The sequence below is a fragment of the Chaetodon auriga genome, chromosome 1 (assembly GCF_051107435.1).
Source record: "Chaetodon auriga isolate fChaAug3 chromosome 1, fChaAug3.hap1, whole genome shotgun sequence".
Classification (NCBI taxonomy): domain Eukaryota; kingdom Metazoa; phylum Chordata; class Actinopteri; order Chaetodontiformes; family Chaetodontidae; genus Chaetodon; species Chaetodon auriga.
This window is the reverse complement of record NC_135074.1, coordinates 19059674-19346465: the sequence shown is the minus strand read 5'-3', so window position 1 is coordinate 19346465 and position 286792 is coordinate 19059674. Positions and strand designations below refer to the sequence as shown.

Sequence of the window (286792 nt, the reverse complement as noted above, 5' to 3'; positions counted from 1 at the left end):
AGTATTTTCATTCAACCATAAATGGAAAACTGTTTAATTTATCGATTACAGTTTAAGTCTCAGAGAGCAACATACAGGATTCACGAGGTAATGGAAAAAATGGCATCTGCTCTCAAGTACAACCCTAAAAAGCAAACTCTATGAATCTGTTTTATTCTTAAAAGTAATGAACTACTCAAATATACAATACTCCCACAAAGTATTAAATATATGTTGTAGTACTTGATGCTGTGACATGATTGTTTTTTCACTCTCGTTCTTCTGCATTGAAACAGGGCTTACATCTGGTTGCATTAAGAAATTCAGAGGTTCCGATTGGTGCTGACCAATCATCCAGGTCTCTTGCTTTAATTGTGAGCTGCTGCTAAGTTAACTCATTTGAGATATTTACAAGACGTGCGGCACTCAGGTTATAATTGACGTATCAGCATTTATGCAAACACACCACCTGCCGACATGTGAAAGTCTCCTCCTCCTCCGAGGAGATTCTTCAGATGTCATTTCCTCATTACGACAGAGCTGATGTATGGAAAGAGTCTCGCTGCTCTCTATGGCGTTAACTCGGGTGACAGAATGATTTAGTGGCCGTGCAGAGACCTCAGCTCTCACCACACCGCTGCTCTGTCCATGAAGAGCCAGAGTTGGGGACTCCTGCTGCTTAAAGTGTGCTTCCTTTATCGACTCCCACTCCCCTACTGCTCACCCTCATGACCCCCCCCCGGCAGAGAGAGTCAGATGGCAGCGATGCTTCAGTAACTTTACCCTCTGATAAGATGACCTGTGAACCCTGCGATGACCCCAGAACAAAGACTGTGACATCTTCTTTGTTGGGGCCTGCCATGTTTTTGTTAGCGTGCACAGAAATGTGAGTTGCGCATGTTTATGTACATGCCAGGAAGTTGTAATAAAAGACAGATTCTTGGATATCTACTTGTATGATAATGGAGACAAAGAGGCTATCAGACAGGCTGCTGGAAGCTCTGACTGCATACCAGAGAGAAAAATCTTCAAACTTATGACTGACATTCCTCGAAAACCCTATGTCTCTTATAATCAGGCCAGCTCAGCAAAAGAGCTTAAGAGAAGGGCACTTCAGATTCCAAGTGGCTCCAGAGTTCTGGGGACACTCGACATAATCAAAACTTGACATTTATGCAAACCCCCCCATTCAGCGATGTGGGAAACACTCCACGCAGGCTTCACCTGTGAAACAAAAGATGAGGAATGTGCCCGTGTTTCCCTCTGAGAATACTGCACGTAGTATTACATTCACGCTCGTCGCATGTGAGATAAAGAGGTCAGGCTAATTTATGTTCGTCTGTGTAACAAAGTGGCGAATGAAAAGAGCCACATGAGAGAGCGGAGCGCAGAGCAGGGAGCTGCTGTGAGCGTCAAGAGGCAGGAAGGCTGCCATTCACAGGGCCTGTAATACAGTACCTCCCCTTGTTTGACAATGACGCTGTCCTAAATTCAAAGGACAAAGACACTTAAGGTGACTTGTACGTGTGTGTGTGTGTGTGTGTGTGTGTGTGTGTGAATTCAGTTGTAGCATCGAGTTGCACTGGTTGAAGTCGTGGTTGGAGGCTGCAGGATGTATTGTGTGAGGGACTTTGTTTACATGCATGAAATATTACATGCTAATGAAAATGAATATTTCACTAATATTCCCATTCACACGCTGTCATGCACGCTCTGATTCACAGCTGCCTCCGTCATGTGTTAAATCCCCCTGAAATAGTCAGCGCTGCAGTATTTGTGCGCACTCAAAAACGCGTTTTGCCTTCCAACCAGAAATGTGTGTTTCGCTTTCGACGTCTTCATCTAGCAGACAGTAAAACGGTTGCCGGCTGCAGCAAAATCTTTCTAATTGCTTGTCAGAAGTGATTAGATCTACCTTTGTTTGATCTGAAGAGCAGAGAAGTTTGACAGTAGGTGGTGAGCAGCTGCTGACAGGATGCAGACATGTGCCTCGCCTTGGAGGGAGCGATGTAGTTCCTGCTGTGAGGAGCTGTTGGGTTTCTGCAGGTCACATCTGCGGCTCTGGTGGTGGATTAACACAGCGGGCTGGTCTGTGAGTTATGGACAATATCTGTGTCCTTTTTGGACAAACAATGAACAACAAAATGGTCCATGTCATGTGTGAGCTTTACTCTTGCAGAGGTTCATTCTCAGTATTGTATATTTAGAGGAACTGGGAGCACAAAAGCATTTTAATGTGAAGAAACTCAGTCACACTGTGTGTATTCTCCTCTCAGTCCTAATGAGTGTAGCCACTCACTTCACCCACAGTTTTTATTATGAATGTGTCTTCTTTTCATTGAGAGGAGCCTGGAACGTCAGTTTTCTTAGAAATCAGTGGATTGTTTCAGGCATTTTTCAAGCAGGACACAAAACGTGGCCGTGTGGGGCCCCGTGCAATCATCCTATAATGATCCATATTTATTATTGGTAACAGGCGACCTTTAGAGCAAAGGAGGAAGTCAGGTGACGAAGGATATTCACAGGTCAAGACAAACAACGGACTTTGAGCCAGAAGATCAAAAGTCAACGTCGACCTTTTTTTAACTAACGCATCTAAGTTAACATATGTAACATCCTTAACTGACGTGCATGACTTAATTTATGTGCAATAATGACCTAATCTGCTGTTTAGGTTGAGGATATAATGCCAAACAATCCTGCAGGAGTTTCCTTCTCCCATTGTGAGAATTTCTCTATTTTTTCATCAATGTGAACTCAATATCTTCATCTTGGGCCCAATTTTTGGACATTTTGCGTATAAAACTATTAATTGAGACTGTAATCAGCAGATTTATCCACAATGAAAATGATTGTGAATTTGAGTCCAAATCCATGAGATTCAGCCTTCCTGCCCCTGTGGACTGTGCATTTGTCCAAAACTCACCTCCCTCAGTCTCTTCCCTGTAAGACACATCTTCTCTGCACTCAGATCATTTTCTTTTTTGTCCTTTTTCTTAAAGGAAGCTCTCTCCAGGACCTCAGCTGACTAAAACAACTTAACTGCCCACACACTGTGACACATCACAGCCACTGAAAATCAGCAGATGTAGACACAACAGTTAACATAAGCAGCCTGCAGCACGCTCACAAAACAGGCCTCTGCTGCACTGCAGCAGCCTAACAAGGCTCCAGCTTTTGCCAAAAGGTTTATGGCATTTCAACACGTTTGAGCTTCAGCAAACATTATTGTGCACCATCACAAATGTGCACTGCACTGAGCAGTGACAGTAAGCAGAGGATGATGCTCTGTAGAGCTTTTGGACGATATTCTTCCCTTCACCCATAGTTTAACACATCAATACCTCCGTCTGCCAAGAAGAGTGCAAACTGTCGACGTCTACCTGAATCTGATTTATCAGTGACTCCCATACAAGTAATCTCTCCGCAGTGAAGCAGCATGTTGGGACATCAAACGTAGAACAAAGAGATCTGAAAGCAGAAAACACATCAGGAGACATGTTTGTAGCTACTGCACATTTTGCCATTAATATAAACATTTGGGTGTGTACTCTGCTTCAAACCATGTTACAGTTTCTTTTTTTTTCTTGCCTCAGGCTCAAATGTTGTTCTCAGCTGTGCGTTCTTGTTTACTCTTTGAAACCGTGCCACTTGTGTTGCGCTAATAATTTGAATATGAACTTCTGGATTACAGAAGTTATTCCATGTTTGGTGTACAGTATATCAAACCAGGCTGTAAATACCCGTCTGGTGACTTTTAAAGCTTTTCCGTGTCTTTAAAAAAAGGTAGTTTTGCTAACGAGTGGCTGAATGAGACCGCAGAGGTTGTCGGGGATGTTCAGTGTCATCACACCGAACACGGAAACTCGTCTGCTCGCTGGTCTGCCTGAACAGCCTCGTCGTGTTTATGCCTGCACTCTTGCCAACTACTCTAACTCAAATTTTCCAACTTGTAGAATAATCAGTTTATAGTTAAATGTGGGAGGGAGATTAGTGATGTTTAGCCCATCATCAGCTTTTTACTTGAGGCGATTGCATTTACTCTTCAAAAATCATAAGAGTTTATTTTCTGTGAACATCCAAAATGGAAAAATCCCACTGGGAGCCAGAGCGATGCTCCCGTCCGGGTCAGTCTGCAAAGGTTAACCCTGCAGCGCTCCATGCGATATAAAGCTTATCTAACATTTACTTTTCTGCAGTGTCACTGTATCTGCTGAGAAACCACTTTGCTCATCTTCTGTTCTTCCTGTGGTTTTAATAATTCAATACACCTATTAAGTAGGTATACAGTCCCCGGGACACAGGCAGTAATGTATACTTCTGTGTTGTGTTGTGTATTCAGTCATAAAGCAGCACAGGGGCGGGTTGATCAACGGTGGAAACTCTATACTGCTTCTAGGGCTGTTTTTGGTGTGTTTTCATTCTCTAACGCTGATCCAAGAAACTCTCTCTGCAAATAAATAACTTCAGGGATGAGCAGTAGTATCATAGGTTCTGTCTTCTCTCAAAGTGAAAGCTGTTTGTCCAGTCCAGAGGTGTCACATACTGTCACACAAGTACGCGTGGGCTAATAAACATCAATATGAAAACAATACAGCCAGGCGTCTTTGACAGCCTGCTGTGGTAATTCCAGAGCTATGGGGAGGATTTGAAGTGAATCACAGGCTCGCACCCATTCAAGTTTTTCTCTCCCAATACCGATACTTTAATTGTTGACACTGATCCCACATTTACAATGTGTGTACTGACTGAACTCAGTGGAATCATTTTTCTGTTAAGTAACATGAGGCCAGGAGATCAGTGCATCCTTAGTTATCAACGTCCTTGGAGGCTAATGATATTCACTGGGCCACAGTATCACTTTCATAATGACTATTGAAGAATACTGAAGCCTTAAAGGGGCTTTCAGAAAACTACCAGTACACAAGGCCTGGTTTCCTGCTGTGGTCAGCAGTGCCTTGTTAGACAGAATCCTTAACTTTGCAGAGATTAACAGTCAATAGGTCAACATAACTTCAAATGAACCACAAATACCACATGACGCAGAGCTCACTGGACGTCAGCAGTAAGGGGCAGTGGAGAAGGAAGGAGAGGGGAAATACTTCTTGACCTCAGTCTGCAGATTGTGTCACTGTGTGCCATCAAATGGAAACTAATCTCACAGCAAAGTGATTGTGAAGTAATAAAGTGGTCTGACCAAAACCTCCAGGCACATAATTGCTAAGCTGAAATGAAAATTGTCTTTACATAAGAGTTGTTCCCAACGCTTTGTGGATTTGAAGATTTTGTTTTCACCCCACCACCAAAGCTGCCCCTTCCTCCTGTCAGACGGCCTGTACAGGGATTCACAAGACATAAGAGACTGAAGACCAAACCTGGCCTTTTTGTATGTGTGTGTGTGTGTGTGTGTGTGTGTGTGTGTGTGTGTGTGTGTGTGACAGGTGAAATGAGGATGTCTGCTACTGTCTCCAAACTCTGAATGACTCGTGTGAAATACCCAAATTTTCTATTGATGTTAACCATTCTGCATCAACACGCAACCATGTGAGGAATAAAGCACTCAGTGTCTGAGTGTAAAATGTCACTTGTTATCATCAGTGAGGGAAAGGTCACGTCCAGTCCAGGATGTGGAGCAGACCTGTGTGAGCTGTGTTTGGACTTCAGATAGTATTTTGACGTTGGTTATCACTCAGTGTCTGGCCTCAGATGTCACTCACAGAGTAACCCTTTGTGTCTTGGCTGCTGTCTCTGAGGTGTGCATTAGCATGGCAGAGGGTGTGATGTTGGCACACTTCATGCTTTGATCTGGTGCTCTTGCTCGCACCCTGCAGTCCTGTTTCAAACATGCCCACAGTGTTCAAAATCACATTTTGCTTTTAGTGTCGCTGCAAAGAGAAAAGAGGAAGAAATGAACTCAAGTTTCCAAAAGAGTATTTATTGTTGAATAAGAATATTATCCCAACAAAAACGAACTGCAGTCGCTCTTAAAGCAGAGTAAGATGAAAATAAAGGAACATGTGGAGGCTGTTATGATGCCAAACAAAGATAAGTTCACTGTCATCCATGAGGAAATGTGACACTGTGACTTTTTGTTTGCTTCAGAGTGATTTTTATCCCTGAGACTGTAGAAGTTCTTTCTTTCTCTAGTTTTAAAAAGATGTGAGGTGAGCGACCCTCCTCCTGGTAAAATCCTAAACCAGTGACTCCCACACCGGCTGGCTGTCTGAGTCCTGACTGTGCAGAGAACTTAGGCCGGTGTCTGAGTCGTCGTCGTTCACACTGTGAGCTTTGGACAGACCCCTGGCCTGCTCCACCCACTCGCTTTTCCTCTCCAAAGTGCTCATCATCCCCGTCTTATCACCCGCCCCGGGCTGGCTGCGTCCCTCCTCACTGGCCGTCCCTTCCGTTATGTCCAAAGTGTTCACTTTCTCCAGCAAATCCCTCATCTCCTTCTCCCTCGCCCCGCAAATCTCCTGGGTCAGCTCTAAATCGCTCCTAATAGCTTCTAAATCCGTGTTGAGGCGCAGACCGATGTACAAACTCGCATCTAGCTGTGTTCTGATCCTCTCTCTTTCCAAAAGCAGCTCGTTTTCTGACGTTGCGTCTCCCTCGGTGCCGGGGAGGGGCGGTGCGCCCTCTGTGTCTCTGCTCCTCAGCTCCTCGTTCCTCCGCTGCATCCAGCGGTGGTTCAGCTCCTCCTGCACCTGCATGGCGATGATGTCTATAAGAGCTTCCTGCTCCACCAGCTCCTCCTGTAGTCTAACCACCTCCTCACACTGCCGGACATACTCTTCAAACTTAGCAACAGCCTCCTCTGAACTCTGGTTGTCTCCCTCTCGGCTGGAAGCGGCAGCAGCGTCCACTAAATACGTGTCCTGCACATAATTAACGCCGTGTCTTTGAATTCTGTCAAAATGCACCTTTGCCTCGCGCCTTTCGATCTCTGCGTCCAGCTCTGTGATCCTCTGAATCTGCTGGCGGATTGTATGATCCTGAGAGATCACAAGATGAGCCAAACTTTCCATCTTTTGCGCACAGGAGGCGTCTCTGTGCGCCGCCCGCGCCCTCTTTTTATTATTGATCTTCTCCAACTTTCTGAAAGCTTTCCTCACAATCCGGCGCTGTTTCTCAGGTGAGATGCCACCCATGGGCGACCGCGCGCTCACCTTGGTAACACACGGGCTGTGTTTGCTGAGCACCACACGCGCCTCTGCGCTCCGGGCTCCGTGGTTCGCCAAAGACGCCTCGTTTTTCACCAGCACAAACTTCACGTTCCTCTGCTCCTCTCCCCACGCCACCCAGAGCCGTAAAATCTTGGTATTGTTGGGTAAAATCCTCTGGAAACCTTTCCATTTCTCCAGCACGCAGTAAGAGTGCGTGCACGCGGAGAGGCCGTGCCGCGACTTCTGCTCTTCCACGAGCACTTTGACAACATCAGCGCAGGTTGTGCGCTTTGACAAGCCGAAGACGAGCTTTTCCTCTCGGCAGACCCACACTGATATCTTACTCTCCTCCGACTCCATCACGAATGGCTGCTAAAGTGAACTTGTCATAAATAAAAATAAAAAAAAAATCAGGAAAAAGTCAGTCTCACAAAAGATTTCAATCCGCATGTGTTGAGAGAAGCGCAGCTGCGTCCCGCTCGGCTGGGAAGTTGCTGGAGGTCCATGTGTCCCTCTGTGCACTTTCCTGAGGCCAAGTCAAGGAAACGCTTTGCTGCGCCCACACGAGACTGCCGTGATCACATGACTGCCACGAACAAGTGTCAGCCAAGAGCACTTCATATTGTGATGTGTGATTTTGGAGCCATGATGACTTCAGGACGGTATTGATCACCAGCCGCTACAGTCTGTGACATGCTGGAGGTTTATTGTTACTGCGTTATCACCGTATCCATAAAATGAGAGAAGGAAATTTTGGACCATACAACATATATAGAACATCAAATAAACATTAGAAAAATAATGATTACGATTATAGGAATTAATAGAATTTCTATAATAATTCCTATAATAATAATATAGGAGAGAGTTGAGATTAATATGTCAGAAATATTGTTTTGTGCTACATTAAAGTGATTTGTTTGCTCCAGCACCGGGCTTCAGAGGCAGCTGGGATATCATCTAACTAGTGGTTAGAGAGGCTAGTGCACCACACACACACACACACACACACACACACCCGACATGTATTCCCCAGTGTTTGTCATCCTGTCTCTTCTCGCCTGGCATCGAATATAATGAGCCCGAAGCTCTGTGTGGATCCAGGAAGGCTCCAGTATACCATTTGTTCTGTGCACGGTTGCAGGTGAGGGAGGTGTTGGAAATTTATCACAAGTTGCAGGATTTTCTGCAGTTTTCGAGTAGGTCTGTCTGGACACACAGCAGCTTCAGGTCACACCGTGGAAACAGTCAGGTTGAGGCAAAGACCTCAGGAGGTGTCATGTGGTCTGTGAGACTGCAGATGGACCCTTCTGAGACGCTGAGATCGATCTGGCTCTACAAGGCGAGGCTCTCATCATTTGAAGGGACGTGTCAGCGCATCTGCCTTTATAGATCAGCCAATAGGAACGCCCTGTCTCTGAAATGACCTGTCATTGGCCAGAGTCTCCCATCACTGTCTATATTTTCTAAAACCTGAAGGCAACCAAGACAAGGTGCAGAAGTCTAGTTTTCTCTCAGACCACTTGAATTATATACAGCAGGAGGGCTGGGATGGAATTTCTGCCTAATGATACCAAAAATAAACTGCCAACCACGGCTTTAACAAGCTAGCAGAAGTGGCAGAAGCACAAAAATACGATCCAACACGCTAACGAGTGTGAGTGCGGCAGCGGCGACTTCTCCCTCTGCTGGATTCCACCTTTGATTTCAGGGACGTGAATATTCAGGCTCAGTCTGTCGTTGTAATGAGTGAGTGGGCACAGGTGTTGTCCACTCCCTCACTCACTCACCTGCTCACCTTCAGACGTACGAGTGGTCAGAGATTTATACGTTTACAGTGAGGAAGCATTGTGCTGAAGTACTAAAGAAGAATGGCTGAGTATTAATTGAAAGTTGTACAAGTGTGAGCTAAGACCGCTGCTTTGATTGGTCTGTCCTTGGTACTTAAATGCAAGTGATGTATTTTTGAAAGGCTGTATAGAGGATTACTATAATTGCCCATTTTGCCCTGTTAGCTTTTAGTTCATTATCTGTTTCTTTCTCATTGACTGCTTTCAGATTTCAGCCTTTATGAGTCTTAAACTTGTGAGCTTTGATTGTAAAACGAGAGTAAATCACTGCTCATTTCTGTCATTGTGAAGAGCCTGATAAACAGACTTTACCTGGAGTTTTGTTGGGTTGTCAGCGCTCCTTACAGGTGCCATTTAGCAAGTATCAGATTCTGATACTAAACTCGTGCACTCGTCAGTGACTTCATAAGATCGTAAAGTTAGACAGGATTGTTGTGATTGATTATTTACGACTTTCAACTGATCAACAGTTCATTGATCAAGAGAAAATATATTTCAGAATAGAAAACAACTCATAATGTGAAGAAGCATGGCTTTTAGCATTGAGCTAGCTAACTAGCTACGGTACAGAAACGAGTCTTCATCATTCAGAGAGCTGGCAGGCCTCCTCTGAAGATGCTCCGGCCGAGCTGATGTGCTCTCATGTAAGACAAGATCAGCAAACTCAGGTCTCAGGTCACATCATTTTTGGCTGAGATAAGCGAGCAGTGCTCCCACACCTGAGAGGCAGCTCACCTAAAGAGCCCAGATCACATGTGTATCACGGCTGAGTCCTTACTGCAGCGGCCCAGGTTCAGTTCCAACCTTTGCTGCATGTCATCCTGCCTCTCTCTCCAGCTGTGTCTATCATAATAATGCAGACATGCCAGAAAAATAAGCTTAAAAACAAGTTGACTGTGAACTCCCAACTGGATGTTCACTCCCTCCAAACCGACATCATCCCCAACCCAACAAAGCACAGCAGGAAAACAGGCTAATATTTCTCATTTCAGATACGGATACCTGTCGTTCAAATGATCAGGAATCATTGTTCGGGCTGTTATTACTTTTATTATCATCTTAACTATTACTGCTTTCAGTTTACAAGGTTTGCCTTTAAATGTTTTACGTGAATTGACAAGGATTCCACATTTTCTAAAGCTTTTTATTGTTATTGTGTGTGTTATTAATTCTCGAGTTCAACCAAGAAGTCACTCTTACTTTGCTTTTAATTGAACAATGTCTCCCTCTGGTGATGGTTTCTGGTACTACAGCGGTGACCATTAAATATGTTCTCCTGCATGAGGAACAGTGACAGGGGCAGTTAAATCTAAAGTGAGAGGCTCCATCTGCTGTTGACCTGAGCTTCCTGCAGAGTGAAGTGGTTGCTGCCTCAGTCATGTCTGAAATTCTGCAACTGTGTTAAATGTTTAATTGAACTGACGACAAAAGGAGGCAATAAATTCAGATTTATTTAACTTCAATATTGCATACATACAAAGTATCTAGAAAGCTACAAAATATCTACTATTATCAAGAAGGCATCATAATGTTACGGAGCAAAGACAAGACCATATGCAGAACACAGAAACATCGCAGAGCTTCTTTTCTCTCTTTGCTCCAACACTTTTTACTGTCATGGATACGAAAAGATATCACACATCTGTACCAAGAAAAGCTAAGATAGAATTTTGTACAAAGCACCTTTTTACAAAAACAAGTCGGCACACAAAACCCAAATGTGTGTATGATAACTATATGTGAGCTATGTGAAAAATCACTTTAAAGCCACCATCTGAAAATGGTCATAAAACAAAAAGGTACCAGTACCTACTCTTCGACAGAATTACAAATAACAAGAGCTAAACTGCTGATATGTTTGTATCATGATTCCTCAACTTAGATGATTTTTTTTTTTTTTTTTCCATTTGTTTTTTAACGTGTCCATTTCCTCCTCAAATGGTCCACCAGACATTCGTGCCATGGAAGGCATCAGTCCTGCTGTTTTAGTGTTGAAACGACATGTCAAAATGTACCAGCAGTGCAGCAGCAACATCATTACCATCTTGTTGGGCTTGCAATATACAGACAATGTCATCACAAAACCAAGTACAACCGTATACAAGTACAATAAGAAAACAGGAACATCTACATAATCAATAAATGTGAACAGATACACAGGGTAAACATAAGAAAAAGCCTATTAAAACTCCACAGTGTCCACAGGACTGTGGCAAAATACTGAATGACTGAACTTTATCTGCATCCACCAGAGACATTGTCTGCAATTATTTAGAGCTTCTTCGGTTAAAATACTTTGAATGATTATAATTTTTTTTGTAAGAAACAGTAAATGTTCGAGTAGCTATGGTCCTTACGGTGAAAAGTATTAACCTCTACGGCCTCGTCTACATTAGCAATTGTGAAAAACTAGATCCTGAAACAACATCTCAAACAGGTTTCGGAAAGAAATTGAGATTTAACCACATTAAACCAGTTTGAACTGTTAGAATAATTATTAAATAAACTTTCACTTTTCCCTCTGAAAGATGCTAAATGATAAAAGCTTGTCGGTCCCTGCCTCGTCGACATCACAGCTGTGTCTGCATCATTGACGGTAACACTGTGGAAGTGTGATGTTTTCTGTGGTTTTCACATCGTGCGAGCGTGCGGTCGTGGGAAAGAGGAAACCATGATGTCTCCAAAAAAACTTTTTTTTTTCTATAGAAAAAAAAAACAAAAACACTTGAACCTGCAAGTGTGCACGAAGCAGATGGCTGCAGTGTTTCTACGAGCTGACATCCTGCGTGCAGTCGGCGGCTGTAATGTTGTCAGCAGGTCTTTGACCTTGAGCACAGACGTAGGTTTTCATCAAATACATCATTTGTCAAATCAATTTCTAATGTAAAAAAAAAAAAAGTGAATATATCATTTCTTTATTTTTCCAGTAACCAGCTTTCCCCTGTTGTCATTACAACCCTTTGAAAAGGCAATGTGGTGATTGGTTTCACTTGCGTCTCATTTTTGGTCTAGCAACATTTCATTTTTAATTTCTGTTTCTCTTTTTGAAGCTGGAAATTTTAAACCAAAGGCACTTCCTTGCTACCATGCAGGACATGACAAAAGATTGACTGAATCTCTGTATTTTTTGGTCTTGTACAACAGGAAAGGCAGTCAGTCTGTTTATAGTACACTCTTTGAAAAAGGCTGATGTTGTAGGACATAAAAATAAAACCTGTATTGTAAGTGGTACTGTTGAGATAATTTAACAGAAGAGTACTGCCGCTTAACTACAACAAAGTGTACCAATTACAAGAAACATGGTTTCTCAGATGTGGAGATGTACCAAGTAATATACCGGTGAGTCATTTTTGCCTGTTTCATCCACAGAACTGATTTGAGACTTAAAACAAAGCAAAGGGTAATGTTAGAGTATATTCTAAGGCACTGTACATCTACACTTTGGCAGATAATATTGTGAAGTTCTTACACAAAGCAAACGTGTAAATAGTCTTCCCGCGTAGAGATCACAGTTTTAGTGGCATCTTTTGGGAGTTCACACAGCTATAACATGTTTAAGGCTGGGGATCAGTGTAGGCCACAGAAACATGCGAACATAGTGTGAAGGCAGCAACACTCTGGCTTGAGTTTTTACACGTCGATCCCAGGGGGGGGAGATATTCTGAGAATCTTCGGGGGGGGGGGGGCATACAGCATTCTGACCAAAGCCTGCGGTCTGCAAGTGGTGTAGTGTTATGACTATTTACGCTGTTGTTCTAAAACCACAAATCTACCAGGGGACAAAAGTAAGCATCACTAAGGCAAGCTCAGAGAGGGGAACAAGCAGCTTCTGGACACGATGAGAGTCACTTTAAGATGCTGTCACCTGTCAAAAGCCGAATTATTCTCCCCTCAGCTGTCACAGAGAAAAAGACTCATTCGCAGAACGGAAACGGTGGTGGTGCAGGCGACTATCTACGTTTATGGAGCAGATGCAAAATGTTTGCAGAATTTTCACAGTGCATTCATTCTGTTAGTGTCTAAGACTTGGAGTGCTTCAAACAGGGATAAATATACGACTGAAAGCTGAGTTGTTTTTAAAGAAATAGCAGTAATTTTGCAATACTCACGACCACTTACGTCCAACTACTGTCTTTGTAGTGTTGTGTTAGTTTTGTTTCTTTGGAAAATCTATTGGCTGTGGGTGCACGTCTGTATGTCGACAATATGTACGCTCACAAAGTCATGAACTACAGACATACAAAACACACTCAAACAGATTACACGGACCACGTCAGGTTGCTGAGAGAAAAGGCCAGCATCCTTTTTTTTTCTTAGTCTACATGACAAAGCAGAAACAGACGACACACACATTTCCATTTACCAAATGAATCTAGTAAATTCCTTAAGAACGGCCACATTTATACCCAACGAAGACCAACTCAACGCATTTTAAACAAGATTTCCCACATTTAAACATAAAACTGTACCGCAATCAACAGCTGCAGTCAAATAACAGACACTTTATATTAAAACAAATTTAGAACAACTGACTTCACCCGATACCATGACCAAAAAGCATTGTAGGTGTGACTTTCAGGTAGAGGCACTGCCACTTGTTTTGAGGTTGGAAAGTCTATGAAAAGAGGGGGGGATGGGGTGGGGTGGGGGGGCTCGGAGCCTCTCATTCTTTGACCAGTCTGTAGATATGATGCTGGGCGCCGTGCTCACTGTTTGAAACTTCAAACACACACGCCATACATAGCAGTGTCTCCTGGGTGTCCCTATTCGTCACCACCTGCAAGAGAGGACATGGTCACTTTCCAGCAGACAAGGACTGCACACTGTAAAATAAGTAAAGAGGAAGTGCCGGATTTTACAAACAGAAAACACAGAAAAACGTCAAATCTAAACATCACCATTTCACATCACTCGGCGGCTTCAACAGTCAGATGAAAGTTCAGGTATAAAGACGCAGTTTAAAACTTGACCTGAATGTGTTTTTTTCAGTTCCTCCTGCAGCTGTCTGAGCTTCTTAAGACGTCGTTTGCCCCCTTTGAACAGGAAGCAGGCACTCACTGATCTACAGTCATTTCTAAAAGCATCTCGTGATGCTGTTGGGACACTTCTTAAGCTTAAAAATATTAAGATGGATTTTATGATAATCTTAGCGTTAAGATGCTTTTGCATCCCGGTTGCTATTTTGCGTACTAAACCCCACATATGCCTGTATTTGTTTTTGCTTTCTCTTTGCGGTGAAAGACCCTTTAAGACCCCATGTGATGGCTAATAACAGGGGTTCCTGCCCCCTCTTATCCTCCCTTTTCCCCTGCAGATAATGAGGCTCCGCACACTGTGTTTCATCCCCTGTGGAATGAGAGCAATGCAGGACCAGTGAGAGGAAGTCATCTGAAGGCCCTGTCAACCCCCCACACCTTTCTTTTTTTTTTTTTTAATAAAGCCAGCTGGAGCCACCGACACACCCTGACACCAAAGAGAAGAAGAAGAATGAGAGTCCTGGAGAGGGCTCTCGGCCACGCAGGTCAGTGAGGTGATTACCAATAAGATTGTGAAGTTCTCCAGCACGCTGTTCATCATGTATTTCTCTGGCAGATGTTTTAGCTTATGGATGAAGTTGATCATGTATTCACACATGGGAGACCGGCTTATCCGGTAGACAAAGCGTCCGTTCTCAAACCGTGCATATTCAGTCTGAGGAAAAAAGAGCAAAATTATTAATAAAAGTCAGAGATGAAGGACAACACTCAGCAGCAACTTGCTGGGACTCACAGGATGGAAAGACCTCGTACCTCAACTTTCTCGACCACCTGCTTCCCAAAGGAGCAGACCTTCGTTGAACACGTGATGGTCATGTTCTCTGAGCTCTCGTACTGACTAGTGACTCCGTAGAAAGACCCAGTGTCATCCTGGATGTTGCAGTTCAAGTCAGCCTGGAAGCCAGAGAACAACAGGGCGTTCTGTGAGGATTAATGCGTTTAGGGTTTACGGGAATAAACAATACACTGAACCATTTAAAACGGGTAAATACAGTGCACTCACATGGGGAATAATTGTGGCGACAATGGAAAGTGGCAAAGATTTGGGCTGTATAACACACCCAGTGAAACGTTTAGGATGGTAATCTGTGGGCAACCCCAAAACAAGACCATAATATGACCAGTAACCATACCTATCTACTCAACAGTGCAGATGATCCCCATGACAAAAGTCATGAGTCGGCTCAAAAACAGAATAACAAGATGTGCTGTGGATATTTAGAAAAATCAGATAAAGCAAACAATCTTGATACGGAAGAATTACTGAAATACATATAGTGGACATTTTACAGTTGCTTTCTGGTGGACAAACTACGTCATGGAAAATGATCTCAACCCAGTTTGGGATTTTTGTACTGCAGTTTCTTGTTACTGGCTGACATGTACACAATATCAAAAAAATGCTCTTTTCACTGCCTGCTAATTCTCAGTAGGTGTTGATCAAGTATTGTGTTCACTTTGGAAAAGTGACAAAATACAGTGCACTAAAAAAGACGAGGAAATGATCTGGATCTGCCTTTGATGCGTACTGGTCTCCCAGGGAGCAGTGAACACAACACTGATATGTCATCACCTTTTAAGTTGATGTGGCATCAGCGTTAGGAAACAGTTGCTTATTTGGAGTTGTCTCATAGTCTCCTTTTAGCTCAGTTGTGGTCTCCACCAGCTCCTGAGGGAAATATCTGGCTCTTTAGCTGCTAAATGTTGTTGCTGTTTGCTGCTGAGGTGAATGACGCCATGAGAATGGTGAGAGTTAACTGAATCGGTTAAATTGTGGGCCTGGCAGATAAAAAACGTGAACCCTTTCATATTATCACTTTGTTTTCACATTTTCATTTGATGCATGATACAGGACACATTTAACATTAATAATCAAAGTATTTTTTTTCCAGTCTTCATTGATTTTAACAAAAAGTTAACCCTAACCCATTGCTAAATCCCTTGTTCACTACTTGCCAGAGCACCGCAATCATCTGCTGCTGGTTTATTGGAGGTTTCCAGCAACAGCCAAAAGAAAATCAGTGATGCAGCGTTTGTTAGTTAAGCCCCAAAGCTCTGGAACACACTACCTATAGATATCAGGGGAGCCAGTTCACTAAATATTTTTAAGAGAAAGCTAAAAACATCTCTCTTCACTTTAGCGTGATATGTACTTTCCTCATAAAGGCTGAAAAACTGTGGGTCTAGAGGTATTTGTATGGATAATATGTCGTGGATACGCTCTCTCACTGCTTCCTAGAACTTAATTATTTGAGCACATTGTCAAAGACACTGGAAAAATGTACCTTTTTCATAGCATAGCTCTGTTGTATTTATTAAGCTTTTCTAAAGTAATATATGTTCACATCAGAAAATTAAATCAAGGTAATATTTCATACATTGCCACTATAAAAATATTCATTGTAGAAGCTTTAAGTGTAACTGGCAGCGGCGTTTTTAGTACAGTGTGTATAGTACATACAGTGTACAGTTGTATATACAGTGTATTCTATGGAACTGAGACATGTCTGTGCTTGGCCTTTTATCAGAAGACAGAATTAAGTTTAAACGTAGCAGCTGAAAATGTAACTTTAACTCTAAATTAAGAATTTCTTTGTCACTGGTCAAGAGCCGTCGAGATTAAACATGTACATCACATATCAAATTAGAAGATCCCAGCCACATCTGAATACGCATGTTAATGTGTCCATATTAGAATGAAGATTCTAAAGAGGATTAAATGAAGTTACGTTAAAAGACTGATTTACAAGGTTGAACGGGCCAGCTCCTGGAGGGCAGCCTTTCTATGCCCTCAACATCCTGTTCATTATGGATACAAAAAGAGGAGACATCCTCCTACAACATTCTCCTCCTTCATTAAGCAAAGCAGTTATACATTCATTATTGTGCAGATTCTGTCTTTCATTTGAAATTTAGATTGGCCGGTCACTTCAAAAGGAATTTGAGGGGACTTGGTCCAAGTGCATACGGTCCTACTTTGTTGGCTGCCGCTAGTTAGCATTTTGCATCAGGGAGGAAATACATGCAATGTTTAAACAGCCATTAGGAGTGCAACCAGGTCACTCCATTGTTTGGAGATATTACATTGAATTAGCGAGTGCTTTGATCAAAAGCTCTCCTGCTATGCAAGTCCAAACACAGCAGAGTGCAATCTGCAAACATTAAGAGAGCAGTCTTCTCTGTGTAGACTGATTACAGCCAATCACTGAAGACGAACCTGAACAGACCCTTACTGAACAGGATTCACAACGATATTAAGACTGATGCACGGAAAATACAATCAAGCTGCAGCAAATTCTACTCACCCAGAATTTTATAAGGAAGAAGGAATTCTGGGGACCTTTTCCGTACAGCTCCTTCAGCCCTCCTTTCTTTTCTGGGAATTTGTCATAAATCTGACGAATGTCCACCGACTCTAGCAGGGCGTCACTGTAGGAATGATTTGTCTGTCCGATATGTACAAATAGGTGCTTGTTGTACTGAAAAAAAAAGTACATACATATTCTTAGAAACATAACTAAAAAATATGGTGCTCTATTTCAGATTATATCATTTTGATTTAGATCTGTAGTTGTATTATAAACCAATATCCAGGTATCATCAACACAGTATGTTTACTGAAATAAAATAAACCAGTTCTGACAAATAACCACCGTAATAAGCAGACGGTAGTTAGAATTAGATTGGTAACAGCACACTCTGATGATGGGAAATAACCCTATGCAACATTGCTTTTTATTTGGCTGTCTGCATGGTTTTAGGGAGCTTTTTTGTTTTATGATGTACAAATTAGGTAGCATTACATTCTGCTCCACTAAAGCCAAAAACAAACTGATCCCCTCATTTGTATTAAACCAAGCTGGGAATGCCAGGCTGCCTCACCCAAATTCTACAAGCTGAAGTTTTGACTTTATTATAGGCAAGAAAGCTGTGAAAGCACAAATACTGACCAATATTAAATCAAGTATTAAAACACTAGATGAGCATAATTAACATGAAATGCTATATTTCTGCACCAATGGTAAGTACAATCAACCTGTAAAAAAAAAAATATATATATATATATATATATATTTTTATATTTATATATATATTTATATATTATAGCACCTATATATTATATATATTTAGGTTTGCTCTATTCCAAACTGAGAATATATGGATTTGATTTTACAAAGTGAATAAAAATGATGGCCGTTAAACCTCAAATCCATGATGCATAGCAGAGAAGCAGAGAGAAGCAGCAAAAAAAGCAGAATAACATTTGGTTTTCAGAGGTTCGCTGAACTCGTGGTGACTGTATGAAACCCCGTCATGTGGTGCTGCACTTCAGTTTAAAAGCTCACAGAGCAGTCTCTTCAGCATGTAGCCTTTAGGGCAAATGCGACAATTTCAAGCATTAAGCTGAATGTAAGATTAATGGCTGTTGTCATGCTGGATTAATACCAAAAGAAAGTGCAGAGGAAAATGTGGACAAACATTTAAAAAAAAAAAAAAAAAACGCCAGAGCAAACAAGAAGTGTGAGACACAGCCTTGAAGCCGCTGATTAGTCAACTCACACTCGGGGAGTCTGTGGATCGTCTCACTGAGCTGAAGTCTGCAGCGAGATACAGTCTTGGCATGCCTTTTAAGGAACTGATTAATATACAGTCTCTCATTATTTCTGCAGGTTTTCATGCTGTGTGTCCCTACAGGCCAGGCTTCTCCCCTCTCAGCTTGTGTTGGCCTCCTCTCAGCTGACTCTCTGCCTTGGAACATGTCCCAGTGTATTCATAGAGGAAAGGACTGGGTGATAAGAGGTGGGAATGAACGCCATGAGATACTGATATTTCATGCTTTAGTATAATGCTCCACTCACTGAGTCTGGGTCTCTCTGTTGCTCTAGGAAGGCCGAGAACTCCACCAATCGGAGTTTAGATGTGCCGATGGAGCGGCCCTGCCATGCGGGTGCCGTGGGAGCTGGAGCTGCTGTGGGCTCGTAGCCTGCAGTAACACCACAGTAATAAAAGATCCATCCTGTCTGTGGCTCGTTTTACAGCACAGCACGGACACGTTCATTTTTAAGACGCTATAACAAAAAAACTTGTGATGTCATGTTCGAGATATTGTCTTGAGGTTTTAGGGACATCTGTTGCGAGTCAGGTTTGTTTATGTTGTCCTGGTGTTGTTACTGGCAACAGCTCTCATTATTTCTACTTATTTATGTGCAAATTACAGCTGTGCGCCATAGCATAGCAATAACGTACATAAACATACTGGACTGTCATCACAACAAGTACTGATTCATTCATATTTTCTTATTTCCAAAATGTTTGGGGCAAGAAATAACAAACTGAAACTGGGAAAAATAAAAAATGTAAAAAAATTCCAACAGTTATTTTCAACATCATCATTTTTTTTTTTATCCCATTTGTGTTCTGGTGTAATAAAGAGCAGTCTTTTGATTTATTTGATACAAAATGACATCACATGTCTCTGTGAATTCTCGATCAACAGCCAACAGATTGGTTTCAGATATAAAAATAGATCATTTCTCATCGATTTAAAATCAATCCTAAATCATAGAAACTTAACATGGGTAAGAATAAATCAGCTGTCTGTGCATGACTGAATTGAACGGTGGATTTTCTTCTAATTTTTATGGCAAGTTCTAAGAGAAAGAAGATATTCCTGAATGTGTTGCATCACACGATTCTCTGCAGTTGATTCCTGATTGTTAGATTTTGATTGAAATTCGAGCAGCATTAAGTGCTTGAAAGTGCTAAAAATAAACTGTGGCTGTTAATTAAAAAAAAAAAATGTAACTGATTAAAAACGGCTGTTACTGAAATTGATTTAATTTTGGTCTCAAACCAGATCCTCAAAACCTAACATTAACTTTCATCCTCCCTCCTGGAGCCTCACTGCACAAAGGTGCTCTGGGGGGAAATGTAGGAGGAAGGTTCAAAGTATCAAAACCAGCTTTTATTGTTGTGGCCATCTCCAAAGCAGTTTCACCTCTCTCTACCCAACATATGTGTTTTACAAAGAGACAAACTGCCAATTCTCACAGTAAGATTAAAGAACAGATTTAACAGCTGAGGAGGCTTGAAATGCTTTATACCAAGCAGGAAAATGCACACGTGGAGATGGAGTGAGCCTGAACACAATAAACAGCTGCCACATGTTTGTGTTTGGTGCTTTGTATGACAAAGACGTTAGGGTGGAGATGCATTTAAACATTTTCAGCTTCAGTGTGATGTGCATTTTGGCCTCATTTTGCCTTGAAAGATTTTTAAAAAGGTAAATTCTCACTTGAAATGGCTGTTGTGACTGCTGGCTGGATGGGATAGGCTTGCTGGGTGAAAGGCTTTATACTGAAACAGAAAAATGACAGACTTGTCAGAACAAAAAAAAAAAAAAAAAAAAACATTACCATAGCACAATATATTGAATTTATTGCTTGAAGACAGTTTAAGTTCTCTTTTCTGACACCAAAGTATGATACTTACTCTTGTGAGGATCCTGGCTGACCAGTCGATATCATGCCCTGCCATAACTAGATAAACAGACAACAAAGAACATCCAATTGTCAGCAGCTGTTAACAACAAGATCAAAATGTCTCTTAGCTCCATGTGGACGAGGTTATCTACCACTCCTTTTGATCATGTGCTTATCTGATAGGGGCAGTTGTGCAAAGCTGTGGTGTGTAATGTGATTTGGCCAGGGTGTCGGCGTGGTTGTCCCCATGGCTGCACTGGGTGAAGCTGGACAGGACTGATCAATAGTGGGGTGCCGACGAGGGTCTTACCCCTGCTCCAGGGAAGGCTGGGCGCGGGATGCCTGGCAGTCCGAGCTTGTTGTGAATAGCCGTGGCAGAGACGATCTGAGCCGAGGACATGGAGGCCATGCTCTGGAGCGCTTTGTCCTTCACTGCTTGGTCCTTTAACAGCAGTCACAAAAGGCTTAGCACTCACACAGAAGGGGGGAGGTGGGACATGTTGCAGAGGTAGCAACAACCAGACTCCAACAACACACTGAAAGCACCACTGACCTCTCTCACAACAGTAAACAGCAAGCAGGTTAAAAGAAGATGCATCTACGTTGCTATTTAAGTGTAGGCTTTTATAAAGGAATGTGTCAAACAATGGCAATTGAATTCCAATATATAATGGTTGGCAGAGGTATGCACTTAAATGTAAGTTTGCTTGTTGACTAATCTACCACTAAAATACTCATGCAGCAGCACTTCTATCAAGGCTGCATTTGTCAAAACACATCTAAACATTGTGAAGAATTTCTCAAGTAAAACTGAAGGACACAAATCCCACTTGGTTAAGAGTCTTTCATCGCTCCAGTTACTGGTAGTTCCTTTTCTTTAATCTTTGGACAAGAGGTTTTTAAATGATCAACATATATCTACATTAGTTGTGAATGGCAATGCTTAATTGACGGAACAGTAATTCATAGAGAACTACAAAAGCCTGCAGAAGCGCACTACACGTATGTTGTTTTGGACGAAGTCATATGTTAATTTGTATTAGCAAAGTTATTTAAAGTCATACTGAACCTGCTAAATTCTGTGTAAACACTGTATCAGAGTGCACACTTGGGCAACCCACACACACGAGCAAACCCATGCACACTCACTGGTGGCAGAAGCTAAAAGGTACGCATGCTGGCAATAGATGCTGGTGGAGCAGAGTCAAGCTACAGTATGATAATAGTATGATGACACAAAGAGACACGGATAAACTGGGAAAACACTGGGCAGCAGCTATTGTGTCACTATGGCAAGAGCACAAATGCAAAACTAGCAGCTGAAGGACGAGGCAGCCCCTAATAAAGGCAGAAACAGCGTCACAAACAGAAAATAAATACTTACCATACTTGTAACCTAAATGCAAACAAACATGGTTTTATTGTACATTTGTGATACATTTACTCAGTAATTCAATATTATTAAAACAGTTAAAGTCTGAGCTATGCATGAAAAGGTCTTAGCGTTACAAGTCCGAACATCGGCAAAAAAAAAAATACTTTGAGAATAACAAGCGTTCTTCACACATCACAGACGAGTAATGAACACTGAATAACAAAAGGATTATGAAATATGTATTTACAAATTATCCTCAGTCTCGGGGGGTCTTGCTCTCTACAATTAATAAGTAACACAATGACTGTTCTTTCACTAAAATGCCAAAGACAAGACCAGAAACAGCAGGTTTTCATTGATGCCCCCTTAAATGAAGGGCACACTTGTATTTCTCTTTGCCCCTGAACTCCAATTTGCTTTAAATGAGAAAAGACAGGGATTCATACAAAAGCTGTCTGTTTTTCTTCAGACAGCCGCCTGTGCCCTTGAAAGACCAGGCATTCATGTGGCTAGCTGCCTATCTGACTCGTTCTGTTTCTCAACACACACACACACACACACACACACTCACTCACTCACTCACACACATACACACAGATTAATGAGGGGTCATTAATTCGTGTTGAATACTGGGAGTCGAGCAAAAGTGTGAAAGTCAAAACCTATAGTCGGCTCCCCAAGAAAAGAAGAAAATGGCACATGGGCGGAGTGTCCTTTGATATACAAGCATTACTTCATAAAATACCTTAAATTACAGGTCAATATTATACAAGATTACTTCTTTCACAATGCTTTTCTCCCATTTTAATCTGTCATTCTGAAAAGCTTTCTTCGGTGATTTTAACAGATTTCACTATTGCTGAAATAACTGACAAGAACGCTCTGAAATGACATCTGAACTAGGAGGAAGGAAGGCGGCCGACAGCCATGGCGCTGTGAGAGTCTGAGTTATCAACTGATTGAAGGGAGAAAAAGAAAGCAGAGAGGGCATTTCAGAAAGCAGCCAGCCGCCATCAGTCCGATTTCCTCGGACCTCAGCTCTCAGCCACTCACCAACAGCCAATGCCAGCATGCTTCCTGACATTTGCGCACTCTGATTTTGTTTTTTCTAAATTACTGCAAATATACTGTATGTGGAGTAAAAGTCAGAGTCTGGCCAGTAAATAAACAGGGCCGTTTTATTGGATGGTGTTCACTTATGTTTGGTATTGGTGTATAAGTAAGCAGAAAGAATATTTTGGATGTTATTTAGAAATAGTTTTCTCTACCAAAGGGCCAAGCTAGCAGCCAGTCAGTCCACCACTTTAGACTGAAATATCTCAACACATTTTAAACAGATTGCTTTGGCACAAACATTCACATTCCCCACAGGATGAACCCGATTGACTTGAGTGATCCACCTGACCTGTCCTCTAGGACCACTGTGAGGTTTGTGTTTGTGGTTTTGAGTGATATATCTCAACAACTGTCAATGTTTTATTGATTGATTGCTGTGAAATTTGGTTCACAAGTTCATGTTTCCCTGAAGAGGAATTGTAATTACTTCAGTGATACCCTGACTTCAGGTCAAAACATCAGTTTGTCCAATACTTTGGTTGATGACCAAATATCTGCTGAACTTCATCTGTACTTTGTGTTTAGTGTTAATTAACAAATGTTAGCATGCTAACACACAGAACTACGACAGTTAACATGGTAAACATTATACCTAGTATATTACCATTGTTACTGTGGGCATGTTAGCATGCTGATGTTAGCATTTAGCCCAGTACATACTGTAAATTCTTTAAAAAACATAACTAAGATTTTTTGCACGTTATTGGCCAATATATGTTCATTTTTTTAAACCCTCAATATCAGTATCAAACTCAAACCAGTATCTGTCAGCCTGTTGTATAATTAAAAAAAGAGCTAGTAGTAGAATTTTTTTTTCTTTGACATGCTTCATGTTAATCGATTTTATTATTATTATTATACTATTATTATTTTAGTCATGGAAATGATGAGCAGCTGCTCTCAAAGCAAAGGTCCATCATGAAAAGTGAAGTGAAAAGTGAATAAATGTAAATGAAAGTAGACAGGACAGTGACAGCATGTCTGAGTACGGGTGAGGATGGACTGAGAAGGTGTGTGTGTGTGTGTGTGTGTGTGTGTGGGGGGGGGGGGGGGGGGGGGGGGGGGGGTGTTAGAAAATCTGAACAGAATTCAGTCAGCAGAGGATTTGGGTTAGGGGGAGTCAGAGCGCCAGGCATTCACTCTGTCACCACGGGAAACAGGAAGTCAAGAAGCACAGCAACCAACAAGCCCAAAAGCAGAAAAGCGCATACCTTTAGCTTGGAATGAAACTCACGAGATTTCCTTCTGGCAAGAACCTGAATGTGACTAGACACCTGCAGGGTAGGGGAGGGGAGGAAAACAAAGGAAGAGCCTGTAACCATGGCAATGAAAAGCCCCCTGCAACTGGGCAAAGCCAGACGTACCTTAATGGCAGCTTGGATTTCTCGAACTTTCTTTCTTGCTAAGACCTGTATGTGACTAGACACCTCCATTAAAAAAGAGAAAACGGAAAAAAAAAAACAAGAGAAGTAGTGGATTATACATTTCTGTGTTTAAAGAAAAAAAAAAACACTTGAAGGAGATAATGTGCACGACAGAAGCATCTCCAAACCACACACCAAGCTAACAGCCAATAAAGCGTTATGCTGTGTGTTGTCGTCGTTTAAGTGAACTGATTAAGGAGGATGCAGGCCCCTTTAGCACACATTAAGAGCACCCAGATGTGATCTGCTGTGTGCTGAATGAGAATTGGCTGGTCTAGTGGTCTTATGGGACCTGGGCGAGGCATTTCAACGGCCAAGTTTACCCCTGATGTCAGCACAGTTCGAAATTATTTGATATCTCACGTGGACCGTTCAGCAGTGCAAGAAGTAGTTTGGAAGAGAAGTAATGTGCATTGGTGACAGGTATGAGGGGTGGGTTTACGTTGGAGGAGAACGTAAACCCACCCCTCACCACACAAATCACACCCAAGGTGAGTTTTCTGGCAGAGATAGGGGTATTTAACAGAAAGGGCAGCATCAAATGCTTCCTCTGGTGAATATTCATATTATTTACATATTTGCAGGTCGATCCATAATCCAGAGCAGAAACAATTATTTACTGGTTGTCAGAATATTAATCTGCAGCTCTTTTATTGTCTGTGTTTGTTATTAGAAATCTGACATCGTTGCACTTTAGACTGTTGGTCTGACAAAATAAGACATTTTAAGACATCACGCTGGGAATTTTCCACTATTTTCAAGCATATATTATTGTTTTTATTTTCAATAAACATATGATTGTTTTCAATTAAGTGATTAATTGTTTATGCTATAAATGGCAGAAAATACAGAATTTCCTAAATCCCAAGCTGACATACTCAAATGGCAGAAAAGACAAGTGAAATGCAGCATTTGAGAAGATGAAACTAGACATTTTCTGCAAAGAACTTTACTATTATTTGATTATCAAAATTGCTGCTGCTCAATTTCATCTTGACCAAAAATACCATTTCAGCTCTAATATACTTATTACTTTTAGCCGTCACATAAATAACAGAGCAGTTCCACACAACACACATCTAAAGTAACAATAAAAATAGGTGTGTTTCTTGGTGTAGCTGTGAAAAACAACTCTCTCTACTCTCTTTCTGATTCTCTGCAGAGCAGAAGAGTCACAGAGAGAGAAAACACACGGCCTTTCTGGTCCAGACTAATCAATTCACGCACACACACACACAGTGATCGAATGTCGCTGTAGACAATGGCTTGTTTATCATTGTGACTCAAATCAGTGGTCATACAGGGAATTTCCTGTTTAGAGGGACGATCAGTCAGTGGGTTAGTGAAGCATCATCAGGTCATTTGAATACAAGAATCAACTGTATCCGCTGTTTTATTGGAGTGCTTCAACTCCTATGAGATACACAAACAAGAGAAAAAGCCCTGAATTCTATATTATTATATTACATTTACATGATATACATTATGAGTTTGATTCAGGGATCCGAGCTCAACTCTGTGGTGAGAGTTGTGTGTCTGCAGTGCACGTTGTGTGTTGCTGGTTACAGGATGCACTCTCCAACACTGACTGCAGCGACTACAGAGACGGTGCCAATCTATTAAGGCTTCCACCTTCCTACTAATAAAGGCTTCCACTCTGGCCAAGTGCACGACCTCCATGATTTAGTCATGAGGAGGAATACTTGCACGGCGGAGCTACAGTGGATGCTCTCTTTTCAAATGACAATGATGCTGCATTACATAACTACTCTATTGTAGAAAATGAAAGGCTGAATTTTAAGTGAAAGGTTGGCAGCTTATATGTAAAAGCTTTTAAAAATGGGAAATTAAAGAATCAATTTCTCCTGTACAAACCGACTACAACTGCAGTTTTTATATGCGTACTAAGTGCAAGTAAGAGCAACGACTTTGGGAATGTCATAATCCAGGGACATCTGTTCATGCAACACAGCAGTGACAGGGGCCTTCTCAGCCTCAGACGTCTCCTGGACAGCTAAGCATTGTGTGATTCTCCATCTTTGTTTCTCTACTGCAGAAACAAAGGCAACACATTCACATTTGACAGCCCTCTGATGCTCGTGCGACAGAGACGTCTCCTCTCTTGTCTTACCTGCTTCCGAGTCCTCGTCTTCCCGGTCCGAAGCTTGATGTATCTGGCTATCAGCTCATTTCGACCTGCGTGAACAGGAAAACACGAAATGTGTTTTAAATAGACAACAACAGGACATTTACAGATGAAGTCAAAATATCAAAGGAGGAGTGGGAATCTTTAGAAAACAGGAAAAAAAAACCCGTCCTGGTGTCAGGTTCACAGCTGTGTGTGGGTCAGATACTGAGTGTGTAAAAGCCTCTATGACTCCTCGGTTGTAAGCTGTCATATAGACTGTGATTGCTCTTCATTTTAGTTTTTTTCCTAATATCAACAGTTAGTTGAATCTTCCTGTGAAAACTCTGACTGAATGTAAAATGCAGGAGTGATTAATTAAGGGTGAGCTGCAGAAAAGTCAAGTGCAGACTACGTGCCACAGTCAAAAACCGTAAAAGGCAAGTTAGACATTTTGTTGATTTTTTTTTCAACCACAAGTCAATAAATTCTGAAAATATGAATTGTGAGTGATGAGCTTTTAAAGCTGGCTCTGTGGCTTTATTCAGAATTCATAATTACAACTTTTCTAAGTAGTCGTCGCACATTCATTCACAAGGTTTTCTGTGAATGTAACAGTCGTGGAATCAAACACAAAGATGGAAACTATAAGGTCTCTAATCATATTTTCAGTGGATGAAAATCAGAAGGTATGTTTGTCTCCTAAACAAACCAGATGCAGTTTCTCTGTGAAAACACCACGTTGCATTAGCATGAAAAAACCTACAGCGGCAGAGCCTTTCAAATTAATCTAATTCAATCTCATTCTCTTCAAAGCCTGACGCTTTGAAAGGAAACAGACCTAGCTGTTCATACTATTACAGAAAATAATGGCAACTGAATATATTGAGTTTAAAACAGTGCGGCTCTGACTAAATTATAATTAAAGCATAGCTTTGTAGAGATTTCCAATTAACAACAGCTCCAAACATTCTTCTGCCCTCAGCTCTGCTCTAATTGCTGCAGCAATGCACATGACCCCTGCTTAGCCCTTTCATATGGTAATAACATGCCGCCAACCAAAACTATTACACAAATTATAGGTAAGGAGGCACTCTAATTATGTGTCCAGCTGTAGCCAACCAATGCCATGGATCTACAATACTGTTGTGTGAAATGCACCAAACCATCAATATAATGAAGCATTTTTCTACAGTCACTTCATTATCAATTAAAGGCCTTACTTTTGTTATGACACAATAGGACCACAACGTACCACACATGTTAACAAGCTGTTTCTTAGGTAATCAGAAGAAAAGGCCTTTTCTTTTTACAACCGCGACAAAGAATGTGACAGAGCACAAGAGGACGTCTCAAAAGGCATGAAAGAGCAGACGTGTTGCATGCTGTTTGTATGATGGAAACATGAGGTAGGCAGCGTAAACCGTCATTGTGATGGCCAGCTGACAAACATGCTTGGTCTGGGTACAGCAAACCCCAAAATGCCATTATGTTCATATAATAAAGTCATAATTAACGATCAACCTGTTTACTTGTTTGTTCCATAAAATATCAGAAAATACTGAAAAATAACTTCTCCGTGATGACTTCAAAAGGTCTTACCAAAAACCCCAAAATATTCAGCTTTCTATCACACAAAACCAGAAAACATTTACATTTAAGAAGAAATTTGAGAGAAAAGTTGTTTCTTTGTTAATTTTATGTCTACTGACTAATCAGTTTCTGAACTGTTGCAGCTCTACAACATACATTTCCCTCACACCTTGTCCTTCTTTAAGCTACAGGTCAATGGATGCAAGAGAAGTTTGCAAATGAATTCCTTCCAAAAACTGCCATTGATTTTAATCACAGGAAATGTATAGTGAGAAATAGTACAGTATAGTATAGTATAATAGTATAGAGTATTCAGGCTGGTATAACATCTGGCCATCACAGTAAAAGGTGAAATCCTGTGAGCTTAAATAAAAAGCAGCATAAGAGTATAGACTTGTCAACAATCTGACATCTGTGACACCTGCAGCACCTGCATGCCGGCCAAACCTACACACTGTTGTTCCGCTGAGTGGGGTGGGGTGGGCTTTGACATCTAGCTGCAGTTGTTTAACCCCAAAGTTCATTTGAACATGAACGTTTAGGTGAGGCCAGCAAAAGCGAACCCAGTCATGTGACCTCACGGGACAAATAAACATCATGTGGGGATTTACAATTCCAGCCTGCCTGTCCAGAGCGCCTGCAGTGTAAACTTCACCAGATGAAGCGGGGGCCTGCACTATTTTTAATAATTCACACAGTGTGGAAACATAACATGACAATACAGGCATTCATGCAAACTCCTGATTCCTAGATCAAAGCACACAAATGGCCAGCTGAAAGCTTGCTTACTGTTGAATTATTCATTCTTTACACCAGGCTGAAAAAAAAAAAAAAAGCTCAATGGATCCTGGCTACCCTGCATTTTTTTCCTGGCCAGTGTTTGCAACAACAACTGCTGACAAAAATGTGACATTCAACTAAATAACTACATATATATATTTCCACAAACTAATAAAGAAATTGTTTTCCACGCATAAAAACGGCAGAGAGTTTTTCTTGATAATAAATTTTAGCCTTGTTAGGCTGAGGATATGCTGATTTTATTATTTGCAATGCTAACTCTGATTTGTCCCCACAGTGCGAGTTTATGTAAGATTTAAATCTGCTTTCCAAAAGTAATAAACTATTTTTCACGATGCCACGACATTTCAGATTCCCACCATTTTTGTCCATCTTATGTTAATTCCATTTTCAGCGACTTCACGTGCATTAAAGAAAGCGTGTGCACGTCACCGACAGACAGTGAAGATATTTCTCCTTCATTCTGCAGCACCAGCAGCACATACAGTCCGTGTGAACAGTTCACATCTTACACTGTGTTTGTTGGCTGTTTGTTAGCAGGTGATTTCAGTGTCTACTAAACACAAATCAAGATTATTTTCCCAGAGGGGCCCTGCAGTCATGTGGAGCCACAAACACCATCAGTGAAACTGAGCTCGGTAGAGACAGGCTGTAAACTAATGTGTTCTGTGTAACCATGTTGAATATGAAGCCAAGACATCATATTTAACCAAAAAAGAAAAAGTTTCAGTGTCTTTATGTACTAAAGAATAGAGAAACAGTAATAATAAGTCATGTTAACATAAAGTGAATTTATTGCATTTACATCAATAAGGCTGTAATGGGTATAAAAGATACATTATTTAAAGTTTCTGATTAAAAACAGCAACAGTTTTAATCTATTTAAAGATAAAATATGTAACATTTACACATTAAAATGTCTAAAATGACAAAACCTACTGTATGATATTTATTTTGTTGAGTTGTGTCCTACATTATCTTTAACAGAGCGTTTCATTTGGTCGGCTGTCACTGCATTATATCTCCTTTACTCCCTCTAGTTGCTATAACTATAACACAGGAAACACCAGATGATACGTCAGACTGGGGAAGGAAGTCGACAACTAAACATCATAGGAATAAAACTTCGACGCATTTCCTCGTCCATGAACATTAGCCACATCAGATAGATTTTCATTGGCAACGGCCTTTGTTCAACAATGAAGACAACAACTCCCACGATCACACGCTCCTTCACACCGTCATTACACTCCATCCTTTGTTTTCATAGCGTTGACTGAGCAAAAAAGAATGGTTAACAAAATGAACACTACAAGATTCTACTTTTAGGGCCCATCAGTCTCAGCAGCTCAAATGCAGCATGTCATTGGCATGATTTCTTATGGTCAGTCCTGTCTACTTTGCTTTTTCTTATATTAGTTTTGAAAGATCTACACTACGACAACAGTCAGTCGGTTTCTGGATGTTCTAAAGTAAAGTCCTGCAGTTGCAGCAAAGGTCTGCAGAGGGTTGAGAAAATTAACTCTTTATGGGATGTTCCTGTCACTCAAAGCAGCAGGAAAAGGATTAAATATTTATAGTCTGACCCCTGTGCAGATATGTGCTGTTAAGCAGCTGGAGGAGCCCCTCCACTAGGCCAGAGTGAACTCTGAATCTCAATGACTCAGGAGGATCTGCCACATATGAATGGCACTCCAGCAGCAGCCCCACAAAGACATGGCAGCTCAACTTTCTCCAGACCATCCCAAAACAGATTTCTTATTGAGTCAGAAATCCAATTTGGAGCTCAGCATCCTTCTAAGGAACCTGGGACAGGCTCCCTCTGTTGTGTGTAACAATGGTCACAGTCCACTGTGGATCAACCTCAGAGACACTTCACTCACAAATAACCTCAATTTCAATCAACTTTTTATGAACTAAACTCTACTACCACAACAAGACATTAACCAAGGAATAAAGGAAAAATGTATCTTCAGACAACTCTTCCTACAGCTACTGTCTGTCTTGTTTCTGCTATTCCGCCTCTGCTCTGCCACCTCATCTCCATACCTTCACCCGGCCCCCAAAGAACCATTTAAAGGGAATATTTATATATCCATTTACAGTAGGGCTGCAACTGACAATTACCTTCATTATTGATTAATGTTAATGTTTATTTTCTGGATTAAGTCAGAGTCATTGTTTGGTCAAAAAATGGTGAAAAATGTAAATTACAATTTTCTTAAGCCGATGATAAAGTCTTCCAATGGTTGTTCTGTACAACGAACAATTCAGATCTCAGCGCAGGGCTGGACAGTAAATGGAACTAATTCAATTCATTAAAAGTTCTGTTTTTGCACCAGTAGAGCTATTACAACATGCACAAAAAGGTTATTTTCAGTTAAAGAGAAACAAAATTATTGCAGACTACATTAGCTATCTTGAGTCAAGGCAGTCTGGTAAACTGTGACATGAATAGCTGCACTATATGCATTACCCTGGATGTCCATGCTCGACTTAGCTGAAGCATCTAGCACTGACAGTACATGGCAGCATGGTAACTTGTGCTTTTGATTATGCGTAACTGACGGCCTTGCATGCAGGTTCAGGGCTTTTCATCCTAAAAACATAATGTTCCAATCATGTTTAGTCTTCCAGTACTTTGCATGAAAAAAAAAAAAAATCAAAACTGTGAATCATCCTCAACCTTGTGAAGAAACTGAGAATTTATTCCCTCACTCACTGATGGTCAATTTACTATCAGATAAGACAAAGAAAATCAACAGATCCTCTCAACTAAGAAGTTGGATCCTGGGAATGTTTGGGAGTTTTGCTGAGATTCATCATGTAAACAACATCTGGCCTCCTTCTGCCTCATATGACAATAAGAAAAAACTCATGAGACGATTTCATTTTCTTTCCACAGTTTGGCTTCATATTATGTCAATTATAATTCACAATTGTGGGTTACTCAAACAACCTGTCAGAATCCATGGATGGTATCTGTAGTGGTCATGACACTATGTTTTGAACATTTACAGAACTGGTCCACAATGAAGACAGCCAGCACAACTAAATTGTGTTCTTGTCCTTGACTCCTTTCCTCTTCACTACCAACTCACTTTACCACCAAACCAAATGGGATCATCTTCTGTACTGATAAAAGTGTGATTCAGTGCAGTTATTTGTAAAAAGCATTTATGCCCTCAAACTCAAAACTGTGTTCAAACATTAGTCAGTTCAACTGTAAGAGCTATTAGAGCCACTACAGGGCTTCTTGTTCCATTACACTTTTCATTTTTTAAAGCAATGCCCTCCATCAGCCTGTTGATGTAAAGAGCATCGCAATAGAACAGAAATGTACAAGAGAACGTGGTTTCAATGAAGGAAAAGTAACTGTCATGCCATTTACTCCAAACGCAACACAGATTAGGTTTACATGGCGTTCTGGTTTACTGGGATTTCTCATGACAGTCCTACTATGGACTACACCCTGAATGATTTCTGAACATCAGTTCAAGCAGTGAGTGCTGACAGAAGCCTTTGCTCTTCAGATCTAAGGGACTGACACCAAAATCTGACCTTTCACGGCTGATGATTTCTGAGAAATGCTCTGTTATCAAACTATTTTAGCTATGCTGGAAATATTCAAAGGCCCGAAAACATGCATTCTCAATCACTCCCCTTTTACACCACATATAGATCTGTAAAATGGATCTGTATCCACATACGTTATCTTGTTATCCTCCTTGAGATCAGATCTCCATCCTCTAGAGTAAAACCTGTGCATGCAGAATCTGAGGAGGCGGCAAATCAGCCCCAGACTCCCTTTAAAAATCAGTGTTGTGAGTTGCTGAGTTAGGAAAAGCCTATTGTAGTTTCCCACAGCCTGCAGAGATACATTCAGATGTCTTGTCTGTGAAGATTCTCAGTCATCCAGGTCATGGTTACACAGCCAGGAGCACTGACGACCCAAGAGGCATCAAAGGACTTGAGGTGAAGGGTTAAGAGGTTAAATACAAGGGAGTCCCTAACACTGACCTGAAGAAGCCCCTCGGATAAGAGGTGCAATGTTTTTAACTTTCTAAAACCCTCCTTGGATATTCAAATGTCTTCTTCTGTTTGACCAACTGTCACACACCCAAACACATTCAGTAAAGCTGGAACCAACAAATGCTTAGTTTTGTTGCTTAAATAAAATGACTGAAACAATTAACAGATCAGCGGAATAGCTGCAGATGAATTTTATGTCGTTGACCGGTTTGATTCCACGCAGTTTCTCAAAGGATATTTGCATATTAAGCTTTTACAAACCATGCTGAAAAGTTCGAGGGCTTGTAATTAATTTGTCCACAATCTAACATATACTTCTGAAAAATCTCTCAGCTTTCAAACGTGCTCAAATTAATAACAGAGATTATAAAGGTCATCTTTCAGCCATCAGACACAGAGTGAGAAAAAATGTCATCTTACTTCTAACAATGGTCTTTGGTGTGAAGTCAACACGACCTTAAGTCGACGTTCCACTTGAATTGTTTTATCTGTGCATTAAAACAGGTTTTACAAAATCAATATAGAAAAACAGATAATGCAATCTGTACCACAGAAGGCATTTTTTCACATTTCTAAATGTCCATGGTAACCTCAAAGCACCAATCATAACTAAACACAAAGACTTGTCTTTGAATTCACCAACAAAGCCTCTGTGCACCTGAGTAACATAAACGCTGAGGCTAATTTTAGTAATGGCATATTAAACAATTTAACTGGCTTGGTTACGTCCTTTGAGCAGCAAGAACAATACTTTACTGCTCTGCTCAAGTTTTTTTTTCTTGCCCCCTTTTTAAAAGCATCCATTTCCTGTAACAGCACTTTTTTCTAATGCAGGCACAACCACAGTCACATCTGGCCCAGCACTCTGCCATGAGACGGCGCTGGGCCTGGCCGAGAATCAGTCGGCAGATTGCCTACATCTGTGTGGCTTCTACCGCTCGGCTGTCTCTCTCTGCAGGGCCTGAGAGGGCAGCTTCACAGAACAGAGTACACATGTGATGCTGCCCGGACTGTGAGGACAGATCTATCATTAACCCTTCATTCAATTCATCACTTGTTTTCATTTGGTTAAACAGTGCTTATATTGGAAATGTGAATGAAACAGGCTGCAGATGATCAAAATGATCAGGACCAAGGAATAACAGCAACAAGCCCGGCTTTCCGAGGACATCTGATATTCTATGTATATTTATATCTAGGTGTAATTTAATGCTATTTAATACCCATTTTTCCTTGATAAATTATAGTTTAAGATGCTTCACAGCCGCTTGGGAAAGGGAAGGTTATCCAGTGCTCACTCTTTCAGTATTTTGAGACTACACCTCAGATAACTGATTCAACTGGCTGATTCTAAACGGAGTATTTTGGGGGGTTTGAACTGTCGGTCAAACGAACAAGACATGATGACATCACCTTGGGTTTTAGTAAACTGGGGCATTTTTCATTGTTTTCTGACGTTTTATAGATGAACACTCGTTGTAGGGTCCTATGAAATCCATCTTAGCTTTTTCCAGATTCCACTTATTTTTTCTTCTGAAAATATTAAAAATGAATATCAGTGAATTTGCTGTAACACAACATGGCACTAGTTTTCACCAAACGGATCTCTCCCTCTCCAACATCAGCGTGTGTGCGTGTGTGTATGAGACACTACAAAATAGCAGCATATTTTTTTCTGTTCATTTGGCTTAGGTGCTGTGGAAAAAAAAAAACACTTAAAATTGTAGGGAAAACTCAGATTTTTATAAATTACATCCACATTTTGTGCAATTTCTGCTGTATTCTGAGTTTTACAGTTGATGTCATTTTTATTATCACATTCTGCTCTTTGGTTCGTGTTTTCTGCATCATGGAAATCATAGGACTCTACATCAGTTACAGGTCTAATATACATCACCAAATTCTGAACAATACTAGTTTCTAAAGTAAGCAACCAATATCTAATACACTGCTGAAACAATCATATAACCATTTAGTTTTTGAGTTTTCAGCTGTTGGTAAGACAAACCAGGCAAACTGAAGATTTTACCTTAAGGTCGTAAAAACACTGATTGGCGATTTTTATATCAACTAATCATATTATCAAAAAAAGGATCATGAAATGAATCAATATTTTGTTGCAGCGTGAAATGCATCACTTCCAACTGTTCATAACAACTCAAGAAATATGTCTGCAAGATAATTTATCAGTTTTTAATAAACATTTGATTCAGTCTGTTGGCACAAACTTATTTGTTTTCTTCCACTTTTAAAGTTATGTAGACCACAGCCCAGTATGCGTTTGTGTGTGTGTGCCTGTGTGCGTGTGTGTGTGTGTGTGTGTGTGTGTGTGTGCATGTACGTGCCTGTTTGTGGTAGGCCAACACAATGGCTCCAGCTTTCCTGACATCCATGATAGATGACTCAAGGGTCTCAGGCAGACATTAGCATCACAAGAGACTAAACCAACAATATGAAGGCATTTGTCCCAGGTTTTGGGAATAGCAGGCAGGGGCAGGAAGCCTTTTACTTGCTATATCAATGGGAAACCACTGCTTGCCAAGTGAAGGAGAGCCTGTGACTTGAAAGAAAATTGACAGTGTCCTTTTTGGAGGGAAAACACCATGCTATCAGTTTAGCATTATGTTAGCCCTGGCTGAGAGGCCAAAGACCATGCTGACAACTAGGTACCTGTGTGGTGAATGATTTCATGATTTCCACATATAACTGCTGTGGTGAGAACACAATATGTTAGTTAAGTAATTGTAAGCTTAAACAATTAGAACTAAATATAAATGGTCCTCAGCTGTTCAGACCCTGCAGGTGTTTCCCGAAGTGTCACACCGATGTCTGTGATTTTAGCGCCTTTCCAAGTCTTTTCTCTGCCTTCTCATAATAACGCAGGTCAGAGCTTCAGAGCACTCTGGCCTCTTCAGCAGGCAAATCTCTTGAGGAAAAAAACAAGATGAATGTCTGCTGATCATAACACCTGACTACAGTCCACCATCTGTCCATTACAAGTGTTTTAACTTCCTGTATTGTTGGACTCTCGCACTGGAAGCGTGGGTCCATAAGAAAGACTTCAAGGCCAGACGTCGCATGCGTGACGCCACAATGATCACAAACACTAAAGCTATTCTCTGAGACACAATGGAAATCCCTCCTCCTCCTCCTACACACACACACACACACACACACACACACACACACACACACACACACACACACACACACACACACACACACACACACAGCCTCTGGGCTAAAACGGAAAGGTTCCAGCCCATATATCTTTTCATTAAAAGGGCATTTATGTATCATGTATTTGAGTCAGTTCCTATGATATAAATATTAGAACCAGGAATTATAAGAAAAACATAAATACATCTTTTCATTGTCCTAGCACTGATGGTTTTGGCTTTTAACTTATCAGAATTAGAATTTCGCATTTTTATGAGTTAGTGGAAGGTGATTATTATGGTAATCTGTTAACATACTCTCATTTACACATAGCAGTCGTTTTAATGTCTTGTAAAACTCTCACAGGCTCTTTCAGTTGTGGCCTCACATGTTCATGGGTGTTCCTCCCACATCCACAGGAAACAGCTCTATTCAGTCCTCATTTAGACAAGAAAAGCAGGGACACAGAAAAATGAAAGCCTACAATTAGAAGCAGTTCATTTATTTCAAAGCCAGAGAGTTTCTGAACTGAGGTAAGAAATGGAGTGCGGGTTTTCTGCTTTATGTCTATCTATGTTTTTACCTTTGACAACACAACATTTACCATAAAACTTGTCTCTATTTTACAACCATGACAGCATTGCTTAGGGTTATTATTTCTTGCCATATGTGCTTTGATTTGCATAGAAGGCCACTGTCTTAACAGTACTGACCTTGTTAAGAAAGCAGAGGTACACATTTCTGGTGAAAAGGGTTTTTTTTTTTTTTTTTTATTAATTATATCAGCATTTATCAGTACACAAATACAAAACAGTACAAAAAAGAGCAAATCTGAGCTGCAATATCTGCAAAGTCATTTTGTTTCACTGGCCTAGTTTCCATCCAAATTTGGCACAAATATAAAAAAAAATTCTAGAAAACTGGCAAAGGAATATGCAAATTAAGAATTTCCTTTGACTATTGTTATGCAAATATTAGCACTTCATTGAACTGATATAAAGTTAGTGCAGCTAATACTTCAATCAGGTGCCATTAAACCACAGCTGAAGAGGATACAGCGAGATGTGTGTTGTTCCATGTGTTAATTCGAGGAAGGTTACAGTATCCTCATCGCAACACAAATCTTATGTTTTCGTATGCCATCATTTTTCATGTCTCCAGTGGAGCAAAAGCTTTGGTGGACAGTGAAGTCAAACTCTACATGTACGTCACGATTAACTGGCCAAGCCTGTTTCCATAGTACTTTGTTGTACTTTGCTTTTATTTATTATTGATTTTCAATATCAATATTTCCACTTTTCCCCCAAAATTTCTGGTATTTGAACTCAGGTTTTTTTTATGTACAAATTGAAAATATGCATAGAGACAGGTAGATGGAAACACACTCACTGTGACCTGCAACAGCTAAAAATCCAGCCATGGCAAAACTAAGTTCTCTATATAATGCAGTGTGCAGCTGTAATTAAGAGCTCTTTAAAAATCTATTTTTTTCTCTGGACACCAAAAGAAATCAATAGTTAACTTCAAATGACCTTATTGAGCTGGATAAAAGGCTTTATTGCAGGGGCTGGGTCAGGAGTGGTTGAGCTAATGTGTTAGTTGAACAGTGGGGGATTAAAGGTGAGGTGTTCTCTCAAAATCTTACAAGACATCACAAAGCAGCAGGTCACTAACCTGAGCCTTCCTGGAGACACTGAGAGGATTACAGCAGCCAACCTCTGCTGAACTGTGCCTGTATTCAGACGGGGCTGAGGAGGCAAAGACAGCCTCTTTATCACTCAGCAGGGTCCAGCCCATTCTATTTCCTCTCTCCCAGCTCTACGCCTCAAACAAGACCAGAGCTGAAACCTGCTAGTCCCAACTCTGTGCAATATACTCACAGGGGACCAATTTGCACAGGCAGCCCTTGTCTGAATCACTCTATCAATTAGGAGCCACTGTGTTTATCATCACATACATTATTGTAGAGGTTGGCCTGGTCATTGTGTTGAGGTGTGCCTCTCAGGAGAGGAAAAGGGATGAAATAAATGACCAGGGAGTGAAGCCACAGTTGGACAGGCTGCTGGACTAATCTGAAAGGACGGCTGTAATTATGAGTCTCCCGAGGAACTGGCTGTGTGGCAAGTCCAATGTGTGAACACAGCGCTAACAGTCAGGAAGGTGCACTGCCCCCCTTCTCCACAACAAAGTAAGACACTGAGTCAAATCAATATTTTCAATCTCTCAGGATCAATTCAGCATCTGAGCACAAAGGAAGATATGTTGGCTGCGACCAATATGTTTAAATGAAAAGCCAAACTTCGTGGTCATGATGGGCTCTTGTGCATCACGTTTTTTTGTAATTGTGAGCGCAAGCCGAGGGAGTCCTGACAGCAAGTTGCAATTGAATCCAAGTTTGGAGAGAAGCAAGGTCTCAAACAATTAATGGAAATACTCCTGATAATCACGACCTAATAGACATGCACTTACTATTACATTACACGGATAATGATAGGATTGGTCATATATGATATGGGGGTCAGACCATAACACAGCATTGAGTATGATAATTTTATGGCTGTGGCTACAGTCCTCCTTTGTTTCCAGAGATGATTTTCAGTGTTGAGAGACCTTTCTCTTTTGCACAAACAGCAAAGGAAGAGATGACGGTCTCTGTTCGCCGTGGAGTGAGGTCCCTGCGCTCTGGACGAGAAAATAACACTGGCATTCAGATTCCATTCATATGTTGATTACACAAAATGGCCCCATCAGTATGAGATGATCTCATCAGAATAAAAGTGTTTCATCAGTGGAATATGATGTAATCAGCACCAAACAGATGATTTCTTGAAGAGAACACGAAAGTGACACTGCATCTTTAAGAAGCTCAGAGACTCACTGTGTTTTAGTCAAACAAAAGCAGCCAATTGGGAGCATGCAACTTGAAACCAGAAGCCCGCCTCAGAGGGCCTCACACAGACCTCAGAGCAGGGACACACCCCATGTACTCCTGATTCAGGAAGGCAGAGAGCCACAGCCTGTTATCCAACCATTCAGGGCAAACACTTCCACACAGACCGACAGAAAATCACAAACAGACACAATGAGCATTTTGTTTGGCTTCTTTCTCAGGCTGTTCTGGAAAAAAAACAGTACTAGGACTAAATTCCTAAAATATTGAAACAATCACAAATGCTAATTTTGCATTTGCATTTAGGGTGTTGCAACACACCATTTGATCGAGAAAGCAATTCTCTCTGTCTCAGAAAGTCAACTGTTTTTGTACTATCCAATCCTTCCTCACTGACATCTCATCACAGTCTGGGTAGCATCAGTACTGCTTACACCTTGAGCCCCTCTATCATCACCACTGTTCACGGTGAGCAGCCCCGTGAGCCGTGAACCGCCAACAACACGAGGCTGTGGGCAGGAGACTGGAAGCTCACATCATGTTATGCTTGGTCACCACAACATGGGTATGAGTTAGAGCTGAAATCTGCCCTCTGAACAGACTGCCATGAAATAATATGCACTTCAAAATCAATTCTGCTGCTCAGCAACAGGGGAGCTCTAACTGTAGATCCATTTTGGGGCTGAGTCTCATTAACTGCACGTTCTCAGAGACACAGAAACACACATGGGTCAAAGGCTGAACATACATTGGAATTGAAACAAACAAAACAAGCTAAATTAAGATCTCAAATCATCTGTCGCCTTCGTGTTTCTGTCGGCTGTTGTCCAAATACTCTGACTCTGTGTGCAACTCATTTGCGGCGCAAAACAACAGGTGCAGAAGGAGTGTCAGCGAAAGGCGTGTTGACAGGGACGTGAAAAGATCACATAAAAACATATACTATTTGACTTACACAGCTGTTGTGGGTGCCTTGGAAACCTGAATAATGCATCGTCCAAATTAAAGAGTGTTTCACGCCACCGGAGAGACAGGAGGACAAACTGATACATCTTTCATACTTCGTGTATGATGCTCTCTGGTGAATGTAATGTGCTTTCAAATGATGCAGACCATTCATATGAGACCGCCATCACTGGTTAATCCCTGGATGCCTGTGACTGTTTCATACACCTCACTGCTAAAGGGCAGAATTCCATCGAGTTTCTGTTTATTTTCTACCTCTTGCTCACAATCTCTTTATCTCTTTTTCTTCTCCTTTTTAGTATATTGTATTACATACTGTATTAACATCAATAGCAAATTCCTATCCGCAAACCTGAGTACAGCAGTCTGACAGTGTTCTGCCCTGTTCGAGAGAGGACCACAAAACCAGTTCGATTCATGCTTGTTGACCCATTCGCATCGACTGTAGGCGCATATTTGATCCTTGTCACTATTTCAGGTTGAAAGACGTCATCCCCATAGCAACCCACCATGGCTAAATAACCAGTTTGCCACAACCCTAAAATCTTGAATCATAATTCAAAAAGACCCTTTTCTTTGCCTCATCATACCTGCATCAATACTATTTACACTTTCGACAGTTATTCCTTTTGAGGAAGACATAAAATAATTGGACTTTTTTCACTACCATGTGTGTGAAAACACAGTAGTCTTACCCTGACAATGGCAGGGGAACAAATGAGGGATTATTCTGGAGGTGTGTGATGCCTCTCCTGCAATGAAGTTCCTCACACTCCATTCTGAGTGAATGTAGGTGACTTGGGGAGCCTGAGCTGATCCCAAAATTCCTCATTATCCGCCCAGCAGGGAGGAGCAGGTCCGCTCGCTCTGTCTCAGAGCATTCTCGGCCCGATGAGACGAGCCCCAGAGGAGCACAGTGCTGGGCCATCGGGGGCAAGCCAGGTCTGCTCATTATATCTAACTCATCCTTGGCATCTCTGCAAACCAAGTGCCACTTAGTTCCCACAGGGGGGGGTCTGGGCTGGATCACTGACGAGATGGCAGAGCAAACAGCAGAGTGGTAATGCAAAAAGCTTTACATCAAAAGAGACGTGCGGACAGTGGCATAGTGTCCAGCAGTCCATCTACGGGGTGAATATAGCAAAATAAAGGGATGCTTCACGTATTTGATGACAGCATTTCTTATTTTTAGGATAAATGTGTGCAATTTATGGTATAACTGCTGCTAGTGTTTATCAGAAACAGACTTATAGCAGGCAAAATGACACATGTTTAAAAAGCACCTGAAAGGACGCCACCATAAGCACTTGAAAAGACAACTGGTCGCCCTGTCTCTGTCGCAGAAATAACAAGAAAAACACTACATGGCTATGGTTATGGTATAGCCTACGAGTACAAATTTACATATTTTTTTGTGAGTAGATGGAAATCTGCTATTCCTTTTTTTTTTTTCTTTTTTTTTTCAACAGTAACTGAGAAAAATTCGCCAATGTCATTTAGCTTGCGGGGCAAGTGCAAATACATAACTCAATGAATAAACATACAATTTGAGTGAAGCGTGTTGTTTCATTTATCAACTCTATTTCTGGGATAAATGAATGCAGCCTAGCACAGCAGGTGCATTATGCAACTGCAGAGTCTTAGGCCTTTGGCCAGGAGCCAGTGCCCTCTATTTCCCTTTACTTTTTAAAATATTCTCCTAAGTAAACTCTGGGGCCACGGCAAGTGCCGGTTGATGCAGTCTATGCAGATATGGTGTCTTCTACCGCCTAAGACAATGGGCACAGCGCCAGCCAACACTGGTCTCAGCACATCCGAAACACTTCAGGTAAACACCACAATAAGCTAAGAAGCAGAAATTAGAAATTGTTTTGTACTGCAACACAGTTGCTATAGAGACTGTTGCTAATTAACTGCACTCTACCCCAGGATAACAAAGGGCTTAAGGGCACTCAGGGCGGCTCCTCTTGTGATGAGCTCTGTGTATGGAACACTATGCCATCCCCAGGGTCCCTCAACTACAAAATACCTGTCTCCTTGTAGACAACTCTCATCTCAGATGCCACGAGAGGTTTTGTGTTCACCACACTGTCTGTGACTGTAATAACCCCTACGGACCTGGATTACAGCCTTGCGTTGGTTAGCTGAACCCTTCCCCTCTTAAAAGGCAAATCACTGGATATTTTAAACAAATCAGTCCCTTGTAGCAGCATGGAGGACCAATTCATTGGTTACTTATCATCTCTGATGGTATTCAAAAGAGTTGGCTAGGGGCACTGCATAAAACTGAGGCATCCCACCAAGAATACACACTCACATGACAAAGACAGCATCTTTGTTTTTATAGCGGGCATGCAGCCAGGGTTTGGGTCTTATTCAATATTTTTAAAAAAGCTGCCTATATATAATTGACTCCTGCATGCAAGACTGTCTTCACATTAAATGTCCTGCACATAGCAGGTGTGAAAATTTGTTGGCTTATTTTGACATATAGAGGAATAAGGGAATGTACAGCTGCACCAAATCCGCATCAGTCAGCCTTTTGTGAGATTTAAACACAAAAACTGTAAATGCACAACACTGAGTTCATGTATGGCCTCACTCCATGATTTCTGGGATGTAGCTGCAAAACATTTCTAACTTAGAGTGAATGTAGGCATCAGCACTTATTGTCCTGATGCCTCCAAATGTCACCATTTCTGGTGCTGAAATGACAATGTGACTGTGTACACACTGCGTACAATGTAATAACACCATCCAAAATCCACTCAATTGTTCCTAATCTAATTTTACATTGTGCTCTAATAATAAACTGAAGCAGTCTATTCAAAATGAAATGTGGCTGCTTTTTTTTTGTTCTTCAAGAAAGACTCATGGCACCTTTAATGCCTTCCTAGCTTTGGGAGATTGTCACAGTTCATGGCATGATGGGATTGGCACTGGGATGCAGCCACAGTTGCAGGGCTGAAAAACGAGCCCCTGAGAAAGCACCCGTAGATCAGACTGATACCAATCTGTCGTCTGTTACAAAAGTCCCAACAAACTCTGATATGTTAGGAGAGGGGACTGCATGCATGATTCTACCATTAATCTTAAAAGATCAAAAGAATGTACCTCCTGGTTTTTCTACAGCTCTTTGCACACACAGCAGCTAAAAAACAGCAGCATTGTCATCATTTTGCAACATGGAACCACACTCTAGGTTTCCAAACTGCATCCTTTCAGTGTGCACACTGGAAGATGAAAGAAATTCATTTTTGTATTGTGTCAAACAGTTCTGACTCAGTAATGGCAGAAAAGGCAGCCCAATGATTCTGCTACTAGTGAGACAATGTGTAACCAGATACAGAGCACATCTGGCAGGACGAAGCTCTGTTCAACACTGCAGTTGTCCCTTCAGCAGATTTTGAGGTAGATTCAAGCCCACAAAAACAAAGCCTTTCTTTGGGTTTGTTATTAGGGTTTTAAATCTATCTTAAGCAACAATATCTTGAGAGGCCAACGAAAGAAAACTTGAGAGCACTTAGCACTGCTAATTTATAACTCTAGAGAAACCAAATTGTCATGCTCTAATCCAAAGCAGAGGGGCAGCTTCTCTGGCAGCCTTCTCTGAATGGGGATGAGGGAATAGGAGGAAGGGACAGTGGGGAGGGTCCTGTTGTCTGGACCCACATCTTTGTAGTGGCAGCTGAGGGGTTTCACTGCAACTCCTAGAATTTACATTTTGTTTGGCCGGAGGGGTCACATGACAGCTGCAAGCGAATGCTCTGAGGGGCTTTCTGCTTTCACTTGACACTGACAGGCTGTGAGACGGTCCAACACCAGAGAGAGAAAATATTCCCTCTTTCCATGACATCACCCAGCCAGAAATGGAGGGAAATGGAGGGGGGAGAGGGGGCACAGCTGGTGGCAGTCGCAGTACCATCTGCTACTGACTAATAGTTCATGCTGCTTTACTTATAAACTTGCACTTCTGTGAACCAGACTAGTGGCTATATGGTGACCATCACAGAGCCCATCATTGATAAATTTGAGACGGGCAGTCTTATAATATTACATTACCCGGCAGGGCCTTGTATTGAGGCTTTTTTTTTTTTCTTTTTAAAGGAATTGTTCGACAACTGAGCTTATTCACATTTTTTGCAGCGATATAAATGAGATGAGCACCGCTCACTTGTCTGTACATGACATATGAAACTACAGCCAGCAGTGAATTCATGCAAACACATAAGAGAAAAAAACGAGAGGTTTTGCAGGGGGTTATGTTTCAGCCTCTTGGCTAGGCACAGTTATTTCCTGGAAGCTAAGAAATAGTCCCATTAACAACCCCTTTTACCTTTAAGCTCACAACTTTTTATGGTTTAAACAAATGAGATGCAACATGTTAATTAGTGAGCTTTAGACGTGCTGGCAGGTGTGTTATGTTACCTCCACACAGAGCCAAACTAGCTGTGTCCTAGTTGTCATATTAAGCTTAGCTACAGACATGAGAGTGGTATCTATATTCTCATCTAGTTGTTGGTAAGAAAGTAAAAATAAGCATAAACCTCAAAACGTCAAACCGTTCCTTCAAGTGCCTTCAGTTCTCAGCTATCAGAAAAATATGTTACAACCACCACTCACACACATGTGTACTCACCATACATCTTTCCCTCATCAGAAAGGATGATCTTCCTGCGTCCACAAGGAGGATAGATGGCCAGGGCCTCCTGGAAGCTCTGTTCAATATCAGGGCTCCACACCCCCTCGGCATCATTGTCTACGGGCTTGTCTGCCGAGTCGCTCATCCTCTCCATGTCCTCGGCAGGGCTCTCGCTGCCGCTCCAACTGCTGGGATCAATCGTGGCGGTTGGGCTCTCCAAGCTGAAGCCTGGAGCAGACTAGGGAGAGACCTGGAATTCCCAAATAAACAAACAAACACAACCAAATGGTCACTCTCCGCAACAGGGGAGCAGACGTCTGCGTCCAAGAAAACAACACAGTACACAGGTTAGTGGAGAGTACGATACGGAGCAGAAGTTGTCAAACAAGCTTGGATATCACCAAGAATGATTTCCATAAGCACTTTCACAGACTTGTGCCATTTCCTTCTTATTAAATGACAGGATACATCACATTTCAGACTTTTAGAGATCAAATCAATGCTTCAGACTATGACGGAAATGCACCCCATGCATGAAAGATGACACAGAACACCACACAGGTTAAAACAGTCATGGAGCAATTGCAAGCTAGTCACTGGTTAATTTGTACATAACCTGGCTCAATGTTTTTGAATTATATTCTGAAACTTACATCAGCACCTGTACCGTAGCTTTTACGTTTATATATTTTTACAAGCTATAATATGATTCCCTTCAGAACTGTCATCCTAACGTTGCTGGTTGATTTCTGGAGTGATAAATCTAGGTGGGGAAATGAGAGAGCAGCGTATGACTCTGACGCAAAGGCCCAGACTGTGGTTGCAGTTGGCAGCTTCCACGTGTACACATGAAGTAACACATTAAAAAAAAAAAAAAAAAAAAACATTTATGTTCAGCCAGACTACGCTGCATAAATTAAAGCAGGGGGGAAGCATGGAGACCACTCATCTGGAGAGCTCATGTCCACCACAGCCATCACCTCATGACGACACATAGAAAGCAGACACTTTTCTTTTTTGAGAGAAAAAAAAGGCTACAGGCATCAGAAGAAAACTACAGACTACAGCACAATCCAAGAACCAGCCCCCTTTGTGCATCTTACTGAGCGGTTCACACAGCTGGAGAAAGTCTCTTCTCACCAGTGGCTATTGACAAGACCAACAAGCTCCTGGGTGAATCCGCAGCTAATAAACTGACGACTGCATCATTATGCGGTGACAAAATCTGGAGCAGATTTGCTGCATGTCCAGTCACATAGAACACCAGACTATTCCACATATTATGGGAAATGACTTTTACACACTACAACTTCATGAATGTACAGATGTGACTAATCGTGGAATTTTAGTGGGCACCAGCGAAGCATGTGTGCAGTAAAATGAGACTGAGCAGCGCTGCGGTCAGTATACACTGTGTGGCCATGAATGGAAAGCATTCTGCACATCAGCGGCCACAGAGTTTGACCCAGGACTTTAAGTCACTTTGAAAGAGATTATTAAGATTAAATTACATAAGAAAACAAATTAGCTGTGGTGAGATATGCAGTGAGACTCATACATCCTTTGTCATGAGTTTATACTTGTAAAATCTGTGTGCTGGCTAAATGGGTGGACAAAGCCCAAAAGCAAACACAGCCAATAGACATGCACAAGGTTCTGCTTATACTCCATTGGGTACGTGCATAAGTGTGTGTTCATGCACTTTTGTCAGCATGCACATACACTCCATACAATAATACATTTTGTGAGCAAGCAGGCTTTGGGGGACCTGTGATGCCACACAGATGTGGAAACTATAAATTGGGCTTTACAAGGGAGTAAGTGCTATCAGAAAGAAAGTTTATCTAAGAACTTGCCAGTCCTCATCTATTTGTTAAATGGGCTGTCTATCAAATGCTGATACACAGGTTAACACCTTGAATGTGCCCATACAAGGAAAAAGAACATAGTTCAAGCTAACTGGTATACTCAAAGCATGTAAGACAAAACAGTCTTAATTAGAGGTAGATAAATATTGTATACAGGTGAGTGACTGTTAGAGCTGAACAAAAAAGCATGGAGGAATACAAGAAAGGCCCGTCTTCTGCCAGACAGGCTCTCTGACCAGCTTCCCGAGGGAATTGGCAAAGCAACAAGTGGATGAGACATCCATGTGTTGGAGTACTTCTCAGCTGACCACTAGCCAAAGAGGAAATTCTCCGACAGGCTGTATATACTAGACTAAATTCAGCTGCATGTCTTAGCTTATGCTCTAACTGCTTCATTCACACTGTGCAACCTGAAGTGTTATTTTTTACCTAAACACAATAGGATATGAGCCGTTTCTGAGTGCACAGCAGTCCTGGGGCTCATGGAGGTCAATGTGTTCAGTGAGTTCACCACACGAAGCGACACTGTCCTGTTTTGATCACATGCAAACATTCCTTAACATGTTTATTGAATGTTACTGTCATTTTTTTCCTACAGTCAAACTCAAGGCCAAACACAGAAACAGACTGGACTTCCAATATATAGTCTTCGCTTGCGTTAGCTATCAAACTGTTTGTGTCTTTAGCTTAATTCATGATGAAAAATACTTTTATGTTTTACTTCCTTTACTAATAATTCACTGACATTTCTCTCTTTTCTTAATCTCTCCCCTTCTTCCAGACAACTGCTTCCTCCCTGAGCAAGATCCTATTCAAGCAGCACAAGCTGTCAGGAAGTGGGAATAGTAGCATATGTTTCTTCCAGCATGTCAGTTCATGAGGGGGAAAGGGGGGATGGGAGCAAGCTGTTGGGGAAAAAAAAAAAAAAAAAAAAACTCCCAGAGAGCAGAGAGAGCTTTTACTGAATTCCGTTTTTGTGTGCTGACTGCTGACACTGCAGAACGAACTCACAAACTGATGAGGGAGGGGGAAAAAAAAATTCCCATTTCAACCACTAAAAGCCTGGGACTCTTTCTAGATGTGCTCCTCTCATCCCAACCAAATGATGAACTGTGCTCGTAATCACTTCCAGCTTACATTTTCATAGCGAGATGGAGTTCTGAAGAAAATATTTGTTTCCCTCCTCATCAAGTCCAAACACTGAAATACAGACGTATTTGTAAAAGCTGAAGTACTGTTAAAAAATTCCATGACTTTGTAAAGATATGTTTCTCTCCAGATGATGCTAGTACGTTTCAATAAAGCTTTAAAATATCTAGCCTACTGAAACATTCTTTGTAACATTTTAAAAGCACAAACTCGCTCACAACTTTATCAAAACATCCCAAGTAAAAACAAATATTTCAGCTCAACGATCAATCGAGAGCTCTTTTATCCATAGGTTGACAAACATTTTTCGTGTGTCCTTCTAAACCTCTTATGAAAAACATGTGTTTTTCCTGTGAGCACTGTTACAATGAGCTGATAAAGAGACATGTTGAGCAGCCTTTAGTGACTTTGTGGCTCTGTCCATCACCACAGATTGATTCTTACACACTGATGTTTCCCTCCTCTGCGGGTCCTTTGCTCTGACATCACACCAGGAAATGAATACTGTTACGGCAACATGCAATGAATTGTTAAACCTGAACTCTGCTTACTACCCTCCCTGACAAGAAGACACTCGTGTAATCACATAATCAATTTAGAGCTGCAATAATGAATCGATTAGCGGATTGACAATCAGTAATCAAATAATAGGCAGATTAATCAATAATTAAAATAATCGTTCATTGTAGTCCCATATCAAACTATTGTTGACGAATGCTCTCCCCTAAATTATAATGGAAACGCTGTGGTTTTGGTTCATTCAAGAACACAAATCAAAACTATTTGTGCCGACCCTACGGGCAGATGTGTTAGAGATATTTCAGAGAGGGAAGAGAAACAAAAAGCCAAGATCTTGAAGTTACTAGATCACTGAGCATGTCTCAAATCACTCAGCTCAGATAAACATTAATATGTCTTTTCTACAAAATGACCCCATAAACAATGTTTCTCCAGAGGGCTTTTTCTCTAATATGAGATCAAATGTGTCTTCAGGATGCTGATCATTATCTGTGGGAAATGAAACAAGTCAACCAAAACAGATAACACAACAGCACAACACTGAATGAACTGACTTTCAACTTCGATCCTGCTCCTCTTAAAGCAACAACTGTTAGATTTGTGTATCATCATATAATTTCCCAATGCGTATAATAATCTGACATGGTTGGGGACAGTGGTTCAAGTGCTCCTGTTAGGGTGTCAATACAGGGCAACAATCCCTTAGACCCCAGGGGATTCAAGACTTCCAGGAAAGTAAGTCTTACATACAAGTGAAGCAATAAAAGTTAGACCTACAAGCTGCACAGAGGTTCTAAAACAATCACTTTTACATTGTAGCCTGGAACTACCACGCTGTGTTACACAGAATGCTGCATCTCCCCATTGTCTCCAGTCATCCAGAACTCCTGCCATAGGCTTCATGCACATTCACACCCAGATACATTTTCTTCAAAAACTACATTTGCAAGCTGGTCCTTCCATTTTTATCCAAGCGGCACAAAGCCTCAATTGTTTCAAAAGTATGTTTTGGGTACTTTTTTCCAAACAAACGCGTTGATCTGACCTGTTTCTAGCTTGCATTCAAATATGATGGACTTGTGAATTAAACAAATTCGCTTTCAGGGTCTTGTGTCTTCATCCGGATCCTTTCTAAAACGCTTTGAGACTACATTTTCAACAAATTCAGAAAGTGTTAGCAATGCTAACACCGTTCGAGCTGAAAAACGTCATTCTACTTAAGCTCAGTGGCTGCAAGTAGCAGATGTTCGGAGAATGTGCAAACTAATCATTTATATGAACATGAATAAAACATGGGTGCAGACTAATGCAACATTTTTCCATCCATAAATAATTTATTGACAGATTCAAGAATTACTTGTTAACAAATATTACACAACTATAAATTATTAGCAGCATCATGAGAACTTTATGCTTCTTGCAAAAGGTTATGTGAAGCTGCATGTGGTAACATTGGGTGATGTTCAAAGTAATGCTATTCCTTCCTTCATTGTGAACTGACAGCCTGTTTTGTGCTGCAGAACCAGTTCTTATTTGTTGGTCCAAAATATTTCATTGTTTGGATGATCTGTGGAATTATTACCCCTTTTCATTCATTCAGCTCATGTTCCTCAATTCTGCACTGTCTACTACTGCACCACACTGATGTTTACGAAACGTCAAATTATTACCAATATAATATGGGATGTGGTGGAGTAACACGGGAGGAAATGAGTGTTTGCATTGAAGGAGGAAAAGGATGTGGGGTATAGTTACTCATGTGAGCACAGTAAAGAGCGTGTGATATTTTGTCTTTTCATACCAGCATCAGAGAACTGAAAAATCCACCTATATATTGATCTATTAAACTGATACTTTATCTGTATCCTCCAATGTCAAATGGGGTTTGTTGACTTGCTCTCATTCAAACATAGATGAAATAATACAGAATGAAAGACATCCACATCCTTTCTATGCATCGGGCGACATCAATCGGATGCTTTTGCTGCGTGCAACGTGTGAATGACCTGGCAGAGTTGTCATCGAAGACAGTCTCTTAGTGCCGCAGCATCTGCAGACTAATTATGTCCATCAAAAGAAGGTATGAATGTCACCCATCGAAACAGTTGTGTCTTACAGATAATTACATACTTCTGTCTTTGTAGGGTGCACACCATAGAAATGGTCTTATTTGTGAGATGCGGGGTGGAGATGGCCTGCAAAGCAATAAGTGAACGTGGTAGCTAAGCAGAGTAGTAGCTGTGACATGGCATTATGGGAAATTACACTTACTGTGAGATTGCATAAACCACTCACCAAGCTGGAATCCAGCTCCTTAAATTAAGAGAACCCATTTCACCCATCAGACAGAGCAAGGTAATGAAATAGCAGATGAGAGGTCTCAAATGTAATTTTCCATGTGGAGTTCTTTTGTGCCGTTATCTCAGAGGGTGCAATAATGATTCTGTGAATGACTTTTGTGCACCCCATAATGGCCCACAGTAGAGGCCACAGTGTGCAAAACTATAATTACCATGTGATTTCAAAACTCAACATTTTCAGCGTGTTGTAAAGACATCCTGGCCTTTGCATAATTGTAACAGCGATGTCAAAAGTATTCCATTTTGAGCAACACGTAACCTACTATGAACATTTACAATGACAGATGATACTGAAATTCCATTTAGTTTTTGGTCATTAAAACAAATTAATTACCTTGTGAAAAGCATGTTTATGGAATGCAGTCTTTGTCAGCAGGTCTTTGGGGACCTTGAGGTGCAGTTACAGGAAACACGCAATTAACCAAAAATCTATGGAAATACTCTCTGAATTTCATTTATTTAAAGAGCTTTACCACTCAAAATACAGTTCAGGCATGCAGCCACTGTTTAAAATAAATCAAAATCAACAGGTGCAGCAATGAATATGAGTCCTAGCCATTAAATAAAAAAATAAAAACTGGAGCATGCATTTAAAATACTGCAATTTCATTTTAGAAAATAGGGTGAACAGCAGGGGAAATTCTAACTACCCCAATCATGTCAAAAACATATTAAACAGATTCGAGTGTGTCACTAAACCACAAAAGAATGTGAGAACAAAAATATTGATTCTGTATTGGATTTTCCTTTAGGTTCCATGAATAAATCTACAGATCTGGAGTACAGATGAATGAATAAACAAGGTTTTCAATACCAATTTCCGAAGGTCCGCTGGAGAGCCCAGAAAGCTTACTTATGCTGCCTCTGTTATTGGCAATGGCCTTGTGTTTATTTCATGCCTCTTTGAACCAGCAGGCTTAGGTGCCGTGAATCTGTCTGATATCATCCCACTCAAATCTGAGGCCTGGATCCCACCACCCAGCAACCATCAGGCCACTGTGGGATCAATCTTTGTTTGCCAGAGAATAGGATTGATTTACAGGTTCTGTCAAAGCAGCCCTCTCTACCTGCCTCAGACTGAGAAACAGGGAGCAACAACATGACCTGGACAACATCAGATACGTCGGCAGCCAGAAAAGAGGCATAGCTAAAGGTCTGCCACTCTGAACAACAGAGGGAAAATTGACTATGAATCTAAGAGAAAAAAAAAATTCTCCTTCTGAGGGTGCATCCCTGTCCTGCCAGTAATACCAAAACATATAAAAAAATACAATTTCCCATTCAAACATGAAATGTAATGAAAGCTCAGAAGACATTTGCCTATCAAAAATTTGCAGTGCATTCCAGACGGCATACACCCATGTCACAGTGGTGTGGAGTGTGAGCGGAACACATAAAGCTCAGGAAATTAAAGCTGTAAATAAAGGTCCGTCAGATAAAGGATCTCCTGACAGTTATGAGAGCAGAGCAGGCCGAGGGCTGGCCGCTGGCTTATTCAGGACGCGTGCGGATGGGCATGAAAAAACAAATCACAGTGATGAGCATGAAGGCCACCATTTGCATTTGGCTTTGCCAATTCACGCTGACTTTCATCTCTTTTTCTTCTTCTTCTTCTGCAACCATCATTTGTCCCCATGTATACTTCTTCCTTTCCTGTTTTCCTGTCTCTCCGAATCCACCTTTTCCTTTCATTCCTTTTTTCTCTTGGCTACTCCTGCTTACGCCGGATTCATCTGTCATAAATAAAACAACCTCCTAAGAGGTGCTGTGCAGCCAGGTGATATTGACAAAAATCAAATGTGATTAATTTTTTTGTTGTTCTTAAGAGCAAATATGTATAATCTGAGTTGATGATTGTGGGTGCCTGAAGAATATATTTAGACACAAATATTTTTGAGATATCATCATGAGCAATGGAAATATGCTACCCACCAGGTAAAGGCATTCATTGTTCATATACCAACAGACTGTGCAGCTCGAGGAAGCTGAGCAGGGGTTTTTTTTGTCATTTATTGGTCGAGTGGACAAAAATCTGACATGTTTATATCACAAATTTCCTAACTTTTTAACAATATAAGCTAATGTAATGTTTTTAATAATTGAACATTAAATTCTAAGGAAATAAAGAAATGTCTACAAGCAGAAGGACAATTCTGTGCTAAAACAATTTAATAAGGGGTTTTTGTTTTTGCATTTTCACCTTTTTGGCCATGTAAAATTACAAAATACTTGGATACTTTCTGTGCCAGCACTGAATGACTATCAAGTCAGTTACGCAAGACATAGTCAAAAACCTGTGACTTACTCATCTTAAAGATGCCATACACTACACTACACCAGGTTATTGGCATGATCACAAAATCGTAAACCAAACTAAAGCTAAATCAAAAATATTTTATTTAACACAGCAAAATGGAAAGACGGAAAGATATTTAGCCAATCCTCTTTCATCTGGTTCAACAGCCGCGTGAAGACGAAGGTGCTCTGCGTGGGAGCAGGACACACAGATGAGAGGAAACAAAGATCCCGCAAGAGTAACAATGACTTTATTATTTTTATGACTTCTTCTGGACCATCAAAAAAAAAAAAGAAAGAAGGAAAACAAGAGAGAGAGAAAAATCAATTTTGAGATCACTGCGCTTAATAAAAAGCAAACACAAACAGTAAATTTATCTTGGTCCACTGTAATTGGAATTTTTGGGGCATTCAGTAGGTAATGAGATATAACAATCCAAGACTGATATTTTTTGTGCGACAGGTAGTTATTAAGTTCGACACTACACTAAGACACTATGTGAGGTGTTCAGTGCAGCTAACACAACACTGAATTTAATGCATGTTTTCTTGAACATTTGTTGATGGGGAAGCAAGAACTGGTTGAAAAGCCAATCACCTTGATTTAAAACATACCTGAACAATTGCAAGCTTGAAACTGCAGTTCCACACAGATTTTAAAGAATAACTTTGCCAATATTCTATATCATTCTTAATGTCAACGAATCCCCTTTAAAGACTGAAACCAATCACGAACTGATGGTGATAACTTGTGTTTCCTGTGACACCGCAGCCTGATTTAGCTTATTCTTCTTCACTGTTGTTAGAAAACTACTAAAAACACATCACTGAGCCACACCATTGCACTGGGTGACATTTATTATTAAAAGATATTGTTTTCTGACAGCACAGCTAACTCATGCAGATGATGCAATTATAAACCAAGAAGACTCCCTGCTGAAAACGTCTACTATTTGGATCTCTTGAACAGGGCTGCAACTACTGACTATTTTGATAATCTATTAAGCTATTGATTATTACTTTCCTTAATCGATTATTAATCTGATAAAAAGAAAAAAGCATTGTAGCATTGTACCTTTCAAACAACTTGGCAAAGCAAATACAGACAAGTTCGATAAATGGACACTGGGGGTGCAGCCATGCACTGAGAATACAAAGGAAATGTAACTAACATATATTTGACTAATATTGCTCAAGTTTCTGTGGTGACGAAATTAAATTATATCAGGGAAGTTAACTTTGTGAAGCATTAGCTTTAAACTAGCTATATATAAGAAGCCAGCTTTATCAAGCATTAGCTGTAAAATAGTTAACATCACAACAGGGACTGTTCGCGTTGTCAAGGGTTAGCTTTAAAATAGCTGTACCAGAAGCCCAAAATGAAAAGAAAATAGATGGAATGAATTTCTGTGCATTATGTTTGTTTTTAAAAATAAAACCCGTCGTCGTGTGTTTCTCTGCTCACCCCTGAGACAAAGCAGACACCGTCATTTCCTGTAATTCATCACGTGAGCTACACACGGCGTGGCATTAGCTGCTTTACTGCCCCACCTTAGGAGATGTTGCTACAGCGTGTGCCACGCATCAGAAGGTAGACCCAGCTGATCTATGACGAAATTCATTGCTAACTATATTTAAAATGGATTTTAATCAATTTAAGCGAATAGTTGTTTCAGCCCTACTATTAAACCGACTAAACAGAGGAGGTAAAAAACAGTTTGGACAATAGTGCTCTCCATTGCTGCGTCCTGGATCAGATTCCAAACTAATTTACTGGGCACGGCCTGCATATTAATGTTGTGAGCTTACCCTCCAGTCTATCTGTGCCTCCACTGAATCCAGGGCACCTTCAGGGCAGAGAGAGCCTGCCTGATCTGTGTCAGCCATGATAACAACACAGCGACCATTGATGAAAGGTCTTGTGGGAATTTATTACAAGCAACGACTGGGGAATACGGTGCCAGAGAGACTGAATAACCAACATTTGAATACAAGCCACAAATTATACACAGTTTCAGTAAATGAAGTGACTGTGTGCCTTTGTTCCATGGGTTTCCTTTCACTAGTGGGAAGCTGAACACCACTACCGCTACTATGGCCAGCACTGAGAAAGGAAGTTGTTGAAGCCGAGATTTCCTGCTTTCATTGTGGTTAAGAACTCAAAATGTTTATAGTGGTTTCAGAAACTGACTCATCTAATGATTCATGGGCTGCATATTGCTTTTCATCTGTGTGTGACCATGAGGCAGCTCATTTATTTGTCTTTTTGTTCAAATAAGAATAGGAGGAAAAAGTACGTGTCCCAGCATCTAAATAACTTCTGAGGTATTACGCGTCAGTAATCAGCGGTTATGGCATTATCCTGTCTAAATGCCTTTTTTTTCCCAGCACACACAACTGACATTGCCATATGGTAAAAATTATGAGGCTGTAATATTAAAGTGGTGTGACTTCAAAGGGTCAGAGCAGCTCAGTCACGTTGTGCTTTGAGTAAAATTGGTAAGGTTCAAACACGACTTTTGAATGAACAGAAAAGTCTGCGGCTACTTGAGCAAAATAGCGGTAGACTTAAACACAGCCTGTCTTCCATACGTATTCACGAGGAAAAAAAAAATGTGTTGCACTTACTAAGGTGGCTGACAGGGCCAAAGTGCATTCAGTAGCTGGCAGTCATTTTATGGCTGCAGTACTGAGGCAGATTTACTTAGATGACGTCAGTGGCTTTGAGCCAGCTTTTCCTTTTTGGTGGCACTCTCCACTGGCCTCAGTGGGCCCTGCTCAAACTGCTGAGCAGCAGTGCATACTCTAAAATTCCCTTTCTAGACCAGGGTTTACCTCAGGGCACACACAGTCTGGAAGCCTGCAGGAGTGTCCTCTTTTTAAAGCGTGCTTTGACCGGGGAGAACACTGATGTTTTGATGTGATTCTACCCCTGCCACACATCACATCTAATTACACAATTAATGACTCTGTGTCCAGATTCAATTACAGATCACAGATCTTTTTCGAGCCCATGATTTTCAGAACAAAAATAATATTGTGTATTATCATTTGGATTATAATGCAGGACACGTAATGTGTTCACATTCCCATGAGGAATTTCACAGGCCCTCACTACAAATAGAAAACATGCCTTATTGCACGTACATTTGAATTCAGTCAGGCAAAAACAATGTCAAAACTGAGAACGACCAAAGCTTTTCACATTCGATAGCACAAATAAAATATTATCAACCAAACTATGAAACGCAGCTGTCAAAGACCTGACAACTAATCTGTTTTAACAAAGGTGCAACCCACAAACTAAAAACCAAGACAGAGACAAAGACATTCATTCCTTTTAAACCTGCAGAACACATCTCGTCATCCATGTGCACAAACACAAACAACTGCTAAAAGTCAGAACTGCATTCTAGTGCAGGATGTCAAATTCACTGATAACTGTCATTTATCTGTTTAAACAATTTCAATTCTAAGACTTCTGCAAAAAATGTATATTCACATGTACCCTCAACATTAAGCCCAAATGTATGATTTGATGTGATTACATCAGAACAGGATGTGAAAATGACCGATCTCAAAGCACTACTTGTGGAATTGAAATGCCGTATTCTAAACGAGGTGTCACCCTGACAAAATAAACGCATCACTGCTCTACGGCACCTGTTGAATGGAGCACAGACTACACTGGTGCTTCTCTCCAGCAGTCAGTTATGACTCTCACACACAGACTGTACCTCTTAATGCGCTATTAATCAAAACGGTCAGGAACCATTTGAGGTTATTCAAAAATTCAAGCTAATGATGATAATATGAATAGCTGAAGAAACAGCGTGGATTCCTTCTTCATTCTGAGATTTTAGCACACCGAGAGTCTCAGCGTGTCCTGGTCAGTCCAGGTTTCAGGCCTCACCCCTCCAATATACTAAATGGCACATCTGGTCAGTGTATCTTCAAATGTCATGCGTAAACATGGTCATATTCATTATTGTGTGCACAAAAATCTATATCACTGCACAAACAAAGCACCAGCTTTGAAGGACTTAAATGCTTGAAAATGTTGTACATGGTAGGAGGCTGTTGTGTCTATACACATGATTCCAGGCTCACAAGATGCCGTGGCTGACAGGGGAAAGTAAATGTCTGCTTTGTAAAAACAAAAGCCAAAATTGATATTTGCCACGCTTCCCCACGCAGCAAGAAATGAGCAAAGTGATTTGACAAATGTTTAGTCGAAATATGGCTTTCTGAGAGTCGACAACCCTTGAACAATATCCAGTTTGGACAACTGAAGAGAAGAAGAGTCTCTCTCTACGAAGTCACACAGTCCATTCTGTGCTTCTCAAAAGCACATTATTCTGTCCACACTTCACAACAGATAGACTACACTGTCTGTAGTGCTGTCCTCAGACCTCAACAAGGCAGTGTAAAGGAACAAAACCTGAAAGAACAATGCATCAAAGTTACACATCCCCTTGTGTCGCCCTTGAAGCAATGTATCCGCAACAGCACAACCCTGTCTCATCAGATATTCATCAGCATGTGCTATAATTTCACTTGTGTCGATCACAATAACATGACATAATTTTAAACTTTCTAAGTCTGTGCAAATGACCGCAATGTGTTGCTCATGACTAATTCTAAATAACCTAAAAAGAGACGAGTCATAATATGCAGAAAGACACAGGCTCAGTGTCATCATAGCTGTGAACAAGTCCCTTTCACAAACTACAAGCTTAATGCTCTGTGTTCTGCTCTGTCAAAAAGCACAGAGTTTGGAAACTCCTAGTTTCAGAGGTAAAGTCTCATGCGGTCAAACAAAGACAACATCCTATTCTTGCACAAATGCTATGCAGGCTTCCATCCAACAGGTCCACTGGTTGCATAAGCTGAAAACAAAGCATCTATTTCTACCCCTAATTTTTTTTTTTCTTCCAAGCAAAGAGATTTACACTGTAACTTGTCTGGGGTTATGCCTGACTGCATTCAAATCGTTTCCTGGAAATGATAACAATCCTTTCACGTTAATTAAATGAAAAGTGTGTCTCTTCCATGTCTTTTCTCGCTCTTTATTTTCGACTTGGTTACATGAAATGTTTAACAGCAGTTAACTGCAACAAAAGCATATTTTGACTAATGAAGAGCAGAGAACTTGTGCACTCGCCATAACCAGCTGCATTCACGTTAAACACAAAAAGAGGAGGGAGGCTGTAGACACCCCCGCCAAAAACTTGTAGTGGTAGAAGAGACAGAAAGTGGATTTTGTTGGACCTCCTTTTAAACCTCTCCTTTTTCTCCCCATTGCTCAGTGGTGCTACTTCTTCCGTTCGCTTATCGTAATACAAAACAGCAGCTTTCACAACACATACTGCACGACCGAAGCAAGGAGATGTCAGTTTGATGAGACAGCTGACTGAGGTTTAATAGAAAAAAGCACAACTGAAGAGCTCTCAGGAGAATGAATGAGGTTACTTCAGGATTTACATATGCATTAAGTACAAACACTCCTTGACTGAACCATAGCAGCATATCTGAGCCTCTCAAACTGTGGCTGTTTGCTCAAAAGCAAACCAAATCTGATCGTTTTTAAAGCTCACAGGGTGAAAAAGAGGAGACTAACCAAAGGGGAGATCTTTCAGTGTTTGGTACACCCACTTTTAAGCTAATTTCACCGTTGCTAAATGAAAGCTTTTGGCCTTATTTCCATCCCTCCCTTCCTTTGCATAATAGCCTGTGTAATTTTCCCAGAGTCCACAAAAAGTTATGGGGATGAAATCATGGTAAAGAGTAAAACTTTGTGACACACACACACAAACACACAGCTGGCCTAACAGTTGAGGGGGAGCTGAGTTTTAGCTGAGCAGGCATTTCCAGTAGAGAAAGGAAAACAATGAAGGAGACCCCAAATAAAAGCCCCATAACATCACATTTTAAGCTAGCTTTCTCGACCAACGATAACCAAAGACTTAGCCTAGACAGGGTCACGTTAGGCCCCTTTAAATATTATTTAAAACCCCCAAAGTTACACAAGAACCTACAAAAAGTGCAATTTACTGTATTGTTTTTGTCAAATTGGTAGTTTTGGGACGTGAAGTTAGTCAGGGAGGGACACGGAGGAGCTTTAGCCCACCTTGCAACATAAAACAGTGGAGGAGTTTGGCTAGCCTTCCCCTGCGGTTCAGTTTCCTTAGAGTTACACTAACAACACGGAGAGCAGCACACACACAGAAAAACATTTACTTACACAAAACTTCGATGACGATTAAAAAAGGGCACCGCCAAACGTGTTGAAGCAACAAGTCTCCCCACTGTTTCCGTCGAGGTGGTCCGAAAATGCTCCGGTGAAATCTCCAACAACTCCCGGCTGAGCCAACTACGGAGAGGAAAACAGCAACGTTTTCAACCGTCATCTTGTCCAAAAAATGGTTATTCGTGCAGTGTGTTTTTTAGTTCAGCCCGAAACCCGCTGGGACTTTCTGAGGATCTAACACAGGACAAACCAGCATCCGAGGCTTTTATAGGGGCGTATGATCGGGCTTCTTTTCAAAAAATGTGAAAAATGTCAAAGATTTTCGCTGCTATGTCAAAGCCATAGGCTACAACAGTGAGTGTTCAAAGTGAGCACCCTGTTGCAACAGCGACCAGAATCGGCCATCTATCTCAGCGATGGAAAACAGGCGACCCAACGTTACTTCACGCCGTGGGATAAATAACAAACACCCAAATAAACCAACATTTTTAATCAATTGTCCAGTATATTCAAAGACGTCAACTAACCCCCACGAACAGAAGTCTACAACCAGTTTGGATACCTGCAACTACCATTGAAACTTACCTCGTTATTGATATCTCATATAAAAATGTCCCTTTCTTTTGGTAAGGGGTTGTTACGGGGTATTTTTAACACTATGTCAAGTTATTCTGGTGTTTCTGGGCCAGCCAGGAAGGTGTAGGTGAATCGCTTCGCGCACTGACAGAGATGCGAAGAATGCTCGGAATGAGAAGAGGAATGAAATGAACGCAAAGAGCGAGTTTGCGCCGGGGCGGAGCGAGAGGTGGCGTCATCCCGAGCCCCGGCAGCCAGCCTGGGCAGCAGGCAGCGGCAGCGGGGGCAGGGAGGGTACAACACATCCCGAGAGCCGACGCCTTCAGGGACACCACGGAACTCCGAGTTTACAGCTCCACGGCCGACAAGCCCACTTGTAACAGCATCGATCCAGCGACAGTCGTCAATGACCCTCTCGGATCATCTCAAGCATACCCAAGACTACAGCATGTAGCACCAGAGGAGTGTTTTGTTATTTTATCAATAGAAAATGTCACAGCTGGATCGATATTGTCATTGACCGAACATCCCACCAAGCTTCTAATCTGTGACTGTGAGACTTTGAGATATTCTGCAACTGGCCGCAAAGAAAAAGCAGTTTCTCATGTGTGAAGTGTTAAAGATTAGATTTGAGTCTGTTGTCAGTGCAGTATGAGTATGAGCACTGAGAAAATGAAATGCAATTTAGTATCTAACCAGAAATGGGTAAAGCAGGAAAGTGCAGAGTAACGTTCATATGCATAGTGTTAATATAAATAATAAATAGGCCTCATAACAAAAAGTATGTGCTGTATATACCAATGCATTGTATAGACTGCCATTTGACCAGCTGTTGTATTTACTACTATTGACTGCTCTTTGCGAGCCAGATTTCCCCTCAGGTTCATTAAGGCTTTGCTCTACTTTAATCTACATGATATCAAGAAACTACATATAAAATTTCAAATTTCACACTTATCTGTTTTTGGTCATAATGACAGGAAAAATATCTGGTGTATTCATTGGTAGTAATTTGTGAATTTATTATTATTATGCTGGCTATTATTTAAATAATCACTTTAAATAATAACCACATCATCACATTAAAAAATCGTGTGCATTTAACTTAAATTACTTTGCATGACGGAATGACAAGCTGCTTTCAGATATTTGGGAAACTGACACTTCTGCTTTACAGAGTGCCAACTCTGACATCTGTATTGAGGTGACATTACTTGACCTCCAGCTGTAATGATTATTTGAATGTTGAAAAGAACAATATTAGAGTCAAAAACGTGTCATGAACACAGCATAGCTAGATTGTGCGGCAGAGGGTGTAAAGTCTGTTATCAAATTTTTGTAAAATATTTCTAAACTGAGAAAATAGCTGAGCAAGCCATGTGAATTCACGAAATATACCAAGAAATGTGACCTGCAGTCATGGTTTCTGTGCTGTCTGTCATTCTATAGTTCATTCCTTAAGGCTCAGTTCTGGGCTGCAACATTTCCTACAGGACTTAAAGGCATCAGCTGACTTCACAAGCCTGGCCAAATTCAAACAGGAGAGAGGAGGGGAATGTTGAATGGAGGCCTTCATGCAGATAGGGTGTGGAGAAACTTTGTGACGTTATAATCACCAGCCTTAACAAACTGTGGCCTCCAGCTGGTTTTCGCTGTAATGATACAGGATCAAAACAGATGTAAAATTCTTTGAAATGCATTGTTATATGTATTTTTCCCTTAATAAGTGTCCTCACACTGTGCTATATTTATAATGTACCATGCTATGGATTAATGCCAACCTTTAGCTGATATATCATCTTGCGTGTGCCAGATTTACAAGTGCGAGTTCAAACAGTTCCAGACAGAAAACCCAGTCAAAGACGCAACTGCGATCCTGTCTGAACAAGTCATCCATTAGAAGCAAGTGTTTTGACACCAATCCTTCAAAAGAAAAGGATCTATAAAGATGAACGACTGCTCCACTGAGGACATCCATCAACACCTCTGAACACCTGTCTGTGCACGTTTAGCCGAGAGCGAAACACAGGGAGGTGAATGATTTAAATGTTCTTTTAACAGGACTGTATGGACTGTATGTTTATTGAAAACACACTTCATTGTATATCTTAACCACTCAAAGTAGCTGCTGGCAGTCATATCACTTTCCCTGTTGTCCTGGATGTTGGCTGTTCCCTCAATAACAAATTATTAATCACCAAAAGGCAGCTGTATGTGGGATGACTTTTAATGAGAAGCACTTGTTTTTTTCTTTTTTTTTTTTTTTTTCAAAGAACAACGCAGCAGTACGTAACTCCGGGAGGTCAGATGTAACTGCTAATTCATTAGCTGACATGTTAAAAATAATCATGGTGGATCTCAAGAGCTCTGGTCACATGCACCAGAACTCAGAAAACACTGTCTTATGAGTTCAGTGTCAGTGCACCCTGCAGAGGACTGCACTTTGTAGGTTACTGAGCCAAATGACTACAGTTAAATTCAAGTATACGTATTCCTGATGTTCTTATTCGTGTTCACTGTTCTTGTATTTCATCACTCTTGCATGTGGCGACAGAAAAAAGCCGCCAAACAAACACCTCACCCACCATGTCCGGGACCCCATTCGTGCACAACCACTCAGCTGTTATGTAAGAGGGTGTGGCCACACCAGCAGTGTGGTGGTATAAGCTGTATAGGTAGCAAATGAGACTATGTGGATAACCGTGTCAGTAGAGAATGAGTGAATAATAGTGAGACGCAGTGGGAGAGTCACATGTCAAATGCATGTTCCTCTTATCCGAGGCAGGTGGTAAGGAGGGCCACGCCCCTGTAAATACACACACTTCTGTCCGCTTTGTACTTAAACACTTCAAACACAACTCAGACACTGTGTCACTTGAGTACAAGTTTTTGTCTCTATTTTATCATTTTGAGATCTTTTTGTACAATTCAAGTATTGACTGTGCTCATCAGCATGTTTTAGGAAGCATACATTTAATGATGATTGTAAATATTAGCTTTTCCCTCTTGTGTTATGGAGCACGCCATAGAGTTATGCAGATAACTAGCCTACTGTGCTCCAGTTGCTCGGTTGGATTTGAAGGATCTATGGCCCAATGAACCTTTATTCTTCCCACTCTCTGTGTGGCATTGTTTCTGTGCCAGAATACCAGCTGGTGCTTGATTTACTCAATGGTCATATGTTTACACAAATTCATTTAGGAATATCCACAATTTCAGTACGAAAAGGAAATAGGCTAAAGAAGTCCTGAAAACTGTATTTGAACACAGGGGCCCACCAATATCATCAGTGTTACATTAGCCAGCAAACTAGCTAAAAAAGGTAGCCAGCTACCTCTAAATATGGATCTGGTTCAGGATAAATTACACTTTTTAACATTTCATTCTGTTTAGACTTTTGTCTTTGAGTTAAATTATTCACAAAGCACCCACCACCTGCCGCAAGACTCATTCACTGAAGAGCAACTCACATGCTACAGAGAGGTAGATAGATGGGGATAGAATATTAGAAATATAGTCCAATAGCAAGCAAACGCATCAGGATGAAGTAAACCATTGTCTTAATTTCCCAAATTCATACCGAACTAAGTGATTGGTTGGTTGTCCCCTCACCATGCAGAAGTGAAATCTAGGTCCTGCACACTTACTTTACTTCACTCCTGCATTAGTCAGACCTCCACTCTCCTGTTCTACACTTAGACTGCACTGTTTGTACACTTTGCCCACAGATGGTCTGTTTTTTTCCTAAACTGAACAAAAACAGGCTAATGGAACTGACCCCATCGTGAAACAGCCTCACAGTTGTTCAGGAATAACACTGTAATAACAAACACTTTCTGTCTACACAACAGGCTGCTGTTTCCAGGTGCCTCTGCACCTATTTGATTGTCTCATAATTAACAAGTATGATAGGCCCAACAAGGAGGCCATGATTAAGGTCGGTGCTTTCCAGCGACGGCCCACAGGACAAAATACGTCTCTTTACGTTTTCCAGTCTCTCACCTTGAACCTGCAAAGGTTTATCTTCTGATTTGATTTTTATTTTTCCATTCACCCCCAACCTGGTACATTGGGTTACATTATACAACCAGTAAAGATGTTTGTTTACTTGCATTCACTTGTTACTTCCAAGCACGTCAGCATCCCAATACATCAACTTTGGCAAAGACTACCTGTGCATTTAAGAGGATGTGCGTCAAAACGTGTCATGCATGACCTCATCTGAACATCTAAGCATTGCAGTCTGTGTGTAGCTACTTTTTCCACTGTCACAGATGAGCAGTGCTGTACATGCTGTACATGCAGTACAGTATGTGCATGTATGGTCCAGCTCTTGTGGATTTTACCATCTGCAACTCATCTTTTCCTAAAACAGATAAAAGCTGAGCAAATTAAAAACCCTTTGTAGTCTTAATTTTTGTCTTAAGTGTTTGCTAGAGGACTCTTTTTCACAAGCCAATTTGGGAGCTTGGGAACACCGGCGATAATGACGGCGTAATCATTAAGTGCATGCTTCAGAGAGCACGAATCAGCTCTTCAGAACCAATGAAGCTATAGCTTCTGCACTGCAGTCCTCATTCCTGACTCCTGGGTTGATAAGGTTGGTCTGTGCTATAGCATTGCTTTGATATGAACCTGCTGCTTTAAGCCTCTAAGGGAGGCCATGGTGCAATAGAATTAACCTGGTTTAGTTCATTTTACTCCAGATCTGCCCTGCCGCTGCCACTGCCTGGTCTGGTCTGGTTCAGGCTGGCCTGCAACCTCCTCTAATCAGATAGCTGTGTAAGGCCAGGTGCTTCTCTGGCTCTCTGCTTTGACTGCTCAACCCGCCACACTGATTCCCTTTACTCAGAGATAAGAGAAGGACGAGTGAGGGCCACTTACTGGTTAAATGAATAGGAGTGGAGGAGCCCCCATCCCAATCAGCAGAGCTTCTGATTAGTTCATACGCTGTATTTGTGTTTAAGTGCATGTATTTTTGTTAACATGTTCGAGCAAATGTGCCTGAATGAATCCAGGTTTTTAGTTTACGAGTCTTCACATCTTGAGGAATTTGTGCTGAATGAGTAGAAGTCATGGAAGATGTTCACACCACAAATAAATGACACTACAGAAGCCTGAATTTTCTTTATGTCCTTAGCATATAAATTTCCTGTCAGCTGGCAGAATTAAGTTAGATTTCAAGGCTCGCTGATGAACAGTTTCAAAGCGAGGTGTCTGGATATACCCCCCTGGGGCAGCTTAGAAACTTTCTGTTTCACTTATCGGCTCACCGTCCAAATGGCTCACAATTTGACTTTCAAATCATCATATATTACATAACATGTTAGAACATCTTTAAGCTGCTCCATTTCCATGTGCTCAAGTTTTGTTTTGCTTTATTTAGTACTTTTTCTCATCATGTATGAGAGCGATGTTCCTCAGGCTGGACTAGCGTATGGATGATTGGACCTTTGCAATAAATCATGTAAAATACAGCAGGAGGGAGGCTTCACACGTCCACGGTGACACGTCTCTTTTATTGTCCATACCTTTCTCAAGTCAGGGTCTTTTTTCATCATCCCTCACTGCCTTAGCAGAGACTGATCTTGAATCATGTAGTCCTTGGATTCTGCATGTGTGCTACAGCCTCTTTGATGTAAAAGCGGTCGACCATAAACATTGTGGAATTTCACCTGTACAGCTAACATATACCTAAAGTACATTGTAAGAGCGGCTGGAGGAGTGTTTTATAGGCCAGTATTTGCAATCTTCAGTCACAAATGGGATAATACCTTATATATTACAAGTGGCACTGCAGCCAAAGCTGTTAGCTTGTAACAAATCCAAATCTACATGTCGATGCTCACTAAACATTTCTTATTTGGTCTGTACTTCACACATAATTCCAGGGAGCAGATTATCTTCCTTTTTAGGTCAAAAGACTTAATCTGTTTCTCACGTATTTTATGATATCGTGTCATTGGTTTTTAAAAAGGATTTTTTAATGCTCTCCAAGTTGCTTCGTCGTGCTCCCGGCAGACAATGAAATATGATTATCATGATTATGATTATATTATTAAATCAATTGCTGTCCCACAAAAGGGATTCAGTGCAATTATTAAACAACAGGAAGTTGAAATCTGTACAAAAGTATTATCAACCAATTATCTGACAGTTTTCAGTGAGTGTTTAATAGACACGTCTGTCAGATCACTGAAGTCTGTGACCACAGCTGCTGAATAGATCATGTTGAAATTCCAACCATTTATTTCAGAGCTGATTGGTCAGGAGTCCAGCTCTTCAAATCCCTTATCGAGCAGACGCTCCCGGCTTGAACAAGGCCTGTAGCTGTTGTGACCGGGCCTGAGGTGGGCCTGGTTTGCAGTCATTTGTCCAGTGATGCTTTTGAATCTCACTGGTTTGCATGTAGATCAAATGGGTCTGTGACGATGATGCACTTTATGTCTTTATGTTCGCTCTGCGTGTTTCAAGGTGTTGAACAGCTGAGGACCTGACACTTATGTAAGTGTTTGTTGATTACAGCTCAGCATATTAAACAATTCCAAGCTGTATGATAAACTTCCCCACTGGGAGTGAGAAAGCCTCTGTGTCAGTGGAGGAAGCAGGTGCTCAGATTAACAGCAAGTTCTTGAAGCGTCTGTTTATTAACCCCGGGGTCCCACAGGGATGAGTTATGTCTCCACTGTTGTACTCGCTTTACACAAATGAGTATCTTCCCCACTTCCAGTATAAGTTGCTTAAGTTTGCCGATGAAACCACACTGGTCGGTCTGATTCCTAACAGAAATGATGTTTCATCCCTGGTGGACTGGTGTGTATCCAACAATTTGGGGTTGGATGTTTCCGATACGAAGAAAGCATTCGTGGACTACCTGAAGAGCCAAAGCAGCCAATTTACCTCTGGTCATGAACAATCAAATTCAACAGGAAATTCAACTGATCAACAATCTCCTCTTCTTCAAAGTGGGACTTTTCTTTTAGAGCAGCTTCCTAATGCAATTTTATCATCAGTCAATCACAGTGTATCTTTAAAGCACCTTTCAAACAAATAAAATGCAATTCAAAGTGCTTTTCAAGCGATTGTCAAACTGTTGGATGTTAAAAATGATTCAAGAGACGAACGCTCCACTCAGATCCTCCAGGAAGGCTCCTCCAGCGGCTGAAAGCAGCATCCCCAAATGTGTCGAGAGGGTCCTCACCTTTTGATTAACTGTGTTTTACGGAAACACCTCAGCACAGGACAGGAAAGGTCTGGACAAAGTGGTGCAAACTGCATCAACAATCATCAACCATCAACCATCAACCACCACCCCGCACCAGAAACCTGCACCATTAGACTATGAAAAAAAGCAATATTAGAGTCTCAAACTCCCCATTTTTTAACTTCCTCCCTTCTTTTATGTGGCTGAAGTATAAGAGCCAGGACAGCCATGTTCACTTCACTTTGGTCACCATGGTAACCCATGCAGTGCTTGTACCAGGTTACAAGGATCAGATGAAAACATAGAAAGCGTCCGCCTCCTAAGCGGTCCACTGTGGAGATGTGAAGTGACCATTCCTTCACAGTTCAAATATGGACAAAACAATTGCCTTCAAATCAAAGTGAAGAGTGATGAACAGAATTGTGGCTATAATTGATTTAACAGACACGAAGTCCGTTGGCACCATGCCATGCTTCAGACTGACACAGCCACTTCCCTGCCCGTGGTGATGTATTTCATGGAAAGTACATGTCTGTAGTACAACCATGTGCCCACCACTCTGGTCATCAAGCAGGGCATTAAATACCAGGTAGGTCTGTGGTTGACTATCAATAATCCTAAAGAATGAAAATTACTGTTGCATGGTGTATTGATATATATCATGTATATTCAACCCTGCTAACTCATTTTCCTTTGTGCTGCTGTGTTTCCCACTTCGACTGTATGTTAGTGGCAGATTTCGCGTGCACTTGGTTAGTTTGTACAGATGCCATGAGAAGCTTTTTAGTTTTATGGGCTTCAGCATGTATCTGTGGAAGGAAGAAGTGTATTGTATATCATTTTCTTTTCATTTTGAGACTTTAAATTGTACACCATCACAGCTACATCAACTGATAAATTTAGAATTTAAATTTAAATCACAACGTGAAAGAAAATCTGTATGTTATGCAGTAGTTTGACAAGAACCCAAGAAAATACTGGACACATTGTTACGACCACTCTGCCGTGCTGTATGTGGAGGTTAAACAGGACAATTTGTGAGAAATGGGTCACTTGATGAAAGTAAGTTGTGGCAAAATCCTCCTAAAATGTTTCAATATGCTGCTGCAGCCATTTGGATGTTTTTTTTTTTTTTTTATCACAGTTTTAAACAGTTTGCATACCTGCTAGTTCCCCACAAATCTCTTTATCTCTTTGGCAGCTCAGTTGTCTATTCAATAGAAGGTTCTGCCAGCAGGACACAGACATTAAAGACAGATTATTGCATAACCAATGTTTAAAATGTGATTATAACCAGATGTGCACGCAGATTGTATCTGAGGCAGAGGATTTTGCGATATCACACAGATGCATGCTTTTAGGACAGAGCTTCATGTCCTGCTGTCAAAAAGAATCAGTGCACCATCGAATTTCTGCCATCTGGCAAAAAATATCTGCATCTACGGTTTGATACGAGGAGATTCAGAAGGAATAATTCCTGGAGAAACACTGGTATATGTTTTATAATGAAAACAGGGCTTTAAAGGATTGTAAAAGACAATTTGTGGCACATAGTCTCAGCATTGAAATGGACTTAATTTCAAAAAATAAGAAAATTACAAACCATAAACGTGCAGGTTTAAATGCAGGAAGAGATGTGATAATAGTGGAGAACATACATTTGATAGATTCTCCTGTTCTGAGACATTAACACAATTCAATAACAAACACGTATGAGTTCCTGAACCTCTAATAGACATGAACTACTCATCCTCAGTGTTGGCCCTGCCAAGATTACCTTTTTGAGGGTGTTTTTCTTAACTGCTGCCAGGTCTGCTGTTGTCCTATATAAAAGACAGACAGGGATATGGTCTTAGCATGTGCAGAGAGGCTTATTTGATAAGAATACAGTGGTATATAAAAGCAGATGCAGCAGAGTAATTACACCTAATAGCTGGAAATGCTCCTGTTTAAGACATCTTGGTGTATGATGTCTGATTATGGGTGATCATTTTCTGCTTTTTGGTGAAAAACCACAGCTCCTAGGTCCTGGGCTTTACTGATGATAGTGATTCAGAACAATGGGCTATTGAAATGCATTGTCACTACCCCAGCTTAAATGTCAGAGGATAAGGTTGGCAAGAAATCCAGGGCTCAGATTATAGTACCATCCTCAGCCAAAACCAAGAGCAGCTGGTGATGATGCTGTGAACTGGAACAACCCTTGAGTAACGTTTCACCATCGACTCCAACATAAAATATATGCCTACGCTGTCATTACAAACATGTGAATTTCACACGTGAAGAGGCCCCTGCAATGACTAGTGAATGTTACACAGAAAGGGAAACGCTAAAAAAAAAAGGTTTTGTTTAACTCTCAGCAGGAGAGATACACAACTGTATTAAGAGGGAGTGCTGTCAGTACAGTATACAGTGCATAACCTGATCGGTGGTGGTAGAGGTATCCAGATCCTTTATTTAAACCTGCAGTGATGCTTTTTTCAGCCACTCGGGTCAGCAGAATCAAGTTGTGAACGCAATGTTGACATATCATCACATTTTAAGTTCATTCATTCATCTTCTTTACCCGCGCATCCCTTTCGGGGTTGCAGGGGACTGGAGCCTATCCCAGCTGGCAATGGGCGAGAGGCTGGGTACACCCTGAACCGGTCGCCAGCCGATTGCAGGGCAACATAGACAGACAAACAACCATTCACGCTCACACTCACACCTATGGACAATTTAGAATCACCAATTAACCTAATGAGCATGTTTTTGGTCTGTGGGAGGAAGCCGGAGTGCCGGGAGAGAACCCACGCGTGCACGGGAAGAACATGCAAACTTCACACAGAAAGACCCTGCCCAACCTGGGGTTCGAACCAGCGACCTTCTTGCTGTGAGGCATGCACACTACCTGCTGGAGATATGTTTTGGCCACTTGATCCACGTAAGACCAATATTCAACCTCTTTTAGCTCTGTTTTTGGTCTCCACCAGCTGCTGAGGGAAACACCTGGCTCTAAATGCTCTACTATGTTCACCAGCTAATGGTCAACAGTGGTGGGTTTTTTTTACTGAAAACTGTACTGTGGGAACTATGAGAGTGAACCAAACAGAAAAGCTGCAAATCAAACAACTAAACAATGAAGTGAAACTTTCTATAAAGCTCTGTAAAGCTGAGGTAACCTTGTGGCTGATGGTAAAGCACAGAGAAGACTGAGTGAATGTTTAATGCACTGGAATAAAAAGTACAATGTTCACCAGTGAATTATAGAAAAGTGGCATGAATCCTCAAGTTTATACTTAATTGCAGTACTTAGGTACTTAAGTACATCCTTAAATTAACATTCCGCTAGCTGACATTAAGTTGGACTATCAACTTGTTCTGTTTTGACCATCTACCTGGATGTGCAACACCAATGATAGCCTGATACCTGAACTGAACTCAGCAGGAAACGGGAGGTCAACTGGAGACTTTAAGGAGCTGACTGACTGCTGCTGAAGGCTGAAGGCACCCGATGAGTGTGGCTGAAGACCAGTGAACACTGGCAGGCAGAAGGCCACAGAGATTGGAGGGAGGCTGATGAGTGCAGGCAGCAAACTGGTGGGCTGAGCCAGAAGACTGGCACACCACTAACAGGCAGGTAACAGGATTAACAGGAAGAAAATCAAGGGACAAAATCAGATTGACAACGAGGGAATTTGCAAAAGAGAGTGTGCGAGATACTGCCCGAAAGGCCTGGGAGAGGGCCGCTATCATCGGTGGCATGACCAGGTGCTGAAGACCATAGCTGAGACCATCTGCTCATTCCAAATGGCAGGAACCAGCACAGCGATTTATCCCTTTCATCAAAATGGAGAGAGGCCCAGGGCATGCCATCAGGACTCTGGGCAATGGCAGCTGTTGGTTGACCTGAGGAAACAGCTCTGCTTTCCTGATTCCATCGCAGTGACCACACTGAGAGCAGTTCTTCTGTCAGAACCAATAAGACAAGTGGAGCTGCTGGAGGACACAGTTCCCTAGGAGGACTGGATGGAGGAAGGAAGGAGGCAAGGTATGATGACCTTGTAGATGAGCAGTGCAGAAGAGGATGGAGGACCTGGTGCCTGCCTATAGAAGTTGGTTGCAGAGGACTTGCTGGTCGGTCCCTCTGCAAGGCATTATATCTCCTGAGCATAACACGAGTCAACAAGAGGCGGACTATCAAGCACAGCACGGAGGCAGCAGAAAGGGCTGTGGTTGAGGAGGAGCCAGCTGTGGAAGGCTGTCCACACACAAGCAGAGGTCTGATCAGCTCTGGCTGGGTCACCTGGGCGAAGGTGTCTGATGTTTTGAGACCCAAAACACCCGATGACCAAAGGATACATCACTGATGATGAGTTTGAGTGCATCGGGAGACATATTTCAGAAAATTTCACGGCAGATATTTGCAGGTACAGAACAGGTTTAACTTTAAAATTAGGGATGGTGATTAATGATGATTAATGAGCAGCTGGTGAGCCTGGATGTAGAATAACACAGTCAGGGAATTTTCTTAACTAAATTCAAAGCCAGCCATTATTTTCCTGCTTTGACATGTCTAAATGTCGACAGAGCAGTTTCTGTTTTTGCATAGCTTGCCTGTTTGCCTTTTCTCCTGGTGGAGTACATGAGGTGTACACATCCTCTTAAACCGACAGTATGCTGTAAACTGGATTTCAGGGCTATGTGGGATGGATGGCAAGAGATTAAACAAACAATGGCCTTTTCGAACACAGATGGGCTAACCAGAGAGACCGGACATGAACGAAGTGGTTTGGAGAGATGGATCCTCAGCAGCTCTATCTCACCACCTTCAAACCTTCTCCAGCAGAGGAGGAGACATGCATGTGCAGCTGCAAGCCCTGGTTTTGTTTTAACGATGTGGACTACTGACAAAGTATTCCTTGCAGTTTAAACTTTTTTTTTTAACCTCTCATTGTTTCTCATAAAGGCAAAAACATAATGCCAATGGGGGGGGGGGGGGGGTATCTGAAGTCTGTTGCAATTAGTTGATGCAACTGAAGGCATCAACAGAATCATGGTTTTTGAATTAAATACGAAAGCAACTACGGTGGTTTTATGTGAAAAAAAGACCATATTTCTCTTTGAATCCCTAAGTTGCCTGCATGTAGAACGCTATCAAAGCAATAATCTGTGACATTTTTATCTAAATTGATTTCTATTTCTCTGTTTCCAATTGCTTCACCGGTGGTTTAAGCTTTACCTGTTTGATAAGAGCTTTTAGACATGATTGTTTGTGATTTACAGCTGTTCTATAGATAGTTACATGTTGCCGATTTCAAGAAGAAGCCATCTGAACTGACAGGTTTCGCTAGAAACAGCGAATGCTGATGTGTGTGACAGGAGCAGTGTTTTCACGGTTCTGCATCACATGTTCAAGGTTTCATTCAGATGCCATTTTCAAGCCTGTTTCTCACTGGTTTCTTTTGTTTCCAGATGTTTCTAAGAGTCTAACAATGCCAGAGCCACAGCACAAACAGTATCCCTTCATGATATGTTACAGAGGTCTGGTCAAACTCACTGTCACTCTGAGATATCTGAATGAAATCATCTGGATTGTTTTGAATTGAACCAATGAGAATTGTCAATGGCATGTGAAGGGATCCTATTAAAGGGCGAGTTCACCCAAATGACCCAAAAATACATGTTTACACAATCACCCACATGGCATGAGGACAGTTTTGTTTTTACTTCCAAAGATTTATGATATGCCTCCAAGAAAAAATTCTTCACTTTAAAATTCCTGAAGCACAAAAGTAATTATTACAAAAATAATTTAAGCCTGACGACGTTGAAGCGTCACATTGAAATCAGCATTGATGGACTTTTGGCATTGGGATGAAAGCAAAAATCTGAAGTATTTCAGTTGTGTTGAAGGCTGTCGTGTTTGAACTGGCCAGTTTGCTTTTAAAAGAAATGTAATTACAAATGTTGGCATTATGCTCCGAGCACCGGTTAAATTCAGAAGAGGCAGCTTGGGATGTGTTCAAGGCTCAGCATTCTTTCAGTTCATAAAATGTACACTGCTGATTTAAGAAATGATTACAGAATAGTTTGTGGCATATTTGCACATTTGGACGGATGAAGTTTGAAATATGCCACTGAAGAGGAACCAAAGAATTTCTTCATAGTATGCAGCTGCAGAGCAACAAAACCGACAAAAGGAAGTTTATCAAACGAGTCAAGAAATCTAACATCAATACAAAATAGAATTAAGTAGAAAAGAATTAAGAATCAATCGATAGACTAGAAAAGGGCTTTTTATTCTTTTTCCTTAAGCAGTACTCAGTTGATAAAAGAACTTAAAACTTCATTTATCTTACTTTCAGCAGCTCATTTTGTCATTTAAGACCATTTTAGCTATATTATTCAATAATTCACATTCTGGGCTCCATATGCAGCTACACTTAGGTCAAATCTGCTTAAATGAAAGTAACAATACTATTAAATAAAAGTCCTGCATTGTAAGTAAAAGTATGTAAGTATTAGCAAAATATGATTGAAGTATCAGTAAAAGTACTGCTGGGCTCCTTATACTATTATGTCGTATATTATTAGATTATTATTACTGCTACATTAATGTGTGAGCAGCATTTTACTGCTGTGGTTGGTTTAAATGGAGCCAAGTTTAACTAGTTTATATGCTGCTGGGTAATTTCATTTATCACAATGCATCATATTTTCTAATCACTGTTTTGCAATGTTGAATCGTAATCTGCACAGCAACCACTAACTAAGGCTGTAAAATGGCTGTGGAAGAGTAAAAAGTACAGTATTTCCCCTTTGTGCAGTAGAAGTATGAAGTAAATGCTCTTAGCTACTTTCCACCAGTGATTTTATGAAACTTCATATTTTGCATTTACAGTCTTATGATGAAAGTGTGTTTTCCTTTCAGATTCCTCACTCTGGCCAATAACAGCTGCTCAGTGATTATGATTAAAGACATTTTTTAAAGAAAGTAAAAAAAAACATGTCCTATGCTGTTGCAGTCTGGTCAAACAGATTGAAGCAGGCGCAGAGAGGAGCCTCACTGACCAGGGGCAGCACCAGCCTGAGACAACCTGTCCAGTCATGTGTCCAGCTGGGCCTCAGACGTGAAGCTTGTATGTTATAGAATGACTTACATCCTCTTACAAAGGCCAATACGAAACAAGGAGCTTGCTTATAAGAGCATTAGTCCCTCTGTTATGTGGTGCTACTGATAGACCATGTTTGCTTTAACTGTTAGGCAGCGCCTTAAATATGGTAGTACTTGGACTCAACAGACAGACCGCAGACAAGAGTAAAAGAAAATTCGGTTTATTACCAATAACGGGAACAAAAAACTCACTCATAAGGAGCGGAGAGGAAAAGAACAAACGGCGCACTCATGAGGAGTGGAACAGCAAACTGAAGGCGCACTCAGGCGAGGGGAACAAACAGTTCTCCACGTGGTGGGCTGAGGCTGAGCGAGGGCTGAACGCGGCAGGTAGGCACTAGAAAAAGACAAAAGCACACGTGAGGGCAGAGGAAAAAAAAAAACAGCCACAAGAAAGTGTGCGTACGAGACAGCAACTGGCAAGACTGAGAGTACTCACAAGGCACGGACTCTGGAAACTCATGGGAGAGATCAGGATAATCCGGCTACAAACCGAGCTCAGCGTCTTCCTTATATACTGGACCGGTCATTAGGCTCGTGCGCTCCAGGTGTGCTGCTGGAGGGGCGTGGCCAGCTGGGTGGAAAACACCCAGCTGAGACAGACAGGCAAACAAACAGACACATAACAAGGGAAAAGGGGAACAGAGAACACTGGGAGCAGACAGGTTAGCGGATCCTAACATTTATATCAGGCCATTAACTGATAACATTTAACATTATCTCATAATGCCTGTAAAATATTTTAAATATGGAAACAGAAGACTGTTTATTCGGCTTTCTGTCGTGAAGAGGATTCTTTGTCCTCAGATGAAATGTAAATAAAAGTGTTAGAGCAGAATATAGATTATTTACTGGAGCGAGCATCTCTCCTCTTCCCTTTTCCACATTTGTATTTGACTGCTTAAAGGGATGATTTGCGTGAAAGTGGTGAAATAATGACATTATATTTTTAGATTCATCTCGTCCCGGCTTTTCTATTTTTTCATCAACTTTCACAGCTTCTGTAATTTCAATGCAATTTCAGGCTCTGATTGCTCTGTTGCTTGAACGCTAATCATTGTTACTGTATAACTTGTTTTCTATTCTGCTCTTTTTTTGCTTTTAAGGAAAGGTCGTTTAATGGAAGAAAGAAGAAATGAAAAAGTTACACAAGGTCAGTAAATGGACGGCACTCCAAACAGAGTGCAGGGACTTGAGCATCTGCAGGTGTGTGTTTGGTAAAACCTCACTTCACGTTGCTGCACCACACGTCTGCAGGCTTAAACTAAAGCTGCTTTCAGTTTGCTTATTTTCTTGTAAAGTATTCGGTGACATCTTGTCTGAAAAGAATCAGAGCACCAACTTTGTGTAGAAACATTTACTCCATCGTGTCTTTCATACACTTTGTATCCACAGAGCTGTTCTGGGTTTTGACGTGATCACATTTACAAAAACTTAAAGTGAATGAAGCCTCTAAGGGGAGCTCCATCAAACACCTCCTCTTCAAAGCATCAACCAAGTAACTGTCCTGTGTTTTCCTCCTGCCATTTTCACATTTTACCACTTATTATTCATATCTGTTTGTGTGGTCAAACACTCTAAATCAGACCGTTCTTCATGGAAAGAGCAGAACATACTGCAGAAAACTACAGTTATTTAATTAACTCAATATATTCTTAAATGAACAGAAAATAATATGGATGCGTTCATTCAGTCATGATTGTAAACTGCTGTCTGAAGGCTGCCTCTGAGAGGCTCTCAGCATCAAGTTATTTTTAAAAAATTTGATTGCGCACACAATCGTTATATTAAAAACTGACATTTACGGTGAGTTTGAGACTTAAGGGGAGGCAGACATACAGAGAACTTGACTACTTTACATCTCTAAATCTTCTCTTCTTCAACACAAAAAGGTCTTTCAGCTCTTTGATGCTTAAAAACTTGAAAGGTTAATTAACCGAGCGAGCCGATAAAGACTTTCATTGAGAGCGTGAACTGGCTTTGTGGAGTCAAGGACCTTTTTTAGTTCACACATTTGTCCAACACTCATTCCAGCGGCACTTTTTTTGTGGTGCATTTTTTCAAGTCGTCGCCCTCCGCACTCTAAGTGCATTCCTCAGTACTTTCCAACACATCAGGAGAATGCTTTCCTTTTAAGATTTTTAATGTAGAAGACTAAAGAGGACACAGGTGAATTCTGTTTTATTATGTGCTTTATTGACCAGATTTTAGTTCAGTTCTAAAAGGTAGAACACAGAGATTCAAGAGATTGTACCTCTGAGGATATTCATGAGCTAAATGGTGCTTTCATGAACCTTTGGCCAGAAACGCTTAATGGCTCTTCACTGATCTTTGTGGAAATGTAATGTAATACTTTAGTTTGGAAGTTGCACCTGTAAACATTTGCTAAACATTTTTTTTTTATTTTATTTTTAGGAATGGAGAGCAGAGAGTTGTGTTAGCAAAACTCACTAAGGAAGACTTCACTGACTTTTTCATACAGAAATTTGCATCACAGAATATACTTTTCTACTTAAAAACAGCTGCTTTGCTCATCAAAGGTTCCAGAAACAACCACTATGAGCGACATGTCTGTGAAGATTGTCATTCACTGAAGAAACCTTTCGGATCAGAGGCGAAACCTCATCTTCTACAACCACAAGCAGGTCGTGCTGCCACGATGAGCCTCTTCTGAACTGTTACCTTTACTGTCATTCAAAACATTAAAGCCTTTTGTATCTAATAAACAAAGTCAGAAGTCAGTCACAACACGCACATTTTGAGATTAAAAATCAGTGCAGCAACACAAGGAAACATTTCCAGCACACTTCGGGAAAAAGTCACCATCAATTAGAAACGACTATATACAAAAACCTCATGAAGAATCATCATTATTCTTTCATTCTCAGTCCTCAGGGGGTGAAGTGATAACCCCACTTCTGCTGCAGCTTCTGATTGAGAAAAAAGCAAACAAATGTTGGGAAATTGATCAGGAAAGTTTAGAGCTGTCAGTAGAACAACACAGATAATCAATTCACTCACATGTCCTCGCACCAGACTGAAGACAACACTGATGAGATGATTAAAAAAAACTGCATGAGATACTTTTATTTACCAAACAAGGTTTATCTGTTGAACACTCATTAGGAAGCCATGCTTTTATTCCAGTCAATGTTTGCATACTGTATCTCTGTGAAGATAATGGTAGAATTCATTCTTCTTAATAAAATAACAGTGGAAGTCATAGCAGTATTAGTTCAGTTAGAAGCAGGTGGGAAAGTTAAATGGTGGACATCATCTTTTCAAAGTGTAATTAACCACTAATATTTACTCTCAAAGGAGTTGCAGAAGTCTCAGGAGAATAAAAACTGGAGTCAAGGACTGTTTTAGAAGTAGAATCACATAACACAGAATTTTTTTTTAAGTCTGTGGAGGTTCACTTCATGAGCTCTGAGTGCATTCCTGAACACTTTCTAACACAACGTGGAGATGCTTTTTCATTTTAAGATACTGAAGAGTGGGCAGAGAAATGCCAGCAATGTGTTTTTAATCAAGCTTTAGTCCTGTTGTGCAGTGAAAATATTAAGTTACAGATATCAGTGCGCACACTGAAAGAGAAAGTTTCTCTCAACGCCGCTTTATTAAACCTTTGTATGGAAACGTACATAAAAACATTCCTCGATCCTTTAGTTAACCAGGTAGGTGTCATGGAGAACAATGCACTCTCCTCCACAGCTACACTCACACCTGGAAGCTGCCCAGTACAACCACAGTCTGTCCTGGTGGCTTCGCAGCAGCTCCACTGGAGCGACTGGAGGTTTTAACAGCCTTGCTCAAGGGCTCCTGGTGGTGATCAGGGAGGAGCAGTGCTTTCATCGTTTGGACCCAGATTTATCCGTCCTTATGATTAAACATCGATGCAGGATTAGAGGTATCGTCTTTTTTATCCTATGCGCTCGTCTTACTTGTAAAATCATGGCTCCTACATAACCTAGAATTTGACCACTGACAGTTTATTGGAAGATTCAGGTGTGTTATGCTAGCAGTGGCTAATGTAGCCTTGAGTTGCTGCCCTTAAGCAGAAATGAGCTGCAGGCTACAGAGGTCTGGTTCAACCCGGTCTCATTCCCAGGTCGTCAAATACTGAATGGACCTTGTGGATAATGTTTTATTACCTACTGGGTAACAGTTAGAGAAGTCATATTTTTTGGTGATTTGTGTTTTTGGGAGGCATACTTTGAATGAAACCTGATTTGACGTTTCCTTGGTTTCTTCTCTTTACTGGTTTGTACAAACCAAATGATCAGAACGAACTGCAATTTCTTTCCACTTTCTAATTCATTATTCACTCTGTTTGAATCACTGAAAACACAGGAGACGTAGGGAGCGATCCAGAGCTCTTGAACCAGAATTAGTTAGCAGGAGTTCATTCCCAAAACGGTCAATGACGAACACCGAAACTGAAAATTAGTCATGAGTTCAATCACTCAGTGTCACTTCAAAGAAACGTCTTCAGCTGCTTCAGCACTGTAAATGCGGTTAAGTCATATCAGACACCTTGCGTCAGTTATTTATAGTCAGTATCACATCACACACGACCATGTGACCATGCACGTGATCACCTTCAAAATGTCATTTCTCCTAACCATCCAGCCGGCTCACACACTTCATAAAAGGCTTCAGCTGAGTGAGAGGAAAGGAGAAACATGATCTAAAACACAGGGAACATTCAGACACAAATAACAACAGATGAGAGCACAAAAGTAGAAAATGTTTATAAAAACAAAATACTGACATTCATAATGAAGACCATTTTTGTACGCTGGCACCATCGTACATGTTACAGTTTGCATGATTTTCATCTTGTTATACAGATTTATAAAATAAATGCTGAGTCAGTGTGTGTGGAAACAGTTCTTTGGTATTCTAAAAAACACTGAAGTCTTTCGCTGCGCTGTAAACCAGACATTTAACATGCGGCAGATTCAGTGATTCAACCTGAAATATTAGGTAGCTGATCACAAAACACAAACATCACATTGCATATCCAGCGTGTCACGCCGTAAACACTTCAAATAATAGCTGAAGTTCTTGCAAATGTCGTTTTCAAACATTATATAACGAAAAACAAAATACTCTGAAAATCTAAAGTGCTTCAGGAGCATCATTAGATGAATAGGAAGCGACGGCGTGGCTTCCAGTCGAAGAGGTTTGCTGTTGATCTTCCAACAACATGCAATAAAATTATGGCAAGAGGGGCAAGCACATTCAAACACATCACAGCACGCTCACCAGCTTCTACTGTCTACAGTAAGTCTGCAAATATCTCAGAAGTCAATGATTTAAACCGTTAACTGTCTTGGTGACGTTGCACAGGCAGAGGTTTGAAAAATGATGGGGTGGAGTATCTCACTTGGCCTTCATGGTTTTTCTGAGAGTCAACAGTAGATGGCAGCAAAGTAGAAGTAAATACTGAGACGGACACTCTCAACGCCACAGCATCAAGAGAGATTCTTTGGTATTCTGGACAGAGAAATCTATAAAAGCAGTTCATGAAAGTAAACTGAGCGGTCAGACTGAATAAAGATTATGAGCAAACTGTTGACGTGTGTAAAGCACACACGCCTGCATATGTGTGTGTATAAATTGTCTTTTTCTAACATATGGCAGGAGCACATATGTAGAGTCAAAAGAAAACCTGCCCGGGCTTTTATCTTTTGTGACAGTTTACTGTGACGTCCACAGGCCAGTTGTCAAACATAAAGTGCATCGAGTTAGTCAGTCATAACCTGAGTTAAGCTATTTTAACTGCAGGGTCCATTTTAAAAGACAGTTTGTAAAAGGTTGAATTCTACAGCAAGATGATTGGACATTTCAGCAGTGTCAGGTCTTTTTGTCTGAGTCTTTGAGGAAAATCCTGCATAGTATACCTTTAACGTACTGACTGTGGCCTGTTTTAAACTTATTTCAACCCTACAGGTACGGTACAGTTTCCACGTCAAACCCACTGCAAATTATTTGGTGCAGCTTTCATTATGCCAAATCTTCCCAACCCCCTGTAGTAAATTGCAAAAAGTCGCATGAGCAACCTACAGTGTCTCTTCTTTGGCTGACGCACAACTACATCCAGCATACTGAGAGTAAATCTACCTACAGTATCATCGTAAAAAGCAAGTAAACATTAAAAAAGGTGCTTGTGCACGGCCACAAATGATAATAAGATGAGATCCAGCTAAAGCGCCACTCAGCCACTGATTTGATGACATTTGGGGTCAAATATTAACACCCGAGGTCTGCTGAGCATCTACATCAGCCTGTCGCCTACATGCTCCCGCAGCCACAGCAGTAGAGGCTGTACACAGCTGGGCCCATCAGGCACAGCCTCTGAGTACATCTGCAGCAGTACCTCTTGTAAAACGAACAGCAGGGGCAAGCTCATGCTCAGTAGCTCATACAGGGATGCGTAGTCCTGGGCATTGTCCCTCAGGTGGCCGGTGAGGGCCTGCGCTGTACTACGCACACAGTGGGACAGATACCAGGGGGCGTTACACACAGCGCGAGTCACACTCAGGGGCCAGCTCAGGCGTTTCCTTATGAACGCGCTGAAGGTACCTGCTGAAGACGGACTCTGCAGGTCTGCTGTGCTGCTGGACTCGGGGTGCTGTCCATCATCAGCACATTGCTCCTGGACTCCAGCTCCATAACGACTCTGAGAAAGGATGTGACGGACAGAGAAGTTAGATATTTTACAGTAAATATATTGCTGTTTGCACAACTTTAGAAATGCAAAGCACTCACTGAACGTAGGGACAAGTTCCTCCGTAGGTTAGTCACATTGTTGCGTTGATCAAAATGAAGTTTGCAGTATAACTTCCCTGTTAGATAACAGCAAACGTCAGTAGGAAGTAGCCAACTGAAAACTGAACTTTTTTATTAGATGCAGATCAAATATTGTTTACAGCTGACGTTTAATGATACGAACCCTGCTCAGAGTCGAAGGCGTGCGCTCCCTGTCGCAGCGCAGAGCTGCAGGTAGAACAGCGAAAACACTCCCTGTGGAAGTACAGCCCCTCGGCACAGACCCTCTCCACCATATAAACACGCCTCTCGCAGGCGTGACACTTGTCACCTGATGGCAGGAACGCCCTTCGCACTGAGCCGCCCTGGGAAACAGAGAAGAAAACAGTCAGGACAGCAGATGAGGATGAGCACTAATGTCACCGTCCTCGTTATAACAGAAGCTGAATCACTGACTTTGATCTCTCTATTCAGTTCTTTATTCACTTAAACGCAGCTAATTAAATACCTCAGATGACTGAAACAGGTGTCAGACGTGATTCTACAGTAATGAAAACACAACAACTTTTGTTTCAGGCCATTATACAGTGATGAAAACACACAGATTAATTTTATATTGCATATTCTGCCAATAGATTCCCTAAAATCCTACATGGCCTTTAAGAAAGCGTGAATGTTAAACACATTTAATCTAATTTTCCACATTTGCCATTTTAAGTTTTAACTCAAAGTCAAAAAGCGAATAAGTGGTCCATGAGTTAAGATTTGTTTTTTCAGGAGCAAACTTTTGCAACATTTTTACCATCTCTACGGATGTTAAAATCACTAGTCAATTGAAATGTAAAGACAATATATACTGATATGTATGATAATATGTATTTTCTTGGCAAGACCCAGGCTGCGTAAACGTGAGAACGAAAATCAGTGATGAAGTCAGATTACTTCAACTTAGTTCCTCTTGGAGGTGTCAGCATGCTCAGTCGAAACAGAGGTGGGTGTTACATGCAGGAAGAGTGACAGTGTGACAAACTGAGCACAAGATGAGGACCACACAGCTGTGTTCATGAATGTTTTCCACCCAGATCGAGGTGTTTTCTTGTTTGTCAATGCCATTTCCTGAATGTCTTCTTGTTCAGAAATCAGAGAGGTCGGCCACTTTGTTTGCTTGTAGCCTGCAGCCTCAGACTCCTTTGCAACTACTTACTAACATGCAGCCAAGAAGAAAACACAGTTAAGGAAAGCAAGTAAGACAATTATAGATAATCACAAGGTTATACGGATAAACACACAGGGTTCAGTGAGGAAGGTTATCATGTCTAAATAGTTTCCCAATTGCTCTTCAGGAATCAAATTTGATCCAAACATTAAAAAAAAACGCGGGTCATTCTTTCGCACTGGGAGTTGCTCCTTTATTTTAAACGAGTGTAAGTCCTGCTATAACATCTGGATGTTGAGTTGCAGCGGGCTGTTTGGGATGGGTGGAGCAGAGAAAGCCACAAAGTGCCACCACAAGAACACACGCTTCTCTTCTGTGACGACTGCTGGTAATTAAAAGCACAAGGGGCAGAGACAGCAGTAAAAAGCAAAGCTCTCATGCAAAGCAGCAGGCCTTTTGCATAAATCTGTCTATTGTAATTAAGAAGATACATGACAACAATGTAAATCTTGGGCTAAGATGCTTGTTTTTTTACGTTGCTTTAGTCCCTGTTTGTGTCTGGAGGTTTTCTGTGCACTGCTTTGAGATGATATGTTGAGACTTCACTACTGGAACAAACGTGAAGTCATAAACATGAACACGCTTGCCAGTTTATTAGGTACACCAAGATTAAGCTGAGCCCTGCCATGAACTTTATCCACAGGTTTATCATGTTCAGTCGAAGCTTTTCAGAGAGATACTGTTTCAACGTTTTGGTCATTTTGAGGTTGCTGTTTGTGGTTTGAATTTCATTCTGCTATACTGATATTAAGTGTTTCTAATATTTAGTCTACCTCCATTATATATGAATGGCTTGGACGAAATGTTACATAGAATGCCTGATAAGCTGTAAGCAGTCACCGTAAAATAGGAAATATGTAATGCCAAAAGGCATTTTACTGAGTGTGGATTTGTGCTGCAGCTGCAGATTGAAGTGAGGGACCCCTTTGACATTAACTTTATACATCATTATAAAAATATTATACAGCTGCTTTAAGCCATGCCTTGATTAAAAAATGTCATTGAATTACTATGACAGAATTGACTCCATCTAGGTATATCTAACAGTCAAAAAGCATCTGTTCTACAAAATAGTGGACAATGGTGAAAACTGGCTGCATGTACCACCTGTGATCCCAAACATGACATGTTTCCGCATGCACACACTGTGAGGGGCAGGTAGCACAAAACACAAGGCCAGGGTGGGGTCACAGATCAAGCTGGAGATAGTCACCTTGAGTACAGCTGAGCTGTCTCCTGAGAACAACCCAGTAAGGTGAACAGCTTTCTCCTTTATACTCTTTGTGTGAAATTCTCTAGCTTGTTGTGTCTGAGCTTTTTTCTGCAGGATGAGACGGAGCACAGGAAGAAAAGAAAGGCCATCATTCTCGTGTCTTCAGTACAATGAGACACATTCTCCCACCAACAAATGTGGAGCGTTCTGTGTGTAGACATGATCAGGTAGACTAATAACCATTTAATACACATTACACAGCTAAATGATGAAAGACCTGTCTGTTCCACTTTTCCAATAAGAAGCAGGCTTTGACAGCTAAGTGTGTATTGTCAGAAGGAGAACAAGAACATCACTGTGTGGAACGAAGGATGCCTTATTATATTAATTTCACACCCCACTTGATGTGGTTACTCATATTGTACTGGATGAGAAAAGTGAGACACCCACACAGACTTGGCAGAGAAATCAGAGACAGGGACGTCGTTTCAGCCAAAATATGCTCATACGTCATATGGTAAAGAATTTAGTCTTTGAATATTGAGTCAAAGTCACTGTCAAAGTCCATTAATTAAAAGGATAATCATTAAATGTAAGATAAGTTTAAAAGAATGTGCTGGTAATGCAGCGGTAATCAAAAACTGAAGACTTGAAGGAATAGTTGGTTTACTTTGCTATTTAAGAGTTACAGGAGTTAAAGGATGAACGCCACTGAAGTTTGTATGTTAAGTACGGAACTAGAGCCATTAGGTGGTTTGCATATCTTAGCATAAGACTGGAAGCAGAGGGGAAACAGATAGCATGGCTCGGTCCAAAGTTCAAAAATCTGCCTATCAGCACTTCTCAAACAGCAGCCTCACAGTGACAAGACTCTAGGAAGAGACTGCACCTTTGTGTGATTATCCAAAAAAACTGCTTCAGTACAAAACTCTCCCTAAAACCACAGAGATGTTTGTCACATGAATTTAAGTAATGAGACAAAATGTATTAGTATGATTTTGGTAGACATATATTTGAACTTTACAGAAAGCCAGGTTGTCTGTTTCCCCTGCTTTATGCTAAGCTAAGCTAATCACCTCCTGGGCCTGGCTCTGTATTTAACACACACATATGGGAGCAGTGACACTCTTTTCATTTAATGCTCTGCAAGAAAGCAATGGCAGTGTTTGCAATAGTGATCTGTTGAAAGTTGTCTTGATGGAGTGTAAAATATATTCTCTGTCCCTGTATTTTACAAAATTCTCAAAACTAGCTGAACTGCATTTAAAACGATAACATTCAGGTCACCATTTTTCTCAACAAAAACCCTCATTTCTACACTAAATGACTTGAAAAGGTGAACATTTCAGAGATACTGATCTGAGCCAAGGCAGGCAGACTTTCAGCAAATGAAATAATGAATAATCTAAATATGTTATTTGCAGACGTAAGCCAGTGCCTGCAGCCTGGCCCTGGTGGTCCTTTTCCACACGGACTCAGACTGGCCAGTAATCTGCTCGTATGTCTGTCTCAGCTTGTGCCAGGTCTGTAGGTCTGCTCTTGCCATTTTCGTCAGGCTGGATAATTTAGGGGCTGACTTCGCCATCCAACTACACATTACACAACCCTAAATGTGTAATCAGAGCATAATATATAATCACCTTCCACTGGGCCCCTTTTTGGGGATCAGAACATACGACAATCACAAGGGTTTAAAAAGAGGACAGAGACGTAAACAGAAGAAAGAAGTTAAAGATATGAAAGAGGAGACAGTGATCACCTCAGAGATGTGTTCATCCACCTCCCTGAGGCGCTGGAGGACTCTTGACATGAACTGGATGGCTGAGTGGCAGGACGGAGAGGAAGCAGGGGGGTGTGCACTCTCAGGCTGAGGCTGGGGCTTTGTCTCAGTGTGTGTTTGATCAACATGTCTGAGCTTCACTACAGAAAATGGATGCTGGGACTGAGGCTGGAGTTGGGGTTTGGGTGCAGTCTTTGGAGGCAGGTGGACTAAGTGTTGTGCTGCTTCTCTGATACTGACTTCAAACTGAAAGGGATAATATACAGCAGGTTGTAGATTGTTTAAAGAGCCATACAGATGCTTTTATATGCTTCAGCCTGTTAATTACCCAAATACTTTACAAGGCTGATAACCATTGTCAAAGCATAGCACACATTTTTTGAGGCGTCAGTAATGCCAGCACAGCATGAAAATCAACTTGCATAGGTAACCCATTACAGTTAATATTCTGTCTGCTTCATGATTTCAGTTATGTAATCATCACATGGTAATGCATTTGCAAGCGGTAACTGTTTTAAAACTTTCTTCTTGGGCTAGTCTGACATCTGAGACGCATGGGTCAACAGGCAACAACTACATTTAAATGAAAGAGAGTGTTAAATCCACATCATCATTTTCTTGGCACTTTCTGGCTGCTTGTTGTTTGCCTTGTGGGAATGATTTTCAAAACGCTTATCTCATGAACACAGTGCTTTGAGCTACTGCAAAGCTCTTTTGTCTGGTTTGTTAAGATTATTGGGCAAACGTTATGTAAGTATATTCTAGTTTCTAACAACCAGACATACTTCAGTCTATACAAAAACATGTGTGTGAGAGGTATATGTGCATATATAGAGTGTGTGCCTGAAAAAGTCTGTATGTGTATGTTTGATACACGTGATGGGACAGTAGGACAGAATTGGCATACCTGTCTACTACTAGTTTAAAAGACTGCTCCAATACCTGTTTGTGTGTGTCAAGTGTTGTCTGGCTGCTCCAGGCTAGCCGTATCTCAGGAGGAGGTTTAGGTGGGACTGGAGGCCTGAGTTTAATTTGCAGGATCTCAGTCAGGTCAAGAGTTTGCAGCGGGAAGGACCTCTCACAGTCTGACTGAGATTTTGTCGAAAGGTCAGGAAGACCGTTAATAAAAAGGCACAGAAATAGAAAAGGCTGAAAAGAGGAAAAGCTGGAAATAACAGACAGGAGGTGACTTTGTAGCATTAGCAAAAGGAAGGTTTTTTTTAAATTAAACCACAGACCACGGTCAGTGCTCCAGCTCGCAACAAGGGAAATTTAAAACATATTTATGATCCATGAAAAAGAGGGAAAGCAGCCATTTGTAATAATAAGCAGACAGGAAAGGTGTACAAAGTACATGTCTGTAGATAAATACTGTAGATAGACTGATGCATACATACAGTATATTCATACATATCTACTCAGTTACAGCCTGTAAGGACTACAATGAAAACTGTAGTCTTACTACAGTGAAATAAAACCAAATGATATAAAATCTATGGGCCTATATTGAACACACTGTTGTGTCCTTACCTGTGGTCTCCGGGCAGTGTAGCTGGGTGTGCTTTCAAACTTAGCCAGCAGCTGAGTAGCCATTGAGCGCACTTTGTTCTCCTTGGGCTCTCGGGCCTCTCGCACCGAGGAGCCATTACTCGACAGATTGGTGGCCTTATGAGAGACGGACAACAGACATGATCCTACTACATCAACCATAGTGATTAAGTTTGAAATTACAAGTAGGTAGTTTAGAAACAAACCTCCTCCAAATAACTGCAGAATTTCCTCCTCCTTTTGTAGATGGGATCTGTACCGTCTGACTTCTTTTCATCCTGAAAGTACAATCCCATTTGAACAGGAAATGAGGATAATGTCACAGACAGTCAATTTATCATATTTAATACATCAGATTTAAATATTTTATTGTGGTGTTACCTTTGGTACCCGTTTCCTGGGCAGTGCAAGATTAAGCACATTATTATTACTTCTGACTTCCTTAGATGGATAATCTTCATTGTTTTCATCCACTCCCCTGGAACCTGCAGTGTAACACATGACTGCATTTGAATTTTCATTTTTTCCACAGTGCACAGCCATAAATGTCACCTAATATCGGTGAATAATGACCATATAGATTAGGAAAGTTCGAGTGGGCTGGAAAAAGGAGAGCTGCTGTGTCTTTGTAGAGAAATGTTCCACTAAAGAAATAAAGCTTTTCTTAATGACTCAGCTGCATGTCAGAGGAAGGTAAAGAGTTGGCTGAGGTTAAATAAAACAAGATCGTATAGGTAAGCATTCAATAGCCCTTCAGTAGAGACAGGCAGCTGTTTTCATGTTGTCAAGAATTTTACACTATTGCAGTCAACAGCTCTGGTACACATTCCTCTCATGCCACTGTATTTGACTTAAAGGACTGAACAACACACGCCTTTTTAACAGGAAACCAAATGAAATTCAATACCTTCTCTTTCAATGGGTTTTTTTTAGAAGGAGAGAAAAAGAATATGTTAACAACAGGCATCAGTGTCTATTATGAATGAAAAAGAGTCGAGTCAAGCAGAGTCGAGTCAACCCTGTGGAGTCAGATGAAGTAAAGCGGAGTTGAATTGTATCTAGTAGAAGAGAGAAGAGCGGGCTACAGTAGACTACAGAGCCAAGGTCAGGAGTGTTGAGTCAAAGCTGTATACAGTATAGTACAGCAGAGCTGAGTCGAGAATAGTAGAGTCCAGTAGAGTAGAGCTGAGTCGAGTACAGTGGGGGACAGTAGAATACTGTAGAGAGCAGTGGGATACAATCGAGCAGAGTTGAGCACAGAAGTGTATAAATATAGAAGAGCTGAGCTGCATCATACTAGAATACAGTAGAAAAGAGCAGGGGCAGCAGGGGCAAGTCAAGTGGAGCAGAGCAAAGTAGGCTACGGTGGACTAGAGGAGAATATGGTCGAGTAGATGGACTGGAGTACAGTGGAGAAGGCTACCTGAGGCAGGCAGAGGTGTGCCACGGAAGAGCTCATAGAACTTGGACAGGTAGGTGATCATCCTGGTCTTATCCAGCTCCTGGTCATCACTCAGCTCCTTCACAGACATGAATGATCGAATCCCAAATTCACGCTCACTGATGTCTAAAGCCAGCTGGAGGTTTGCAGCAGGGTCCTCTTCATTTAAAGAGTCAAAGTCTCTGATGGAAAAAGAGAGTAATGGAGGCTTGAGTAAGAGGAGAGTAATGAAAAAAGATTTAAGCTGCATATGTCATGGCAGAGCAGCTGGGAAAAACATATATTCACTGTGACAGCCCATACACATTTCTAGACCGTTTCATTTTCTGCTGGTTTCTAAAAGGCAGATCTTCTTGTACCATAAATATTTAAGATGCCCTGCATAACGAGACAGGAACGTAACAGTAAGTTTTGTAACTTAGATTCTTTAAAGGATTATTTCCTGACAGAGACTTTCATGTCTAAATGTAGGTGTTACCAGAAGTTGACAGAAGCACAATGACTTGACTAAACACAGGAACATATCTTACTCAATCAATTGTCAGGCCTGTAGAGGAATTTGTTCCTCTAATTGCAGGAGGAAATGGCAGCAAATTATTTCTAATGAGAAAAAAACCCCAGCTATGACGTCTCTGCCTTCACTGATGGTGTGCAGACACCCTTAGAAATAATGTGAAGTAGTACATACAAACTTTGGTGTTATTCTCTAAGTACAGGGGCCCACTCTTTCTTTTCTACCATTCTCCCCTCCCTGCCGTCTGCTGACAGGCATGCATATGGAGGAGGGAAGGGGAAAAATGCCAGTGGTTCCTGGAAACTTACAGGACCACATAAAATTGTAGTGGCATGTGGTGAGGTATGAAGGCAATAATTTAAGAGTGAGAGGATATAATTAGATTTGTAAATGTACTAATCTACAGTTGGACTGACTAATCCCACGCTGTGTAAGGCAGTGTAAGCCTAAAAAGTGAAAACTATGGTAGAGTTTCTGTTTTTAAGGAGGATTTTGTCCTTTAAGTGGGCACCAAAGCACACTAAGTCCTGCATGAGATTTCTCCACAGCTCCAAATCAACCGACAGAAAGGGCCATTATTTAGAATTAAATACTACTCAATAATAAGTTATAATCCACAGTATTACAGGCCCTGGGAGCAGCCAGTATTTACTTCAGTAGAGCTGATACACTCATTGACCAAAGCCCTTGGTTAAAATATGTGAACACAGTACAAGCTGCACTCTGAAAACTCCTCTGTTTACTACCAGCTATCTTTACCGAGAGGACAGCTATGTTTGAGGTCTTTTTCACACCAATCGCCCTCTTAAAAAGGGGTCAAGTGTTTTACAAGTTGTGAGGAGGAGGGAAAGAGCACAGCGGAAAGCGCACATAGATTAAAGAGTTTCTCTCATGCCAAGCATATTTTACACACCCACAAGAAATGGATTTCTTCACAACTACTTGTTGCAAAGAGGGTGTAGAGTTCATTTTCAGTAAAAGCAGGTTTGTTCATGTGAATGTACGTATGCATTGAATACTGGACACTGGTTTTAGATGGAGAGATGTAGCGCAGCAGGCTGGTACTGATATTATCTGATGTGTGTTACGTACATCAGCTGGGGTTTGAACCTGTGGATGAGGGCACAGAGGGCGATGCCGCTTTTCCAAGAAGACGTCAAGTCTGTGATCATCACGTTCCTGTAGCCCTCGGTCTGTTTCTGGCACCAGGTGAGCAGCCTCGCCGGTCTGATCTCCGACTCTACAAAAAAAAGCATGGAGGAAAGGTCAGATTTTTCAAGAAACCAATACGATAACAAAAATCACCCACTTACAACCTGATGAAATTCAGGCTGAACAGGATATGATGTCACAAGTATGGACCAACACGTGGTATGCCAGTAAATAAGGTCATGACAGAAATGCTGGGAGCGGGTGCTGAGGTATGTACACATCTTTGTCTAGACATGTTATTCTTTTGGTGCCTTTGGTGAATAACTCGAGTTACTTGAGCTGAGCATGTAGAGCTTCTGTCTTTACTGTCAGTCCCCAGTTCATCTACTGTATAATCCCATTTTAAACTCTGCAGCCCTATAATCAGATAGTCTCAAAGAAGGATGAAAGTTTACTTTTTGCCTCACATACAGAACATTTTATCAGAATACTGCTAATCTGTTGAAAACTCTTAGTTGGAAATGGAAAGAAAAGCTCGACACCAACATGTGGCTGAGGATCCTTTCAAAGTAACAGAGGAAAGGAACCCCTTATCAATGATTCAGACTACTTCTCTAAATAATCTGAAGAAGAGTCAGCAGCAGTTATGCTTTGAACTACAAGGTGACTCATAAAAGCAACACACAGGAATCTGCCCATTCCTGCTAAACCTACCGCGTCTGCTGAGATTGACAGGCCGACGTATGGTAGCAGCACGTTCCAGAGAACAGGAATTCAGCTCTCCGCTGATGTACAAGTGACGCACCTGTAACAGGAAGGAAAGGGAACATTTTCACAATCAAAACACTCAACAGCCTGTGTGTTTTCACTAAGAACTGAGCCAGATGGTAAGAATGTGACTGTCAAAGTGAGTCCTCCCTCTCACCTGGAGTGGCCTGACACAAGAGGAGTTGAGGTTGGGGTACCGAGTTGCAGGGTCTATCGTGTACTGTTCAAAGTTTTTGGCAATATTTTCAGGTGTTGTCTGCGGAAGTAGCCTGTAAATACTCTCCCTATAGAAACACACAGTGCAAGACACATGATGTTATTTATATGTGTCTAAACACACAATACTGAATGGTATTGAATGCTGCAGACATGCAAACCAAACACACTTTTATATTTCTCAAAGACAGTGAATGCGTGTTTGTACCTCTCTGCCAGAACTTCCAGAACTGACCGACCCTGAGCCCAGCTCTTTACCATCCAGGCTGTGTCAAAGGCAGCCAGGAAGCCTCTGGCACAACCCGTCCCCATGGGCCAGAAGGGCTGCACAGGAATGCAAAACAAATATATGAATATGACTGTGTGTCAGCATACATGAAGAGACAAAACATCAACACTTTAAATTACTTTAAAGTGATGAAATCACTATTGCAAATACTGTGCCGTCAACGCTGTGCACATTTAGTGCACACAGACTGTCATGATTTTGAAACTGCAAAACAAAACATGACAGGTGATCTAGCATAGACTGACATTACATAATATACAAACCGTGCGACAAGCATTACAATACAAAAGACTTGCTTCAGGACACCAAAATCACCCCAGTGCTGAAAAATTCAACTGCCTCAATGACTGCTAGCATGATCATCATTAAAAATGAGTCTGTTCACAGGGAGGAGGTGGAGCGGAGCAGGAACACCAACACTTCCCCTCTCAGAGACTCCCCGCCCTACAGCATCTGGCCTGGGAAAACGGAGCCTCCAGCTATGAGTGCCAGATTGTGTAAGAGCTTCTATTCCTCTTCCACCACACCCTGTTCCATTCCTGCACTCACCTGAACTGAGCTCACTTGACTTAACTTCATACGTCTTGGCCTTCCTCACCTCTAGCAGACTGTCGCCAACCAGTGCTACCAGCAGCTGGTGTCCAAATCTCTCCCTGACCAGAGCAGCGTTCTCAGAGGCGTGCATGCTAGTGAAGTCAAACATTGCTACATCTGGCTGCCCACAGTGGTTCATGGCAAAATCCAGCGTGGGAAGTTGGTAGTTGGTGCCAAAGTCAGCAGCCTCTCGGGCGTAGCACTGAAGAGCTTCCTGGTTGACATTTTCACTGCTCAGCAGCATCTGGGTTTCTGTGTAATCCTATTGAACAGAAGCATGACAGTCAGGAGAAGTTCACACAGAGCAAGTCTGAGCCCAGCAGCTCTGAGAGACCAGAGACAGATTGTGGACATATACTGAAATATATGCAACTAGCCTGGTTCTACACCTCTGAAGTACTGCCCACATTTCCAGCAATTTTAGAATAATCAAATGGAACAAAATGGCATTTCAGGCTAGTATGAAAGCTAAACTAATGCAATTATTGGCTGCCATGAAATAACAGCATAAAATGCAATGTCAGAAATTACTACAGTCAAGTCAACACGTCTCAGACACAGAACTCACAAACAATAAAGAAAAGCTCTAAAGAGTTAGTTTTTGTTGCAGGGCTCTTCGATTTCATTGCACTATACAGGAGTAATGCATTGTACAATAGTTCATGATACGGATTGCTTGTTACTATGATCAAATGAAATAAAACTACTCTGAAAATTAGGTGGCAAAAATAAAAAATATGACAATATGGATCACAAAGGACCCTGGACAGCTGCCCTTCATGTTTTGCTTACATTAATGACGACTCCCTTGTCCAGCAGGCTCTGTTTCTTGGCAGTCATGACAAAGTAATGGGTGTTGTCCCTGTAGTAGACAATGTTCTCCAGGTCAATACCTGCAACAAATGATAAGGTTTGGGAATGACTGAAAATTCCAAAAAGCAGCAGTGGGGCATCAAATTGTTGCAGTGGACATCAGAAGTGACTGACTCAAAGCCATCAGTGTCTAAATCTGGTCACGTGTTTTCCCAATCTGTACTGTTGGAAGCTGAGAGGATCACTCATAATCATTTCATCAGTGGTCATTGATTACACAACCAGAGCAAACCGAACAAAAACCCAGCCTTTCTGTCAGATCTTGCCAGCGAACACCACAGTTTGACTGTGCCTCTCTCCCACCTGTCTCCTCTTTGAGGTCGAGAAAGAACTTCTGGTTGAAGATGAAGGCCACGCCACTGATCTCTTCTACTTTGGCCTCTGCAGTGGTGTTCCTGTTGATGAAATTGGCTGTGATGGCAATCGCCAGCTTCCCCCTAAACTCTTTTCTTTTGAAACCTGAGAGAGAAAGAGACAGTGAGATAAAGAATGAAACAAAGAAACAGAGGGGAGCAAACCAGGCCTATCAGCTTGGCTGTTAAAACCAAAGGAAATCCAGCACTGAACCATAAATACAAGGCACTTATTTTCAGATAAGAAGCACCTTACCGGTGTGAGCCTTTATATAGCCAAGTGAACAAAAGCCATGGATTGTAAAAAGCACCAGGAATCAAATGCTATCGTCAAAGTTAAATGCCTTGTGCTTAATTAACCTTCAGAACTGAAAGAGTAGCAGTTAAGGGCCACTTGTAACACTCTCATAACATGCACTGGGCATTCATTTTATCAACAAATTACTTCACGGTTTAAGAGTTTAAAAAAAACAGCTAAAAGTAGATTTTTTTGTTTTATTCATATGTTCAAGGAATCCCGTTCAATTAATCCTATGCAAAACTGAACCTGAAAAAGATTTCCTGAAAACTGTCTTTTTCACATATTTTGAATCAGAAAACAGGAAAAACCAAAATCCCCCAGCGCTCATCAAACAGACTAAAATCAGGTTTTACTGGCAGGATTCCACAGTTTCAAGGTTAATTTACTTTTCAATCCTCAACACAGGTTTGCACAACTAAATGCAAGGTGTAGTCCCTTTATGCTACTAAAAAATATTTTTTATGATGGAGTGGTGCGGAGGATGAGCTGAGGAGTCTTACCGAGCCAGTCCAAACTGGCAAGAACTGACTAAAAGTGTCAGTCATTCTAAAGATGTAAGTGCAGGAAGGAAAGAAAATGGATGACAGTCATGGTACTTTCTGGGGGCAAAAGCATCTCGTGTCACCACTCCTCCATACTGTCACTACTAAAATTGATGGTTTTCCCCTCTGCAGGTCTCATTGTATTTAACTCTGTGTTACCATAGCTAGACCACAAGAGTAGCTCAAAAGCAGGCTGACTGCAGGGGAAAATCATTTCCCCCAGGCTTCTTCATAATTGAAGAATGAGCTAAACATCTTGTTCTGCCCCAAAATGCCCTTTTTAGGAATAAGCATCTGATGCCAATTGGTTGTTAGATGACAGCATTTTTAGGAAAGAGACTGAAACAGTGAGACAGAGAAATGTAGAGAGTCCAGCAAGCATGCATCAGCTGCTGCACTGAGGCATCAGCTCTGCTCTATTTCTGTACAGTGGCTCAGGGTTTGATATATAGCCTTTCCCACTGGGAGAGATCAATGGTTTCATGTGAGTGTAAGCTGACAAAAGGTGAGTTTTATTTATAGCTTCACAACAAAAATAATGCACTTATTCAAAGTGAGAGTCCAGAAATAGTCCTGCTGGATGTCTTGGACTATTCATTAAACAGAAGGTGTGCTGGCTTTTATCTGAGTTAAGTCAATACTAAAACATGACCTTTTGTTCCAAATGATGCTTTAGTGATCTTTAGAGTAAAACACACACGCAAGCAATTGTGTTGCTTATCTGTTACTGACACTCAAGCAATGTGTTCGGCTGAAAAACACAAGCTGCTACACGCAGCGCTTTCTTATTGTTGAAGCTAAGAGATCAATCTTTAAAAACAAGATGAGGCCAGTATGTAAACAGCCTCATGTGAAATGCATCCTTGAGCTATCTATACTGTTCACCCCTTTTGTTTGCCGTCTTCTCACCTTCCAGAGTATTCCTGCGTCCATCAGCCCCCACCACGACATCAAATTCAAAGTTAGCCACGGGGTGATCAGCAGGTCGGATTGCAGCCCTCCACCCAACACCTGAGAGATGGACGCAGAGACAGAGACAGTGTGTGTGTGTGTGTGGGGGGTAGTAAATAATATACATCCTATTAATATTTCCTTTGTGCTGTTTAGTTGCTATGATGAAGGTAAAATAAGGAAAAAAGTGTCTCTTCATGTCACATTTCAGAAAGGAATGCTTAATGAAGAGCAAGGAAAGGAAATAAAGATGGCTCTTATGTTCACACAGTGCAGAGATGCACCGTATCAGTAACATGCACTAGATCTGGCCTGCAAACTTGATCAACAGATGAGTTTCAGACTGAACATCAGCCAGCGTGGGTGCTGCAGGAGTGTGAGACCAGCACAGTCACAGCTTGGCAGTTTGTTGTGTAACATCACCATGTGGAAAATGCATTCCATGATGTCAAGGGCACAGCTAAGTCCGTCACAGCAGAACAGGAGGGATAAGTCTGCGTCCAAATTTAGGCAAGGCTCTCGCTGTTATCGGTGTATTGATATTACAGCTGGAGAGACAACACCTGACAACAGTGTGCAAGTTATTTTCTTCCTGAGAGTTTACAGTACAGTGCAGTGTACGTGCTGACAGTAACAGAGGCTACCGCAACACTTTGCTTGAAACAAAGGAAACAACGCTCATTCACTGGTATTATTGTGATAAGTAGATGCCATACAGAGCAGGCATACAGCACATTTGAGCACTCACAGGGAAGTCAGGCAGTACACTTGACCTCCGTTAACCTCATCTAAATTGATGAAAAACTAGATTGGTGCCAATGTTTGACTCTTGTTTATTGGTGGCTGTCAAGGAAATTAAATACTGCCGGGTGAGAAGTCCCTTGCTGCCTGACCAGACTGCAAGAAGAGTATCAAACAACAGAGAGGGAGAGTAAAAACAGATCCTCGAGGCAGCCACAGAGTATCTGTCTCACAAGCTGGGGGATGCAGCCTGATGTCTTTATCTAGCTTTACACACTTTATTAAACTTCTCAGCCTCATCCTGCTTCATCTCCCAGTCGTATTGTTTCCAGCTGCTTCAATCTCCTCATCTTCCCGAAGCTTGTCGGTCATAAAACCAACTGTCAAGTGGGTGAATATAAACGCACCATTAAATCTACTGTTTGGATGCGTAACTGGAGCGAACATGTGGATGAATACCTTCATTTTCCTGATCCTCCGGAGGTTCCAGCAGCTTGACAAACTCCACATTGATGTGAAACTCCACTGCAACAATCAGGGCCACCTTCAGCAGGATCAGCTGCAGCTGCTGAATGCCTATTAGAAGCAGACACACACATCATTGTTTGCATACAGATGTACAACGCTGCCAAACTTTGTGTTTTCTGTTATGTTGTCTTGACACTGTTGAGAGCGAGGCCTGAACACCAATACTCTCCTGAACCTTTGCTTTTCCTCGTCGTAGTGTTGGAAAGATTAAAAAGAATCAATGTCAAATGATGTTAAAGTAAATGAGAGGGTAACTCAATGAAATGTAATAATATATCATTATTTCACCATTATGTCCTCTATAGTACTAATACTAATCATTTTCTAGAAATATGGATCATTTTCTTTCCACATTCATTTCCTTCTCTTCGAAATGTTTCTGGAGTCAATCCCTCAGCTCCACTTATGGTCCAGTACTATACTATACTAACTCTATACTGCATGTTTGTATGATCATGCATTGAAAGTCTGAATATATCACACAGGTTCACTAAAGGGTCTAACAAAGAGCATATACACCACATCACTGTACAGTAATGACAAAGTTTTCTCAAAATTTTAGGTTATTTACAAGCGAATGGTAACATTTAAGGACAAGATGGGTAGCTACAAGAGCCACGTAGAGAAATTACAGTGTTACGGCAACACAAACACAAAAAACAAAGAGAAACATATGAACAAGACACAAAGTGAAGTCAGATACTCACTGATGTGGTCTATGGCCCCGGCACAGAATTTGCCATAAAACTTCTTGGCCCCGAGGCTGCGCAGGTCATGAATGGTGTAGGGCCAGAGGTGCAGCACGTTGTTCCTGGAGAAGGAGTCTCTCTTCTCGATCACCACCACTTTGGCGCCCATCAAAGCGAGCTCGATGGCCGTCCGCAGGCCGCAGGGGCCTCCCCCAATGATGAGGCACTAAACAAGATGACAAATGGCCATCATCACCCACACGAGGCACAGAGAAATGAGCTATAACGTGGTGACGTCTATAATCACAGAAGGCTGAGAGGCTGAGATGAATCCTACTTGTTTATTAACATATCAGCGAGCATTACAACACCTACACAGATCATGAGAGCGAGCAGCACTTTACTGCACAACTGGGGCATTTAGAGGCTTAGTGTGTCTCACTAGAGCAGGATAGGCAGACTCTGACGATCATTCCAGTCTGCTGGATTGTTAGTAAAACATACGAGCGTTTAGAAGTGCCTGAATATTGTTTGCCAACATCTTTCATCAACCTAAACCATTATTACAACCTTTACCCAAGGTGTTATTCATGCATCGGCCTCACCCAAAAATGCATGAAGTCAGTTTGTTGAGGTTACAGCGTCTGTCTGAGAATGTGGGGCTCAAACATGACATCATCCTCTTGAATGATAGATGAAAGAACCGACGCATGTGTGCTGGCAGGCTGTATCCTCTTTCCTTCTAAACATGTTAAGAGGCACTCTGGAAAATTGCGTAGAGAGGAGATGTGACATTGTATCCAGAGCGAAACCACGTCTGAAGGTTGAAACAAAGAGCCACCACTCTTAACCCAGATTCTAAATTCAATGAGTTTACAGACAGGGGTTTGCCACATTTGAACATGAGGACTAACTTCATGCCATCCTGTGTGTCACCAACAGGACAACACAAAGTGGAGACAGAGCGAGGGGGTGCCATCCATCCATATCAGTTCCGTGAGACCATCAGACTGGGTGCTGTTTATGGAGAACCCAGTGCCAGCTGACCAAAAATCCCAAATCATACCATAAATGGCTCTCTGCTCCTGCACCAAAAAACAGGATGATTGTTGCTTTAGTCATTCCATATTCTCCCCCTGTGAGCGTGTGGCTGAATTCCGGGGTGGCTTCACAGGGGATGCGGGTGATGATGAACACAATGTGTCATCCTGTGCCGCCTGAGGTTATCAGGATGAGGTAATCTCAGGTGTGAAGCACACACACAGGTGCTGGAAGCGCTGCCTGGACAAGTCAGTCTGCTGGGGGGGTTTTTTTCTCCTAACAAAGGGTGAGTAAGTGTACTGGCTATTCACACAGCCAGAGACAGATGGAAGGATGCCGTAAAATGTGCACAATACTAACTCAGTTTATTCAGATGTTCTTTCACAGTGTGCATGTTTCTATCTAATCTCATGTAACTGTTTTCATCTGTCAGTCAGTAGCAGTAACAGGCTGTTTGTTTTAGCCCTTTGCCATTCACTGATATATTGTTCCAGATATAAAGCCTTTCCTGACAGCTTGCTCTACATCTGTTGAGTCAGGACACACACGCTTCCTTTCAGCCTCCCACCTGTGACCTCGCTCTCATCCCAGCTCCACCTTGTCCCCCTGCCTTGTTACAGAACCCTTTCTGTCAGAGTATTTTTCACCTCAGTGGACAGTGTGACCAATACAAGGAGCTCTTTGCTACCACAGCATCTTGATTTCAATGTAAGGAAACTAAAGCTACTATTGTGACGGTTACTTAATCATCTGCTCTATGAAATGTCAGAATATAGTGAGAAATGTCAATCACAATCCCCCAGAACCCAATGTGACGTCATTATATTACTTGTTTTGTTTGACCAACAGTCAAAAATGCAGAAATACTTAGTTTACAGGCAAATTTGATAAAGGGTTAGGGTTACTGAATGATTAATTGCCAAATCATTTCAGCTCTGTGGGGCTCTCAAACAATACCACTTCAAACCTAAAACACAACTGTCACATGCAGAGGCTGACTGCAACAACAGTGTGGTCTAACCAGCACGCTGACTGCGGGGCTTCACATGAACCCAATGGAGGTGAAGCTGTTGTTGTTTCACAACACCATATTATGGATTATAAAAAAACATCAATTTGCAACTTCTTTTGTGCACAGTAAAACTTTATGAGGAAGAAACGCACTGTGGTTACGTGTTTGTGTCACAGCGGCCAGCTGCGTCAGGTCATAAAACACGGATGACATCACATCCTTTAAAGATTGCTGCCACAGCGGGAATATGAAGATGAGGTGCTGAGTGATTTCACATCTGTCACTGTTTAAAGAACTGAGTCGCCATGAAAGCACGAGTCATCACCTTGTGGTTCTCCCAGAGAGAGGAGAAATTAGCAATCAAGTAAAAGCAGAGTGTCTGTCTTGAATAAAGCAGGCGTCACAGTGCACTCGTGCTGTACATGGATTAAAAATTAGGAGCAAATTCTTCAATCTCTGGCTCTGAGAAGGAAATGCAGCCTCATAAATTCATAATAAGTTAGTGTTTAAATAATGCACACAATCCACAGTTTGTACATCTGGTTTACTACTTTGGAACACAGTAACACTTTTATTTTACTACTCAACCCTGTGGATTGTCAGAATTACACAATCCAGCCTAAAATGTTTGGCTCAGAAGTTTCTCACCTTCTTCAAACGCTGACCTTCTCTCTTTTTACTTATTTTGGTGTTGGCTTAAATTAGACAGAACCTATAAAACTGAGCTCACACTGGAGCATTTAAACACTCTTTAATAACAACCTGGGTCTGGCTCCAACCTTTAAGGAAGAGCCTATAAAGAGCAGAACACACCCTCAGTATAACTGTGGCCAAATATTCATAGTTGCTGAGTGATGCTGTCTGTTTCTCTGTGCAATAAAAACACTCTTTCAAGCTGGAGACAGCTGATGCCTGAAAGGTAATCACACTCCTCCAGGTTTTCCTACTTTCCCTCATCACCTTCACTGCCAAGCGCCCCACCACCCCGACATGATTTCTTTGTCTTCGTTGCAGCTATCTTTTCATAATTCAAGAATAGCTCTTCCACAGCTCTCTTCTTACACGTGTTTATGAAATGTCCTCTTTGTCTGTAATTTGCTTTCTGAATTGTGTTATTTGGCTGCAGGGTTAGATGAGGCAGCAGTTGTAGAGCTGTTTTTCTTCTGTGTCTTTATGAAATTCTGTGTTATGTTTCATTTGATTATGTGCCCATCTGTTGCTTGTTGTCTTTAATGTACTGGTTCTTTGCTGTGAATTTAAAGCATTTGTACTGTTCCAATGGTAAATACATTTACATATGGTGGATTCACTGAGGGTTCAGCGATGCATTTGTCTATGAAATCACATGGCACAATGCTTGCATTTCTGTACCGCTTTGTCATGTAGCACCCGTGTGTGTGAGAGAGAGAGAGAGAGTGAGAATCACTGCAAAGCAATGTATATCTCTTCAATTTCCTGCCCTGTATGTTGGGAGCTTTTGCAGTGAAAGAGTGTGTGTTAATGGAGCTGATGGGCCATGTCTTGACAGGCAGAGGTTATAGTGCTAACTATGACATGGCCTTAGCTGGGGGACTTTGCAGTTTATCAACAGGAACAAAGAGCAGACTGTTTTTTCTTTTTTAAAAACGGAACCATGTGAGCTTAAATCACAAGGACATTTCCTAAATCGCAAAATGTCAACATTAATGAAATATGATATGAATCTGATATTTTTAGATTATTACATGCAATGCTATTCATATCCACAACTTCTTTTCATGGAAAAAACAACATAAATTTGGCCTTCAATGTTACAGCTCACCAACTAGCAATGTCAACTATTTTCCACAGCGCATCACATACTTGTACAGTTCAGTGCACAATTAAAAAAAAAAACTAAAATCAACATGCAGAGACTTAATCAAAGCAAAGATTTGTCTTCTTTCATTTTGTCAACTGGCTGCAGTTTGAACCATGTGGAAAACTGCAGTTGCTCATATAGCTCAGAGCAGACAGTGCTGGCTGCTGTAAAGCACTGCACTCATAAGTTATGTTGTCCTACCCTGAAGTAACTAATAAAGCAAATAAGGTCGCCATGAAAAGCTGGTGTGTATTGTCTTGTTTTTTGTTCTAAAAGGGTTACTGTTGGGCAGCTGCCTCGGTTGGTGGAGGATCATGGAACACAGGACCGAGCAGACTTGGTAGAACAAGTACGTTATCACTGTAACATAACTTTGACAAAGCAATGCAAATTCCTCATGTCTCATACCATACTGAAAATGACTAACTTTCATGATAATCAACCTAGAAATGTATGATTTACTTTGGAAAATAGTTGGCAAGCACTAGTCAATAGTTGGCAGCTTCTATGGTGCTTCAATTTACATATATCTTCATCTCAGGCCTTTATAAATTCATAATCTCTATCTGCATTGGCCTATGATTAGTAAACATTTGTGGCACAGTACAGCTGTGGCAAACAAATGAAGAAATTTACCTTGGTGCCCACACAGGCCTGGCCTTTCTTGTACTCTTTATGGGACATCCTCTTGTCTAGTTTACTCCATAGTGCTTTGGCCTTCCAGGTGGTGACCTTTTCCTTCAGACTGCTGTAGAAGGTGGTGCTGTCTGCAGGGTCCAGGTCCAGCTGTCTGCAGAGGACGTTAAAGGCCTGAAGGGTCCCCTTACAGGTCGAGGCCTGGAGGAAGTTCTCAAAAAGTTTCCCCACATTATCCTCCTCCGTCTCTCCCATCTTCCCCCGCCGCAGTAGATGGTATGGTGTGCTGAGGCTCCTGCTTACTTCAGCACTCTCTGCCAGATGTGGCTACACCCTCAGCTTGGCTCGCACCGTCATGCCCACTCTGAGGAGGCAAGACACATAAGAGTCTGATGTCATCTCATGGCAAAGAGTCTCTCACGGACGGCTTTGGGCATCTGGTTTTTCCATATTGTGTTATTAGCCTGGACATGTTTCATTATTTCATTCAATTCAAATAGTTTACACTAGAATGTTTAAGTAATCTAAATTAAACTGACAACACAGCTTAATTATCTGCTCTATGACTCTATGACTTAATTACCTGCTCTATGACGCTCTATGACTGACCGATTTATTAAGAGGACACTCATCTCATTGAGAGTCGACATGCACGCTGAAGCACCCACATTGGCAAGATAACATTCAAGCAGAGGCAAGGCTGTGGGATAAATAATACTAGAGAGTAGAAGTAAAATGATTCAGTCTGTCGTCATCAGACAGCCGTCAAGCATATTTACTACTTGTGCTTCACAGAGGCATAACCACGTGAGCCTATAAAAGGGGCTGTTTGTGGTTTAGGACTGGACTTACTGGTGTTAGATAGAAGCAAATATTTCAATGGCTTCAAGGCTCAGTGATAGCTTTACACAGAACAAAACCATCAAAACTTCAACATGAGATATCGACCATGGGCACATAATGAAAATTATATGATATTGTTACAAGATATTGGGACTCTGTAAAAACTGTAGCAACTGTTGAATGGGTTTCATTTGTATATTTCTGTAGTACAGTCCTCCATATGCAAGCATAAACTGTCTTAATGGCAATGAGGGCTAATGCAGTGGCTCCAGGGAATCAACAATATGCTATATTCAGTATACATACATACATTTATCACATACACTAGTATTAAGTCTTCACTGACCAACGGCTGAATTTTCTTGCTGAAGATTGTACATGTTGCTATTCTGTATAAATAACATTTGTACTGTTTACATACAGTACTGTATTCAACATGGTAAAAAGTGGTTTCCCTATAACTGCAATCCAAGGACCAATGTTTGTTTCTGTTAGGCACCTTTCATTCCTGGAGTGCAGCACTGACCACAGATGAGTAGACCGGAAAAGTATTTGTCTTGTGGTATTTTTCATTCCAGCGGAAAACCAGACAGTGTTTTCAGCAGTAAAAAGAGAGGTCTTTGAAACTAACTGTAATGCAATCCCACACTCACACAGACTGACTGGCTTGGATTGGGTATGCATGCTTTATAGTCTACCTTGCACTTGTGCATTCAGTATGCTTACATATGTGGCTGCGTGTGAAAGACACTGTTTCTAAAACACACACACTCCTGTCAGAATAGAGCTGAACCAACAGAATTGAATACAGTGTTGTTTTCTCTTTCCTCCAATCAACCATCAAGCATTTTGAAAATCACGCCAGAAAATCGGTGCCAGGACTCAACATCAAAGCAAAATGTGGAAATTTTCTGCATTAAGCATGTGTGTGCTCACTTGGGTGGAGACCACAGCTTCTGTGAGTTTTGGGAGAAGTCTGCCTTTGATATTTTAATGTCCCATGGAGCGGGATGGGCAGGGTTAGAGGAGAGGTCAGGCTAGCAGTGCAGGGCTCTAACAGACCCCCACAGTAATCCATTATCAGTAGGGTATGTAGTAGGTGGATGTTTTACCTCACTGATGATGTCCCACTTCTGATTTTACTTCAGGTTCTATCTGTAATGTTGACATCTCATCAGCTTTCACTTTTCCACTACATTTTGTCCATCGATTGACTGAGCAAGATCCTTTTTGATCGACTCTCCCCAAGAAACCTGACTGAACTCATCTGTGAGCTACAATAACATCACTGTCACACCCTATAACCCAGGCCCTCAGGTGGCAAAATGACTTCTATGAACTGGGAACAATACACCAGTACATGCAAAAGTTAGTCACTGTAGCCAATGACCATGTTTTTGACTGTGATTTGAATGTGGTGAGGTTTTGACTGTCGCTCCCAAAGCGCCAGCATTTGTCCCTCTGCTAAAATTAGCATATTAATTTGCACAAGATCCTGTTTGGCGGTGCATTTGTATCCTGTTTTGATACTGCGCACGCCTGTTGTTGTTTTACATTTCAGAGAAAGACTTGGGCAGAGAAAGGAACACTGACCAGCCCGTAGAAATACTGTACACTCAAGTGAGCCCCAGCCTGCCTCACTCACCTTAGCAGCTTCAAAAAGCCCATGTCGTGTTGGTAGATCCTGTAGACCCCCGAGGCCTTTCACAGCAGACACCCAGCCTCAAAATCAGTGAGCTGACATTCCTTTGACACATGGCCAGAAGAGCTCTGATCTGCTCCATCAGCATGAGTCTAACACTGAGCTAGCCCTCTCACTGGCTCCACCAGCCAAGTAGTCAAAGGACCACCTCCATAGTTTTTTGGGGGTACTTACTCTCTGACTGTCAATGAGTGACGAGTGATGACAGAGGCGGGCATGATATATGATGCAGGTGCTTTAATCTTTCATGCATGGCAGCAGACTGTGACGGGGAAATTGGTGTGTATTCTACCATGTGGTATGTGGGGTGTTTGGGGTCTACATAATATCTTCTATAAAGCCTCTGCCGAGTTATTTCTTTTGACAGTGGAGTTTAAAGTGAGTTTGAGGTAGTGAGATGCGAATTCCTGCCAAAAAAAAGGATAAAATGGATAATGGATATTACAAAGGCAAACTTCCATTTTCATTTGTGGCTGTCTTTTTCACAGGAATAGCAAATAGTTTTTTGTTGACATCATTTTATCCTAAATTTTGGCCAGTTTTCAATAATCTCTCGTGCCTTTGGAGGAAAGTTCACACAAAGACATGCTGACCACACTTATGCTTTCACATTTCAGTCCAAGTAAAGGCACAATTATTGGAACCATCTGCTGTACGAGCCTGCGAGGACTAATGAAAAGGTACCACTTACTGTCTTCAATGCTCAACACTCAAACTACATTGTCTCAGACAGAGTCCCATGACTTCACCATCTCAGTCTGACAGAATGGAAAGTCACTTGTGGGCAGACAGATCAAACCCACAGAACGGCTGTAAAAATACAACTAATGACAGACGAAGCGGAAAGAATACACATGCTTACACACACACACACACACACACACACACACACACACACACACACACTGTACATCACAGCCGAACCAAACCATATAATGGTTAAGAGGATCAGAGAGTTTAACGGCATAAATGTTTTAAGTCTCCTGCCTGTTTCCAACATGATCTCATTGAGTGAAACCGACTGCAGCTAATTGAGTGAGGAATCTATACAGTGATATCTGCAGTCTGCTTTTTTTTCTTGAAGCACTTCAATCTCCAGACTAATGTATCATTTAACCATTATTTATGTCTACTTTACTGTACAGTGACACATTGCCCAAAGAGAAATGCGTCAGTAGGATGGATCTGTGATGGAGTATACATTAGTAAAAGCACTGCTGTGTGTCTGAGAGACATAGCAAGCTATCATTTTCCAGTATGATAGAGGGGGAATGCTAGGAATGCGAAAAATGTACCTGTTACACCTGGAAGGTAAAAAGAAAAATCAAAACATGCACGCTTGTATAGACATACAATCCACCTACTTTCCCATAAAACACACACATTTTCTTAAGCGTTTCATTAAATAGCTTCTTGAAACTTATCATTAGTAGTCTACAAAATGTATGACAAGACAAGGAACAACTTCAAGTTGCACGGGACAAACCTGGGATTATTCTACATTTCTTATATTGTCAACAAATCCCATGCAAAATCAACTATGTGTTACTTTCCAACTTCCCAGCCCTGTTTGTGACTCTCTGCCCCCAAGAAACAACATTTCTACTTGAGACTGAAATCTTTAAAAATGGGACAGGAGCAGCTGGTCACTGTAGTTTCTCGCAAAAGTTACTCAAACAAAAGTAAAGTACATTTGTTGAGGACTATTTTTAGCAGCAGATTAATAAATATTTGGTGCCATGGTGAATATTTACAACACCGGAAAATGAATCACAGTCCATGTTTCCTGTAATGAAGGGACATGTTACCCAGTGGATTGTTTGTTTTAAAAAAACAACAACCAAAGTCCACAGGTTCAGGCTTTGGCTACACCGACAATACTTAGGTCTTTTCATTGGATTTGTTGACAGTAAATAACTCTAGAATATTGCCATTCTCATCCCAAAATAATCAGTTTAATACATTTACATGTCCAGTATATGACAACCCAAAAGTGACCATTATGCTACTTCAAATAGCCAGTCCTATCTAGCACAAATAGTATACCTGACACTGACAATACTGAAGACGCTGAACTTAGTGTCAAACCAGTGACGCAATGTCTTCACTTGTTTCTGCAGAGCGCATAGCTTCAGGCTATCGGAATACAATAGGAAGCTGACAACACAAGGAAAACATTGGGAGTGCTGGGAAATGCACACACTGTAGTGTAGCCAGCAACAGTAATTACAGACTGGACTGAAGAAAACCAGGAAGGAACCCTCTGTGGGCCTGATAAGCAGGCAGTGTGCCTCAGAAAACAGTGCACTCATGTGGACTTCAGCCGGCTGGCTCTGCCCTTCAGCAGGCCCCAGAGCTCCACAGTATTATCTCAGCTTTCTGAAATCTGGCTGCGTGTTCAGGCAGCGGTGCCAAAACAAAAGAAGAGCTGTCATGAGCAAGGTAGAGACAGAACGCAGTAAACATCAGTCACCTTCACAGAAGAAAACTGAATTCACACAAACAGGAGCAGGCCTGCGAGGCTTCGGGCTGCTGCCTGCGGGCTCGTCTGACCCACGAGGTGTGTTCGCCACATGGCTTCTTTGGAGAATGATTTATCTGGACACACTGCGCACAGTGTCACGCCTGCCCAGCTACTGACACAAACATTTCACTCGAACACTTATTCTAACCACACAATGTCATGTGTTACAATAATGAATGAATTAGTTATCATAACAATGAGAGTGACCAATGTTCTCAAATAAAGAAGAAAAAGCTAAAGAAAACAGATTCACATCACCATCAGAACATCACAAACTAATGAAGGTGGATCCTCTGACGTGTCATAAATGCAGTAAATATGAAGTAAAGTCAAAGTACAAACTGAGTGGCACTGAGGGTCAAAGATCAGTGGGCATCTTTCATTCATCCATATCACAGGGGAGGGGCACAGTGAAGGGTTAGGTGGCAGTATTACTGGCTGGCAGGAATAGAATGTTCTGTAAGCCAGAAATCCATAAAGCCAGGCTCAGAATAGACAAGTGTCATGTTGCAGAAGAAAGCAGCATATGACCTAAAAACATATCAACAGGACTAGACCTGTAAACAAGAGACCATGTGACCAGTACTACCTCACATGAACACAAAAACATACAAGGGTCAACTCAATGACAGTCAAGTGTTCTGGGTTCACCTGTGATGAACTGCAGCAGGCCCTAGTTACAACACAGTACAAGGATTCTCACAAAACTAAACCTTAGAAACGATTTAGACACAATCCACTTGCTTTGGTAGTTAAATTGAATCACTGTTGCACTGAAAAAGAGATTCAAGGCCTTATTTTACATTTCAAAAAGCTCTGAGTTCTGCAGCAAAGTGCGTGAGCTCCCTCAGACGCCTCCCCTCCAAACACTTCCTGTGGAGTGTGTCTGGTTTCCTGTCCAGATCAAAGCTCTGAGGAGAGCTGCCTCTGTAAAATTCCACCTCTGTGACTTTAAAGCATGACTAAGATGTGTTTAAACCCTTTTCAGTGTGCTCCTGTGCTTGCCAGATGGAAAGAGTTAATGACATCTCAGTGTGACTTTACAACAGCAAAGTCTCCCTGTACCTCCTTCGGTGCCTCCATCTTTGCGTGGATATGATATGCCCCAAAATATGCTGCAATGTAGCATCAGCTTCTAAGAATGCAGAGATTATGTTTGTTTTTTTTTTTTAATACTGCAGTAAACATTTTGAGTACAGACTCGCAGGCTACAGGAACAACATGACCGACCTATCTCTGAAAGTTCCTCTCTCTTGCACGAGTCCGTTTTTATGCTGTGAAACAAGGAAGGAAACATATTGCAGAGAGGAAGGAGAAAGTTTACAACACCTCCCTGACAATAATGAGTAAAACCTTCCACTCATAATCAGTTTATCCGGTTGAGCAGAACACATTTACATTGTTTTCCTCCAAAGCGTTCCCATATTACTCTGATTTATTAACTGATTGATTGATTCATTCACTGGAACATTCATTCATTAATATATCCATTTAACTGTTTCATCCACGTAATTATCAATGTGTCTCTTTACCTACAGTGCTTGTTTCTCAAGCTAAAATGTAAAGTCTTTACCGCAATCATTGCCGCTCAGACATCGGACAGGTGAGCAGTCGTGCATAAGGGATACTCAGTTAATCTGAGCTGTGAAAGGGTGTTGTGACAACCGCAAAATATCATGGCAAATGCAGTTTAGACCTACAGGAGCGAGAGTCGGTGGAGCATCTACAACCAAGAAAGGACAAGGTCGTTGATAACATTTTTAGGTTTTTCATATGCATCATCGTAATGTGGGCCTCCTTTGGCTGCATGATTGCAGGGACCTGCGCAGCTTTCTGTAATGCTGTTTTTATCTCCACACACTGTTGTTAAACTCTAGCAAAGCTGGTAATTACAAACTAAAAATGAAACACTGGCACAGGAATTCACAGTTGTAAGCGACTGGAGCGGCGCTGAAGCCTATCATGCTCCGAGTGTTTTCAGACCGACTGGCACCAAGTCAAAGGACAGTTTGGAAAATGTGGAAGTTTGTATGTAAATGTCAACTGAATTAGTTTGCTGCATCTGGTTTGTCCTTGCAGTTTTTCATTGTGTTCCGGTGAAATCCAGGACATTAGTTAGAATTGTTCACACAGCTCTAGTATACAGTGTTGAGATCTCATGATGTTTGTGTCTTCTCTTGCTCTGGGGTGAGGTATTTTGTTGAAAGGAGAACACGACTGAGAGTTAAATTTGTAATCAGTGAGCATGTTCAGAACATAAGCCTTGCAGCTATTTGGCAAAAACACATGGCGAAACACGCAATCGCAAAAAGATTACTTATCTTTTTGAGCAACACACTGCTTACTGTGTCTTTCCATATGTTTTATATCATAGCATGACTTCAGCGAATGACTCAATAAGGCTTAGTGAGAGGGAAATTTCAGCAGGAGGAGAATAATGTGGTTTGCAGTTGAATGTTTATGTGCAAAGAGGTTGTTAATTTCCATGAGCACAAGTCACACAGACCATTGGCGTTAGGGCCAGAGGCCAGATACTATATGTATGAACACTGTTTAGATGTTAGCACATTCACTGGCAGACTCAAATAAAGTTTGGATCTTCCTGTTTGATGGAGAACGGTACGCTATATCTTAAACAGCTGTAAAGTACACAGGAAATGATTGCTCATACAGGAGTGGGAAGGCAAAATACCACTGTTTGTACGATTCTAGTGACCCTCCTTAAAAATGCTGCTGAGCGAATCGTGCATCATCTTGCAAGACATATGAATCATCCCAGACAGAGTGCTCGTGGGGTATGTTGAAACGTGGAAGAAGGAGACACAGATCAGTCATACTGAAGATGTTATAAAGTCGCACAAACTAATCAAAGCATTGTCTTTATGACAGCTGTTTTGTTCTCATTGGTCCAATTTTTTGTAAGTCTGACTGTTTTTTCCTGCTTCATCGGGAATGCAGTGCATATCAAAGGTTGAGCTGTGTATTTGATCAGCGACAGTAGCTGCTTATTAACCACACTAGCAAACATTTACAGTTTCTGTCACTCACTGAAATTCCTTCAGTAACCTGACAGTACAGCCTGCCAACACCACACCTTTCTTTATTACGCAGATTGTGTCATTACAACCCCAAAGACACGCTGGAGGGCTATTTATGCTCTGGAAGCTGTTGAGCAGGTGGAGTTAGCTTTAAGAAAGACTGAAAAGAATCAAAACCCAGTACAGAGTTCATTAACTTGTACTGACAGGACCGCCTTCAGTTAAGGCTGGCCTTGCTGAGGGATGATTCTAACCTAGATATACCTGTTTCTACTCTTAACTCTCTTACAGAAAGCCTCTAAGTCCAGTTTGAATGGGTTTGCCTTGAGGCATGTTTGAAAAGTACACATTCACTCAAAAGTGATTCATGGCACAGACATCAGCACAGCAAAAAAAACGCAGGTTGCTCAAGTGGAGATAACATTTTTGTTATCTGGGGGCTGAGACGAGCCCAGATGTCTGACTCCCCTCAGATGTCTGACTCCTCTCAGAGTCAAACATCTGAGTTCAACCAAGGCGCTCACAATAGATATACAAGATTTAACACGTGTTCATAAAACTCCAAACCCCAGCAACCATTACACCTAGCTCACAGTCAAATGGCAGCAGAACAAAGCGGCATGATCTCAATATCAGCGTCCGTGTTGGTTTAGCAGGCTACTTGCTGATCATTCCCTGTGCCATAACTCTTACTATAACCCTGTCTGGCTGTCATACAAAGGTGCGTCTTAAACTTGTTACAGGAATACAAAAGTCAGGTCAGGAAAACAGCACTTCTGTCAGGTGTCTCATTCTCACGCCACCCACTTGTTCAGGCCAGACACAAAACACTCGGAGGTGTAAAACAGATGAACTTACATCATATCTCAGCCCAATCCGAACTGTCGGTCCTGCGGTGTCTTCGGTCAGACGGGGTCCTGGGCTGGAGTGTGTCTGTCCTCAGTCAGCCTGACAGGCAACAGTTTCTCCGTGCGGCTGATTGCAGTTTTGGAGGGCGGTGCTCCGAAGTCAGACACATCCCTGAGCAGCTCCTGCGGCTGCTGTTTAATCCAGAGGATTCAGTTTTTCTCATGCCAAACACATAGTTCACAGTTTGACCGACCACCCACCGTCTACTGATGGCCTGCGAGCTCGCCCCAGCCCCACAGGAAGAAAGTTGCTCATTATAGAAAAGATTAGATTTTGGGGGGAAGTTGAATTAAATCTGAATAGACTGCAAATGTAAAATCAGATATAAATAAAAGCTAAATTATTAAATGTTTGCATCGAAAAATGTTACAGAAAGGTGTGGGCATGAGCCTAAACTAAATTCTCGTGATTATGTGGATACGGACAGCGCAGATATCAGGAGGGAAACTTCATTGTGGTTAAACACATTGGCTTTTCAGGTGAACGAATTCCCTTTGCATTAGACCAGCAGGCGCCACACGTCCCCGGGTTGGACTTTTACAAAGTGTCAGCAGAAACAGCAGTCTGCGCAGCACATGGACAAAAGCATGGAACAAACACTGCAAACGTGGGCGCACACCGCAGAGTCCGCGGCCCGGACACATCTGCTATGAAAGGAAATACCGCCACCTTGTGGCTATACTGTGGGACTGCGTGTGCAGGGTGTCTGGTTTAAAGGAGCGCTTCACCCAAATTACGAAACATATGTTCTCACTCACCTCCAGAGTGGGCATGCAAACTAAGGGTGGTGGTTTAATTTGTCACAGTTTTCGGACCAGTTCTTGGCCTTTCTGCCACCGCCACTATATAATTAAGATAGACTGAATTTAGTTTTCAACAGCAAAACATCGTTGTGGAAACTCAAATACCCCAATTTCAGGACACGCTAACGACGCGTCTAACTGGCTGGTTTTCATGCCGTGTATTCTTCGCCTGGGCGAAATTTGCAATGTTCAGCATCTACGTTAGCAGAGTTACGGGTATGTAGACACAGCTGGATTTGAAACAGTAACGTTAGGAGCTGTAGGGGAAAAGTAGTAAGGAAAGGGGGTTTGAAAAGGTTGATACTGTAGCGTTTAATACTTTCTAAGCTAGCAAATTAGCTGCATCAGCACCTGGTTGAGTTCAATATTGCAGTCTCACCTTAGACCTTTAACGACGACAAAAGAAACTGTGGACTTTAAGCCTGCGTCCATTTTTAAGTTTGGTTTTAATGCAAGTTGGCTTATGGTCGGTCAAACTCTATGTTAAGTTTGTGTCATCAGTTAGCTAGAGCTAATGGACAGCTAGTATGAACCAAAAGTACAGTTGCTGTGGTTACTGGCAGTTTACTTCGCGTACTGATTTAGAACGGTGGTTAAACTTGGCCGGAACTATGTTTGAGGTGTCCTGTCAACTTTACCGAACAGCGTAAGAGCCGGTTAGAAAGCAGTGTTCACATATTATTCCGCTGAAACCAGCTACCGTGAGTTTTTACCTGTTTATGTTACAGAGGTGGACGTCTATGAGGTGACGACCCCCTCAGTGACGGAGACGTATCCGCTGCGTGACGCTGTTTGTGTTTCTCAGCATCATCACCACACCCTCCTCAGAGTGCAGCAGCAGGACCAGCAGCAGCAGCAGCATGATGCGAGTCGCCCTGCTAATTCTGGCTCTCACAGCAGTCAGCAGTGGCATCCTCCCCGAGATAGTGGACTCGGGCATCAGTCACATCCTGGAGGGTAATTCCGACCAGGGACAAACGGAGCTGGACCGCATGTTTGTGGAAGTGGAGCAACTGCCAGAGGATCCGCAGCAGAAGCCCGAGGATGCGTTTCACCAAGTAGGCAGCCAGTTGCACCTCTCAGTCAGCGTCTGGTTTTTTACATGACACAGCATTATTTCACTGCTCACTGCTGAGAGCAGCATTTGGTTATGAAAATCTGTATTAAAAAAACTTCCATCTCTGGTTAAAGTGTAACAGAGGCAGCAGTGGAAATAACTGGAAAATTGAAAGGACTTTTTAATGCATGCACTTTACCTGAAATCGGTCTCTGATCATCTCTCCAATCCTTCTAGAGGTACAACGAAAGTGTCAGTCCGAGCCTTCATCCCAATAACCTTCCTCCAAATCATCACAATGACACTGCTTCTGATAAAGTGATTGACAGTGAACATGTAAACACCTCAGGAGACCAGGTAGGCTTCTGGACACCTCGCAAAAGTGAGATCATGTTTGTTTCCCTTTGTGACTGCAACTTAACCAAACCTCCCACCATCACACAGGAGACAAACAACATTACCACGGCCGACCAGTCCACTGACCTGGGCAACAGTATTGATCATGTAAGTTCATGCTGTTAACCTTTACTCTTGAATGAAGTGAGAAAATCCATCTCTAAAAAGAACTCCTGTTTTTCATATGACCTCTGACTGTTCAGTTTGAATTTCTCAAGATTGCATAAAGTCTGGCAGCAGCATCGTGTATGTTGGATGTACAGTGTGCATTCAGGGGTTCATTAGACACCAGTCATTATTTTCATTCACCATGTATAAAAGAAACATTGGAAAAAATGCTGATGTACAGCTCAAGTGCATTTATCAAATTGATGAGTGCACAAAATTGTTGACAGTGAAGTGACAGCATGTGCTTTGTGCTTCTGCTGCTTGTAACTGGAATTCAGCATCAGGATTAAAGCCTCTGACAGAAGAGGCCCTTATGCAACAACACACATTCAGAGACACGGCTGTTCACAACATTGTCGTATAAAAACCCAATTAAAAGAGCAATGCATCATCACTGTAACCTTTGTCCTCTTGCTACTTTTACATTTTGAGTATTGGCAGAAGGGAGTCCATTGAATGATGGGCTGTTAGACACATAAGGCAGGATAGGTAAACACAGTAAGTGCTCATGTGGTAAGTCAGGGACAAGAGCCTGTCCTAGTTACAAGAGGTAAAAATAAAACTGGAGGAGGCGCCTCTTTCTTCATAAATATCTTGCTAGTTATCTCCCTACCTATTTAACTATGAGTTTAATTTATTTAGTTCTTCACTGTGACTTGAATGTGCCTTAAATCCGGAGTTTCTCTACCTTTGGGTGCAGATGATATGCCGATGGGGATGTCTAGAGGTTTTTAAGTTTGAGATATAAAAATAATGTTATCTTATTGCACATGTTAACTGGGCAGCTCTGATGTAATCCTGATGTAGTCCTCCCTCTCTTATCTTTAGGGATGTATGACTGTCGAGGACTGTGGGAAGGGAAGGTACTGCCTGTATGACACACACGACTCAAAGTGTCTGCCCTGCAAAGCAATCGATGTGGTAAGTGAACCTACGTTATCTTAATCTGCGCTATTCGGTTTTCTCTGAAATGCTCTATTTTTCAAGCCTGTCGCTTTCACTCACAGCGACCTCCAGCCTGCTGAGGTTTCACTTCGATTGCACTGCAGTGAGCCCACAAGTGTAATTGGAGTGTGTTGTTTGTGAATACTGTCCTGTGAGCTTCACATGAAAGGACAGCATGTGTCAAGGTTAAATAAGAGCTCCTCTTGCCCCTCCTTTCTCTCGAAGGATGTACAAAACAAAAAGAATATGAGTGATTGAAGTCTTCCATTGGTTTTATTTATGACTCGGTTATTATTGCTGATTCTGTCGTGTCATCTTTGGATGAACTGGCCTCGGTGTAGCAGAGTAAAAAGCAGTGCAAAGGGATAAAGATGCTGGCAGGCTGCCAAAAATGGGTACAGAGTGCAGGGATAATAAATACACAGAGGACAGGATCTGTGCCTTATCAGAAGTGCTGTACTGAAAAACTCTGCGTGGAAATAACCAGAACTCTGCTTGCCATATTGCCACATTAACAATTCATAGAGGGTGTGCAGGACTATGAACCTGTCTCACTGCTGTCAGAGACCCGTTGACCTGCGGATCTCATTCATATTTCACAACAACAATAAAAAAAACATCTGCAGACTTCACGCTTAGAGAATCATGACTGTCATTAATGCTCCGGTGAGTTTCAGCAATGTTGAACTGAAGGTGTGTGCTAAGTTCTCAGACACCAATACTGCAAAAAGAATTAGCATTTGATGACAGATGTTAGCTGAAATCTATTTTAACGAAAGCTCTTTTTCTTCTCTTTCAGCCCTGTACTAAGGATGAGGAGTGCTGTGGTGAGCAGCTATGCGTATGGGGTCAATGCAGTCAAAATGCAACCAAAGGAGAAGCTGGCAGCACTTGTCAATACCAGACTGACTGCATCTCAGACCTCTGCTGTGCTTTCCATAAAGGTACAGTCCAGCACACAGTGCAGTAGGTGCTGCTCAGTGTCTCTGCATTCTCCCAGAGGTTACACCAGTGTGTTTTCTTTGTGGGTTCAGCCCTGCTCTTCCCTGTCTGCTCGGCCAAGCCCATTGAGCGTGAGCGCTGCTTTGGTGCCTCCAACCACCTGGTAGAGCTGTTGTCCTGGGACATTCAGGACGAGGGACCCAGGAAACACTGCCCCTGTGCAGGAGATCTCCACTGCCAGCACCTGGGGTGAGTACAGTGCATTTAATAGCACAGAAGGTCTTAAATCGTGTATTTGTTGTTGAGTGAATGATATAACTCCAAGATATTAAAGCTTCACATGCATGTTTTTGACAGGCGAGGGTCCATGTGCCTTAAAGGAGAGGACTCGAGTGAAGAGGACCTGACAGACACTCTATACTCGGAGATAGACTATATAATCTAGATTTAGTTTGGTTTGATTCACATTGCCTTGTAAACTGCTAGACTTCAGAGCTTTCTCGCAAACAGTCAAAGCACTTTCTGTTTGCCAGCTTAATTCAAAGTGGCAAAAGCATGGGAAATGGATGAAAATATGTTTATTTTATGTGCTTTAAATGAGACCTGAGGTTTACAATCCTCAAAGGTTTCTGAAAATGTAGATAGGTCACTCACAGAAAACAGGAAATACTATATTTGCAAAGTCCTGCATTGATACTAAATGCTGGTTTCATTTGATGCATCTCTATATTGTATTGTAACTCTAACCCTCATCTAATGCTAACCTTTGCCTAAATTATCCAAAACACACTGAATGCTGCTACAAGCACTGAGTATCTGTAGACGACTCACCTCACCACCTCTGCACAGTTTGCCATCTGCTGTGAACTAGGGAAAAAGGAAACCAGATACGATCATGCTTCATGTACTGTATGACTAGTAAAGATTCACTCCTCTCCACATTACACCTATATTCATCTACAGGATGCCAGCACTACCATGAGATGTCAGCAGAACATGTGGGGTTTCTCCTAAATCTGGTAAAGGATTCTGTCAACATGTGAACAGCTGCTGCCAGTGACTACAGTTAGTCATGTTGCCATTGAGGAAGCTAATTTGCATCCTTATAAATGTCTGATAAAACCAAAGTGTAAGAGTAATTCTAATTCTAGCTGCTTCAATATCCTAAAGTTGTTTCGAACAAAGATTTTTTCCCTTTATTCCTGAGAAAATGTTGTGACAAACCTTGCAGGTTGATCCTGGTGGCATCTGCTCTGCTGCCAAGATCCTCATGTTCCACAGAAGTACTCTTTGTTTCTGCTGAGGCTGAGGCCTCAACAGAGGACATGTTATTATACCCATGATGATAGGAAACACTGTCCAGTTACCGTGTCATGATTTATTCTGGCTGTATGTACATTTTTTATGTCATATGTTTCTTTTATATGCATACTTCAGTTTGATTGTCAAAAACTATGACTTGGTTGAGCGTTGGCTGTTGGTGACTCTGGGTCTCATGTAGGTACACAAAAGATGTTGGTTCAGTACTTTCACAGTTACAGGACAGTAATTGCTGACTATTGAGACAAATTGTGCTGACAGCTGTGCTGACAGCAATGTTATAGAGCCAAATACTCTTGAGTTTAGGTGCAAGCTGAAACTACAATCATGCTCTATGTTTTAGTCATCCAAGGAGGGTTGAATGTAGGACACCTGGACTTGGTTGTAGATACTTGCAAACATTTCACCTCTCATCCAAGGGGCTTCTTCTGGCAGGTTTTGACCGGTGGAGTCCCCGGCATTTAACTGCTGTGGGGTCGTTGTCAAGATCATTGATGCCACCTCGTTCGTCAGTGGTCCGGCTGTTGTAAACAACTGGGTTGCATTAGTACAGCTGTACTTAAAAAAGTGGTAAAAAAAAAAATTAAAGCACTGTTGCCGCCAAAAATACCAGACAAGGCCCACAAAGGCCCACACCTGAATCTTTGCTGGCATTTTTTCCTCCTTTTCCTTTAACTGCCTACCTATGAACTCTGAATCACACTGTGTGGCGAGGTCTCTGTGGCGGTCCAATAGCAAACATTTTAAGGTCCTGCACTTCCCTCAATACAGACCTCTGAATCCCCCACTCCACAGAGCTCAGTTGACTTGATGATTCTTGAGTTGGAAACAGTGCACTCACACAGGTGTTGCTAATATCCTGGCAGATTAGTCCTCTGGGCAGGTGGAGCTATAATTGGAATTACATGACAACATTACAACAAGAATAATAATGTTTAAGTTGTCCGACAAAAAGGAGGCAAAGCTAGGAGAAAGTGTTTTTGATGGAAGAAAGCCACTGGGACATGTCACTGTAGGAAAAGCACAGGTGTAAATAATAATAATAATCAGTGATGGCTGAATTTCATTTAGCTGCTTTAGTTTCAGGGTCCTGGTGCTGTACATGCTGCTCACTGCAACACGAATAGAACAGCGCCATTGTGCTTTTTCCTACTATAGCATGTCAAAATGTCTGCTATGAAAAAGGCCTTTCAAGCAGTCTGAACCTGCCCACACAGTCTGAGAAGAGGTCTGATCAGTCAACGTGAAAAAAACCTATAGAAGAATCAGTCCAAACTTGGTTTTAATTCCAGCTGTTGTCCACATCTGCATTTCCATCTACGTTGTGGTCCCAAACAGTACTTAAAAAAGAACAAAATACCATTGGTCTCCCAACAGCCCATGTTGCTTGTATGCGCTCTCTTGTCTTTCAGCAATGTCACCGTTTCAACATCCAGGCTGGAAGGTGCAATATTAATTCAAGCAATACCTGATGTGTGTGTAAATGTGTCAGTATACTTGTGCTGGATGTTAACTTGCATACAGCTACACCTGTCAGATATAACCCCTGCACTGTTCTTAAGCACTTGAAACTTGACATGCAGCTTGTACAACTCTTGCCATTAAAAAATAAAGTTTTTTAAAAAAACAAAACATCAAACCTCTTAAAAAGGTGAAAATATGATTTGAGTGACGGTGGGGTGAGTCATTCTGGAGAAAGATCATCATCATCTCCTCACGGTCTACTAGTCGTTCCTTCTGTGTGCGCTGAAAATAAATCTGGTTTTTGTACACAGCTCTGGCTCTGTGAATGGGAAACATGGAAAGTGGCTTGTACCAAGCCACATAACACAGTTCCAGCCAATCAATAGGTGGCGTCGGAGCTCGAGCACAAGACGCGGACGGGGAGGGGGGGGTGAAAAGTAAGAAGGATAGTAAACATGGCATGCTGCCGTGTAATTGCATTGTGAAGGAGAGATGCCAACATTAACAACCTCCTTAAAATGACTCATCCCACCTTTAAACTAAGCCGTTTCAATTTACAGTGACAGAAAAAACTGCAGTTATGAAAAAAAGCATTTTAATTAATTTCTAAAATCATCTTAAACTATTTTCACACAGGATTTAAATCTCAAAGAAATCAACATCATCAACAACAACAACAAAAAAAAAAAGATTTTCTTCAGATATTGGCATTTCTACAGTGAATAGCTGGTGGCAGCATCAGGAGCCCAGAGGGGCCGGGATGCTGAGCTTCAGTCCTCAGACCAGTTCGCCCGGGCAGGCTGAGAAGTCCGACGGTCTATCAAGCAGCAGCAGCAGCAGGTAGAAGCGCCAAAAAACAACCTCACACTCTCTGCCAAAAACCCAGAGAGCGCGCCGTCCCCTCAGTACAACACACGCACGCACGCACACACACACATGCGGATGACACTAGAGATGTACACCCATTTCACAAGGTGGAAAAAAAACAGGACAGAGAAAATCCACTTTCTAAATTCAAAGTTAATACCGACAACAGATGTGTGCCTGGTGCCTCACGAGACCTAATTGAATGATTAAGTCTGGAGCAAAATAATAATTTACAACAAACAAAAACAAAACAAGGGGAATCTTAATATAGTCTACTTGGTTTTGTTTCATTGTACTTTGTATTAAAAGGACTCATAGCCTAGGTATCACCATATCTAGTGGAAGTGATATAGCAGAGGTAAAGCTCCTATAAAGCACAAAGAGCAGCAGAAGGGACGACCCATAACAACATATTACTCTGGCATTATAGGAGCAGAAGAGGAGCAGAAAAGACCTCCATTTACAAATACTTTAATTGTTGCTTTTTTTGATTCTTGCGAATGAGCGACGTCTCAACTTGTCAAAGTCTCTGGGAGAGTGAGGTTAGCCTCGCCAGAAGAGGTGAAACGGAAGGCGAGATAAGTAGTTCTTGGTTGGATGTGCTGTTGCTTTTGAAATATCTGAAGGTGAGCGAAGTAAGATAAGGATGATTTCTCTAACAGAGCAGTGCTCAAACGCTTTGAGCGTATGGACTTACAAGACGGTCACTGATGAATCAGAATCAACACTATTCCTGAAACAGGAGGAGAAACACGCAGTAAAAGAGACTGATGTGAAAGGAGACGGGAGACTTAAAGAGACAGGATGGATGCCCTCCAGCCCAGCTTCACAGTCCGACCATCTCTGCATCCATCTCTGGAGCTTTTACGTTCAATTTGATTTGTCTATACAGTATTTGATTTTTTTTTTTTTCCTGTATTGAATGACTTTCGTACTTCCCTTTAAACTTTACAGTACAATACACTATAGTGCACAATAGGGGTTCTGAGCCAGTCCTGGGGCTCAGAGTGGAGGGTGAGAGCACGTCAGCCTCACAATGCTGCTTGATGTTCAAGTAACTATCGGACCCGACGCTCAGACTCAGAGTCCTGCAGCCTGGCTGCCCTGCTGCAGCAGCCAGACGATCCAAATAACCAGGAGCTGTGCTCTGCGTCTCAGTCCTGCCCCGGGTCCTTGGCAGGGCCTCCATCCAGGTAGATCTTGAGGGCCTTCTCCTTGCGTGGCGAGTAGCTGACACGGTGTCCGGTCTTGAGCAGACGGCTGCTCTCCTTCTTCATCAGCTCGTTGCGCTCGTCCTCCGACAGCTCCATAGGCTCCTCTGTGCTGTGCCTGCACAAAGATCACAGGAATGTGGATTTCAGGTCACAAACATTTAAACTGTGTGTCACACATATTCACCAAGTTGTTGTACGTGAATTAGTCACTGTCTTGAGCTCTTTTACCTGTAGAAGACCACAGCTCCATCGTCACAGATGTACAGAGGCCACACGTTCAGAGTGGACACCTTAGGGTTCCAGTCCAAATCCTGATGGATCTCCAGCACAGAAATATCACAAGGAAATGTTCCTCTGCCCTGCACGGAGCAGAGCAATGGACACTCAGTCAGGGATGGATTACTTTAGAAGATGGGAGACTAAAGTAACATAAGAAGATAAGTAAGTGTCACGTGCGAGGTGCTGCATCTCACATACCTTTGCAAACTCCAGGTTCTCGAGAGGAATATCACTGATTTCACTGAGCTGCAAAAAGATTACACAAAAGGCCAATTAGTCACACTGAATGATACTTACTTGGTAATGGGTGTTGGTTGATCAGGATGAGAGGGCTCTAACTTCCATGTTTTACTGGATGAATAAATTGAACCTCTGTATAAATGATGGAGACAAATTGTGAAAAACTTCAAACAGACAAACCTTCTCCTTGAGTTCTTCTACACTGCTGCTCTCCAGAATAACTTCCTGGAAGGGTCCCAGCTTCATTGTGGCTGGGTTCCATCTCCGGGTCAGAACAGCCAGCTGCGACATGGACTTCATCTTCTCTGGTTCTGAAAACACATAACAGACAGCAGATCAAGCTGTGCTGTAACTGCTTTTTATTTTAACCAAAACTTCACCTGGAAACAAGGACCCGTTTCCCTGCAGTCCAGTTTTATGTGCTGCCATTTGTATCTTCACATCATGTTTCCTCAAAGAACGACATTATAAATGAAGGAATGATTTCATCACTCTGATGTTGCTCTGGGTTTTACCATTGAGAACTTCCAGGAAAACTTCCCAGTTGGAGGAAATGCTGATGTCTTCTTCATAGACATGGTAGTCCAGAAACACTGTTCCTGGGTTCTTCCACGTCTTTTTCCTGAGACGAACCCTGAACACACACGCGCAAAGTTTGGTTAACGCCTACACTTTCTCCTTTTATTTACAAATGCGCAGTAACCACGTCTCACCTGTCGATGTTGAGGTCAAGCTTGCACTGCTCTTTCAACTGAGGGAGCAGCTCCTCTTTAGACTGTCTGACAGTCATGCCCTTGGCAAACACCGTGTCCACAAGGAACTTACAGGGCTGCGAAACATGGAATAATGATTCCTATTTGTGATTACAATGTTCAGCCACAATTTTCTTGAGCGTAGTGAACAGGAAAGTCTTCAGTTCTTACCTCTGGTTCATTCACTAGTAGCTGATACACTTTCACTCTGTATTCACCCTTTTTCAGTGCTCTTCCTAGTCGAATAGTTATCTACAGGAAGTAATAAAATGTCCAAGTTAAGTCAAAAGTCAACAGAGACTACTAAAATCTTCTAAAGCCACTTCCAGAACAGATGCTGACCTTGTTATCATCAGAGAACGATGAGAGTGTTTCATTGAGCCGTACACTCTCAAACTCCTGGTTGTTGGCGTACACCCGAAACACCTTGAACTGGGTGGAGGTGACTCCCACATAGGGCTCCAGGTTCTGTTTAAATGCTGCTAATGTTATTCTCTTGTCCACATGAACCACTAAACCTGAAACAGATGACAAGAAAGAACAATTCAACATTCTGTCTTCAAACACTGAGGAATATTCTTTCACTTGCACAATATTGTCAATGCAACTTCAAACAAGATCTGCAAGAAAACAGTTATTGTGTTTGCCTCTGATGAGCTTAAAAATGTGATGTGAACTTATTTTCCTTACTCAAGGATGATTAATCCTTTAAACTAGATTATAGACAGAAGGTTCATACATTTTTGTGCATCCCACGTGGAGTCATCCTGAGAACACGGCTCTGCTCTGAAGTACAGGTAATGAGCCTCTGCCTTGCTCTTCCCATTGTCGTCGTACTCGCTGTCCGTTCCAGAGTCTTCTTCAGCAGTGTCCCACGTCTCTTTTTTGCCCTCGTGGGCTTTGGAGCGACGGCTACTTGTGATGCTGTGCGAGTCCAAGCCGTTGGCCAGCTGTATGGGCCCGCTGTCGGCATTACACAGTGTGTCACTACTGTGGCTGGAGCTCAGGATGTCGCTGTCCACCGAGCTGGTGCTGCGGTCATTGTTCACCTCAGAGTCCGAGCGCTCCTCGCAAGCAAAGTGGTTCTCGGGGTCGGAGGAGGCTCCGCTGCTGCCTCCGGCCGCAGTCCTGATCCGGTTCTCTAACTCTCTGTTGTCTGCGGCCACACAGAGGGAAGAGTTAGAGTCAGCCTCTTGGGTTGGGGATTCGATATGTTCAAAGTCGCTGGCGTCAGAGCTTTTCTGGCTGTCACTGGTGCTGGAGCCCTGCTGCTGCTGCTGTTGCTGCTGTTGTTGCTGCTGCTGCTGCTGCTGCTGCAGAGACAGATTCTTTAACTTCTCTGTGCTCTCCTCGAGGATAGCCTCCACAGATTTCCTGTTACCCTTTGAGCCTTCAAAGGGCACATCAGAGTCACCGCCTGCTTTTTGGCAAAGAGTCTTGTTTGCCAAGGTACCAGGAGACTGTTCAGGCAGCAAGACCAAGAGTCGGATTGTATTCCCGTGACGATCCAACAGTTTCCACAGGAGCGAGTCAGTGAAAGCAACCTGATGATCTGTGGACTCAGAGCTCTCTACAAAAACCTGATGGAAAGACAAAACACAAAACAGGTCACATTCAGTAGATTTTCTGACAAATTTTGGCACAGTAGGCAATGCAAACAAATGGAAGCACAAAAGCAGGAACTGAAAAAAGTAGGGACCTTGTTACTCCTGAAGAATCCCTCAGCTTTCAGTGTCTTGTTTGGAACATACAGGAGCCGGAGGTCGTTATAGCAGCGCTCCAGGACCACACGCATGGTTTCTGCAGATAACCCTGTAGCCTGGGAAGAAATACACATAACGTTTAAGTCTGCAAGACTGTTCGGATGTTCTCATGGGGGTTATGAACACAGTTTATGAAACTGAACAAGGAAGAGAGGATACAGTGAAGGAACTGAGAAGAGTAGGAAACCTGTGCAATAAGCTGTTTGAATTCAGTGATCGTCTGGTTCAAGTACGCTCGAACGCTGATTGGAGAGGCGATGGTCTCACTCTTCAGATCCACCACATGAACCTTCACCATCACCTCTGCAGAAAATCAGAAGCACACCCACACAGACATTAAGTTATTGTTTCACTTGGTATTTTGACCATCTACGCATCTCCATCTATTACTGATATACAGTCCATTTGCACAGTTGGTCCATATAGTAGAGTCTATACGGTCATGCACTTTGCTCCATGGGCTAGAATCATACTTTTATTTTTAAGTTAATTGCACACAATATACCTGTGCAGCACTAAGTACAACAGTAGGTAAAACAAGAGCCTATCTCCATCTTTCAGACATTCCTAACTGAAAAGTTTGACTCAACAGCAACAGGCTACTGACCTCCGGGTTTGTAAGGCTGGAACACTTGCTCTGGCCTGCGGGTCTCGAGCAGCAAGTCAAACATATATGAGGACTTGACTCCTCCCAGCAGCAGGCCCATCGGTGTGTCCTCCTCACCTTCGTAGGAGCGCTCCAGGTACTCGTGGAACTCATCGTACTTTACCAAACGACAACAGTCGAGAGAGACCACTCCCTCCAGCTCCATCAGCTGAGGTACAGAACACACGAATGACCACAAAAAGTAAACACAGGATTCATCTTGATGAGGGTTCATCCATTTTCCAAAGCTTACTATAACTATTTTTCCAATATTACATTATTGTGTAGTACAGTGGTTGAACACAATAATCTTTGTCTCCTTTCTGGTGCATTTACAGACACTCAACATTCAAGATTTAAAGGCCAACTGCTGATTAGCTATGCTGCTGGAAAATCAGATAATGAAGGATCAATAAACCAACAGACTTTGTAAGCCATCTCTGTTGCTTCTCTGAGGGTTTTGTCTTTGTGTACTTCCAGCTTGCTCTCCATCATCATCTTCACGGGATGCATGCAGAATAGCTTGATCTGAAGGTACAAAGCAGAAGAGTAATAAGAGTTAAAGTAGACTGAAAAGAGAAGCAAGGCATCAACTGATCCTCATTCAGCAGCAAAACACTAGACCTTGAACTGACAGACCATGTACCTTGCAAGTGTTGCGTTCAATCTCCCTCTGTCTCTTCTCCTGCTCTTCAGACTCTTTCTCCTTCTGAACCAAACTCTTTATGTGCTCTGGGAAGTCTTCTGCAGATAAATACTCTGCAAACAGGACAGACGGGGTTCACATTACAACTGTATACTAATTCTAAAACAAGTGCAGTGAAGGCAACCCTGGTGTTAGAAACAGTAAGTTATATGACAACATCAGCATGACCCCATCACACTGAAGGGATGCAGTGGTGTGGTTTCTACTGATGTGGGGCACGTTACAATACTTTAGATGACATGTTCTAACATCAGCCATAAAAGATTTAACTGAAGTTATTTCTTACTTGCATTCCTTGAGGGATCTTTCAATCTATAAATCAGCATATAAGCATTGGTAGAGCTGTAGGGAGAAGATGTAGATGACTTGTCAATGAAAGAAGTGGAACACATTTAGAGAAATTACTGTTCTGTCAGCCCTAAGGCAGTTGTCTATTCCTTCAAAGGGAACATGAGAGAACTAGAAACAAAGCATAAACACGAACCCTCCTGACTTTTCTTTTGAACACACATAAACAAGTCCAGTTCATCATTATTGCATTTCCTGAACAAATGGACTGTATGCATGCGATATGCATCAATCCTGTGAGAGCTGGAGACAGATACAAGAGACAACTGACCTTGCAAAGGCACTGGAATAATAGCCTCTGCTCCCTGAGGACCCCCCATATGTCTTCCTGATATCATCTTGGGTGATCTGCCCAACAGAAATGCACAGAAACATACTGACAATGATTGAACAGATACCACCATGGTAATGATAAGCAGAGTACAAACTGATGACTTGCACTGATACAGTCTGGTGAGCCATTCCGCCCGATATGTAAGTGCTGTACAAGGACAAAGCAGGTTACTCAAAGACCGAGTCTGACCTTGCTCACGTGTTGATCATTGAAACTGTACCACTGGCCATCACTGAAGGATTTGATGCAGGCGTAGTAGTGGCCACCCGCAGCGCTCCCAGAATGGACCATGACAGAGAACAGCTCAAAGGTCAGCAAACTCTGAAAACAACAACCAAGTTGTTAGTGCTCAGCATACAGGGTAAGTGATGCTGACAACAGTTGCAACAGTAAGATATAAGCTTAAGACACGCTATATTTACAGAGGGAAGAGGAAAGCATGTTACAGCGTGGCTCTCCTTAACCACAGCCAGGCTCTGCAGTGGGAGCATTTCACTGCATGTGCCACTGAAAATTAAGACTTAGTGAGTGTGAAAAATTACTTGGTCATACCAGCGACTGACAGCAAACTACATGGATTTGCTAAAATCCAGTAACAAAGCTGTTATCGCTCCTCTTTAGCAAAACGAAGTGTATGAAACATTCAGGTAGAAGTTTCTCATTTGTCACCGCTGCTGACTGTTGAGGTTAACATGTCAAATGGCAGCAGCAGGTCATATCGGCTGTCACTAATTAATGTTAATTCCCTGAGTACAACTCGGCTATCGCCAGGTTTGTGTGCTGTCTGCAAGCTGTTGTCAGTACTCTGCCAAAGATTGTTTAGTGTTTGTAGAACGCTTCTGGAGTCCTAACAAATGCAACTGAGTGACACCTCTCTAGTGGATCGCGTCACTTTACATTCAGGAACCATACACTTAAACTTTCATCTATATCATATCAATAATTTAAGATCATCAAATTTATCATTTTTAAATCAGAACACTCAGTATTTGGATCAAGAAGCTTGTGAAAAACAAGGTGGACTGAATTTAGAAGGCTATGTCTGTTATTTCAATGTGTCAGATTCATATTTAACCAACATTTAGAAGAATATAAATATCAGATCTGACTCAGTATCAGCAGATACCTAATATTCAAGGAATCGGTTCAGGACATTAAAAAAAACTTGATCAAGACATCTAACTATCCAACACACAACGAACCGAGGAGATTAGCAACAAACAACAATACCCATACAGTGTGGTGGATCGTCAAGATGATTACCTTTGGCTTCAACACTCTCTCTGTGCTGCCGGTGCTGTCCAAGCAGATGCCCTCATCCACACAATCATCGGTGGAAAAATCGTTGCTCATCTGGTCGCTGTGGCAACTGCCTTCATTCTCTGCTCCGCTGTCAGTGCAGCTCTCTGTCTGAGGTGACTTCTAGAGAGACGATGTCAAAGCCGATCAAGGAGAGGTGTTTAAAACGACAGAGGCTAAACACAGTGGTCAACCATACTTCACAGGATACGAAGTGAGTTGTTAAAAACTACAAGTGATGTTTGTGGGAAAATGTGTCACATCATCTAACTTCACACGTCTTCTTTTTACTTGAATAGTTCAATAGTAAAGAACTGAAGACACCTGTAACACATCGGGTGTTGCCTTTATGGCTAAAAGGTGTTTGTTGATTTATTTTGCCCTTGTGTTGTGTCATATTACTGCATGTAGAGGCAATATAAGATGCAAAAATAGAATGATCCAGGGGTATCACATGTTTTTCACTCACTACACGACATATTGGTATTGAGAGGATATCAGCATTTCCCTGGAGGGAGGTACCCTGGCTGAATGGTACATATTCCACAATATGGAAAAAAAACAAAACAAAACACATGAATGTAAATCTGATTGAAGTGGAGATTGCCATTTGTGCCCTCACCTCATCTTCCACATCGATGAACGGACTCATGTCAAGCTCCTCTGGGAAAGTCATGCGGTCGTTAAGCTTGATGCGATGCATAGTGGTGTAGTCAAAATCAAACCGCTTCAGCTGGAGTGTCAGCAGGTAGGGAAAGTGCAGAAATCTCAAACCCTGTGTAGGGAAGCATTTATCAAAGACTCAGACAGGTCAACAGCAGAACTCTATCTCCACTGAACATGACTCCCAGGTCACATTTTCAGTACGCTCACCTTCCGGGCATCACATTTCTTTTTGCAGCGTTCACAGAAGTACTGGTTGGGCCCATCCAGAGTTTCTGGTTGGATAAATGCCTGCAAAGCCTCTTCCTGCGGCAGAAAAAAAAAACTGTTTCAGGTATATTTGCATGGAGGCGGAAATAATAAATGGTCATAAACAGTATTAAAAGTACTGCATTTAAGGCCGCCTTGATGTCGCTGTGAATCCCACAGAGTGAATGAGGGTTAAGTGTTTGCTCATGAGTTCAAAGTTCAAAGGAATGAAATGTGGAGAAAAACACACCACACTGCCATAGGCCTGGCTGGCTCCAAAGGGTCGGATCACAAGAGGGATGTCTAGGTAGGTATCAATTCTCCAGCTCTCATAGCCACACTCCAGACAACGGACGTAATCCTTCAGCTTCCCCTGGTACAGCTGGTTGATCAGGTCAGCCTGAGGATATGGAGGCATGAGAGTCAGGCTTCCTCAGCCATGTTTCACTTGTAACAATAGAGCATTTGTTTTGGCAACAGCATTTCCTCTCCCGGGTGCACTTTTTCTAAAGGAGGCAGACAGACTACCTCCCATCCAAAACTGTTAAAAACAGATAGATTAAATAGATTAAAAATGAGTTTCTATTCTTACATTCTTACCACTAGAGAGGCGTTCAAAGTTTGGTCTGATGGAAGGAAATGCCATGTTATCCCTGGTGCAGTGGCCCTTTTAGGACATGTAAAACTCAATTCACCACGCTCAGCATCATGATGTCAGACTTACTGGAGCTCAATTTTCATTGGTCCAAGTTGTATTTTGTCAGCCTCAGGTGTTTGATCTGCAGCTAACATGTTAAAATGGCTGACATGTATGTTAGTAGTGAACATTAACATGCCTGGCTTCTAGACTGATTTTATACATATGGTCAGTTCACTAGTCAAAGGTAGGAGTACTTGTAGTTTGGTGTGGTTGGTCTGCTTGGTTTCGACCTCACAATAGTTCTTGAGGTGCCCCCCTACTGCTGTTAACTTCCTTGCAATTCTGACATACTACTGTGGTTTATGGTACACCTGTGGCCCGTTGCACCAGCTACACCTAAGTGCTCTCATAAATTAGAGTCTAAAGTCTACACTAAACATTACTTTCAGACTATTAGATTCACAATAAAACCTGTGTCAAGGTTCATCTGAACAACTCTAATTAGGTGATAACTATACAACTTTGATCTACAGCTAGTGCAAAGCAACAAAAGTGGCAATGAGTGGTGAAATTTTCAGCTACAACTAATGTCAAATTTAGTCAGGTTAGCATCGCTAGCCCTACAACATAGTGTAATGTTATGCTGATGTTAGTTGTTAGAACTTGTAGTTCCCTGTCATAGAGAATGTGCAAACATACATAAGTATAATTCACTTCTCATCATCCGAGTTATCTCACCTTTCAAAACGATGTGCCATGCCAGCTGTTAATTTACAGAGGACATACTATGGGCTAGGTCTAACATTTCAGTTGTAACTTATGACTATGTTGGAACTATTTCAGCTGGGGCAACCCTTAAAATGTCAGTAGTGCATAAACTCCATCCTAAGTTAGAAATTACATTCAAACTAGGCTATGTTTCAACTCGTGCAAAGCTGGTACAACCAAGTGCTGATCGTTTGTATCCAAACCACCTCCACAAAACGATTGTCGCTCCCCTTTTAGAACTGCAGGTAGCAATGTTACATTCACATTCAGCCATGCTTGTTGCTGTATGTATGACGTCATTAAGTCAACAAGTCAGAATATTGCCATTACTAAAATATCGGTTTTTTTAAATCACATAAAAAGTGTTACGATAGTACTGTGAACAGTTGCATAACGTCATTTGAGGCTCAACTGTTTTCACAGGCTCTGCAACAGTGGCAAACAAATTTGGTGTGTCCAAATTCTAGTTTGGGACTAAATCTTCACGCCATCTGGACCTGGATAAAATGAGTGACGTCATTCTTTCAACAGTTGTCAAACTACCAGTTTTTAATTTGAAATTCACGCGTTCAGTGAAAGCTTCTGAAAAGTGAACTAGAAAAAAATACTAATTATCTACATTATTTTTAACTGGGCTCAATCACATGCATTTATTTTGTGCTAACCAGAGGCTCATGTGTACAGACCACATGGCTGTACATACGAACACTGGATTAAGTGTTTTTCAGTTAAGAACTCACTGATAAGAAACAGCAAACCCTGCGGCTTACTGGCTCAATTCACTTTTCCCACAGTAGGTCTTTTGTTTCCATTGTGGGTGGGAGCCCTCAGACTGGCTGCTGAATTGATGTTTGTTGTTAGAAGTCTAGGAAAACTTCTTGCATTCTCCTACCTGCTCTGTCTGCTTCCACTTTTGCTCCAGGGCATCAAACATGACCCTGCACAGCTCCTGAACATCATGCTGCTGCCAAGCTAAAAACACACAAAAAGTGTAATTAAGTGTACAGATACAGAGGCATGTGAGTCTAGTCACAGGAGCGTTCAAATGCTCACCCTCACTGCTGTCCCAGCCAAAGCTCCGCGTCACATCAGTGGTCTCAATCGCCCGTTTCTTACTCGTCTGCAGCAGAACAAACAGCCTCTGCAGCTGGTAGGGGATGCTGGTGACTGGATCCTCCTCAGACTCCTCAAACTCCCAGCTGAAGTTGGACAGAAGTTATAAAGGAATTTTTAAAGTTGTAATACACAAGTGAAACTCCACCAAAACTTCTACAAGCACAGTTCCTTACTTGTAGAGCGCATTTCTGAACTCTGGGGTCATGAACAGCGTCTGTAGAAGACTGTTCAAATAGCAGGTCATGGCTTGGTTGACCAAGCCCACATAACCTGCAGCATGGGCAAGAGAAAGGAAAGAAGAGGTCAGCTGGGTTGTATAAAAGGGGTAATGTCCATTATTCAACAGGAGACAAATCCTCACCTGTCTCAGACTTGTTGAGGATGGATGAGTAGGAGTAAGATGGACTGCTGTAGTCACCACTGCAGCCTGCAGTGCTGTCTCTCGGTAGGGGCCCAATAAACCGCTCCTGTGAACTGTCATCCAGTCCACTGCTATCTGCTGTTCCTGACTCATCCTGCACACATTAACACACAGAGCGGAACTTTAAATAAAATATCCAAAAAAACCAAAACCAACCACACTGCAGTACACCTAACAATCTCTATAGACAGACATCTGCATCCGATACAGAACCTGTAAGCAAGGGACAAGATTTTTTGTATCAGAAGCATTCTGGTTTCCATTTGCAGTAATGACCAAATCACAGTCAAGCAGGCTTTGGTTGCATGCAGGTAAACAGTCCACGTAGAGAGCAAAAAAAGTGGAATGCATTGGTTGAAATGCAGTTTAGGAGCCCATCTGCACTTATTCATGCATTCATATACAGATATCTTTTTGTAGAGATTAGCCAAATGTCTAAAACGTCTAATGGGCTTGTAAACAATGACCGGTACGTGGAACAGGAAGTCTTGGCCCGGATATCTGGACCAAGACTTCCTCTTCCATGCATCAGCTACACCAGAAGCCCCAAAACACTGGGCACTGCGCAGGCTAAATCTTCTTCGGACAAAAGCCACCAGGGTCACAGCTTTTACACCTAACAACAAAGAATTATGGACATTATTTATGAAATTATGAATTCATTTTGTTTATATCACTCACCGATGCAATCTGGGGCTGCTCTCCATCTTTGTCTGTAAGCTGGAGGAAATTCCGTTTACCACCAGGCTCAAACCCAGAATCTGAGAGGGACATCTCACTGCTGTGCTCCAGTGGTGCCTAAATCACATGAAGAAAAACATAAAAATAACAATCCCTGGACAAAGCAGAACATCAGCTTCAAAACAAGTAGTTTTCTACAGGCTGCAAACTGGATGAACTCACAAAACTTAGATTCCCATTGAACTCATTTTCGACAAATTCTCTGTGTTGACGCAGACAAGGTAAGTAGCTTGAAGCCAACATGTGAACAACGCTGCGTAGCAGAAGACTTTCTGTCTTTCCTCTGGGCGAGCTGAGGACAAGCAAGCAAAGTGCTGCAGTGGAAACATACAGTGGCTTAATCCACTGACCTACTCAGTGAGATAACAACAGACACAGCACCTGGGCTTTGGCCTGGGTCAGCAGCAGGATTAGCCTGCGCTCATTTAAGAAAAGGGAGTAGTATGTACACAAACAAACAACACAGAACAAACTCATCGTCAACACTGAGTGAACACATTAACAATGCATTCATTCTAAAGTTGTCTGTGCAAAATACGAGAGTCATCTCTCTTAGCAACACCATTTCTTTGTAGCAGAGAACAAATGGTGTGGCAAAATCCATTTCTGAACACTGATAGCATGAAAAAAAAGAAAAACCAGCTGCCTGTCCGACTTTCAAACATATCTCTACCACTATCAGCTCCACTGAGGTCATGCTATGGTGACACACTCCTTCCATTGTAGAAGTGGTCGGGGCTATGTGCTCAAACATAAACTTCTTATAAGTAGAAGATAAGTGGACAGCAACTGCAAACACGACCGTGATCGTGAACTCCACCAGAGTTCACCTGAAATACTTGAACTCAGCTACACCAAATCAAAACATTAACTTAAAGCTGCACCAATTCATTTATTGACCAATTGGGGTCAGCAGAAAAGGCTACAAATGCAGCACTGATATACTATCACCTTCTAAAATTGTTAAAGGACAAATGAGCAAACAATTGACAAATAAGTCCAATACTTCCTTTTTTTCTGTTGAGCGAGATATCAGGCTAATTAGGTGCTAAATATCTACTATTTTAACCAGTTTGTCTGGTGGTGAACAGATGGCATAGTGTGTTTATTGGGAATCTCCCCTAAACGACTGACATCATCAGCAGAGAAGCCGTGCTGACTTAGGCAGAGGAACAGCATAGCAGGTTGTAAACTTTTGCTTGTGTCAAAATTAGCATACTATAAAATGAAGTGGGTGGAAACAGAGGGCAGGCAACGCAGAGCCAGATGCCGGTACAGCCTCCTCTGCTGCCGTCCAGTGAGACTGACTCTTTGGGTGACAGCCACACAGAAGAGACAGACACGAGGACTCTATAAAACAACTAAGACCAGGACCTAAACTTTTTATTTCTCAGACTGAAAATTCTGATTCAAGTACGGCCCTAGTCTTTAGAAGAGATAAAAACAGCTGCTGCTGATCCAATACCTAAACATTTTTTATCCTACACAAACCTAAGCTATCTAGGCTATTATATAAATACAGAGCGTTGGCTGCCAAGCTGGATTAAGGGAACCATGTTTTTGTGTGACCATCCAAATCCAGTAGGATGGGGGAAAAGGCTCCTACTGATGGCAAACTTCAAATTATCAACACACAATTAAATGCAACTTTTACCTTGACTTCACATTTTTGATTTAACAGCTATCACAAAGCTTCAGCATGAACCCGTCTGAGATACATAATTGCACTGACAGTTGTGTAGATTTATGCAGAAAACCATTATCACATGTTGGAGGAAACAAGTGAACGTCTAGATGAATGAATCTCCTAACCATGTCTGGCACATTTCCCCAGGCAAGGTCAAAAGTGCCTTTCACATATCCCGCTTTGTGGGCAACATCTTCATAAAGTTTGGAGAGGGTGGTGGAAGCAGGCAGGTTGAGGGTGAGCCTCTCATTGACCGTCTTTGCACTGGTGGTGTCTTGAATTATACACAGCACTCTGGGCTCTTCGGCTGCATTTTGGATCTGCAAATCAAGAGGAAAAAGAGAAAAAAAAAACACTAGTGTGATGCTACATTTTCATTCTGTATTTTCCATTTTAAGCACTGTGCACTGGTGAAAAGCTAAATGTTAGAAATAAATGCCTTTACACATTATTAGAAACATGCCAGTCCACAGAGGAAACATACGACCTCATGTCATGCCTCAGTGCTGATGTAGCCTCCACGTTAGCAGTTAAGTGACATTTCTCAAAAGGATACAGCTGGATGTTGAACTGTAATACATTTTTGCTACCAACAGAGATGTGTCAGAGCAACAAAACAAAAAAAAAATACCAAAAGCTAGAACAGAATGTCTGGCCAGGTGTGTACACTTGTTTACTTAATATTTGATCAGAGAGTTCTAATTTAAATGAAAATATTGCCAATTTTAAACTATGTTGCATTGATTCCTCCAAATACGGCATTGCCACATTTTAGAATCTAAAGTAACAACTTTGCTACACATGACTGGACAGGGCCACTTGCAGGGCAGTCACTGATCTTTGGTTACAATTTTCAAAACAGGAAAACATAAGACAATTTCTCTGATGTCAAAAAATAATAATAATAAAATAAAATAACTAAATCAGGCCATGCAATTGCTCACACATGCTTATTTTTACTGTAGAGCACACAGTGTAATTCATTTTCAAGGAGGAGCAGGATGTTCAAGACACCACAAGTCACTTCCTCATCTCAACACTCCCCACAGTTTGATTTCTGATTGGTCAGGTATGTACTGTACCTGTTAAGGCTCAAATGATTTGTAAAGTGAGAACTAATATAAAAAAAAAAAATGGAAGAAAACTGGCAGAAAACTTCACTCTGAAAAGATGATGCCAGGCCAGCTGCTTTAACTTCAGGCACTGGTGATTAACTATAAAATGTTTTTATATCACTGAACTACTGTATATAGGTACCAATTCACTTGGTGCCAGTACCAAATGAAATGTACTGGTATGTTGATGGGTATCTAAATTTTAGATGATACTCAACATTACATGTGACTATATTCTTACAGAAATGTGTTTAAAAGGACTCATCTTCCAGTATGCGATTAAAGTGGTCATTATTTCATTGCATGTCTCTTATATTTGATAAAGCTGTTTATGACGCTGACTCTTTATAAAAGAAAGGCCTGATCTGATCATCAGGTTGCTACTTCATGCATCCTTTTAACACCATGCATTAGCACGCTCTCCCACACCACACACAAGGCATGGCTACCTGAGAAATCCTCTTCATCTCATCAAAAATACTCTGTCTGCAACTCCAAAACAAACCCTAATGATATACAGAGAAAGTTGGGGTGGAGAACACAACAGGGAAATAAGTAGTAAAACATATGTGTAAAATTTGTGCTAAATGCAGCTGATTTTTAGGCCTACATCTACCACTGTTTGGCTGGCAAATCAACCTCTTGGCTGGTGAAAGGGTGATGATTACAGGCATATATTCAAGTTTGTGATCTTGGCAAAATGCAACTGACAGGTCCTATAAAGAAGCTGCAGCTGACAACACACAAGTGTATTATGAGATTAAAGGTTATTTTTACCGTGGATATAATCACCAGGTGCTGACATGAAGCCACATGTACTGCAAAGCACAGGCTGTGTTTCTTTACAGCTGTAACTGATTCTAAACGGCACAAAAATAATGATACACTACACTGTTGTGAAATGTCAGTATCCATGAACACATTGTAATGTAATGTAATTACAACTGCACATGGCAATGCACAAAAATGCAGATGCAGAGATGCAGGTAAGGAGATAAACAACAGCCAAAACTCTACTTTAAATACCATTTACTGTAAATGGCACAATTGTGGCCACAAAGCTGCATCTTGCACCATCACCTCATGGTTCTGCCTTGTTCTGATGCGACCTCCCACAAAAATGCCAACCTCTGACTTTTCTCCCTGTCTTTCTCCAGCCAAACCCCAAATTTGCCCACATGTGGTGCTTTGGACCCTGCATTCAAAAGTAATATGCCACACATTTGAATGGACAACCACATTCAAAGTTCTTGAAAGTAGTGAGAGTGGCTGGTATAGCTATTGGGCGCACTAACTGTTGACGGCAATGGAAAAAAACAGATGAAGGCCTGACAAATAACACTTGACTGTCAGTAGAAATATGTTCTGCCAAATGTTTTTTGTTGTTTTAAATTGTAGCTCAATAAAATAATTTTGTTTCTTCGAATTGCTGACTTGTTCAGACACCACTGGCAAGCCTGGCAGTGAATGTAAAAGAAGTGTGACAGAAGGTTTAGACAGAATGGTAAAATTTAGTTTCCACTTGGAGAGAGATTTCTTGGCAAAGTCAAACACGATGCAGGTGGAACAGTGCTCTGTGTCAGCTTTCTACTACCACCCTTAATAGCAAACACCCCAAAAGATTCAAAGAAAAACATCAGGAGACTCCACAGGGGGCAGCAAAATCCATTGTGATGGTGGGGGAAAATGTCTCATGTTCACTGCCTGCTTGTTTTTGGCTTGTTTTGACTTGTACTAGCAGAACAGACCAAAATGCAACACCTTTGAAGGTATTCACTTTCTTTCACATCTTTTTATACATATTGCTATTGACTTAGCAACACAGGACCCTCCAATGACAATGTAGCAATTTTCTCATAGACTTAACTGGAAAAAAATAATGATTACCTATGACCGCCTTTTTACAAATAATCAAAGCCAATTCGGCAAATGAAGATGCATCATATAATCCAACATAATTGATATGTTGTTGCTTGTAGCTCCAAAGTACTTCAAAGATACCAACTACACTTCAAAGTCACTTACAACAACAAACTAGGAAGCACAAAGAAAATGGAAAAATTAAATAATCAGTTACCTCAACAGAATGTGGTGTGAGGCAATGCTAAATTACACAGAGGCATTATTATCATTTACTTGTTAACAGGATTTGATGTTGCAGCTCTCGCTGCCATAATGCATGAAAAACATTCTGAAAAATATAGCTTTTAAGAGATAAGACAGCTATCTGATACACCCAAGACACATGAAGTGACTACATGGGTCTAAGGATGTATATCCATACAGTATGGTGACATTTGTAGCAGGTTTTGTTACCATGAATCTACACAGCAGGACCAGGACAAACACAAAGCCATTCAGTAGCCACCCATTAAATGTTACGTGGTTGCATGTACAAGTCTGGTTATGTGACCATAGTTCCTAACTAGGCATCTCGCCTCAGAAATGTTTCATTTAGTTGAACCCATGGCATCAGCAGACTGCTCTGAGTGATTTTTGGTGACCCAAGACAATGCACAACCACTGCCATCCACTTTCAACACCAAACACCAGCTTGTAGACAGTATGTGAATGCTTGATGTTGTGAAGTAGCATGGGATCATTGGTTATGTAAGTTCAGAATTCAACAAAATACTTAATATAGGTTGAGTCATTTTTAGACATTTTAGTGCAGAACAGTTACTTATAACACCTTTAATTACCAGGACTACTCTACCTACACTTGAGCTCATGTCTCACGCCACAGCATTAGTCAATAATTTGCCATCGCCACTGATTTCAGCAATAGAACTTAATGGAACAGTATGGAAGATTTAGTGGCATCTAGTGGTGAAGTTGCAAACTGCAACCAAGTGAATACCCCTGGACTCACACCTCCTTTAATGAGTATGTAGGATAACCTGCAGTGGCTGTGAAACTCGTGCAAAAAATGAAAGATGTTCTCTAGAGTCAGTGTTTGGTTTGCCCCTTCTGGGCTTCTGGGTGAGAGGACCCGCTGCCTCTGTAGATACGAAGAGCTCATTCTAAGGTAACACTTCAATTCTTATTTTCAGGTGATTATACACTTGTGAAGACATACTTACAAAAATTATATTCCATTATTATGATTTCACTAGGTTTTATGCTCCTGTCTTACCAACATGTCTACAGACCTGAAGGACAGTCTGATGTAAATCTTAATGGCTAGCAGATTTCATTATTTTGTTGGGGGGGATACAAATAACCACAGCAGCAAAAACAGGCTTTCAGGGAGTTTTCTAACTTATTGCACTGTTTTAGCGTGTGGGTGTGACAGATAAAGCTTACACAAAGATGTAAGATGATTGTTAACATTTGATGTAATGTTTGGGGTTTCCACCTTAGGCTATATATTTCTATGTGATTAACTTAAGAAATAGTTTATCATGCATATATGAATACCCAAATATGAAATCTACAGAAAGATAAAATTCGATAATGAAGAGCAGGGAACTAAATGATGTAATTTCACCAGCAATTCTTTTTTTAACCAGTCACATTATTTTTAGAGTGCTGAAACTTTCTCTTGCATTGCTGCCAAAGAGAAATGTATGTATAGTAATACAAAAAACAATATCCTCCTGACACGTTCAAGTCATCCTTCCTGTTATAGAAGCCTAGCAAAGTTTTATTAGGTCCATTAGTAATCCATTAATACCTTGTGTAGCTAAAAGCTACACGATTACTACGAAATATGAAGTAAGGGTGTGCAGTGCTGCATCATCAAATACAAATTTCCCTCCAGCCCTAATATCAACGTCTGACGTCCTATGCTTGATGTATGACTGCAGCTGACGTCAATGCAGCCAAACTGCTGTTAAAAAACACCCATAATTAAATATTGCACTCAAAATGACTTATAGCAATCCTATAGATAAACGCAAAGTATGAAGTAACATGCCATGGCAGTAGTACGGTCTGGGACGTTTACGTTGCAATTTCAGTTAACCCCAGTCAACATGTCAACAAGCAAATCAGCATCTAGAAAACATGAAGGGTGTTGACAGAGGCTGGAGATATTTAGCTCTTTTTCATTTCCTTGTGTGGAAAACATGATAACTATCGTACCGTCGTAAATTAACTGATTTTTAAGCAACGCTTGTATATCGCACGTTGATGGTAGCTAACAAACAAGACAAACAGGATATATAATCAAGGGCTGCATAACTTATCATCATGACGAATGAGTTGGGCAAAGATGTCGAAATGGGAAGGGCGAACATATTTATTCTGACATTAGAGGCACCCAATAACGTTAACATTAACGCTAACGTAGTGTTTTACATGTCTGCATCTTCATGAGCACCGTTAGCTCGTCAGCTCCGCTAACACTAGCGTTAGCTTGCGAATTCCACTAGCTAACGTTAACGTTTTTACAGTAAAGCTACAAGTAACGTTACCATTCAAAACACGCTGCAAACGGGGACTCAAATATGCATTCTCAAACTAGCAATAGGGATTAACGCTGCCTCAACACTGGCAGGAAGGTCCGTTGCTGTAATATAGTTACTGCCATTTCGTTTAGCAACTTCAAAAACATCTAGATTAACTACAGTTGATGTCATTAATCAGACTTAAAGGGCTAACGACATTAGCTAGCCAAATTCTATTAGCTAATGTTACTTGCAAGTTAGCTAACTAATGTTGACAAACGTCGTCTTCGTCTGTCGACCGCAACATTTGAAAAGCTCTGGAGCATTTGATGATCAGAAAGTCAAGATCGAAGTCTAGATACCTTACTGATAATTATTCTAAAGCTTTAGCTACCTACATAAACTCACTTTGTATGAGATGCGGTGAAACTAGCAGCTAACTGATGTTAGCTAAAACGTTAGTTAGCTAGCCATGTCATGATAGGCCGTCCAAGTCATGTTTAGCTAACTGTTAGCAGGTAAGAGTTAGCCTCTAAATTATAAACCAAGATCGCAAACTCCCAAAGTAGTGCAAAAGTTTTTCCATTATTAATGAGCATGGTCTGCAAGGGTAACAGCTAACAGCCAGAGGTTGATTCCCCGACCTGGGCTGGGTCTGTGATAACCTCACCTCTTTGGGTACGAACTGGTTCTCCTCGCTAGGCACCATTTCCATTTGTGCGACAGTTAGACAAACATCTATCCGGACAAGGATGTCAGCGAAAAAACTTTGCAGTGGTAAACACAAACATGGTTTGTGTCCTGTTTGTTGTAAGTTTGGATGCTTGGATAACAAAATTAAACTTGCCAAAACTTGTAGGCTTATCAAAGTGATCGCAACACTTTCGGTTACACTACCCAAGCACAAAGTGTCCTGCTATATATGGAGAAAAATGGCCGGTGTTTCACTCCGCGAGACTTCACTCAGGGAGCTTTGGCGTCACCTTCCAGCCAGACAAGCGTGCGTGATGTGTGCGGACAGGATGACGTCGGGCTGTGTGTGTGTCTGCGTTTTTAAAAAGACAGCGATGACAGAAACGCACAGAACAGGGCATTAATGGTTTAGCATTAGCGTGTGAGAGACCGACGCACGACGGATGTGGGTCAGTTTGGCACAATTCGAACGAATACGCCGCTTTCAATCTGATCACAGCAGTTTTTAAGAATTAAATAGTAAGTGAAATGGACAACACGGTTTCATGATGGATTTTTTTTTTTTTTTTTTTTTTTTTTAAGAAATATTTCACAAATTTACTCGTAATTTTATTTAAATATGGACGATGCACAGGGTCCCATTGGTCATCTTGTCCACGTGGCCAACCCTTGCATGCACAGAATGTGCAACAAGGATGAAAGAAAACTCACATGCACTGAAGAAAATGCTATGTACTGCAGAGCACACCTTACCAAAGACTGGGTAAAAGACCAAGAAAAGAAAAAAGTCCCTCCTGAACCTCCTAAGCAGTATTTATTTAAGTAATATAAGACACACGTAATATTTAATTGGACATTTTTGCACTGTTGTACACTGTTACTACACTTTTCATGTAAGGGCCTGTTTTTGAGTGTTGGCACTGCATTTGAGTCCTGAGACACAGACATGGTTTCGGGGGTGAAGGGGTTCAGTGCACCAAAATTATAATAATAATAATTGTAAATGATTTGAAAAATGATGAAAGCATCCAGATAGTAATAGATAGATAGTATAATAGAATAAGGAAATAAGCATAGCATGAGTAATTTCCTCATTGTTTGTTGTAATCAAGCAAGTGGACATCAATGCCAGCAGAGGCCAGGATTTACAGATAATTCTGGTAGAGATGGTAAAGAGGCCAAAGTGGGAATAAGAATAGCTTTATTGCTGAGACAACACACATGCTTTTCATTTGATCTATTAACAATACCAAAAATATCAGTAAGTCCCCCAGAGTTAATTTTCTATTTTATGATGATATTCTGATATGATGCCTCCATTGTGATCAGGATGTAAACCTTTTTATGTACAGTGCAGTGAAAATGTTTGCACACCCCTTCAGCTTTTGCATAATTTGTTGCACTACAATATCAAATGGTTTAGATTGTACAGATAACGCCCTACACCTGCAGCATCATGAGAGCTTCGCTGTTGCTAAGGCCACATAGTCAGGTTGTAGCTAAAGGTCTGAACACTGTTTACCATTCAGAACTGTACATGCTGCCTTTTTAGCCAATAAATCTGATAACAAGAGGTATATTTACAAAGTGAAACAGTTGTAACAAAACAACAAAAGCTTAAATTTTGGTTTATTCTGTGTAACTTCTTACTCCTCGTGCTGTTCATTCATCACTTGAGGATTTGGGACTTTGCATGAAGTGAAGTAACCTGATGTCTGATGTCACATTATGTCCCTGATTATCTAATGATTACAGTTACAAATGTGCATCTACAACCTCATCATCGACCTAATTAATAACCATAGAGACACGATTTAATATAAGAAATGTCATAATACAGAGCCAATAACAAATCACGTTTCCATCATGAATTAGCACTGACTGGACAACTCATTTTTGCTCAGTTTTAATTAATGATGATCATCAGATCATCAGATTGTCAGCGACCACTGTGTCTCCTTTAGGGAATGACATATTCACAGATGTACTTTTTGAGGCTGCGACACACCTCATCATACCACTTTCCTTGTGCAACCACTGAAAGAGCAACACAGCTCTCCCTCTTCGTTCCTGTGGGCTGCTTCTTGGAGCGGTCCCAGTTGAAGTAGCTGACTGGCATGCTGTTGACATCAACATACTGGCCTTCTTTCACTATGTCTGCCACACCGATCCAGAAGTCCTTGGATCCTGCAGCACTCCTCTTTGCATAGTCTCTCAGTTCATTGTTTTCCATCATGTCCCGCGGCATTGCAAGAGTTCCTCCTTGTGCAATGCAGTCTTCATTCGCTTCATGGTAATGTCTGGGTTCCTCAATTGTAAGATAACACTTCCTGTGAGCTTTGATGCCACGAAGACAGACTGAAAATACAAAGCACTTAATGAGTGAACTGATTTGTAATGTAACTACTGTATATTGTTTTCAGAGAGTTCAAATCTATTGCAATGTTTAGTTCCCCAGTAATAGGAAAATAATTGTTATAGGCATTACCCAAAAATAATCTTTTTTAATACTTGCAAAGTGTTTGAATCTCCAACATTTTTTTCTCCAACATTATCATAATCATATTTGCACACTAACATAGTATGGAGAAAAAGAGGGCATAATAAAAAAAAAAATTAACATCAATAAATAAATACACTTATGTTATTTTTATATCATCAACTGTTGTACGTCTTATAAAAAAGAAAAACAAAAGGAAAAACAAACAAAAAAGGCAAAATTAGAAATGAAAAAAATCATTTAGATGTTTTCACATTCTCAATAAATTAACTGTTACTTACATTCCTCCACTTGTGGAATTTAACTTTTTCCTTTACACTGTAATGGATGCTATGAGTGCTGCTGCCCTCTGCTGGTGACTGATGTTCAAACTCTAGTTTTTAAGTTTCCAGTTACCTCTCAGTTGTGAGCACACTCTTAAAGCAACACATTAATAAAGCCACCTAAAATCAGAATTAGATTATTAACCAACCATTTTATTTATTTATTCTCAAAACAAACACACTGAAGACTGCAGTAATCTAATGCCATCTCTTTGTTTTTCACCTTCCTTTTTCTAGTGAAGGCTGTACCTGTCTGCAACGCCTGCATCTCTTTCAGTGAATTCACCTCCTGCCACAACCTCTCAAGCTGGGACTTCACACCATCTTCCTCTGCAGCTGAATGTTGACAAAGACGGAAGAAAAAAAAAAAAAAAAACAGGTCATATGAGCATCGGTGGCAGACACATTATTTACGAACCATGTGTGATGTGCATACTTACCTCCAGACTGACGAGGGGACACGGCCTTCCTGGTGCGGGATGGACGGCCGGAGCTGAAGTGGAGCAAAGAGAAGCAAAGAACGAGGAAGACAGGCAGGGCCAGGCGTGCCATGTCTGAGGCCAGTGGATCCTACAGGACAGGACACAGTGGCACACGTTGTACTGCTGTGCAAGGAAGCGAAAACACTGCTGGCTGCTCAATATATACTGGGCCCTCTGTGTGCCTTTCTGGGTACTCTCCCTGCATTGGCTCCAACTCTGTTTGTTTTTGTCCAAACATCAGGAGGAGGTGAGAGAGGTATAAGGGTGGAGTGGTAAATAATGACTTCCTTGTGTCTGGCTTTTGATAAATATTTGCTTGGGACAAGGTGCACTGAGCAGTATTCCCTTTCATTTCACAAACAAACTGGAAATTCATTGACTGCTTCACTATTACAGAGTGTTCTCCACCCCATCCCCCTTTCCATGTCGCTTTTGGACAAGCGGAAAATAATGTTAACACCTTTGTGTCAACTCAGAAAAAAGTGCCAACATGTGTGAACTGTCAAATGCTACAGGCCACAAGTGAAATGCAGGATTTAAGTCTAGTAAGTGGTATTAATTACACTATCAAGGGTTGAATGTACAACTTTCAATGCATGAAAACAAGTAATCGAATAAATTTTGCTGCTACTCATACACTGCCTATTCAGTGTTTCAATCACACAGACTTCCAGTTGTATAATCTTTAAAAACAAAGCTGCTATTAGAGCCGAGGAAGTCCAGGTCCCAGCTCTGGTGCAGGCAAAGTTATTTTTAGAGTGAGATGTTGTAGAAAGATGGGAGGAGTGAGCTAAATATGAAAAACCACTGGGCATATGGGCTCAGTATAGCAGTACAACTCTCAAAAGCACCTCACGTGTTTTCCCATTTTATAACCTTCAAATTGTACATTTCTAAGCATGAACTTTAAGACAGATCTAAATGACATGTTTCCCCCCTCAGTGAAATAACCCCTAGAATGTACTGATTCTAACCAAACATGGATGTTAATGAAAAACTGTGTGATCATTTCATTGGCTGCAATTAATAAACCTACTACTCCAAGATGATCTTCTGAGTATATACTGTTTTCCAGAAAGTTCTAGAAGCTGTGTCTTGAAGTGAAAAGATGGGAGATACATGTTAATACAGTAGAACTGGTCTTGTACTGTAGCTTACTGTTGGCTTTGTTCGCTCTTCCGATGCAGCCTCTGCTAACACTTCTCTTTTCATCTTGAGGCACACATGAAACCAGAGCTAGCCGTGAGTTGAGGATGAGACAGACAGCTACTGCACTGAGGGTCAGTAGGTCTAGTTTCATTAGTGATTAATGATCACATACATAGATCTTCACATAAAAGTTTGCATCTATTCTGCCAACAGTACATAAATGGATTCAGGCTGGATTTGAAAATCCCTTACTTGGTTGCCATCTGGTGACAAACTGGGGCTATGCAGAAAGTGAAGTATACTCTTAAAATATTGCAAATATTGAAAGGTAATGTACACTGACGGGAGGGACACGTTTTTTATGTGATACGGAGATAACTGCCTCCGGGGAGGGTGCAAATCTCATGTGAAGCTAAATCAAACAATCAACAAAGAAATCGCCATCAGATCATGGAGTACTTTGCAGATAAATTTATTCAAGTAGCTGTACTCAAAGAAAGTACACAACAAAAAATGTGACGACCACAGGTAAACCATAGTTTATAAGGAATTATTCACTACAAGGCTTCTTTAGACACATTCTAATCTTTTTTTAAACAATGCAAGATGAATACACACTCAAAAACATACTCTCTCTCTCTCTCTCTCTCTCTCACACACACACACACACGCACACACACAGATCTGACATTAAAGGCATCAAAAGTGAGATGTATTTCCAAGGTGTGTCCTCATTTCCAAGTCTAGGAATCCATTTCTAAATTGAAGGTTAGTGCAGCCATCAGCATCAACTCCCAAACGGTCATCATTCTGCTTCCCCCTGTTAATCCTGCTGTTACTAACTTGTTTTGAATTTCTTAAGATGGCATGATTATGAATCAGACTTGTTCTCTTGTTATAATAGTTGAGAGAATACTTTTGGATGTGTACTCTGGTTTTTGCTTTAATAATTCAAGTCAAGTAATAAATATTTCAGAAGGCTAGCCAATAGAAAACACACTGAATAAGCACGGCCGAAGAAATGGCGAAAAGGAAATATAATGCAGTTTTGTTTTTACTTTGACAAATGAAAAATAAAAACAGGTCAGTCATCTGTCGTAGTAAGACACATCACCCTGCCTGCATGCACCAGCTCACTGTAAAAATAAGTTATGTTGGAGTCTTATGGCACTTTTGTTGTGAGGCACCAGCAAGAAAACGACTTTGAACTGCCGTCTGACTGATCACTTCATGACCTTCCACTCAGAAAATGCAGAATTCACTGATGTCATGTTCATCTGTATTTACATATGATCTGCAAGACCCTGACACAGATAGAAATTTGAAACTCATTCTTGTTTTATGCCAGTGCTTGAAAATCTGACCTGCCTACAAATGTAACACTGAACGGTGTCGTATATGAAGTATTTTAGTAAAAGTTCTGAATAAACAGTTTAGTGGGAAAATATGGCAGCGCTCTGGTGGCAGCATAGATTCACTTTCCTACAAATGATATGATCTTTAAAAGTTTACCCACCTCTTTAATATTCTTGTGAAAAAAATACCTTTTTTGTTTGTTCAATGCGAACTTCATAAGCGGAAAGCAGTTCAAGTATCAAACACTTGTGTGAAGCTCCAAGGCACTGGTGATCTCATCATGTTACACGGCTGACACCTAAAAGTAAAATAGCATGCACATATCTACACACTGACTTTTCTACCTCTACGCCCTTCCACATTATTATTGTAACACAAGAAAATGACTCACTGTTGGTCAGAAGCATCAAAAGATTTCCTCAAACATGTGTCAACTGTACGCTCGGATTGTATGACGGACATCTCTGAGGACAGACATGATATGACACTCAGGTGCTTTGCTAAATCTGTTTTTAAGGGTGCTAATCTGAAAGGGAAAACAGCAAGTTAGCATGCTTACTCAGTCTGCTGCTAATCCAAGAAACTGTTGGCAGATACATTTAACTGGAAAATGGACACAAACCTATTCACATCATTGGCTAGCACAACACCACTTCCTAATAAAGAATATAATACTATGTGGAGAATGGCACTTGTTGCCCGTGTGGCACATGTCGCTTGACCAATCAGCTGACAAACAGTAGATAACAGACAAGAGGCACAAGCATATTCTGTACACGCGCACATACATTCATGCATACATGCATACAGCACATGCATACACACTGCACTTACACACATACTGCACAACACGGTGTGTGTGGTTGTGTTCCTCTGTGGGGAGTGTGTGCAGCCTCTCCAGTCTCTAGGTGTGTTGCAGTGGGGTTTGCTGGGTTTAATGGATGAAAGGCATTCGCTCCTTGCTGTCGTTGTCTCCCTCGGGCTCCTCTTCTTCCTCTCCTGCTTCGCTGGTCTCGGTGCTGTCGCTGGCCATCTAGTGGTGAAATAGTATTCAGCGATCATTAGCCGCATACTGAGAGACTCAAACAGAAACGCAAAGTTGAACATCAGCATTGAGCTGAGCTTAAGCGGGACAGTATATGTGTAAATGTGCCCTCTGCTAATGGGCTAACATGCAGAGGCCATCAGAAATGATCATTAAAAATGATGTTAAAAAGCATTTTTTGATGGTCAGTAGCTTGATGGAACTCCCCCAGTCTGGTTCTGTGTTTTCACATCTGTCAGTTTATTGCCATCTTCCTCTTTCTTCTTCCTCCTGTCAGTTATGTAAACGCAACCATCGATGTCATATACTTTAATTTTCAGAGTTTTTTTTTTTTCTAACCTGGAATCCCGATTAATCAAATCAAACTAAATTAATTATCTTAGTTTTACTTTCATCGAGTGATAATAATATACAAAATACATCAAACTGGAAGCTGTAAGAGTAAATCATACTTTCATGTGTTTTGTGTCACATTTTAAGCTCAGACACTGTCTGTTGTGTGTCCTGTTCATTATTTTTACGTTATAATATGGAATACAAACGGCGTGTTAGCTTGAAATGAATTCAGCCACTCTTATCGTAAAAGGTGCTTGTTACATGAGCTGCTGTGAAAATTGTAAATCTTTGTAGAACTGCTGTTAAACTTAAGGTCAGTCTTTATTGACAAACGGAGCCCAATGGCCGGGCTGCACAGCCGGTCTGTTGATGTACGCGCTCTGATTTCATTCCTTCCATTAACTAGGAACAAAATGTTCTTGTTACCAGAGGGGTGGGAGCCTTCTCAACGTCAAGAATGAGTTTTCCTATGTTGCCTCTGTCGTGAATTCTCTGCATGGCCTCTTTTACCTGAGAACGAAAGACAATAAAAGCAGCTTACTTTCAACAAGCTGAACTGTTGAGAATAATAGTGTGATATCACCAATGAAATCTCACAAAATAATGACTCTTATATTTAACATCTAAAAATAGCATGACAATATCTAGTAATTAACAACAGGAACAAGAACAAATAGTTGAGTTTCTCTGTATGGACCTTTAATTTTAGTTGACTGGCATTAATTTAGCATAAAATAAATGTGCTTCTTTCTTCTCTGTGGTCGGTGTATTTCATTTAAACCAAGCAAAACTCAAAGTTATCTGATGTTATCAGAGAGTATCAGGCTGTTTCTACATCTGAAAGTCTAATCCAGGTTGTTTCATAGAAAAACACAGTAATGGTCTTAATGCTGAGAAAATGATGCTGACTCACCCTGCTGAGCCACATCTGACATGAAACTGAACACTTTCTGTAAAAATGATGGTTTATACTAAGCACACAAGTACATCACTTCATTTTACCCATGATTTCTGTAACTACACAGGCTGTTTTCTGGCTGTTTTAAGAGATCTGATTAACCAGCTTTAGACCTGCATGGCAGAGTGGACTCTAATAACAAATGATGTGAATAATACACATTTCTGCAGGAGATGACATATTCTCACACAACTTTAAAGAGTCAAATCCTGCAAAAACGAAAATGATTTCAACATTCACCTTCTTAAAAAAAGTTTACACCAACTTTATAAAGTCCTCAGCTCTGAAAAGACACAATATCCCGTTTATGTTTGTCTCATTTATGTGAGTATAAATGACGTGTGAAATAACCTTTTGCTAACTTCAGTTTGTTTTAACACAACGCTGGGCTTACTCATCTTCTCACCACTTCTTCTCAACTTCCATCTCCTAATTACCTTTTTAAAACAGATTTAGGTGATGAGATTTTTTGTTGTCCATGAAGGCAGGAAAATATAAATTTAGAGCAAATTAAACGGAACCTTACAGTAAAACAGACACCATGTTTCTTTCAAAAATATACAAACTACATTTTATTAGTACTACATGCTACTATTTATCACCATATATATTACTATGTACAATTATTATTATTGTAAATATTGTTATTATTGTTATTTTATAGTATTAGCAGCAGTAGTATTCTAGTATTCTATCGTTCTTGTTACTAGTTGTTGAACAATTTTTGTGTGGTTTTCATATGTTAATTAATGTCAGAATTTTCACAACATGAGGCTGTGACTGTGACCACTGAGCAGATATTTTATATTTTTGTGGCTCCGTGTCACCATCTAATTGGCAAAAGGATAACAGAAGTAAAGTTTGATGAAAGCTTTTTTTTGAGGGTACTACAATTGTGCAATTATTGTGATTCTGGTTTTACTGCAGCACTTTCTGGTCTGAGTCCAACAACATACCTGGCAGGTCAAAGCTGTAAACAGTAAAACATCAGTGCTACTCATTAAAACTTGTCTGACTCAACTGTGCAGAGAAAAATTCACACATCACAAAAGATTATGCAGGATGCCGAATCTTGCTTTCTCATTACAGTCTACACAAAGACACAACTGACTGTGCGTCTTTGTCTGGATGCCATTGTGTCACAAGCATTCATTTGTTAAAAGAAATAGCGGAAATCAAGCCAACAGCAAAAATAGGTCAGAAACTTGTTCAGCACTACTGCGAGACAGCAAGTTTGCAGAGGAGATGGGATTAGATCTACTTGCACTGTAGGTGTTACTTTCCTTGCACTTTCAATCAATTAACGTTGAGATACTAAACGCGTTTTGACTCTTATTTTTTAGTATTCCACAAAGCCTTTACCTTGGGATTCATAAGTGAAACTGCTGTTGGTCAGACAAGCTCACGTTATTCTGTTTCAGTCACACACAGTCTCCAGCTTTACATTCCAGAAAAAAAGGTTGCCATGGTCAACGCGAAAACCAACGCCCACTGAATTCTCCATCCAGGCATATCAACAAATGAGGCAGGCTTTGCCCCTGACACTACATCCCACGCCATCCTCCCCTCTAATGAGATTCTTCACGGGCAATAGTTCCAGTGAATGGCCTGAGCAATCTGCCAAAGTTTAATGACAACACTATGTGGGCAGTTTCCCATGAGAAATGAAAATCTGAAGACAGCAATCATTTCGTCAACGCATTCTCGCTCTGACTGTAGATAGAAAGTTCAGAAAGACTTCTTCTTGTGATGTACTACCTGCACTGCCTCGCCTTTTATCTGAATTCTTAGAGCATTTTTGGGTGTGAGATAAATGAAGACATTTTACTTGTAAGATGTGTTATCAAAATGTTGGACTATAGAAGTCTGTAGTGACTTTAGATTTTTAGCGATTGGTGCAAAAGCGCTCAGTTCAAAGGCCCTGCAAAGCCACACGGGTGTTTTCACATATTCAAGCTAATTAGACTTCTGCTTATGTTACAGTGTGTCAAAGACAATGAAAATGTTCATGGCGTTGCCTTTCCTACTTCAGGTACAACAACACGAATCAGTTAAGCACAGTTTGCACACTAGGGTCGTCACTTTTAATTTTAAGTTTAAATTTTCATTCAAATGTGAGACTAAATAATTATCTGACCTCTTGAATTTGAATATAAAATTTCTAAGTGCAACAGATTGTTTGCAGTGGTTTCCCGTGTGGTCCAGAAGAGGACGCAGAGGCAAACTTTGTGGTTCTGGGGCTGAATTTATCAGTAAGTTAGTCCACCTGAACACAAACAGCTGCTCAGTGTGATGCTGTTGTATCTCCTGACTTAGGAGTTAAGGAAGATTTCCCAATCAAACAGCTGTGCTATGGCCAAGCTAAAGACATAAGCAAGCACACACTACACTGCTACTTTTTGATGTCTGTGCGACAAGTGGCTGTTGTTGGCAAGGAGGCAATGAAAATGCTTTCTGTAGTTGGCGGTGCTTAGATAATAATCTACAGAGCACAGACAGGATGCATGTCATAGACACAGCATCAGCAAGACAATGTTAATTCTATTTTAAAATTCAATATATTCTCTGTGATGATCGATCAGATGATCCAAGGCCAATAATGTACATACTGTGATTATTATGTGTGCTGTCTACCGTACAAAGATTCAGCAGAAACACAGTCAAAGACTTTGTAGAAATCGGGAATGTGAGGTGATTGGCGCGAGAGCTTTGTGTGGGTGTGATAATAATTGAGGAAAAGGAAGATGCAACCTACCCACCATCTGTGGAAGAATGTCCAACAGCTGACAATGTCCCACAGAGAGCAGCAGTGACAAACAACAGTTTATATGCTGCCCAAGGTGTTTTGTCTTCTTATGTCACTACTGTAACCAGTTCATCGTTAATTTGCTCATCGCTGATCTCACTGTCTTATCCCCTCTGATCACCCCGGGCTCTTACCTCCTCCAGCGCCCACAGGGAGTCCACGACCGGCTTGATTTTCTTTTGGTCATAGAGACCCAAGAGTTTGTCCATCACGGATTTCACAAGCCTACATTTTCCGTGCTTGAAGAGGAGGTTGAGAAGCGAAAATCCTGCTATAACTTTGTTCTCCTCATATAGTTTAATAGGGTTAACCTTCTCCACCTGCCACCACTGGAAAACACAAACAAACAAAAATAAAAAAAAGACAAGAGACAAGTTCATCCGGATGACTCATTCATGTGTATGTGTATGTGTGTGTGTGTGTGTGTGTGTGTGTGTATGTTTCATTTGCCATGAAATGTTCATTGGATAGTAACAGGGTACTGCTTCTTTCAAACGATGATGACAGACAGCATCTCTGACTCACAGATTTTGCAAAGCTGAAGAAACTCTTTGTTTCCCCAGTTACCATGTTTGACGCGCCTGAAAAAACAGAAATAAAAGGATTGCTGTATGCTGTGCAAAAAGCAGGACAGAAGTGATTGGTCAATAATAAGCGGTCACAAAGCATGAAGGATGAGGTGATGGAGAAACAGTTGGCACCTTCAGACCCTTAGATCTGTAAAACTAATGACTCAATCTCCCTCTAATGCTGTTACTTGATTCATAAGGCTTGACGGGAACTAAAGTAATTAACAGAGATCAGATAAGAAGGGTAGCTGTGAGGGACAATACATTTAATTTTCAGGTATGTTTTATTCAACTGAGCCTCACTGTTTCATCCCTCATCTTTAAAGGAACAGTTCAACATTGTGGCAAATACACATTTTTGCTTTCTTGCCCAGCTTACGATGAGAAGTACAACTCTCATGTCTGCTTATTAAAAATGAAGCTACAACCAGGAGACAGTTAGCTTAGCTTAGCATGAAAACTGGACACTGGGAAAGAGCTAACCTAGCAGACAAACACACACTGACCCTCACATTCACACCTACGGGCAATTTAGGAGGCGCCAGTTAACCTAACCTAATCTCCCAATGTGGGAGGAAGCCGGAGCAACAGTAGGCAACTACGTAAAACAAACAAGGTGGCAAATTTCAGACATAATTGACATAATTGCTAAAGAATGAAGGCGTTATTTGTGTTGAGTTTTAAGTGAGCTCAGGGAAGGGGCTGATCTTCGAGAGAATGGGAGATTGTACTAAAGTTTAGAGGCCGTGACAGCAAAGATGCAATCACAACTGAGTTTATATTTGGATTCTGGCGTGACTAGGAGGCCAGTGACAGTGTCAACAGTGTAGAAGTACACTGAAGTATTACAAGATGTTCTATTTCTGTATTATTCTACCAGCGGGGAGCAAGCAGATGGAGAGGAGAATGGGACCGAGTATGGAACCTTGGAGGACTCCACAGGAGACACTGGGTAGGTCCATGCTAACTGAGAACCAATCCAGGTGGTTGACATTATCTTCGAGACTGTCTCTGAGAGATGCAGCAGAGATGGGTTGGAAGTCGTAAATAAAAGAAGCAGAATATTTAGGAGGCCTATAAATGACTGGTACAGAGATGCAGAGGAAGTACGTCAAGAGGGAGGGGAGGTATTCAAAAGATGTTATGTTTCCGAAAGACAACCGTTAGCACTGAAACGCAACTCTAAACAAGGCAAGCCTACATCTTTCCTTTCAACTCTGGCAACCTTGATGAAATTGAAATAAGGAGGGGCTGATTCAATAAGGGCTTCTGCACCAGTGATGTTGCCAAGCCTGCGTTCAGTCAGCAACATAAAATCAATATTATGAGAAGTTAATTAAAATGATTTGTTAGTTTGCGACCTAACATTGAGTCGTGCAAGCTTCAGTACAGACTGTGAGGGACAGGAGCCTCAGATTAGAGTGGACCTTTCTTTTCCTAGCAGACATTATTGAGATAACAGGAATGATGATGAACACAAGGATAAAAGTAATGGAGATATAGAACCACTTATTGGTAGTTGTGGGGAGGAGGAAATGGCAAAGGAGACATCAAAGGAGAGGGATTCTGACTGGTCAGCAGGTGGAGGGAACATATAGCTGCCAATTCCTATCCTCCCCACGTCAGAGTTTTTCTGGCGTGAGATACAGTCAGTCAGTGGAAACAAGTGGGCAACAAGAAACAAGTGGGTGATGAGATGTGTGCCAGACACATCTCAAGCCTTGTTTGCCCCAGTTTCCAGTCTTTATGGGAAAATTTGCTGCACTCGAGCATCATATTTGATGTGTAGATGTGAGAACGGTGTGGTTATTCTCATCAAGAAAGCATATAAGCATGTTTCCCAAAATGTCGAACTATTCCCTTAACTGCTAAAATTAACTAAAAGTTGAAGCTAATTGACTAAAATTCGACCAAGACACTTCAAATTTGGGTATTTGCACGTTGAAAGTACTCAGTGAAAATGCAGTGGTTACAATAACACACAGCAAAAAGCAGGAGTAGTGTTCCCACCATAGAGGATGTAAGTTCCCAAAGGCTTCAGCAGAGTTAGGCCTTTCCCTGTGTTCTCCCCACACAGGCAGTCCAGCACGACATCTACGCCCTCCGGAGAGATCCTAAAACATCAAAGTGAAGGTGAAGTCCACAAAAAAAAAGGATTCACAACAAGCAATTCTTTTCATTATTGATTAATCTGCACATGTTCTTGGAGTTAATCCTTTGGTCCGTCAATGTTCAATCTGTTTCATGTGGCCCAACCAACAGTCAAAAACACAAAGATGCTCAGTTTGTAAAGGACTGAAGCTCCAACCAGAGAATGGCTCTAGTTTTTGCTTTATGAATCACTAAGATGATTGATTAGTATTAGTCGATTACACGATTAGTCTTTGAACAGAAAATTACTTGGCAACTATTTTAAGAATTTGCAGCTTTTCTTTGCATAAGACAATAAAAACTGAATATCTTTGGGTTGTGGACTGTTGACTGATGACATGACCTCAGGCTTCAGGAAACCGTGATTGTTTTTTTTTTCACCAAACAATTAATCCTGAAAATAATCAGCAGATTAATCAATAATGAAAAAGCAGTTGCAGCCCTAAAATAGCTGCGTGATTAATTTTCTGTCAAACCACTAATCAGTTAATGGATTGTTTTGGCTCTACTGATCATGTAGTGATGAGTTCATCCACACACTTTTTTTTTTTGTTAAGATAAAGTTCAATCAGAGGCCAACTTCATACATTTACACTGACATGGCTGTCGACCTTCTTTATGACTGTGAGCGCTAACACATATATACATATTTATGAGTCCATATATTCAGTGTATGATTCATGCTCTGGAGCAGCTTCAGGATTTGTCTAATCATGGATTCATAAGATGTGAGCATTGATTCTCTGGAGTACTACTCTGGAGAAAAAGCTGTGATGTACAACCCACATGTTTTCTTTCAAAGAACTTACTGATGTTTTGTAATGCCCACATTACTCCTCATCAGTAACATCATTAATATCATGTCACAGAAAGATTTAATCTTCTTATCGCACACAGAATCAGTGGAATAAAAAAGGTTTTGCCACAATGAGACTCATTAAAGTCACAGATATGAAAGAATGAAAGGCATGTTATTATCAAGGCGACCATAATTCCTTACTTTCTGTGTTCTGGCCCTGGACACCTGCTTGGCTAAACTGCTTGGTGGTCTTGTGATTCCCATGGTTTTGCCTTTTGTAAAAAGACTAATTTAATTGTACTTTGCTCTTGATCCTGAGAAGAATGTGTGGGCCAGAGAGATGAAAGCCACATTAATCCACAACCACTGTTGACATGAAGGCAGAAAGCATGAAACAATCAGTGCTTGTGAAAAAAAAAAAATCTGTATTCCCATGTATCATAATCTGAAAAATAGATTCTGAAAAATACTGCATGTTTCATACATGTACAGCGCCTGTATCCTGGTTACATGACTCAACAGTGCAGCCATGAATTACTGCCAAAGCTCTCTGAAGCAGAGGAGGCAGAATGGTGATGAGCTTCAACATCTTCAAAAAAAAAAATTAAAACTTCACATCGTAACCGCAGCAAATATGTGTCGTGTTGCATCAAATCTCAGGCAGTGTTTACTAAAAGGCCTTTTCTTTGTTTTGCAAACTGGCCAACAGCACGCTGCGCTGTGGATGGGATGTGTGGGGTATCAGTGCTCAGCCCTAATTGGCTCAGTTGTTCCACATTGCCAGTGCGGACCTCCGCCCTACACAATGCTGCTGCTCTCTGAGATGAGCTGTGCGTTGCCATGGAGACCATGACCATACAAGACCAAATAAGGCAACAGGTGACATCTGCATCCTCGCATAGCCCTCTAAGCACAGTGAGGTCCACATCACCACATCAGTTCACGTTTAACATGCTACAGCAAAGCTGCACGATGAGGCCCTGCGTGTCATTTTTAACAGTAACTCTGTTGCACAAATACACCACGAGCAGTGAAATACGGACAACCATAATACAGCCGACTGTCTGTGCTTACTTTTTGACTTCTTGCATGTAATCGGTGTTTCTGTCAAAGAGGTGAGTCACCGAGTCTCTGATGGCTGCGTGTTTGAAACATGAGGCGATCCCAAACACTGTGACATTCGGAACGGTGGAGCACAGCTGAGCCACAGCTTGACCCTGAAAATAACACACAGTTGCAGCAGTGTATCAGTGCCTGAGAACACAACAGAAAGGCAAAAGTACAATTTAATTACACAGAGCTCCAATTTGTGTAAAGCTTTTTATCAAGCGATTTAACAACAGATTAGGCATTTCTTTCTTTCAGCCATTCCATAACTTACATTTCTCAAGATGGTTTCAAGAAATTTTGGTATGAAATAATTTAAAGTCCAGTCTAAACAACAGTTATTAAGCAATAACAGACAAACAGCTTGTTCCATTTGTGGATATGAAGCCGTCAGTTCAGATGAGAGCTGGATAAGATGTTGGAGCTCATGTTGTGCTGTGCAATAGTCAGATAACAGATGCACTTACTACACCGCCTCCTGCTGAGTGAACCAACACTGACATGCCCTCTCGCAGATTGGCAACCTCAAAGAGCATCATATAGGCGGCCACAAAGTTCAGGGAGAATGCAGCAGCCTCAGCAAAAGTCATCTCATCTGGCATCTTGTAGACAAAATCCACTGGTGTGCAAACAACTTCTGCCCAGGCATTGTAATTCACAAAAGCCATGACTCTGTCGCCTATCTGAAAGAAACACGTTAGAGTAGCTGGATAACAAGCACACACTGACGGGAAACAAGCATGTGGCACTAAGGAGGAAGTTATTAGCAAATTATTGATCAAGTGAAATGGATATCTCATAATTACACTGACAGAACATCTCCAGTTTTGTTTTGCACAGACGGTTGCTCAGAGACTGACGTTCACTCATACATCACAGCATTACAGACTTCCTTCATTTCACTTACCTCAAATCCTGCTGTGTTTTCACCCACTGACTCCACTATTCCAGAACATTCAAACCCCGGGACAAGAGGGGGTTTTGGAGGATTATCAATCGTCCCCTGGCGGACCATCAGATCCAGGAAATTCAAGCCGCTGCAACAAAGCATAAAAGGTCCTTACCTGCTGTTGATGAAGTCCCTCTGATTCAATTTAGAAAGTAAATTTTGCATCTGAACTGTCTCTAACCACTGGCAGCTATTAAAAAACAATGGAACTATTTAGTATGAGCTGTTATTGCCCTGTGCTATTTATTTCGTTATGATAAGCAGTGAGTCAGTCTTTATTCCCAAATGAACACAAGGCCGGAATCCACAGGAATTCTCTATTGAACATTGTTTTCATGACTCAAGGTTACACAAACACTATGCTTAGGTTCAGCTGTAATCTTCTGCAGCAAGGAGCCAATCAATGCCCTGTAAACGCACCAATTACCGAATAGAGGTTCTGATTGAAAATGACTGGATCTGCCTGAGAAATGCTGACTCCAGTGTGCTCTTCGTTTTGCTTGGTGTGAATGGGCTCCAGCGCCAGACTGCTCCAGAAAAGACCTGTGGCTTCACGACTGCGAAATTTTCCTACAAGATGTGTTGCTCAGCGTTCATACTCATAAATACAGTGTGTCGTGGGCATGCAACGGGGAGGCCAGAGCAATCCATAAGTACATATAAAATGTGTGAGTGATGTCTTCGTTTTCATTTACCATGCTTTGACGCGGATCTTCACTTCACCCTCCTGAAGCTCGGGCATTGCCTTCTTGGTCACCCTGAGTTTGTTAAGACCTCCGAAACCTGCCAATGTCACCGCTCGCATTTCTTTGGCATCGCCGGACGACTCCACGTTTTCTGCTTCTTTCCCCACATGTTTGTCTATCATGCACTCGGTTTCCTCCGTCATGTCTGCTCCTTCTTTAGCCATGTCGGAGACCTGCTGCCGTGGCTCTGCGCTCCTCCTCGGGGCTCAGAGTGATGTGGTGTGCAGCCTGTGCACAGACCTGCGCTGAATGGATGGTTATCCTCAGTGGAGCCTGAAATCTCACCGGCTCCAGTTTTATTCAGTCATGCAGAATTTTTGTCCTGAATATTTTTTATTTTATTATAATTATTATTCAAGTCACAGAGATTGTGATTACTTCCACTGAAGTTTCAAGAATCTGCATTATAATTCAACCCTGTGTATTGCCTTTGCTTTCAACGGGTTGAAGTTTTAAGTGCACCATCTGCTGGTGAAGTGTGTGCAAAACACTTCACTGTGTGCAAAAGTGTGATAATGCAACCCGTACATCCAGGATGCAACCTCCGATGATCCTTCAACAAGTTTGTCTCCTCCAACCTCCTGGACGGTTTCTCTCAGCATGTAACAGGGCTATAACTTAGACTTAATTATGGCCGAAGGAGTTAATGTCTTTTCTGTGTCAGCACTTGACAATAATGCTTGATCGGACCGTTGCTGCATCTTTTTTATATTCAGTCTTGATCCACTATGGCTCGAAAATCAAGTAAGGTACTGACTTGGCATCAAAACACTGAGGCAACTAAGGCAGAAATAAATTAGTTGGTTGTGTTAATAAAGACATAAAAACGTTTTTTTTGTTTTTTTTTGTGTTACCCCATTTGCAAAATGTAACTAAACAGTCATGTTGCTTGTCTAACTTCATAAATGAGACGTTCCACCGATGAAACTCGCTAAACAGTTAGTTTTGAGCCTTACCGCTCTCCGTAGTACCTCGGTGTTACGAGCACAGGATCGAGAGATTTTTGTGAACGCGCGCTTCCTTCGCCGGTTGGAGTGGGCGGGGCTAACGGAAACCAACTTGACGGGGAAACGTAATTCTATACAACACCTTTAAGCCAGAAGATGTAACAGCTAAGAAAACTTTAGCTAACGTTTCATGAAGACATTTTGCTCCAAAATATTTTAAACAAAAATCTTACTGTTTTCCATCACTTGTCAAAAATCCCCAAAAGTGACACAAGTTGATAACATGATACCGTTTTTGGTTTGTGCTATTAGAGGATGGAAGAAACGAAGGTAACGGACGCAAAAAGTTAGCCCTGGCATAATGTTATCATCGCCATAAAGATTCTGTGGCTGATGTGCTAATAGATGCCTACTCACATATCCAGCAGAAGCAGAGTAACACTATCATCCCGTCAAGTGCTGACAACCTGATGAATGTAAGTCCATCACCCTTATTCACTTGACTTGAAATTAGCTAGCTGCTAACATTGATAGCTTAGTCAGTCTGCTCTGTCTGATCTAGTGAGGGGCATCCAGCTGCCTCCTGCTTTCTGATGTCCCTTTCAAACTTGGTAAACTAGTTTTTAATTACAAAAGCCTCCATAGTCACTGAAGTAAGACATGTGTGGGAGGGTGAAAGCAGCTGCTTTTTATTGCAAATTGCATTTTCACTGCACAGGTAGCATTAATACAGCAATGTAGAAGTCAGTGGTTAGTGATGTAAAATCAATCAACTTTCATGGGACAGCAACTCAAAATGTGGTCAGTGACATTGCCAAAAAATGCTCCACAAACTGACCTTGGGTCCGTAGCAATTCCCTACTATTCAGGATGGTTGTATTTATTACTTCGTCAACTGCTTATCATTTATCACTATCAACCCTGAGAAGGTTGGAAGAAACCAACATGACTTGACATTTCACTGGCATTTTAACAAGTCATTTTGTGCGTATGGTAGCGTTCATCAGTTTTATACATATCTTAGAGTAGAAGATATCTCACTACTTAAAAAAAGAAGATAATTTAATATTACATTTCTTACAAATTTCACACTGTTACTGCCATAGAGAAACTAACTCTGCATTTCTGCTACTGGCACATTAACAATGATCATGGAATTCATTTACTACACAATGTCCTCTTTAAAACTGTACATTCATAACAGATAAGGTGAGCACAGGAAAAGGTTGTGGGTCAACCATGGCAGGACTTTCTCTAATGTTTGGGAACATCAGTGAATATTCGCAATCCATGCATTCCTTGAATCTCCTCCTTCAGTGCCTGTGGAAGACAACACAGAACACGCTAATGAGTAAAATTCAGCATGGACATGCATAAACATCTACAAATGTTCCATAAACATGTCCACCAAAATTAAGGAAATAATCTTACAATCTCACAAGCATGTTTGATATGGACCGTAGAACACAATTGCACGTGTTATATTACAATACAATTTAAAAAAGTGTCATATGCCATACATTATTTCATACTGACAGAGGTAATATACTGATTGTTGATGAGATTTACCTGATTGACTAATTGGTGTTGCTGAATAGTCCTTTTTCCTTTGAACTCACTGGACTCTATATGGATCTCATACATGGCCCCACAACCACCTGGACACAGTACAGAGTCACTCAAACAACACTGTCATTTCCCACGTGTATGCTGTGCCCATCTAGTTTCTACATAACAATAAGAGCAGATCTATATAATAATTATTGTGACGTCTATGCTTCAGAGGCACTGGACATCTGGAATATATCCATTTTATGTACCTGCGCAGCTATAAACTCAAAAGCATTTCAGTATGTGTAAACCTCATGGTTTGAGTGAACAGCTGGAACAAGTTCTTATAGAATTAACAATTCATTGCCAGTTAATCAGGTAAAACAGCAGAGGGAAAGTGCATGTTAAGAGAGCCTCTGCTCGACCCAAAGATGACCTGACCAGTCACTTGACCAGTCAGATCCGTGTTTACCTGATATGTCCACAACTTTGAGCGACGAGGCTAATGGAAACTTCTCCTTCAGTATGTTTGCGATGCGGACCTCTCCGTCTGTTTGTGTGGACAGACATCTCTGCACAAGGCCAACCTGAGAGGGTAGAAAAGAGGAGCGATGAGCTGTGTCAAGTTTAGCGCACTGCTGTTAGCATCGCAGACAGACCGCTGAACTGTGGTGCCAAAGCTGATAAAAAAAAGTGTATTTACTTGATTACTGCGAAGAACCCGGAGAGCAGAGATCATCGTGCTCGACAAGCTCCGTTTACAAGCCAACATTATGCAGATGTGGCGTCAGTTCAGACATGGGACGTTTGTTGAATCCGCTCTAGTTATTCAACAAGTCATGTCCTCGGACGGCTTCGTCTCAGTATTATGACGTCACACATCCGGGTACTTCATGTTTTTTTTTTTTTTGACGGCCCTAATAAAACCAGTACAACATACATAATACATAACAAACATATGTGTATTATGACCACAAAGAAGAAAAACTGGACTGATATTTCTTATATAAAATAAGATTCATAAATGTAAGATAAAATAGACAGTAGTATATAACAGTCATTAATTTTGCTCCATAAAAACCATGAGTCATGTATGCCTACAAGTTTAATTTCTGTACATAGAAAATCAGATATGAAACACAGAATCCTGAAAAATTCTGAAGTATTAACTGATAAAGTAAAATGTATATATGTGTATATAATGTGATAGTGAATGCATAAACATGAGGAAGAGAAAATGCTAAGTCTGAACCCTGATATGTGAATTAAAAATTTCCCAAATTTTGGAGCCAAAATAAACAAAACATTGCCTTTTCATGGGCACCATGTACAAATTGTCCAGCCTGTGGCCTAATAGATCTTTTTCACAGCAGGCATTTTGACTTAGCGCAGTAAAAACGCCACAGGTGTCACTGATAACATTAACGATGGCTCTGTTCTATTCATGTGTCCCAGTAAGATGTGACAGTGTGACGGTGAGCCAGCATGCACCATGCCAGGACCCTGAAACTGAAGCAGCTAAATTCGATTCAGCCATCAGTAATTTTATTATTTAGACCTCTGCTTTTCCTGCTTTTACATGTCAAAATGTCTGCGGTGAAAAAGGCCCACACCCTTGAGATGGCGTAACCACATGAAATGCAGTCGTTATTGTTATTTGAAACACCTGTGCTTATAACATTTCAAGAAAGGATTTTATGATGTTTAGCTAGTAACTTAATCCCATGTAAAAGTAAAGACTACCATCCTCTCACTTCAGCCTTTCATATCCGTCTGAACAACAACATCCCCGCGGGACAATCGAAGCCTGCGTCTCCTTTTAAAGTTCAGACTGACATTTTCATGTTAGGAATAGGTTTGAATGAGAAGCTTATCTCACTCTGCAGGTTGTGGACCCATACATTAATGGGGGCAGGGAAGCATTAGTGGCTGTTGACAGTGGGCTCTAGTGCCTTTTCACTACAGGCCTGCGCTTTGTTTGTACACAAGAATTATGGGCACAACACAAAGCTGGACAGCCATCAAGGAAGCTATCCTAATGTTGAAAATAACCCTAAAGAGCGGACTAGTGTCAGAGTTGCTGACGTCAGTGGCCTTTAAAGATGTGATGTTACCAGGGAGTCTGAGCAGTGTACAGATGCAGAGATGGAAAGTATCACTTTTCCCACACTGGCTTTGTCGGTTCTCTTCTTCAGCTGGACCGGTTATGCTGAGGAGGACACAGGGTCTCTCTCCTGCCCAGAGAACCAGGAGGGTTTTGACGGCTCTTGCTACGAGTTTGTGGCTCTGCAGCAGTCCTTCCTCAGTGCCCAGGGATGGTGTGAGCGAGGCGGAGGACACCTGGCCTTCATCCTGAACGATGAAACACAGCAGTTCCTTCAGAAGCACCTGGAGCCGGGGGAGGACTGGTGGCTCGGGCTGGCACCCGCAGCTCCGAACCTCACGCTGGACTCTGCTGCTACAGAGGGTGAGAGAGCATGTGGACGGGGGACCAGAGTAGACACTGCATGGCTTGTAATGGCTTTATACAGATGTTTAGTGAATTTACATGTATTTTGGTGCTATCTTATAAGCCATCTGGGAAAGAAGTGCCTAATTTTGTTAATAGTAGCTGTAAATTTCTCTGTAACTAACATTTTAAGTATTTTGCTGCATATATTAAAAACATTTGATATATTTGTCATCAGTGATTAGATCTAATAAATCAGTGTAAAAAGTAAAAAATGGAGATTGTCGTCTCAGCTGCTATCTCATTAGGCAGCTTGTATGTCTGTTGTATAGATCTGTAATGTGTTTGTTTACTGACATTTGTTTGTAGACTGGCACACTGGGATATCTCCCTCAAGCAGCAGGTGTAATGAGAGACATTTCTCATTCATTTGAGCATTTCAATGGGCCTGCTGTCAAGCGGCCTGATTTACAAATGTGTCTTTATTTCCCCTTCACAGAGTCTTTATCATTCATTCATCCTGTCACCAGCACAATCTACTGCTTTGTTGTTTTATGACCCCTAAATTGCACTTCAACAATGGCCTAACCAGAAACAAAGATATGGAGCACGAGCTTTTCTTGACATCTGTGGTGACATTATCTTCCACAGCATTTTGCCTGAATAGCAGAATTCAAAATAGAAGTTTGATGAAACTAAATGATGTCTTATTTTTGTCCTTTCTTAGGTTCCCTTGCGTGGCTGGATGGTTCAGATGTCAGCTATAGTAACTGGGTGAACATGCCAGATGCACAAGCAACCTGCGGGCATGTCCTGAGACATTCAGGCTTCCAGTGGGAAGCCACAGAGAACTGCAGCGAGGAGCTCAACTTCATCTGCCAGTTTGGTATAAACTCCTTAATATGAAGGGCATAAAGGCTAAAAAGCCCCAAAAAATAACTAAAAAAAAGAAACCTCCTAAATAAAACATTGCATTAAGCCTGTGTTGTCTGCACTCCTCTTATATAATTCTTGATCCCTCCAGATTCTGGAAGATCTATCGCATGCAATGGCCAAAATGCAACCCTGCAATGTGGTTCTGGTGAAGTCATAGAGATAGACGACAGCTTCTATGGCCGAAAAACAATTCACTACTGCCGATCTAAACTCACAGCCTCGCCCACATCCTCCCAGGAGGAGTGCAGCTGGATAGATGTGATGGACTCTGTAACAGGTATTTTTCATTGACTTGACATGCAAAATATATGTCTAATATATTTGGGTACCTCTCATTTACTTGACACATGATTTAATTAACTTGTTACCCTGTAATTTAGTATGAACAATGGGACATTATGTTTAAGTGTATATCTGCATTCTCAGTAAAATTTATGGAAACATATTTAACTTGGTTAAGGCTGCTGTAATAAAAAGGTCAAGATAAAACCAACCAAAATCAACACTACACTTTTGTTTCATGCTTTGTGTCAAACACAAAAACTACGATCGCCCTGTGGTTGCTGAAAAAAGGATTACACTTTGTGAAAAGACATTATAATCCCCTCCTGGGAGCAAATAGTTTTGTGTTTCTCCGCATTGTTAATACACCTCTTTAAAGACATAGTAGTCCTTCTTATTACAGGGTTATACAGACACCAGAGGATGAATATTGAACACTGTTGTTTACTTGAATCATCTGTCATTCCAGCCCATTGCCATGGACTGCAGGCTTGCCAGGCTCCAGCAGATATGAGCTCTTTTGGTGAACCATGTCCTGCGCTGGGAAGTTACCTATCTGTAGAGTACCACTGCAAACATGGTCAGATTTGTCCTTTTTACTTCCACCATACGTAGACTTTTCCACTCTAGAATAAAACTGTAGCTCATGATTCTGGAGAAGAAGAGTGGACAGTGTAACTTTAGCCATATAAATATGTTTAATTTATTGCTTTCTTGCCTCATGATTGCCTCGCTGGCGTAATGAGCAGAGTGAACTGAGATGAACTGTTATATTTGTTGTAACGTGGAGCCTAAATTCGAGCTGGTGGTGTGATTTCCTCTCAGGACTCCTCTTGCTGGTGAGCAAGTTGGCGGCTGTCTTTGATAATGTCACCATCACTGTGAAGTGGCTTCTTCATCCTTTTCAGGGAAACCTCACATGCACATTGAATGCTGGAGATGGCCACACTATTGATCCATACAGCCCAGCAGAGTGAGCACGACTTCACATCCAACCACATAAATCGATAGATGGGTTTTAGTTCATAAACTTCATTTATCTAAATGTGTTTCGCAGCTGTGTTTAATTGTATTCAACCTTACACTTACAGGATGGAGAGCACTGTGATACACAAATTCAGCCGCCCTGGTGTTTTCATGGTTGAAGTGGAGTGCACTACCAGTGACTGGCATGTCACAGCTCAGAAAGCCATAACCATTCAGGAGCCTGTCGCACAGTTTGGGGTTATTAAGTGCTATAGCAGGAATACGTCAACAGGTGGCACTAAATGCAATGCACTCCATGGTGGGCCTATTCAGATCCAGGTTATGGTGGAGACAGGTGAGTCAGTCAGACACTGAAGGGCATAAATGCTTCCACTAAACCACTTCCCAAAAAATACAGAACAACGTGATTCCTTTTTTTTTTTCTTAAATAGGTACAAACGTTTCCTACGCAATTCAACATGAAGACCACTTGATCGCAAACTCGTCCATGGAGAGAGGGATCACGCCTCACAACATTACGCTGAGTGCAGGTGTGGTGGAGAAGCTCGGACACGGCTGTCACAACTTGACTCTGGCCGCCTCTAACGGGGTCACAGCCCACACGGTGTCCACTGGTCTGGAGCTGTGTCTGCTGGAGCCTGTCCAGGGCTTGCAGGCCTCTGTGATAGCAGAGGAAGACGATTGTCCAAACTCTACCGATCTCATCATTGGCGTTTCGTTGGAGCGAGGAGCCCCAGTGGAGCTGCTCTTCACTCTGACTGGAGCCAGCGACTCCCTCTCTGAGACCAGAGGCATGCTCAATGGCAGCTTACAAGTTTATACATTCTCCAGCCCACTTGAAGGTACTTACAGCTTAAGCCACACTGTAATCAAATGGAAATTGTGACCAGTACCATAGTATATAGTACATGTTCTCAGTGCTCTTAAATACAACTGTCTTGGTAAAGGATTGTTGAAGGTGAAGGTACGAGCCGTGAATGCCTTCTCTGCCTCTGATGTGGACGTGGACTTAGAGAACGTACTTCAGGCTTGCCACAATTACTCTGACCACTCGCTTGATGAATATGGAGACAGGGTATGTAGAAGATTAACATCAAACTATAATGAGATTTATTTCACCTAACATTAAATTATAAATACTATGCACAGGTGTTACAGCACAGTGATTTTGTTTTCATCTGCAGACAGGTAATATGAGTGTCGACGACTCTGACTTGAAAATAACTGCTTCTCCGGACGCTTTGGTTGATGCCTCTCAGAGTGTCACACTGCGCCTAAGTGGAGCTGAATCACTGCCCAGCAAAGGACTCGCATTTGAATGGAAATGTGGTAAGTACAATTAATTCACAACTGAGCATTTTAAACCAGTTTCTAACTGTTAAACCATACTTTAAGTAATGAAATGGGTGAACACAATCAGAAGAACACAGACAATCCAGAACAATAACCTTTTGAGAACAGTGACGCTTCAAATGATCTGTGTTTGTCACAGTGAGTTCATTGTCAATTGGAGTGTGTGTCTCTGTTATTTCTGAACCAACCCTAAGCTGCCGAGGATAATCCCAGTTTGGTCTCTAGATCTCTGGACACTGCTGTTTTTTTCACAACACTAGATTTGGTTTTCCCCATCACAAGTAATGGAAAATAAGAGCACCAGTGCAGTTTATCTTTATCAGTGTCCAACTTTTACTTTTCAGTGTCGATCACTATTACATCCTTAATCATCATATTTTGATGATCAGAATCTGGATCAGGATCAGAAACCTGGCTGAGGTCCTCTGGTTTCATGTATTCTGGTTTCTATCAACAAACTCTTGTGGTTTCTTACGTTCAGGATTATCTTGATTTCTTAAACCAAGATATGATGTTTACATGCTAACAACAAACACAGAATCTCCAAAAACCCGATCATAGCTTGAACATTAGTGCACATGTGAACACGTTCACTGTGTCAAACAGGCGTTGATTCAATTGGATGGCACTTTCCGAGGTTGTAGTTGGCTGGTTCTGTTCTACTGGGCTGCCTGATATTCTTGTTATTTTGTCCATCCCCTATGCTATAACAATACTGCGATTCGGGACATTTGTCTTTATATGTCAGTAGCTCTGTAATCTCCTCTCAAGTGCTGACTCTGCTTCTTTCCGTACAGGAGGAAACTGCAAATGCAGAAACAAAACGAAGGACAAAACTCACGTCATCGAAAAAGACTGTCTTCCAAATCCCTTTGATTTTTTCAAATACACTTTCACTGTGAGGAGAACCGCCTGGTTTAGGAAATGGGTTCAACTTGCTTCAGCTTCAAAGTGCATCACTGTTGCCCCAAAAGAATTCACAGACGTCACCATCAGGTAAAAGATGACCATTTACAAGACAAAAAATATCAAATATCCTCAATTCCATCGTTCTGCGGGTTGTTTGCAGGGGCTGACATACAACATTTCTTGTAGATTTGGGTATACTGTATGTATATTTGAAATAGGTTATAGTTATATATTTCCTTTTGTTTTTGCAGTTGTGATAATTGTGCTTCAATAAATGTGAACGACAATGTAAAGCTAAGGCTGAACTGTGTGTCAACTTGCCCAGACGTAGTTTGGTATATTGAGGACCCCAAACCTTTGATGGTAAATCAGCTTTTAAATTGATTTTAAACGTTGGCATTAGAGATGAATGTGTCAAAACATTAATAAAAAATGATCTTTTCCAGGATGACCTCGAGAAATGTTACTACAAAGCAAGAAGAAGGCCGCCTGTTGAGAGGCAGGATGGCAACACTGAATATGTTGTGCATCGGCAATATCTGGAAGTTTCAAGGGACATGATGCACAATATCAGTGTGTTCGCTTATGGTGCGTTTTTATCCTGTAGTCGATCAAAATTTTTAGATGTAGATTAAGGGTGAGAATAACAAGGAGTTCGGGCTTTGTTCTTTGCTTTTGCTTTGTTCAGAACTATGTGGATTTGAAAGAAGCTGATTAATGGATTTACAAAATGCATGTTTTTCTTTTTTTATAGGCCAGAGGGAGCCAGGTTTTGCCAAGTACACTCTTCCAATACCAGGTCCCGAGCCAACTGCACAAACTTCAACTGATGCACCTCCAGAGCCCGCCCCCCCTTCATGTAGCATCTCTCCACCATCAGGAACTGTTCTTGATGCGTTTAACATTACCTGCAAAGCAGGTGCTTTCTGCTCTACAGGCTGTTTTTATTGCTTCAAAACAGACACAGGTGAGAATGTTTGCTGTTATCTCTTAATTTAATTCACTTTTAAACAAGAAAAGAAAGCTCTGTTACAAAGGCAGGGAGAAGGAGGGCAAGGCAGCAGGAGGAGTACAAAGTTGTTTTGTAGAATTGAGGAAAAGGCAGATGAAGGTTTGCTGATGTTAGACGCAGAGGAGCAGAGGCTGAAATGACAGCAGGCTGCTGCTGTGGCAACTTTCAACTACAGGTGGAGAGACAGTTTACAGTCAATCGAGAATTCATCACAAATTGTCTCTTTTATCTTTTAAGGCAAACATCTGCGCTGCAGTAATGCACACGAGGTGAAATCTGTCTTCCTGCCTCTCGGAGACAAGAACAACAATTACAGTTTGTCTGTTGTGGTTACTGTGAAAAATGAGTATGAGAAAGCCACCACAACTGTCTCCACTCAGGTTCGTCATCAACCACTAATCATGCATCCCAGAGAAAGAAGGAGGATAAGAGAAAAACAGGTTTCCATGTAAAAGTCTATGAATATTCAACGTGTTGATATTTCTCAAGGTGCGGACAAGCAGCTCCAGCTCCTCTGTGGAGGCTCTCCAGTCTGCAGTGGAGGATACTGTGGGTCAGTTAGAGCAGCAGGGTCTGCTCTCTGGTGAGGCTCTCGGACAAATATTTACTTCAGTTTCTGATATGCTGAACGCAGAGGCCGACCAAGATCAGAGGGATGCAAGGACGAAGGTAACAGAATGATACTTGTGAGGCTTACAAGTGGAGTCGTGAGCACCGGGGTGTTAATCAACACTTCCCTCTCTTTCAGCTCAGAGAGCAAATGTTGACCAGAATGAACACAGTTCTGCTGGACTCACCCAACAACACAACTCAGGAAGTGCAAGTGACGGCCAGAGCCGTGGCTGGACTCACGCACCGCCCCGATGAGCTCAGCCCCATTGCTCAAGTACAGTAAATCAGTACAGCAATAGGACAAATATTTCGAATTCTAAGTTACATTTGAAGAAATCTACAAATGCACATCAGTAAATTACAGTCTGTAAGTTAATTCTGTAACACCAATAGGTGTAAATGGCATGAAAGTCATTGTTTCTTTGTTTCAAGCATTTGTAAGTGAAGTCTGGATTCACAAAAGTCACAAAACAACAAATGAGGAAGGAAAGACCTTGTGCAACTCAAATTTTGAGTATGATCCCTGGATGGGATGCAGGATATTTAATTTTTGAGTACAATCTGCAGCATCATGCAGACCAGGACATTTAGAAACGTTTTCCACTCTTTAGCTGCCTTTTTCAACCCATGAATAAAATCCATTGCCTTCAGTATAATACATGTTCATCAGCTCTTTTGAAAGTTGTACACAGATGAATCTTTTCTGCTGCTTTATTTCCTCTCCAGGAAGAAGCAGGTTCATTGTTGGTAGACCTCAGCTCCTCCCTCAACACTATCAGTGTTAATGAGGATGGCGGAGATGATGGAGAAGTAGTGCAAGCAGCGACACCAATAGTTGAAGCAGCCAGTAATATCTTGAATGTTTCATCAAATGTAAGGACAAAACTATCACTACCATTTTTTTTCTCTCTGTACTCTTTGGTCTTTATCAAACAAGATATAATATGTTTTCCTCAGAAAAAAGTCTCAGATTTTCTTCTCACTGGGATAAACAATGTTCAAAGTGCTTTGCTGAATAAAAGGACGCTGAATGGAGACCCTGCCATCATTGATTCTGGTCAGATCAGTGTCTACGTCAACAGGTAAGAGATGACTGGCACTGGCTAGAATATGTACTTAACAATAAACTGTGGTTTGCTGAATCTACTGAGATGATTCTGATTGTGCTTCCTGCAGAGTGTCTCCAGAAAAGATGAAAATGCAGGATATAAATGTCCAGAAGAACAGCTCCTCCAGATTTTCCTTTCCAACACTGCCTGCTCATATTGTCCCTCCTGAGGAGCCAGTGGATGTCAGAGTAAGTGTGTGCACAGTGGACAGAAATGGAAAATGGTTTTGCTTCTTGTTGAACATTCGTAATGCCTGGACCAGTTCAAAGAGTGAACCAGCTCATTCCTCATAAGTAATGATAAAGTTCTGATGTGGATCAGTTACAAATCTGCATCCTTGCCTTCAACGCTTGCGATTAGTATGTAATTTCCAATCTTTGGTAAAATATGACATCTCTACAACTATGGAACCAACCAAAAAAAGACTGAATAAAGCAATCACAGTCACAGTTTTTGATTTTTTTCATATGCCCACTTCCTTCTAGATGATGAGTTTTGAGACAAATCCGTATTCATGGAAGGAGGAAAACATCACAGGAACTGTAGGATCCATCTCTCTCACCAGAGTGGACGGCACTGTTATCCCTGTACAGAACTTACCGGAAGAGATAGAGGTAATATTTGTGTCTAGAAATACTTTTAGAGTTACTTTGCAAAATATTGGTAAACTGTTCAAAATAATGTGTTTTCTGTCTTTTCAGATTCTTTTGCCAAGGCTTGACGTTGGGCAGGAGAACAGCACAGTCCTGGACCTCGCCAATTTCAGCACATTAATAATTGACGTTCCCTCGCCGGATGTGACACTGGTGCTGAAAATGGAGCCATCTGAAGACATTTCCTTCATGCTATTCCTGGGATTTGAAGATTATCCAAATGATGAGAATTATGTGGCCAAGACTCAGATCCCCCAAGAGAATTTCACAGAAGGTACAATTAAAACTACCAGATTAACTTTTTGCAGCGTGCACGAAATGGCTCAAAGTCACATTTAAACTGTATAGCTGACATTATGATTATCATCACAATCAAAATGTGATGGTGACATGTTTGACGTATTGTTTGTCCAGTGCTATTGGCTTTCCTTTGTGTTTTATCTCCTATCTGAATGCCTGACAGGCTGCATTACGTGTTATGTCTCTCACAATTGCAACAAACTTTTCCCACAAGAACAATCAACACAAAAATTAGCAGTAGGAGTAGAACAAGCGAGTTAGGTTTCCATAGCTGACAGATGTATTAGCTATTATCGGGTAACTACAGGTCACATCCCTGTGGTGACCAGAGTGGAGCTATAAACTGCTATTTGCATTGACATCACAGTGAGGGAATCTGTTAGCTATTCATGACGTGTGTGTGCTTTTGTGTACCAACTTATCTGTTATTTGAACACAGAGGAGAAGTATACCTGGGTGCTGAGTCCCAAAGACAGAACAGGAGATGTTGGAGTGCACTACCTTGTTGTGAAGCCCATAGTGGAGCCAGGCGTCAAATCCATCAACGCCACTGTCACTGTCATTTCCATCGCTGCCCAGTGCAAATACTGGAATGAGACTGAGTCTTCTTGGAGTGAAGATGGCTGCAGGGTGAACAGAAAATAATTATGCTACATTCACAGTGCCTGCATCAATACATCCTTGAAAGTGAGCTTTGAGGTTTGACTTCTCCTGGCTTTTTTTCCCTACAGGTTGGTCCACTCACCACGCCTTTGGTCACTCAGTGCCTCTGTAACCACTTAACTGTCTTTGGCAGCTCTTTCTTTGTCATGCCAAACTTGGTGGACGTGTCTCGCACCGCAGAACTTTTTGCTACATTCACTAATAACCCGGTGGTGGTCTGTTTCGTGGGGGCCATCTTTGCTGCTTATCTCCTGGTGGTTGTGTGGGCACGCAGGAAAGACATCCAGGACTCAGCCAAGGTAACTCTCCGTGAAGACTTTCACCACATTATATTGTTGAATTGAAAATCTGTGAATTGAAAATACATTTTAAATGCTTTTCATTGTTTTTTTTTTAAATCTGATATTTGCTACTTAGTTAGTACTTACTTAGTATGAACATTCACTTTATATGATTGAATTTATCAATTAAAAAATCCCTGATCGTTTTATCTTTGTATTCACTTGCAGGTCAAGATAACGGTGCTTGAGGATAATGACCCCTTGGCTGAGTATCGTTATATGCTGAATTTCAGCACAGGGCACCGGCACGGTGCAGCCACCTCCTCTCAGGTCAGCAGCGCCGGTTAAAGCTGAGACTCACAGAAACAAAACCCTGCTGCTTCTTCTGTTGCACAACATTCATGATGCTGACACACCTCCGGACATCTCTGTCCATCTTGATTGTTTTAGGTGACGATTACTCTGCAGGGTACGGAGGGAGAAAGTGAGCCCCACCACCTGACAGACCCTGAGAAGCCGGTGTTTGAGAGGGGTGGGATGGACATGTTTCTGCTGACCACACACTTTTCCCTTGGAGATCTACAGAGCATCAGGCTGTGGCATGACAACTCAGGAGTGCACCCTGCATGGTATGAGTTAGAGGGCAAAACTGATCATTAAAACAAAGACAAGCGTGAGTTTGTGCTCTTCCTATAAGGTCAGTAGATAATTATTGTTGTTACATGCAGGTATGTTAACAAAGTAATGGTGCAGGACCTGGATAGCGGTCAGAAATGGCACTTCCTGTGTAACTCCTGGCTGGCTGTAGATGTGGGAGAGTGCACTCTTGACAAGGTCTTCCCAGTCGCCACAGAGATGGATTTGAAGAGGTTTAGGTAAGAGCAGCTATGGATCTGGTAAAAACACGTCACTGAGGAATCACCTGATATTATCTTATTGTTGATTTATTATTTCTTCCAATCCAAATGTCCTCTTTTTCAATACATTCCAGTAACCTGTTCTTCATGAAGACAGCTAAGGATTTCCGTGATGGCCACATCTGGTTCTCTGTCATCAGTCGGCCTCCTTGCAGCACTTTCACACGTGTGCAGCGGGTATCCTGTTGTTTTTCCCTGCTGCTGTGCACCATGCTGACCAGCATTATGTTCTGGGGCATCCCCACTGACCCCTCCGAGCAGACCATGGACCTGGGTAGGTTTTACTGTAGAATATAAGACTTTTGAATTAGTTGTGTAAAAAAGATCCAGCTCGAATTCATACCATAACACACACAGAAAAGATGTGGCTGTTCCTAGTTTTGAGCACTAACATGAAAAAGTATTTATGATGGATTTTTGCATTGAAATTTGCATTGCAGCGACGAAGAGAATTGTGACTGGGACAGCTGTCATTGAATCACATCCATTTAAATTTGATTCATGTTGCAGGCCACATCGAGTTCACCTGGCAACAAGTGATGATTGGAATTCAAAGTTCAATCATCATGTTTCCCATCAATCTCCTCATTGTGAGTATCTTCAGAAACACTCGTCCTCGAGAGAAGGCCGCCAAAACGGACGCGTCTAGTCAGGGAAAGACCGGCCGAGTTTCTCCCTCACAGACTTCTTCCCCTCAGAAAGAGCTGAAGGACATCACACCAGACACAGTGATCAAGGTGTGGAAACAGATATCCTTATCAGTGACAAGGAAGTAATAATAGCTCCTCTGTACATGTCTAAAAGGTGTTTTCTCCATTAGGACATAAAGAGAATTGCTCAGTCACTTTCAAAGGCCATGAAGAGTCCGCTTCCTGACCTGGAGCTCAGGCCTGGTCAGCAGGCCGACATCAACACTCTGCTGTCTCTGGTGGAAGACATCATCAGACAGCAGAACCAGGCGGCTGGAGACTTCTACACTGAAGCCTCAAAGAGGGAGCGCTCTACGACCCTCAGCTTACATGCAGTTAATCTACAAGGTAACGCTTTTACATACAAATGAGAGAAACCAATCTAATGATGGTGATGTGATGTGATCTGATTGTTGTCAGTGATTGAAATTAGGCCATATCTTTTTTTGCATTTACTATGGTCTAATTATGGTTTCATTTGCATATTGGAAGAGAAAATAAATACATGCAATGACCTTAAAGACCTTAACTGTTGATTTCTTTGTTGACAATGCATTTGACATTCTAAATGACTAATATTGATTTTTGCATGGACAGAAAACAGTGTGTGTGGAAGCCCTGAGAGGACCTCAGACGAACTTCAGAGGAAGAGCAACAACAGCAGGTACCTGTACAGGCAGCTGCGTCATGTTGAGAAGGAGCTGGGTTTGTTGGGACCATCTCGTTTTCCAAACCCAGACAGTTACAACCGAGCCCTGCAGCAAGTTCAGGGAATGAAGGGTCTCCTGGAGTTCCACCTCCCCTCATCCATCCTGGATGGAGACCAGCTCGATGGCAGCCCCAGTCCAGAAGAAAGCATCAACGGAGACGCTGCCAAGAAGCGCTGTCAAGGAGGGCTGCCATGGTGGTTTGTGTTTGTTGGCTGGATACTGGTGATTGCAACCAGTGGTGTGTCGGGATACTTCACGATGATGTATGGGCTGACGTACGGGAAAGACCGCTCTATAAGCTGGCTTATCTCCATGGTGGTCTCCTTCTTTGAGAGTCTCTTCATCACGCAACCTCTGAAGGTGAGCAGCATTACAGTCATGGTCAAAATATACATCAGTAGTATTGCAAATGTATTTATAATACATTGATCATTATAAGGTCATCTGGGATTGAATTCTGAAAATCTTCCGTCACAGGTTCTTGGTTTCGCTGCTTTCTTTGCTCTTGTTCTGAAGAAAGTCGACCAGGAGGAGTATGGAGAGCCTCAGATAGATGAGAGTCTGAGACACGCAGGTATGCTTTTTCCAGTTTTCCAAATTTGTTGCATTGTTTTGTGTGAAAAAACAAAACACATCAGTGCAGTATTCCTCTCTCAGCTGATCCTGATGCAGTGCGCGCAGCGAGAAGAGACAGCACATGCAGTTTCTATCAGCCACCACCTCCCACTGACATCGAGAGGATGAGGAGCAACATGATTAAAGAGCAGAAAGTCTTCGCTCTCATAAGGGAGATTCTTGGTAAGAGACCCATTTTGACACATAACAACCCAGGATGCCACATATGGAAGGCTGAGATGCTGATGTAAGATGTTTGCTTTTGATGCAGCCTACGTGGGATTTATGTGGATGTTGCTCCTGGTGGCATACGGTCAGAGGGACCCCAATGCTTACTTTCTGACACAACATATCCGACAGAGCTTCAGCAAAGACATCTCAGACAGTATGAGTATTCAGGATGTGTTCAACTGGGCAAACACAACACTGCTAAGCAACCTGTTTGGAGAACACCCAGGTCAGTATGTTGTGATATGCAAATCCTTACGCCAAAATGAAAATCACACAGAAATTATTCATCTTTTTTTTTAAGTTAATTTGGTAAGTAAACAAGTAGCTAACCTCAGTTTATTGTCAATTTTGGCTTCAGTGACCTGATGGTAGCTCTGGTCCCCATTGAGTTACTCCTCAGTGCTGGTCCTTTCTTAACAATTATGATGCCATCACCTGTTACCAGTGAACCTGTTTACCCGTGGAATGATCCAAACAGGTGTTTTTGGAGCGTTCCACCTCTTTCCCAGTCTTTAGTTGCTCCTGTCCCAACTTGTTTGAAATGTGTTGGTGGTATCAAATTCAGAATAAGCAGATATTTACAAAAAACAATGATGTTGATGACATAAAATATTACATATATTGTCTTTGTTCTGTTTTTAGTTCAGCACATGTCAAAAAGGATGAGCAAGTTATCATGTTCCATTTTATTTATGATTTGCAGTCTCCAGTTGTTTGGAATTGGTGTTGTATATTTTTGTCTCAAATTGGACTTGGGTCTTTGCTCCTTACTATACTACATACAGTATACTACATGCTATAAACAGTGTATTTATGTAGTAAAATATAATATAACATTTCCTTTCATTAAGATGTAACAGTGTAAAAAGGCCTTATGTGGTTCAAAAATTGAGTTAGTTGTGGCCGAAACTACATTTTATGTAGACTGACTATGACAAATGATGTGAAACTCTGTCTCAGGATTCATCACAGATGGAAACTCCAAGCTGGTGGGTAACGCTCGTCTTCGCCAGGTGAGGGTGCATAAAAACTCCTGCCACGTGGCTCCCTCCATGCAGCAGCCTGAGCGGGACTGCCACGCTCCGTACTCATGGGAGTTGGAGGACATGGGCTCCTACGGTCCAGGCTGGAGCCCCTTTGTGGGCGATAACGCCTCGCTGAGCCTTCACAACCCATGGACCTACCAGTCACAGAGTAAACTGAGGGCCTACCCCATCTGGGGCAGCATGATGCTCTACAGAGGAGGAGGGTTTGTGGTGGATCTGGGGCCAGATTTCCAAAATTCCAGCAGGTGGGCTTTATAATACATTTAGGACTCGCTGAAATTAACTCAGTAGAATGAATGATGATAGGTGAAATGATAAGTCTACTAATCAATTAGTTGATTCACAGGAAATTAATTGACTTGCAATGAGCATTTTCCTTATTGTCTGACATTTTATGTACCAGAAATAGTCCAAAATCCAAAAACCTAAAACAAAACAATACTTAAATGACAAAAATAATTGTTACTACCAGTTTATTGATGATAGAGATGGCAAAAGCATAATTTATTGTCAATTAAAATAACATTTACATTTTTATTATCAACAATGTAAGTTCTAACTACATCTTTAGATTTAAGCCTTTGCTTTTCTCTTTGTAGATCCCTTCAGTACCTTTATGACAACACCTGGATTGACGTGTACACCCAAGCAGTCTTTGTGCAGTTCACTGTGTACAATGCCAACGTCAACCTCTTCTGCATTGTCACACTCATGCTGGAGACCACAGCCATCGGTCAGTAGTCCACGTTCAGCCGCTTTGTGAGAGCTGTGCAGATATGTGAAAGCTTATAAGAACCATGTCGTCTGTCACTTTGTGTTTCCTCCAGGAGCTTTCCAGTTCCGCAGTGAGCTTCAGAGTGTGCGTCTTTACCAGTCCACCGGCGGCCTTCACATCTTCGTCATGGCCTCTGAAGCCATCTACTTCCTCTTCATCATCTATTACATGTTTGTCCAGGTATGGATTCCGTCTTCCTTTAATTCACGACCGTTACTGCTGATAATAATTAAGGTGTTCACACAAACTCCTCCTCTCCTGACAGGGAAAGCTCATGAAGCAGCAGAGATGGGCTTATTTCAAGAGTAAGTGGAACTTGTTGGAGCTGGCGATTATCATTCTCAGCTGGAGCGCCCTGTCTGTCTTCATCAAGAGGACTTTACTGGGATTGCGGGATATGGAGTACTACCAGAACAACAAAGACCAGTAAGCAATAGAAAAAACACAACCCATACAAGCATATAAGCAAGGACTGTGTCTTAACAGTAGTATGAACAACAATTGTGCATTTTGCTTATTTATTTCCTGTTTTCTAATCTGCAAAATAGTGTAGAAAGACAATGCATCTCACACATCAACTCCAGAGAGATTACCTAATCCAGCAAATCTGTTATTTGAACTGAATGTCAACTCCATAAATAGGAAAACATTACTAAATCCATTATTTCTGCCTCCATCCCTTCAAAACCTTTTTCAATAGATTCTTAAAACACTGCTCAGTCCTCTCATGCTCTGTTTCTAGATACGCCAGTTTCCATGAGACAGCCAAGGCCGATGCAGTGCTGGGGTATCTGATTGCCTTCCTGGTGCTGTTGGCTACGATCAAACTATGGCACCTACTGAGACTGAACCCAAAGCTGCACATGATCACAGCCACACTGCAGCGAGCCTGGACTGATATTTCAGGCTTCCTGGTGGTCATGACCATCATGTTCCTGGCCTACTCCATTGCTGTGAGCAGTTTCCCACACTCAGCATCAACATGCTGTACTTTGTGAAATATAACTAACTCTAAAGGTGATTACTAACACAGAAATTAACTTTTCAGTCTAACCTGATGTATGGGTGGAAGCTATACTCCTATCGAACTCTGCTGGATGCTGCACAGACCATGATCAGCCTGCAGCTTGGCATTTTTAACTACGAAGAGGTTCGTATGAGACTATTATAACTGTACCACAGCCGATTCTAACAGCTGACCCTTCTTCAGTTTACGTCTCCCTCCCGTTCCTTCAGGTTCTGAATTACAATCCAGTGCTTGGTGCTTTCCTCATTGGCTCCTGCATTGTGTTCATGACCTTTGTGGTGCTGAACCTCTTCATCTCTGTCATTCTGGTGGCCTTCAGTCAAGAGCAGATACATCACAAGGTAACTAACCCATGCTGAGTCTGAGAACTCTTTTTGTATTGCACATACTGTGGATCTTACCATGACAGAAACAGCCTGACATTACTTGATACTCCTTGACTTACACATATTGCTCATTGTTCTTGCAGCCGTCAGAGGAAGATGAGATTGTGGACCTGATGCTGATGAAACTCTGCAGTTTGTTCGGACTCAAATGTAAAAAACAAGGTGGCGACTGCCTACCTGAGAGGCCAGTTGTTTCATCTGCTTCAAATAATGGACTCGCGATCATTTCTTCAGGGAATATTCGTGAGGGTTGAAATGTTCTTCTACAGTCAAACAGAAGGTCAACATTAGACCCACAAAATGCTTTGCTTCAGTTTTTGTTTGCCATAGCTTGCTTCATTTATTCAAACCAACCTGTTGTTGCTTTGTGACTGAATATTAGCCATTGCAAGTCTATACATTAATATCATTTCTGTCTACTGCTGCAGATCTGTCACTGTTGTAGGTGAAGCTGAAACACTGAAAGTAGGAACTCAGGATAGTGTTATACACTGATGCACTGTATTTAGGCTGCAGTATATTTTGTTAAGCAAATAAATTTGTGATTCTGTGACTAAATATTGTACAATATACTTTTATTCTGTTAAATAATCATTAATAATAGTGAAACATTCTATCTGCATCAGTCTCACTAATCTGATAAAAACAACTTTAAATATGTATGTGTGTTTATTTTCCCTCAGCTGTCTGATTACATTTGGCAGCCATGTGCAGTAGTTGAGTAACATATTTCGCAACATGTTACAGTTATGTATATGGTATTTCTCACAAGAAGAAGTAGCCATTTAACATTCAGTGGTGACGTAACAGTTACTTCTTATGAAACAAAACCAAGCTTTTGTTATCTCTCCCTTTACGTAGGAGATTTTAAAGATTTTTTCTGTTACTTTGACCCTATAACTCTGTAGGATGCAGGTGCTGTGTTCACATTTATAATATGGAAGTACATGACCTGTAACAGAAAGAGATATTAACTTAAACTTAAATGTAAAAGTCAAATGACAGCTGTAGAGCAATTTGGATGGGTATTCTGAGGTGGGAAAAAAGAGAGGTGATTCCAGAACACTGAAATACACCGGAGCTTGGTGAGGTATTATGAGCGTATTGTAATGCAACAACTTAAGGCTGAGCTTTAACCTTTTAGATAGATAGATTGTCTAAAATGTATTGGTTATACATCACAGTATGTATACATTGTGATAATGCTTATAATAAAAAACTTTATTAATAAAGAACATTTCAAACAAAAAGACAATGTCCTCCACAAAAGATAAAACACTGTAATACAGTAATACATAATCATTAGAGTAATCATATGCCACTTTACAAACTCTTCAAATCTCATAATCTCTAATATATAATAATTTTTCCTCAAGTCCACAAATATGTAAATATCTCTCAGCAGCCAGTCATAAAGTGAATTATTGTGCCAGAAAATGTCACTCTAGTTTATCTAAAGTAAACAAATAATATTTATCACATAAACAATGAGCAGAAAAGAAAATGAACCGTTCATCACTGTGCAGTCATAAATACTCATAAATAATGCCGACGTCGTCGTACGTCTTGCGTCATCGGTGTGGGCGTGGCTCGCGGTGTGAGCAGCTCGAGTCGTCTGCTGGCATCAACATGCGTCGTAGGCGGACCGAGGGGGGACTCACCAACGAAGTGACTGCGGAGACAGTGAACCAGCTGTGAGGAAAGGGTCAACTTCGTACCGACAGTTGTCTCAACACGACTTTTACGCTTTTCTGACACTCAGAGAGAAAATAATATCGTCCAGCGACGTCACGCTGTGTCTGAGTGAGGGTGTCCGGTTTCTCAGTCTGAGGCATTGCGATGCCCTCTGACTTTATCTCCCTTTTCAGCGGGGACCTCGACCTGAATTCTCCCAGATCCTTATACTCAAAAGGTAATAACAGCCCCTGAATTTTTGTTCTCTTTGTCGCTCATGTTGAAGTTTCTGCTCTGTTATTGAACTTTGTGAATGTGTGTGTGTGTGTGTGTGTGTGTGTGTAACTTACCCACCTCCCTGTGTTTGGAGGTTCATGTGGTCGCGTTCAGCCCCCTCAGTGTCATGTACGTTGGAGCTGCCTCATGTCACATGCCTGCTGATAACAGTGTGGAGTGAAGTTGTGAATCTCTGTGCATGCGTCCCCCTGGTGTCCTTCAGTGTTCACTCTTGCTTTTGTTTCCTGGAGCAAGGTGAAGCAGTTCTTATTACTGTTTCTCAAACTCGAGCCCTCAGCAGCTGCATGCACACCGGTCAGACCAGTTTATTTTCCCCCTGCCAGCTAAAAAACAGGGCTGTCTGTTTTCTGTGGGTTGTTTGAATAGGCCATCAGTGGCCCCCCGCCCCCCTGAGGCTCCACACATGCACCCACTGCCCCTGAGAGTGGCGCTAGTGAGCCCATCTACATAAACTGTGTCAAACCAGCATGTGAGCCCCAGGCGGCCCTCAGGTAGAACACCTGAACTGAACTCAGGAGAGCAGGTGGAAATCTGACGAGAACAACCATGTGTACTGCAGCGTGCTCGCTCGCAGAAGAGATTAATAGTATGGAAGAGTGTATTGATAAATAGTTTCCACTTGTATGTGGAAATACTCTTTAGTTTGATATGTTTTATACACAGTGTCAAGCTTGGTAGTCAGTACATCCGTCGTGCAAATCGACTGGTGTTTTTGACCCCGATATAAATGTTTGAGATTAAAAAATAAATCGGGTAATGGTGTACCTGCAGATATCCTTAGTATATTTACTACAGAGCAAGATACAGTGTGAGCAGGATACAGTACAGGTGAGAAATTAATTAAGCTGCAGTTTCTTTCCACAGTGCTGTGTAAACATATCTTTAGCATTAACATATACCAGTTCCTTGTTATTCATTAACCAATATGCAATATGTACTGTTATCTGATACATCTGACAATACAAGCTATTGTCGGCCATCCCATTTATCGTTCAGCCCCACTTTCCTGACAATGAGGTCGGGACTTCTGATATGTTGAGTGGAACCACTGTACCCAGCTGTTGTAATTCAGGTAGTCGACCCTTCAGCAAGTCCTTCTCATCCTTATCTTTGTCTTGGTTGTGCAGAAATGAAATTTTTAATTGATTCTGTCACTGATTAAAATATTTAAAGTACTGAGCCTCAATAGAGATCGATTGGCAAAGTGAAATGACCTCGTCATTTTAGAAATTGATTGGAGTAAAAAAAAGGGGAAAGATAACACTGTTTATTTTTCTAAGGCTGTTTTTGTTGATTTATTGATTCATTCAGTTTCACTTTTACCTCCTCAGAAAGCCTCTTATTTGTAGACTTTCATTTCTTGTACACCCTATCACTCGGCTGAAACTCCATTGAGATCTCGACCTATTGTAACTTGCTCTTTAACCCAGCTTGTTTGCTTACTAATCACGCTATTGTGTATTTGTGTCAGCATAGTAACTTGGCTGTGTGTGACAGGTGAAGTTGGCTTTTGCATCTTGCCGACGAGGCCGGCTCTCCCCCTGGTTGTCTGAAGGATTACCCTTTTGGTTGAAAAGAAAAATCCCATTCATCATTTAATTCCTCAAATCCTCAGTATTGACAATTCATCCCTCACACCTGGATGAAAAGGAATTATTCTCTATTATGGACATAATGTAAAGTGGATTGCAGCAGCTTTGTTGAATTCTATTATTTCTGCCTTTTTCTTGGGTTGTTTTGTCAGTTGTTTTTCATAAAGCTACTTTGGACGGCTAAACCGCCACAAGGAATACATATTTTTAGCTTGCGAACAGTCCAGGGAATACCCAGGAAAAACGGCACAGTGCAACAATGGCGCTCAGGACAGGAATGCTAGTCAGACTAAGTGACTGCAGGTTAATGGATGTCATAAAATGTCTTCCCAACAGTTTAACATCAAAGGTGAAGAATTATGGCTTTCCCATAAATTCTATCAAACCCAGTTAACAATTGTAAGACCGCAGATCTCGGCATAGTTTTGTTTTTTTTCATATTGACACCCACCAAAGCCTAGTGGATCATTAACTCTCTGGCCGCTCTGTGTGTAAACCTGAGCTTAAATAGCACTCTATTAATATTGACTCTGCTGCGTTAAGCAAACTTGGCAGCATGCGCTTAAAAAAACTTGATTGCCTTGAAATCTTGTAGATATCTGATGATGAAAGAAAAAACACCTTAGATCTGAAAAATAAATAAGAAAAAGTGTACAAAGGTGCCAATTAAGTTAGTGTCTTTTCTGTCATACACATTGATATGTGGACCCTTGACATAACTCGCTCATGACTCAGCCGTCTTGTGAAGTTAGGGTTATTGTCAACATCACAAGGAAGAGATGTTTGGGCCTTTGTAGTCATCCAAAACATTCTCTGTGCTGTCCTCATGTGTTTAACCTCAACCCCAACCTGTTCTGCATACTTCAGGCAGTTCAGCTGGAGTAGTTTTGCTCAGTTATTTGCCAGGTGTCACAACAGAAAAACCACATGATCGTGCTTGACATTGTATTGTTTTTTCTTTATTTGTGTGTTTCCTCTTTTGAAATCATATTGTGAAGAGGCTCTGTTTTCCCATGTTAAAACACTAAGTTTGCATAATGCATTCTCAACCAGCCAACCCAGGATGACACACCAATAGGAGTCCCATAAAAACCGGTTTAAATTGCTCAGATGCTATCTGTCTGAGAATCTACTACTGTGAATGTAGGTACTGGTAGCACTACCTCGCCTCTCATGGGGTCCTTGAAAGGGGTGTGACGGCTCACAGAGGTCACGGTCCATGTTGTAAGTTTGGGACAGCGCGCAGAAGAATGCATACGGCACGTTCTGGCACACCGTCCTTGTCTTATCCACCGTTCTCTTTCTCCGTTGCTGTTGCAGCTGCCCGAGACCCCATATTGTTCCCAAACAACTGATTTAAAGGATGCAGGCAGGTCTTCCAGCTCTGACGATTCATTCCTGTTCGCCATAGTGTGACTGACTCTCTCACAGCGTGTTGTGCTAACCTCAGCATGTGTTTGTGCTCCTCTAACACATCATGATGCAATATTGATTTTACTCTTTTTTTAGTTAAATCCAGCAGGAAGTTGTTTATGAGCAAGTGACAGCGCGTGTTAAAATTGTAGTTTGTTGTTAATCAGTCAAACATAAAGCCTGAATAGTGAGACTGAATATAAATGTATCTTATATTCACTGTGTGTGTGTGTGTGTGTGTGTGTGTGTCTTGACAAAAAGAAATGTAATGATGCAAAGTACTCACATCTCCTTAACTTCTTCTAAATCTCTTTGATTAATCATTAACACTAACCAAACCTCAGTTAAAAGGCTAATCAGGCCCAGGTCAAAATACCACCACCTCTGGTATTTACTGCACACTTGTGACTTTGTTTTGGCCGCGACAAATCAGTGTATAAGTGGTTTAACCTGAATCTGATACTGAAGTGTTCATTTTATGTTATGTTTTTTTTTTCTTTGCCGTTTAAAATTGGTTTCTGACAGTATTTGCTAACTTTATGTCATACCTAGATTCGATCCTCAGCCTCCCATGTGTTGTTAAACTGTTCTTACCCTCAAAAGATATTTTGCTTTGCACACAAAAGTTAAGGTAAAAAAAATTTGCTAAACTATCCCAAACAATAAACAGAAAATATTCGGAAAGTATCTGAAAAATATCAGTAATATATCCCCCCTAAAAATAGTAAAATACCCCCCCTAAAATATAAAAATTTGTTAGCAAATTTCGAAAGAAATATTAGTAAAATATCTACCAAAAGATCTGTAAAATATCAGAAAATTATTACTGAAATACAGAAAACAATATACAAAATATCAAAAAATATACTGTACATATTTTAGAGTATTTTATTTTACTGCCAAATTTGCTGTTACTTGATATCCTTGGTTTACTGCAGTGATACTTGCCCTGCTATGTCAGTGATATTAGTTCTTCACTGTGTGACCACTTGCGGATGTTAAGTCTTTACCACAAGAGACAAAACATCTTTGAACCATAAAATCTGTACATTTCCTGACAGTTTGGTTTGTGCTGTATAGTGCACTTTAATAGACTTTATGATCTGCAGAGAAGTTATCAGCCAACCCATAAAACCTTTAAAATACTACAAGTATGTTGCCTTTCCTTCATGTTGTTTTTCCACTCTGTCGGACTGTCCTTTCGTGAGAAGTGCAGCAGACCTTTGTTTCCTTGGCCTATTTTAGGTTAGCAGGTAAGTTGTGTTTATGAAATGAAAGCAGATCTTTTTCTACCCTGAAGCAACCGCAAACACCTATTAGCCCTTGAATGTTTAGTTTGAGTTTATTTTCGGGGTAAATGTTGGCTTGGAGCAGGATCTCACTAAGAAAAGCTACAGTGGTGTACAAAATAGGTTTAAGTACCGTTCACATTTGAAGGGATACCGGTACTGATACCTGGAACTTGTTGTTGTTGTTGTTGTTGTTGTTGTTGTCGTCACTCCTGCAGTACTTGCATACTGTAATATTTTCCCATTAACAGTATGCCATTCACATACGTTTGGTTTCATACTAAAGGTTTCAGGCATACTAAAAAATGTCACACACTGTTTGGGTGTACTAAAAACATGCTGGTAAGAAATACCGGATACACTCGTAAAAATGCTAAGCTAATATGAACAAAGAGTAAAAAACGCCCGGGTGTCTCAGTTTATCCAACTAGTTAATTAATCACCTGAAGTCGTTGGGGCCTCACTGAAGGTTTTGTTGTAGATAGACGGTTCACCTTCTTCACAGCTGGCTGCAGGCGTGCTGCCGTTAGCTGATGTAGGGAATTGGGCTTTCAGTCTATCCAACAGGTATTGACATTTGGTACATGGATTTAACATGATCTGATGCTCAGTGGTACCGATAACATTTTGTTGGTACCCTTTAAAGTTCTGAGTTCGACACCCGACCCTGGTGCAAAGTAGAACAAGATGCTGTGTGTTTTGAAACAGCTTTTTTGTGCTGTTTTTGTTTCATTTGTGTGTGACAAGCTGGATTTCTCATTTCTTCAAAGTGTTTCCTCTGTAGTGTCTCCAGCGTAAGAAGTGATTTATAGTCCAGTAAAGGATTGCTGTTGATTAATCTGTAAATGATGTTGTGCTCACAGGCCAAAGTGGAGAAGAAAATATGCATTTTCTGATTTGGCTGGTTTAGTGTTGACACAGTTTCTTCCAAGTCTAAAGGAGGAGAACCGGAGGCTGTGATGCCTGATGCTTTTGCCTCCAATCGTCTTGTGGATGATGTCTCACACCCTCCTGTGAAAAGCCCAAAGCACCTGTGAGATCTAACATCCACCCTTTGTGTTTCTGTCCAGAGCAAGATGATTCTGAACTAAGACATTAAATATTAAGTGTGGTGAATCTTGGCTGGCAGGAGTCTTTCCATTGGCATATTCGGAGCAGCAGTTAAGATGTCAGGAGCTCATAACTAGGCTGTACACATCGCTGCCAGAGTATTTCCTGGCTCAAACGGAGGGAGGGAAAGGTGGCACGTCAAGTGTGACCTATTGAACTGACATTTATTATAATTCTTTACAGGAAAATAAGTATTTTTCTACATCACATCCTGTGCACCTGTGTGAAGCCATGTCTGCCTACAGGAAGCTGTGGCTGTAACATGAATAATGTTGTATAAGATAAGATAAGATAAGATAGGACTTTATTGATCCCACACTGGGGAAATTTAGTCGTTACAGCCAGCAAGTTACAAAAGCAAGCACAGCGACATTAAGAGGTCCAAATAAAAATATAATATCTATATCTGTAGATACGAAAAAATGATGTGGTATGAAAACATGTTTAAACAAGTAGGTGGCTTCTGTTGACAGTACAGTCAAATAACAACGTTTTTCACACACCACTTATTTTACCACCTCAAGCATGGCTTCATTCTTACAGCGTGGTGCTTTAAATGAAGACCAGAAACCAGAGCACCAAATTCATGTAATCCAATATAGCAGCCGTACAATAAACCCTCCCTTTGTGAAGCTTATCATATTCAGTTTTTGTTGAGACTGTGCCAGAGAGCTGTTGATTCAACTCTTCGCTGTGTTGGAAAGCCGAACGTCACATTTGGGTATTGTTTGATTGAAATAATCCTAAAAAATGTTTCAAATTGAAACTAGTTGACCTTCAACCCCCGCGCTCTTGACTCTCCCCTCCCTCATCGCCCCCTTCTTTCTGCAGCAGCTGTTCTGAACTCTGTCTACGTCAAACTACTCCTGCGTCTTGTTAGTAATGTGAATTAGACCCTTAATGGCCAGCGGTAACTAGCTCACGTATCATCTTACAGAGTTGTTTTTTTCAACGGCACCCTGAAGTGATTACTCTGTTGCCGTTACAGTGACGCATTTCATGGATGGATGGCTCAATAAAACATCAGACTTTGACACGGGAGACCACTGCTCGTTTCCCATTCCCAGCCAACAGTCAGTGTTGTTTTGTTTTTCGTGTTTGTATTTGCTTTCCCATAACCTGAACCACATGTTTATTGTTGTAACCATGACGACAAAAGGTCTCTCCAACCCAGTGGGGTAGTCATTTTAACACAAACCATGAAGTTTCCCTAAACCCGACCAGGTCGTTTTTGTGCCTGAACGTAACCAAACCTGAACAGTAGTGTTATCACATCGCTGAACAGGTTTCTTTTGTCACAGTGATCGGTAACGGCTTTGGAAGGCATTGATAGATCAGCTGTACAGCCGTTTCAGTATCATTTTAAAGTATCGCATTAGCACCTTTTTGCAAAGAAAGTGCGATACGTTTCCACTGCGAGAGAAGAAGAAGACGCTGTCGGACTCTTCTCGGATATTCTTGAAACGTGCAAAAATCCTGAAGACCTGTCTCCATTTGTCTCTCAAGGCTACTTGCTTTGTTTCTTCTTCTTCTTGTTCTTCTTCTCATTGTTCGAGGTTTATTGGTGGTAGGCAAACAGCTGGCTTTGTTCTTCAACTGTGTTTATTACAAAAAAGCGTAACAGGCTTTACTGCCACCCTTTCTTTTTGCATTGTTTCCACAGTTTGCTTCAGATTCGCTTGACAATTCGATGAAAACACTTCTTATGTGTTGTCCAGACAAACATGTTTTTTGTTGAATTTGGAGGACTTGTTGTAATTTGTTCTGTCTTAACAAACCCTAAAGATATTCAATTTACTAAATGCAAGACGAAGAAAAGCTGAAATTTTTCATATTTGAAAAATGACTTGGACCATTAAGCAATTACCAAAATAGTTCCTGCTCAAGTCAGTCAAACTAATCAATAGCCGATTAATAGCTGCAGCTTTAAAGGTATGCATTTCTACACTCTTTAAGCACAGCTGCTGATTGGATCTAATTCTCCTCACGTCTCTTTAGGTTCAGGTGGCCTTTTTTTCATTAATTTTCTGCACTTCAGGTTTGGGAAAGTTTCCCACAGGTCCATTTCAGAACGGGTCCAGAATGTTGGACTAGTTAAGATCCCACCTCACTACACAGCCTCTGGTGTTTTCTCCCCTCCTGTCATCAATATTTTGAGACCCTGTGTAGCTGATCCAGATGTATGAGCAGTGTTGGTTTTCTGTAGGCGATGAGACTGTCGTGACCGCCTTTTATACTGTTTAACCTGTCACATCACAAGGTCTCCTCATAGAGGCTCACACAGAGCGGTATTTCCTTGACCTTTAGAAATGCTGTAGTCAAACAATCCATCGTTCAGCCTAACGTTTGTGGTATCTTAATATCCTGTGTTTTCATTTATTTTTTCTGAGTCATCTGCTCCTTCCTTGGCAGACTGGCAGGGTAGGAATGAATAGAAGGCCGTTTTTCCCCCGCTTCCTGTCATTGTTGGTATTCTTTCTAACTGTCTTAATTCAAGTGACAGTAAAGGGTTTGGATACGAAGAGAGATGACGGGTAGGGATCAGGCCAGGAGAGACCATGACGCATGAAAGCAGAAGTCGCACCAATGTCTGTTCTTTGTTAGCTTGCAAGGTGATAACTGGTACTGTGTTCTGTAGAAAAAGGATGGTGGAATTGAAGGGGGCACTGACCAGCTGTCTCCTGTACCCACACACAGACATTTTATTTGGGCACAGGTTAATGATGTCTTTCTAGAACTCATACTTCATGTGTCAATGGACTCTATCTCACACTGAGCAAGAACATCAACCAGCATCATCTGTATTTATGACATTTCTTGTTAATGTTAGATACATTTCTGGCTTTGGCACCCCCGGTGGTAGCATAAAACCGACATTTTCCTTATGCTAATTTCTGATGTTGAAAACTGTCCCATGTAATTCACCGAATTGCACTGAGTTTTGAAACTAGATCTGAGTATGTTAAACAAGGGTGTAATGAGATTATAGGCATTTCATGCTTGGAAACCAGCTAGATGAAGATTAATAATGAAATCTGATTAAAAGTTGGTTTTCACATTGAACTCTGTCACAATAGGTAAATCCCTGCCTAAAAAAATAGAGCATGACAGCTAGTCACAAGGTTTTCTATGTATTTGTATATGTAAATGTATATATGTATATGTATATGGGACCTTTCAAAGGTTCAGTAGCTTCAACCTTGTGTAAAGTTGCTCTTCCATAGTTTGATTTAAAAACAGAGGTCACAGCAGCTTCTGCCCCCCCACACAGTGAGATCTCTTGACTCAGGACAGGTCCAGGCAAGTCAAGGTGAACTGTGTTCCTCCTGCTAAACTTTACATACAGCACATTTATGGAAGGTATTGTCCCCTTGTTTTTGCATTTTGGTTGCCAGTGTTACTTTTGCTTTCTTGCCCTCATTAAAGTCAGAAGCTGTAGCATTGTACGAGTCTTTGTGTTGGTGTTAAGGTCATTATTTGGTGTAAGTGGTGTTTTCTCATGGTCTGTCTCTGTTGCCACTCCTTCATGTATCAGAGTTTGGCAAAGAGGAAGTTTTTTTGCTGAGTTGAATAAGACGTCATCAGCAGAAATTACAATGTTCTTCTCTCACCGTCTCAGCAAGCCTCAACCTGCTCCAATAGAAATCTGACTTTTTTTTTCTCCTCGTGCTTGTCCTTGATTTTATTTTCTCAATGTGACATAAACCCTGTTGTAGCATGTGGGACAGAGTAGTGAGCATTTGATTTATTGAAGGATTATTGTGGGGACATTTTTACTGTGGTGGCATGCACACCTTACACTCCAGCCGCTCTTTAAATTACTTTTGCATCATTGGTGTTTTTAGCAATAGAAGGTTCCTCCAATAGGAGCGGTATGATAGACTGTTTATTTTTCCTCGAGCAGACGAAAGACTGCAACAGGACTCCAAAACGAGTTCCTCCTCATTTTCATTTCCAGTGAAACAGTCCAACAATCGCATTATTCATTTGGTGGTGGAGGTGTTTGCTGATCATTGACCACCCTTTTCCCAGGCTGCTGTAGTTTTGCCTGACTAATCAGTAGACATTCCAAGTCCTTTATTAGACTTAACACCAAATCTTCTTAAGTAATTAATATCTGGAGGAGTCGGCTCAGTCTAGCTCTCGAAGGTGAGCTTGAGGGACATGTTGTCATAAATCTAGAAAACAGAGAGTCTTAAAGAACTAGAACTTAGGAAATGAGGACAGATAAACTGTACAGTATGTGTAAGCTCTGAAGGAGCCGGTTTTGCCAGGCCTGAGCCGACCTGCAGATCCTGCTGCTTTTTTGTTTAAGGCTGTGATTGTTTTGAAATGGCTTCTCAGTTTACCAAACTTTTGGCGTTAGGTTTCTGTTCCTACATTTTATACTCTTACTGTTCCATTGTGAATTTTTGAGTGCCTCAAGACTCCAGCAGACCTTTTCAGTGGACGCTGAATGTTGACCCAAAGCAAGCTATTGTATCTGTTTAGTCCCGCTTTCTAACCAATAGAGTAAACGGCTAATAAACAGCTTCCATCAGAAACCAGTCAGCGAGGTTTCCAGCTGTAGACCTCTGTGCCACAAGCTATTTTTAATGCAAGCTGACTGTGGTTGTAGAGGCAGGTGCAGATGAGGTCGGACTGCAGTCTTTGAGTCTTTATCTCGATCATCTGCTCTAAGATTTTCATTGTATGTTTGATTGTGTGAACAGCGTCCCAGTTCCTCATTTATGTAACACTGACACATAATCAGCCATGAATTTGTTGTCCTTCAGTAATCATTTGCATTTTTCAGCTTGTTAGAGTCCATAATACCTGACTGTGTTTTTAAAAAATATTTTTGACGTTTTGGAAAAAATATGCTCATTCGCTTTCTGGTAGAGCGTTAGATGAGAAGATGATATCCTGATATTTCTGTACAGTAAATGTAACATACCGCTTAGCTTAGCACAAGACTATAAACGAGGAAAAGCAGCTAGCCTGGCTCTCTCAGGCAAAATCTGCCTACTAGCGCCTCTGAAGCTCAGAAAGTGCTGCAGAGATAACACATTTGCGATGACCAGCCTGGAACTTGGCAACGCCTTCGTTCCCTTTACAAAAAGCCAGTTGCATTTTTCAATTGGATTTTGGATAATTGCAGAAACTAAACTCTGTGGCAAACAAAAGTTTAAGGAAATTGCATGTATTTTTCAGCAGGATAGTCTTCACAAATGAACACCACTGTTATGATTTTTGAAGCGTAAATGCAATCGCTTGAAGTAACAAGCTAACGTTATTATAAATGACCTACACCGCAGTCGCAGGACTTAAGCATCACCACCGCGAAGCTTCCTGCTATGCTATACTATACACACATTACTATGAACTGATAAATCTGCAAGTTGGAAAGTTTGAGTTAGAAGAGTTTGTAAGAGTGCGAACATTAACACAACAAGACTGTAAAGGCTCAGCCCGACTGTGTCTTGGCTGGCTTGCCTCAGCTGGTTGCGTCACAACTGATCAGAGCTAAGAAATAGTTTGGCACATAACCCAGAAAATGGCAAATTGGCTTTTTTTTTTATATGACTCTGGCAAACAAGATATAACACCTTAATTAGTGATTTTTGAGGGGGTGGTGGTTATGATAGGAGGTTGGTTTATTTCATTTGGATGGGGCCATGTTAGCTTTTTCCCCTTGTTTCCAGTCTTTGTGCTAAGCTAAACTAACTGGCTACTGGTTGTAGCTTCAGAAAAAGAAAACCTTCAGTTCTGCTATGATTGCCTTCCAGGTTCAGATTAAATGCGGTTAGCATTGCAGCTTGGTGATGTCACGCTGTGTAGTGTATGCGTGTGTTGTTGCCAAAGGCTCTTCCTGTTGCCTCAGCACGGTTTTCCTGTGAGCCGGACAGAAATTCCTGTGTTGGTACACCAAACGTTTTGTTGAACAGTTCTATTATACTGTAGGTTGTTAATGTGTGTGTGTGTGTGTGTGTGTGTGTGTGTGTGTGTGTGAGTGAGAGAATGGGTGTGACTGTGTGACTATGTGTGACTATGTGTGGCTGTGTGTGCGTGTGTGTGTGTGTGTGTGTGAGATGTCTGATTCTGAAAAAACACGCCATCACCTGAGGCCTGATTTAAGTGGAGGTGCTGTGCTGTGTCGATGATTAGCACGTCCCAGTACCTGTGTGTAAGCATGGCATTTTTTGGCGAGTGTTCGTGTGTGTGTGTGTGTGTGTGTGTGTGTGTGTATGTGTGTGTGAGCTTGCGTGTGTGTTATGTTCTCTGTAAATAGTTTGAATTCCATTGCTTTCTAAAGTCACGCTTTCATGTTCAGCTCAGTGTCGAGTCCTCTGGTAAACACAGAGCCAAAGGTAGATGTTTTGTGGAGCCAGATTTGGACTATTTTTCCCTGTTTCATTCACTCCCAAATAACACACAGTAACACTGACTCCATTGCACTGCTGTTGCTGTAAGCTGGGGCGTTTGGCCCTCACAGGAGCCTCAGTGGGCTGTTTTGTAAAGTCAGGATAGTGGTGGTTGTTTGTTGAAAGCATGTAAACTGATGCCTGGAAGTCCTGATCTCTTCAGGATTAGCTGGACTGAAAGAGCTACATGCCACAAACTCAGAGCCTGGGGTGACACAAATGACTTGGCCTGGTCTAAAGCCTGGCCGACCTTCACTTTGTCAAATGACTGTGCAGAATAAATAAAACCTGTCAGAACTCACAGATTAGTGGGATTGCCGGCAGTAATGGCCAAAAAAAGAAAATGTTTACATTTCTGGCATTTATTTGGGATTGATGTAATCAAAAGCAGTAGCCACACATTCTTCACTGCAGCTGCTGCAGCACGAACGAACATTTTTTAATGCAAAACATCCACAGCTTCCACCAAACTTGAACTCCTCATTTGCTTTCAGTCTAAAATATATTTTTCGGATACAGCCATTATTTCTTAGTGCTTCTCTGCACTGATAGCTACATAACAAAGGTTCATATCAAATGAAAATGCAGGTCAGGGAATATAAACTGATATTATCAACAGTATTTTATCTGTGTATTTTTCTTTCCTTTTGTTCACGGTGATTGAGTATTCTTGTCAGATTACTGCTGGCCGTAGCATTTTTTACTATTAGGCAGTTATCAGTACAAGGTGGTTAAGGCTAGAAAGATGTCCGTGATAAAAATACTACCTTGTGGTCAGTCTGTTATCATGCAAGCTCATTTAAGTCTGAAAACTAAATAGTGTAAAGATGTAATATACACTTGTGATCATTCTCAGTTCCTGGTTAAAACTTCTTCTCCCCTCCATCTTCTGACCTGTTTTCGGGGGTAACTAGCTGTTGCTGTTGATCATGCCATACTCTAGTGTGGTAATTCTCATGTGTCTTCATCAGGTGAACATTTTTTCGAATGCGCCGATGGTGTCATCCTTCCTGAACGCAATAACTGTTTAAATGCAATGAGAATACCTCTCGTTACAATGGCTGCTGTTCTTCAGTGGGCTGTAGTAACCACTGTAAAGCTTTTCTTTCAACATATTTGAGTCATCATGTCTGGTGTAATCACTGGATGTATTGCTGACAGACTCAGGCAGTCAAAATGAAAGTTGTGTGACCTCTATTTCACGTGTAGCTGATAGTATGTTAGGAGGCAATTTGCCTATTTGTTTATGTAGAGTAAGAACTGTAGATTAAACACTTTAGCTTTAGAGAGCTTTAATTATTAGTGAAATCACGGCTTCCTGCCATCAGCCTTCAGTATCTGCGGTGACCCACAGTAAAGTGATATGAAACCCTCTCTGCTCCCCTCGGATAACCTGATTTCAGTGTGAGTCATAAGTTGTGACTATGATGGTGACGCAATCTTATGACAGATGTTGATGACTTTAGCAGCTGATGATCAGTAACTGTTTGATAAGGGTTCACAGCTCATGTCTAAACAATGCAGCAGTAATGAATGATGGATGAATTTATAAATGAAATATCAGGAACTCGTGGTGCAATATTAACAATGATCAAAGTATGTTTGGGTTAATGTATTACTAGGTTATGAACATTAGAACATTGGAGGTAACCTTGCTGATTTATAAAGCATAGAGCAGGGCCTTCATACCAACGTCCTCTGGATGTTTTTACCTCATTGCACATTCACTTGGACAAGTTTGACTGTAGACTCAGTTCCCAGTTTATTAGAGATAAATACAACAGTCTGCAATAAATCCTACCTTTGTAAAGTTTGTTCAGCTTTTGTTTAAACTCTTTCAGAGATGTGTTGGGTCGACTTTTTGGTTATTTTGAGGCTGCAGCTTGTGTTGAATTGTATTGTGTTACACTGAGAGGTGCCTCTGATATTCAGTCTGCCTTCAGTGATTCTCTAAATGTAGCCCAGTAAACCTCAGTATTGAAATACGTCGATGGAATGGGATGGCATTTTTGAGGATTTGTGGTTACAGGAAAACATACCCACAAAAGAAAGAGAGAGAAAGTCATTAGCAGTAATGAAGACATGATGATCAGCATGAGAAAACAGACAAGTTTGTGTCACTTAATGCAGCATTTAAGACCGGAAAAGTTGCATCATAATATGGCAGCGTTTAAAATTCAGGCAACATCTACCACAAGATTTAAACATTTTACATAAAACATAACATAAACCGAAATTAAAGGATTCCTTAAATTCATCTTGCATCCTTCTTGCTCTGCAAAAACACTTAATACCTGAACCTCTCTGTGCTGCCATACAATCAGGCAACATGGATAAGTGCATTATCCATAAAGTGTCATATAATCAGTCAGTAACAGTTGGTAAAAAACGTAATTAGTCAGTTGCATCACGCAAAAAACTAATTTTGTGACTCATATTAACAATGCTGTGATATACATACACTGATGAGTCAGAGGAGTCGTGCATTAGCTATGCATAAATGAAACATGAACGGTTTACTCATAAGTATGAATAATATAACATGTGGTGCCGTTTTACAGAAAGTATTTAGCACTTTTCCCACAAAGTTATAATGTTCCTGTAAAACCCTGCACTGTCTACATCCGCTTCTTCATTTGAGTCTGGATAACGCTGTTTCATTTTATAATTTTCTCCACATTATCTCACGAGAGACGCAAACGCTCGAAAGACTTGTCCCCTGATCTGTGTTGCTATGGAGTCCCTGGCAGCCTTCATGTAGGCTTGGCTGTAAACATTTCAGGGTTGTTGTACATGGTTTGCTGCAGGTGCCAGCCCCTCCACTGTGTTTTTTCACTGTTTTTTTTCTTCTTCTTCTTCGTGGCTTGGAATAATGCCCAAATGAACTGTCAAGGTGAGCTTAACCTTATCTTCCCTGTCAGTTTTTATTCAGCAGTATTCTACCAAGTTCAGTAATATTTACCTCGTGGGCCTCTAGAACCGGGATTTTTCGACATAAGTAGTTTATTCTATTGCTTCATTTCTGCCTGACGGGATTCCACACGACAATACCCCTAACCTGTTGAGCAAGTTGGTGTACAGAAAAGGGTCTGGGAACACAGTAAACAAGACAGAGAGAGTGAGAGCGGTAGGTGGAGTGGAGGAGGGGGACAGAAGGGGAGTTAAATCAGTCACTCAGCCAAAAAACCAGTGCCACGCCCCAGGTGCCAGGGCTAGTAAGAGCAAGCAGCAGGAATGTGAGGGAAATGAATGGGAGTGTAAGTCCTGCCATTCACATGGTGAGTGCTTTCTTTTTTCACCTTTAGGCTGCACTACTTACCATATAAACATGTCACAAGATATGGTGAGGGTATAAAGGGCAAATATATGCGACTGTTGGCTCCAGAAATATCGAACTTTATGCTGGAAGTCTGATGTGAAAGTTTTTTTGAAGTGATTTGAAGTGTGCTTGGTTTGTTAGTTGACCTCTTGTTTACATTGAACCTGAGTAGAAACTAGATTTATGAATAGTTGAGGAGGGAGGCCACATTTCAGTTTAGATGATATTTATTAAAATGTATTAATAGCATGAGTAGACCCTGATTAAAACTAACCACATGAGCGTGTTGTCTGTCATTTCTGGTGGGGCTTTTAATCTGTTATTATGATGATCACAGACGGACAGAAAATGAAAGGTTTTCGTCAGTGGTCTGCACAACACGACTGCAGTCCTAAGTTAAAATCAAAACATCACGTGGTGCGCGAGTCCGTTTATTTCCCAGCTAACGAGGCTGACCTTTTTAATTTTTTCAGTCTTCTCCTGTATGAAAGGAACAGTGTTTTGTCACGTGTGAATAAAGAATTGCACTCTGTATGCTTACGAGGAAACAAATATGCAGCAAAATAAGAACTTTTTTCAGTCTTTAAAAACGTCAAGGGAGTGTGGAAACACTTTGAACAGGCCAGCCAGTGATTCGAGACCGCTGCTCTGAGAGAAGAGTACATATTTTCTGTCTGTGCGGTTGGCAATCTGTTTACTGGAAGGGTTGCTCACTCACAGCACATGTTGCTGCATGTGCAGCCAGTCAGTGAGCCCCAAGAAGACTGTAGAGTTAAAGTGTAAATGCAGGGGCAGAGAAAGTGTTTTTGCGGAGGGGGTGGAGGGGCGTTTGTGTGCATGTGTATGCATGTGTGTCTCTTTGGAGAACTTAGCAAATAGCCAGCAAAACCACACTAGAATCCTGTGTGTATGTGTGGTTCGGTGTGAGTTATATGAGTTTGCTGAGTCCAGATTTAAGCTCCCTTTCTGGGAACCAGCATTCCCTGCTCTTCTAAAGCGAGCTGTAAGAGACTGGAGGGCTTTGGGAATTAAGAGGCATGGGCTAGTTTCAGTATGTCCCAGGTTTGTCTATTGTACACAGCGAGTGGTAACAATGGGAGGGTTAAGTATCTGATATACACACCAAACCCTGGGACTCAGCTGCAAGTAATTAAAGCTGGCAGTTGGCAGAGAAGAGAGTCAGGCGACTGTAATGGCCGCTCTAAGTTCATACCATAATATTTGGATGATGAATCAGGCTGCTAGTAAAAGTGTTGTCATGCTGTTGACCCAAGGCTTTCTCCCCTCCCCATGTCCCGTTGGCCCTGAGGGAGGCACAGAGAGGAGAGAAAAAGGCTTGTGTTGGACAGAAAAGGAGAAAAACAAGAGAATGACAGCTTCTGCTTTTATCCCAAATAGCCTCATCTTTTTTTGCTTTTTGTTTTTATGATTATATTTGTTTTTGGGTTTTTTTTTGCCATTTGGTTTGGTCCTCCTCAGAATGTATTCAAAGCCCTGAGTTAGCAATTTAGCTTTAATGAAATAGACAAACTTGAGAGACAATGAAGGGAAGATGTAGCTTGGTGGAAAACCTCCTTGCCCATTATTTTTAGCAGCTAATAATTTGGTCCAACAGCCATAAAATCCAAATATATTAAATTTGCAAAGCTATAAAACAAAGAGAAACAGCAAATCCTCACAGTGGAGAAGCTGGAACTAGAGATAGCTTAAGAGACCACTCGTTGCATCTCTAGTCCTGAGCCTAAAGGAGACCTCCACCACTTTCACACATCAGTGTCTGCTTACATGTCTTGGGGAGCACTGCTGCATAACGTGAAGCCCTGTGTGGCTCCAGAGGGACCTGTGTGAAGTCTGTCTAAGCATACTTTAATCTCTCTTACTGAAATGTCGGTGGTTGAGTTGCATTGTGGGTAACGTGGGTGCCAGGTTTTGACAAGGAAAAAGACAATATTTCTCTCCTTCTACTGCTTGAATTAGCTTTTTTGTGTGTCCATCGTGAGTTCAACAGTGTTGTAGGAGTGCAGTACTAAGCTGGACTATGGTGCACCAGAAATTATACTTGTTTTAACTAGTAAATATGATCTTTCAAATGAAGGTATAAGTTCTGATCATCATCATAATCAGGTCACTTCAAATTTATTCCCTCTCTAATGGCAGCTTTTTTTAATCCCTCTAGAGTCTATCAACAAACTGTCTTGCATTGAACCTAATAATCATGAGTGCCGCTATCTTGGAGAGGACAGACAACAGTCTCGCATGATTCTTGCATACATGCAGAGCTGCAAACCAGTTTGGCATCTGAGCTTAGACTGGAATTATCATGCATTGTTCCCATTGGCTTAGCTCTGCGTCATGGATATTTATTTGTTGTTTATCAGATTCGTAGCCGACCAGGTTGCGGGTATGTTCTTACAGTTGTGCAAAAGTTGTGATGTTAAACTGCTGGACAACAGTGTGTAAAACTGTGATTACAACATCAACATAATATCAGGCTAAATAGAGAAATGGTATTTCTGAAGACAGCATGAGTGAAAACAACAAGAACTCACTCACTCATTTTTTAGGTTTCACGACTGCAACTAGGTGGTCGTCAACAGAAGACCAGTCCAGCTGTGAACTGCCTGTTAATATGTCACCTCATCGTCTCTTATGTGTTCCCCCTTCCTCTCTCGACAGAATCAGCGTATGACCTTCTTCCCAGAGAGCTACAGTTGCCTTCCTCTACTCAGCAGAACCCAAAAGTCATGAGTCAAAAGAGCGGCGGAGAGGCAGGGCCTCCCCCTTCAGCTGCTCTAGCATCAGGTAGGATTCTGCTCCTCTTATCCTTATTTCTCCTCTGCAAGTAGGACTGATCATGCCCCGACCTAACCAAAACACAACTCATGTAACAGTCTGTACCTGTGGTCAGACAAACGCCTGCGTACGGCAGGAAAGAATGTCATCCAACAAGAGAGTTAAGCCAACTGAACATCTATCTGTACCTGCTGGTAGACTGTGAAATACTTGGTCAAGGGGATTGTTGTGATCTACTGTATGTTGAGGCCTGTTGCAGCAACATCATGTTGAAATGTAGGTCATGTATTGCAGGTTCAGGTAGTACGTAGAGACCTCTGCCTTTGTACAGGCTTTTTTGTGCTATAGACTGTTAAATAGATTAGTGGTTTAAACTGTACACAATAATAAATAGAACTTTTTTAGAGAGCAAGGAAGCTTTGAGTGGCTGTAATCACTTTGTTGACCATTTTACACTTTAAAGGTGGAGCTATTGTTCGCAGGGGAAAATCATATTTTGAAGAGAAATTAGATATACTGCTAATGGCTAATTACTGCACAATTTAAGCTTTTTTTTATGTAGGAGATTAACAACATCACGATCATATATAAATCACTTTAGATGATTGTTTGATGTGTGATGATTAGACAGTATTTTAGATGGAAAAAGTTCTGCATTTCACAGAATCGAGCAGTTATTGTCTGGTTTTCTGCTGATAATGAGCATCGCAAAAACACAAAACAACATGAGGGTACAGTGGGCACACAACAGAAGACACACAGATATGAAGCTTATTTAAACAGTCATCATGTTCCTCTGTCACGTTTCTTCCCTTTTTCTTTGACCCTTCACATTTTGATTGTGTGTTCTCTTGATACAGTGGTGTCCAAATATAAACTTTCCTCTGAGAAGTGACTGCGTAGCCATCCAGCTCCCAACTGGCACATAATTAAAGAAAAAGAACAAGCAGAACGTGTTATTAATGATTTTTTTTTTCTTCATTTGCAGCACTGTTTATGCTGTTTTAAAATCGTTCATGGTGGTGGTGTAGTGAGTAGGGTGTAATGGAGGTTAAACGCTCATAACCCTCCTCTCCACATGCGTGATGGCGGTGGCTACTGTACATCTGTGATCATATATGTTTCTGTGTTTTGATGCTTGTTCAAAATGACACTACCTCCATGCGTTTTGTGTGCCTCTTTTTCTTTCCGACTGTGTTTTGCAAACTAATGAGTCACCAAACGATCCGCAATGTCAGCAGCAGTCTAACTCCTTTTTACGATCTGCAACTTAACCAGACTTTTCCCCACTCTTCATCTAGTTCATTGTAACTATTTGAATGCTTTTGAAATTACAGTGTATGTCGGCATGCTGGAGCAACCCTTTCTGACAAACAAAATACCCTGTGTAATGATTATTTTTTTTTAAAAATCTGAATAAATTTTTACTGTTCAGCTCTTATTGCTCATTCGCTGTCTCATTTTTATATTCCAGGAAGTTCCCTCTGAAGCAGGGAGTGTCTGCATGTAAAATGGTCTGCAGTTCTCTGCTTCATAGGTCAGAAGCTTGTTTATTTTGTCTCTGTGGCTACGTTCAGTCCCAACAAAATGAACTTTTGTAGCAAAAAACATAAAAACAATTGAAAGTAAAAGCTCCAATAATTGGCATGCATCGTATTGTACACATTATGGTTTTGAACTTCCCTCTCTATTTCAACATTTTGGCTTTTTGTCAGTTCAACACGAGCGAAATGCTAGTAATAATGATAGATTCATTCAGTTAGTTGTTTTTGTTTTTTTTGTTTTTTTCAGTTGCAAATGAATTTATTCAGCATATTTAAAATATTTAAATAAGGGGGACTGCTCACCTCTCACCTCTTCTTTGGTTCCTTTTTAGGCACACCTATACTGCTCTTCACATATTGTACACTTACAAATCTTCAGATATTTTCAGCATCACAGACACACGTAAGATCCAATGAAAAGGGGGAAATTTTTAATTGGATAAAAAAAAAAATACAAAAAAAGCAAAAAAGAAACAATCATGAAACAAATTTTGCTCCTTAAATGGGACTGCTAGCCAACACTGGTTGAGATGCTTTTATTCACTGTTAATTATTTGCACTGTAGATGCCACGTCCTCTTCTATGACCATGGAAGGCCCCCGCAGTGCTTTTTCCACCTCTTCCAGCTCCACCATGCATTCCAGTACTTCAGGCAGTGACCCGAACCCAATTCACAGCGGCAATGTTGACCCAGAGGACAGCAGGAGTAGCAGAGCGGTCCCAGAGGTTGTCGGAGCAGAAGGCGGGAATGGTCCTGGCAGCAGTGGCTGTAACTGCAGGGGCAGCAGTGAGCTAGGAGGAGGAAGAGGCGCAGCGTCCCAGGAGGCCCAGCCACATCACCAGATGACCCCATCCAAGCGCCGCACCGTACTGAACATCTCTCCACCTCCGCAAGACCTGCTTGACGACAGCCGTATGTCCTGCCAGGATGAAGCGTCCCTGGACTCAGAGCAGAGTAACAGCATCTGGATGGACGACTCCCTCTCCAACTTCAGTATCATGAGCACCGTCTCTTACAATGACAACACAGAGGTGCCACGAAAGTCCCGCAAACGTACCCCTCGCCAGAGGCCTGGTCCCAAGTCTGTGCCCGCAGGGGAAGCCAGCATGGACGTGTTCGATGCCGACAGTGCCAAAGGTCCACACTTTGTCCTGTCGCAGCTAGGCCCCGACAACAAGACTGGACCAAAAGGAAGGTTTGTGTAACACTTAGATGTAGTTAGTTTCAAATACTTAAACTGAGATCCACCTTCTTATGGCCCTCTGCTTCTCATGAAGTTGTCAGAGGAGCTATGGTTGTGTACAGATGGGTGAAGAAGTAAAGGAAAAACCAACATTAGGTGTCCTTGTCCTTTCAGATCAGAGTCTCTGTGAAGCTCTGCTGGCGGACGTGCGGAGGTGTCAAGTGACACATAAGAAATTGTGAAATGCATTTTTTCACTATTTTTTAAAAACATTTTATAGGCTGAACAATGAATCCATTAAGACTCAGCGCAAATAGTCAGCAATGATAATGAAATTAATCACTAGTTGCAGCCCTAAAATATTCCCATTGCTCAAAAATGTCCCCAGTTGTGTTCAGTGAGATTAGATGTGGTGATTGCTAAAGCTGTCAAACCATTCAGTGAAGCCTCCTCCCCCTGCATGAAAGCATCTGCAATCAAGTTTTTCCAGTTATTTGTTTCCCACCAGTGGCCAAGGAAAACAATGACTGCACTTATTGTTGGAAGTTGTTGACTGAGTCATTGATAGATGTTTTATTCGTTTCATATTCTCTCTGTGGTAGCTGTACAGTTGGGTAGGTGCTCAGCCTTCATTCTGTGTGACCCTTGTCTTGCAGGCCCTCTTTGATAACTTCATACAGCACTCACTCTGACTGTCAGAAGAGGTATTATTATCAGATGACACATTGCACAGCAGATGGAAATCTTCAACAAACTACTCTGGCTCTAAATTTCCCACCACACTTTGACTGAAGAAGAGCGGCCAGATCAGAGGGGAGGGAGGGGCAGGATACTGAAGTACAAACAATGGTCAGCCACAGTGAATCACAGAGCCTCTCTCAAAGACCCAGGATAAGCAGAGCAGATTAAATAAACAGATAACTCTGAACGCTTTAAGAACCGGGGATAGAATATGCTTGGTTGATGGAGGGACTGTTAGCTCTGCGTTGCTCAGAGCATCATGGGGTGTGAGGGATTGGGGGGGCGGGGGGGTCTGAACAAATAAGGACATGGTAATCTGTTAAAGCAAGTTCCAGACATTCTTTCTAAAATAAAATAGTGAGAAAATGTTTGAGTCAGAAATGATCGAAGTGGTCTTTGTTGCAGCTCTGATGATCCTCAGACAGCTAAACACAAAGGAGGAACTCTGTTGATGCAGTATCCACAGAAGAGTGAGGGAAAGGAGCTAAAGATCCTCGTCCAGCCTGAGACTCAGCACCGAGCCCGCTATCTGACCGAAGGCAGCAGAGGGTCAGTGAAGGACCGCACTCAGCAGGGCTTCCCTACTGTCAAGGTAACCGTTACACCCCTGACTCGGCCTCTGTCACGACCTTTCTGCTATAGTGGGCTTAATGTTTAAGGTCAAGTTAATGTTTGGGTTATTGCCAGAGGTGTGTGTGTGTGTAAGATTTGCTATTCTTAGAGCGATGGCAGTGCAAAAAATGTCAACTGTGTTTGAGCTGGAAGAGTCAAGGTCATTGTGTGTCAGTGAGACTGAATATGCTCTGCAGGGATGTCCCCAATCACAAATATCAGACAGTCTTTTAATACTGTTAGCCTGCCAGTCCCAGGTGTAATCAAGTATTTTTTTCTGCTCAGTTGGTCATGTTTTAATCATGTTTTATAGTGTTTTCTATTATATATATGAAGAGTTTCAGGGTTCGACAGGGGTCAGCGAGTGCAGTCACCAAGTGTTTATGACCGTCTTCCTGTTAGATTTAGATATTTTTTGTGTAGAAGTGGACATCCATATTGTGGTGTGAGGAAGATTCTGGTAGTTACTAATACTTTATGAAAGTGCAATCTCTTCCAGTCATTGACCACTTTAGGCCATCGATTGACTCACAGGAATTGAATTTGTGCCGGAGTTTATCTGCAAATCTTTGCACAGAGAGTCCTCTGCCCAGAAACTCTCAATAAAAGATCTCAATGAGATTCATCACTAGTTGTAGATCTCAATAAAAAATAATAACAGTGATCTCAATAATAATAAATAAATTCTCAAATTGAAAATGAGACCGCTGGCTTTGCAGTGAAGACTAAGGAAGATGAAGAGTCAGGCAGGAGCCAGAGCAGAGACACTGCCGAGCGTTTGATGATTAAATTTGTCAGTTTGTCATTGATGTTAGCCCAGGAGGTGATCTGGAGAGGAATCTGGGCACACGGCAGCCTGAGCTCTGCTGGATCAGTTACTGCTTTGTTTGTACTGTCAGGGCTCGTGAAGAGCAGGTGGACCCTGATGCAGAAAATGGGCATACGTACAAGTCAGAAATAGAGGGTAGCAGCAGAAGATAACAAGCACAGGTAGGCTTTTAAAAGGCTGACCAGATTGCACATGAGGACAGAATGAAGATGGGCTGTTAAAGGAGGAGAGACTAACTGGGGGAAGCCTTTGTAAATGGGCAGGACACATGAAGCTTAATTGCTTAGAGAAGAGAAGATTCCAAAATGCATCTGCTCCACAGGTACAGAAGTACTTGGTTAGCATGTAGCATCGGTCGACACCATTTCAGTATCTAGCCTCCTACAGTAGTTTGTATTATATGTTAATTTGGTAACATTTTTAATAATATATCTTCTCTTTTTTCACTGATGCAGCTGGAGGGAGTGAATGAGCCGGTAGTGTTGCAGGTGTTTGTTGGCAATGATACTGGGCGCGTGAAGCCTCATGGATTTTACCAAGCTTGCAGGGTCACCGGCCGCAACACCACAGCCTGCAAAGAGGTGGACGTTGATGGCACAACTGTCATCGAGGTGTCCCTTGATCCAAGCACCAACATGACACTAGCGTATGTGCTTTTCTCAACATTGAAATGGGGTTGTTAACACTTTAATTTTAATATGTTAAACCATGAACAGAGCCCTTATTTTTTTTTTTGGTGTTATAATGCTTTTTAGGTGTTAATGTTGTAAAGAGCTGCTAGTTAAGCAAACACTGCACAGTTAGTTATCTAAACTGCAAGTTTTCTCAGCTAACATTGTCTCTCTGTGCAGGGTGGACTGCGTTGGGATCTTGAAGCTTCGTAATGCTGACGTCGAGGCTCGCATTGGTGTCGCTGGGTCCAAGAAAAAGAGCACACGCGCTCGGCTGGTGTTTCGGGTTAACATCCCCCGTCCAGATGGTTCCGTGCTCACACTACAGACTCCTTCATCTCCAATCCTGTGCAGTAAGTCAGTCTCCTGCTGTTTGTCTCTGTGGAAATGCGATTATATGAGCTGATATATTATGTGTTGGGATACAAGTGTTAGATTGTAGATAGATGTATTATTTCATTACTTTACACCAGTTTCAAAACAAGTCAACTGCTTGTCACCTACTTACACAGTAAATAATTGCCTTTATAAATGGAGCTATTTTCTTCTCTTTAACAGGAGATGTCCTGTTTGTGAAGTTTAATATTAGCCTGAGGTCAGGAGGCTGTCACCTTTTGATGTCCACATTTGGAAACAATGTGTAAAGATCCCTCCAGATTAGAGTTTTATTTAATAATGCCTACAGTATGAGGGTGTGGTTGGTTTCATAAACAGGAAAGACGCCTCGAGCCATAAGAAAGTTTCTGAGTGAGTGGATTTAAGAGAAGTGCTTTGAGAGAGACAGGGGAGAAAGAAGGAAAGGACGAAACAATAGAGGTGTGTGGACTTCTATTGTTTACACAGAACCAGCATGCAATCCAGGGAACTGTCCTTCCACACAAAAAATATAGTAATTCCACTTGGCGTCTGCGTGCGTGTGTGTGTGTGTGTGGATGTGTATTACTCAGGTTGTGGGGACTAAAATCTGTTCAGCACAGTCATATCGAGAGGACTCGCCTTCTTTATGAGGACAGAACACAAGTCCCTGTAATGTAAATCATTACATGTTAGAATGAAGACTTGGTTTAAGGTTAAGGTAAGGTTAGGGTCACGCAGCAGTGGTTACGGTTAGGATAGTGCTCCAGGAAATGAAAAGACGTCAATGTAGTGTCCTCTGAAGTGATGGAAACACGACTGTGTGTGCGTGCGTGCGTGCGTGCGTGCGTGCGTGCGTGCGTGCGTGCGTGCGTGCGTGCGTGCGTGCGTGCGTGCGTGCGTGCGTGTGAGGAGTGAAAAAGGTTTGTGAAACGAGGACAAGGGGAGTTGTTTTGAGCTTGTGCAAAGTTAATTTCAGCATTTTGAAGGCCTGTGAGAAACAGACAGTATTTGAGTTGTATGAAAACCTTTTTGTTCAGAGTATCTACAGGCCTTGAAAGGTCTTCCAAAGCATACAGTTTAGTTTCCTGAACAAAAAAAAAAGGCCTGGGAAGTGTAGTTACAAAACGTTTTGTATCAGATTGCAGGCTGTCAGGAGATATTACACAAATATAAAGTGGGGCTGATTGATGCGACAGTGGGTTGTGCTGCAGGACGCTGTTTAATCCTTTCAGTCAGAAAGACAGAAAGAGTTTCAGTCAGCACTGTCAGATTTATAGCAAACACTGTCACTGTTGCTAATTAGCTTGGAAGCTCATCGTCTCACAGTGGGAAGAGTAGAGCAGTAGGCCAAAATAGTTTAACCATGTAGTGTTAAATGAATTCTTTTGAGGGGTTACGGACACCTCATCGCTCTGTATTTGTATTTCTTCTGGATTTAAATCAGCATGACACCTGTGTGAAAATAAGTTTTAACCAATCTGCTTCTTTTGTTTCCTCCCTAAAACCAGGTTTATTATTATTTTGTATATATTTTTGATGAGCTTTGTTAAAACTGTTTGTATTTGCTCTGTTTACAGCTCAACCTGCAGGGGTGCCTGAAATCCTAAAGAAGTCACTACACAGTTGCTCAGTGAGGGGAGGAGAAGAGGTCTTTATCATTGGCAAAAACTTTCTTAAAGACACCAAAGTCATATTTCATGAGAACGTTTCAGGTAAAAAAAAAACCATGTGATTGGCCGTGGACATTTTGGTTTCATGCATTTTAAATTGTCCTCCAGTAAACATGCTTCACCCTCTGTCTGTTCCAGATGAGACATCGTGGAAGGCAGAGGCTGAAATTGACATGGAGCTGTTTCACCAGGTAGAAATGTGATTGTTCTTGTGTTATTTTTGTACCATTAATGCTGATTACGAATGAGCTGAGTAGATAGAAGCAGCCATTTCACATTTGTATGGGGCTTTAGATGTAATCATCTTAAATGGCTGCTGGTTCAAAGGTTTGAGTAGTCTCATTGTGTTCTGACCTAATTACCCTCCGTCTCAAAGGCTATACTGAGTGTGTCTCAACAGTCCAGTTTAAACCTTTGCCCTTGTAAACAAAGTGGTCAGAGGTAGCTGAATTAATGAGTCTGCAGCTAATAGCAAAGGTTCTTGTGTTTAATAGATGACATTTTGTTTTCTTGGTGAAGGTACACTGTGGAGTTTTCTTCTTTTGTCTTGATTGTTTCTGACTGAAGTGTATATCTACAAGGCCTGACGAACGTATTAAAGCATGCACTTTCTGCACTGTTGGCCTCTTTTCTTCCCATCCAAACATTGGTCCTCACTGTTGCCATGGTCAAAAGCTCTACAGGGTACCTTCAGTTGTTCTATATTATCTGTTCCACTCACCCTTTGACTCTGATTAGATAAGTGTGTTCAGACTCTGCTGTGCATTAATTCATTTGTGTTGGCTCTTTTTGAATGATCACCCCCAGAATCACTTGATAGTGAAGGTTCCTGCGTACCAGAACCAGGCCATCACCTCCTCCGTGTGTGTGGGGATCTACGTGGTGACGAATGCTGGCAGGTCTCATGATGTTCAGCCTTTTACCTACACTCCAGATTCAGGTTTGCTCCAGTCAATTTCAGTTAATCTGCTAAATCACACCGAGTGTCTCTAGCTGGTGAAAAGACAAGATTGTTCACGTAACCTTCAGTTTACTATGTCCTTGTTGACAAATGAGTTTTTGCCCAAGGATAAAAAAACAAATTGTGTTCCCACTAACCACAGCAAAGAAGTTTGTTTTACACATATTTTCTCTCCCACAGAAACAAGAGTTGCACCACAGCTTTGTTGAATTTAATTACAAGGGTTTTTTTTTTTTTACTCAACACCACCACCTACAGTAGGATCAGAGCACATATTAACTATCATGAGAAATGTCTTTTCAAGAGCACAATACACAGCCCATTTCTAAACACAGGAACGCAGGGTCATCCGCAGTCAGGTCTGTCTTTCATCAGCACTTTCATCAAAGTGACTATAATGAAACAATGAACAATGTAATTTCCAGTTCTGCGCACCACATTTACCATCTTTCTTAATAACATAACATTGTTACGCTGCATTTGACAAAGACTTTCCATTTTTGTGGACTCATCTGTTGCTGTTTGCTGTTGCAGCCAAAAATGATGTTCCTGTGAAGAAAGAGATGCCCTCTCCAGTGAAGACTTGTTCATTTGATGAACAAATCAAAGGTTCTTTTCCCTTTGTGAACTGTTCTACCCTAACCATGATAATGGCCCCCTTGTGAATGCTGCTAATATATTGTGCACAGAGTTAAGTGCAGACTTATCTCACAGTCAACTGCCCATCTTTGAATAGCTGAACACAAAGCAAAATTGGACATTTTAAGAAGAAAACATTTTCCTTCGTCTTGCTTCTACAGTTCTAGATGGTGCCTTGATGCCTTCAATGTTGCCTTTAGTGAAGAGAGAAGATGTCACTCCGATGGAGGTCACCAGCAACCTTCATTCTTCTGGTGTATTTAAGGTGATATATTGATTTTTAACCCTGTTAAAGGCCTGATTAATAACTATTACATAGTGATTTTGATTGGATTGGAGTCATTTGATTTTACAAATCACATACATGTTTAGTGTTTAGTCACTCAATGTAGTTTACACTTTATTCCTTTACAGTACTTGCCTGGAAGAGAAGTGTTATATGTTTTAGCAATAAAAATAACATAATAAAACTGACTGCACATTTAAAAGTTAAACTAAGAAATCTTTATATTCTGTTTGGTGTTTTCAGCAGACTGGTGACCTGTGTCCAGCCCAGCAGAGCGCAGACATGACTGCAGGCCATCTAAATAAAAGCAGACCATTCTCCAACAGCCTGTCTCAGCCTGCAGGCGACCCTGACAAAGGCCAGGCTCCTGTTTTTCCCAACACAGAGCCCCTGAGCACGATCCAGAAGCAGGACATTGCAGCCACCAGCTCCTTCTCTGTGCCTGCTGATTCTCTGCTCCAGCAAGGCTCACAGCAGTTCCTCCTGGAGCCCAGAGAGGCTCTCGGACAGGAGAGGCCGGGCAGCAGTTCTGGAGCTGTGGGGAGGCTGTGTGGAGAACCTGCACCTCAACAGCAGCAACTGCCGCTGTTCCCCCCGGACGAAGTGGCCCAGCTGGAAGAGGCAGTGAGGCAACTAAAAGCCAAGGGGTTCTGTAACTTACCACTGCAGTCTGACAACTCAATGGCCAAGCAGCAGCAACAACACATCCAGCACCAGCAACAGATCCAAAAACAGCAAATTCAGCAGCAACAGCAACAAATTCAGCAACAGCAGCTTCAACAGCAGCAACAGCAACAGGTTTTGGAGAATTTACAGCAGCAGCTGTTTCAGTCACAGATTCAGATGCAGTGTGGCATGTTTCAGGATGCCTCTCAGGGCAAGAACGCAGAGCAGCAGGGCTCAACACAAGGAGTGGTGCCAAACCAGGGGACTCTTTTCCAGCAGGCCCAACAGCAGCAACAGCAGCAGCAGCAACAGCAGCAGCAACAACAAGCAGCCCTCTTTCAGCAGGCGAGTGACCTGCTCTCAATTCAGACCAACTTCCTCCAGCAGACGCCCTCACACCCTTCACCACCCATGTTCCACACTCCCAGTTCTTTGGCTGAAACCCAAGATCCGCAGGGGGGGCTGTTTCAGAAGGCCTCTCAGGAGCAGGTCCAGGCCGCACTCTTCCAAAACACCATGACAGTACTACAGTCTCCAGACCAACAGCCATCAACCCCTGGACTTTTCCTTCCTCAGACGTCCCTGCCCTCTCAGCTTACAACCAGCGGTGCCCAACAGCAGCAACAACAGCAGCAACAGCAGCAGCAGCAACAGCAGCAGCAGCAGCAGCAGCTGGCTTTCCTCAGTGCTCTACAAACTCCTGCCCCTGAACCACAATCAGTATTTCAGGCTCAGACCCAGCTCTCCCCCATCCAGCAGAGAAGCCCCATGGAGCAGCAGCAGCCCTCCCAGCCCCAGCCCCACACACAGCCAGCCCAGCAGGCTTCCCTCTTTCAGAACATCTCCCCACATCCATCTGCAAACACACTCTCTCCAGGCCAGCAACAGCAACAGCAGGCTGGCCTGCTGTTCTGCAGCAACCCCCTTTCCACTCCAGACCAGGCCTCTAGCCTCCTGTTCAGCAGCCAGGGCCAGATGCCACCGCTGACCAGCAGCAATCTAGTTTCCCAAGAGCCCCAGAACCCCTCTCTGCTCTTTTCCCAAGCCAGCATGGTGACAGTAAGCCAGCAGGATCGCTCTGAGCCCATGGCCTTAGGGAACCCCACCGATCCACGGCAGCAAGTCATGTTTCAGGAGCAACAGCCGATGCAGCTGGGTAGCGGCTCAAACAACCGGCAGGAGCAGCCTGTGGGCCTCTTTATGCCTCAGTCTAACATGGCTTCTCTGCCGGGTGGACTGGCTGCTCAGGAGCTTGCACAGTCAGCCATGTTCGCCTCACAGAACGGCGTGACAAACCTCCAGACGACCACCTCCTCCCCTGTTCAGCAGCCAGGGACTCTGTTTCAGACGGCTGTCAGCGGGAGCATCAGTCAGCCCAGCCAGCCTCAGCAAGCTGGCCTCTTCCTCTTTGGGATTCAGAATGGTGAGGACTGGATTGCACCTCATGATTGATTGTAGAGTTGTCAAATGGGAAAGTGAATGGGCAACTCATTGGGAAATCTATGTGCAACCAAGATTTAGACCAAAAATTCACATCACGAGGTGCATTGACTTAGCATTTGTGAAGCTTTCATACAGCTTTCCACAGTGGATGGAGGTGATCATTTGTCATGGAGAGGTGGGGACAGAATTCACTGTAATATTATTGATAATTGTCTTTCAGTGAATCCACACTGGGATATGACACCTTAAAACACTTTCCTTTGTCAAAACTGATGATCAAGTAAAGTTTTTAAACAAAATGGGGTAAATGAGGTATAAAACGTAATGAAAATAGAAAATAAAGTTCACCTTGTGATGAATTTGTAGACATCATCTCTGTCATGTCATTAATGTGCACTAACAGTACTTCAGCTCATTTTGACCAGGTGCTTCTTCTGCTCCATCCTTGCAGAGTGCGGGCAACTGATGAACACTCCTGGAAACACACTGTCAGATCAGATTATAGCCATCAGCCAGTCTGGTCAGAACCAAAGAGAGAGTGATGCTCACATCCAGTCCCTGCTCAGCCAGTCCCTGTCTCAGTCTGCGTCTGTGCAGAACAGCATGGCTGCCTCTCAGAACATGGAGAAGATTGATGACCTGCTGGTCAGCCTGCAGGAGCCGGGCAGCAGCTTAACTCGTTCTTACTAACCTCCATACAGGTTCATGGGTTTGCTTTTTTTTTTTTTTTTTTTTTAACTGATGATATCTGGAATAATTGTAAAACGTAGACAGTTAAAATACTGTCTGTTGATAAGCTCATGCAGTACAAGATTTGTTTGAGACAAACTGAACATGTGCTTATATCTGATCATCAAGTATGTTTCTGCCCTACTAACACATTATTTGGTCTTCTTCAGGAAAGAGCAGTGAAGGTAAACATTGTGAAGTTCTGAGCCAGTCTCTGAAACATAAGGTCCTCGTGATTGTTCTCCAGAGTGGCATGAAATTATCACTAAAGGCTGACTGGACAAGTTAGTGTCCAGACAGTGAACGTGGAATTTGGTTCGGAGTTTCGTGGCTGAGTCGGCCGGCCAAGAAAAGAGATGAAAGTACAGCAGCTTAGTGGCCTTGTTATTCATTCAACTCATGAAGTTTTGTGTATATCTGTAGATAGATTATCAGTGATGTAATCTGCAGCATCCTTTGGCTCTCGTGGCATTTTTAAGGTGTTCTCCAAAGTGTTTAGTGGTTTCCATGAATAGTGTTCCCTTTAATGGCTTGTTTGTGGTTTTTATTTTTTTTGTTGTTGTTGCATGGAGGGTAGAGTGTGTGGTACAGCAGGAAGGGGTTGGACAGAATGTGGTACGTATGGATGAATAGATAGAAGATGTCGAAGGTGGATGCTGTTGATGTGGTCTGAAAATGATCTTCACGCGACGCAGTAGCGCAGATAGAATTGATAGAAGGTTAGAGAGGAGGTTGAGACATGAGAGGAAGAAGAGTAGTAATGAATAGTAAAGATTTCTACACTAATCTGACATGGAGTCACAAACAAGTGTCTGTCATATATGTGGGTGCTAATTATTTCAGTGTTTTTAGCAGCTAGCGTGCACCTGATCATATGAATAAATTCACTCTAGCTCTCTCTGATAGCCCACAAAGTGACACAGTCAGAGCTCCGTAGGTGTGTGATCAAGTAATGTGGCATCATTTTTGGCTATTTACAAAAGGCCTGGCTGAATTAGGTCCAGTCCTGTCTCGACCTGTTTGGTACAGTAATAACTGTAAAAGGGTATCGGTAGATCAGCCAACAGCTGTGCAGCGAGGATGGACGGACAGATGGCATCTCCAGCACAGCGTACGGACAGCACGGCATACTGTAGGCAAGCAGACGTGTTCAGACTAACATTTAGTCTGAGTTCATCAAGGCCAAACTGTGTCAGACTGCTGCTTTTTTAGAACAGGTTCTCCTTTTTAATACAAAAGAGATGAATCTTTTAAGAAAGTGTGGCAGTGGAAATATAACAAATGCAGGCTGAGACTTCTTTCATGCTTTCATATTCAGCACTTTACGATGCTGTTTGTTCTTCGTGACCACTTTACTCATCGAGGGTACAGTACAGTCCCACAAGAGGCAGTGTTTCTTTGTTTTGTTTTTTTTTCAGCTGCCTCTTCCTCATTGTTTACAGTGAAGAAGATAAGTTTCTAACATGCACATGGACCAGACATTTCTGTCATTTCTGTCCTGTTTGTATGGCAACATTTGCATAGAGAAGCAGACTCTCAGAAATATGTCTTTCAAGCCGGTGTCATTAAATTTATCACTCTGTCAGTTACCGCATACCATTCTTTTCCTTTTGGTTATGATTTAGATTTATGGTCTGGATTTTGTAATTCAGCAGTGCATCTCATCGCCAGCCATGTTACAACCATCATGATTCATTCCCAAGGCCTAATACATTATTTATTCCTGAAAACCAGCCTCCAAATCTGGACAAATGAGGAAAAATGTGCATCAAGACATTTTTATCCAAATGTTATTTTGGTTGACATGTTCACTCTTTTTAAATACATGCATCTACAATAGAGAGAGTAGAGTGTAATATAGTAAATTATTTTTGTCAAAAGGGTTAGATCATTATGTGTTTTAATGTCACTTCAATGGCATTACTCTGCGTCAGGCACGCATGAACTGGAATAGTATTCTTAAACCAGCTAGAAAAGAGCCGTTTTTTTTTTTTTTTTACCAGTTTTCTTAATGTGATGGATTTGGTGAATGTTGAGGAGAAGCAACAGTTTGTTGGCTACAGCTGCACATTGTACATCTCATCCAGGTTAAGGTATTAACATGGGAACAGAGCCCATTTCACATGCTTTCTTGTAAATGTACACGTTCTGAAGACTTGGCGTCTTCGTCCGCAGTCGGTCAGTGGCCTCAGGACCAAAGTTTGACGCTAATCTTGCTTTGCTTAAATCCTGATGACAGGCCAGTTTTATGGCTCGTGAGCTTTTATTCTCTTCTTTTCCGACTTCTAAAAACCGTTAGAAAAGAAACCATTTTTTGCCTCCATCATTATTAGGCATAATGTCCTGCTGCCACACCTTTTCCTTCTTCTTGTTTTTTTGTGGTTTTTTTTTTTTCCCAAAAAGAAAAAAAAAGATGTTTGTGTCATGTTTAGTTTCACTGTAAGTGTGTGCATGAACAAGGGGCTGGTCTCTCTGGTGATGACAGAATTAGCTCAGTTTTATGCCTCAGTGGTTGTCTTGTTTTCTATGTACAGTTCGTGAGAAACGAGTGAACACAGTTACATTTTATATACTTTAAATCACAACCAGCTGTTGTTTGATGATGGAGATTATGTAAACTTGACTAATGTGATTTATGGAGCTACGGCGCATCAGTTTGAGCAGTTTTAGTGGTTTTTAAAGGGACCCTACTCCTGAAGGAAACCTGACCTTGGAGAAAAGAGCTATCTGTGATTGGCTTTCTTCAACTTGTGAAATAGAAGAACTAAGATTTCCAGTGTTGAGTATTTATGATTTTATTTGTTTTTGTTTGTTTTACAAAGTTTCGAAAGATTATCTTTTTTTTTTTATTGGTATAGTGCCTGTGCCTCTTTTTTAAGAAGCATATCTAATTTATTTGTGTGTTGGTTATTATCTAAATTGTTTCCCGCAATCATAGTTGTGTTCAGATATTTTGTAATTGTATCCATGACAGCAATATGATTTGGCCCTCACACCTGCTGATACTGTACCTGGCACCTTGCGATGATGATTAATGAGACAGCAAAGTGCTTTGTACACTATGAATAACATGTACATTCCTGTGCACAGTTACTCTTTTGTGATTTTGGAAGGTGTCGCTGTAATAACATACACCTTAATGTACATATCATGTGTTTGCGTATAATTGGACCGCTGGCCCTGTTGTCCTTTTTGACCAAGTAGTTAACAGCAGGGCAAAATGACACCAAACAGTTTTTACGGTCAAGAAAAAAACAAAAAAAAAAAATCCTTCAAAACAGGACCAACAAATGTAAGTATTTCTACTCTAAATATAGTACTGAATGTGATTATACAGCGTGGCTGTAAATGTCTCACTGAGATGCAGAATGTCCTTTTATACACATGCTGGGGAGGTAATTACTTTTTGAAATTACAGCTTTCTCATTTGTGTATTTACAGTGTAACTGGAGATCAGATAAAGGCGTGACTCATTATGCAGTCAAGTGTGGAAACGAGATGGATTGTTAATATAAAGTTCTCATATTTCCTCGACGCTACAGACTCTTGACTGTCTCTGTTTCTTGCAATAGAACAAGATGTGGTTTTCTTCTGACGTTACCAGATCATTTGATATCAACAAACTGAGGCTATCACAGGTGTTCAAACGGTTCATTTTGTCCTAAAATGTCACTTTAGACACGAGTAGGTATTGTACATGTGCTCTGAGGACATGTCGCGACCATATTGATGTTTCACCATTGTTGCCTGTTTAATAGCCCGCTGGTCTTGCCAGTGATGATTAGTTCTCGTTAATTAGAATGTTTTAAGCCATAAGACTTTAAGTGTACTTTAAATGCTCGACAGCAGTGACCAGATAAATGTGGTTGTGGTTGATAATGTGTGTTGTGCAATTTCTGTCATGCATCTAACTTGTTTGTACTGAAGTATCCATTGCATTTATGTTCTACAACGTAGATGCAGGCAAATTTTCTCTGAAACTGCTATGCAGCTAATATACTGTAAATGTAGATCTGTGAGTTTTTGAATATATATTTTTCTAAATAGCCTCTCCAAAGTAGAAAACCAAAGTAGATTTCCTTTCTGTTATTTATGTTGCTTGTTAAAATGTTTTCTGATGCTTTGAGTGCTGCCTGCAACTGATTTTTGAATCTTTTAGCCAGTTAAAATGCAAATTTCTCTTCTCAACAACCACCTCAGACATGGATGATCTTTTCTTTTTTGGGGGAGACAATTATTTGACTGTCTTTACTCCCTTCTTGCTGGCAGGGTTTATATGGAGGTTTGCTTCCAGACTTACTGTTTACTGGTGCAGTGGTTCCTAATCTTTCTGATTTCTCTCAGGGGCTCTGAGATACCAGGAAGTCAGACCAGTAAATATCCACGAATATGAGATTTATTTTGTCCCATAATTTTGGAACAATGTGAGTTAGAAATTCTCCAAAACATTTATACACCACATAATTTGTTGAGTTTGATATTATTTTCCAAAAACCATTTGCTTACCCCCTTTTCACTTCTAACACAAGGGAACCACTTTTCTAGTAAACAGGCGGTTTTTTGGTCCTGGAAATAGCAAGCGGGAAATTGTGCCTTTTTTGTTTCTAACCATGTGAACAACTGTCAAATAATCATCCTTGGGAGGACGAAAAAAAAACTTTCTGTTGCTTTTGTTGGGACATTTTTATTCTCTTGCAATTAAATTTCTGTAAACTTGCTGCTATCTCTATTAAACATATATACTTTAAATGGTATGCCTTTGAGCTTTTATTTTAAGTTTTTTTGGTGTACACTATTGGACAGGAATACTTGGCTGTGGTACGAGGATACACGATTCAAAAATGTCAAAGCAGCCTACCTGACACAGCTGAAGCTACTGGCCCATGACTGATGGCTGAGGGTAGTCTTTCACACTAATTTAAATTTCAAACATTTGAAGAAATCATATGTTGCATCTTTTACCAGCAAGGCAAGGGCATAGTATGAGAAAATAGACACACGTCTTCAGCTTGTTTATAGCTCTTTGCTTTTAATGGAAACTCTTAAAACAAATATCAGTTATATATTTAATGTCATGATTCATGGTCCATGGCCATAAATAGTGTTTAATGGCCTTCTGGTCTCTGCTATAGTGCCACCATCAGGACAATAATGACACGTTTTCCCCGCCTACTATATAAAAGGAAACGTTGCTTTCATGGTTGTGAGTTATGAATTGTACCCGCTGGGATCCATTAGCAGACGTTCTTGTGAATCAGTTCCTCTGTTTCTAGAACTCTGGATTAGTGTTGTCTGGGCTGTATGCTGTGGATCCGTGTTGCAGCTTTAGCTTTTTTGTGTGACTCAAAATCTGCTGTTGGACATTTTAGTGATGTATTTTTGGCGCGTGTAAGAGATTACTGATTTCCGGCGGTCTCAAACGCACCATCAAGCACGTCGCGTTTTTTGCAGCGCGTGTGCTACAGTTGATCTCTCCGAGCGCGGCGTCTTCAACATGGCTGATGTAACAGCGGTGGACGAAGGGAAACTCAGCAAAAAGTGAGCTTATTCTTGTCTTCTTTCGCATTTCAACCATTCTCAACCTCTGGCGTAGTGTTATTTCCTCCGAACGATATGTTGGTTCAGGAGGTTTGACCGTTTCTTCTTGGCTTCGCATTACCACTAAAGTGTTGCTTGTGATCAGATGCCGATAGCGAAGTGAGGGTTCCATATGCAGACGTACCACAAGCCTACACATTCCAGGATTCAGTTCGTTTGTGTCTCTGGTAGTTGTAGTCCTGGAAGTGATCCAGTGTCAAACGACATATTGTTTTTAATAACCTTAAAAACTACAACATCCAAAATACATTAAAAGAAATGTCCTCCTCTCATTGCTGGTGTAATCGTACGGTTTCTTCGTCTTATGTTAGATATTAGTGTTAACCTATGGTACATTTAATTGTGGCATTTTACTGTAGCAGAGCATTTTCTTAGTATTTTAGGCACTTGAAAGCGTCAAAACAGTTGTTACATCTTGCTAACTGCGTTGTCCTTCGTTCGTCTTGACTCTACTTGCTAGCAGCAACGCTGTGAGATCCCTGTGTGTCTTTGACACATTCGCCATGATAACTAAAAGTAAAATTAAAAGTAAACGTTTGCCTGAGTTAGTCTGTTGGCAAATTATCTGCGAGTTTACCGGTGTACTTAATATATTATTTTTTGTTTTTACTCCGTTGTCTGGATTTTTGCTTCGGCTCGGGTCTTGGTGCAGACCAGTAGGGTTACATTAAACCCTCCAGTGTTCAGTTTTACCATGCGTGCATACCATACCATGAGACCACCGTTGTTGTATATGATCTACACTGTCCGTCTATCTATCTATCTATACATATATATATATATATGTCTATTTTCTCAGGTAGTTCAACATGCTATGTGTGGTCAGAGCAGCCAGGCAGCAGCTGTGCCAAGCCTTTGGTGTCAGAGGACAGTGGTTAAAATGTGCGACCCCATGCACAGCTGCAGTCCCACCTCAAATTTGCGAGAAGCGTTGGAGAGGTGACAAAAGGTTGGTGGCTTTTCCGTTCCAGTGAGAAAAACAACCAACCTTTTGTCATCAGAGCACAAGTGGTCCCCTTCCCTGTTCTGCATCACAGATTGTTGTGCATCTCTGTTATGGTGGATTGTGCCATGGCCTTGATTTATCCTCATTTTCACACACCAGAGTGGTGTTAAGATTTGAACAGCCATTATATTCCAGTTCAAACTTCAATATCTAACCTATGACTCATCTTTTATTGCTCCTGTATTTCTGAGCAGTGAGCTGAAGAGACGAATGAAAGCTGAGAAGAAGGCGGCTGAGAAAGAAACCAAAATCAAAGAGCAGCTGGAGCAGAAGAAGGAAACCAATGACCAGGCAGCGCAAAATGTGGATGAGGAGACGCTTGATCCAAATGTGAGCTTTTTCTATGGTCATTATACCTCATTCGTTACTTATTATACCGTTAATGTTTTGATCCTTTTTGTATAAATAAAATCTGCCTCCCACCTGTTTCCTTCTAACATAGCAATACTTCAAGATCCGCTCCCAGGCAATCCAGGACCTGAAAGGCACAGGAGATGACCCATACCCACACAAGTATCATGTAGACTTGTCACTCACAGAGTTCATCGAGAAATACAACCATCTACAGCCTGGAGACCAGCTGACTGATGTTGTCCTCAGTGTATCAGGTACCAGAATATTTATGATCATAAACTGACTTTCTGTTTGGTGTGTACAGTGTTATCCAGCAGGAGATTCCCCATTGATCTTAATGCATGATTGGCAGGTCGTGTCCATGCCAAGAGGACTTCTGGTGCCAAGCTCCTTTTCTACGACCTGCGAGGTGAAGGCGTCAAGTTGCAAGTTATGGCGAACTCAAGGTACAGAATGATAGACGTGGTCAAAAAAACGTACTTTGTATTTGTTGGCTTTGCTCTACTGTGGCAGCATTCTGGTTTTTGGGTGGAACTATCGTCATCATCTGACTTCTCAGTACACACATTTTTATGAATTTTGATTGGTAACAGCCAATGACAGAAGACGCCTTACTTGGCCACAAATCCACATTTCCAAGATGAATGTCACTTACTTGCATTGGACAACATTGTTGTGTTATGAAATGTTACGTAGTAGATCATTGACTCTCCAACACCATGTGGATACTTCAGAGTGCAGTGAGTTCATTTCTTCCTCTGCTCTGTCAGGAACTACAAGTCTGAGGAGGACTTTGTGGTCATCAATAACAAACTGCGCCGTGGTGATGTCATCGGTGTCCGTGGTAACCCAGGGAAGACCAAAAAGGGGGAGCTGAGCATCATTCCCATTGAGTTGACCCTGCTGTCACCATGTTTGCACATGTTGCCCCACCTACACTTTGGGCTCAAAGACAAGGTAACGCTCACCACAATGAGAGACCGCATGCTTTGCATGTTGCACACAAAAGTGAAAGTTAGACTAGATTAGATTGAACTTTATTGATCCCATTTGAGTTCCTGGTGGAACAGAGATTTGCTATATGGTAGTAACAGCAAAAAATTCTACATAGCTTTGTTGTTACTGTGGTACTACATGGTAGACATTTCTCCACAATGAAGAGTTTGAGTTGTCAAACACAGGATGGTTGCATACTGATGCATAGTAATGGCCTGATATAGAGGGTATGCACTGACATTACACTTTCTAAGGGATACCAACTCCTCGCCATCACTGAGGGGCCAAACAGACAAACACATGTCTAAAACATGCATGGTTTACTGGCACGCCTAAAAGAAAGTGAGGCCATAATGCAGTTGGAATTTTCCTGTTATGACAAGTCCACAGTGAGAAGGTTTGGTTCCATAACAACATATGAGCCTGAGAGGAAAATTCCAGTTTATCTTGTATAACATTAAAAGATTTGTGGTTTTTTCAGACACTGTACTCTCAGATGAGGGCACATGATTCATCTTTCTCTTCTTACCAGCGAGAGAAGAAGAATGAAGTGGTTTTGACACATGTTCAATACTCCTCCGCTAATCAGGAAACGAGCACTTTCATTTTCATTCCAGCCAGTCCTGGTTGCAATGATGCTAAAGTAGAACATTTTGAAACTTCTCCATGTTAAAGTGATGTTAATTTTACTGTGAGTTTGGTCACAGTAGCCTGTGTTAAGACAAATTGTCATTACAACAGCAGCGACCCTTGTTGAAACAGTTGTTCTCACGATGTGTGATCTTTTTCTCAAAGGAAACACGATTCCGCCAGCGCTACCTGGATCTGATTCTCAATGACTACGTGAGGCAGAAGTTTATAACTCGCGCTAAAATCATCACTTACCTGCGCAAATTCCTGGACCAGCTGGGATTTTTGGAAGTAAGCATTGTTGTTGTAGTTTGTTTACACAAATACAAAATATGGATTTTCTAAAAGAATGTCTAATAGTTCGTACATTTGACGCAGTTAAAATTAGTCTGTGTCAGCTTGCTTTGCTGAATCGTGTTTATTGATGCTTTAGATTGAGACACCAATGATGAACATTATTCCTGGGGGAGCAGTGGCCCGTCCATTTGTTACTTACCACAATGAGCTGGATATGAACCTCTACATGAGGATTGCGCCTGAGCTCTACCACAAGGTAATCCATCATTCTCAAGAGCCATCCTTCTCAGTGATCAATCACTTCCAGGGGGATTGTTTTAGCACATTTGTTGTATCAATGTAATGTTGTGCCTGTGATTATTTTGTACAGACACACATAGATTTTTTTTTTTTTATGGTTACATTTCTGTATTTTCTGTTTATACGGACTATATTGTATATTTATGCTGTCCATCATATCTTTCCCACAGATGCTTGTGGTCGGTGGAATGGACAGAGTGTATGAGATTGGTCGCCAGTTTAGAAATGAAGGCATCGATCTTACTCATAATCCAGAGTTCACCACCTGTGAATTCTACATGGCATATGCAGATTACCATGACTTGATGGATATCACAGAGAAACTGCTCTCAGGTAAGTGAGTGCACATCCTCGGCCGTGTAGTTGCCTCAAGGTTTGCAGTCATTTGCTTCTTCGCATGTCAGGGATTTGACTGTCCAACTGTCAAACAATCCGTCATGATAGGCACGCTGCTTTTCTGATGTCAACAAAAGGGGGTGTCTTATTTTTGAACCATGACATAGTGGTGGAAAACATTCATTGTTCTACCTCTGGGGGGCGGTACTGATAAAAAGCTAGCTATCTCAGGTGTGAAGGCCTGGAATTGACTGTGGAATCCTGAGGGCTGCCTCCCCTGTTTGCTTCAGGAATGGTGAAGCACATCACTGGAGGGTACAAGGTGACTTATCACCCCGATGGTCCAGAGGGACAGGCCTATGAGATTGACTTCACACCACCATTCAGAAGAGTGAGCATGACCCAGGACCTGGAGAGGATTATGGGAGTCAAATTCCCTCCGACTGACAGCTACAACAGTGAAGGTGAGAATCTGTAGAAAAGCTGTTTTCTACCCTTTTATCTCCATTTAAATAAACCACATTGCCTCTGTGACTTTCTCCCTCTCTCTCTCTCTTATTGTGTCTTTCACAAATTTAGGGTTTGCTGTTCAGTAATCAGTCATTTCTGATTTTCCCTCACGTTTCTCTTTCATGCTTTTATTGACAGAGACACGTCAGTTCTTTGACGACCTGTGTACACAGAAAGGAGTTGAATGTCCTCCACCTAGAACCACTGCACGCCTCCTTGACAAGGTGCTCTATTGATGAACATCATAATCTTTTGTACAGTTTGTTGCTGTTTCTCTCTCTCTCTCTTTTTTTTTTTTTTTTTAACTTTCAAGTTTTAACTAATGACTTTTCCCCTACAGTTGGTTGGAGATTTCCTTGAGGTCACCTGCATCAACCCCACATTCATCTGCGATCACCCTCAAATCATGAGTCCCTTGGCAAAATGGTGAGAAACGCCTCATGTTTATCATCTAAAAATGCGATGTTTTGGGTTCATACTGACGCTTCCCCAACTGTTACAGGCACAGATCACAGAAAGGCCTAACGGAGCGTTTTGAGCTCTTTGTGATGAAGAAGGAAGTTGCCAATGCTTACACAGAGTTGAATGACCCGATTAGACAGAGGGAGCTGTTCGAGCAGCAAGCCAAGGTATGCATATAAGCCTAAACTGTTGTTTTGTTTTTCTCTCCCCTTCAACACGTGTAGGTTCAGGCTCCTTTCTGTTGCAGTGTGAGTGTGTATATTAGTGCATGTCAGTAATTTGAGCTGGATGCTTTTCAGGCCAAAGCTGAGGGTGATGATGAAGCCATGTTCATTGATGAGACCTTCTGCACTGCACTGGAATACGGTCTGCCACCAACTGCCGGCTGGGGGATGGGCATCGATCGTGTCGCCATGTTCCTCACTGACTCCAACAACATCAAGGTAAAGCTGTCATACATCATGAGGAAATGGTCCTTGAGAAATGGAGACATTAAGTCCTTAAACCTCAATGACAAAATAGGGTGTTTGTCAGTGTCTCACAGAATGACTAAAAGTATTTTCTATCATGAGCTAACTTTAACTCATCAGATCAACAAACCATATGACCTAACAGGAGTGTTGCTGATGTCTGTCAGGAGAACAGCGAAAACCTCTTGTCTAGAAAACTACGAGAAAAACCTTCAGTTCCGCTCCTTGCTCTTCTTTCAACAAAGAAATACTCTCCAGTTCAGATATAGCTGATACTATAGGAGCATCTAAGCTAACCTTTTTAGGAGCTGCCATTCAAATAAACAGTGGCTTCTCTCACTGCTGACACACCTAAACTACACCCATAGTTCCTCACAGGACGCTGATAAGTCCAAAACGACTGTGATTTGTCCACAAGTGCATGACTTGAATTCTGGCAAGATGGATTCTCAGCTAGCGTCATCTTGTAAATTCAGCTGCGTGGCGTGGTAAACTCACCCCACCTTTAAGTGGAGATTTAGACCTGCTGTAGTACTGCAGAGCTGTACGCACACTAGGACGCGCATGCATGCCAGTAGTTTCACACTCTTCAGTTCCAAACTAATTGTTTGATATTTCCTTCAGGTACATGATGTCAACAGATGCATTTAAGACTAACTGTGGTTATAAAAGGACTCATTCAAAGTAACAAATTACAGTAAATAGAGACTTAATACAAAAGCGGCCTGGTGCTAGTGATGTACAACCACATGGAACCTTCCCTCAGTGCATTGTCCTGTTTAAGACCTGTTCAGACTGAAATACAACAGAAGAAGACACGATAAAGAGACGAAAACAATGACATATAACATTGTCAGGAAAGCAAACGCCTTCAGCATGAGCTGCCAACATCTGTAGGGCAGATGTGGACTCTTTTTTTTTTTTTCTGTTCATGCTGTAAGAGAAATCCATTTTGGTCCTTTCACAGGAGGTGTTGCTGTTCCCTGCCATGAAGCCTGACGACAACAAGACACCAGCACCCACAGAAGGCACCTCTGTCTAATGCCATGACCCCTGATTTCTCCTGCTGTCAGATCTGCGCAGGAGTCCGTCTGGAGCCTTTACCTCACTGTGGTCATCAGTGGAGCCTGCTGGGTTTATGTGTTATCAATGTTGGTCTCTGTTTGATCCTCACTGTCATTAAGGGAAATCACCTTGTCTCACGGTCGACTGGTAAACAACAATGAATGCTCTCTTCTTCTTTTTTTCGGCTTTTGTATTTCTTACATTTTTGCAATAACATTTGCTGTGTGTTCTTGTTTGACTGTAAGGAGACATTTTAATCCTTGTTGTCATCCAGACAGTAAATGGATGGTATTTAATCAGGAAGTCATGCGTGATCTGCTGATGTATGCAGACATGGATGAAACACTTTTGAATATAGTTTGAGACACTTCAAGGGGTGCTTGATTCTGGCTACCAGATTCAGCGAAGACACATCTTATAATAAAAAAGCTCAAGCACATCTAATATTTAAAGTGTCCTCTGTATATTCATCTGTTTTTACCAGGTTTGCTTGTATTCCTTGTCTGAGATTTATCAAAATGAACTCCACAAATTCCTCTGCCAAGAAGTTTAAACATGGGTATGTCTGAATTAAACGCATATGAATCTACATTGTTCATTGTCTTGTAATGTTTATGGTCTGTTTACACAACAGAATTCTACAAATTTCACTAGCCTGTAGGGTTTCATGGAAATCTCTGGATGCTGCCTTTCTGTTTGTGCAGCTATGTCTTCCTCCTGGCCAGTTTACAGAGCCAAGAGAGCAACTTGTCCTTTTTCCTCTTGAGGCTCTGTAGCTGTAGGTGGCGCTGTAACAATCTCTGCAGAGAGGACCTCCACCCTGCCTCGCCCTGTGTGCTGGCTTCTGCAGATATAGTCTCATCTCCAGGCACAGTGTCTCAAAGCAGGCTTGAGGTAGCAAATGATATCTTTGGCTATGAGTCCGCAGGTCGCCAAGGCAATCTTCACAGCCTCCATCAAACCATCACTAGACAGCCGGGTGCTGGACAGAGCCTCACCCGGTGTGACTTTGAGTGGCTGGCTCGATCCCCTGCTCAGTATGATAACTCATTCTAGGTCGTTGAAGAGTTTGAGATCATGAAGGAAGATTTGTTTATTCATGGATTTCTTTGCCTCCTTTTGGAGCAACATGTGCTCCACCATCTTGTTTTCAAAGCAGGGGCTGCTAAAAAAAAATGTGTGGGGCAGTTTTCTCAGACAATAACATTGACAGATTTAACCATGCAATAGCCTCAGAAAGCCTAAATAACAATAACATAAGGCTGCTGTTTAAAATCCTTACACACGATCCTGCTGTCCATGGCTCTGAAAGTACATCTTAACGATAGTCACATGTATCTTGCTCAGTCATTTTGTCGCTTTTGCTATTTTTCTATAGATACATAACGCTTAATTAGAGGGGCCAAATATACAACTGAGAGGGCCAAACCCCGTTAAGACCCCTCGTGGGCCCCTGCAGTGTGCGAAAGTTCTTACCTGTTTACATACCGTGTTGCACATGTTTTTATGGTTTCGTAGAAATTACTTGCACTACCTGCAGCTACCTCATACTGTTTATACTGTTTATATTTCATGCCACATGCACCACTTTCATGTATTTATATTTTTTGGATATTATGACTATTTGCACTTATGGTTAGACGCTAAACTGCATTTCATTGTCTCTGTGTTGCACTCTGATGATGACAATAAAGTTTAATCTAATCTCAACCTTTAAAAAGCTCCATGGGGACACTTTTGATGGTTCTTTTACCAAAGCTCAGTGTGTAATCAGATCTCATTTCACAGTATCAGAGTCACCAGCCTTCAAGATCTTGCAGGGAGGAGGAAGAAACTACTCAATACTTTAGTGTTTGGAGCTGCAACTAGAGGGAAAGATGCTGAGGCTGCAATCAGAGCTAATGCACCAACATGTAAATGAGCACAGATGCATTTCATGAGTTTATGTGCTCATAGAGTTGGGATCCCAACCAACAAAAGTCTGGTGTTAATTCTCTGTGGGTTTGTCACTAAGAGGCCTGTTTCACATTTTTTCATTGTTTAATATAGAAATATTGATTAGCATGCTTTAACTAATAATTTAATTTATAAGATAATAAAACAAACAGTTTAAAAATGAAATATAATAATAAAACAGTCTGAAAGGAGCTTTTCAGCATAACAAATACTTCTACTTTTTAATGCTTAAGCTATGATACTTGGTATGTTATTATGATTAACAGCTTATTTCTAAATCAACTTTTAAAGGCCACACACTTGAACTCACCCTCCCTCCACCCCTCCTCCTCCTCCCACACACTCCCCCCCCCCCCCCCTCCCGAGCGCGAGCCCGCGACGAGCGGGATGGTGCGCGCCCCCGCGGTCAAGTGTAATGTGCACTGGATTAAAGGGTGGACACACACGGAGTGAAGATGGCGATGAGAGCGGCGCTGCGGTGCCTCTCCGCAAACTTTTCCCCCCGACTGCCTCAACTGTCGTCCGCAGCGCAGCGTTCAGCGACCCGACTGCTGTGGAGGAGCGGCTCTCCGCGAACACTGAGCACGACCTCGGTCCTGTCCACAGGTAAGACAGAAACACGCAGTGAACACGGCAGCCCGCGGTCTTACACAGTCCATTAGAGCCGCTCACACATTCCTGTCTGTGCGCAATGGGCGAAAAACACTTACCCAGTTTGTGTCACTTTCCCACAGCGGAGCAGAGGAATGCGACAGGCAGAGCAGCTCAAAGTTTGGGCTCAACTCGGAAGGGGCCGTGAAAGTGCGAAAACTTTGGGAAATAAGTGGCCACATGTTATATTGGCTATAGTGTACAACACGACTGATGTCACTGGAAGACGTTCAAGCCACGAGCTCCAGATTGTGATGTTAATTAATGGCCGCAGACATAAAATTACCCAAGTCTCGTGCACCAAGTAGTAGCTTATTAAAGCAAAGTCAGCCATGATTCTGGGTATGTGTCACAGACAGCCGTGGTGTGATGCAATTCACGTGTGCATGTGCTTTAAAATGTCATAAACTGATGATTTTTCCCCTCGTTCATTCATCATTCTCCCTCGCAGACTGCAGCCATGTGAAATGTTCAGTTCATTTCTCTCATCCAGTGGGATCATTAGAAACACATCTCTCCTGCTGTCCCCAGCCACGCATCCGCATCTCCCACAGTTCACAATCTGGTTCAAACCTGTATTTTTCTGCATGGTCTGATGCCAGCACTGGCAGTGGTTGAGGCATTGTAGTTCTTTCCTCAGGGTGTTGCAAAGATGACAGCAGGAGCTCACAATCAAAAGGCTCTAACCACCCCTCCCTTTTTTTTGACTTGTCTGACTCGAACAGATCCTGTGTGATATCGAGTCATTGGTTTTCCACCTTTTTCTGTCAAAACACTGATTGTCAGGATCTGAAACTGCACTTGCAGGTTGTCTCATTGCAACCAGTAAACTACAGGTTATTATTATTATTATTATTATTATTATTATTATTATTATTATTATTATTATTATTATTATTATTATTATCATTATTATTTCTAAGCACATGGTGTTGCATAAGAAACTGTTACAGTAAGGTGTTGTTTGGACATGTATGCTCCTTGACACTGGTGGGAACACTTGACACTCTATATATTAAACTCACTGTAGCATCAAATTATTATCATTATTAGTATTTTATCATGGTTCATCCTGATCCATCTGTTCCACACTAACTTGTTCCTTTGTTCCCTCCGCAGCCCTTAAGTTCACTGATAAGCACGAGTGGGTTCGAGTGGAAGGTGGAGTTGGCACAGTCGGTATCAGCAATTATGCTCAGGTAGGTTGTTGGGTTGTACTAATCATTGATTTATGGCACACTTAGTTGAGAGCTTTGCTGATGGCAGTGTAAAAATAGTGATGTGCTAAAGCATGCGGTGTGTGCAGTTTAGGACTGCACTTTGTCCTCACCTGCAGCAACTGTACTGTTTTATGGACACGGTGTGCACAAAATCTCAGGGGTGGGCACCGTAGATGTTCAAGGCTTTGAAAGAAGGGAGGTGTCTTTTGTCTTTGGCGTTGTTTTCACATGTTGAGCAGGCACAGCTTTGCCGCTGAAATGAAAAGTTCATGTGCTTCATCTTTGCTGCTGGCCAGTCAAGAGCTCCAACAGTGGGATAATAGTTTAATGTGGTGCATGATGGTGTTGTGAAAACATGGAGTAGAAACTCTGCTTGTTTCTAAAATGACACTGCTAATGGAATTTGGTATCTGCAGCGAAAATTATTTACATTGTCAAATGTTTATTGTCTGGCTTGGTTCAAGACCTCTGAATCGCTAATGCTGTACGAGGGAACGTGAACTTTGAGCAGACCTCTGACCATGTGTACCCACAGCAGCCTGGAAAGGTCATCCACCACATAAACAATGGACTCACTACAGCCTCAGAACAAATGAGCAAACTGTACAGAAGACTGGTTATAGTTAACAGACTAGGCAGCCTGTTTGCTCAGTGGTGTTTCTTTTGTAGAATTCAGGCTACTAATATGTTATAAAATGATTAAAAAAAAACATGCATTTAAGAATGACTGTTCTGGAAAATGCTTTCAATTGTATGTTCAATCCAAGTGATTTTTAGCCTCAATGACAGTTTTAGACTTCATGAAGTGGGTGGCCTTAAAACAAGTGGCCGTCATCCATTTTTACCTTTCAGGCTTCATTTATGGACTGAAGCAATGATGGCAAAGCCTTGACACCCAGTGCAGTGTCAAAAATGTTGAAGTCTGTTTTCGTCTGGGTCTCAAAATCCTTACCAGCCAAGTTTCCTACAGTCTCAAGATATTCATCAATCATTGTGCTTTAGCTTAAATGTGTAGGATAAATCAAAGCGCATGTCTTGCATCTTTGATAGATACCAATTAACTTGTACAGAGGAACATTTCTACATTCATTCACATGAGGTCCACACGTTAGTCTACCTCCCCACGTGCTGTGTAAGAAGGCATGAAATAGCTTGAATAGCAGAATAGCTCGCTTTCCCACTTCGCATCACAGAGTAGAAAATCTTCCACCAGCCACTACATTTGAGTCTCATTTAAGCATTTCAGATTAGAAAATCAGCTGTGCCATCCCCCACTTGCTCAATTCTCTGAATTCAGCAAACTAAGGGATCACTGACAACTGATAGCTCCAGGAAGATATTACTGCGTGTGACACAATCTCCTACAATACATCCATCATTTTGCCTGCCTTATAAAGTAGCCCACAATACATCGGTAATAAAGCAACTAAAGCTCTAAATATTACAACAGTTTCTGAAGTCTAGGATAATGTGTCTGGTCACTGCCAACATAAACACTCGTATTTTAAGATAAACCTTAAGTCTGTATCCATGGGTACAGCTGCTCCAGTTTACTGTGTCTGAATGAGCATTTTAGCATCTTGGTGGCAGCAGTAGTTTGGGTCTCATGTCTGTGCTTCAGAATAGTTGATCAGGCTGACTGTGATTAGCTGTATGATTGAATTACATACAGTAAATTTCCCTGAGCCACTAATCTCTGTGGACAGTGTCACTGTTGAAACACTGAAAAATGAGACATGTGCTTTGTGAATTAGTTCAATTTCTCAGTACTAGTTTTGTCTACATTGATGGCCCTGCAAACCTGACTCCATGCTGCCTGTCATAATAAACAATACCCCTGTAACGTATGAGATACACTTAAAGAATAAGTATGGTGGGAGTCTATATTTTTAATATTATTAACAACTCCCATGAAAAGATCAAAACCAACACTGGATTGATGCCACTAACAAGTACTGTTTGTAGCCAAACCCTTAAATATCCTGAAATATATTCCCATAGATCTCCATCGTTTAAGAACACATCAACAAGCCACACTGTTGCACTGGGTAACATGTTCCTCCGTCACACATACACTGTCCTGCTGCTGTGCAAGATGTGTATTCATCCATCCCTGAAAATAGTCCTCAGCAAATGCACTGTTTGCTCCTGTTTGAGTAATATTTGCCCAAACCTTCAGTTCCCAGCTGTTTATTATTGTTATTGTCATCATTGTTTTTGTTGTTGTTGCCTTTAAAAATAACAGCTATATATTTGCGACCCATTTGTATTGAGAGACGGTTGCATAGTTGGTTTTGCACTTCATGGGATTTGTTGGCAATAATAAATATGCTTTTAAGTCACTATTAGATTATTGCTTGTAGTCAGTGTAATATAGTTCTGCATGTAGGCTGTAATTCTTGCAGTTTTTCTTTTCTCATTGCAGGAAGCATTAGGTGATGTGGTGTACTGTGGACTCCCTGAAGTTGGCCAAAGACTTGAACAAATGGGTGAGAGCCTTGAATACACGGCATGCTTTTCTAGATTTCATATATAGTAATTGAGTCCATCAGTGTGTTATCTGTCACTCTTTCTCTGTGTGTGCTGCAGAGGAGTTTGGTGCCTTGGAAAGCGTGAAGGCTGCCAGTGAGCTTTACTCACCGCTGACAGGGGAAGTGACTGAAATCAACACAGAGCTGGCAGAGAATCCTGGATTGGTGAATAAAGCCTGCTATGCAGAGGGTAAGCTATCTGTTACGCTATTCTAGTTCCCATGTGTTGTGGTGATTTCCAGGAATTTCTCCTAGTAGATTTGTTGCCAAGGCAGATGACGCAGAATAATCTAACTGCTTGGTTGAGAGAGCACGTACACTTCTGGCTTTTAGCGTATCCACTCTTACTTTTCAGGCTGGCTAATCAAGATGACAATTGAAAAGCCGGAAGAACTCGACGGCCTCATGGACCAACCTGCTTATGATAAATTTATTAAGTCACTGGAATAAAGCGCTAAACTCACTGTGCTGTTTTATAATGTCATTGCAATCAAAGACTAGTAGGCAGGGTTACTAACATCTTGTGTGACACTCTTATCTGTGGTATTTATTTTGATACTGGAATCGTGCTATCAAAATAATTTAAAGTCCTGAGTAACATCTTCCGCTTAGGATTTGTTTAGCTACTAGCCAACCTAAAGGGCTCATAATATCAAGATCTGTCAGTGTTATTGGGTCTTTATCTGGTGCTTTGCTTCATTTTTAAATGTGCACAGATGTGGTAAAAGACTGGAAAGTGATTGTAAGTGTTGTGTAACATTCATTGAATAAAATTTGGTCCTTGCATGTGAATTGATGACCCTGTGATTTTCTTTCTTTTGTGTCTTTTTTTAATTTTTTTGAACTCACCAGCAGCTTTAATTTGAATTAAAATTATAGTTTCGCCAACTATAGTAAACATGCAGGGATGTGTTGAGATGGTGTTGGTGTCAAGATGGCACCAATTTATGATGTGTTACAGACATGTTCCTGTCGTGTTGCTGCACATGTGCTGACAGGGCATGCTGCTTCTTTTTGCTTGTTATAGTTCCACACACCTTGACCTTTGCCCTCAGGTGCAGATAGGCAGAGATTGCAGAAGCTAGTTGATCAATGATTAATGAAGCTGTGGTTTTAGAATCAGTGACTGAACAAAAACCTGCACTCTTAGGCTCATCAGAGAAAATAAGAGCTGTAATTGGTATTACTGGCTAAAACTGACTAACTGAAATACTGTCACAGGTGCTTAAAGTCACTGAGAGTAAAAATTTCACCTCGAGTTCATCGAATATTCCTTTGAGTTCATTTATTTCGTGTCTAAATGCCCTCACAATACCTTCCTCTCAAAGTGAAGGTCTGTTTGGCTGACCTATTTGTCTAGCCTCCCAACAGCATATTTTTCCATACTCATGCCTTTTCACACTAGATCTCTCTTCACCTGAAAGTTCTGCTCCAGAATAATGAAGCACGATGTTGTAAAAACACAGATTTATTATGTGAACGCTGTTTGATTAAGACACATGATTGTCTTTTTGTCTGATTATTGTGTTCACAGAGGTCACATTGATGCAGGGACACGCAGAGGAACAAGTTCAGACAGGGCGGAGCACAGCAAAAGCCCACACAGGAAATGTTTTAAACTTCATTCATGATTAGACATGAAATGACATGGTAGAGGTGAGGAACTGATATGTCCAGTGGCACTTGTCTGTGCACTGAGTTTTGCAGTTCATGGACGGCTTGTGGACAGTCCTGCTCACTCATGTTCATCAATCTGAACCTCTGAGGCCTGCTGTATAGATGATGCGCATGTACTAAAAGGTTGCGTATACTGGATTTCACGCACATGCATTTCCAATTTATAGCTCTCCCATCACAGGAGAAAAACGCTGATTTCATCACCCCTCTTAACTTCTCCTACATATGAGAGTGTCAAAAGAATGGAAAGGCCACTTTGGGAATAGATACAGACGCCCCTCTCTAATTCCTGTAGGTCGCCGCGGTGGTTTGTGCGCCTTCCGTCTCGCTTCGAGTAGGTCTGACTTATTTAGCGACATGAAAATCTACTGAAACTTCAAGATCGCCGGTAAATTGGAAAGCTTGCTCTGTTCGTGTGACATGAAGATGTTGACGCACGTCAGACACTGTGCAGTTGCTGAGGCGCACAAACATCGATGACGCACAGGAGGCGAAGCACCCCTGAAGGCCATGCAGTATGGAATACCCTCGGAATAAGTCACATGTGATGCGCAGTAGATCTCGTGGATGACGTGTAGTTAACTGATGTGCCATGTGTAATATACCATCCACTTTGATGTCAGACCTGCACGTGGGTTTAACTCTAATTTGATTGACATGTATGAAGGAAAGGTGTGCTGGACCTGGCGTGCGCAGAATTTGTACGTTTAAAGATTTCTGTGCGTACGTAGACGCCATCTTTCAGTATGAAAACTGCACAGCCTTTTATGCACGAGGTGCAAGGAGCTACCTGTAAAACATTTCTCAACATAAAGTGCTGTGTGCATTATCATTCAATGCCCATTGTCTTGAATAAAGAAAGGTGTAGTGCAGTAACAGTACAATAATGTCCTGCACAGAATGACTCTGATTATTAAGGCCTCTGATGACGCCATACAATTAATTCTATTTATCATGATTCTGTGCTGGTGACAGCCATGGCCCGGATAGATTTTAGTGGTCAAAGGTCACATTGACTTAACCAGACACGTTTTTGGCCATAACCCAATGATTCATAACTCAGCATTTGCGTGACAAAATGTCCCACATTGATTGAAATTGATTAAATGATGAAATTTTAGATTCAAAAGGACAAAGGTCACCTTTACTGTAACATCACAATGTTCAGCAAAAACACTTTTCTGGCCATTATTGTGTTGAAGATGTGTGTGAAGCACCCACGTTTTATAATTTGTAACTACTTTGCAGCAACATCTGTATTTGAAACATTGTAGTCCATCGCAAGCTCATTGGTTTGCTGATATTGAGGTTCAGGTGGTTGTTGTTGCACCATGTGATGAAGCTCTCTATCCTCTGTACTCCTCTGGAAAAATAGTTTCTAAGTGAGGACAGCATGTTTCTCACTGGAAGTTATTCACTGAAATCCTACGTGTCAATATGGTGATAACTTCCATTTCACCAGAAAGTACAAATCTCATAATATCATCACAAAAGCCACATACAGGACACATCACACACATACATACACACGTCTTTCAAGACACATAGAAATAACCAGTTTGAAACTTTGGTCTTTGGTCATTTCCAAATACAGGCACATGCTTACATTATCATAAAGTGACTGTCAAACTTCTTGAAAATAATCTGTGGCACTAGCTGTAGTCTATATACTGTCAGTATAGTAACTGGCTACAAGGGAATTTAAAAAACAGCCAAGACTACCGTTAACTACCGATGAAAGGCGCTAGGTCTACATCTAGTGGCCAGTACAAAGTACTAATTGCAATGTACAAAAAGTACTGTATCAAACATGTGAACACAAGATGACTACATGGAGTAAGTCCAATAAACATCACAAAAAAAGTTAATAACTCGTTGTATTAATAAAACTCCACACTTTTAGGCAACCTAACCTCTATTTCAAAACACATCAGCAATCTATTTCCAACCGAAAGGCAGCCATATAGGTCACATTTTTAGAGCTACAGAAACAACTGCTGCAAGCAAATTCGCAAATGTCAAGCAAATAAAGATTTTCCTGCAACGTAACAAAGATGATTAAAATGAACGCGTCTTACTTCCGGTTTTGCTTAAATAAATCAGAATTCCACTTGAGCTTGGTTTAAGTGAATTCACGTTATAGCGGATATCAATCTTTTCGTAAAAATAAAGACAAGCTCTTCGTTTTGCGGTTGTGCGTGTTATTTCGTGCATGTTGTATTCAGGGCTCTAAATTAACATTTTTCATCACCAGCCAAAATGGCTAGTAGATGTTCATCTTACTATCCAAACACACACTCCCTAATGGGTCAAAGTGGCTAGTAAGGTGGTCTTTTCTACCAGCCAGACTGAAATTTCACCAGCATTTGGCCGGTTGGCTGGTGTTAATTTAGAGCCCTGGTTGTATTCCATTTAACTTGTTACCAGCTTGTTCTTGTTCGGTTAGTCCTCCGTTTTATACTCTTTGGTAATATCTGTTCGCTCATTGGCTGGCTGACACATATCCCACAATCCACCGCATTACAACTTCCTTTTTCCTTTCGGCCATTTTCCTCCCTCGTAGGTATGAGAATTTTTTCTCCACATATTTAGAAAGAATCTATCTTAATCCTTGGAATTTTTTAGATATTTGTAAATTTCACTTACAGCCCGAGATAGTGTGATTTGTCACCTTTGTAATAAGGTGACTATTGCAGTACATTTCCTCGCTATATTGCTAAACAGCCTCTGTGTTAGTGTTGATCCCCGGTCAAGTGGTGTTTGTGTGTGCCCGTTAGCATTGCTTTACAGGCCAACGTTTGTAGCTCCATATTTTAATAATGCCCGTCAAATATAAGTCAACGCATGTGACAAATACCGAAATTTGAAAGATTAGTGATTGTGGCATGTAGCAGCCGTTAACGTGAATTGGCCATCAAAACAACCAGTAACCGTGATAACCTGCTAGCTTAGCATCTCGGACGTAACATTAGCTCTGTAAGGAATGATGGTGTGCCGGCATGACAGCCTCCTCATGTCTGTGTGCCACGCTGTGTTGCAGGGAAGTAGGCAGCCATGGCCCCCAGCCGGAATGGAATGATCTTGAACCCTCATTTCCACAAAGACTGGCAGAAAAGAGTGCGCACCTGGTTCAACCAGCCAGCCAGGAAGATCCGCAGGTGAGAGCTGCCTTGTGCTCCGGGGAGAGGGAGCTAAGTAGAGCTAACGTGCCTTGAATGAACAGCATAGACAAACTATGTTGACAGTGTACTTAAGTACCAGTGGTCACATACGCAAGCTAATTTATCAATTAAGTTAAGGAGCGAATTAATTTGGAAAGCTTTTGTATAACATGAATCCAGATACCATAAGCACAGTCAGCTAGTTTCTCAATATTGACTTCCATTTTGAGTATATTTGAAAACACAATGCATTAGAACTGTAACAGACTATTAGTTAATGAAACGTTATCACGTGATGCTACTGTTAAATGCTACCTGGGTCAGTATGTGTGCATGTATGGACATGCAGTGATGCAGTGCATGTGAGTTTTAATTTTCCAAGCTGGGATTTCTTTATTTGGTGATGCCTTGGTTAGCAAATTTATGACTGTTTTTCGTAGGCACAGTCAACCAGTATGTATTGGCTGTGAGTATGGTTTTGCCTGAATGTGGGTTTTTTTTTTCTAAATAGAGGAACATTGATTGAACACATAGCCAATCAAAGTCTTAGTGCGCCCTTGTTATATAGAGGATGGGATGTGTGTAAGCACACATGATTTTGATCAATTAAAATCTGACTTCATGCCTTTTTCCCAGCACAGGACCATCACAAAGAACATAATATTGTCATGTGTATAGTGTAGAAATGCTGTGGAAACACAAGTAGGAGTACATGGAACAGACTTGTACAGTTCCTGGAACTGAAAAGGAATGTAGTTTAACGAAGATGCCTCTGTCTTAAGGCGAAAGGCTCGTCAAGCCAAGGCCCGTCTCATTGCTCCCCGCCCCGTCGCTGGACCACTTAGGCCACAGGTCAGATGTCCCACTGTCAGGTACCACACCAAGGTTCGTGCCGGACGTGGCTTCACCCTGGAGGAACTTAAGGTAATACTTAATAATTGTCTTTAAACATAATATTATTCTTATTATATTGTATAATGGAATAATCCATCAGCGATGTTACTTCGTCATTGAGTTAATCCATTAGTGCTGAAGATGGGGAAAAAAAAGCAGCAAACCACCTGAGTGTCTGTTGATTGGTTGGGTAGACCTGCTCCCTCTATAGATGTAAAGACCTAACTGCAAAGTGACAAAACACAACAGTTTATATTTGCAGGTGATTATAAGCTAATTAAATTATGTCTGTGTATATTAGATTTGTGCCACTAGATCCCCCTAAATCCTACACACTGTACCTTATAATTGTATGTAGTCATGTCCGAGACCCTAGAAACTAGTGTTTATCGAAGTGAACTCCACCTCGGAAATGCTCTTGCTGTTAACTGTGCAACAGAGCAGGCTCAACCTTTCTGTGATGAATCATGCTTCCTACCCAACCAAAAAACTCAGTAGCTGCAGAAGAACACGAAGTGCTGCTCAAAGACTTGATGTTCTTGCCAACCTGTACCTCGCCTTTCCTCTCATGTACTTGCCTTTTGTGGGAGTAAGGCTAAATGACTGTTGATGCGTATCACCTCAGAACATTTGGACTTGTTTGTTGTTTTCCTTCATAAGAAGTAGGCTCAAACAGGAGTGATGGCATTTTTTTAAAATTCATATCTGGTTTCTAAAGTTGACGTGTGTGTGTGTGTGTGTTTATATATAGTACCAACTGTGTTTCTATCAGATCTCATCTTTAGGAATAAGAGCCCTTAATTTCAACTACCAGTTGCTATTTAAGTTGTATTGAGAAACAAAAGCCTATATGTAGTGTAGTCAAATCACATCCTGGAGTTTGATCCTCCACATCAGCCAGATTGTCTGTAAGCAAACATTGCATCAATTTTCTGTAAAAAGCCGGCCTATTAAAATGGGCACACAATATTCCTAGACTCTAAAATGTGTGGGAGGAAGTGGAGAGCACTGTGTCGCAGTTTATTAGGTTGAATTGTTGAATCATGATTAATGGGATGTAATTGAGTGATTTTATTTATTATTAATGTAAACAAAGTTTGCTCTTCTAAAATACCATTATGTTAATGGACCAGATAATCAACATCCTGACAAAGACTTAAGCAAGTCACTCGTTATTGGCCAAGTAAATTTGGAGCTGTGCGCTTACAGTTTACGCAGAGCTCTGTCCATGTAGATGGAGAAGAGCATGTGAAGTACCTGCCCTGGCATATCATCGGTGGCTGTTGGCAGACGTGTTCTGAACTATTTAACAGTTTGGTTTTGGAGCAGTCAGATGATGACAAATCTCCGGAATCTCTGTAATTACTTGATGAATACTTTGAACCCCTTTTCTGATGACTGCTTACTCCACATAGAAAACCAAACTGAATGAGTATCTTATGTAGTAGATGTAAGATTCAAATCAGAGGTTATGTTTAACTCTCGATGTTCTGTGCTCCTGCCCGCAGGCAGCTGGCATCCACAAAAAGACAGCCCGCACCATTGGCATCTCTGTTGACCCTCGCCGTCGCAACAGATCTACAGAATCTCTGCAGGCCAACGTGCAGCGTCTGAAGGAGTACCGCTCCAAACTCATCCTGTTCCCCAGGAAGGCTTCTGCTCCCAAGAAGGGAGACAGCACTGTAAGTTTCTTTTCTGTCTCATGGAGCACAAAAATGTAAAAGACGGTTCAGATCCAATCTGTAAAGCATGTGAAGCGTATTAGTGGTTGTTAATGAATTGTTTCATGATGAGATTGTTTGGCTCATTTTCCTGAGACAAGCAAGTGGTTAAACATTACACAAAGGCATGTGGTCAGTAGGAGTGAGTCATCTCTCAAAAGGCCAGTTTTAGAGCTCTCCACTGTTTGTTTACTATTGCTCCATCATCTGAAAATGAATACACAGCTTTTACACATTGTAACTTTGACTACTGTATAAAGCTAAGAGTCCTGTCAAACATAAGATCGTATTCTCTATGCATTTTGAAATAATGAAACCAAGTGTAGAGATGGTCTTTGATGGAGCTCATAGATTTAGGCCTAATCTGTGCATCTTTCTGTATCTGAACTTTTCAAAATGCAGTGGAGTGATACCAGTTCCTCTCTAATCTCTGCACGACACTGTTTATTAAGCTAAACTCTTTCTTACAGCTGCAAACCTTCAGTGAAAGATCATAATTTGCATTCTAAATGCCATTTTACTGGGTTATTAGATTGGCTGTGTCAGGAGCTTTATTAGTCTGCATGAGATGTGACCGAATGAAACCGAGGACATGCTGGTGAACTTAACAAATTCAATCAAATATGAAAACTAATTAATGCATGTAGTGATGCATTTTAGAGGGTTTTCTGGGAGATTATGAAGCTGATAGGTGAAAACATCACTGCTTACTCTACCTTGCTTGTCAGTGTACTGTTACTCATAAACATCAGATGCCTGTACAGATTGCATGTGACACTTGTCATCCAGTCAGTCTGCAAGTGGTTGAAAATGAAAAACCAGCCTTATTCAGCTCTTTTTTTTAAAACAAATAATTTCAATCTAAATGTATGTCTGCCTCATAGCAAGCGATGCTGAGTGCTATGTGCGTTTTTGTGGCTTTGAAGAATTAACCATTTGTAATCTTTTCAGGAGGAGGAACTGAAGATGGCCACTCAGCTCACTGGTCCAGTCATGCCCATCAGAACTGTAAGTTTTCACTTTTTCAAGCTTCCGATTAAGATGGATAATAATGAGATCACTGGAAATAGATGTGATACGTTTTAGGTGAAATTGAGGGAGAGTCTTATCATTGAAACTGCACAGCAGTTCACATTGAACAGGCTGAATTTTGCCATTTGTGCATCGGCTGTCATGTTGTCAGTGATGTCAGTTCAGAAAACAACAAGCTGTTTGTTTTGAGTCTCAGCAGTCACATGATGACAAATCTCCGGAATCTCTGTACTTCTTTGATGAAACATTTGAACCCATTTTCTGATGACTGCTTTTAGAAATCAAACCAGGAAAGCAAATTGGTTGTCCCAGAACTTAAATGCCATAAAATTGGACCTCAAGCATAGCAATGTCAAATTGATTGTGTAATTTGTTATTGGCAGGACATGAAAATTGTGTTCTGTGTTTACTATTCTCCTTTTCTTCTCTTCCAGGTGCACAAGAAGGAGAAGGCCCGGGTTATCTCTGAGGATGAGAAGAATTTCAAGGCTTTCGCCAGTCTGCGTATGGCCCGCGCCAACGCTCGTCTTTTTGGCATCCGTGCCAAGAGAGCCAGAGAGGCCGCCGAGCAGGATGTGGAAAAGAAGTAAACATAGTCACTATGGAACTTTGCAAAATAAAGTGTTAAAAAAGATCAGTGTGAGAATGTCTTGATTATGATCTCCGTCAGGGTTTTGGTGATGTAGCCATTGATCAGGGGACTTCATGGAATAGGGTCTCACAACACACTGGAGCAAATGCATCAAGTCTGGTAAATACTTGGAATAACTGGGTGTCAAAACAAATCGGATATCAACAAATCACCTTTTCAGGTATCAATACAGGCAAGATCTGATTTATAGATTGTATCAAATGTGTTGAAATAACTGTTGGGTTCAGATTGCAGCTCGGAGTATTTGACCATGGTCAGTACCTGTGGTCTGAAGTGAAATTTAGAACAGTGTTTGCAGTATTGATTTGGGACCTGGGTCGAAAAAACAAAAGTAAAACAAACTGTAAAAACAGATTGTCCATAAAAACCCCAATTGCTAAAAACGTATGTAAGCCTAATAACAAACCTGATTCCAAAAAGAGTTCATAAAACACAATGTGAACGTTTGCTCATTGCTTCTGTCAAACACTCCATTGAAAACAGCACAAAGACATTATACTTAATGTTTGATGTTGTCAACCTCATTGATTTTTGTAAATATCTGCTTATTCTGAATTTGATTCAGCAACATGTTTCAAACAAGTTGGGACAGGAGCAGCTAAAGACTGGGAAAGTTGTGGAATGCTCCAAAAACACCTGTTTGGAACATTCCACAGGTAAACAGGTTCACTGGTAACGGGTGATAGTATCATGATTGGCTATGAAAGGGGCATCCTGGAAAGGCTCAGTCGTTCACAAGTGAGATGGAGTGATGTTCACCACTTTGTGAACACATGATTGTATAAAGGATATTAATACATGGGCTCAGAGACGCTGTAAAAGTGTTGGGAAACAGTTTGTCTGCAAATGATTGCATTCTGTTTTTTATTTATATTTTATGTAGTTCCCCAACTTTGTAATCAGGGTTGTCAAAATAGGACTTTTTCACATAAAACCTTTTTGCTGTCATTGTAGACAAAGTGCAGGTGATATTAATAAACATGTCTGAGTTGTGAAAAGCTGTGAACTAAAACCTAAATGTAGGATTCAGCGTTCACATGAGGCTCATAATGACAGCAGTAGGTGGCACTAGAGGCACAAAATATAACTCATTAATGGAGACAAAAAGCATTAAAGAGTAGTGTTGTTGACTGTAGCTGAGGAATGTGAATCCATTTCCAACCAGCTGGATTTTTTGAAAGCAGGTTATTAACCTGACGTGGCAGCATAATTAATAGACAATTGGGCAGCTTATTTGCAGATTAACTTATGTCAGAAACTCAGCAGTTAGCAGGAGAAAGCTGCCGGCAGAATCTGATACCCGTAAATTCAAACTTGTCCGGTTAAATCGTATTTTAACGAGTTGGAGAGTCTAAAGCAGGCAGAGCCTCTTAAACATGAGAGGCTATTAGAATATTAAACGATTTGTACATACAGCATGTTCACACACAGGTAGGAGAGGTGGTGGTGGTGGTGGTGGTGGTGGTGGGGGAGCCAGAAAAAAAATCTCATCCCAGTGGGACATTTTTACAGTCCGCTGCTGGGGGAGGGGGGCAAAGTTGAATTTTAATTTTCACACAGAACGTTATGTGCTGGCAGACACGAACCCAAACGGACTGTTAATAAGGATGTCTGCTGTGACAACGCAGAGGCTGGACATTTCGAAACTGTTTGCACATGTTCGGCGTGCTGTGTTGTTCTGATTACGTGAAATGAGTGAATAAAAAGTGAACCAACAAAGCAAAACACAGCCTCAGAGAAACTCCCCAACGGACTGAGGATGTCTATTCCAAAAGCATTACCATGTAAAAATGTCCACTTCCAGACATGATCCCAAGTCCAACATGTCAACCTATAAGGACTGAATGGGGGCAGCGTGAGGCTAAATGTCCTTGTCTGTGCCTCCTTCAGTGTCCTCTCTTCCAGCTGCCTGAATGCAAATAAATTATTCAGTTAATGGAGGTGAGCGGACAGTCAAGTCATTTTGGACCAGGAGTGATTGATAGGCTGAAATGGGAACTCAAATTGATGGTCCTTAAGATTCATCCTTAAGATAGGACACTGCAAAATAACCAATTTAACACTCAAACGTCACGGGACACCACGACCTCTTAACACCTGTGCTAAGTGTGTTACTGGGGTTTAACCCCAATAAAAACGGCCTCCAGGTAACTGATAGAGACTTGTTTAGTCAAGAATTGGACACTGAACAGCTCCCACATTTCAGTATCCATGTGTATGCTATTTGTCCTATGATAAACTGCATTTAAAAGCAATAGTGTATTAGTTTTGATAATCAGAAACAGGATGAGGAGAGGTTGACAGCCAATGAACCGGCAGCATATTATCATTAAAGTCTTTTAGCAGCAAACCTTCTCTGCTTATTTCCTCTCAGGTTCGCTGCCTTTTTATTTTATAGGCTTGCAAATGGAGTGTTTTGAACCGTTGATCAGACTGTGAAAGGAATTTTTCACTATTTTCCGATGACTTACAGACCAAATAATCAATTAATCAGAAACACGTAGACACAGGAACTAGTGCGGCTCTAGACTGTGCATCAGATTCTCTGTGAGGAGACAATCCTTCATGCTTAGGTTCAGGGTCTTGGTTTCATTTCCTCACCTCTGTGCACAGTGTGAACTGGTGTTTCACAGTTGCTGCACCTCATCTGTAAATCTGATATTGTGGAGGGCTAAACATGCGCATTGCACACTCACACTGTGAGTACTTGTTGCACTTGTCAGCTGTTTCCTCGCTGCTTTTGCTGCAAATAAGCATGCATGCTTGCATCCTGCAGCATCACCTTCGCCTCTGCGATGTGTCGTGTATCGTTTTTTCTCTGTTAAAGGGAACTGACCGTAGTATTAGTAGGTCAGTAAGGCAAACATAATGATGACAGAGGACACTCGTGGAGATAATATTTCTGTTCAATGAGCTGTTGCTGAAACACAAGCTCAGTGATTGATTACCATTAACAGGGCTGCTAAAATCACCCGTAAGAAAGACTTTAGGATCAATAATGTCTTTGAGGATTTCCACAAAAACCCACCTAAGTCCAAAAATACCTCCGCTCAAGGGAACCTCTGGAAAAACTGTGGATGATGTTACACACTTTTACTGGAAATGTGAGTGCACCAGGCCATGTTAAGAGATCCTCCTGTTTGGGTTATTGTACACGCAATGTGGTCAGCGGCATCAAGGCGAGCAGAGACTGAGGAGAAGCAGCGGGGGGAGTCTGAGTGGATAATCCATGTGGAAAGGCAGGGAACATCCTGTGAGGTGTTGAACCCACACTGCAGCGGCAGCAGCAGCAGAAGCAGATGGCCGTTGTTTGGAGCTGTGGCGTAACAGGGCTCAGGTGTGTGCCCCAAAGCAGACTCTGAATACCCATGGAGGAAGGGGCAGTGGGGGGTGAAAACTGCAGGAGAGAGCTGACTTTGGCTGATGGCTGTGTCAGAAAGACTGTGCACATGTGCAGACTCAGGCATGAATTTGTTACTTTTGTTTAAAGGATTCCAACCTGTTGTTAATATGTGTGTCTGTGAGCGACATCTCTGTGGTCTGTGTGCGTAGGTTATCAGCTTAGCAGAGCAGATAATTAAATAGCAGGGAGCCAAAATGTTTTATTTTCCATGCTGTGGGAATAATTTGATTGAGCTTACCCGTCTTGCTGCACACGTCCTTTTAGCAGGTGACATCTTCTGAGTGGCTCAGCTCTCAACAAATCAGACACGGCCTCTTGAAATCAAAGACAAAGTTGTAAAGCTTTAATGAAAATGTCCGTTCTGTGTGAAGGACGTTTCGAATCCTGAGATTTCAAAGCCCTCAGAAATCAAATGTAAGACCGGCTGAAGCCTACACATTTCTATTATTATGAAGTGCACAGTAACTAACCACACAAGGCTTTCCAACAGTCAAACCGAAGCTCCTATTTTCTGTTTTATTTTGATGAACCCACATTAAAAAGTCATTTTGTCTATTTGTTCTAGCGGCTTTGTCTCCCATGGCCTTCGCTTCTGTTTTTACAGGAACTCTGCAAAGAGCTGTTCTTGTGTCAGTGAAATCTAAAAATCTATAAACGTTATGCAATGTCTGGAAATACATTCATGAAAATAATGCATTTGTGGGTGGACTGTGAAAAAGTTCCAGCATAAAACGGTGTGTAGAAACAATACGTTACGTAACATGCATTGCTGTCAAATGACTGAAAATGTGCAGGATGAATCAGTTCATGGTCATTTCAATGTGAGTGACAGACTTAAGTATATACAGTATACATGTGGGTGTATATGTGTGTGTGTGAATGTGTGTATTTAATGAAGGTAAGAGAGCAGAGTCACAGGTCCTCAGCTGGCTGGAGCTCCCACATGGATGATGTAGTTGTTATGTGCTGCTGCTGGAAGATCTGTCCTTTCATCTTCCTGTTGTCTTGCTGTGAAATGTCTCACATGCGTCCGTAGCATTTTCTATGACTGAGGGGAGACAAACTCAGCCAGGAGCAGTTGATTTAGGCATGAATTAGCCTTTTCTGAGTACAAATTGACCAGCTACTCATCCCACTGAGAGGATTATCATCTAAGCATCTCATTTCAACAACTCTGATTTGAGATTGTGAGCTTATTGTTAATCTGAGCAGAGAGCAGTGTTTGACATGAACATCTGATGGAACATTTGATATATATATATAGTGTCAAATGCTTACCTACTGTATGCAGATTCATGTTATATATGCAATGTACAATATGAGATGTGAACAGTGTGGCACATTTATTGCAGTCAGCTGAAGTTGGAGAAACATCTTATTGATGTATCAGTCTAAATAAAGCACATCGAGCCCGAGGCGAAGTGTGAAAGCGTCTGATGTGGCGTGTCATTAGATTTAAATACATTTTATTAATTTGTTCGTGGGTCACAAGTTCACCATCATTTTAGCTTGAACGCCTGCAAATCACTCAAAAACCGCGCGCACATTCTCCGCATGCATGTCAGGCTTCCAGGCTGTGTGAGACAACTGTAATACCAATCAATAAAACCTCAACGATGCATTTCCATGGTTTTGTGTGATGTTTCTAAGGCTCGATTTGTGAACTGAACCCCCAATCACCGAGTCCCAGCGAAAACCCCATCCTTACATCAGCAGCTGGACTCCTCTCCACTCCCCATCTCCACACGCCGAGCCTACTCCCTCCTCGCCGGTCGAACCAATGAGTTTGGGCGGAGGAGAAAAAAAAAAGCAGGCAGCGTGTAACATGGGAGAGGATTAAACAAGTGTGTTTAAGAGTAAAGAACAACGACAGGTAGGAAGTGAGTTTTTAACGCGATGTTGTTGATGAGGGGATTTGCTGCGCTTTGCTTGTGTTTATCTGTTAATTGATCAGCTGTAGATCGTCTTATTGGAAGTGAGTGAGTGTTGTCAAAGTAGCCTGGACTGTTCGCTTTCAGTACGACGCTTTGCTCGTTCCAGTTAGGAAATCTAGGTCGTTGTTTTGTCATCCTGACCGTCAGCTGGTTCAGGGGTTTCAAGGATTACAGATTTGTTCATTTGTGGTGATTAATCATTGAGAACCCGCTCTGGAGCATTTCCTGCATCGCCGTTATTAAGTTGTTTGAATCGGCAGCTTTTCTCTCATGAGCGGACGTGTTGCTTTACCTCGAGGCTTTTTTTTTTTCTTTTGTTCTTCTTCTTCTTCTTCTTTTTTTTTTTTTTTTTTACCTTACAACTTTTGCTTGACTCGTATTTTACGGCTTCTGATTATGTTTCCAGCTTTACTGAGTTAAGTTTCACACTGATGCTTTTGGGTGACATCTGGTTTCCTGGCTCGCAGCTGGCGATCGAATCCGCGGGCGCTGTCCCTGGTGCTGAAAGCCAAACAGGGCAGTGCACTTGTTCATCTGTCTCCTAAGAATGAGACACTTAGAGCAAACGCGGCTGGTCGAGAAATCCACGCTTTCTTCCTCTTCAAAACAGTTAAGTGGGGTCAGAAACACTTTGCTCAAGGACGCTTCAGCAGGGCGGATCCGATTGGAGCTTAAACAAAGTCCTTTTCTTAGTTTTGTGTTGTCCTCTGGCCAATAAGGACACTCAGGAATGAGTCCGCTGGATTCCTGATTTAATCAGCCACTTTCATTTGTTTACCCATTGCTGATGAAGGGGAAAGATTCTGTTTTTTCCACTTAAACTGTTCGCTATCTCGTGTGTAGTTCTGCAAAGAGAATAAAAATAATGTTGTGCAGACAATGACAGTATCAAATGTTTTTTGCAAATATGTCTGTTGACAGCAGTGTAGTTCATACAGGAATTAAGAGGATGCATCCGATATGACTGTCTTAAATCAATCTTTCCAGGGATCAGATCTAGACTCCTGCAAGCACGAGCCCGCCACCTTCATGTCCTGTCTCTCATCTTTACAGAGGTGAGATGATATTAGTCACAGGGGGATAGCTCTGACAGGCAGTCATAAGAGCCTGGGTTTGGTTTGGTCCCCTGGGACTCAACAGGAATCTCTGTTCTTTCTGTGACATCTGTACCAAGTCAAAAGAGCCTGTCTGCTGTGAGGCTGCCACGTCTTCACTGAGATCCCGCAACCCACCACGACGCTTTCCCATCCCTCGGACCTACCAACAGCCTCACACCGTACTGCTTCGCCGGCTGGCAGCTCCTCTTGCCCTCAGCCAGGATGAATGACGTTCAGGAGGCCACCTCCCCTGCGACCAGCCTCAGTGGCCCAGCTACCTGTGTCTCCAAAGTAGAGCTGCGTGTGTCTTGCAAAGCTCTGCTGGACCGAGACACGCTGAATAAGTCAGACCCCTGTGTCATACTCATGGTACAGACCAATGGGCAGTGGACAGAGGTGAGCTCCCCTCTTTTCTTTCTTTCAATCTGACAAATGCACAGTTGCTCCTCTTGGGAGATAAGTGGGAGGCTGATTTCTCCTCAGTGCTCAATTCTATGGGCAGCAGAATGTAGCTTTTAAACATTAATCCATCTTTTACTGATCTCCATATCTGAGTCATTAACCACAACATTTCATTTGTAAAGAACTGTGCCTTGAGCCACACATACGTAAGATTTGAAATTATTTGAATCGCAGCACCTCGTGGTGATCTGACCAACATGCTTTCTTAATGGTTATACAGAATTGTTGCGCAGAGAGCCACAGTTGGCCAACCCTTCCTCTGTTATCCAATTTTATAAATCTAAAAAGATCACATTTTGAGATTAAGCAGTGGTGATGTGGAACGAATTTTCAGTCCCACTCCAGTTATCCCCAAAACGCATGGTGTCGCATAAGATCAACCAGGGAGATTCATCTGTTAATGGTCTGGTGAACTTGCAGCTGTTTTTCCACTCTTTCGGAAAAGATCGTGGCCCCCCACAACAGCTGTCTGACTCAGGATTAAAAATGTCAAATGTGGCGTCCATTTGTAGGAGGAAGTGTAAACGTTAGTCTCCACAGTTCAGTCGTTTACGGACTGTGCTGCCTTACCTGTGGGATTCAGTTTGTTCAGCAGCACATACTGTACACCCACCGTCCACTTCATGAGACGCACTTACACGTACAGCCTAATGTGATCCAGTATGACAGCTCCGCCATAAATTCTGCCTCTACAAAGACAATAATGTCCAGTTTTGATTGAGGTATTAATTTATTATTGAGGTTGTAGTTTGCAGTGATGTTGAAGTAGACTGCATTGTATTGAGAGGTGTTCCTAATAATTTGTCCCCTTCATTTACATAAATGAGAGAGGCAGAATGTTAGAAACACCCTTCAATATGCTGTACTCCAGTACAAAACCAGCAACCGCTATGACCTCAGCAATAAACATGAAGTAGAAATATCATCAAAACAAGCAAAAACTGGAAAATTTCAAACTTCATGAAAGTAGAATTCATGGCAGAGCTGTTGCATTGGATCACAGAGGACTGTACAACTTTACCTAACGAAGTGACCTGTGAGTGCACATATCCCACTGTGTCGCTCAGTAATGTGCAGTGTGATGGGTTGTGTTCCAGCTGAAAATGTTTTCTTTCTTGGTTCGGACCCAAGCTGATCTGGAGCGTGGGCAGGAGGTCCCTCATTTCCCTGTTAATTAAGTCATTTAGTTCATGAGAGGAAGCCAAAACACAGGTCTCCATTAAGCAGAGGATGTGTTAAAACGTGGCCGAGGGTAAGTAATTGCATAGATTTATTTTCCAAGCAACTCTTCAGCCAACAAAAAGCTCTCTTTCCAGGGAAATGGGAGATAATAATTAACTGCATCTCTGCCCGATTCCTGCCACATGGGAGCCATTTGTTGAAGATGCTCACTGTAATGTTTGGGCTGCATGAATGTGGATACTATTTTGTGGCAGCGATGATAAAAGCACTCGGCTGACAGCGTTGAGCACACAGTTATGGATTTTTCTTGGTTGTAAGGAGGCTGTTACATGAGATGACTGACCTGGGTTCAGTGTAGCATATATGAGTGGCTATTTTTAGTCCCACTAACTGAAACAAATTCGGATGGTGATGTCAGAAGAACTCTATCTATCTATCTATCTATCTATCTATCTATCTATCTATCTATCTATCTATCTAGATAGATAGATATCTATTTTGAGATATCTTGAGTGTTTATTTTTCTTACATAACAAAAGAGATTAAATTATCCAGCTATGCATAAAGTAATCAAAAGTATGTCCAGCCCAACCTTCTGCTTCCAAACATTACAGTGCTGCCTTCCTTGTAACACATCAGTAATTATAGACTAGCAGTATAATATAACACTTGCTATTATTATTATATACCTCTACTTAAAGCAATTATCACGGCGATTTTCATTGAAGTAATTGCCTGTTAAGTCACAATCTATTGCCAAATGAGATAAAACAATGGTGACTTAGCCTATGGCCCACTGATGAAAGCCTTTGCATTTGCAGTATTATGAACTGGGTGTGTGTGGTGACATTCACAGGAAAAATTACAAGTGGTTAGTGATGCATTTCCCATCACCCAGCAGTGGTTGGTCCGTCAGAGAGGGTAGACAGAGCGAACACAATAGACTTGCTCTTCAACTCCCTGGTGTGTGAAGCAGCGGAGTGTTTTTTGCTGGTCTCTGTTAACAATGAAACAAAGAAAAGATCAGTGTGAAAAGACGATGAACTGATGAATGCAATTACTGCTTAACGCCACAGGGGCCGCCAAAGAGAATGAAAGGAGATTTTCGAGATTGTTCAAGAAAAAGATGGAATGCAGGATTTCTATTTTCAGTGGAGCATTTTTATAATGTAGCTACTTTTACTGAAGTAAAAGACCTCTCCTCCTTCCACCACCATCTATGGATCTATCCATGTGCGTCTTGACAGTCCTGACAGTGTACACAAGTCGCCCAATCCTCCGCTGTCAATTCCCTCAGTGCAGGGAGGCGCCAGTGCTTGTGCAAATTGTTTACTTACGTCAACAACTGAGTAAGAGGCTGAGCCCACTCATATCACCACCACCCTCTTCCTCTTTTCTGAGCTCAGGCTGTGTGGCCCCGCTGACTTGCCGCTGCTATTTGTTGAACTGCTTTTATTCCATTATTACTTTATTTCAGCACCCAAGGACAAACACAGGAGCAGGGTGGAAATGATTTCTCTTCTTTCTGCGTGAACTGGACTCGGCATGCTCCCATGATAATGAGTTAATTCAAACCCTGATCTTTCTGTTGATATCTAACCTAAGCTACTACAGGGACTTGTTATGATTGAGCTGCACAGATAATGTTATACCTGCCTGGCAGAACTGATTAGAGACAGCCTTAATTTTCCATGTCAGGGATCTCTCAGTAGTTCTGGCCCCACACCAACAACAAACAGGCACAGACTTCGGCACAACCTATCCTCCGTTGCTCTGATTAGCTTTCATCAACAAACAGACTCATCAGACTCATCCCAAATCTGTCTGTCCAGATGGCACAAAGAGAGGAGGAAGAAGGCAAGAGAAGACAATAAAGACAAGTGGGGATGAATGAGGCTGAAGAAGCCAAGAGCTTGCTGGAAGTTCTTTTCGTTCCTTGTGATGTTTGCCAGGGTGAAAAGGAAACAGTAGAGAAATCCCTGCTGCTAACCATCCATTGCATTATTATCATTTTTGCTTGCATATTCCAGACCTGAAAAGGTGAGGCAGATGTTCACGAGAGAAAAAGTCAGGTCATTCATCTGGAACAGTGGCACAGTTATTTTCAACCCAGTACTGTTTATTTTTCCAGTTCAAGCAAATAAAGACGTGACAGAGCAAATCCCTTCATTCCAAGCAACAAAATGTGACATGTAGCATTTACCAACCAACAACCTAAACTGGAAGCTGTTAATAAAGCCAAGAAGAATAAATGATTATGTGAAGAAGAGAGCTGAATACACAGGAGCAAAAATCAAAAGGTCAGGAACAGGACAGCTCTCCAATTCAATTGATTATTCATGCACTGATATTTCTGACCTTTCTGAGCATGCAACACTGTGAAACAAGGATTAAAACCATATAAATACAACAAACAAGGATAGTTACAACCCAGTTACAGAGGGGTTACGAATAATGGACAAAGCTAAACGAATGAAAGTGGAGGATATTTAAGATACTTCCGTGCTGTTTTGATGGAAAGGTCACTGCATCAAATCAACACAAAGTTAACATGAGTCATGATCTTTATTCTTTTGGAAGAATGCTGTTCATCCCTCCACGAGAGTTCAGAGACTTCTTCATCGCGTGTTCATAGTACAGTCACAATTTATGCATGAACATATGAAAAGTGACAGAAACAGTAAAGACTGAAAAAGAAAAGCCACTGAAATGCTTTTTGTTTAAATTGTCACCCATCTACAGATTGCTAATAAAATGTAGTGGGTTGGTGCGGTTGATGGTTAAGTGATGGTTAGTCTCCAGAAAATGAATGTAAGTCAATGTAAAATCCCCAAAAGTGGTGGGATCACAGGTCTGTGTGTGTATGTGTGGTAGGTATCACAATTCTTATTTTATAGAAATATTGTGTTATTGCTAAAAACAGTCCAGTTCTGTCTTCATTTTTCTGAAAAAGACTATCACTCACTACCAAAGTGAGACAAAAGAGACAAGAAGGCAATGTCACCAATTTCTGAAGTCATCATGACTCAAAGTCTGGGCCTGCGCCACCGAAAATGAAGAAATGACTTTGGACATCCTGACAGACAAAAGTGAATCCAATCCATATATAGGATGACCACTGAAAGACTTTTCCCACATGTAAAACTTTCTGGAGGTCTAAAGCCAGCCGGGCCCACATTATGGATGGGTCTTTTTTTAATTATTATTTACTGAGGAAAAAACAGCAGACTTAGATATGATGTCCAGTGCTGATTTGTCCTTGTGACAAATCGGGCAGCATAGAAATGTTCATGGAGCTGTGAGGACTAAATCCTGCATCATGAGCTGATCGAGGCTCAGCTTTTCCTTGTCAGGCAATGAAAGACGAGCATGGACCTTTTCTGTATGCTGAGATTAAATGTCCGAGCCCTCCAATCTTCTCTCATATCATCCTCTTGAGGGAACATAATGACATTTCTATATATATATAAAGAAGATCAACCAGGGAGATTTTATATATATATTTTTTTTAGAGATGTTGCTGTAAAAGCAAAGAGGATATAATCCGTAGACAACTTGGTCACAGAAAGGCTTAATTCCCATAAGGTCCACTCTTGCTTTAATCACACATTTAGCGAATTCAGATAAGAAATATTACAGTGTTTAAATGTATTTGATGAAAGCGAGCGAAGGTTCAGAATCTTATTCAGTGTGTTTCCTCTCAGCTGGACAGGACAGAGGTGATCAAGAGCAACTTGCATCCAGTGTTTGCCAAGGTTTTCTCATTGGACTACTACTTTGAGGAGGTTCAGAAGCTGCGATTCGAAGTCTATGACATCCACGGCACTCACAGCATCGGGACCCGCGATGACGACTTTCTGGGTGGGGTGGAGTGCACACTCGGCCAGGTAGGCAGATGATACTCTACTCTATATACTAACCCGTTTTGTTGACTTAATATGCCAATGCATGCTAGACTGGATTAAAGTTCTGTTAGTTTTGTGATTTGTTGGCTGTCAAAGATGGAAAACATGCAGAAGCAACTCCCTTTGTCTGTGATGTTGGTGGTAAATATACCTGATGCTGTATATTTGCTACATAGAGTGGACAAGTAAGCAATGCTGGTGTCGATGACTCAGATCTCTTTACTGCTGAGGGCTCAAGGCCAACATGGTGTTTATCTTGCTCTTTGCAGATCGTGGCCCAAAAGAAGATGGTGAAGCCTTTATTGCTGAAATACGGGAAATATGCTGGCAAGTCCACCATCACGGTGGGTTTCTTACATTGTGCTTATGAACTTACTTCTCTGGTGAATGAAATTGTCAGGGTTGCTGGACATCATGAAGTGGAAGTTAGTGGCTAATGGCCAGTGGAAGCTGAGTGAAATAATGGAGGCAAAGTGATGTAAGGTTTCTGTTTTTTTCCCGTCCCACATCTGTTCACTCTCAGGTTCTATGATGGACTTGCATTCTGTTTATGTTATACAGTATATATGTAAACATTTTCCACATTCACCTCCTGTGGCTCTAATTTTAAGGCTATTTTCAAATTAAGTTTTCAGATAAATTTGAAAACATCACTTACAGAAATGCTACATGTTGCTGTTTTACATCACTGTTAAAATTTTCACCCTCTCTGAGCTCTACATGCAAGTCTCCATTTTGGTGCCAGTCCTGCTACACACAGGGAAGGAGGTGAATCCTTAAGAAATGATGCATGCGCAAGAAAGCACATGTGTCAGATGTGGAAGAGAAGAGCTGGCGGTTCATTAGCCGCCATCTTACAGTTAACAAGCCAAGCGGTGGGTGCATATCAAAAACAGGACGAGCTAGATTGTGTCCCACTCTGGTCTGTAGAGTAATGACTATACCTTGATTGGAAATACACAAGAGAGGCAGACCAGATGCCATGAGGCTTACTGTTGTCCATTTAACCATATATGTATAGGATGTGGACATAATAACTGGATCTGCATGGTGTCATGCAATCCAACACAAAACCAAGAGACGGTATTTGAATGGATTTTCTTAAACAGCACAGATGCTTCTGTGCCCATTCCATGTATATTTGGTACCAATGAAAGTATAAACTTCTATTTAGACTCAGTCTAATTTCGTTCACACCAGCAAGAAGCTTTTCTTTTCATCTCTTCGCCTCTGCACACATGCAGTACTGAGATTTGAACCCTGGGCCCCCCGATGCTGTGAGGGGAAAGTTAAAGACAAACTCATCCATTTTAAATCTTAGTCATTTCATCTCTTTCCAGAGTTTGACTTTGTTTAAACCAGAGCCAGCAGCAATGACCTTTCGAATGTCTTCAGGGTAACTGTGAATTCGCATAGGGAGATTTTTTGACCATTTCGTCTACTCAGATATAAAGAATTGAGTGCGCCGTCATAATGTTAAACCCTCATCCAACACGTAGTTTCTACCCACACATGCTGACACTAAAACATTTCTTTGTGTGTTGCATTTGCACATTTCTTGTTTGTTTGCTTCTGTTTTGCTTGCTATATCAAAGTGTGATTTCTATATTTAATATATGCATGAATACAAGCACAAATTAGAATATAATATAATTTTAACAAGGAGCATTTCTAGGGATAGTGGAGATCTGGGACTTAGCCCTGAAATCTCAATCAATAAATCATCAATACATTTTGCAATATAAATAAGTGCTATATGGATAAACTATTATTATTATTATTATTATTATTATTATTATTATTATTATTATTATTATTACACAGTTGACTGTCAAACAGCTCTTGCAACCTTCAACACACATGAAACAAATTAAAACATTGCTATAATTGAAAGAATGTACAACAAACTCCTCTGAGCCAATAATCTGACTGGATTAATATCTTTTTATTTCACTCCAGTGAAATACCATAAAAGTGTTGTGACTTATGGAACCATAAAATCGCTAAGAAACATCAGCATGAGCTGATTTAAAAGGCCTGAAGGGAAAATTAGCCTGTGGCAGGTTTTATGGTAAACCACAAAATGCTTCACCCAGTTTTTAACAGATATTTCAGCCTCTCTGTTGGCAGTACGAGCTGTTAAATTAACGTTTATTATCAGCTGCCACTGAATGAATGTATGCACTAAGGCAAACCTGCGAGGTCATTCACTCTTTCATTCACTCATCGGTTGCGGGGGAGAGAGCCATCAGGTGCACTGCAGGGACAAGGCTGCCGTCTGTGACGCCGTTCGGCTTTCTGAGACATTTTGATGTCAAGGATTTGCTTTCTATAATCAGTCTGCACGTTCATGTGGATGCACACACACAAAGATGCACACACACACACCTTCTGCCCACACCTTTTCTAAAGATTTTTCCTGCGTTGCCTCCTGTCAGGGTAAGCCGTCTGATAAAAAGTAGTAGTTGTTTCCTACTTTGCCAGTCATCGCTGTCAAGCCTTGTCAAGCGCTGGTCATGCATGCTTCACAGCTACAGTTCTGGCATTTTGAAGTCAAGTTCTGTCAGTTTCAAATAGATGAATGGAAAAACAGCAAACTTCTGGTTCTGAGTGGGCCAGACAGCCGAGTGGGAGCAGCAGAGGGGCGAGGTGATTCTTAAAAATGACGATCCTGAGCTAATTTCTTTTTAATTAACACACATGTATTAACAAATAAAAGCTACTCTGAAAGCCAGCTGTTATAAAAATTCACAGCTGCACTGCACTGTATGTGCAAACTTTGACTTTCGAGACAATAAGATAACAGTGGGGGCTCACTAGTGTGCACTTAATGGGGCTCTACTTTTAATGGTCAGCAATCCTGTGTTGAGTAAAAGTCACTTTACATTGTTAACTGCTTAAAACACTACAAAGTTTCTTTGCAATGCAACGGAAATATGGTGAATAAAAAATGTCTTTTTCAATAAATGATACATGCTTGTGTTAAGGAAGGTCTTACATAAAGGTTTACAGATAATATTCAATTAACACATTATATTTCTAGAACAGACTTTCAATGGCTTCATGAGCTTCAAGGTTTTTGTTATCACATATTTTTTTTTTAAATGTAGATCATGTGGTTGAGTCAATATTTCCAAAATATAACTGACAAATGTTTTTTCCTTTCAGGTGCACGCTGAGGAAATTTCTGGCAACAACGGGTATGTGGAGCTCTCCTTCTGTGCCAAGAAGCTCGATGACAAGGTGAGAGGAGCACACAGTTTTGATGAAGATGCCAGCACAGTTCATGTTTTATTAGATACGCTTTAGTAGCACCTGACAGGGATAGTAGCAGTAGTAATGTAATAATCATGGTACTGCAGTGTAACCTCAGAAAGTACCAACAATGATTTGAACTTTTTATCCCTGTTACAGGGGTAGAAAAACAACACTAACGCTTCATAAAACATCTTTGTAGTGACATAATGTTAAAACATGTAAAGGCACAATGATCATTTGTGAACATACTAGCCTCACATGTGTATTACATAACAACACATACCATCACATGCGGACATAATGCCACACGTGAAATGTGTGTTATTGGGTGTTGAATGCTTCCACTTTAAGGCTGGACATCACTGACCTTAGCTGCTCCTGCTCTCACATCTCACGCTGGCAAACTGTGCTGAAGGCATGTTTCAATCAAAAAGACAGCGGGAGCTTACATCCAATTACAACTCTGATGAGCTGAGGTCGCTCCATGTTCTTCGGAGCAACCCTGAGGATGCCACACTCATAGGTTGCCGTTGATTCCCACTGCTACTGAGAGAAAGATTTACATTTTCTGTGTGTGATTTGTTTTTTGAAATTGCAGTTTGCAATATACACCTACACCGACAGTGAAACTTAACCTGACTCTTACAAGCAATGATAAAACAGACCCCCCACCCCCCAAATTCTGGAGGGTTTGGAAACCTTTATATTCTTTCCCACAGAAACTTTGATTCATTTTCTGGTCTCTGAAAGGCAATGGATGATTGCATTATCTCTATGCGCTAATTATTTGTTTCCTGTCATATTTCTGTATGTATGTACGTACGTTAATATTTCAATCACGAGAGACAAGTGAATGAAGTCAAGAATGAATGATTTATTATGGTAGATGAAATGTAATAATTAAGCCTTATCAGAAAGTCTTTGAAGATTTTGTGTTTGTGGATGATTTTTGGCTGGAGTTAGCTACAAGCACAGCGCATCTCATACAGAGATGGTTTTGAACAGAGTTTGAGGATGTGTGAACCCTGCAGCTCCACTGACAACAACAAACTAACCATAGATAGTCTATAAAAACCTGCAAACTGCTGGCTTGTTAAAACTGAATGTCTCCTTTCCTTTTTCTACACATGTTAAATACACAAAATGTAACGTCTGTGTGTGTGTGTGTGTGTGTGTGTGTGTGTGTGTGTGTGTGTGTGGAGGCTTTAAAGTTGTTTAAAAGGCACCGTTGGAGCTGCGCTGACTCCTGTCAAATTACAAAGTGTTTAATCTCATTATGATTTTATGGTCCCCATGACAATATGATTTCATCAGCAATCAGGTGTATTACACACATTTTCTTAACAATGCAAATTGGTTGTGACAGACCACTGGCGTGTAGCAATTTATCTAACATAGACAACAGATGATGACTTAAGCAGCAAACTGTTTCTAATTAGCTGCTTGTCAGCTGTATCACCTCTCAACCTGCTATGAATGTTGAAGGACCACAGAATAGACGGTGGCGAACAGGAGGATTAATGACGAGCCATCATAGATTGTGGTAATTGGTAATAATTAACGTAGCCTGGGATTGAGTTTTGACACGTGCGTCTGATCAATCTGAGCTGCTGATGTCACTGGCCAGCAGTTGCCATGATGGCAAAGAGAGGATGCTACAACTCGTTTTGCTCTTGTCCCCCAGGAGATGTATCTGTCTAATGTGGCGGGAAATGCAGAATTAACTGTCTCATTTGGTATACACCGTCACACACACACACACACACACACACACACATACACACACACAGAGTAATCATTTGTTTTCCTCCCTGAAGAATCAATTGACCTAAATAATCAGTGTTGCTCTGCTCTCAGACGCTTGTACTTGAGACTCGGGGGATGATTTAAGTCACGAATAACTGTAAAGGACACAAAATCTTGCTCATATTTTCACTTTAGCAGGGTATTTATTAATACTGATGATGCAAATGGAGGTGTGATCTGGTATCACACAGTTGTTGTTTATGTCATCACTGCAACTGACCTGTCATGTTGTTATGGTGTCATAGATTTGCTACTTGGGAAAAAGACTTGAAACATAAGCACATGACTAGCATTGTGAAAGGATCTATTTCGACCCAAATCATCATCTTTTCCTCAACCTGAGCCAGTAAGCTTGTTGTCTAAACCTCACCAAGCTGCAGCAGAAAGCTGAACCTCACAGACCACATATGATAGTCCTGAAGCAACATTAATTATGATGTAGGAACAACACCAACATGGTGATATCAGACAAGCCTTATATGGACACAGGCACCTTTGAGTGAATTCACATGTGTGATGTTGGTATCAACCCAATGCTAGATTATTTTATATGCATTTTATACATGGGAAGTAATAGAGAACCACAGAAAGTGTCATTTCTCCGCTAGTGAGCTTTAAATTTTGGCTGAAGAAACCAATAAAGATATTCAAGAACTGTAAGGAAGGCTGTATGAAAGGAAATAACAGGTCTATGAGGATACTGGTAGAAGAAAAAGGTCAGTGGTTGAGAGAACAAATTGTAATATCTGGGGAATGGCACGAGTTGGAAGCTTGTAAAATGTTCTTAAATTCTCCTCCGGTCAGACAGTTACAGGCACCTTGTTTTTTTCCCCTCATATTCACTTCACCACACGGATGACGTCTCCTCCAAAACTGCCTCCATGCTGCTCTGCAAATTTTATACCTGCCTCCTCCTGACCTTTAATCACAGAGACAGTTACCTCTGCCTCTGCAATCACCAGTGATGAATCAGTGTCAACAACCATTTGTGCGAACTTCAGCTTCCTTCCATACAAACCATCCACACAGCCTAAGATACATATTGAAATAAGCCGAGCACTGAATTTTAAGCGCTGATGCTTTCCTGCAATTTTGCCCATGTGAAGTTCATCACAGCCCCCGGGTAAATATCGGCAATCATGATCTGACTCACACACTGTAAATCAAATTAAATGGATCCCTCAGTGACAAATGTTAAATGTGATGTTGTATTTCATCACTTCTCATTTGTGTCTTGTTAAATAGATCTCGATTTTAACAAGATTTCCTGAATAAATAATGCGATTTTTTTCCCTTCCAACTCAATAAAATAAATAATTAGAGTATAATATTAATAAGAGTCAGCAGGCCACTAGTTCTGATATTCTGTTTTCTCTGCAGGATCTCTTCAGCAAGTCAGACCCATTTTTGGAAATATACCGAATCAATGACGATGAAACCGAACAGCTTGTGCACAGAACTGAGGTAAAATGCTCACATTTCCTCGTCATTTGCAACAACAGCTGTTTCTGCCACTTTGCTAATGTGTTTCTACTCTAACAGGTGATTAAAAACAACCTGAATCCTGTGTGGGAGCCCTTCAAAGTGTCTCTCATATCCCTGTGCAGCTGTGATGAGGAGCGGAAGCTCAAGGTAACAGATCTTTAGTCCACAGCAGAAAAAGCACAGGCCGAGCACTTTGATTCAGCGGGGATCAGAAAACAGGGCCAAATAATGAAAATGTATCACTTGCATCACACAGGCATGGAATTAAATGGGAATTCACTGAATATTTGAGGGCTAAAATCAATAAATATTGTATGAACACTGTATGTGCGGCCAAACCAACAGAGAGAAAGTAGTAAACAGCGCTGTCTATGTGTGCCACAGTGCCTAGTGTGGGATTATGACTCAAGGGGGAAGCACGACTTCATCGGCGAGTTCTACGCCACGTTCAGGGAAATGCAGAAAATTTCAAGTGGAAATAAGGTCAGTGAACAGAGAGGTGGAGCAGAGCGGAGGAGAGACAGCCGTATAACCGTTTCATCCATTTCCAATATGCCTCTCCTTTCACTCTGCTGAAATCCATCACAGATGAAACAAATGTCACGGTGCTTAAGATATATCAACGGTGTTCAAAACGCCACAATTGTTGCTCCTGTTCTGTTTCTTGTCTTGCTTTGTTGAAGGTGACGTGGGATTGTGTGAATCCCAAGTATAAACAGAAGAAGAGAAACTACAAGAATTCAGGAGTTGTCATCCTCAGTGACCTTAAGGTGGGAATCCGCGTTGAAGGGAGTTGAGCCAATCTGTGTTTTGTTCTTTGATTTAAATCATGAAATATTAATGAAAAAACCTTTAATATTCATGCAGCTTTGTGTTTGCATGTACGTACTGTACGTGGAAACAATCCTGTTTGGTTACTCTTACTAAATGAGAACATTTCAACACTGTTTACACCGAGAGTATTTTTGCTTTCCTTTGCTTTGACAGGATACTGTATATCACAGCATTTTTTTTTTTTTCATCTTTTGCAGTCAACAGATTTGTTGAGTTGATTCTGTTTTAATTACCAGATGCTTCCGACAACATAGCTGAATACTCACTCTCCTGTCCAAACATCCCTTCTGAGGGTTTGCCTTCAGGAAACCTTCTTTTTTTTTTCTTTCTGCAGCTCCACAGAGTGTACTCCTTCTTGGATTACATCATGGGAGGATGCCAGATTCACTTTACGGTAATTTGAGCAGTCTGTGTTTAGTGACGCTTCACTGTCATTGAGCTTTTAACTGCACTGGCCCTAGATTTATGGATTCCTGAAGACTGTCAAGTTCTCTGCATATTATTTGTTAGATTAAGATCAAATTACTTCAAAGATTCAAAGATAAACTTCAAAGATAAACAGACTTTGTTGTGACTTTTCTTCGGTGCTCCATTTGCATGCAATATGCAGCAAATGTTACATTTTCTAACAGGGAATCATTACAGAATATTTAGCGAGGGAATATAACTAAGGTACGTGTACTTGCGTATTCTGATGTCATGCCACTGTATTTCTACTCCACTACACTTCAGATGATGATCCACTTCAATCAAATACACCCGTGAAACACAGTTTTTACATCGACATGAGTAATAATAACGCGTACTTTTACTTTTATTAAATTAGGAACACTTTCACTCAAGTAACATTTTTAATGTAGACTTTGACTTGCAATGGAGTATTTTTACAGTGTGGTATTAGTACTTTTACTTAAGTAATGGATCTGAATGCTGAGGATTTATAGACCTTTTATCCTCATAACATCCCCTGTTGGTGTTTTTGTCCAAGCACACAGTTTTGTTTTCTTGTTGTTGGCAGCTTCATGGAATAACTTCAAACCCTCCTCAACTCTTGCCCTCTGGTCTGCCCTCTGTAGTTCTACTTCTCACTCTCTGGCTGGATTACTGAAACAATGAATATTAATAATGTGGACTGCTCTGGTAGATGCAGTTCCTCCTCTTGAAATAGTTGGCTTTGGATCTACAGTACATGGGAGCTGTAGCTGCTTCAGTCTATGTGGGTGTAAAAAGTGCAAATTCCTACCTCTGATCAGATAATTTATACTGCCATTAGGCGTACCGCAGGCTCGCTCGCACAGAATGAGCAGCCAATTAAAAGTCTTTACAAAAAGCAAAGTAGCAAAAGAAAAATCTTAATTGCTTCTGTCATATTGTTCATGTTGCACACTTTGTGCTTCTTTCTACCAGGTTGCCATTGACTTCACAGCCTCCAACGGAGACCCCAGGAACAGCTGCTCATTGCATTACATCAACCCTTACCAGCCCAACGAATACCTGAAGGCTCTGATAGCAGTGGGGGAGATCTGTCAAGACTATGATAGGTTTGTCAGTCTTTTGTTTCTCAGTAAAGGCTCTTTGGTGCCTACAGGCATTGTCAGTTTCTCCTGTTGTGAAATAGAACTGCAGAGTGCTCCTTACATGCCATTTCGATGGGATCTCGCACCAAAACAAGCCGCTCCATCTGAGCCTCAGCCAGACGATTGTAATGGAAGTCATGGAGCACTGAATGGCAGAGACAATCCTGCAGGTTATTACATTTCTGCTCACTGGCTTGTTGTAGAGCTGATGGAACTGAACTGTTGACTGTCGGCCCGTTTCTGCATGGAAATGTATTTAGAAAAAAAAAAAAAAAAAAAATCAGCTGGTTACTTGCAGCACAAATACACTCATGCTCACTGTCCAGATCATGTTTGCGTTGGTTAATCTGTGTTAAACCCGTGGCTACGCAATGCATGAGAAACAGTTTGTACCTTGCAAAATTAGGGCAAGCAAATTTGGCCTCGACTGCCATTACTTATGCATGAGGCTAATCTGGGGCTGAAGATGTCAGCTGAGGACACCGACACGATATTCTGGACACACTCCTTTATGGTTTCTTATTGACTGGCCATATTTTCAAAGTGTCCATTAATTTTCAGCCTTTAAGAATCTGTCAGAAAGATGACACTTTGACCTTTATATCTGCCGCAGGCGTTTAAATCCTGTGCAGACATCAGTTTTGTTACTGACAGATTCTTGGCTGAGATTTCAAAGCAACTCAGTAATTTATTTCGAACCCATTCTAGCATAACCGTTTGGAAAAAGATAGAATTCTACAAACACTGCATCTATCACATATTGATTTTTATTTCTGCAAATAATACAATAAAACCGACCAGTGAAGATCAAACTGATTACGAACTGCATCTTGTATTTTAGTATATAAATAAATATTTAAATCAATGTATAACGTTTACTCTATATAATGAAGTTAAAGGTTTCCTATATGGCTCTACTGAGGAAATTTGTTATTATGGTGAAATCATCAATATGCTAGTTTTATGTAACTCCACTTTCTTGCCACATCATCATTAAGTAATGTAATATTTAATCTTGCCCAATTTACCTGCCCAAGCTCCCTCACCACACTTGTGCTCCATTCAGACACAAACTGAAAGTGGGTCCGGTTTGTCTGTTTGCATGCCTGTTAGTTTACAGGGTATCTCACAAGCTTTGAACACATTTCAAAGAAAAAGAAATACAAACAGCACCTGGCGTCCCCTACAAATACTGGGGCTCTTGGAGGTGAAAATAAATCATCCATGGGTGAGGTGTGGCGTAGAATATCCAAAGTACTCATGTGGATGCTTTAAAATGAACATGAAGAAAAGCAAAAAAAAAAAAAAAGTGCCTGGAATTCTTATGCCACACCCCGCCCATAGATGAAGGCTTTTTTTTTGTCCCTTTCAAGTGATTTCAAAGAAATGTGGTGGAAATTGAGGCATTTAATCCATGAATCAAGGATTGAGTCGGCTGCGTGAATCTAGATCAAAGTGCAATTACAGGAAGCTTTTAAAGGACTTCTTGATGTTGTAAGATGAGGTTTTTTTTTTTTTTTTTTTTTTTTAACATTTTAGGATGGAGATATGAAGAAATATCTTTATTGTCCTCTACAGTCCGTGCTTATTATAATTCATAAATAACATCATTCAGAAACGTATATGAAGTTGGACATCGTGGTGGGCTAGTGGGTAAGACACATTTCATATGGCCATTGCATTAATAATAATAATAATAATAATAATAATAATAATAATAATAATAATAATAATAATAATATATGATATAATATGATAATGATATAAGCATACAGTACTTGGTTAGAGCACGTATGAACAGAACGCATTAAGTCATGGTTCTAGTTTCGGAATCACTGTGAGAAAGCACACACACACACACACACACACACACACACACACACACACACACACACACACATTTTGCTGTTTGTAAGGACAGTGCTAACTGTTTTGCATGTACCTCACAGTCCGTGTTCACAGTGGTGGCTGCATGCGCTTTCTACTGTGGATAACTCAATGATACAGTTTCCTCTCAGTATCTGTTGCGGCTACTGGTCCTCCTTCTTAGCTTGCAAAGGCTCATTACCCTGAACTACAGTCGAATACATGCAGAGATAGGGGCTAACACCAGGATAGCAGCCACTTAAAAAAGAAGTGGGAGGCATTATGTCTGCAGAAATAACAGCGTGGTGTAGAAGCTGATGTAAAGACAGAGGAGGTGCAGCATGAAGCCTGTTTGAGGAATCATTAAAGACACTGAAGCTATTTGAGCAAAGCTATATTTCTGTGTGAGAATTCCTCTCACTGTGAATGTAAATATCAGCTGATGCAGCTATCAGGTTTTGACTTCAGTCACACACATTTTGCTTTTAAATTTACTGATTGTTTGATTGAGAACAAATAATAAACAATGTGAAAATGTGCAACAAACTAGTTATTTCAGGTATGCTTGCAGGTACTTGCTAATTAATGTGAAATTATTTATCATATGATATGTTTCAGAGAAAGACCCTCTCATCTGTCGAAACTAAGCCTGATGAGGATTAACACCCTGACTCCTGATTTATGCAGATCCTCCTATTGAATATCAGGGGAGCACTGTTTGGCTAATTATAGCATCCACGAGATAGCGCTGGAGACACTGAAAACCTGCCTTAAAATTAGCAGTTCAACCTTGCAGCTTTGTCATTTTCTGTGTTTACATATACTGTATGCACAAAAGCATCATGCATGGAAACATGCCTCCGGGTGAACAGTATTTGCAAGTGTAGGCAGCCTTTCCCTCTTAAGTTGGAATTGTTATTGAGTTGTAAAACGTGGGCAAGCAAACCTTTTAGCCTTTAGTGAATATAGGTGATGTGGGATTTTAGAGTCCTTGCAGAGGAGTGCATTATGGAGCTGGAGTGATTAGCTTTTGTCTGTGTGGGCAGAGCCTCGTTTACCTTGCTGAGAGGGCTATTATACCAGGCACATCTCTCCATGGCTCCTCACGTGTGCCGACAAAAAAACGGGAAAACACGGGCCACCATGGCCTTCATAGGAAAATTCATAGGGTGAAATGACTTGTCGATCTTCTCTGTCCTCCTGCCTGGGCTGAAGATGCTGTGTCATATCTACATCTATGGAACCTGATGATCTCATAATACTTCTGTAAACTGTGCATGGAAATCACTTCATTCATCCAAGGTCAAATTTATACAAGTATGGAAAGAGTGCAACTATCAAGGTAATGAGTGCTGTATATTGATCTTGTTAACAATAACAAGAATACAATGCATCTCAGAATAAAATTGGCTCAGCATGAATAGCTTCTTCTCCATTAAAATGCTTTCATTAGAAATCATTCTCTACATTGGTAAAGCCGGTAAAACCAGTACAAAACCAAAAGCATAATTTGCTCCTTCCTATTATTTTGCATCCATACAACATCTTTGCAAGGTCACAGTAGTGGGAGCACAGCCGGCATTCAGTGGATGGGAGCGATGTTGATGAAAATGGATAAAAAATGAGTTGAAAACATGTAAACGTTGAGGGTGAGTTTCGAGCAGAGACATCCTTTCATGCTGGTGTATCAGATGCAGAAGCCAAAATCTATTAATTTCTTTGGAATATTGCTACTGGAGTGTGTTTATATCTGGATACAGTACAGCACATTAGTCAGGGCATGTGGAGAGGACGCATTACAGAGAATAAACGTTGGACCCATGCACATGTTCATCTTTTTCTTGGAACAGAGAATAATGATGCTAACCAAAAATGCACTCAAAATGACCCATGCACCATGTTCAGCGGTGCCTTTGTAACTGAGCTCAGATTTGTCCAAAGCCTACAGGCTGTTGCAGTGTTTGCAGCCACTGTAAATATGATAGTGCAAGGTTATGGGAAAAGACATATTACTCCCTTTCTTCTCCAAGTTCTATGAGGAGGATAAAAAAAATTATAATAATGAAATTGTATTGCTTTTATAATCTGTCGCTGTGTCAGTCTATTACTGGGACAACAAAGGCAATTACAGTTAGTACTAACTATTATGGTAAACCTGCTAAATGTTGCTTCTGTCAAGAGCTCACAGTTTGGAGTTTGTTACTCACTCAGGGTGTAAAAATCATCACCAGTGTTTATAGAAATCCACACCCAGTAGATTTAACACTTCTTATAGCTCTGCCTCAAAGCCATATTAACTCTATGTGTGGACAAACAACTCTCCAATCAACACTTAAATTAACACTGTAAACTTGCTGTGCATAATTTGATGCACCCACACCGTGTCCAGAGTAAATTAATTAAACACACTTTTTCAAATGTCTGTGTCCCAGACTGAAATGCTGTTGGAGATGTGAGTGGTGATTGCACTGGGCTGGAGAATTTGAGGTTGTTTTGTCAGTCATGAAGGCGCGGACAGTAAATGTTCTGATAAGGGCGGCAGCCATTGGGCAAAGCTGTCTGTAGGCAAACGGTCACTGATGTGATTGAAAACAAGCTGTGACAGCTCTGCTGCTTATCCTAAATGACACACAGTCTCGAACGTGTTATCTGTTTAATGTGTATTGCGAATGAAGTTTGTTCTTAAAGTGGCAGTCTTGTGATTTGGTGATATCTGTAGTTATCGGTGGTAACAGCAAATGTCATTTATTACTAGAGATCACAGAATTCTGGGGCCAGCAAAACAAACTATTTTCATATTAAAAATGAAGTCAAGCAATTATTAGGCTGTTTCCACCATTCTGTGAGCAACTGTGATGTGATTTTATGCTGCACATGGCACGAGTCTGCAGACAGCAGGGCACTATGAAACTGAAAGGAGCTGATTAAGTTGGATGTGTGCAGCCTGTCATCTGCAGCACTTCATCTATCAGCTCACTGTGACTGCTTCCTCTTTTCCCACTACTGCCTGCAATATTTCAAACTGATCCGTGGTCACAAAATGCTGAAAATGTCTGTTTTGTAGAGAGATTTTTGATGAACCATGACGGCAAACACACTGTATTTCATGTGGCTACTTCATAATAAAAGCAAACTCGTGTTTCCCCAGTTAAATGCTTTTAATGTGAAGCCGCAGCCAGAGGAAATGTTCAGTTTGTATTAGCAGTAACTTAATACAGCCTTTCTCCAAGAATGTCACCACAGACACCCAGTTTCTAATACTGCAAAGATATAAATGTTGCAGTATGTTTATCTGTGGCCACAGGTTCAGTCACCATTGTGTGAACTCATTTATTATCATCTTCTTTTAGAAACAGTACTTATACTTGAATGCTTTAAACTTATAATATCCCAGTAATCTTTCCATCACTGTCTAAAAGCAGGACTATCAGAGCAGAGACAGCTGTTTATTGCCTTTTGTGGTGCATTTTAGTTTTGGATTGCACTATATGATTGATTGAGTCTCGGAGGAATATGTTCCACACAGTTACTGTGTGTCAGTGAACCCTCAAGTGGGCCAGTGTTGAGCCTTGCAGCCCATTGCATCTACATGTACAATATACCCGCTGTACACCTCAGACATCACATCTGTTGTTGTTGACAGCTGGGAAGGTGTCGGCTACAGGCTCAGAACTTGGTTTACTTGAACTCCCTGTACACACACATCTGTCTTGCTCATAATTCTCTCGCACAACTAAAATAAGCAGCACTAGTCTTGTTATTTATACAAACTGTGCACTGTGGCCTTTGACAAGGAGCACACAAGCCAGCACAGCAGAGCCTCTTACAGATATATCTGCCCATCTAAATGGTTTGATGAAACATGGAGAGGATAAAGACTGTGAGAGGCTCTTTGAACAGGTGCAAACGCTGGCTGCAGAGACTGCGGGACAGATTTCAAATTATAATTCAAGCTTTTAACATTTATGAAATTCAAACCAGGAAGGTGGTTTGCCCTTGAAAATGTGAACAGATGGACAAACTGTCAAATGTCTTCCTACATTAAACTGCAGTAACTGTAACGTATGACTGATTAATTTGCTTACTGTTTCAGTGACAAACGATTTTCAGCTTTGGGGTTCGGCGCCAGAATTCCTCCAAACTATGAGGTGAGCATCTCTGTTCATATCTCTGCTCTGCCTGTCCGTCATGCATCAATATGAACAATATTATGCATACTGTATATTCATGTGCTCTTATCGAATCCTTATGGCAAGCAAGCTGATTTCCATTACCTATTCTATGACGCAATTTGTCATTCCATCCAAATGTAACATTTAAAACTAATTACCAAGTTTATTTTTATTCGTAAGCCCCTTGTCTTAAAATATCAACTTGTCTTGAGAAAATAACATGTTCCTATGACATAAAAGCCCCATAGTGTTCATGCTCAATTTGCATAAGAATTCATGAGTTTGAGAGCATTTGTTTAAACAAATCAGACCAAAAGCCGTCAGTGATTCTGAATAGAGCCCTGGGGGGACGTCTGACTGACATGTGAAGAGACAGTGTACGTACACACACACATATGCACACACACACACACACACACACACACACACACACACACACACACACGCACAGTTGACTCACTGTGCCATTTGATAGTCTATCAAACTGGCCGAGGTTTAATGTAAAACTGTACTGTGCTTTAGCTGATGTGAAACACTGATAATTATCATTTCAATCATGAAAAGATTTGTGCCTCAGTAAATACAAACTTTAAATTTCTGAATTCACCATGACAGTGACTGCCTTGCAGGAGTCACATTTATTTTACTGCATGCTGTTGCCTCTTTGTGGTCGGTGGTGCAGGTGAATGCTAATGAAGTCATTAGACTAATCATGAACCGCATGAACTCACAGGCTACACCGCTGTGCAGCTTTGATGGACGCAGGGTCTTTCTCAGTATGTGTTGTTGTGCATGTTTGTATTCTTAATTATGCGTTATCCATACTAAGTTCAATTAGAAAACAAATATAAATAAGAATCCAAGATACCAGCCATAATACTGTTCTTTCTCTTTTTGTAATTATTCAGAACACATGGTCAATCCTTTTGGCACCAGAGAGCACAAGTGAATGCATAAGAAGCATTAAATTGCAAGCTGCTGTCAGTCAACCCAATTCAATTTCTCACATGGCTCCTCAAGATGAAGTATGACTGGCCCCAAAAGTATCCGATGAATGAGTCTGAAAGCTTTTGGTTTGTTTGCAAAAGCCTGTCTGAACATGAACCAGGCCAGACCTCAAAGGAAAAAATGTATTATATTTTTCCCTCGGCCTGGGCCAAACGAACTTAACAGCGGGTGTGACCACCCTATGGTCTGAGTACCTTAACGCTCACAAACTCAATGTGCTTCATCAGGACTGTGTGAGTGTTGTTTGATCATATTTGATTGATAGTGGCCTGCCAACTTAAGCAACAACCCCACAACTGTGAACACATTTTGATTCAGATTTTATTATCCTGATTGGTGATATCACCTTTTTCCAAATGAGCCCGGCTCTCTTCAAACCAGTAAGAAAAGCACTGGAGAAAAACAAAAATACAGTGATCTCTCAATCAGAACAACTGAAAATGACTTCAATCTTTGGCAGAAAATTTTGTGTTCAAATTTTGTGTACCTCTTGGGGAAACAGGCAAAGCTCAAAGAAAAGATTGTAATGTTGAATGACATACAGTAGCAGAAAAAGCAGAGGTGTAACTAATAACATTACCAGTGCTTAACGATGCTCCATTCCATTTAAGTCTCTCTATAAGCCCTGCCAGTGAACCAGCCTGCACAATACCAGAGCTCTGCAACAACAACACCTAAATGGAAGACTGCTATTATTAATGTTATTAGTTACGCCTGTCCGTTTCCTGCTATTTCATGTCAAAAGGTCTGCTGTGAAACAGGCCTGAGATGAGATACAAAACGAGACCCCTTCTCTGCCCGAGCCCCACTGCAAAAAACTAAATGGTGGTCTTTGATTCATTTCTCCAGTGCTCCTCCTGTCTATCTATAAGGTGACTGAATCCAGGCAGTTAATCACATTAAAGACAAAAATGACTTTTAAAAAAGTAGCCAGCTGGAGAGGAGTCAGTTGTCGCTGATATGGCTCACAGTTGGTGCTTGTGGAAAAAATGGTTTCTTGTGAGAGGAGGTATCAAGAAGAGGATTTCATTTTTGCCAATTAAACAGCTTTGAGATAAACAAAGTCAATCTGACGTTTGGATGGCAAGAATAGACCAGATAAAAGAAGAGGGGTTGCAATCTCTTTTCAGAAACCAGACATTACGCATATAGTGCATCTTATATGCTATTGTGTAGTTATGATTCAGGATATTAATACAAACAGAATGAAGTATTCAAAGCAGTACGTCACATAAGACATTCTGCCCCTGAAAATAAAAGTGGGTTACTTTCATCAATTTATCAAGTGATTTTCTGTCACATTATTAACCAAAGTTATATGCTCAACCTCAGTACGGTTAACTCCTCATTGTTATCAGTTCGTAATTAAATAATTTTTTCACTTAACACAGTATTTTCACATACTTTCCCTGCCATTATAAATTTACATGCAAAACTATTCATCTGGTGAATCAATGTATTACCATTTAGTCACTTCTAATATATAAATATATCCCAGTTCACTGACCTATAAATCTTTGGGATGTGTTGTGGTCAGTGTAAGTGCATTCAAAGTAATATTAGGTTGATGGTAATATTGAAGGTTACTGCCTTTTTAATGAACCTGCCTGGTGACAAACTGATTCCCAGTATCACCTGATGTGTTCAGTAGCCCTGTCGCTGATGTCACCAGAAGAACGTTTCTTATTGTCAAAATCACAATGAGAAGCTGTCAAATTTACACGAAGAAACACAAACACACCCAACCAGCTTTTCCCACTTTTGGTTCCTGTGGTTCTACTGAGCTCTTTGTCATTTCGGTTGGACATTGTTAGAAAAGGAACATTTTCCTTAACAGAATTGTAATCAACAATACCAGAAGAAAGTCGAGGTCCCAAACATGGGACATACATGATCCGATACATCATGTACATGATAACAAAAAAGAATGCAGAGCACAAAGCCTCCAGGTTGGCAGTGTTTATATATATTCTAAATATTCTCTTTCTCCACCCGCAGGTGTCTCATGACTTTGCCATTAATTTCAACCAAGAAGATGATGAATGTGAAGGTAAGGAAGGGCTTTCAGCAACAGCTTCCCTGAAAAGTGCACCTCTATGCTGATGATATTAGAATCATCATCTGGGGTTAGGCTTAGAAATATCACTGTCGCACATCAGGCTCCTAATCACAAATTTCAGGTAAAAGAATGAATGGAAAAGGTAAATGAATGTTAGGTAGATCATATTCATAACATCCTTTAGTAAAGAAGAGAACCAACTCCTCTGTACTGGATTTTATGAGGATTTATGTGCGCATCTTTCTCTAGTTGTGTGCTTACTCAAGAGTAAGTCATAGTACTCAAAATACTCAAAAACTATAACGTTGCTTCTTTCAGAGGTTTTATCTTCTTTATTCAGGCCCCTAATAATTTGCTTGACTACAGTGAATGATACATCTGACTGTCATTTACAGTCGCTTCTTTACAAGTGTGTTAAATATTTCTTTCATTTTGCTTTGTGCTCTCTTTGATCAGAGATCCAAGGGGTGGTTGAGGCATACCAGAACTGCCTTCCTAAGATCCAATTGTATGGCCCAACCAATGTCTCTCCCATCATCAACAGAATAGCTAAGCTGGCAGCAGGCGACGGCAACATTAAAGATGCTTCTGTGAGTGCCCCTTTATACTCCATTAAAAAAATATATGGACATAATACAGGGTTTGTTGTTCTCTGAGTTCCCAGAATGAACAACCTCTGGTTCACCTCACCGTTCATGGTAATGATGCCCTGCAGTGCAAAAGAAGTGGCCCGTTATAGAGAAAATTAGTATTCTTTAAATTATGGATTGAAGTCATAAAGTGCTGCATTGGTGGTGTATTACTGTACATATTTCAATATCACTGACCCTTTATTTTTGTTTGAAATTACCTCATGAGCTGCAGTTAAAATGTGATTTAACAAAAGTGGGTAATAGAGTCACTCACTGTGCCTGTTATCTTTCCTTAATATGCCTTTGGGAGTATAACATCAGTCTATTATCTATTTACTACCTTGAATTACCCATCAGCTACATGGACATTATGTTCTCAGCTATTACACTCCCTTAACTGCACTGACCTTCATCTAATTGTTTACTCCTCAGTGTCAGTCCTTATTTTTCAGTAAATGAGCTGCTGTAAATGATTAGACTTTCAGGTCATGCATTAGAAATGCACAGGGCAGGAGATTCAGTAAAACAAACACAGTCATGTTTCCAACAGACTAACTACTGCTCGTTGTACCAATCAAAAATGATTGCTGTATATTGTGCCATGTTAATATTCTTGTACTGTACTACTCATATTATACTGTTCAGCAGATACATGAAATTAATTTCACACATACATGCATGCACACACACACACACACACACACACACACACACACACACACACACAGCATTTCTCTGCTGTAGTTTGTGATTTAGTTGCTCTGTCTTTTGTTTTTAATATGTTTCTATTTTATCTGTTCCCGATTCCCTTGTTTCCTGTATAACACTTTAACAAAGTGCCATACACACATAAACTTATCTTTTCAGTGGAGGCTGTAAAATTATCCAAGACAGCATGAAAAACCTACTTGAGACCAAAACACCCACTGCGAGGTGTCCTCGCTTATAACTGCATGTTGCTGTTAAAATGGGTTCACATTAACATGGATTAATTCACACTGAAAGCTCTTTTCTTCTTCCAGCGATACCACATCCTGCTCATCCTCACGGATGGTGTAGTGACAGACATGGCAGACACGCGTGAAGCCATTGTACGAGCCTCCTACCAGCCTCTTTCCATAATCATTGTTGGTGTGGGCAATGCAGACTTCACAGACATGCAGATTTTGGATGGAGATGATGGAGTCCTACGCTCACCGAAGGGCGAACCGGTCCTCAGGGACATTGTGCAGTTTGTGCCCTTCAGAGACTTCAAAACGGTCAGTTCTTTTCACAGTCTGTCAATCTTCACTTGTTTACTTTGGGTTTTCAATTCAACTCCACTCCTTCTGACTGCTGTGCCAGTGACGCTCGTGGACATTAATCTTTTTTATATAACGTCCCCCTCCCTTGTTATTTAAAAGAGCAAACAGGAGGCTTTTGCTGGCTTTGCCAGTGCTACAGATGGGCATCATGGACTGGAGGAAATCCAGAAATGTCTTCACACAAGAAAAGTATTCAAAATGTAACAACATGCAATCAGCAGTATTTCAACTGTACAGTTATGCAGTCTGTTATGGACAAGATGTCTCATGTTTTAAACAGAAACATTTCCCAAAATTTGTGTTACAGTGTATCTGTACCATAATTAGGTGGATGGCAAATTAGGGGAAAAAAAAGGCAAAGCTGAATAAATTAGTGGTGAAACCTACCGAAGACAGATGCTTCCATACAGGGAACAAGGTCATGAGAGGTGAGGAGACGAGTATGAAAAGGATGAGGATGCTATGGATCCCCATCTTTTTCATACTCAGCAAAGAGTATGACAACAACAGACAAAGCAGTCCTAACAGCAGGGAGGGAGGTGGAGCAAAAAGTAATCATTCTTATATTAAAGACATACTGTAGCCTACCCACACTTAATTTGTGCCTTAGCCTTACTTTTAATGTTTGGAAATGATTTCTAGATTCCTGTTATCATTATTAATTATTCTCTAAGGCATCTTATTATGTTCTAGTTATGTGATTATGCTGTTTACATTTCACTTTGTTGAATATCACTTTTAATTTTCTCTGATTTTTCCTGCGGGTACAATCACCTGACCATTTTATCTCATCTCGGTATTCATGGTTCTGATTATGGTTAACAGCTGGAAACCCCATTGCTAACAGAGACAGGTTCATGATACCGGCTTCATAATACCGGATATCCAGAAGCACCAACGTTAGTTTTAATGACGCAAGTAACCCAAAGAGAGACAGAGACCTCAGGAACACAGCTAACGATATGGAGGTTGGCTGCTAGCCAAGGTCTACACTTTTTTCTCTTGCCCCAGATAAACTCAGCTTCAATATATTCATACAACATGCAACATGCTGCCAACACAATTGTAATGCGAATATTGTTTGAGTAATGTTATGTCTAATACGATGTCTCACCTCGAGCCTGCATCTTATCAGTTCGCTCTCTGTCTGCCTCTTTTGCCTCAGCAAACAGAAAGAAATTGAAAACAGCTGGAAAATAACAAAAGGCAGGGTGACAGGGTTCCTAAAAGGAGGACATATTTAACATATTTCTACTGTATATTGGGGGAGACAGATTGGTATTTTCTCAGTATGGCGGGGGGCATGACTCCTCCCAAAGAATATGTGGGTACGTCCACGCCTGATGAGGATGAAACTGAAAAACTGGCTGCTCTGTGTGAGATTAAAATTATATTTAACAGTTGTTTTGACAACTCCAGCTGTTCTCTGTCTCGATTGCAGGCTTCACCTGCAGCCCTGGCCAAATGTGTTCTGGCAGAGGTGCCCAAGCAAGTGGTAGAGTACTACAGCCATAAGGCCATCTCCCCCATGTGTCCTGCGAGGGACCTACTCACCCCCATCCTCAGCCCAGTTGCCACCACCCCAACAGAATAACCGCCCACCCTGTTCCTGGGACCGAGCTTTGACCACAGGACCAGTCCGGCAAACTGAGAGGGAGAAAGGACGCATGCTTCGCGATTTTGGACTGAAGAAAAAAATCTTTCCAAATGTGTTGTTGCTCATTTATTTCAATTTCCACTGCTGTCAAAGTGTTTACACCAGGACAGTGCAACAGAGACTGTGGGCTTTTTATTTCTCTGCTCAGTGTGGATCCAGCTTTACTCCCTGGCTGTGCAAATTGACCGTCCAGCTGTTTCAGCATCATGAGTCTTGGAGGATTGTTTTTTTTCCTAATTTTTATGCATGCAGGCCAGTCCCTCAGTGCTCATCCATCGATCGGATGCACGCTTATTATTCCTCACCGGCCAGGAAATTCAGCCCCTATTAAGTTACTGTTTTCCTTATTTCATACCCAGATAATTTTGAAGATGTACTGTACAGTACTATATGTCACAATGAAAATTTTATTGCTTGACTTGAACGATATTTAATCCAGATATTACAGATGTACCACAGTATTAAAGAAGAGATGCTGCATTCAGATCTGTTATTACACTGACCTTCCCTCATATACTCGAGTCTGTCTGGCCACAGGACTGACTTTATTTGGATTACAGACACACACAGATCACAATTACAGATCAGCCAACCATGTGTTGACACTGGAGGAGATTAGTGGAAAATCATTAATGCGTTTTTTCTCATAAAATATAAATGAACTATTCTTAACTGATTAACTAATCTATTGCTAAAATTAAAGACTCTGTTCCAAAGTGCACCAGCATGAACTATGAATGACGTCAGCCGTCTGACGTCTGCAAATACACAAGCAAGCAATGCTGAGTGTGTTTGGCAGATTACAGGTGCAGGTTGCCATATTCTGAGTAAAATAAGTACCTAAATAACAATACATAGCTAAACCTTCAGTAATTAGGCCTCCTTAAAAACAAGGTGAGAAAACAGCAGCAACAGAAGGATTTTTGTTTGGTTCTGATGTGTCGACGCTTCAGACCTGTTCGTGCATCTGTGAAATTGCAAGTGACATAACTTCAGCAGTGTTTGATATTTGCTACAGCTTGAGCTCTTTGTATGCTTTTTCATATACAACAGGGAGCTAATGAGTCCCAGCAAGACAGAAAGTGCAGTCAGGTCATCAGCTGGCGGGTTGAAGTAGGAGATGTGTTTGGGTTGCTGTGTAGTAACAAAGTGTTGCAAAGGGCTGCCTTTCCTGAGCTTAGCTGGGAACAAAACCCAAATGACATTTTTCCTTAAAGAGGAGGTGACTGATCACACCCTATTTTTTGGTCTTTTGTAAGATGCTATGGTATAAGCTGTGAAAATCATGCTTCATGTCAGGTGAATCCTTTCCCTCTGAACTGTTCGTTATTGTTGTCATCCCTGTGCCAGCTGTCACGCACGTAGCATCCTTCACTTTTCTGCAGTATGTTTCATTATTTTTTCCATCCTGCTGCTTTTTATATGCAATAGAATTCCACTTGATGTTTCATAAGGAATTAAACTGTTGAGCACACAGTTTAGCTCAGATGAAAGCACAAAGCCGATCACAGTGAGTGCAGTAATGTTCATAAACCAGCTCTGGAATGAGTTTACATCAGAGAAATGTATTAAAAAAATCAAAAAATCATTATCACCAAATTTCCTCAGTGACCATTAAAATGTTTCTTACTGTAAAATTAGTATTAATGGATTGCTCATCATTGCACACATACATCACCAGAACAAACTGTTCTGTGAATGCTTTCATCTCAAGTAACTCTTGCCTGGAGGATCACTCTGTACTATGTGCTGCATTTGATTTTTCTGCTGATTTTTTGAGCTTTACAATCTTCATCCTATTCTAAAAGCTAAAGCCGTCACTTTCTCTTACCTTGGCTGGGCTCTGTCAGATTGTCTTCATGATGTTCAGAGCATAGCCTGTGACATGTCAAAACAAGCAGCGTCATGTTTTGGCCTCACTATTTCCCAAAGGAACGTGTTGATGCTACAGAGACTGAGGCCCGACCGCTCGCTGAAAACGACTCTTTACAGCAGAGAAGACAGATGCTGTTTCTTATTGTAAACACCTGTGTGAATACGGCCATCTCACCAAACAGGAGAGGAGAGATGACTTGTGTCCAAGTCACGGGTTGTTACATTTTCAAGGAGTGTGTGCAGTTTTTCAAAAGGCATCCTCCTGGCACTCCTGCATTTTATCACTAATGTAAGAACCACGACTCCTTCATCAAGCTTTCTTTCTTTCTTTTTTTTTTTTTTTTCAAAATACAGATGATCTCAAAAGTAGTTGACTGAAGTTTGTAGTCTTTCTCAGAGCTGAACAAATTCTTCACTGTAATGGATAGTTTTATTGAACCTACCTTGGTTTTTGACTGCATATACAAACTAGTGCTCCAAATAAGCGTAATATCCCCTTAAAAGTGCAACATTTTGTGAATAAAGCTCAAACACTGTTGCTTGTACCAGCAGCCTGACCTAAAAGCATCAGCAACATAAATACTCCCCTGTTTTAAAACCTTCTTGCTCACGATACAGTAACAACCCTGAAATTGTTTGGTTGGGCCTGATTCTTTATTATTTGTAGCCTGTTCTACTAATGACTCTATACTTTGTATATTTGCTTAGTGGATTTGCATTTATCTTATATGGTGCATTTATGCTCTGAGCGACTGAATGGTGACTAATTCACTTGGCTGGAAACCAAGCTGTCCTTGCCATTAAACACATTGGAAGGATATCTAGACTTTGCAGCTATTCTAACATACACACATCCACCCCCGAGCTACAAATATTAATCTGACTTTGATTTGTCCTCTAGAGCTTCACCGGCCCTCCCCAGACACACACTATTGACTTCTCATGAATGCACATAAGCACAGTTAGCTCTGCTGTTGGCTGCTCTCCTTGAAGACCACAACTATTGAGGATTCTTCAGTCATTATGGATCGCAGGATGAGGCCTATTGATTCAGCAGACCTAGGTTTGGAGCCATGCTTAGTTTCTTGAATGTAAATGATCCTGGATGGTCTCACAACTGAAGCTTAACTCCATGTGTACAACAGGGAGGGAATGGACGCAAAAAGGAGGAAAACACTGCTGGAATGCTGGAGCAGCATTTGACATCATAGGTTATTTAGTGAGATACCTTGTTCCTAATTCTCGAAAGACCTACAGCGCAAGGAAAGTGACCAAAAAGTTGCCATTTTCAGATGATAATTGCTTTCAGAAAAAAGAAAAACATTTTTGAAAGCCTTCATCTGTGAAAACAGCTCTCCCATAAATCTTTAGCGGATGCTTATTGTGACTGGATAAGAATACGTGCAGATACCAACCAATATTTCTGCTCCTTGAGGGCAAACCAGTCCACATATTAATATCTACAAGTCATCAGCGCTTCTTCTGTGATTCATGCCTTACATGGCAATTCACTCTTCGTCTCATATTACCTCTATCACTTTATTGCTACTTTGCCTCAGGTTATGAGGTGCACCAGCTCAAATGGTCGCCCGCGCTCTTAACATTTTTATGAAATGTGATATAATTGAGAAATGGATGACCTCAGAACAAACAAAATCTTGTTCATTTATCTAATGAGATCAGAGAATCACATTTGCCCCAGAGAAATAACTCTTCAGACCTTTTTATCAAAGTATTCAATGCTTTATCCGTTTCATTAAGCGACATGTCTCATTGTAATCAATCATGTATGAAATGCTACGGTCTTCAGAAAATATCAGCGTATGCTTGTGTGCAAGAGCTCGCTGAACTCAAGTGCACAGTCAGTCATGTCTTAATGGGAAATAATCATTTGTGCCTCAGTGGCGCAAACAACAGTGAGCTGAAACACTGGAGACAATAAGACCGCGTTCATGTGGCCATCTCGCACTGCAGATAAAAAAACAGCTGGGAGGAATTCACCGAGCTTCTTATTTCCCTTATCTATACTTGCACCATTGTGAGACAAAATTAACAAGTCATAGGTTTTACACCACACTGATGTATTTGAAATTTCCCAAACACACACTCTCTCTTTCGCCCATCCACAACAAGGTTTACAGCCCACAACCCTAATATGCAACTGGTGTAACTGCCGGCCGTGTGGGTGAGAGGCAACCCATGCACCATTAGTAAATATTTGATTTTTTTTTTTTTCAAAAGGAAGAAAGGGATTTATTGCATGCTTACTTTTATTGTTAAGCTGTGCTGTGCAGTCATTCCTTTGGGTCTTATGATATGCTAATATGCAAGCCTGCATTTGCACAAACCTCTGTTCTTGTAGTTGACGCTGTCTGTCTTGCAGTTAGGTAAATAAATCTCACCATTTAACTGAAACTGCCTCTGTGATTTGTTATGATATTTAACGGAGTTTTAATGATTTTGTCAAAAATGATATATTACCTCCGTCTACTTTTGTCATCCACTTTCCTCTAATCCTGCTCACTCGTCTGAGCGATCATCTCACAGAACATTTTCTCACAGCTCACCGCTGTGCAGGAGGGATGAATTGAAATGAGAGCATGGTATTGATGTGCGAGATGAAATGTAGGTTATGCTATCATGTACACATTTGCCCTGTGTGGTTTGGCTGCCGATGCTGTGAGTACTTACTGCATGGAAAGAGGGACTGAGCCTACTCTTTAATTCCATCAGACAGCTCCTTTCATTTAACGGCTATTGTTGAGAGCACTGAATAACGGTTGTTTCCATGGTGACACCTACTTGTGGGGAGACATAGACCTTCATTTTTGTCAGATTCAGGGACAAAGATTCAGGATGTGGTGAGGGCTCTGGGAGGAGGCCATCCTCACGCTGTTATGAAAAAGAGGAGGCTTTGATTGTGATGGCCGCTGTCCTTCACATGGCCACTGCATGTCCAGCAGGGCTGTGAGCCTCAGGTGAGCTCTGTGTCCAATATAGACAATTTCTCTCTCTCACTGTCTCTCTTATAATCCTTTTTGTGCCTGGCCGTCTGATTTATGGCCACAATTAAAGAACACTCACCACCGCTTAACATTCACAGGCAATAAAATCAACAGCGGGCTTGCACCCTGGGAAAAGGTGCTGTTGTTTAGTGGAATCAGCTCATTGCCTCCGTGTTATCAGATTACCTTAGCGCCTTTAAACTCAGCTGAGCTTCCCTAACACTGCCATGGTTGGGAGGTCTCGAGGCTCGAGGTGCCGTAGAAACAGGAAGGAGAGAGGAGACATTGGCTTTATTCTCAGTGGCTGGTTGCTGAACGCCTCCCTGTAATGAGGAAATGACTAATAAGAGATAGAGAATGGGAAATCTCAGTAGTAATTAGCTGTCTCCTCCTTCCCCCGAGGGAACTGAACACACCTTTGAAATGCTTCCAGCCAGCTCCTCTGATGTTGTCTCTCACATGTTTTCTATCCACCAGTCACTTTGTGCATTTACAGTGCAGCACATGCGTGTGCATATGGATATTTATATACATATATATATATAGGGTGCACTGTGTTCCTCATGCAAAGCATAACAAAAAGAAAATGTGCTTTTCTACTATTTTTTGCTACAAATATAATATTATATTATTTTCAAATAATGCAGTGTTCCGAGTCACCAGCAGCTTTCTCAGCATCCTCGGTCGACAGAGTCTATTGAAACATGTCAACAAATGAGTCATTTAGAGTCACACACGCTGCTGAGGAAGAAGAGAAGGCACAGCTCCACAGAAGGGACCACAGTCGTGATTTTTGCTTGAGCTAAACTGACCCCCAAGGAAAAGTTAGCACCGTCATCATCATAGTCGTACATTATGTCTCACTCACTCCTGCTCCCTCATGCACTCCATTCACTTTTTCTCATCTTTCTCACTCACACATTTCAATTTTCACATTCATTTTTTGAATCAACTTAGTCATTGTCACAGCTCATGAAAAAACAACCCCCCCTCCACCACCACTGCCACCACACTATCAGCATTCAATATGAGTTTTCCCATATTTAAGTACATTTGCACACCATAATAATGGAGGAAATTAAAAACACATGTCTGACAGCTGGCATCCTCACAATGACAATGCTAACATGCTGATATTCAGCAAGTATTGTTTCCTGTGTTCACCATCTTAATGTTAAATATCCTAGTTCACACTGAACAGAAAATAGAGCTGAGGCTGATGGGAATGTCATTACTTCTGCAGGTATTTGGTGCAGGATAAAAAGTTCAGGGATCAACAAAGTTATTACAAAGCATCTCAGGGAGGGCAAGAATGTCTGAATCAGATTTCACAGCAATCCATCCAATAGTTGAGTGAAGGTGGCGTTAGAGGAGAAGTCAGGTGATCACCAGTCATATTCATCCACAGGAGGCCATGAATGTCTGCACCAGATTTCATGGCAATCCGTCCAAACATTGTTGAGATATTTCAATCTACACCAAAGTGGAGGACAGACCTACCACAACTGCTACCGCCCTCCAGCATGGCTACAGTTTAATCTGCTTAGAAATTCCCTTTAAGGAACATATGCACCCTGCAGAAAGATGAACTGTCTGTGAATGTGTAAGTATGTATATGACACCATGAAACTCTTTATCTTTTGTGTAAACAGGACAAGTTTCAAGAGGGACACATTTGTTTACACTGATATATGTAGAGATGATCAGTGTATCACAAAGGAAGCTACCACTCTCCCTTGGAAGTTGGTCTACCTGTCTGCAGAACAATTAACAGCCTTTCCGCACTGCAGGACACTCAGCTGTGGCTCAGTGACTCAGTGAGTCTCAGTCTGCTCTGTCTATGTCTCTGACACCGCAGATACAGTAATTTAATTAGACTCTATAGTGCTCGGTCCCTGCTTCATAAACCTCCTTCCATAACTGCGTAACTTTGACTCTGGGGACTGACAAAGCCTCCCACTTTGACCAACATGAAATTAAACAACTGATCCACATGTGGGAATCTTTCATGCAGTGGAGCCACACGACCAGGGTGTAATTGGAAGTGAGAGCAAGCAAGAAGAGTTGGATTTGAAACCTCTGTTATAGCAACGATTTCTGTGATGCACTCAAAGCACCAGTCCTCTTCTCCCATTTCTGATGAAACAAAACAGCCAGAAGGTCTGTATTTGAGACATCATCATCATCATTCATGAAATTAATTCATGAAGACTGCAGTGCGGCTGCTTTTTTTGGGGGGCTTAAAATGATCTTTGTTGAGTTTTGTACGTGTTGAGACTGGCACACGCACTGTGGTTAGACTTAATGTGTTGCCTGCTATTCAGTCTGGTTGCTCAGGGCAATACCAAGAGAGCCTGTTCAAACCAGAGCATCACACAGAAATGATGGTGCGCTGTAGTGTGTTATTTCAGCTCTTAACAGAAATGTTCAGAGCGCTGTGGATTTCAGTTGTATAGTGTGTAAAAAACATTTGGGACTGTGATAACATTTGTGGCACAGGGCAAACACATTTCCATTCTACAAATGCAACATTTAATCTTGTTTTTTTTAAAATGCATTGCATGCTAGTTTTCAGCCTGCAGGCACATGCAGTCAAATGAAGGCAGGAAATACAAGAATAATAATAATAGAATAGTAGATAAACTATTGTGGAAGCAAAATAATAGTGTGCAGATTTGAGGCTGCTAACTTTTCCTCTCTTTTTTTTCTTTCCTTTTCAAGCAAACATGCAACAACTGATTTTTTTTGGCCACTTGAGGGCAGCAGAGACAAGCTGAAGGCAACATTGATATTGCAGACTTGTTAACAAACAGTTGTTTATTTACGCATTCAACACCATCATCATTCATTTCCAGTCATGTTTCTGTCCACCTGGTGAACGCGAGTCCAATATTCACTCTCTTAACTCTGTTTTTGGTCTCCACCAACCTTGAGACTGTGATGCTAAAGTTGCAGACGGACAGCTGAACAATGAGCTGAATCTCTCTCTAAATCTCTGTAAAGCTGCAGATTCAGGTGATAATTCTCTGTAAGTGCATCAACGCATTGTTCGCATTGTCATTTGGTACTTATTAAAATTATGAAACTGGCAATCCTAGCCTCTGTAAAGATAATGAAATTACTTTAAACAACATAAAAAGGATGAATATTGTTTTGCTAATCCATTTAGAGCCCTGGGTGTGTACGGATGGATGTGGCAGGGTCTTGATTACATTAGCATCGTTGGTGTTAAATTACCACGAGTCAAACATATTGAGGACAGCTCCTATGGGTAATGATGTCATCCACAATATGTAGGCAGCAACGTAGGAGCCATGAAGATGCAGCACCTGCTGTAAGAAGCAGTGAAGCAGAACAACCTGAATGGAGGTACAAACCACGAGGAGCAGAGAGGGCTCATACTGTGTGAGATTCTCTCTGCACCAGCAGATATCAACAAATCATACAGCATTATGTTACAAGAATAATGCATGCACTGAATAAAAAGAGACACCTGTTACAAAATAGGTGTGTAATATCTCTGTGTGACAAAATGGCAACTAGAAGATCATGGCAACAATGAATCTTATGTTAACCAGGTCAAATGGGCTTGTATGCACACATGTGCTATCTGTGGGAGGACTGGACATGCGTACGCATTTTCACAGTGACAATGATTCATTAAATGGAGCAGTGAGTTGGTGGTGCAGTTTAACACTTGGGTTTCATGGCTGGAGTTCACTGAATAAACCATCACACACAATTTTCACTCAAATGTAAATTTGAAGGAAGTGTGGTTAACATTTGACTGAAATTACACACACATATACATAAGTATACATGCTGAGGCAAAATAATGTCTGAACATTTTATAATAAAAAAAAACTATTTAAGGCCACTGGTTATATGTTCTGTCCTCTCAGCCTCGTTATTAATTTGTCTCATGCCCACTGATAAGTGGCAGCCAGTGTGACCTCGTGCTCAGAAATGTCCAGCTGCAATGGAAATTAGCAAGTCTTTCAGCCACATAAAATGTCACCAGTGTCAGGTCTTTTGAATAACAGTAGCTTTTTCACTCACTATCTTAACAGCCATACCAGGACAAATGTGTTGCTCAAGAGTAAGAAATAGCACTGTCTTCATCAGCAGTGTTCTCAAGCCAGACTGGTAAGTGAAATGGACGGTTGATGATACCTGACTGCGCACAATGCAGAGATCATCATTCTTTCAAGAAGTAAGGAGTTGAACTAACAAAGTCCCAAGTCTCAAACTGAATAAGTAACGCCCTGTCTTGCAGCCCAGTCAAAGTCTGCCTTTAGAGACAGATGGTGAATTTATATGTATGCGTCAAGTGTAACAGCATTTGTGCGTCAACTCCAAAATACAGAGGTCATAACTGTGTGCTGTCTTATCAGAAAATGACATCTGTTATGGACTAAATGCTATTATGGGACTTTAAACTCAAGATAAAAGGCAGTGTGTGAATCTGTGTTTCAGCAAACATCTGCCACAGACAAGAAGAGAATTCTATATTTTTTTTAAGGTTAACTGAATGCATCATTTGTCATTTTGTGCAGAAATTTGCATAACATTAAATGTAAGATGGAACGGAAAATTTGGAGGCTTTTTATTTAGACACGTTGATTTATGTGTCACATTGCGGTGCAAGATCCTCCACTTTTATTGAATCCAAGTAGAATTTCTAAATGTAAAAGCTGGTGGGAGAGAGGCTTTTTATCAATCAATGATGTTATTCAAGTGAAAAGAAAGAAAAAAGAAACACTCATCGGGTTTTGTGATTGGCTCTTTTATAGATTCTGTACATGTCCTGGTGTTGTGCTAAAATGTCGGTTCTCTCTCTGGACTCAGAAGACAGTTCTCTGTCATTTAAGGTCCTAACTCTTTCCAGATGTTGCATCAGGGTAGGTACGTTTGTTACCTATTGATTGGTGGGGTCTTTCAAGAGACACCCCCACCCCCCACCCCTTTGCCTGGTGGGCTGTTTTTTGTAATCTTAATAGTAATCTCTTGCTTGTAATCTCATATGCATTCAAGTGTGTGACAGCCCATTGAACTGAGGCAGGGATTTTATTTCAATGAAGCACCTTCCACTTAACTGATTGATTGTGCTGCTTAGGAACGCCATTGCTGACGTCCTGCCTTTCCTTATTGGAAAAAACAGGAGCTCATCAGTGTCTTTCATTATTTACATTCCTTGAAGTTGCTTTATCAGTAACTTCAATAATCTGTCAAATGTAATTTCCTGTATGTGCAAGATAATGCCAGACAGTTTTATTTCTATAGCACCTTTCAGACACAGAGACATCTCAAAGTGCTTTACCTAAGTAAGAGAAATGCATCCAAAAAGAGAAATCAAATCAAAATAATAGAATGAAATGTAATGGGAGCAGGGTGCATTGTTTTTGGTCTACTGCAATGTCGGTGTTTCTTTCATCATTTCCAGTGGTTGAAACACTGCACTCACCAAAGTATTGGCTGAAACATGCATGTACGGGGTGACTGATGTTAGCAGCTGTTGTTAGTAGACAAGTGTTACATAGACAGTGAATGTAATCAGCTTTAGGAGGATTACAGATGACCCAAGATATTGTGGTTACAGCCCAGCCATTGGCTTCTGTCTCTATCAATCAGTCAACCAACCTAATCAATACCTTAAGCCACATTTTAAAGAACACCTCAACACTCAATGAATTGACGCTTTTTAAAAGGGCAGAGCCTGTAATTCCCTCTGTATCTTCGTTGCTTTACAGATGGCACAGAGGGAAAAGGGGATGCGTTCTTTAATTTTGCTGCTGCATGATTTATACCAGTGAGACACATTAACAGATAAAAAAACAAACGTGTTGAAACCTATTCTCTTGGTTTTTGAATAAGCTGACGAAGAGACCAATTTACTGCCTCCAGTGGCTCACTGTCTCTGTAGGAGATAAATGGATTTAATTTTGTCCAGTGCTCAGCCTGCATGGCCCCATTGCCAAACCAACAAACACAAGGCTCAAAGTACAAGGGAACAGATACTGATATCTCTACTCCTATTAATGCCTGAAAGGTAAAGATGGGGGTCAGGAAGTCAGACTCCCTCTTTTAGTCACATAATCTATTTGATCATTAACAGACAGCCAGCAATAATGTATTTTTGTGCATTAAATATAAGCTTTTGCTTTCCCCACAATCATGTAAAGACATAAATTAAGCTATATAGAGTAGAGGAATTGCTTTGAATTACACATTAGGATTATCTATATTTTATCATTTTATCTATATCAAGTTTTTGCAAGGTAATTTCCCAGTTTAAAGAGGGGGAATAATGAGTGCTGTATTGGCTCAGAGGGGTGAAGAAAGGTCAAAATACAGAGATTAGATATCCTTCAGGACAGCGACTGATAAGTAATGATAGAGAGAAAAATCCAAAGCCATAAATAGTTAAATAGCCATTATAATTAACCTTGTTAAAAATCAATGCGCTTCGACTCAAAAACAGATCTCTTCATTACCACATGTGTCAGTCGCTTATTTGAAACTAATAACCATCAAATCTTGTACATGACAAGAAAGACAATGACACATAAAAGGGGCTCTGTAGTTGGGTTAACTTAAAACCATCACACACGCGCACACACACACGCAGACACACACAGAAATATTCAGTAAACAGCAGATAAAATCATAGGAAAAGGGAAAAGTCACTTTCCTCAGACTTGGCAGAGAAGTGGCCCCAGGTTTCCCACTGGAGGAGACATTTGAGTCTGTCACACCATTCTGACATGTTTAGGGATTACTTAAATAAACTGAACCTGGATTTTCTGACTTTTGGGCCCTGAGGCCTGAACCACTGAGGTGTTATGCTGTAGGGCAGTTAATGTTTTTTGACTTGGCACTTTAGAGTTTGAGGTCATATGCTGTTTGAAGGTTATTATGAAGCAAAATATGGCTGAATGCAGAAATTTCAGACAAATATATCAGCAGATAGTTGAGTCTTTTTTATGTGGAGTTCTGTTTTATTATGCAAACATATGCAAAATCATTTCCACAGTCAAATAAGCCAGGAGTCTGTGACAGTATGTGACCTGATCTATGACTTGAATTATAAGATCACTGGCTGTACAGCAAATGTTAATTTCCTAATTCGATCACTGATTCTGCTTCACTGAAAATTAGAACTGCTGTTTATCAATCATGTTCAAACTGAGGGGCTGAAAACACAGATAACTGTAATGTAATAAAGTGGAAAAAATGATCTCTGGCCAGTCTCCATCCAGGCACGTAAAGAGGAAAAGCCTATTAAAGACAGGGCTTGATCTCGGCCATAACAGTGAAAATGTAATTGAACATTATGATGAGTAAGGGCAAAGGTTCCTCATTGTTCTGCTGACCTTTTTGGATTGAAATTATGACTACATTCCCTTTCACTGGCAGCTTTTGTGTAGGTATAATCAACCTTTTATCCTATTGTCACTTACTGTACTGAGGACATTTAATTACCGGACTTTTTAAACTTTCACAGCAGATGCACAGGATGTTCTGTTTAATAAAAAGTAAAGCAACGCCGCAATACTTTATGGAGGGAATTCATGTCACTGCAGCGCAATGACAGGCTAAAAGGTAAGAAAATAACAGTTAAAGAACTATTTGAATTAAATAACTAATAAGAAAATAAGAAAACTAAAGGAATTTGAGAGATGATGTTTAAAAAGTGAATGTATATATATAGATATATATACACATCACAATACCTTAGACTATACAAGTGACTTCAGCACTGTTTCACTGAGCTTTTCCCCTGTCCCTTTGTGTGTGCGTGTGTGTGTGTGTGTGTGTGTGTGTGTGTGTGTGTGTGTGTGTGTGTGTGTGTGTGTGTGTGTGTGTGTGTGTGTGTGTGTGTGTGTGTGTGTCTGCACTGGGCGGCTCTTCCATAATCACAGCTCACCTCACACCTGATCTTCGTGCCCATCAGCCACTACAGCTGCAGCCAATCCAAAATCACCAGCCACAGGATAAAAACCCGGATCTCCTTGCCAGTCTTTGACATATTGATATATTGACTAGCAGCTCAGCCTCTCCCTGTGTTTTGTTCCTCCTCCAAGTTTTTGTCTCTCTCCTTTTTATTATTTGAATCATCAGTACCTGAGTCCAGCTATTTCCTCTGCCCTTAACAATTTGTGCTAAAGAAATCCTGTAATGCGATTCCACAGGCCATGTCTGTATGATATACAGCCTAAGAGAGAATAGATAAGAGCAATAAATACAATATTCATATTAATACACACAGACAAGCTGTACTGAATTGCATTCTGGTTCACAGGTGTATTTAAAGTGTCCACTAAGTGCATCTAAAAGTATACAGTCTTATATAATACATATGTTCTGTACAGCAACAACAAGATGCATGAACTATATCAAAGAGAGATATATACACATATAATCATTATTGTAGTATCATATTATATATATAGTATTATATAATTCTGTATTAAATAAAATGGTGCTACAGATGTTAATACTTCTTGTACTGCAGTTCCCACAGTGGTATATCCTAATAACATGTATTTTGTAATGCACATATAGTCAATACTCTGTACACTCATGTTACCAGACTATGACTGAGCAGCTCTGTACAGGGATGATTATTTATAGTTACAGTTACTATATTAAACAAACTGTCACATGGTATGTCCTCTGTAGTCACACTCAAACATTTGGCACAGGATCTGTTACTGGTGGCCCACAACAAAGTAGGCGGTCATGTCATGGAATCAGCCTTCTGGGCCTGAGAGGAAGAAGACTGGAAGCTGCAGTTAGGAAAGACAGACCCAGGAAGACAAACAAAATGTGAGTGTTTAATGGATTCACATGGATGCACTTCATGGTTTGTCTTTGTGAGTCGTCTGAATGGGGGACAGGTGTTGCCTGCGCTGCACTTTCCAAGACTAACAATTAGAAGGACATCAGCAAAATGTGTGTGAGACAAATGCTCTCAACCAGACGGCTCGTAAAATTTATGTTGTTCTGTCCACAAGACAAAGCAGTCTGTCCTTAGCAAGCGCGTCCACTGTGGGAGTAATGCATTGCTAACATTTTTCCCTTAATGTCCCTGAGCAATGTGTGAGGGGGACATCAAAACAAGACATTTTGTTTTAATGGCCACTGACAGTATCTCCCTCCTACTGCAAACCCATGACAGAGGTGCCATCTATCAGAACTGACAGAGTGGATAAATACATCTGTCACTATTTTTCTGTGGAACAGGCCGCATGATTGTATCTCTATTAATCACAGTTGCTCACTCTATCATACGAGATGCTAATAGTTATTGCTGCGACAAAACATTATTGAAGGGCATTTAAAAAAAGGTTTGAAAGCAATAATGTGTCAGAACTCCCGTCTCTCATAATAAAAAGATGACTGAGAAATCAAACTTTCAGGCCCCTTTTAAACTGAGCATATCTAACCATATTTGAATGCAAAGTTAATTCATTATGTGACAAAACAATGCCACCTGAAGGGCCATTCAGAGGCAGTTCTGAAGCTTCTGGAGATCATATCACATGAATATCATCAGCAGATGGAGTTGAGGTTCAAATTTCCATTTTTCGTCTGAGAAAAATCCTGTCCTAGACAACATCAATGACACCTTTAAAAGTGATGTTTTATAGGCTGTTATTTGGGTATATAGGTCAAAGGATGTAATTTAAGAAAATTTCTCATATCAGAGGGGCTGCTGGTTAGGGGCTTTTGGTAAGACTAGTGGAACCAGTCATAGTGTGATGGGGGTTGGGCAACTGAGCAAGCATTAAGACGATACCGCCTATCTTGCCAGTGGCCCAGTGGGACCAGCTGTGGCTGGGTCCAGCTGCTGAGTATCTGCTCTTAGCTTTGGTGTGAGTGGAAGTTAAAAGACCTGAAAGCAGCTTAAAGGGATTAAGGGTTAAGTCAGGCCTAGAAAATGGCGTCACCAGTCATGGGGCCTCGTAGATGTATGATGGCACAGCCTGATACCCCCTGAAGGCCCAATGATAGATCAAAGCATTATGTGCATGAATACTGGACTTTCAGATGAATGTTCACCCAACTTCTGACACCTTTAACTGATAACATTATAATGATGCTTTTTATTATACATATAGTGAGTTTTGAGAGAGTTCAAGGATGGAGATAGACTAAAGAAAAAGTTCAGATCCACAACCACATCAACCACAACCACATGTGTGAAATGTGTTTCAGCTGTAGAGGGATCTGACATGTACCTCTGCAGACGCTATCATGCGGTGTCATTGACTGAAACTGTAGAGAGAATATTTTCCACCACGCAACGTGTGCTGTGTGGCTTCTGTCCTTTCGATTTTTTCACCACCATTTACTCATGCAACTTTATGATATGGACGCCTGTGAGAGATGTGTTGTGTTATATGAGGAAAAAATGGAGGTTACATAATGGAACTGCGTTTCTCTTTCATTTTTGTGTCTCTATTAATCTCACTGTGATAATGTAAACTGGATCATAAATCTTGATGCTGTATAGAGAGATTCCTGGTATAAAGATGCTTGTTTAATTAATCCCTGCAGCATGGCTTTAATTAAACAGGACCACTTCTCGAAGTTAACCCTCTCTGTTTTTCGGCATGTAGACTAATACAGATTTATAATGCTAGCAGCCATAAACTATCAGGGGAGGAGTGGGTGAAAGAAACAGTTTATAGACCATTAGGAGCTTGATGATTGTTCTCTTGGTCCATTAAATGTTTGCCCATGTGTATGTACAGGAAAAGTCAAAGATTCCTCTGGGACTGACTTTCCGTTGTGATTTAATGCCAGTCTCTTGTACCATCCCACATTAGCACTCATTGCCACGGTCATGCTGCTAACTGTCTCACTGTTTTACAAGCACAAACTGTCCTGATGGGAGTAAAGGGGTCCGACTCTCATTTTAATTATAGATTAATCTGGAGGCCGGAAGGAGAAAAGAATATGCTTTGTGCCAACAAACAAGACTCAATTTCTCTTTACCCACGGTGGTGTGCGCGCCATAAATGTTAATGCACCATTATCGTCACTGCTCTGGCTGCACAAACACTGAGACGTGATAGTACACAATGTTTTAATGGCCAAGCTCAACTCTAACCCACGCACACAAATACAAAGTTAGTTTAAAGAAAAGTTGAGACACAGAGAAAAACAGTCAACAGTCAAGCAAATTTGGTAGACCAGTGTTGTTGGCAGGTGAGTTAAATCCCTCCAAATCTGCTTTTCAACACCTGGCAGAGATTGATATTGGTCCTGCTCTTCACCAACCATCAGCACATTGTATACTCAGCTGAGTTTCCCCTCTTGGACTCTTCAAATGTGCCAAACCACACGAGCTAAACTTTTTAATTTAAACTTTTCAGTCTAGGGAAAGCAATGTAGGTTGGTTGGTCCAACACTTTGGCCCAGATGCACATATCTCAACAACTTGGATTGCCATGAACTTTGGTTCAGACATTTATGAGGCACAGAGGATGAATCTTAATGATGCTGACATCTTTTCCTGTAATTTCACATCCTCAGGTGGTACTGTTTAATGCTAGTTTGCAAACGTTAGCATGCTAACATGTTAAATGTTACATGTTCCTCGGCCACTGCTGGCAAGGAGAAGAAGCTAGTCAGAGGTGCAAATCAGAGCTGTAGCAAATGTGAAACACTCCCAACAGACAAGAGTCATAATAATCATAATAACTAGAACCGCTAAACAGCCTTGTCACCTGCTGACACGACCAATGCTGCTGTCTTTCTTGGGACGGTGGTCTCACTTTTTAGTGTACATGCTATTTGTTGACCTGTGACAGAGGCCAGCAAGATGGCAACAAGAAAGAAGAAGAGAGGCTCGGATTTCCAGCTCCTCCAGGTTGGATCCTGACATCATCCAAGCACGTCACACTTTGGTTTCCCTTGTGTATTGTGCTTGATACGCCTATTTATCGGCTGCCTGAAACACCGGCACTCTCACGACTTCAGCCACAGCCACCAGCCACTGTTTCATCGAGGACAATTGATAGATCAAATTTCTGCTTACTCTAGACAATCAATCAGCAGCGGTCGTGAGGGATTCCTTCTTATCTCAGCAAGCTTGGAGATGAAAAAGAAAAGTAAAGCAGGCAAAGCACTGAACTGCTGATAGAGTATGTGCAAGCTTTCCGCAGCTCTTCACTTCTTGGATTAAGCCTCTGTGCTGTGGTACTTACCCCCTGACTGTCTGCAAGGACGAATGACAACTACCTTTGCAAACCTTTGACTGTCCCATTCCCCCACTGATATTTCTTTTAATTTCCAGCTCTCATTTCATGGAATCAGGAGCTTTGTGTGAATATAGTGAAACATCATCCCAAAGAAAGAATTTTGATGACACAGTATGCACATGATCAAAGAGATGGGGTTTTTAAGGTAATTGTACATTAGCAACAAAATGCTTAAAGGTGGGAATAAGAGTGATAAACTCAACAAATTCTTTCACAAAAAATCCATGACTACTTTCTTCTAATACAGATGTAACAGACACGCTCAGTCTACCTTTGTAAAAAAGCAACTTTTAAAGAGATAGATAAGCTGTTTTTTTTTGACAGTCGAGACGTTTATTGGTCGAGTTCTTGATTCTTTCTATACTTCCTGCTCAGTACAATATTGCTGTAATCAATGTCATTGATTCTCCTCATATTCACTGTGTGCTGAAGATCAGATGTGAAGCTGGCTCAATATGGCTTTTCCTGTC

General features: G+C 41.3%; 14 protein-coding genes and 2 non-coding genes across 31 annotated transcripts; 9 read left to right on the top strand and 7 right to left on the bottom strand.

Moving 5' to 3' along the window:
- Positions 1-6010: 6010 nt before the first annotated feature.
- Positions 6011-7567, bottom strand: rassf10b (Ras association domain family member 10b). The gene has a single exon (XM_076738785.1). It carries the CDS (start codon positions 7500-7502, stop codon positions 6171-6173), a length of 1332 nt encoding a protein of 443 aa, XP_076594900.1. The 5' UTR covers positions 7503-7567; the 3' UTR covers positions 6011-6170.
- Positions 7568-11698: 4131 nt separating this feature from the next.
- Positions 11699-59828, bottom strand: tead1b (TEA domain family member 1b). Of its 8 annotated transcripts, XM_076728483.1 has the most exons (15): positions 59660-59828; positions 59069-59197; positions 44631-44883; positions 26557-26621; positions 24366-24428; positions 24213-24275; positions 21895-21906; positions 20821-20952; positions 20521-20567; positions 20324-20385; positions 18888-19012; positions 17334-17507; positions 14782-14922; positions 14531-14683; positions 11699-13769 (listed from the first exon to the last, which is right to left on the bottom strand). In XM_076728483.1, the coding sequence occupies exons 3-15, from the start codon at positions 44785-44787 to the stop codon at positions 13656-13658; spliced, it is 1308 nt and encodes a 435-aa protein (XP_076584598.1). In that variant the 5' UTR covers positions 44788-44883; positions 59069-59197; positions 59660-59828; the 3' UTR covers positions 11699-13655. The 8 variants fall into 8 exon arrangements, with proteins under 8 accessions (XP_076584598.1, XP_076584573.1, XP_076584621.1 ...); XM_076728458.1 differs by having other exon boundaries at positions 24213-24428; XM_076728506.1 differs by lacking the exon at positions 24213-24275.
- A 17094-nt stretch (positions 59829-76922) lies between these two features.
- mical2a (microtubule associated monooxygenase, calponin and LIM domain containing 2a) lies at positions 76923-110099 on the bottom strand. Of its 3 annotated transcripts, XM_076728424.1 has the most exons (24): positions 109994-110099; positions 101029-101392; positions 96518-96725; positions 95742-95858; positions 94500-94601; positions 92698-92853; positions 92314-92414; positions 91526-91783; positions 90847-90962; positions 90580-90706; positions 90369-90459; positions 89595-89742; positions 87971-88170; positions 86929-87032; positions 86754-86825; positions 86530-86664; positions 85942-86088; positions 84979-85245; positions 83220-83327; positions 80975-81155; positions 80791-80867; positions 80605-80701; positions 78615-78675; positions 76923-76943 (listed from the first exon to the last, which is right to left on the bottom strand). In XM_076728424.1, the coding sequence occupies exons 2-23, from the start codon at positions 101281-101283 to the stop codon at positions 78617-78619; spliced, it is 3126 nt and encodes a 1041-aa protein (XP_076584539.1). In that variant the 5' UTR covers positions 101284-101392; positions 109994-110099; the 3' UTR covers positions 76923-76943; positions 78615-78616. The 3 variants fall into 3 exon arrangements, with proteins under 3 accessions (XP_076584539.1, XP_076584529.1, XP_076584548.1); XM_076728414.1 differs by lacking the exons at positions 76923-76943; positions 78615-78675 and having other exon boundaries at positions 78743-80701; XM_076728433.1 differs by lacking the exons at positions 76923-76943; positions 78615-78675; positions 83220-83327; positions 84979-85245; positions 85942-86088 and having other exon boundaries at positions 78743-80701.
- A 1487-nt stretch (positions 110100-111586) lies between these two features.
- dkk3a (dickkopf WNT signaling pathway inhibitor 3a) lies at positions 111587-116308 on the top strand. The gene is made up of 7 exons (XM_076728445.1): positions 111587-111905; positions 112142-112261; positions 112349-112408; positions 113297-113389; positions 114213-114357; positions 114448-114604; positions 114713-116308. The coding sequence occupies exons 1-7, from the start codon at positions 111708-111710 to the stop codon at positions 114798-114800; spliced, it is 861 nt and encodes a 286-aa protein (XP_076584560.1). The 5' UTR covers positions 111587-111707; the 3' UTR covers positions 114801-116308.
- Positions 116309-118900: 2592 nt separating this feature from the next.
- Positions 118901-138374, bottom strand: usp47 (ubiquitin specific peptidase 47). 3 transcript variants are annotated; one of them, XM_076728384.1, is made up of 29 exons: positions 138049-138359; positions 133437-133493; positions 131998-132192; positions 130126-130242; positions 129385-129538; positions 129197-129293; positions 128961-129106; positions 128800-128879; positions 126750-126899; positions 126461-126556; positions 126210-126362; positions 125552-125710; positions 124478-124609; positions 124226-124302; positions 123893-123948; positions 123547-123659; positions 123327-123428; positions 122862-123069; positions 122442-122557; positions 122191-122310; positions 121231-122071; positions 120834-121009; positions 120663-120743; positions 120453-120568; positions 120255-120373; positions 119920-120050; positions 119698-119745; positions 119449-119579; positions 118901-119335 (listed from the first exon to the last, which is right to left on the bottom strand). In XM_076728384.1, the coding sequence occupies exons 1-29, from the start codon at positions 138091-138093 to the stop codon at positions 119161-119163; spliced, it is 4191 nt and encodes a 1396-aa protein (XP_076584499.1). In that variant the 5' UTR covers positions 138094-138359; the 3' UTR covers positions 118901-119160. The 3 variants fall into 3 exon arrangements, with proteins under 3 accessions (XP_076584499.1, XP_076584508.1, XP_076584516.1); XM_076728393.1 differs by lacking the exon at positions 133437-133493 and having other exon boundaries at positions 138049-138374; XM_076728401.1 differs by lacking the exons at positions 131998-132192; positions 133437-133493; positions 138049-138359 and adding an exon at positions 130348-131165.
- Positions 138375-139255: 881 nt separating this feature from the next.
- Positions 139256-141528, bottom strand: clec3a (C-type lectin domain family 3, member A). The gene is made up of 3 exons (XM_076737771.1): positions 141335-141528; positions 141144-141230; positions 139256-140429 (listed from the first exon to the last, which is right to left on the bottom strand). Exons 1-3 carry the CDS (start codon positions 141444-141446, stop codon positions 140032-140034), a joined length of 597 nt encoding a protein of 198 aa, XP_076593886.1. The 5' UTR covers positions 141447-141528; the 3' UTR covers positions 139256-140031.
- A 1453-nt stretch (positions 141529-142981) lies between these two features.
- vat1l (vesicle amine transport 1-like) lies at positions 142982-155793 on the bottom strand. The gene is made up of 9 exons (XM_076728372.1): positions 155297-155793; positions 154560-154689; positions 154120-154335; positions 153620-153762; positions 151606-151709; positions 149552-149607; positions 149161-149355; positions 145689-145772; positions 142982-144914 (listed from the first exon to the last, which is right to left on the bottom strand). The coding sequence occupies exons 1-9, from the start codon at positions 155509-155511 to the stop codon at positions 144816-144818; spliced, it is 1242 nt and encodes a 413-aa protein (XP_076584487.1). The 5' UTR covers positions 155512-155793; the 3' UTR covers positions 142982-144815.
- A 1166-nt stretch (positions 155794-156959) lies between these two features.
- On the bottom strand, positions 156960-158713 carry bola3 (bolA family member 3). Its single transcript, XM_076737758.1, has 4 exons — positions 158549-158713; positions 158318-158432; positions 157864-157952; positions 156960-157614 (listed from the first exon to the last, which is right to left on the bottom strand). The coding sequence occupies exons 1-4, from the start codon at positions 158615-158617 to the stop codon at positions 157549-157551; spliced, it is 339 nt and encodes a 112-aa protein (XP_076593873.1). The 5' UTR covers positions 158618-158713; the 3' UTR covers positions 156960-157548.
- A 1277-nt stretch (positions 158714-159990) lies between these two features.
- LOC143324306 (polycystin-1-like protein 2) lies at positions 159991-176296 on the top strand. The gene is made up of 41 exons (XM_076736670.1): positions 159991-160312; positions 161022-161180; positions 161319-161507; positions 161982-162092; positions 162338-162485; positions 162604-162833; positions 162931-163341; positions 163447-163574; positions 163684-163828; positions 164650-164848; positions 165013-165124; positions 165208-165349; positions 165516-165680; positions 166011-166153; positions 166263-166442; positions 166522-166659; positions 167112-167258; positions 167343-167467; positions 167562-167682; positions 167980-168108; positions 168196-168421; positions 168887-169077; positions 169179-169409; positions 169620-169721; positions 169842-170020; positions 170120-170266; positions 170383-170582; positions 170819-171045; positions 171129-171345; positions 171595-172067; positions 172185-172281; positions 172365-172505; positions 172594-172779; positions 173514-173844; positions 174199-174332; positions 174427-174554; positions 174640-174800; positions 175117-175327; positions 175423-175524; positions 175611-175742; positions 175871-176296. The coding sequence occupies exons 1-41, from the start codon at positions 159991-159993 to the stop codon at positions 176039-176041; spliced, it is 7431 nt and encodes a 2476-aa protein (XP_076592785.1). The 3' UTR covers positions 176042-176296.
- A 1067-nt stretch (positions 176297-177363) lies between these two features.
- Positions 177364-212759, top strand: nfat5b (nuclear factor of activated T cells 5b). 2 transcript variants are annotated; one of them, XM_076728359.1, is made up of 13 exons: positions 177364-177699; positions 195562-195687; positions 197788-198418; positions 199553-199739; positions 201044-201234; positions 201440-201612; positions 203194-203328; positions 203425-203477; positions 204094-204226; positions 204782-204856; positions 205048-205151; positions 205419-207261; positions 207733-212759. In XM_076728359.1, exons 1-13 carry the CDS (start codon positions 177627-177629, stop codon positions 207969-207971), a joined length of 3963 nt encoding a protein of 1320 aa, XP_076584474.1. In that variant the 5' UTR covers positions 177364-177626; the 3' UTR covers positions 207972-212759. The 2 variants fall into 2 exon arrangements, with proteins under 2 accessions (XP_076584474.1, XP_076584465.1); XM_076728350.1 differs by having other exon boundaries at positions 205416-207261.
- A 706-nt stretch (positions 212760-213465) lies between these two features.
- Positions 213466-220623, top strand: kars1 (lysyl-tRNA synthetase 1). 3 transcript variants are annotated; one of them, XM_076728318.1, is made up of 15 exons: positions 213474-213548; positions 214408-214557; positions 214809-214944; positions 215057-215222; positions 215321-215414; positions 215739-215925; positions 216760-216885; positions 217028-217147; positions 217362-217524; positions 217818-217991; positions 218176-218261; positions 218378-218463; positions 218540-218666; positions 218799-218942; positions 219937-220623. In XM_076728318.1, the coding sequence occupies exons 2-15, from the start codon at positions 214418-214420 to the stop codon at positions 220009-220011; spliced, it is 1824 nt and encodes a 607-aa protein (XP_076584433.1). In that variant the 5' UTR covers positions 213474-213548; positions 214408-214417; the 3' UTR covers positions 220012-220623. The 3 variants fall into 3 exon arrangements, with proteins under 3 accessions (XP_076584455.1, XP_076584433.1, XP_076584443.1); XM_076728328.1 differs by lacking the exon at positions 213474-213548 and adding an exon at positions 213894-213938; XM_076728340.1 differs by lacking the exon at positions 214408-214557 and having other exon boundaries at positions 213466-213548.
- A 1775-nt stretch (positions 220624-222398) lies between these two features.
- Positions 222399-227184, top strand: gcshb (glycine cleavage system protein H (aminomethyl carrier), b). Its single transcript, XM_076737745.1, has 5 exons — positions 222399-222596; positions 223761-223840; positions 226287-226350; positions 226451-226582; positions 226748-227184. The coding sequence occupies exons 1-5, from the start codon at positions 222446-222448 to the stop codon at positions 226840-226842; spliced, it is 522 nt and encodes a 173-aa protein (XP_076593860.1). The 5' UTR covers positions 222399-222445; the 3' UTR covers positions 226843-227184.
- A 3414-nt stretch (positions 227185-230598) lies between these two features.
- rpl13 (ribosomal protein L13) lies at positions 230599-235511 on the top strand. The gene is made up of 6 exons (XM_076728305.1): positions 230599-230632; positions 231110-231227; positions 232013-232154; positions 233633-233806; positions 234797-234853; positions 235312-235511. The coding sequence occupies exons 2-6, from the start codon at positions 231124-231126 to the stop codon at positions 235465-235467; spliced, it is 633 nt and encodes a 210-aa protein (XP_076584420.1). The 5' UTR covers positions 230599-230632; positions 231110-231123; the 3' UTR covers positions 235468-235511.
- LOC143325951 (small nucleolar RNA MBII-202) lies at positions 233459-233535 on the top strand. Its single transcript, XR_013077591.1, has one exon. It is a non-coding gene; the product is annotated as a small nucleolar RNA MBII-202 (small nucleolar RNA).
- LOC143325981 (small nucleolar RNA MBII-202) lies at positions 235082-235160 on the top strand. The gene has a single exon (XR_013077598.1). It is a non-coding gene; the product is annotated as a small nucleolar RNA MBII-202 (small nucleolar RNA).
- Positions 235512-240688: 5177 nt separating the features above from the next.
- On the top strand, positions 240689-271865 carry cpne7 (copine VII). Of its 2 annotated transcripts, none has more exons than XM_076728284.1 (17): positions 240689-240805; positions 241854-241921; positions 242041-242359; positions 247312-247494; positions 247782-247856; positions 250681-250755; positions 253957-254040; positions 254119-254208; positions 254446-254544; positions 254745-254831; positions 255230-255289; positions 256303-256436; positions 262432-262486; positions 265517-265568; positions 266034-266167; positions 267232-267468; positions 268955-271865. In XM_076728284.1, the coding sequence occupies exons 3-17, from the start codon at positions 242186-242188 to the stop codon at positions 269105-269107; spliced, it is 1692 nt and encodes a 563-aa protein (XP_076584399.1). In that variant the 5' UTR covers positions 240689-240805; positions 241854-241921; positions 242041-242185; the 3' UTR covers positions 269108-271865. The 2 variants fall into 2 exon arrangements, with proteins under 2 accessions (XP_076584399.1, XP_076584408.1); XM_076728293.1 differs by lacking the exon at positions 240689-240805 and adding an exon at positions 241345-241475.
- The last annotated feature ends 14927 nt before the right edge of the window (positions 271866-286792 follow it).

What these genes read in the sequence shown, in the direction of transcription:
- LOC143324306 (XM_076736670.1), top strand. Translation starts at nt 159,991, where the DNA reads ATGGAAAGTATCACTTTTCCCACACTGGCTTTGTCGGTTCTCTTCTTC. An exon ending in CCACAACTGTCTCCACTCAG is followed by an intron (nt 166,154 to 166,262) that starts GTTCGTCATCAA and finishes ATATTTCTCAAG; the next exon opens with GTGCGGACAAGCAGCTCCAG. An exon ending in ATCAGTGTCTACGTCAACAG is followed by an intron (nt 167,468 to 167,561) that starts GTAAGAGATGAC and finishes TGCTTCCTGCAG; the next exon opens with AGTGTCTCCAGAAAAGATGA.
- rpl13 (XM_076728305.1), top strand. Translation starts at nt 231,124, where the DNA reads ATGGCCCCCAGCCGGAATGGAATGATCTTGAACCCTCATTTCCACAAA. An exon ending in CCAGCCAGGAAGATCCGCAG is followed by an intron (nt 231,228 to 232,012) that starts GTGAGAGCTGCC and finishes CTCTGTCTTAAG; the next exon opens with GCGAAAGGCTCGTCAAGCCA. An exon ending in CCAAGAAGGGAGACAGCACT is followed by an intron (nt 233,807 to 234,796) that starts GTAAGTTTCTTT and finishes TAATCTTTTCAG; the next exon opens with GAGGAGGAACTGAAGATGGC.
- kars1 (XM_076728318.1), top strand. Translation starts at nt 214,418, where the DNA reads ATGCTATGTGTGGTCAGAGCAGCCAGGCAGCAGCTGTGCCAAGCCTTT. An exon ending in CACAGAGAAACTGCTCTCAG is followed by an intron (nt 217,525 to 217,817) that starts GTAAGTGAGTGC and finishes TGTTTGCTTCAG; the next exon opens with GAATGGTGAAGCACATCACT. An exon ending in CTGCACGCCTCCTTGACAAG is followed by an intron (nt 218,262 to 218,377) that starts GTGCTCTATTGA and finishes TTTCCCCTACAG; the next exon opens with TTGGTTGGAGATTTCCTTGA.
- bola3 (XM_076737758.1), bottom strand. Translation starts at nt 158,617, where the DNA reads ATGTTGGCTTGTAAACGGAGCTTGTCGAGCACGATGATCTCTGCTCTC. An exon ending in GGGTTCTTCGCAGTAATCAA is followed by an intron (nt 158,433 to 158,548) that starts GTAAATACACTT and finishes CTACCCTCTCAG; the next exon opens with GTTGGCCTTGTGCAGAGATG. An exon ending in AACACCAATTAGTCAATCAG is followed by an intron (nt 157,615 to 157,863) that starts GTAAATCTCATC and finishes TGTCTTCCACAG; the next exon opens with GCACTGAAGGAGGAGATTCA.
- vat1l (XM_076728372.1), bottom strand. Translation starts at nt 155,511, where the DNA reads ATGGCTAAAGAAGGAGCAGACATGACGGAGGAAACCGAGTGCATGATA. An exon ending in TCTTCAGCTTTGCAAAATCT is followed by an intron (nt 149,356 to 149,551) that starts GTGAGTCAGAGA and finishes TGTGTTTTCCAG; the next exon opens with TGGTGGCAGGTGGAGAAGGT. An exon ending in CCCTGTGGGCGCTGGAGGAG is followed by an intron (nt 145,773 to 149,160) that starts GTAAGAGCCCGG and finishes TTTCGTTCTCAG; the next exon opens with GTAAAAGAGGCCATGCAGAG.
- usp47 (XM_076728384.1), bottom strand. Translation starts at nt 138,093, where the DNA reads ATGGAAATGGTGCCTAGCGAGGAGAACCAGTTCGTACCCAAAGAG. An exon ending in AGAGAGTGTTGAAGCCAAAG is followed by an intron (nt 124,610 to 125,551) that starts GTAATCATCTTG and finishes TGTTGTTTTCAG; the next exon opens with AGTTTGCTGACCTTTGAGCT. An exon ending in AGAACCTGGAGTTTGCAAAG is followed by an intron (nt 119,580 to 119,697) that starts GTATGTGAGATG and finishes TGCTCCGTGCAG; the next exon opens with GGCAGAGGAACATTTCCTTG.
- tead1b (XM_076728466.1), bottom strand. Translation starts at nt 44,787, where the DNA reads ATGGAGAGGATGAGCGACTCGGCAGACAAGCCCGTAGACAATGATGCC. An exon ending in AGTCACAACAGCCATTTCAA is followed by an intron (nt 19,013 to 20,323) that starts GTGAGAATTTAC and finishes GTGTTACTGCAG; the next exon opens with GCTACGAGCCCACAGCAGCT. An exon ending in AACAGAGAGACCCAGACTCA is followed by an intron (nt 17,508 to 18,887) that starts GTGAGTGGAGCA and finishes TTTTTTTTTCAG; the next exon opens with TACAACAAGCACCTATTTGT.
- dkk3a (XM_076728445.1), top strand. Translation starts at nt 111,708, where the DNA reads ATGATGCGAGTCGCCCTGCTAATTCTGGCTCTCACAGCAGTCAGCAGT. An exon ending in CCTGCAAAGCAATCGATGTG is followed by an intron (nt 113,390 to 114,212) that starts GTAAGTGAACCT and finishes CTTCTCTTTCAG; the next exon opens with CCCTGTACTAAGGATGAGGA. An exon ending in CTCCACTGCCAGCACCTGGG is followed by an intron (nt 114,605 to 114,712) that starts GTGAGTACAGTG and finishes TGTTTTTGACAG; the next exon opens with GCGAGGGTCCATGTGCCTTA.
- nfat5b (XM_076728350.1), top strand. Translation starts at nt 177,627, where the DNA reads ATGCCCTCTGACTTTATCTCCCTTTTCAGCGGGGACCTCGACCTGAAT. An exon ending in TTCATCTCCAATCCTGTGCA is followed by an intron (nt 201,613 to 203,193) that starts GTAAGTCAGTCT and finishes CTCTGTTTACAG; the next exon opens with CTCAACCTGCAGGGGTGCCT. An exon ending in ATTCTTCTGGTGTATTTAAG is followed by an intron (nt 205,152 to 205,415) that starts GTGATATATTGA and finishes TGGTGTTTTCAG; the next exon opens with CAGACTGGTGACCTGTGTCC.
- rassf10b (XM_076738785.1), bottom strand. Translation starts at nt 7,502, where the DNA reads ATGGAGTCGGAGGAGAGTAAGATATCAGTGTGGGTCTGCCGAGAGGAA.
- clec3a (XM_076737771.1), bottom strand. Translation starts at nt 141,446, where the DNA reads ATGGCACGCCTGGCCCTGCCTGTCTTCCTCGTTCTTTGCTTCTCTTTG. An exon ending in GTCCCCTCGTCAGTCTGGAG is followed by an intron (nt 141,231 to 141,334) that starts GTAAGTATGCAC and finishes GTCAACATTCAG; the next exon opens with CTGCAGAGGAAGATGGTGTG. An exon ending in GATGCAGGCGTTGCAGACAG is followed by an intron (nt 140,430 to 141,143) that starts GTACAGCCTTCA and finishes TTGTATTTTCAG; the next exon opens with TCTGTCTTCGTGGCATCAAA.
- gcshb (XM_076737745.1), top strand. Translation starts at nt 222,446, where the DNA reads ATGGCGATGAGAGCGGCGCTGCGGTGCCTCTCCGCAAACTTTTCCCCC. An exon ending in GTATCAGCAATTATGCTCAG is followed by an intron (nt 223,841 to 226,286) that starts GTAGGTTGTTGG and finishes TTCTCATTGCAG; the next exon opens with GAAGCATTAGGTGATGTGGT. An exon ending in TAAAGCCTGCTATGCAGAGG is followed by an intron (nt 226,583 to 226,747) that starts GTAAGCTATCTG and finishes CTTACTTTTCAG; the next exon opens with GCTGGCTAATCAAGATGACA.
- cpne7 (XM_076728284.1), top strand. Translation starts at nt 242,186, where the DNA reads ATGAATGACGTTCAGGAGGCCACCTCCCCTGCGACCAGCCTCAGTGGC. An exon ending in AGCTTGTGCACAGAACTGAG is followed by an intron (nt 254,041 to 254,118) that starts GTAAAATGCTCA and finishes CTACTCTAACAG; the next exon opens with GTGATTAAAAACAACCTGAA. An exon ending in GATGCCAGATTCACTTTACG is followed by an intron (nt 255,290 to 256,302) that starts GTAATTTGAGCA and finishes TCTTTCTACCAG; the next exon opens with GTTGCCATTGACTTCACAGC.
- mical2a (XM_076728414.1), bottom strand. Translation starts at nt 101,283, where the DNA reads ATGGGAGAGACGGAGGAGGATAATGTGGGGAAACTTTTTGAGAACTTC. An exon ending in ACAAGGGAGTCGTCATTAAT is followed by an intron (nt 91,784 to 92,313) that starts GTAAGCAAAACA and finishes TCTGTTCAATAG; the next exon opens with GATTACACAGAAACCCAGAT. An exon ending in TTGGCGACAGTCTGCTAGAG is followed by an intron (nt 90,963 to 91,525) that starts GTGAGGAAGGCC and finishes ATTCCTGTGCAG; the next exon opens with CCCTTCTGGCCCATGGGGAC.